General features: G+C 42.6%; 6 protein-coding genes, 1 non-coding gene and 1 pseudogene across 14 annotated transcripts; all 8 read left to right on the forward strand.

Annotated features, from left to right (window-relative positions):
- The first annotated feature begins 31,255 nt into the window (after positions 1–31,255).
- LOC115142121 (octanoyl-[acyl-carrier-protein]:protein N-octanoyltransferase LIPT2, mitochondrial-like) lies at positions 31,256–32,244 on the forward strand (annotated as a pseudogene).
- A 366-nt stretch (positions 32,245–32,610) lies between these two features.
- On the forward strand, positions 32,611–55,371 carry pgm2l1 (phosphoglucomutase 2-like 1). Of its 4 annotated transcripts, none has more exons than XM_029680347.1 (14): positions 32,611–32,705; positions 34,182–34,349; positions 39,378–39,484; positions 41,117–41,201; positions 41,560–41,643; positions 42,127–42,320; positions 43,385–43,574; positions 43,864–43,961; positions 44,202–44,382; positions 46,217–46,310; positions 46,720–46,849; positions 52,344–52,533; positions 52,754–52,887; positions 53,169–55,371. In XM_029680347.1, the coding sequence occupies exons 2-14, from the start codon at positions 34,263–34,265 to the stop codon at positions 53,269–53,271; spliced, it is 1,677 nt and encodes a 558-aa protein (XP_029536207.1). In that variant the 5' UTR covers positions 32,611–32,705; positions 34,182–34,262; the 3' UTR covers positions 53,272–55,371. The 4 variants fall into 4 exon arrangements, with proteins under 4 accessions (XP_029536207.1, XP_029536205.1, XP_029536206.1 ...); XM_029680345.2 differs by having other exon boundaries at positions 32,618–33,228; XM_029680346.2 differs by having other exon boundaries at positions 32,619–32,892.
- Positions 55,372–66,809: 11,438 nt separating this feature from the next.
- LOC115141466 (ion channel TACAN-like) lies at positions 66,810–74,839 on the forward strand. The gene is made up of 12 exons (XM_029680353.2): positions 66,810–67,085; positions 67,316–67,434; positions 67,553–67,672; positions 67,825–67,884; positions 68,093–68,188; positions 69,010–69,099; positions 69,644–69,709; positions 70,314–70,375; positions 70,600–70,692; positions 70,803–70,867; positions 73,964–74,032; positions 74,329–74,839. Exons 1-12 carry the CDS (start codon positions 67,017–67,019, stop codon positions 74,443–74,445), a joined length of 1,026 nt encoding a protein of 341 aa, XP_029536213.1. The 5' UTR covers positions 66,810–67,016; the 3' UTR covers positions 74,446–74,839.
- A 1,618-nt stretch (positions 74,840–76,457) lies between these two features.
- On the forward strand, positions 76,458–127,517 carry LOC115141465 (NADPH--cytochrome P450 reductase). Its single transcript, XM_029680349.2, is given in 17 exon segments — positions 76,458–76,527; positions 88,429–88,618; positions 115,002–115,050; positions 116,407–116,518; positions 116,521–116,534; positions 117,373–117,522; positions 119,696–119,820; positions 120,153–120,242; positions 120,356–120,454; positions 120,708–120,824; positions 120,979–121,097; positions 121,440–121,621; positions 122,060–122,209; positions 124,533–124,800; positions 124,995–125,140; positions 125,628–125,713; positions 125,871–127,517. Coding segments are annotated over 17 exon segments (2,097 nt in total). The 5' UTR covers positions 76,458–76,472; the 3' UTR covers positions 126,016–127,517.
- Positions 127,518–131,764: 4,247 nt separating this feature from the next.
- On the forward strand, positions 131,765–153,837 carry LOC115141467 (RNA-binding protein FUS-like). Of its 3 annotated transcripts, none has more exons than XM_029680355.2 (16): positions 131,765–131,883; positions 132,637–132,667; positions 133,990–134,026; positions 134,129–134,195; positions 134,286–134,370; positions 134,526–134,635; positions 134,953–135,100; positions 138,301–138,335; positions 138,892–138,924; positions 139,100–139,245; positions 145,522–145,651; positions 145,730–145,837; positions 152,576–152,690; positions 152,850–152,929; positions 153,072–153,210; positions 153,418–153,837. In XM_029680355.2, the coding sequence occupies exons 1-16, from the start codon at positions 131,874–131,876 to the stop codon at positions 153,455–153,457; spliced, it is 1,314 nt and encodes a 437-aa protein (XP_029536215.1). In that variant the 5' UTR covers positions 131,765–131,873; the 3' UTR covers positions 153,458–153,837. The 3 variants fall into 3 exon arrangements, with proteins under 3 accessions (XP_029536215.1, XP_029536214.1, XP_029536216.1); XM_029680354.2 differs by having other exon boundaries at positions 131,766–131,883; positions 134,283–134,370; XM_029680356.2 differs by lacking the exons at positions 134,953–135,100; positions 138,301–138,335 and having other exon boundaries at positions 131,767–131,883; positions 134,283–134,370.
- A 38,724-nt stretch (positions 153,838–192,561) lies between these two features.
- Positions 192,562–222,900, forward strand: LOC115141469 (cullin-3-like). 2 transcript variants are annotated; one of them, XM_029680357.2, is made up of 17 exons: positions 192,562–192,805; positions 196,192–196,389; positions 207,321–207,434; positions 207,889–207,960; positions 208,093–208,253; positions 208,827–208,941; positions 209,126–209,354; positions 209,766–209,911; positions 210,221–210,397; positions 211,292–211,462; positions 217,243–217,350; positions 217,720–217,844; positions 218,005–218,101; positions 219,008–219,142; positions 219,446–219,632; positions 221,636–221,781; positions 221,900–222,900. In XM_029680357.2, exons 1-17 carry the CDS (start codon positions 192,743–192,745, stop codon positions 222,029–222,031), a joined length of 2,376 nt encoding a protein of 791 aa, XP_029536217.1. In that variant the 5' UTR covers positions 192,562–192,742; the 3' UTR covers positions 222,032–222,900. The 2 variants fall into 2 exon arrangements, with proteins under 2 accessions (XP_029536217.1, XP_029536218.1); XM_029680358.2 differs by lacking the exon at positions 207,889–207,960.
- Positions 206,281–206,351, forward strand: trnaa-ugc (transfer RNA alanine (anticodon UGC)). Its single transcript has one exon. It is a non-coding gene; the product is annotated as a tRNA-Ala (tRNA).
- Positions 222,901–223,564: 664 nt separating the features above from the next.
- LOC115141470 (protein FAM124B) lies at positions 223,565–253,269 on the forward strand. 2 transcript variants are annotated; one of them, XM_029680359.2, is made up of 5 exons: positions 223,565–223,732; positions 223,974–224,077; positions 247,389–247,417; positions 247,611–248,401; positions 250,242–253,269. In XM_029680359.2, exons 2-5 carry the CDS (start codon positions 224,007–224,009, stop codon positions 251,079–251,081), a joined length of 1,731 nt encoding a protein of 576 aa, XP_029536219.1. In that variant the 5' UTR covers positions 223,565–223,732; positions 223,974–224,006; the 3' UTR covers positions 251,082–253,269. The 2 variants fall into 2 exon arrangements, with proteins under 2 accessions (XP_029536219.1, XP_029536221.1); XM_029680361.2 differs by lacking the exon at positions 223,565–223,732 and having other exon boundaries at positions 223,861–224,077.
- The last annotated feature ends 1,505 nt before the right edge of the window (positions 253,270–254,774 follow it).

A 254,774-nucleotide genomic window follows, 5' to 3' on the forward strand; every position in this document is an offset into this window, starting at 1 on the left:
AGCAGACTATGTGTCTCCATTTTTAGTGTTTCCAGCTGTCCTATACATCTATGGCCTCCTCTCCTATACAATAGACAATGTATTTTACCAGAATGGCAAATGCACTCTATAAGTGTATCTCTCTCTTGTGTTACAGTATTATGTTCCTTCATATATGTACATCATTTTCTCCCATATAACCCTCCTCTGGTGCCTATTAAGCACCAAAAACTAAAATGACATATATGGAGCATAATACCAACAGTTGATTAACTAAAATAAAGCTTACTAATCACCTACACCAAACATCTCCAAACAATAACATAGATAGGAGTAAAAGATCCAATTAAAAACATTTAAAGAAAACCTAACTAGACCAAACATCTCTAGTATTTCATAAGAGTAAAAGATCTAGTTCGATATAGAAACAATAAAAATAATACATTACATTTTGTTGAAGCGTGAGCATGTAAGTACACAGCCTTGCCTGAGGTTATCTCAGTTATGTGAAAAAGAAAAAATATATAAAGCAATGAGTATAATTACAAATTGAATATGAGAAAACACGATGCCTCCATGCAGTTACAAAATAAAATTGACACAACATAATTCTAAATTTAAGCTGTCAACATGATCCTCCCTCTCAGACACCTCTCCAACAAACGTGATACCAACCTCTGTTAGAAGATTAAGGACATGGTCCGTAGACACTTGTAACCAGGATATCCCACTGTTACCTACATGTTTTTGAAATTAACCTAGTATTTAGAAGGCAAAACTCACTTTTAATTAAAATAAACCAGATATATTCATTGATATACCTATCAAAAACATTTAACAAAACATACAAAAACACAAGGCCGTGAGCAAAAGTAGATATATTAAAACCTTACATAGCACCTCTTGCACTTACTACAGAAATGACCCTTTTGTGGATATGTATCAGTAGACTTTCTTATGAATTTGGAATGACAGCATATACAGGTAAACCATCCTTACGAAAACCATGGCAAGTGTAACCACCTCCAGGGACCACTCCATATAGGCAGTTCGGATTACCAAAGGGGCAGTCGAGGGGTCCACCAACCGCATTGCATAACTGTCCATTTTCATCAGTATAGTGGCCTGGGCTACCCGGCACAGGATTAACTATCACCGGAGGGTCAGCTCTACTTACAGACATCTGTTTAACCATTGTCTGGATCACAAGTGATTTCACCAAGGGTAAAACACAACAAAATACAATAACCAGAGCCAATAACCCCCCGCCCAGCATAATGGCCATCCTAGCAAACATAGCTCCCCATTTTCCCAATGCTAAATCCAACCAATCCCAAACATGAGAGTCAAACCCAGCATTTGCCTTAACCTCATAGTCCGACCCATCCCGGATCCGGTATCGTGACTACGGCTCAAGCTCATTAGCATAACGCACAATGCGAAAAAATATTCCTAAAAATATTTAACCTCCACACATTAACAAGTAAAATAGCTCAAATGAAATATAAACAAGTTGTTTATCTACCCAGCAAGTCAGATTTCTAAAATGTTTTACGGCGAAAACATAGCACATATTTATATTAGATCACCACCGAAACAAAAGGCAAGCGGCGGCCATTTTGTCCCAGAAAAAATAAAATTTAAAAGTAGGATTAAAAAATAAATAATTCACTAACCTTTTGAAAATCTTCATCAGATGACAGTAATATTACATGTTACACAGTACATTTAATTTTTTTCAATAATATGCTGTTAAGGCTACCCCTGTTTACTGCCCCTTCTGGAGGAATTGGGTACCCATATAAAACATGATACATTTTTGTCAAAAGTTGCTAATATATGCATATAAAAAATATTATCGAATAGAAAACACTCTAAAGCTTCTAAAGCCGTTTAAATTTTGTCTCTATGTAAAGCAGAAGTCTCAGGGCATGCATTCTCCCAAAGTCTCTCTTGTTATGGAAAAAGTTGGCCCCACTTTGACGTCATCGTATACGCACCTCCCAAGCAGTTACAGCTCTGGGAACAGTTTGTAGGTGTTCAGCGTGAAGCCTGCTTTCAATGGGGCTTCTCATTGTGAGAATCGCGCGCTCACGAGACTTTGAGCGTGCCGAAAGGTCTCGGTCACGCGAAAAAAAAGGGGACGCCTCTGCGCGCTCTGCTCGGGTGCTCTCTTTTCCTCAGGATCGATTAAACGACGTGTGTGTTTCTGTTCGCCCTCACGATTTCTGTGCACCTTTATAACATGTTAAAGCTTAATTATGAACACAGTTTGACAAGTTTTACTCGACATATAATATGTACTTTCGACGTTTTGGTGCGCATCCACTTGAATTTTGCCTACATTTCGACCGAAATGTGCCGTTTTTGAGAACCGAAAGACACAGACTTGAAAACTAAACGCTGATTTGGTAAGTATAATTCCTTCCAGGTCTTCTGATGGAAGAACAGCAAAGGTAAGGGAATATTTATGTGGTAAATTTGGGTTTCTGTCGACTCCAAGATAGAGGAGCCAGAATGCTAATTTTGGAGCGCCGACTCCTAGTATAGCCTAGTGAACGCAACCTGTAACGTTAAAAATAAATGTAACACAGCGATTGCATTTAGAAGAAGTGTATCTTACTATACATATGTAAAACATGCATATTTAGTCAAAGTTTATGATGTGTATTCCTTGTTAGCTGACGTTATCTGCCGGAGCTATCGTCATTTCTCCGGACATTTTAGTAGCATTTTTTGAACGATGCGTCATTGTAAACAGAGATTTATGGATATATATTGCAGATTATTGAAAAAAAATGAATGTACTGTGTAACATGTTATATTACTGTCATCTGATGAAGATTTCAAAAGGTTAGTGAAATTATTTTTCTTTTAATCCTGTGTTTGTTGATTGCATATTTTTTCCTACTTGGCTATGCAAATGAGCTATGTCTGCGGTGGTGGTTTGACATAAATATGTGCTATGTTTTCGCCGTAAAACATTTTAGAAATCTGACTTGCTGGGTAGATAAACAACTTGTTTATCTTTAATTTGAGCTATTGGACTTGTTAATGTGTGGAGGTTAAATATTTGTAGGAATATTTTTGCGTTCCATGCGCCACCTTCCAGCTGAACGTGGGGGGGAAAGTTCCCAGCTGGGGCTCAAGATCCCTGTAAGGTTAAATAATATCCATAAATCTCGGTTGACGACATTTAAAAAAAAAAACATGCTACTCAAATGTCAGGAGAAATGATGATAGCTCCGACAGAAAACGTCAGATAACAAGCAATAAACATGTTCTACATATATTTACAAAGATACACTTCTTCTTAACCTCTTGCCTCTACTTGGGACGCTTGCGTCCCAACTAGAGCTCTGGAAATGCAAATGCGCTACGCTAAATGCTAATAGTATTAGTTAAAACTCAAAAGTTCATTAAAATACACATGCAGGGTATCAAATTAAAGCTACACTCGTTGTGAATCCAGGCAACAAGTCAGATTTTTAAAATGCTTTTCGGCGACAGCATGAGAAGCTATTATCTGATAGCATGCACCAATACACTACAACAGAAAAGCACAGCAGGGGACGTAAACAAAATAATTAGCATTTCGGCGTGACACAAACCGCACAATAAAATAGAAAACAGTCATTACCTTTCACCATCTTCTTTGTTGGCACTCCTAGATGTCCCATAAACACTATTGGGTCTTTATTTAGATTAAATCGGGCCATATAAAGCCAAGATATCGTTATATGTAGACTGTGTGATAAACGAAAAAAACAGCGATTTCACAACGTAACGTCATTTTTTAAAATTCAAAAAGTAGACGATAAACTTTCACAAAACACTTCAAATACGTTTGTAATGCTACTTTAGGTATTAGTAAACGTTAATAAGCGATAAAAATCATCCATAGGCGATGTAGAAATCATTAGCTGTCGTCTTGGAAAAAATTTCAGGAGAGAGCTCTTCCGGAATGATCTGGGCGGAGACCGGAGGTAAGTGGTGCCCCTCTTTCGGTTCAACCAAGAATCAAAGAGGATTCAATTCACAAGACTCTAGACAACATGGGGATGCTGTGGGAGTTGAATGCTCGGTCTTATCTAATTCGGCTCACTGTTAACAATTGCTGGAAGTGGCGCAAGGATATTTATTTCCATTTTCTGTGATCAGGTTTTCCTGCGCTTTCCGATGTAACGCACGTTATGTAATAGCCACAGTCGTGATTTAACCAGTTTTAAAAACGTCCGAGGGTTTCCTATCCACACATTCTAACCATATGAACGTACTATATTCCTGGCATGAGTAGCAGGGCGCTGAAATGTTGCGCGATTTTTAACAAAATGTTCAAAAAAGTAGAGGGTCGACTGAAGAGGTTAATGCAACCGCTGTATTACATTTATTTTTAACGTTACAGACATCGTTCACTGGGCTATAATATGAGTCGGCGCTCAGATATTAGCATATGTCTCCTCTACGTTTGGAGTCCACAGAAACCCAAAATAACCACATAAATATTCCCTTACCTTTGATGTTCTTCCATCAGAAGACGTAGAAGGAGTCATACTTACCCAATAAATCGTTTGGTTTCACGTTGCGTGTCCCTGTATTAGCATATGCTAACTGCTTCAGCTGAAATGCATCAAAAATGACTTCTGGTCCAGCACTCTTGCGCACCAAAACTTCCAATTTACATATTATATGTCGATTAAACTGGTCAAACGATGTGCAAAATCGAGCTTTATGCTGTTGTTAGCATGTAGAACAAAGGACAGCGCTAACAGACAAACCGGCTTCAAATGCTGCATGTTGGAAAAAGACATACTCCAAATCGGCCGCGCGCAATAGAGTGCCCGGTTTTGAGAGGGACACGCGCAATTTCGCGCGCCAAAGGTGCAGGGCTCGTGCGATTCTCACAGTGAACACGCCATTTGAAAGCAGACATCGCGCTGAACAGATAGAGACTGTTCCTGGATCCGTAGCTGCCTGGGAAGGGTGTTGGCGATGACGTCAAAGTAGACTCAACTTTTCTATTGTTCACAGAGTGTTTGGGAGAATGGCTCTCCTGAGAGTTCTGCTTTACATACAGACATCATTTAAACGGTTTTAGAAACTTTAGAGTGTTTTCTATTCAATAATAATTTTTATATGCATATATTAGCAATTTTGGGAAAAAATATTTTCAGTTTACTATGGGTACGCACTTTCTCCAACAGGGGCAGTATAGAGCGAGAGTTCTAAGAGGTTAACCTCTGCTCATAAACCTTTAAGTTTAGCCATAGCGATTGCAAAGGATCCATTAGGCGCAGTGTTATTGGGAATAAAGGTGCAACAATCATCCCCGAACATAACACAAACTCCACCCTTCTCTGCCCAAAGCCAATTGAGAGCCTGTCTATTTTGCCAAGACATTTTACTGGTAGCCTGTACCTGTTCCCCCAACGCCGTTAGAGCCGAGTAAGTATAGTTAACCTGTTACTCCTACCCCCTACTTTTTCGAACATTCTGTTAAAAATCGCGCAACATTTCAGCGCCCTGCTACTCATGCCAGGAATATAGTATATGCATATGATTAGTATGTGTGGATAGAAAACACTCAGACGTTTATAAAACTGGTTAAATCACGGCTGTGACTATAACAGAACGTGCGTTTCATCGAAAAGTGCAGGAAACTCTGATGACTGAAAATGGGAAAATATATCCATGCGCCACTTGAACCCATTGATAAACGTGAACCACATTAAATGGGGCCGAGGTTGCAATACCTACAGCTTCCACACGATGTCAACAGTCTTGTCATTTGCCTACGATTTGTTTCTTGGTCAAACGGACACGAGGCAGCGTACGTTATAAAACGCCATTTTTTTCCTTGATCACACAGTCTTCATAGATCGATATCTAGGCTATATATGGACCGATTTAATCGAAAATGTTTATGGGACATCTAGGAGTGCCAACAAAGAAGATGGTCAAAGGTAATGAATGTTTTATATTTTATTTGTGCGTTTTGTGTAGCGCCGACTATGCTAATTATTTTGTTTACGTCCCCTGTGGGTCTTTTGGGGTGTTACATGCTATCAGATAATAGCTTCTCATGCTTTCGCCAAAAAGCATTTTAAAAATCTGACTTGTTGCCTGGATTCACAACGAGTGTAGCTTTAATTCAGTACCCTGCATGTGTATTTTAATGAACGTTTGAGTTTTAACGAGTGCTATTAGCATTTAGCGTAGCGCATTTGCATTTCCAGATGTCTAGATGGGACGCCTGCGTGTCGGGTAGGAGCAAGAGGTTAATGAATCTCTTTTGGTTATAGTATATATAATTAATCCACTCTAAGTTCTTATTTGGTGTTATCCACAAAAATATAGATTCAAATCCAGATTTAACTTCATCTCTTGCCTTGAACTCCCGAGGTACCACTCTAGGCTGTCCAATTGCATCAAGGTATACCTCAGGGTCTTTCTCATACGCCCTCTTAACTCTAGGGTTAACATAGTCACCATGGGGTGACTTAATAATGGTAACCTGTTGAATTGGTCTAACTAAGGCACAAAGACCAGTCCATCCATCTGGCAGTACATTCAACAGTTTGTTTTTCCACACATCCAGAAACTATCCGCATACCTCTGTCCTGATTTTTTAGCATAATAAGAGATGGCACAACCTGAGTTATTGTACCACACAACCCTTTTCTATTCGCTATCAACCCTTTATCTTTATTTCTACGAACCCCTGCAGTCTGTAGTACCCAAATAGTATCACATTCTACAGTGGTGTTTCCTACATCAATTCCTTCGGTGTTATGGCTATAAAAACATTCATATTTTCCTTTAACCACAGTACTTCCGTCTAATTGAGGTCCATTTAATTCAGTTCTAATGTCATAGGCAGCACAATCCTTGTCTCCCAACCTAATCTCATTTAATATGGTTCTGCCTCTAGTGCTCCCTCGAGCAATCCTACATTCTATGTCACACAAGGGAATAGAATACTTTCTGTTGATACAATGATCATTTTTCCAATTTACACAGTTTTTAAATGATGCTGGTTCAGGAACTATTATGACATCCGACAAAGGTGATTTACTACAAAAAATACAATTGTCCATTCTGTGTTTGTTTGCCGTATACTTCGCCCATTTGTACCATTCATTTTTTACCTCTTCTTCCTGTGTGGTGTCCTTGAGTGGTTCTGAGTCTGATATGTCTATGTCTGTCATCTTTGCAATGTTCTTGTCTTGAGGTAGGTCATTAGAGTTTGTAAAAAAAATCAAAATCTCATTAAAGAATCCTTTTGGTTCTGATGTGTCAGGTGTCTTTGTGGTTACCGTGGTCTGCTTGGTAAGAGCAGTTGATGTCATCTTAGTGGTAGTTGCTGTGGTCGTCACAGCAGCCGCCACCATTGTTGTCATTGCTTTGGTTGTCACCAGCTGTTTTTGTTCAGGTGCTGGCGTAGGACCCAATTTAACATATTTGTAACAGTTTCCTTCACTCAGTCCTGTTCTTGCTATTTCAATTACAAATTCTTCACCTTCTGCTGGTGTTATCTCGTTCATGATAAACTCCCAGCCTTCCTCATATTTAATTAATGTCAGGTCACATCCTTTGGGGTCCCAAACAACTTCTCCCTTTGTTATATGATGCGTCCATCCACAGAGTGGCTCCTCCGGTAGAGGTTTCTTCTTCCATACAGAAACTGTCCTTTGTTCCCCTGGTTCTGTTAGAATTTGTGGCGGAACATTAAACTTAAACCTGTCAAAAAATCCTGTCTTTTCATCTCGTTCGACAGGTTCCTCTCTTCTCTTTCTGTTTTTATCATTTATCTTGATCGTGAGTGCATGCATCATCTTCGTATTGTCCTCGGTTGTTTTTACTCTATCATTGTCACTGTTCTTTTGTGGTCCTAATTTCAATTGTTCATTATGGAGACCAGGTAAGAGCTGAAAAGTCAATTGTGGGGAAATCCCCATTTCTTTCATCTTGCAGGATTTCTGTTCTTCCTTGCACGATTTCTCCTTCTGCTCTTGGTAAGGCTTCTCCTCCACTTTCTTCACCTGTTGTTCTCGGTAAGGTTTCTCCTCCACTTTCTTCGCCTGTTGTTCCCTCCTCAGGCCGAACTGGGCTTCCATCTGGGAAGGCGTCCATTTCAGGGAAGAGATGTTCCCATTCTTTAGGCGATACCTCGGGGTCCCACTGTAGAGGGCTTCCGTCAACAAGGTCTGCCCCAACAGGTATATCATCAGGAGTAGCAGACATGTTACCCCCCCCCCACCCCCACTTCTGGGCTTTCTGGCCGTGCTGGAGGAAACTTTGGTTGTTTGTCTCTTATCTTTTCAGGCTCTTTTCCCCTGGTGCTTCTTCTGAGTGTGTTAGTTGGCGCACTTGTCGTATCTTGGCTTGTATCTGGTCTGCCATTTTCTTGATTCCTCTCTGGCGCTTTGATCGTTTCCGCTGCTCCTGCTCCTTCCGGGCTCCCGCCTGGTGAATCAGCATCCTCTGTGGCCTCATCTCTGTATGGTTGTATCCTTCTCTCTGTCGGGACTCGGGTGCAGTGGTTTAGATGATACCACGTCTTGCTTCCTTTCTCTTGGACGGCTGTGTTTGTGGCTGTTGCCACCTCGTAGGGTCCTTCTCTCCTCGGCTGATCCTACTTCCTTCGGAACACTCGAACGTAGACTAGATCTCCTGGTATCACTGGGAGAGGTCCTTCTGGTCCCCTTGGATCATCAGATGTGGAACCTCTCGTCCTGGTTCAGGTTTCTGCCTTATTTCTGTGGGGCATTCAGACTTAGAGATGTATGGCCTCTGTTCTATGATTACACCATACATTCTCTTACTTCCATCACTCATCACACAAACTGACATTCCAGCTGAAGCTGGCGAACCCTTCTCCATCTGGTTTCCTAAACATAAGACTTGGAAAACAAAGGACAAAACATAACAGTATTGACAATGTTATGTGTTATGCATGACTGTAATCATGAATACTTAAATCTGAGACCATGACAATTCCCACTCTCTCTTCACCTGACTCTATGCCTCCAGGATACGTTTCTGCTGGACTCCACAAAAATGGAAGCCCTAATTAGCTTCCTCGTGCTTTTATATATTCTTCCACTTTCGGCCGCAGGTTCTGAGAGGTGTTCCCAAATCATGTCATTCTTTACTTAGTTCTGCTCTATTTCAACTGATAAACATGTGCATAACCTTAATCAACATTATTTCTTCTTGAAGTAATTCAACACTGAATGGGCTTCCACATCGAGCCTTCAACATGTTGTTTAGAGTACAACTACCCTAACATCTATCCTTTTTTACATTATACATTAACAAATAAAACAAGTAACTCCCAAAGTCAACCCAGTATGTCTACAGTGGAATCTAGTCTTTCTCTCTCTCTCTCTTTCTCTCTTGTTTCACGTCCTCTGTCATGGTGTTTTCAAGCTCACCCATTATTCAGCTGGACCTTACTTCTTGTGAAACTTATGCACCCACCAAAAAGAGACATGACGATCTTTACCACTGCAGGTGCTGTAAGAAATATATCCCCAGCCTGGTGTATCTTGATGTACACTCAGTCTCCAGAATTCAGCCCATGCCCTTCCATCTGGCCTCTTATGTGCTGTTTTTTCCCTGGGGACATACACACTAACACATGGGTTATTTCCTGACAACAGACTTTCTTCTTATAGCAGGATCACTAAATCTTAATTTTTAAATAACAGCCCTATGTAAACATTCTGTCTCAAATACCTGGCCTCTTGCCACAAAAATATTCATACTGCAACTGCTGTAAGAATAACATGTAATCAGTCAAGTGTCTTCCGGTTGGAAGAATATCCAATCCTAACAAAACTAAGTCCTAAGCTTCTTAAACTTTTGCTCTAGTGTTCAAAATGCCACTACTTATTACTTTTACCATAATCTAGGTATGTGTTCATGTTCTATTTAACTTTTAGAATTGTCCCTATATTTTATACCCCTATATTTTTGCAAGACCAACTGTCCTTCCTTTTCTGTGAATTATCTTGTCTATTAATATACATTGTTTCTAGAAATAACACCCCTCCGCTACCATAACCTTCATATATGAGCCCCCAATGTAGTTCGTTTTTCTAAACCATAACACATAAGTCACTACTCCTAATTTCCTTCCATAGTTTGATACATACTTAAACATTCTCAAATCATTTTTAGTCAATTTATATCAGTCTCTCCTCAGGAAAAATATACACACTTATTTTAAATTATAATAACTGCATATTTGCAATAAATTACCACTATTTGTAATGTAATTAAACCTGAGGAAAACGTCCATCCGTTTCGTTCTACGCCCATATTGGTCTCTTTCTTCTTCATCCTTGGGTGTTATCACACAACATACTATACTTTTTATTCAATTACTTATGTCATTCCAATGTATCACTCCAATTGTTCCTGTCTCTGTGTTTTGCACCAGATAGGGCTGTTTTTGGTTTTCCACGTTTATTGTTTTGTAGTGTTCATGTTTATCTGTTTTTATTAAACATGAATCAATATAACCACGCTGCGTTTTGGTCCTCCTCTACTTCACCACAGGAAAACCCTTACACTGTCAATCAACCTGTCTCAGGATTAGTTTCCAGAGCTTCCCTAGGCCTAGTAAATTTAAACAGTCCTATATCCAAAACATAACTAAATGTTTTTTTTAATAAATTGTCCAACCCAATATTCAGGATAACAGTCCTTAGTGCTTACTTTAACTCAAATTTGACCTTCTCAATTCAATACATCATCCCTTTAATAATTAACATTATACTAAAAACTTTTAATACCAGTAATATCTATTTTACCATGCGCCCTTTTGCCTCTGTTTTTCTGTCATGAGTGGCCTGGTAATAAAAGGTCATTATCCCAATCCCCTTTAGTCTTTCTTCTCCCAGACACATATCATTCCAGATACAGTTCACAGGTTATCAGACACAGTTACCCCTCACTATTCAGCCAGTAGGGTGGGTTTGAGTTTCACACACACTTGTTGTGGTGATAATCTCTCCCAAGCATTAATGCATTCTGACATCACATTTCCATGATAACTCCCTTATTCTACTGGCGATCTCTCAGACAAGTTTATAGATTATGTAGTTATCAACATAACCCTTGCAGAAACCCCCACTCCAATAAACTATTTGGAGTAACTGTTATCCCTTGTTAACATATATTTCCATTTTATATTTTATATGTAGAATGAACAAAGCACATTTTGTATTTACCCAAAGACCATAACCCCAGGGAACTGATAATCTCTCCTATGAACCCATGTTAAATAGAAAAAAAAAACCTATTTGAATAACTAGTCAATTCAAGAAATAATAGAATTTCAAAGTGATGGTACACTTTGAATAGAGACTGTTGTTTCTCAATCATTTTATAATTAAATCCCACATGTTCCAACAATTTCTAGTGAAGTTGATCAGTCTTCACAGGAAATTCTTAGGGTTCAGGGCATTTGACACCATTAAAATGTTTCCACTCTCTTCTCTTCAGAAACAACTTAAATACATTTTCAAAAACATTTCCATCCTTCTGCATACCCAATTTGAAACTGAACTGAAAAAACCCTTCCAAAGGAAATCCACTATCGCATATAGGCCAAGAATACACATGAGCTGGCCTCACTTATCCGGAACTCCAGTTATAGCCTTATCCAGATACTGAGACTTTTTTTTAAAGTGGCCGAAATATCTCTAACTGCTTTCCTCAGTACCACAGTTTCCAAAGACATTTTGACCAGAGAAAATGTAACCCCTTTTTTTCTGGAAAATAAATGCACATTCCGTTAACATTCACCATGTTACCTTTTAAATCAGCAAGCTAATAGTATTACATATACTAAAATCCCCTTACTTTTCCTGAGCATGCGATAAAAGTTTTAGCCATGCACAGAACGCACAGTTTCCTCCTGGTCGGTTATCGGTATCTTACCCTTAGAAAATGAAAACACCCATATATTACAATTTGCCTTTCTTCCAACTAATTCTGCCGCGTTTGTGATTTCTCATATACGTCCATTCTCCGTCTTTTGACGCTAACAACAACTTCTCCACGCATTTTATCACCACTGAAACCGCCGTTACAATGCAAAATGACTCCAAGTGGGGCTATTTGTAAATTATAACGGTACCTTACTAGAAGTTAGGTAAAACGTGATCTAGTACGTATTTCATCACATATAAACTGTACTTTCTATGAACCATTGATCAATCAGAGACTATACACCGCTTGGTGAAAATTCCATTCGTACTAACCTTAAAACGATTAGTTGTTGCTCTTTTGAAAAGGGTGCAAACTCCTGTATATCGGCATTCTCTGCTACCGCACTAAGTTCCAGTGTCATCTTACACTCATTTTCCCCCACACTTGTTAGCCCTGATCTACACTTCTTACGCTTAGATATTTTCTATAGCTCTGCCAACCACTCGCACGTCTGCGAGGGCATGCAGAATCATATCTGTCCCCCATCGTAATGTATTTCTGATGATAGAATGTTAATTAACATTAAAACGCTGCTTCTTGTTATGGTTTTATGTGATTGTTCCAATTCATTATTTTATTTATCCTGTTTACCGGGTAATATTGCCCTACATTATACGGTTTGCTCTTTCATATTCAAGCCGAATTGGTAGAATTAACGTGTGTTTCTTTCAGCGACTCTATGGCTTTATTAAATTTCGCTATCTCTATATTCCAGGGAGAAACAGTCCATTTGTTTCCATGCCACTATTTATTTTTCCTAAACACTCCCATCGCATTATACACATTTTATTTACTATTTTCCAAGGTAGAGCTACCCTACTTTCCCAAATAATAATTTATTAGTCACATCACTTAATACCTCCTATTAAAACCTACTCTATAATGTCTACAACTGTATTACTGAATACTACAGAAGCCTTAATGTCTTATTCTAGTACAGCACCTCAAATATCACTGTGTTTTTATCTTTGCTTATAACTTATTTTACTTTGATGTTCCTTAATTTCGTACCTTCTGCCTAATAGTAGTTAAACTATGATAGGGATCACTCTGTAACTTGTATCAAACTGTGATAGAGGATCACTTTTGGCCAATCAGAAGAAGTCAAAAGCACCCTTCTTCAACTTTATACTCTGTCACAGGAGGGCTGCGCACTCCCTCTTCTGGACGTTCTGTCTAAACACACACAACCTGTCCTTATTTCTACGGTTCTATCCTCACACAGAATTATATTACAGCATTCTTCTCATTCATTCGTTTCTTTTCATTCATTCATTCAATCCTTTTGTTTTTACCTAAAAACAAAACAGTCTTTCTTTCTGAGCTTAATACACTTCCTCAACATAAGCCTAGACTGATAGGATTTCTCACGCATACCTTTCGTTTTTACCTAAAAACGACCCACAGTCTTTCTTATCGACTTAATGCACTTCCTCAACATAAGCCTAGACTGATAGGATTTCTATGATATGACGAGACTACTGTCTAATCGGATCAGCTTGTCTTCATATCCTATTCATCCACCCCGTACTGATCTTTATTCTATGTTAGAGCAATATCGTGGCGTGACCTACTGACTTTACAAACCCCCGTTTAGCTAGGCGGAGCGTTTCTTATTCATAGGATTTCTTTTTGCAGTTGAACGCCGCACAATCAGGCCGGCGTTCTTCCTGCCTTCTACATATTCACCCGTTCAGCCCTCCTTTTCAGAGCGGTAGCCATGAGTATTTATTTACTAAATACTCATCCGTTCAGTCCTCTTCTTTGAAGCGGTAGCCATGAATATTTATCTAATTACCTATTTATTCAGATCTCTATTCTTTTAGAGCTGTATTCATAAGTAACCTGTCCATTCAGCCCTTCTACTAATTTTATTGAAACGGTATTACAGGATTTTTCTAACTACTTAACCATATAAGCAGGCAGCTATAGCCCTGTGCCTGAACATGCCGAATCACACACCCGACACCAGCGAAGTTCACAGCCCCCGCTTACTTACTCACTAGACATGCATGCACATTCGTATTTGCTATACAATTCCCAAGCTTACACACATGCATGCAATTCATTGAATTCTAAAGTTATTTCGTTTCTATAGTTTTTAGGAAATTTGAGAGAGAGACTTACTTGACGTCACTCCTGCTGAGACAGGATCTCTGAAGCAATCTACCCAAACATTTCAACTATTGTAAGGACTTGCTTACCTTGTTATAGTTGTGTGGCCACCCTTGTTTGCCAGATTGCCCAAAGAACCCGCCGTCAGCCAAGAACGTCTCAGTCCCTGTCACTCCTGGCAAAAGCTCGCCAAGTTCTGTCGTGGAAAATCGGTTCAAATATGACGCTTTCAAGAACTGGTGAATTCAATAATAGACTTTTTAATACAACGTATTGCAAGCCGGAGTGGTCCGCGGAACACACACCCTTTTTCAGAGCACTCGCTCTGATTTATACACATACAACATATGAGTCCATCCCACATGCAAATGAGCTTACATCCCAATCCGTGCATCCTGCTTGTTCAGCCCAATAACGCCCATATCTGCTTTCCGTCAGATTATAATGATGACAAGACCCTTGCTTTTTCCCTGCACTTAGCTCAATGTGTTCCTTTGTATGTGTGTCTTTATCTCGGATCAGCAGACTGTGTGTCTCCTCTAGTTTTAGTGTGTCCAGCTGTCTTAAAAATATGTGGGCTATGTCTATAATCCATCAGTTGGTCATTTGGATGACCCCCTCCTTTGTATATCCCTCTGACCTTGGTATGTCCAGTTGTCCTGGCCTATGTGTCTCCTTCTCTTCATGTGGTTGTCTAAGATCAGCAGACTATGTGTCTCCATTTTTAGTGTTTCCAGCTGTCCTATACATCTATGGCCTCCTCTGGTCTCCTCTCCTATACAATAGACAATGTATTTTACCAGAATGGCAAATGCACTCTATAAGTGTATCTCTCTCTTGTGTTACAGTATTATGTTCCTTCATATATGTACATAATTTTCTCCCATATTTCCCAAAGTTCGATGTTCACTAGGCTTTTCTCCCGGGACTGTTTACCGGCCCAGCTGGATAATCGCAGCCGGCAGAGGGCACAGCACAAACTCGTAAATTCCACAGTCCGCTTGAAACAGTGCAAACACACCGAGTGGCTACATGGCATAGTTACGGGCTCTAATAAAATCTCAGAACAAACCGGACACCTTGCCTCGTCCAGGGTCAGCAGCTGTGAATGTGTCCGAGTATTCAATATATCGGCGGGCATGGCTTTGCATTGATGCCCTAATCCACTAGTGGATCTGGCAGACCCTGTCGCCGCCATTTTCATTGGTCTCTTCCTACCAAAGATGGTGGATAAATGAAGATAAGTTACTCAGGCCGTTTACCATTGAAAACCATTGTCAGTTCCGATCTTCGTAAGGGGGTGGTGCCAATAGATACCAGCGTAATATCAACTGGGTCTGGTCTACTTAGTTCATTGATCCATGCACATACCTTTTGTGCTCAAAACAAAAAAAGGCACACCCTCAAAAAAATGTCCCACTACCACGATCAGGAACTTGTTCAGCAATTATTACAATAAAAGGGGAAAGCAGCAATATGATGAGTAAAGTATTTTGCTAAATTATTTTGAACTGGAATAAATTATGCACTTACTAACAATGACCAACACAATTCCAGTCAAAATTGAAGATTGAAATAAATACTGTGGCCTACCATTACTATAGCCAACCCAAATGTTACCACTATCATGTATTAAAACTTTTACCAGCGACCCTCAAAAGGGAGTAGCAAAAAAAACGTGTGACCCCCGCGCATGCATGCGCGTCTGCAGATGCGAACATGCGCGCAGAATTGCTTCCCAAATGTATGTCATTACCACCATAAACGGTGATGCTGTTTCAAAACGCAAACTAGGCTACAAAAATAAATTGCATTTTACACCTGCAATTTGGAGCTTAAATTCATTCATGTTAGCAGCCAATATCAAGTAGGGATATATCATGTCACTTCTCTGAGGTCCAGAGCAAGCAAAATCATACAGACTACTTATTGCAGAGGTTGCAGGATTGGATGGATATTTACCTTGATTTAATGGATGGAGAGGATCTTCTTAATGCTTGCACCGTGCCTGCCTGCAGAGTGCTAGTTCAAGCTGCCAGCCTGGAAGCCCTGTTCTTTCTCACAAATAACTTAATAAATTTGCCAGAATATGTTACATCTTCATCGCATAAAATTGAAGGTAGTGTGATTTTACAGCTGCTCATCTTTAGGCACATAGCCAGTAGCCACCCAAACTAGGCCAATCTGAAATATGAAAATTGTCAATCAAATCGTCAGGTAGCCTATTTTTCTGGCTATGAATGAGTAGTACATTTCTAAATTGTATTTTAATTTGGATGTTAACGTAGGCCTACTTGTTTTTGCCAGGCAAAACTAGAGGAAATTAAACAAGGTGCACCAATGGTGATGACTGGTCATTGGTCAACAATCAAAATGCGCTTTTTGGTTCTGACGCATAGATGAAAATGGTTTTGAATACCACCACCGAAAAGGGAACTTTGGAGACAAAGGGGAGTTTTCTCTACACAGGTAGAGCCCTATCTGTGCCTGGTTGACTGTAATTTAACCCCTCAAAAATGAGGGAGTGGGGTGTCTCTCTTCCATCTCTGTCCCTATCTCTATGTTTGAAAACAATCCCCCCCAGTCACTCAATGCATCAACGACAGCAGAGGAACACAAATTGTGTGTGCTTGATTTATTTTACCGGATTAGCGGAGTTCGCGCCTTCAAATAGCCTGCACACGCTAAGACCCTAGGGCAGGGTTTCCCAAACTCGGTCATCGGGACCCCAATGGGTGCACATTTGGGTTTTTGCCCTAGCGCCACACAAGTGATTCAAATAATGAACAAATTATCAATCTTTGATCATTTGAATCAGCTGTGTAGTGTTAGGGCAAACAAATAAATGTGCAACCCTTAGGGTCCTGAGGATCGAGTTTAGGAAATGCAAACGCCACTTACCCAGCACACCACATGTACTAAATAATCCTATATAGTACCACAGTGTGAATCACAATAGCTATAAAACCTAGCAGTCATCCAAGGAAATGGTTCATATCGTTTTTCCACCATTTATTTTTCCCATAGGTGATTTTAGTAACACTTAAAATAAGCACTGTGTTTTGTGTAGGTTTACCCTGGTGTGATGTTTTGATAACCGTGTAAATCTCTCTTATACAAGGTGACTTTTATCAATATATCTAATCAAACTTTATTTGTCACAATCGCCGAATACAACAAGTGTAGACCTTACCGTGAAATGCTTACTTTACAAGCCCTTAACCAACAATGCAGTTCAAGAAGAGTTAAGAAAATATTTGCCAAATAAACAAAAGTAAAACATAAAAAGTAACACAATAAAATAACAATAATGAGGCTATATACAGCGGGTACCGGTATCGAGTCAATTTGCGGGGTTGCAGGTTTGTCGAGGACATTTCTACATTTTGGTAGGGGTGAAGTGACTATGTGTGGCCGATGTGAAATGGCTAGCTAGTTAGTGGTGGTGCTCGCTAATAGTGTTTCAGTCGGTGACGTCACTCGCTCTGAGACCTAGAAGTAGTTGTTCCCCTTGCTCTGCAAGGGCCGCGGCTTTTGTGGAGCGATGGGTATCGATGCTTCGTGAGTGACTGGTTGACGTGTGCAGAGGGTCCCTGGTTCGAGCCCAGGTTGGGGCAAGGAGAGGGACGGAAGCTATACTGTGACCCCTCAGGTGGTAAGGGTAGGCAACAATATTTCTGCCACGCTGATCCTCAACACTGGGTTCCCTCAGGGGTATATACTTAGTCCCCTCCTGTCCTCCCTGTTCACCCACAACTGCGTGACCAAACACAACTCCAACACGATCATTAAGTTTGTTGACGACACAACATTGGTAGGCCTGATCACCGACCACGATAAGACAGTGTGGTGCCAGGACAACAACCTCTCCCTCAATGTGAGCAAGACAAAGGAGCTGATCGTGGACTATAGGAAAAGGTGGCCTGAATAGGCCCCCGTTAACATTGACCCGGCTGTGGAGTGGGTTGAAAATGTCAAGTCCTTGGTGTCCACATCACCAACGAGCTATCATGGTCCAAACACACCAAGTCAGTCGTGAAAAGAGGGCACCTCTATTTGCCTGTATTCACTCTCAGATACACCAGGGTAAGCCTACACAAAACACAACTCTTATTTTAAGTGTCTCTACTAAAATTCCCTATAGGAAAAATGTAAAATTGGAACCATTTCCCTGTTTGACCACTAGGTTTTATAGGTATTATAACACCTCCAATGTGGGGCACTATGGGCAGGCAATCTGACTGTAGGCTAGTGGCAAAGCATTTACTGTGGGCGCCAATAGTACATATATGCCTACTGCCCTGGACTTAGAGTTGACGCACGCCTAAAGTTATATTCACTGCTATAATATAAGCTTTTTTCACTTATTTATTTTTCAAGAGTTTCCCATATTTTCCCCAAGACACCCCACCCTGGAAATGAATTTATGTTATGATCATTGTTGATTAGAAACTGCCAGTTTGCAAGTGGCTTGAAAAACAATCAGTTACATAACTCAATCAATAATCTTTTGCACCTCCTTATACAGTGGGGCAAAAAAAGTACTTAGTCAGCCACCAATTGTGCAAGTTCTCCCACTTAAAAACATGAGAGAGGCCTGTAATTTTCCTCATAGGTACACTTCAACTATGACAGACAAAATGAGGGGGAAAAAGTGGGAAAATCACATTGTAGGATTTTTTATGAATTTATTTGCAAATTATGGTGGAAAATAAGTATTTGGTCAATAACAAAAGTTTATCTCAATACTTTGTTATATACCCTTTGTTGGCAATGACAGAGGTCAAATGTTTTCTTGCTGGTATTTTGGCCCATTCCTCCATGCAGATCTCCTCTAGAGCAGTGATGTTTTGGGGCTGTTGCTGGGCAACATGGACTCTCAACTCCCTCCAAAGATTTTCTATGGGGTTGAGATCTGGAGACTGGCTAGGCCACTCCAGAATCTTGAAATGCCTCTTACGAAGCCACTCCTTTGTTGCCCGGGCGGTATGTTTGGGATCATTGTCATGCTGAAAGACCCAGCCACATTTCATCTTCAATGCCCTTGCTGATGGAAGGGGGTTTTCACTCAAAATCTCACGATACATGGCCCCATTCATTCTTCCCTTTACACGGATCAGTCGTACTGGTCCCTTTGCAGAAAACAGCCCCAAAGCATGATGTTTCCACCCCCATGCTTCACAGTAGGTATGGTGTTCTTTGGATGCAACTCAGCATACTTTGTCCTCCAAACACGACGAGTTGAGTTTTTACCAAAAAGTTATATTTTGGTTTCATCTGACCATATGACATTCTCCCAATCTTCTTCTGGATCATCCAAATGCTCTCTAGCAAACTTCAGACGGGCCTGGACATGTACTGGCTAAAGCAGGGGGACACGTCTGGCACTGCAGGATTTGAGTCCCTGGCGGCATAGTGTGTTACTGATAGTAGGCTTTGTTACTTTGGTCCCAGCTCTCTGCAGGTCACTCACTAGGTCCCCCCGTGTGGTTCTGGGATTTTTGCTCACCGTTCTTGTGATCATTTTGACCCCACGTGGTGAGATCTTGCGTGCAGCCCCAGATCGAGGGAGATTATCAGTGGTCTTGTATGTCTTCCATTTCCTAATAATTGCTCCCACAGTTGATTTCTTCAAACCAAGCTGCTTACCTATTGCAGATTCAGTCTTCCCAGCCTGGTGCAGGTCTACAATTTTGTTTCTGGTGTCCTTTGACAGCTCTTTGGCCTTGGCCATAGTGGAGTTTGGAGTGTGACTGTTTGAGGTTGTGGACAGGTGTCTTTTATACTGATAACAAGTACAAACAGGTGCCATTAATACAGATAACGAGTGGAGGACAGAGGAGCCTCTTAAAGAAGAAGTTACAGGTCTGTGAGAGCCAGAAATCTTGCTTGTTTGTAGGTGACCAAATACTTATTTTCCACCATAATTTGCAAATACATTCATTAAAAATCCTACAATGTGATTTTCTGGATTTTTTTTCTCATTTCGTCTGTCATAGTTGAAGTGTACCTATGATGAAAATTACAGGCCTCTCTCATCTTTTTAAGTGGGAGAACTTGCACAATTGGTGGCTGACTAAATACTTTTTCGCCCCACTGTAAATAGAACATATAAAAACAGAAATGGATAGCATACGATCATAGACACAATTTGGATATATAGGTCTACAAACATTTACAATGAATAGCAAAATCACAATAATCACAAAAATGGCTTCAGATCAAAGTCTAAGCTGAGACCAAAGGAAGCAAGGGTCTTTAAATGAAAGATTTCGATGTTAAGGTAGACATGTTAAAGTTTTTTTAGACATATCCGTTTAATAAGGGAATACTGTAGCTCCCCAAATTGTGATATTTCAACTAAACATGTAGGCTACTCACCTGCACATACTCCAACTCCTTTTAGAAGTAAGAGTTATTTTGTATCTCCAGCCAATCACAATCAAATATTGAGACATATTGCAGACACGTTGAAAAATATGTTGGTAATCTCCTTAAGAACAAACATGAGTACATACAGTGCCTTGCGAAAGTATTCGGCCCCCTTGAACTTTGCGACCTTTTGCCACATTTCAGGCTTCAAACATAAAGATATAAAACTGTATTTTTTTGTGAAGAATCAACAACAAGTGGGACACAATCATGAAGTGGAACGACATTTATTGGATATTTCAAACTTTTTTAACAAATCAAAAACTGAAAAATTGGGCGTGCAAAATTATTCAGCCCCTTTACTTTCAGTGCAGCAAACTCTCTCCAGAAGTTCAGTGAGGATCTCTGAATGATCCAATGTTGACCTAAATGACTAATGATGATAAATACAATCCACCTGTGTGTAATCAAGACTCCGTATAAATGCACCTGCACTGTGATAGTCTCAGAGGTCCGTTAAAAGCGCAGAGAGTATCATGAAGAACAAGGAACACACCAGGCAGGTCCGAGATACTGTTGTGAAGAAGTTTAAAGCTGGATTTGGATACAAAAAGATTGACTCTCTGGAGAGAGTTTGCTGCACTGAAAGTAAAGGGACTGAATAATTTTGCACGCCCAATTTTTCAGTTTTTGATTTGTTATATAGTATAGTTTTATATCTTTATGTTTGAAGCCTGAAATGTGGCAAAAGGTCGCAAAGTTCAAGGGGGCGAATACTTTCGCAAGGCACTGTATCTTTCCATAATAACCTAAAGATGAATTTCAATCCGATACGTCAGTCCGTACCCGCCCTGCTGATAATGGTGGGTTGGTATACACATGGAGGACAGTTTATGTAAATGAATGTCATAGACAACTGCTTGACAACACCTTTTACAAGAAACTCAGAAGTGACCCCACTTCCCAATTTCAGAACACTATCTTTACTGTCCTAGATGGGTATTTAAGTTCTGGTCAAATCACCTAAAAAACACACATTTTTGGCTATTCAACACCCTAAAATTGACACTTTCTATACTTTGCCGAAATTATAACAAGAATGTTACAAAACCTCCAGGGCGCCCTATTGTAGTGGGCATTGGTGCAGTAAAGGCCCCTTTATCGACTTTTGTTAACTTTTTTTATTAGACCACTCGCAGATCAGCTCCCCTCCTTTGAAAACGACACCAGCAGTATGATCTCTATTATTGAATCTGTTGATCCTCTTGATGGCGGTCACCTTGGGGTCATGATAAGGCCTGCACCAAATGATTGATGTATTATAATAATTGATTATGCTTATGTTGTATTAATAGAAGGGGAAGGGCTATAAGACCCTCCCCTACTACATTTATAGGGTCCTGGACCACAGATTAGCAATATATGCATTATAAGGTTTAATACTGTTCCACAGTTCTTTTCTAGTCCCTGCCTCTTATAAGAAACGGTCTGAGCAGATGTGTGAGCCATTGGTAAGTGTCCACCCCGGTTGGAGGAGATTCTACACCATGGTGCCAGAGCTCCAAATTGAACAAGCTAAGCAGACACCTGTTTAATCTAAGTCTGTAATTAATTGGCATTCACTGGTATGGTTTCCCTCTAACAAGTAAGTGGCACCTCACTCAACCCAAATATATACATAAACTTTGAATATGACATAGTCAAATTCTAGATTGGAAATATTACATATACCTGGTTATTGGTGAAATACATGATGTCAATATATGATAAATGGAATTGAGTGATTTTGATGTGTTTTGGAGAAGTATTGCAGCGACCATTACTTAATAATAGTTTGTTTTAAGAGAGGTGATTCAGCGATAATCGTCTATTTTATTTTGGGAGGTAATTCAGCAACAATTACCTGAATACTAGTGGTTTTGCAGAGGTGATTCAGCAATAATCATCTATTTTATTTTGGGAGGTAATTGAGCGACAATTACCTAAATACTAGTAATTTTGCAGAGGTAATTCTGACCTATGGGGAGATTACCTAAGGCTACCCTGATTTATGGGGAGGGTGGCCTGTTGATTAAGAAGTTGATTTGCAGAGGTAATTCTGTGAAAATTACCTCTACCACCCTGACCTATGTGGAGGATGGTTTGTTGAATAATATTTGATGTTGGAGAGGTAAACTGAAAACATTACCTAGCAATGAGTTGAGTTGTTTATGAATATTGTGTTGTATGTTTCATTTGTTTGTTTGTTTGTGGATTATGGCGGTATTATTGGGTAATGGTCCAATGGAATAAAAAGTCAGGACTGGGGGGGAAGTTATTTGAAGAAAAGGTTGAACATATTTGTTACTGACACTTTCCTACCATACAACAGTATAGAAAATGTACAACCCTTAGTAAACCAGTAAATTATTACAAGGCAGTTGTATTCTGTAGAAAGTTGTATTCATAGAAAATTACTTTGTGACGCTATCATCAGGGGCCCTGGTGAATATAATATTACTGTTACTCTATACCCTTAAGATATAATATTAGGAATTTAAGTCTATCATGCGGTTGTCTCTGTGAGGCCCATGTGTGAAATATATTTGAGTTTGGTAGAACCATTTACTATAGCCTGGATTAAGTGAGATTAGAATTAGGATTACAGTATCACCCACTGTTGTTTAACACACACTGAAAGGAGATAGAGAATAATTTATATAGGCATATTCATACATATTACACCCACTGTAGGATAACCCTATAGAAATTGGCAAACACATGACACGCAGACTATCTAAATAAAAAGCCAGAGCACCATGGCACAGTCAAACCAGAATGAGGAGATAGGAGCAATGAAGCCTATCACGCCTGTTGAATATATGCAAAATAAGTTTCCCTTTGTGGAATTTACATCAACTTTTAAGAAATGGCATGTCTGGACAGAGACGGCAGGAGAAAACATATATCCACCGTATGGTTCATTCAACAAGACTAGGTTGGATTTAGTCAAGGAAATAATTCAGACAAGAAAAATTGACAAAAAGATGGGGAAGAAGAAAAGTACCCTTGTATCAGAAACTGTGATAGGAATGATGATGCTGGAAGGACATATTTTCATGAACAAGGCTACTTTGACCAAACTAAAGCTGGAGAGAACAATAGACTGCGGGAGGAAAGAAATTAGTCAGGACAGAGGCAGAACAGGAATACTCCCCACCACCCCGCCGCCGTATGAGACTCAACCCAGAGGACCCCAGAGGTGACTATACACAGATCTACCCTCTCATACCACTGACAGAAGAAAAAAGAGAAGCAACCACAATTATCCTCGAGGGGACTCTGATGAAGGAGGTGGATGACACAAGCTGCTCAAGTTGTTTCTACAGGCTCACCACAACCACAGCCTGCAGCTCCCCCACAGTCACATCCGGCACCCGTGAACCTGGTGCCTAGGGGGTATGTGCCTTTCCCTATTCAGCCTTATGGTGACCTACAAACATGGACTGGAAGAGGTGGGCCCGCCAGATCCCCTCGTGACTGGGACAACATTCAATGCTGGACCTGTGGGAAGTTGGAGAATGTGAGTTTTCAGTGTGGGGGAAATGGAAGAGGTTACAACAGGTGCAGAAGAAACTTTGGGCCTGGCAGAGGAAGAGGAAACTTTGCTAAGGCACATCATGGAGTGTACTACCCACCACGGCAATAGTATGCTCCTCAACCACAATACCACTCGCCCGGAGCTGGAAATGCTCCCCCGGGGCAACGTATGCCCTATGGACAATGAGGACAAGTTAATGACAGAGGACAGCCATAGCCAATGGGAAATCAGAACACCAACAGTTCTTATTTCCCTCAGAATCAATAATGAAGGTGCCCGACTCCCCTGCTCCAGTGTCCCTAGGACGAATTGAATGATGAAAGAGAAGAGCCAATGTTCACTCTTAATGTTAATGGACATGACCTACCATTTCTAATAGACACTGGAGCCCACTGTTCCTGTTTAGGCAAACCTGGACAAGCTCAGGTATTCCTGAGCAATTTTTTAATTTTTTTATTTAACCTTTATTTAACCAGGTAGGCTAGTTGAGAACAAGTTCTCATTTGCAACTGCGGCCTGGCCAAGATAAAGCAAAGCAGTGTGACACAGACAACAACACAGAGTTACAGATGGAGTAAACAATAAACAAGCCAATAACACAATAAACAAGTCAATGACACAGTAGAAAGAAGAAAGTCTATATACAGTGTGTGCAAAAGGCATGAGGAGGTCGGCAATAAATAGGCCATAGGTGTGAATAGTTACAATTTAGCAGATTAACACTGGAGTGATAAATGAGCAGATGATGATGTGCAAGTAGAGGTACTGGTGTGCAAAAGAGCAGAAATAAAAACAGTATGTGGATGAGGTAGATTGGGTGGGCTATTTACAGATGGACTATGTACAGCTGCAGCGATCGATTAACTGCTCAGATAGTTGATGTTTAAAGTTGGTGAGGGAAATAAAAGTCTCCAACTTCAGCGATTTTTGCAATTCGTTCCAGTCACTGGCAGCAAAGAACTGGAAGGAAAGGCGGCCAAATGAGGTGTTGGCTTTGGGGATGATCAGTGAGATATACCTGCTGGAACGTGTGCTACGGGTGGGTGTTGTTATCGTGACCAGTGAACTGAGATAAGGCGGAGCTTTACCTAGCATAGACTTATAGATGACCTGGAGCCAGTGGGTCTGGTGACGAATATGTAGCGAGGGCCTGCCGACTAGAGCATACAGGTTGCAGTGGTGGGTGGTATAAGGTGATTTGGTAATAAAACGGATGGCACTGTGATGGACTGCATCCAGTTTGCTGAGTAGTGTTGGAAGCTATTTTGTAGATGACATCGCCTAAGTCGAGGATAGGGTGATAAGTAACAGTAACAGGGGCATCGAGACAGCCCAGGAATGACTCTGACATGGTGCTGTTCGTTGATAGTTCTGCTTATATAGATCAAAGCACAGGGAAGGAACATGTTGCTTTTTCTGTGGTAGATATTGCAGGAGAAATAAAAATTGTACAGCCCTTACCAGAATATTTATCAGCGCAACAGGCAGAATTGTTATCTCTTGTGAATTAGGGGCATGAAAGGCACTTACTGTTTATTAAGACTCAGCATGTGCTATTGGGGATAGTTTGTCATGGTGTGGGGTTTGGAGAGCAAGAGGGTTTACTAATACCACAGACACACCTATTAAAAACAGACCTTATGTTGATTGAAACTATCCGAAAACCTAACAATTTGGCTATTGTTAAGGTTGAGGCACACGCGGGTTGGAGTGATTATGCTGGTATTGGTAACAGCATAGCTGATGAGGAGGTCAAATTGGCTGCTTCCCGTTGTAACACACATGCATTCTATTTTTAGTTGTTTGTGTCATCTGAAACTACTGATCTTGAGAAACAGCAGCAGGCTGATATTTTGTCTGCATGCCCTGTTTTATACCATCAACCATGATCTCTACTATTTGTCGATTGGCTCATGGTGTGAGCCATTCGCCAAAGGGGGATATGTGGAGAAGATTTCGGCCCAATGGTTTTGCCCAAATTTGAATCAGCATAAAGAACAGTTAATTTACCATTGTGCGACATGTTTGTTATATAACATAGACAAGGGAACTCCACTGCAACCAGGGAAGTTCCCAACTCCAAAAGGATATTTTTGTCCACCTTGCTATGGATTTCATAGACATGGTAGATTGAAAAGAAAGAAAGAGATGCAGCCTGGTGATAATTGACAGGTTCACCAGGTGGGTGGACGCATTTCCCACCACCAACTGCGATGCGTGAACAGTTGCCAAATTGCTAGTCAGAGAAATTATACCCAGGTACGGTGTGCCTGAGGTTTTGCCTGCAGACAATGCCACCCATCTCATAGGAGATGTGGATGCTAAAGTGGCCCAAATGATGGGTGTTGACCAGAAGTTTGTGTCCATCTATCACCCGCAAAGTAACAGGATTACAGAGGAGGCTAATCAAAAGATCAAAGTGGGGCTTGCAAAAGCCTGTCATTCCACAAAAATGAGCTGGGTGGAATGCTTGCCCCTTGTCCTCGTGAAAATGCGCAGCAGCCTTAACAAAGGTATTGGGTGTACACCTTACGACATGTTAACAGGACGACCCATGAACACACCAGGTGTTTGACCTATGACTGACCGACAGATAGACATAACTGAGGCACAGTGTGATCACATTGAGTACCTGAAAGAACTAACCTCTATTGTCAGGTCTCTCCACTCTGCCCATAGGAAAGCAAACAAGGTTCACCCAGGTGAAGACCCTGACGAGCTTCCCATAAACGTTGGAGACTGGGTGAAAATCAGAGTTCACAAGCGAAAATGGAAAAAATGGAACCAACCACGATGGATGGGTCCATTCCAGGTGACACCAACAGCCCTGCGAGTGTCGGAGAGGTTCGGCTGGCATCATCTCTCCCACTACAAGCATCTCCCAGAGTGGAAGCCATGGATGAGCGACTGGAGGGAGGGAGGGAGGAAGGGAGGGCAAGTCCCCGAGAACATCTGAAGAAGAAGGTTCGAGCCAGATGGTCCGAGAAGGTCCAAAGAAGAAGGATGTCTGATCTAAAGGACAGTAGCAGAGGGCCCAGACCAAAAGGCCGGAAAGAAAGATGAAGAAGAAGGCTCTAGCCAATGAGCAGAAGAAGGATACATCATTTCACACTCACACGCAGGTTCTATAACTAGGAAACAGAGACTACACCGGGTCTGGTGGTTTGTTTTTCCCCATCATCCTTTCCATGGGTCTCCTTGTGGGTGCAACCACGGGACCCCCTGGGGGATCTGAGGAAAACAACAAATGGATACAAATGGTGAGAAAAATTGGAAATCAGACGAAGAGGCCAGGAACCCAGATTTGAGTATTTAAATAGCCTACATCAACCACTGAGCTGTTCGGGAGTCAGGCTGAGCCTATGAGAAGGACGGATTTTGAATGTGGGTTTTTATACTTTATGCAGAGAGGTAATGAGAAACAACCTACTAGGCGAAAGGAGACCACAGGACTCTTCTTTGGGAGAAGAACTGAGAGGTTACCCGGCGATTATGGGATACATGTATTTTGAGTTGGTCACAAGAAGGGAGCAAATTTACCTAATGTGGTAGAAGGAAACAGGCAGATCCCTCTATGGCCTAGAACTCGCCTCGGGAGAGGTGAGTCAGTCTTCACGGTAAGAACTACCCATTCTGTACTGTGTCATTATCCCAGCAGGCACCCGTGGATAGAATTGTTAGGACATGGAAGCTTGAGCATGAATCCCATACTGACCTCCCTAAGCCCGAAGTCAACCCCTGCCCTGTGTCTTTGTAATGATGGGAAGGAAGATATGGGAGATACTAGAGCTTGCCGTGTATATATGGGTCAACTGAGAGAAGAGTATAGTGATAGGAGAAACTATGCTAAAGGGGAATTTAGTGTGTTAGACTTACAGCATCAGGTGACAGGTGACATCTCTCCAGGATAGAGGAGCACCTTTTGGATGGATGTGGGTATGCAGTGACAAGGGGTCCCTCACTTTACCTCCTGGATGGGGGGATGTTGTTATTTGGGGAGAACAGAAATGTTTAAGAATTCCGGTCACCAACCTTTTCAATGAGACAGGTCAAACCAACTCTGGGGAACTGAAGCACGCCAAACGACTCATCCCAGACAACCAGGAAGCCTATGGTCATGTCCTACTCTCGGGTGAGATTTTTGGTATGTCAGTCACCTGGGGTGTGGCTGTCCTGGGAAAGTGGGTAAAAAATGTAACCTACTCTTTACAGGCCCATATGAATTTAACGATCTGAGGATTTAGCCAACTCTCATTAGATGTCCAAAATCTAAAAGCAGTCTTTGGCTGCCATGAGTTGGCTTTAGATTATCTTTTGGCGAAGGAAGGAGGACACTGTAACGTACTAGGTATTGTTGATCCTGACAATTGTGTTATGCTCCTCCCTGACTCCTCTGAGAATATGACTGCGATAATTGATAAGATTGCTGATCTTAGTAAAAACTCTTTCAAAATTGGAAAAATCTGTCTTTGGCAAAATTGGTGACTGGTTTAATGCTAAATTTTTAAATGTAATGGGGAAAGTTATGTTAACTTTGTTTTCATTGTTTACTCCTATACTTGTAGGAGGTTTGGTGATGTTGGCTGCTGTTTATATTTGTAAGAAAATCACTGTAACTGCTCTTGAACATGCTGGAGTGATGGTGTTGGTGGAAGCTGATACAAATTGTGCTGAAGGTGAGACTGGTGCATTTCTGGTTTCTCTTAATCCCATTGTTCTTCCCAGGACTCAGGAGGAATGGGAATATAGACAGACTCACCCCACCACCCCACCAGGAACATCACGAGTTGTTTCTCCCTGTAGCAGGCCATCCCTGGGATCAAATGGATCCGGGTGATTTGCCAAATCTGTTTGATTTCAGAGGAGAATATTATGATTGAAACTGTGAGACTAATTAGTCTCAAAGGGTGGATTGGTGGGGGTCACCTTGGGGTCATGATATGGGCTGCACCAAATGATTGATGTATTCATGCTTATGTTGTATTAATAGAAGGAGAAGGGCTATAAGACCCTCCCCCACTACATTTATAGGGTCCTGGACCACAGATTACCAATATATGCATTATAAGGTTTAATACTGTTCCACAGTTCTTTTCTAGTCTCTGCCTCTTATCAGAAACGGTCTGAGCAGATGTGTGAGCCATTGCAGTCAAAACAGGGTGTCTGTGAGAAAGCGCCTCAAGGCTAAAAGAGACACATAGACACAGACCCCTGCAGGGGAGTAAATAGATAAGAGACAAGTCAGACATACCACTGTAAGCCACACTTGAATGGAAAATTACTGCTGAGCTCTTAGAAAACACTGGACTATTGTTTTCTCCTGCAAGTTTTTAGAACTGTATATGTATGGGCTTGGTCTCATGAGTAGAAGGTGTTGACGTAGGCAGTTACATCACTAGGGGTTGACGGCAACTATACTAAAGCAACTTTAACCTTTTTTATTTTGCGGAACTTACTCTGAAACATACGTGATGTGCTTCCGTTGTTAACTTCTGTCTGCAATTGCATTAATAAAGATTTGATTGATTTACTTAAAGAAGATATTGTCTGACTGCTGATACTTTGTTAGTTACTTTTGATGTTTAGTCGTTAAACACGAATGTTCCACACGAGGACGGTATGGAAAATATGGAACATTTTCTTCTGCAACGTGACCCTAATGAACTACCTGCATTATAACATTGGCTGAAATAGTACTCACACACAACTATTTCATGTTTCAGGCAGACCCCGCTGTGGTTTGAGCATGCAGCTGCATCATTTACTTCACCTGTCATTTAAAAAACAGCTCGTTTTATGTTTGCCTTTGTATAATTCTAAGTATCTTAATTTGATTAAATTACCTTTCACACTTTCATGAAATGTAGGTACGGTATTATAAATAGGTTCTTAGATGTTTATAGAAATTACATATTTATCCCCAGAGAAAATGTATCTGCTGAGCAACTATAAATAGTGTCACAGTTTACAGGTTTGTAACGGTTCAAATACATGCAAATGATGGTCTGTGGTAAAACTAAACAGCAAAATATCACTGAAAAACTTTACAGCTAGATGAATCAATCATCAGTTCAGTAATTCTGATCGTGTCTGCTTCACAAGTGGATAGTTTTCAAGACTTTCATGCAATGGCCAAGAAAGTGAGGAGCACCAAGAGCATTGTGCAGAGATATTTCATGAGGATTTGCTCATATTGACTGTTCTTTAGAGTAGTTGCAATATGACAGTTTCTCAGGTTTAGCCTATTCTTTGCAATCAGTCCTAGTTAACTTAATAAGACCAGTAGTCATGAGTCAGAGCTTGTGTTTTTTTTGTTTTTTTTACTTTGTTTTTATTGTAGGATCACAAAGTACAAATAAAAGTCAAATAAAAGAACAACAACAACAACAAAAGATCTGGCAGTTACAGTGCACTTCATACCTAATAAAACTGACCTGAAACATAGGGACCAGTGGACAGTACATGTTGGAATTGAATAGTATCATGTGTACTTACATTAGCCTATTCCTAGACCTGCCCTTCTTGCTCTTGTCTGAATAATGTTACAGAGCTACTAGTGAAATAAAAAATTGGTTCCACTCTATGTCTCCCCACTAAATTTAAACACTCAAGGAACTTATCAGGGCTGCATGACAATAATCTAATTTGACTCCCTCATGCCATTCCTTTCATCTGTGTAAAAATACTGGATAGGTGAAATGCCCTTATCCTACCTGGCATATGCTTTTACCAGTCCTGTTTTTTCAGGTCGGTGTAGATGGCGGGAAATTGACAAGAAGGTAGATACCACCTCTACCCCCAATGCCCAGGCCTGGTTCAAGTACTTATGAAATCAATGTATAATTATCTCCATATCCTGGACCTAACTGGACAGATGGGTGAAAGCAAGGGGTTCCATTAACTTTCACAAATCTACTATAGGCCTAACAGACTACCTTGGGGAAAGGGGGAAGTATTCAGAGGGGGCTCCATAGACATTTTCTCTCTGATGTTGTTCGAACAGTGAAATACTAGAGGGCAGTAATGTGACCCTCTTTGCCTCATAACAGAAAGGCTTCGGGTTACAACCCGGTCCAGGTGGAGGCAATGACGCACCACTCAGCTGGTTGAACTGCCACTAAAGATAAAATAACGAATCCAATATGGTTGCGCCCGTGGCGTGGATGTCATGATGTAACAAAGACTACAAGTGATGATGACAATTTAACAATAGTAGACTAGCGATTTAACATATCAGCCCCCCATCTACGAGATCTCGACACTGGAGACCCTGAATCATGGAGCCAGGCATGATCAAACACAGGCAAAGGATGCAAAGTTCGTTGTGAAAGATGCGAGCTGCATTGTCTACTGTACTTTATGTCCTTCAGAATAGAAACTTGGAGTTGCCTGTCTATCGAAAACATTGAAAAGGGAGTTTACACTCAATTATCATAAAAAATGCACCCTTCAACAGCAGCAGCTGAAGTGATCCAGTTGGTTCGTATTTCCTATGCGCGTGCATTACAGGTACAGCAACTCTATGTTAGGAGACATCTGGATTCTAAAGACAAATTGCACAATGCTCTGCTACTGTGTGAACACCCGCCAGTCTACACCATTAGAACTAGACATTCACCATTCGAAGAGGAGCAAAGACTCAAACTCCTTGGTGCTGAATTCTTTCGTAGCAACCGTGGAGGGTTCATAACTATCCATGGCCCAGGGGAGTTGGTGTGCTACCCAATAATCAACTTGGGCTGCTTCAACAAAAGTGTGAAATGGTATGTATTTGAGCTGGAGAGGACTGTCTTCAACCTTTTCAGGAAGTATGTGTTAAAAGCATCCTCCTCCCCAGACACCGGGGTCTTGGAAACAACAAGATATGTTGGTAGGTTAACCCTTGATTTAAATAACCTTTTTTTTTGCTATGTTTACACCAACAGGGCTACAATGTGTCATGCTTGATATCACAGTCAAATGTTTCCTCTTTCAGGAATCCATTGTGGGAGATACATAACATTGGCACTCAACTGCAACACAGATATGGGCTGGTTTGAAAACATTGTGGGATTGTTGGCAAAGGTGTCACCTCCCTCAGTCAAGAACTGGGGTGAGATCTCTATATTGAAGAAACCATCCCACGACTGCTGGAAACTTTCAGTGATCAGTTTGACTGCACACTGCTTCATGGATAATATTCTAATAACAATTAAACAATGCACGGTAAATAAAACATGTATATTTTGATAATCATTATGTTGTTTTCTCTCCCTCTCCCGGGCATATCTGTCAGCTAAGAAACTACGTTTCCCACATTGCGCTATGAGGGTGTGAGCCCGCTGTTTTGGTGGTCCCAAATGTAGCCCCGCGACTGAAGGCTACTAGTTGGTTGTCACTAGTTACCACCACCACAAAGTCAAAATTATGTCTAAACCCCGCCTATTTAAAAAAATATATATCTTCCTAAAATGATTTACAAATATCCATAACCACACTGCTAACCTTATGCCAAACCCTAACCACAAATTAAGACCAAAAATATATATATATATTTTTTTATGACTTTTTACGACATATCCAATTTCGACTTTGTGGCTGTGGTAACTAGTCCCAACCTCTACTAACTAGTTTACCATAATAAAGACAACTTGAGTGCCAAGGCTGGTAAGGATGGGTCAGTATGTTGCTACGCTTGATAACTAGTTATAACTAGCTAGCGTGCTGTTTTCAAGTGTGTTCACGCCATCCAGATGTCCACTGCGGATGATAACATCGTACTACTACTAGTAACTAGCTAGCTCGGTCGCTCAACAACACCACTCTGCACGCCCAGCTAACGTTAGCGAGCTAGCGTCATAACGGTTTGTTAGACAATACATTTATTTTCTTATCTTCTGTTAGCTAGCTATATCTGTTTTCTGAGTTTCAGTAGCCAAAGCAAACACTCACACACAGACAACGTCAAGACCGATACGATAGCTAGGGACGTTATGTCCTGTTTGGCCTATTGCTAGCTTGTGAGTTTGCTAGTTTTGTAAACTAACGTTGGTTAACGTTAGCTACGTAGTTAGCTAGCTTGATGTTTTGCTGCACAATATCTTACTATGGAGAACAACGGAGACCTGGACCTAAATTGCCATGCAACTGGGGACGTGCGACTTGATAAGGCTATTTACCAATGGATAACGTGGGATAAGGTCAGTGAGTCAACTGTCAGTGTCATCATCATAGTTAACGAACAGTTTTTATTGACGATGTAACTTACTGACTTGGGTTGTCACTTGCCTGGTATGTCAGGTGCAAATGCCTTGTCCTTCAGATCGGTGGTCTTCTGAAATGTGTGTTTGTGTGTCTTTAATAGTGGCAGGTAGCCTAGCGGCTAAGAGCGTTGGGCCAGTATCTGTTTGGTTGCTGGTTCAAATCCCCATGCCGACTAGGTGAACAATCTGTCTGTACCTTTGAGAAAGGCACCTAAACCTAAGTCGCTCTGCATGAATGCTAAATGACTCAAATGTAAAACATGTTATGGGGGGCAAGACCTATCCTGGTGCCAGATATGTTTGTGCTAACATTCCACTCCTTGTCATTATGCCAAACAGTTTGGCATATGACAAGGTGTGGAATATTAGTACAAATAAGTCTAGTATCCAGGCAACAATTTTACCCATTTTTCTTATTACCATACTAATCGCAAAGTACAGAGCCCGGCTCATGCAGCCTCTACTCCACCCCCAACACTTGCACTGGAGCCCTAGTTTAGAAAGGCCATAAAAGCAATGGATATGGCTGACCCCCACTCTCTAAATGTCAGACTTCATAACCTTACTTGGACTGTCAGATCCATTAAGGAGCTGTAAGGGCCAAGATCTATGTCTGTTTAGATTTAAGAGGATATTCTTATATTCTGAGGATATTTAAATGCAGATTGAACAGACAAGATTAGGCTACTTTTAGCAACAGCAAGATTATCTTTTTGGTCAGTTCCAGTGTAGCTCAACCATAATGCTGAAGCAGTTGGTATTGTGTATATTTGACTCAATCTGCAAGCAGTTTTAAATTAAGTGGTGTGCAACTGTGTTGAGTAATGATGTCAGTAAGTGAGTGCTGAATGTGAAGCTAATATATTTTTGGGATGTTCTTTCCCATTCAGAATCCACAGACCAGAGCTCAGATAGAGGCCCTTTTGCTGGATGGGCAAGTTGAGGAGCTGAGGCGTAGGCTCTGCTCCAGGATGGCGTTTGGGACGGCAGGGCTGAGGGCAGCCATGGGTGCAGGCTTTGCCCTCATTAATGATCTGACCATCATCCAGTCCACACAGGTTAATAATAGTTTCCTTCTATGAGCAAACTATTCTGGCACAGGTTATGTTAAAGGTATAGACTCACTCAGCTATTATGACATCATTGTGTACAGCGGAACAACTTCCTGTTTACAGATCTCAACAACAACAACATTGGCTCAGTTCTTCGGTGGCAGTAAATCATCAACCTTGGGTTTATACCTTGTCAGACTATACATACACTCCAGCACAATACTATGCACCTTTTCAATTTGTTTATTAACTGCCAATAACCTCATTTAAGTAGAAGACTACCAAGTAGAAATTTACTTTTAAATGGAGATAGCCCACAATGGCGCTTTGTATCATTGAGGAGATTCAATTAACCTTGGGTAGGTGTGTTTTGCACTGGGTGAAAGTTGATTCTATTCCTTTTTGAACCGGGCTGCCTACTGGGCATGAGCAGGGTGCCCCGTTCAAAGCCCACGGCAAAGTTGGCTCAAAACTAAAGTGACGTAATTAAGCACGTGGAGTAATAACTACCATTGTGTTTTTCACATGCAAAAGTGATTGCTTTTGATAAATGCTTTATCTGCCTTCCCAAAGAAAACTAGTTTGAAAATTCAAATATATATTTTATGGAAAAGATATGTTGTATGTTTCTGGACGATGCACCATGCTGCCTTGTTGACAACATGACCAAGCGGCGCAGATTATGGTTTGATTTGAGAAGGGCGCTCCTCCCTCACCGCTTTTGCCCATTCACGTCACGGGCCATGGACCGGTGCTACGCGGCTCAGCACAATCCAATCTGGCCCTTGCAAAAATAGGTGTTCTCTCTTTTCCATCTGTATGGAAACAGCCAATAGTGGCAGCCCTGACAGATTTGAAGGTTGTTGTAGTTGTCTGTAAGCATTCCGCTGTGTATGATGTCATATTGATGATTTTACCTTTTAATTAAGCACAATGCTGTCGAGTGAGTCGACATAATATATCAATCACAGGTTATTGTGTTAGGCGTAATAGTGGTTTCTATATATTGGTATCAGCCATTTTAAGGTTAACCATTAATGAGATCAATGACTTTAGCATTGAAATATGGTGGTGGAGTCTCTACCTCCCAGCAGTTTTTAGATATAAGGTTTATATTGAATTGTACACATTTGGGGCAAAAAGCTGAATTGTAACATGCATAGGCCTATGTAATTAAATTACATTTTAAAAATATGAATGTAGAATCCAATATTACATTTAAGCAGTGTCAAAGGCATTGGGCTGTTGTAGTATATACACGGAGTATACAAACATTAAAACTCTTGCTCTTTCCACGACAGACTGACCAGGTGAATGCTATGATCCTTTATTGATGTCACTTGTTAAATCCACTTCAGTCAGTGTAGATAAGGAGGAGACAGGTTAAAGAAGGATTTTTAATCTTTAAGATATGGAGTTTGTATGTATGTATGCCATTCAGAGGGTGAATAGGCAATTACAAATTGAGGCTGTTCTGAGGGCGAAAGGGGCGGAAACAATATTAATGTTTGGTATAATCAGTGTATATATACCGTATATACATCAAGTGTAAAAAAAAACCCATTAAGGACACCTTCCTAATATTCAGTTGCACCCCCTTTTGCCCTCAGAACAGCCTCAATTCATTGAAGCTTTCAATGGCCCGTGTTGCTTCCCACAGTTGTCAAGTTGGCTGGATGTCCTTTGGGTGTTGGATCATTATTGATACACATGGGAAGCTATTGAGTGTGAAAAACCCAGCAGCGTTGCTGTTTTGGACACAAACGGGTGCACCTGGCACCTACTACCATATCCCTTTCAAAGGCACTTAAATATTTTGTCTTGCCCATTCACCCTCTGAGAATGGCAAACCCGACACAATCCATGTCTCAAGGCTTAAAAATGCTTCTTTAACCTGTCTCCTCCCCTAAATCTACACTGATTTTGAAGAGGATTTTACAGGTGAAATCAATAATGGATCATAGCTTTCACCTGGTCAGTCTGTCATGGGAAAGAGCAGGTGTTCCTAATGTTTTTTTTTTTACGCTCGGTGTGCACAGTTGAAGTCGGAAGTTTACATACACCTTAGCCTAATACATTTAAACTCAGTTTTTCACAATCCCTGACATTTAATCCTAGTAAAAATTCCCTGTCTTGGGTCAGTTAGGATCACCACTTTATTTTTTAAGAATGTGAAATGTCAGAATAATAGTAGAGCAAATGTTTTATTTCAGATTTGATTTCTTTCATCACATTCACAGTGGGTCAGAAGTTTACATACACTCAATTAGTATTTGGTAGCATTGCCTTTTAAATTGTTTAACTTGGGTCAAACGTTTCGGGTAGCCTTCCACAAGCTTCCCACAATAAGTTGGGTGACTTTTATCCCATTCCTCCTGACAGAGCTGGTGTAACTGAGGCAGGTTTGTAGGCCTCCTTGCTCACACATGCTTTTTCAGGTCTGCCCACAAAATATTCTATAGGATTGAGGTCAGGGATTTGTGATGGCCACTCCAATAGCTTGACTTTGTTGTCCTTAATTTTGCCATAACTTTGGAAGTATGCTTGGGGTCAGTGTCCATTTGGAAGATCCAATTGTGACCAAGCTTGAACTTCCTTGAGATGTCTTGAGATGATGCTTCAATATATCCACATAATTTTCCTGCCTCATGATGCCATGTATTTTGTGAAGTACACCAGTCCCTCCTGCAGCAAAGCACCCCCACAACATGATGCTGCCACCCCGTGCTTCACAGTTGGGATGGTGATCTTCAGCTTGCAAGCCTCCCCCTTTTTCCTCCAAACATAACGATGGTCATTATGGCCAAACAGTCCTATTTTTGTTTCATCAGACCGGAGGACATTTCTCCAAAAGTATGATCTTTGTCCCCATGTGCAGTTGCAAACCGTAGTCTGGCTTTTTTTCTGGCGGTTTTGGAGCAGTGACTTCTTCCTTGCAGAGTGGCCTTTCAGGTTCTGTTGATATTGGACTCGTTTTACTGTGGATATTGATACTTTTGTACCTGTTTCCTCCAGCATCTTCACAGGGTCCTTTGCTGTTCTGGGATTGATTTGCACTTTTCGCACCAAAGTGCGTTCATCTCTAGGAGACAGAACCCGTCTTCTTCCGGAGCGGTATGACGGCTACGTGGTCCCAAGGTGTTTATACTTGCGTACGATTGTTTGTACAGATGATTGTGGTACCTTCAGGCGTTTGGAAATTGCTCCCAAGGCTGAACCAGACTTTTGGAGGTCTACAATTTTTTTTCTGAGGTCTTTGCTGATTTGTTTTGATTTTCTCATGATGTCAATCAAAGAGGCACTGAGTTTGAAGGTAGGCCTTAAAATATATACACAGGTACACCTCCAGTTGACTCAAATGATGTCAATTAGCCTATCAGAAGCTTCTAAAGCCATGACATAATTTTCTGGAATTTCCCAAGCTTTTTAAAGGCACAGTAAACTTAGTGTATTTAAACTTCTGACCCACTGGAATTGTGATACAGTGAATTATCAGTGAAATAATCTGTCTGTCAACAATTGTTGGAAAAATGACTTGTGTCATGCACAAAGTAGATGTACTAACCGACTTGCCAAAACTATAGTTTGTTAACAAGACATTTGTGGAGTGGTTGAAAACTATTTTTTAATGACTCCAACCTAAGTGTATGTAAACTTCTGACTTCAACAGTATGTACCGTACAGTGTTTCCCCTCTGACTTTTTTCAGCAGCAGTAATGTTGCAAGGTATACCAAAACATTGGTACTTTTTCAATACTAGAACATGAAAACGGTTCAGTCCTAGAATTTTTGTTAGTTTCAGTAGTTCTGTTAAATCTGTCTCACTGATCAGCGCAGCCAAGGTCTTCTATAGCGTTACTCATTGCTAACCTGAACTGGGAGTCTGGGCTGCATAATTTTAGCTTCCCACTCATGCTACACAGAAGTTAACACACTTGAATAATGTGACATGGCATGTAGAAATGTTAAAACTGTTAATTGTTCACGAATTGTTCACGAAACAATGCCCATACAGGCTAGAACACTTTACAGTGCAAGAAGATACCAGTAGCTTCCAGCTTTGTAGGCTAACTTTCCTTGTTAGCTTACAGCTGAAGCTAACATCAATTCAAAACCCTACTACTTTGTTTGTGATTGTGCTATAATGCAAAATATGTGTTCCAAGCTGTTTGCCACTAAAAACATTTCATTCACTTATTCAGTCAAAGATGATCTATTTGCCTGAGCAAACTGTGTTTGTGTGTGCGTGTGTGTGTGTGTGTGTGTGTGTGTTGTGAGTAGGGCTGGTTGCATCCATCTTGCCTCATGAATGATGTCATTACTTGTTAGAGACAGCAAGTACTTTTATGCAAATGTTGTTGATCAGTACAGCAAAATAAGCCCCAAATGGAAGGGAAATAGATTGTTTGTTCTCTTTAGCCCCATGAAATCAGCCAGAACATGCTCAATAACTCAGTGCATGCACACAATCCTATTGAATACGCATTCACCAGTATTGTTAATAAGCCTAGGCTAAAAATTGATTTACCCAGTTTATCAATAGAGATTTACCATTCAAATAAATTATTGGTAAAAACAAAGTTATATTGATTTTATCATTGTATAATTGATTCATTAATGCATAAATGGCTGTCTCAAAAATGTCCGTAAAATTTTTGGAATAAAATCATATTGAACTCAAGAGATGCCCAACGATTGACCAGAGCAGTAGTGAAGTATCTGTCTAGATCAAGTGCCATTCTGTGACTTTGGCTAATATACATTTTTTTTTGTTGCTGGGGTATCATTTGAGTATCGTGATGTTATCGAGTATAGTGATACCAAACCTGGTATCGAAGTCAAAATTCTGGTATCGTAACAAACTGACTGTGTCTCATGGAGCACAGCACACATAGTCTAACAACCCACCTACCTACCAGAGTTTCCCTTACCTTCTTTTCAAAGTGAAAACATGAAGGTTAATAGAAAATAATAATTTAAAAGAGCTATAGACATGGCCTCATCGTTCCATTCTTTTCCCACTCCTCACTGCAGGGTATGTACAAATACCTGGCCAGGTCTTTCCCCGACTTCGGTAGCCGTGGCATAGTGGTTGGATACGACACGCGAGCGCAGGAGGCCAGTGGTTGCAACAGTGAACGGTACTATACTATACCTCCTCCTTTCTCCTCTGCAGATCATACCACCACTTGCAAACATGTATAACTGGCTACATATTAGATAGTTTTTATCCATTTACATTAAATCAGACTGTCTGTAAATATCAGTTGGCCTTTTAGTTATCTAATAACTCCTAATGTAATAATGATTGTGGCTTTGGGTTGCTCTGTTGACAGTGCAGTGTGTTATTAAGTGTGATAAAGTGTATTAGGAGGTCACATTCCTTCCTGAAGTTGTGTGATGGCAAAATAGTTGTGAATACAGATGGGCTGAGGGAGAACATTTATTGCATTCTTGGCCTACTGTTAACTGCACAAATTTCTAGAGACTAAATAATACTAGTAAATAGATGTTGTGTTGTAGGCTATTTCCCAGTTGACACGCGGGGAACCACAAACTAGAGTTTTAGAATATTAGAGAGTTTGGCGCGGCAGGTAGCCTAGAGGTTAGAGAGGTGGTAACTATATAATAGGTTAACATGTTTCAATGTCAAGAGCATTATGAATGAAACGGAACAATAGTGCAGCTGCTTTACTAAAATATGACTACTCTAGAATGAGTGACCTAAAGCAACTTTAACTCTTTGGCTTTGTTCACACACATTATATCAGTGACCACAACACTAGTGCAGTACTCAACCATAGCTTACTGCTATGACTATAAAAATAAATATCTTGGGATCGAAAATTGGTCAATTCTCCATGAAAAAATATGATTGCCGTCCAACTACTACGATTGAAGCTAGATCTACTCAGGGTTTTCTTAAGATAACCAGCTTCAATTAGCTTCACATTACAGATCAGGCTTCATCTGCACTATGACGGTGGACATGGCTCGTCCATCTGCCGCTAACTCTAGCAGACTTGTAACTGTGCATGCATGTCGCACGTGGCTAGTGGAACACCAAACTTTTCATTTGGACAATGCTGAACATCAATCCATGGGCGAGTCATTACCACATTTTCATTTGTGCCGAAAGCAAAGTTATCTTGCAAATTCAGCAGGCTATGGTGTGAAATAGGCATATTGAAGTGCCATATTTATTTTATTACTTCTCATAATGCCGTCTTTGGTGTGCTTTTCAATGCACAAGCACCTTTTTCCCACTATTATCGATACAATAATTTTATTAAGTCATACAAGTTTTACTGTGCGTGAAGTTTCAAATGCATTCTGTCATTACTAAACGTGTAATGAGATAGGTATTTTAACATGACTATTTTTGAACACACAAAAAAACATTTGATTATCAAAATATTATATATAAGGGGATGATGACGCAATCTTTGGGAGAGGGAGGGAATCTGATTTCATTGGTCCTCAAACTCGCGGCTCAAACACTTCATTCGGGATGAATGGAGTTAGCCCTGAGTTAGTCTGCCCGGGGAGCAGGTTAGTTCTGAAGGATTAATTGTCATCGAAATTGACCTATCTAAAAGGTGAGCCACTTTTGTGGTACGGGTTATCCCGAGTTGATCTCAGAGTTGACCAAAGTTACCTCGCTAACTCCTCAAACTACATACAGCACACAGTAAAGCAACAACAAAAAAATTACAATGGACTATTTAGTATTATTCTTCTAAAGAAATTATGTTCTCTTTTTTATTCCACAGACTTGCCCGGTTGACTGCAGCTGTGATGCTTTGTAAAGATATTCCTGTGTTTCTTTTCTCCACATATGTCCCAACTCCCTTTGTGGTAAGATCAAATATATTGAATTGAACTATTTCATTCAAATTAAAGCCTGTCCACTTTATCCCTCCTTGGACAATCACTTGTTTCTTGGTTGCTTACCAATTTGTTTCCTATATACTGGTGATGTCATATACGAAGGGCCAGGTAATTTACCTGGCCATGTGACCTGACCAGACCAGGAAGAAATCTATGCCTTAGTTATAATGGTTTTTAATGGCCAGATTGTGTCTTCAGGAAAAACCTCTGGACGTACTTATATGGCTATACAGCTGGTAAAGTCAAAGTCTCAGCCCTTTCAAAATAGGCTAAGAATTACATTAATTTAGTTCCCAAGGCCTTACTGTTTTGTGATCTCTCCTAGCCATATGCTGTAAAGAGGCTGGGCGCTGCAGCTGGTGTGATGGTCACTGCCTCTCACAACCCTAAAGAGGACAATGGATACAAGGTATCAGACTTCTGCTTTTCATCTTACCAGGGTCACTTGAGTCAAGGCATGAAGCGTACAGCATCTAGAATCCTTGTTGAACTAAAAGCTTTTAACACTGCATTTTGTAGGGGACTGTATGTTATTTATCATACAAGAAAAAAAAAATATTCCTTTTATTCCTGGTGTTTTATTACTAGCTAATGATATCCTAAGGCAGGGTTAACAAACTCTGTCTTTGGGGCCCCACCCGGGTGCACTTTTAGTTTGTTTCCATAGCACTACACAGTTGATTCAAATAATCAAAGCTTGATGATGAGTTGATTATTTGGATCAGCTGTGTAGTGGTAGGGCAAAAAAACTAAACGTGCACCCAGGGGGGTCCCGAGGACCGAGTTTGGGAAACCCTGTCCTAAGGGGAGGTTGAATTAGGTATGCCATACAATGTTAAGATATTAAGCTGTGCATTAGCATTTGGTACAGTGTCTTGCTTTTCTTTTGAAGGTTTACTGGCACAATGGAGCTCAGATCTCTTCTCCTAACGACAAGGAGATCCTGAAGTGCATTGAAGAGAGCTCAGAGCCATGGAGCGAGTCCTGGAACGAGAGTTTGGCAGACAACAGTCCACTGAGGAGCGATCCACTGAGGGAGATATCCAAAAAGTATATGGAGGACCTCAGCTCTGTTTGTTTCCACAGGTACCAATTCACAGTGCTAGGAGTCTGTACTTTAGAAAGTGATCACAAGTAGTTAATGCTGATTTATTCACAGTGGCGTGTGCTGCCTTTAAGAATTGGATATTAGGTCAATGTTAGGTAAATTGGATACTGGGTAAAGTCCCCCCTTATCTCAGCTCGCTGGTCACCATAGCAGCACCCACCTGTAGCACGCGCTCCATCAGGTATTATCTCTCTGGTCACCCCCAAAACCAATTCTTCCTTTGGCCGCCTCTCCTTCCAGTTCTCTGCTGCCAATGACTGGAACGAACTACAAAAATCTCTGAAACTGGAAACACTTATCTCCCTCACTAGCTTTAAGCACCAGCTGTTAGAGCAGCTCACAGATTACTGCATCTGTACATAGCCCATCTATAATTTAGCCCAAACAATTACCTCTTTCCCTACTATATTTATTTATTTATTTTGCTCCTTTGCACCCCACCCCCTATCTCTACTTTGCACATTCTTCCACTGCAAATCAACCATTTCAGTGTTTTACTTGCTATATTGTATTTACTTCGCCACCATGGCCTTTTTTGCCTTTGCCTCCCTTATCTCACCTCACTTGCTCACATTGTATATAGCCTTATTTTTCTACTGTATTATTGACTATGTGTGTGTTTTACAACAACACAGAGTTACACATGGAGTATGTGTCAAACTGCTTTGCTTTATCTTGGCCAGGTCACAATTGTAAATGAGAACTTGTTCTCAACTTGCCTACCTGGTTAAATAAAGGTGAAATAAATCAAAAATAAAATTAATTCAGAAAATTATGATTTAGGATGTAATTGGGAGCCGTCAAACACATTTATTATGAAGCAGGGAGCTGGCAAACACCCTCACACTGGCTGTGAACGTGTTGTAGTTATCACAGATGTTTATTTTAATTACCCCCGATCACCTTTCCATATTCAATTTGTTGAATTGTTTGAATTCTGAGTCAGAAAAATTGTGTCCACAATGAATTTTGCAGCAAACACAATTCATATTTGTTGAATAAAAAACACGCATATATATGTTTTTACTTGCTTGTTTCTCAGAGAACTCAACACCAAGTCCCCGTTGAAGTTCGTGCACTCGTCCTTTCACGGAGTAGGGCATGACTACGTCCAGCAGGCTTTCCGGGCATTTGGGTTCCCCCCTCCTATCCCTGTGCCAGAACAGAAAGATCCTGATCCAAACTTCTCCACTGTCAGCTGTCCAAATCCAGAGGAAGGAGAGTCTGTTTTGGTGAGGAAATATTAAATCAATTCACCTAACTTTTCAGTGCTATCTGTGTAACAGATTTGCTACACTAGATGCACAATTCTTGCTGTGTGTGAATTGTAGTCAATGCAGCCTACTACTCGGGTCAAGCGAGCAGCACGTGAAGGAAGTGTTAATGCGGCAGCCTCGTTCGTGTCTCTAGCATAAAATTACTGTATTTTTTTTCTACAAATTGGTGTGCATCTCACTCCCGTGAATATAAAGTGGCTTGTGCGTCCTCCATGATTGTTTTTTAAATATTCTGGTGTTGTAGGAGCTCTCCCTTCGCCTTGCTGAGAGAGAGAATGCCACGATTGTCATGGCAACTGATCCAGATGCAGATCGGTTGGCTGTTGCAGAGCAATCTGACAGGTAAAATACCTGATACAAATGTAGCCTACTCTCTTAAAATATAATTATAATACTAATTACTGGACCACAAGCTATTACTGAAATGCACAGATCTAATGTCATTTTGTTCAAAGGCCAAGAGCTTTTCCTGACCATGTGATCTGCTAGTGAGAACTCTGGGCCCTGGTTGTTAGCTACAACATGTTTTTCCTGCTGAGATGACAACTCTTGACCTTAGCTTTGTCGTCATGTTCTGTCTAGGTGCCGATGGAAAGTTTTCACAGGTAATGAACTTGCAGCTCTGCTGGGCTGGTGGATGCTGTTCAATTGGAAGGAGACTCACCCAGACCCGGCTGATAGGGAGAGGATGTACATGCTGGCCACCACCGTCTCTTCCAAGATCCTCAAGGCCTTTGCACGGATAGAGGGCTTCCATTTTGAAGTACGTAAGTTTTCCTCCTCCGGGTGAATGAAGCATGGTTGGAGGTCGAGCAATATACACCCTTAGCTTTCAGACTTAATTAATCTGGTTGCGTTGCCTGCAGTCACGATAGTAGCATGAGAGCCCTCTGCCAGGTGCTCAAAAACCTCACCTCTGAAACCAAACGGTTGCAGAGGGATAACTGGACTCAAAATCTGTCTCCAGCAGGTGGCGTTTTGTGTGGGGATTTTTTCGCTCACCAAGCGAGGCGTTTTTGTATGGAGGTCATTGTAACGGCTTACTTGCTATGTGAGGCTTATTTAATCGAATAGAAGTTTCGTAATGCTTACGTTGTTACGAGTGTACTGATATAATTAAGGACATGTGACATCCCGTCAACTTTGATTAAAAAAAACATCTTCTATCGAAGTTGTGCCTGTTGTTCAGACGCGTACCTGCCCTCTTGTTGGCTTGAATGGTCCCACCTGATCTTGCTGACTACATTTTTTAAGAAATGTATTTTAATTCAGTGTCTGGTCTAAAAGTCGACCGATTATGTTTTTTCAACGGCGATACTGATACCGATTATTGGAGGACCAAAAAAGCCGATACCGATTAATCGGCCAATTTAAAAATAAAAAAAATTGTGTAATAATGACAATTACAACAATACTGAATGAACACTTATTTTACCTTAATATAATACATCAATAAAATCAATTTAGCCTCAAGTAAATAATGAAACATGTTCAATTTGGTTTAAATAATGCAAAAACAAAGTGTTGGAGAAGAAAGTAAAAGTGCAATATGTGCTATGTAAGAAAGCTAACATTTCAGTTCCTTGCTCAGAACATGAGAACATATGAAAGCTGGTGGTTCCTTTTAACATGAGTCTTCAATATTCCCAGGTAAGAAGTTTTAGGTTGTAGTTATTATAGGAATTATAGGACTATTTCCCTCTATACCATTTTTATTTCATTAACCTTTGACTATTGGATATTCTTATAGGCACTTTAGTATTGCCAGTGTAACAGTATAGCTTCCGTCCCTCTCCTCGCTCCTCCCTGGGCTCGAACCAGCAACACAACGACAATTAGCGCACGCTAACTAGCTAGCCATTTCACTTCAGTTACACCAGCCTCATCTCGGGAGTTGATAGGCTTGAAGTCATAAACAGCGCAACGCTTGACGCACAACGAAGAGCTTCTGGCAAAACACACGAAAGTGCTGTTTGAATGAATGTTTACGCGCCTGCTTCTGCCTACCACCGCTCAGTCAGATTATATGCAACGCAGGACACGCTAGATAATATCTAGTAATATCATCAACCATGTGTAGTTAACTTGTGATTATGATTGATTGTTTTTTATTAGAGAAGTTTAATGCTAGCTAGCAACTTACCTTGGCTTACTGCATTCGCGTAACAGGCAGTCTCCTTGTGGAGTGCAACGAGAGAGAGGCAGGTCGTTATTGCGTTGCTGACAAGGTGAAAATCTGTTCTGCCCCTGAACAAGGCACAGTTCCTAGGCCGTCATTGAAAATAAGAATGTGTTCTTAACTGACTTGCCTAGTTTAATAAAGGTAAATAAAAATATTTTTATTATTATTCTTTTTTTTAAATCGGCGCCCAAAAATACCGATTTTCCGATTGTTATGAAAACTTGAAATCGGCACTAATTAATCGGCCATTCCGATTAATCGGTCGACCTCTAGTCTGGTCAATATAATATAGAATCTGTGACAGAAGCAAACAGGTGGAAATGGAGTGGGACCTACCTGAATTTGTCCAATAAACACTTGTTTACATTTTTCTACATTGTGCCCTAAGATTGCACCCCTGTTCACTCTGTTTCAGGAAACATTGCCTGGTTTCAAATGGATCGGAAAGAAAATACACGAGTTGGCAAAAACGGGGAATGAAGTGATCTTCGCCTTTGAGGAGTCTATAGGTTAACAAATCTCTTTCAGTTCTTACAACATTTGCTTTGTCGTTTATGGTGAAAGCAGTTTGAAACTTTGAATATAAAGTCATGGTGGTGGTATCCACTATTGCAAACAATTAATGATCAATCCTGAACATAATATAAGGCTTTATCAAATGATTTTGAGTTGATCAACCAATTTGCCTATTTGAAACATTTCAAGGTATCTTTAATGCATATTATAGAAAACAGTTCAATTTAATTGAGAATATGTGAAAATGTTTCAATTTGCAGTTGTACCAAATGGGTTGATCAGTACACTGTTTACCCGAGGTACAGACAGGCTGCTAAAGGAGGGAGAGCTGCAGTGACCATTGGACTAGTATTTTATAAATATGCCCTGAAATGTCTTTTTGTTTTGTCTGGTGTGTTTCAGGATTCCTGTGCGGCAGCATGGTCCCAGATAAGGATGGAGTGAGTGCAGCTGTGGTTGTGGCTGAGATGGCCTCTTATCTTTACAACAAGAACCTGACCCTTCATCAGCAGCTAGAGAACATCTTTGAAATGTAGGTGTCATTCCAGTTTCCTCCTATACCCCGCGTTCTGGTTTACTGAGTTTATTTGGTATCACTTTACATTAAGTGCCCTAAAATCGCTGTATCTACATGGTTGTTAGTTCACTGGAATAACTAGGTAGTAGGTACACATTGTCACAACTGTGATACTATAACCGACTACCTGACTATGTAACATAGTGTTAAATGGAATACCAAAACTTTGGGTACTCTTTTGATACAAGAACATGAAAAATGGTTCGGTAGTAGAATTTTTGTTACTTTCAGTACTTCTATCAAATGTGTCTCGCAATGTATACTGACTGAGCGGATCATGTCTGTCTAGTAATATGTGCAAATTTTCTCAATGGGACAGTAGTAGGATAAGCTACCTGATCTTGCACATGCAACGCTGAGTAAGCTAACCAAGCGCAAGCCACTTTTGAGAAGTTAGGAGCGCAGGATAATTTGGAGAGATATATATATATATATAATACACACAGTGGCAAGAATTACCTGGACTTCTACATAAATTAGTCATAAAATTGGATCTGATCTTCATCTTAGTCACAACAGAGAAACACAGTGTGCTTCAACTAATAACACACAAATTATTGTATTTTTCTTGTCTATATTGAATACATCATTTAAACATTCACAGTTTAGGTTGGAAGAAGTTTGTGAACCCCTAGGCTAATGACTTTTCCAAAAACTAATTGGAGTCAGAAGTCCGCTAACCTGTAGTCAAATCAATGAGATGCGATTGGAGATGTTGGTTAGAGCTGCCCTGCCCTGTAAAAAACACTCACAAAATTTGAGTTTGCTATTCACAAGAAGCATTGCCTGATGTGACCCATGCCTCAAACAAAAGAGATCTCAGAAGACCTACGATTACAAATTGTTGACTTGCATAAAGCTGGTAAAGGTTACAAAAGTATCTCTAAAAGCCTTGATGTTCATCAGTCCAAGGTAAGACAAGTTGTCTATAAATGGAGAAAGTTCAGCACTGTTGCTACTCTCCCTAGGAGGGGCCGTCCTGCAAAGATGACTACAAAATGCTCAATGAGGTTAAGAAGAATCCTAGAATGTCAGCTAAAGACTTACAGAAATCTCTGGAACATGCTAACATCTCTGTTGACGAGTCTACAATACATAAAACATTCAACATTGGGGGACACTACAGAAGAAGCCCCTGCTGCCCAAAGAAAACATTGCTGCACGTCTGAAGTTCGCAAAAGAGCACCTGGATGTTCCACAGCACTTCTGGCAAAATATTCTGTGGACAGAAGTTGAGTTGTTTGGAAGGAACACACAATACTATTTGTGGATAAAAAAGGCACAGCATACCAACATCAAAACCTCATCCCAACTGTAAAGTATGGTGGAGGGAGCATCATGGTTTGGGGCTGCCTCAGGGCCTAGACGGCTTGCTATCATCAACAGAAAAAATGAATTCCCAAATTTATCAAGACATTTTGCAGGAACATGTTAAGCAATTTGTCCGCCATTTGAAGCTCAACATAAGGTGGGTGATGCAACAGGACAACGATCCAAAACCCAGAAGTAAATCAAGAACAGAATGGCTTCAACAGAACACTCCGATTGAGATGCTGTGGCATGACCTCGAGCGGTTCACACCAGACATCCTAAGATTATTGCTGAACTGAAACAGTTTTTTGTAAAGATGAATGGTCCAAAATTGTGCAGGTCTGATCCGCAACTACAGAAATGGTTTGGTTGAGGTTATTGCTGCCAAAGGATGGTCAAGCAGTTATTAAATCCAAGAGTTCACATACTTTTCCCACCCTACACTGTGAATGTTTACACGGTGTGTTCAATAAAGACATGAAAACGTGTAATTGTTTGTGTGTTATTAGTTTAAGCAGACTGTGTTTGTCTATTGTTGTGACTTAGATGAAGATCAGATCCAATTTTATGACCAATTTATGCAGAAATCCAGGTAATTCCAAAGGGTTCACATACTTTTTCTTGCGTGTGTGTGTGTGTGTGTGCAGTTGAAGTCGGGAGTTTACATACACCTTAGCCAAATACATTTAAACTCAGTTTTTCACAATTCCTGACTTTTAATCCTATTAAAAATTATCTGTCTTAGGGCAGCTAGGATCACCACTTTATTTTAAGAATGTTAAATGTCAGAATAATAGTGTAGAGAGTGATTCATTTCAGCTTTTATTTATTTCATCACATTCACAGTGGGTCAGAAGTTTACATACACACAATTAGTATTTGGTAGTGTTGCCTTTAACTTTATTGTTTAACTTGGGTCAAACGTTTCGGGTAGCCTTCCACAAGCGTCCCACAATAAGTTGGGTGAATTTTTGCCCATTGCGCCTGACAGAGCTGGTGTAACTGAGTCAGGTTTGTAGGGCTCCTTGCTCGCACACGCTTTTTCAGTTCTTCCCACAAAATGTTCTATAGGATTGAGGTCAGGGCTTTGTGATGGCCACTCCAACCTTGACTCTGTTGTCCTTAAGCCATTTTGCCACAACTTTGGAAGTATGCTTGGGGTCCATTTGGAAGACCCATCTGCCACCAAGCTTTAACTTCCTGACTGATGTCTTGAGATGTTGCTTTAATATATCCACATAATGTTCCTTTCTCATGATGTCATCTATTATGTGAAGTGCACCAGTCCCTCCTGCAGCAAAGTACCCCCACAACATGATGCTGCCACCCCCGTGCTTCACATTTGGGATGGTGTTCTTCTGCTTGCAAGCCTCCCCCTTTTTCCTCCAAACATAACTATGGTCATTATGGCCAAACAGTTCTATTTTTGTTTCATCAGACCAGAGGTCATTTCTCCAAAAAGTGTAATCTTTGTTCCCATGTGCAGTTGCAAACCGTAGTCTTTTTTATGGTGGTTTTGGAGCAGTGGCTTCCTTGCTGAGTGGCCTTTCAGGTTATGTCAATATAGGACTTGTTTTACTGTGGATATAGATACTTTTGTACCTGTTTCCTCCAGCATCTTCACAAGGTCCTTTGCTGTTATTCTGGGATTGATTTGCACTTTTCTCACCAAAGTACGTTCATCTCTAGATACTGAACGGGTCTCCTTCCTGAGCGGTATGGCGGCTGTGTGGTCCCATGGTGTTTATACTTGCGTAATATTGTTTGTACAGATGAACGTGGTACCTTCAGGCTTTTGGAAATTGCTCCCAAGGATGAACCAGACTTGTGGAGGTCTAAATGTATTTTCCTGAGGTCTTGGCTGATTTCTTTTGATTTTCCCATGATGTCAAGCAAAGAGGCACTGAGTTTGAAGGTAGGCCTTGAAATATATCTGCAGGTACACATCCAATTGACTCAAATGATGTCAATTAGCCTATCAGAAGCTTCTAAAGCCATGACATAATTTTCTGGAATTTTCCAAGCTATATATATATACACACACACACACATATACATTAGGGCTTCTGCCAACAAAATGGGTAACAAACAGTAAAATCAGGCACCCCATAGTAGAATAGTTTACCTATCTACCTAGTCGGCTTGTTGTGCGTTCTAATGCGAGAAATTCCTCTCGCGGCGCATTCAAGTTGCAAGTGCAAAAGGCAGAGAACCATGCATTCTTATAAGCAGTCAATGCACAACATTTCTCAATGCAATTGCTGGAAAACACTTCCATCGCTACCTAATTTCAGTGCAAACTGCACTGTTTTGAAAGAGTATATCAGCAGTTAGTGCTCTGCAATTCAAACTGACTGCATAGGGTAGGACCAGGGCTAAATGTAACAAAGGGTCAATTGTAACTGGTAGGCACTACGTTATATTCACTGTTTATGCAATTTTTTGGGAGACATTAAAGTCCTCATTACGTTGCTAACTAGTAACATCATCATGTTTAGAGTTTGGGATCTAGCTAATGATTAGCCCAATGGGGTATGGATATGGGAAACCCCATGCTTCAGCCTATTTATTATCAGTTGGGCTACAGATGATAATGCTTATTGCTAATAGCACACCAACCTGATTTTAATATGGATCATGTATTTGCTATAATCCAATATGTTATTGGGTTTATTTCTGGGGAAATGAGGACTGACCTTCTCACAGTTGTTCTCCCTGCTTTCATTTTTTGCCGTGGTATCATTTTGCTGTCTAGTATCATAATACCTAATCTGGTAAAATTCTGGTATCGCAACAACACTAACTACCCTAGAAATATATACACTATATATACAAAAGTATGTGGACAGCCCTTCAAATAAGTGGTTTTGGCTATTTTTGGCTATTTCAAGCCACACAAAATCGAGCATACAGCTATGCAATCTACATAGACAAACATTAGCTGTTGAATAGCCTTACTGAAGAGCTCAGTGACTTTCAACATGGCACTGTCATAAGCTTGTCAACTTTCTGCCCTGCTAAAGCTGCCCCGGTCAACTGTAAGTGCTGTTATTGTAAAGTGGAAACGTATAGGAGCAAGAACGGTTAAGCCGCGAAGTGGTAGGCCACACAAGCTCACAGAACGGGACCACTGAGTGCTGAATAGCGCAGGACATAAAAATGGCCAGTCCTTTGTTGCAACACTCACTACCGAGTTCCAAACTGCTTCTGAAAGCAACATCAGACACAATAACTGTTTGTCGGGAGCATCATTAAATGGGTTTCTATGGCCGAGCAGCCGCACACAAGCCCAAGATCACCATACGCAATGCCAAGCGTCGGCTGGAGTAGTGTAAAGCTCGCCGCCATTGGACTCCAGAGCAGTGGAAACTTGTTCTCTGGAGTGATGAATCACACTTCACCATCTGGCAGTACGACGGACTAATCTGTGTTTGGCGGATGCCAGGAGAATGCTGCCTGCTCAAATGCATAGTGCCTGTAAAGTTTGGTGGAGGAATAATGGTCTGGGGCTGTTTTTCATAGTTCGGGCTAGGGAAATCTTAACGCTTAAGCGTACAATGACATTCCAGATGATTCTGTGCTTCCAACTTTGTGGCAACAGTTTCGGCAAGACCCTTTCCTGTTTCAGCATGACAATGCCCCCGTGCACAAAGCAAGGTCCATACAGAAATTGTTTGTCGAGATCGCTGTGTAGGAACTTGACTGGCCTGCACAGAGCCCTGACCTCAACCCCATCAAACACCTTTGGGATGAATTGGAAGCTGACTGCGAGCCAGGCCAAATCGCCCAACAATCAGTGCCCGACCTCACTAAGGATCTTGTGGCTGAATGGAAGCACGCCCCCGTAGCAATATTCCAACATTTCGTGGAAAGCCTTCCCAGAAGAATGGAGGCTGTTACAGCAGCAAAGGGAGGACCAACTCCATATGAATACCCATGATTTTGGAATGAGATGTTCGACGAGCAGGTGTCCACATACTTTTAGTGTAGTTTCTGATAAGTTAAGGTTTGTTGTGTTTTTGCACCATAAAGTTGGCCGTTTTTATTTCAGCTTCCCTTTATTGATTTACCATAAATATCCATTGTCTCTCTCTTCTCCAGTCAAATGCTAATATCCTTTACTGTTGTTGTCCTTCAGTTACGGTTATCACATTTCCACAACGTCATATGTCATCTGCCACGACCCCCCTACTGTCAAGAGAATATTCACACGTCTTCGGAACTTTGAGGGCGAGAACACTTACCCCAGATCCTCGGGTGGACACAGCATTGTGGACGTGAGAGATGTGACTACAGGATATGATAGTAGTCAACCTGACAAATTTTGCGTAAGTGTAATGTTGTGGTTTATTTTTTATTTTTTTCATACATTAGTATGCTTGCAGAATGAGTAGTTTAATTGAATTGGGTTTTGAACATTGAGAATATAATAATTCTCGTAATAGTGTAATGTTGTGGTTTATTTAAATTTTATTTCATACATTAGTGTACTTCAAATTGAATGGTTCATAATGAGAGGTATAGGTAAAAACTCCCATCCTCTCTCAGGTGCTACCTATGACAAAGAGCAGCCAAATGATCACCTTCACTCTGCAGAATGGGATCGTGGCCACACTAAGGACCAGTGGCACAGAGCCAAAGATTAAGTTCTACACAGAATTCTGTGCACCACCCGGAAAAAGGTTTGTGTTGAGTCTAACGGCGCCCCCTTCTACTAGCAATGACACACTGGAGGACCAGCTAGGGCTAGCTACAGTGTTACGGAATAGTTCCAAAAGCACCAGTATAGTTTCAGTATTTTAGTGGCAGAGATGGTAGGAAAAAGTGTGTTGGACCTGGTTTAAGCTATAGTGTAAGACGAATGGCTGCACATTTGGGGCAATTAAGGTAAAGCCAAGCCATAGACGAGCTAGCATTGTAAAAATGTTTTGCATTTTAAAATGGTTTTTATTTTGGCTTTCAGTGACATCTCAAGTCTTGAGGAGGAACTTAAGAAAGTAACAGATACTCTCGTCGAGGAGTTTCTGGAGCCTGATAAGAACAACTTGATTCGCCGATCAATCTAGTTGGGCTTTTCATCTCTATACAGATGCATCGGTCGTATTGTTGTACTATCCTGCTTATGTTCTATTAATGTTTTTCCTAACTGTGAAACCAAAATGTACTTCAGACTATTGCTTGTCTGGGTTTTTTCATTTGGTGTGCAAGGTGGGTTACGTGGATTAATATGCAGGAGTAGAATTTGTAAACCAGAATCTGTTTTTGAGGATTTTCCATTTATCTCAAATAAGTAGCCTAAGGTATACACCAGGACAGTCTGTGCCGTTCCATGAGACAAAATCGCAATGAGGTGAGATGACATGCAGCCCCCAGACAAGGTTTACTCATGAAAATGCCTCTTCTCCATTGTAGTGCACATACCCATACCACTAGTCCTTTTGTTCCTAGTAGGCTGTGCTAATAGGCACACCTAATAGATGTGTATGTGGTATATGAACAGTACCTCTCACTTGTCGCATGCTGCTTCTAATCTATGTACAGTTGATAAACTGTACCCAAAGGCTAAGTATTGTAAGGTATGACATTGCACATGTACGTAATGCAAATGCCACTCCTGCCTCCCCATCTGTTACATTGCATCAGTGAGCGTTACAGCTTCAATCATTTCATAGTCTTAACACCTGTACTCTGTAAGTACCCATATCAAAATGGTAATCCAGAAAGGAAGAAATACACTACGTGGCCAAAAGTATGTGGACACCCCTTAAAATGTGCTGACAGGTGTATAAAATGGAGCACACAGCCATGCAATCTCCATAGACAAATATTGGCAGTAGAATGGCCCATACTGAAGAGTGTCGGCTAGAGTGGTGTAAAGCTCGCCGCCATTGGACTCTGGAGCAGTGGAAACGCATTCTCTGGAGTCATGAATCACACTTCACCATCTGGCAGTGTGACGAACAAATCTGGGTTTGGCGGCTACCAGCAGAAAGCTCCCTGCCTAAGTTTGGTGGTGGAGGAATAATGGTTGGGGGGCTGTTTTTCATGGTTCGGGCTAGGCCCCTTAGTTCCAGTGCATTATTAGCCCTATGTTCACCTGAATGCCAAAGTCTGTTTATTTGTTGCTTTCTTGCTAAACAAGTCACCTGTTATGTACATTTTGTCATTTCAATTTTGACATTTATTTTTTTCCTCATTTAGGAGACTTTGTAGTCACAGCAATATGTTTTAACTACTGTGTTATTTTTTTGAAAGGGGAATTCACATATAACAAATTTATGTATTAGACCAACAATTGTAATTGTAACCCTTAAATTTAAAAAATGTAGTGCCGTGGAATTCCAAAGTCTTTACTGCAACTGTCATTTTGAAAATGACCATGTTAGTCATTTTTTTGTTTCAGGTAAAAAAAATCATATTAAATGTTTTACTGTGTCTGTAAAATGTTGTGCAGATGAGTAGTTGACTACCTTGAATTTCAAAATATTAGCTTGTATGTATTGTCAACCTAAAAAGGATGAAAGTTGTATTTCTTAAAGGAAAACTCCACCCCAAAACTATAATTGTATTTGTTTAATTTGTCCATTGTTGATATGTTGCATGTCATCAATTAAATTGGAGTAATGAAACAAACTCAAATAAAATCTAATTTTATTTGTCACATGCACCGAATGCTTAAATGTTCCTTTCAGCAAATGTTTGTAAAACAATTGTTGTGCAATATTTATTTCATTTTTTTATTTTTATTATGTAACTGTTTTACTCTGTTCTCCAGACCCACCTAAACTTCAATTATTTAATTTGACTACATTATATATATTTTTATGCAACACATTTAGCCAATGCCTGTAATATCAATGATTCAATACCATAACCTGTACGAATTAATATTGTACATATTTAAGATATCGGATAGCAATCCCAAAGTAAAGACATTCTATTGAATTGTCAGAATATGAATATAGAGCATATATTTTCAATTGTATCTAGGAGGATAAGAAAAATGCTTGAAATTTTTGGTGATGTTCAAGGCTTCTGTTAAGTATTTGTTTCTTGTTTCTGAAATTATATCAGGATTCCAATCCAAATGTGTACATTGACACATCTCCTTGTTACATGCGTATGCTTGTTATTCCACCAATAAACTCTGGTTTGCCTAAAAAGTAGTTGTGATCCATTTATTCTGAGGAACACTAAAGAACCTTCCTGCTAACACTAAAAAGGGGCATGATTTACTGCGATGTTTGAGAGGTGACAATCTTAAAACAACACTTTCCCCAGTACTATAGCCATAAGATGTATTGACATATGCATAATGAATTGTACCTCTAAAGCTTTAATTTACAGAAAAATATATATATATAATCAGTAATTGTAATTCGCTCTGGATAAGAAGAGCTTAATGACTAAAATGTAAATGTCTACAAAGGTAAAACACAACCCTATATTCAGGCTTATCAAAATGAAAAACTTTACTTCTGTGACCTCCTTAGTTGTGATTGACGCTATTAAAAAGAGGATCCCATCAGCTTTCTATAGGCTAGGCCTACTATATTGATTTCTCAACTTTCCTAATATTATACTGTTTCAAGACAGGTGCATAATGGTCCTACATGAAAACAGATTTCATACATATACTCAGGGGGGAAAAAACGTCCCTTTTTCAGGACCCTGTCTTTCAAAGATCATTTGTAAAAATCCAAATAACTTCACAGATCTTCATTGTAAAGGGTTTAAACAATGTTTCCCATGCATGTTTAATGAACCATGAGGAATTAATGAACATGCACCTGTGGAATTGTCGTTAAGACACTAACAGCTTACAGGCAGGTCACAGTTATGAAAACTTAGGACACTATAAAGAGGCCTTTCTACTGACTCTGAAAAACACCATAAGAAAGATGCTCAGGGTCCCTTCTCATCTGTGTGAACATGCTGCAAGGAGAAATGAGGACTGCAGATGTGGCCAAGGCAATAAATTGCAATGTCCGTACTGTGAGACGCCTAAGACAGTGCTATAGGGAGACAGGACAAACAGCTGATTGTCCTTGCAGTGGCAGACCACGTGTAACAACACCTGCACAGGAATGGTACATCCGAACATCACACCTGCAGGACATGTACAGGATGGCAACAACAACTGCCGGAGTTACACCAGGACGCACAATCCCTCAGTGCTCAGACTGTCCGCAAGGCTGAGAGAGGCTGGACTGAGGGCTTGTAGGCCTGTTGTAAGGCAGGTCCTCACCAAACCCACCGTCGCTGGACCAAACAAGGATTGGTAAAAAGTGCTCTTCACTGACGAGTCGCGGTTTTGTCTCACCAGGGGTAATGGTCGGATTCGCGTTTATCATCGAAGGAATGAGCTTTACACCGAGGCCTGTACTCTGGAGCAGGATCGATTTGGAGGTGGAAGGTCCATCATGTTCTAGGGCGGTGTGTCAAGGAATCATCTGACTGAGCTTGTTGTCATTGCAGGCAATCTCAACGCTGCGTGTTACAGGGAAGAAATCCTCCTCCCTCATGTGGTACCCTTCCTGCAGGCTCATCCTGACATGACTCGCCAGCATGACAATACCACCAGCCATACTGCTCGTTCTGTGCGTGATTTCCTGCAAGACAGGAATGTCAGTGTTCTGCCATGGCCAGCGAAGAGCCCGGATCTCAATCCCACTGAGCACGTCTGGGACCTGCTGGATCAGAGGGTGAGGGCTAGGGCCATTCCCCCCAGAAATGTCCGGGAACTTGCAGGTGCCTTGGTGGAAGAGTGGGGTAACATCTCACAGCAAGAACTGGCCAATCTGGTGCAGTCAATGAGGAGGAGATGCACTGTAGTGCTTAATGCAGTATCTGGTGTGGCCACCAGCTGACTGTTACTTTTGATTTTGACCCCCCCCCCTTTGTTCAGGGACACATTATTCAATTTCTGTTAGTCACATGTCTGTGGAACTTGTTTAGTTTATGTCTCAGTTCTTGAATCTTATGTTCATACAAATATTTACACATGTTAAGTTTGCTCAAAATAAACGCAGTTGACAGTGAGAGAACATTTCTTTTTTTACTGAGTTTATAGTATTTTGTATATGTAAAGACGAGATTACATCAAGAATAGTCTGATGGGTGGCAATATTAGCCCATCACTTATGAATTATACCCAGTGTAAGGCAAGAAACAATGGCTTTTTTACAATATATTTGTTTACTTTTTCGAATCATAGTCGCACACCTCATGAAGCCTAGCCCATGGGCCTATATGTTTTGATATGGGTTGTAATCATAATCAAAGTGGCCAAATAACTTCTTAAAATTAAGCACATTAATCCAGGGGTGTAGAGCCTAACTGGCATACATAAGCAGTACGATTTTCAAGTTTGCGGAAGATAATTCTCACCATAAAAATGCACCTTTATAATAAAAGCTTCACATGCATAATCGCATTTGTGGTCACTATTGATAATGGTGTTTTCCCACTAATGGAAAATTCACGCTTATAGCCTACTGCCGTGTGCGCATTGCTGTGCTTATAATGTGAAGAAATAGACTAATAGTTTATATCACATTTTAAGCAAAACGTTCTGATCTGTTGCATTGAGTAAAAACGTTTTTTTTTTTTCATGCTAGTGGTTGTATTAATTTGGGATCTATTGCATCCCACAACTGTCCCGAACTATGTTTTGGAAAATGTATTTCTCGAATAGAATAGGTTGACTTTTGTACGATGGGGAATAGTAGATTGACATAGGCTATTGCTTTTGCTGTTCGTTAGGCCTACTCATCTTGTTGGCTGACGAAAAGTAAATGTGGACTGTTTTTCCAATATCTTCAATATGCACCTCAGAATTGGATAAGGACGCACGCAGTTGCGTCCCCAAAGTGTCTGTCAAATCAAATCAAATCAAATTTTATTTGTCACATACACATGGTTAGCAGATGTTAATGCGAGTGTAGCGAAATGCTTGTGCTTCTAGTTCCGACAATGCAGTGATAACCAACAAGTAATCTAACTAACAATTCCAAGGGGATAAGGAATATGTACATAAGGATATATGAATGAGTGATGGTACAGAGCAGCATACAGTAGATGGTATCGAGTACAGTATATACATATGAGATGAGTATGTAGACAAAGTAAACAAAGTGGCATAGTTAAAGTGGCTAGTGACATAAGAATGCAGTCGATGATCTAGAGTACAGTATATACATATGCATATGAGATGAATAATGTAGGGTAAGTAACATTATATAAGGTAGCATTGTTTAAAGTGGCTAGTGATATATTTACATCATTTCCCATCAATTCCCATTATTAAAGTGGCTGGAGTTGGGTCAGTGTCAATGACAGTGTGTTGGCAGCAGCCACTCAATGTTAGTGATTGCTGTTTAACAGTCTGATGGCCTTGAGATAGAAGCTGTTTTTCAGTCTCTCGGTCCCAGCTTTGATGCACCTGTACTGACCTCGCCTTCTGGATGATAGCGGGGTGAACAGGCAGTGGTTCGGGTGGTTGATGTCCTTGATGATCTTTATGGCCTTCCTGTAACATCGGGTGGTGTAGGTGTCCTGGAGGGCAGGTAGTTTGCCCCGGTGATGCGTTGTGCAGACCTCACTACCCTCTGGAGAGCCTTACGGTTGAGGGCGGAGCAGTTGCCGTACCAGGCGGTGATACAGCCCGCCAGGATGCTCTCGATTGTGCATCTGTAGAAGTTTGTGAGTGCTTTTGGTGACAAGCCGAATTTCTTCAGCCTCCTGAGGTTGAAGAGGCGCTGCTGCGCCTTCTTCACGACGCTGTCAGTGTGAGTGGACCAATTCAGTTTGTCTGTGATGTGTATGCCGAGGAACTTAAAACTTGCTACCCTCTCCACTACTGATCCATCGATGTGGATAGGGGGTGTTCCCTCTGCTGTTTCCTGAAGTCCACAATCATCTCCTTAGTTTTGTTGACGTTGAGTGTGAGGTTATTTTCCTGACACCACACTCCGAGGGCCCTCACCTCCTCCCTGTAGGCCGTCTCGTCATTGTTGGTAATCAAGCCTACCACTGTTGTGTCGTCCGCAAACTTGATGATTGAGTTGGAGCGTGCATGGCCACGCAGTCGTGGGTGAACAGGGAGTACAGGAGAGGGCTCAGAACGCACCCTTGTGGGGCCCCGTGTTGAGGATCAGCGGGGAGGAGATGTTGTTGCCTACCCTCACCACCTGTGGGCGGCCCGTCAGGAAGTCCAGTACCCAGTTGCACAGGGCGGGGTCGAGACCCAGGGTCTCGAGCTTGATGACGAGCTTGAGGGGTACTATGGTATTGAATGCCGAGCTGTAGTCGATGAACAGCATTCTCACATAGGTATTCCTCTTGTCCAGGTGGGTTAGGGCAGTGTGCAGTGTGGTTGAGATTGCATCGTCTGTGGACCTATTTGGGCGGTAAGCAAATTGGAGTGGGTCTAGGGTGTCAGGTAGGGTGGAGGTGATATGGTCCTTGACTAGTCTCTCAAAGCACTTCATGATGACGGAAGTGAGTGCTACGGGGCGGTAGTCGTTTAGCTCAGTTACCTTAGCTTTCTTGGGAACAGGAACAATGGTGGCCCTCTTGAAGCATGTGGGAACAGCAGACTGGTATAGGGATTGATTGAATATGTCCGTAAACACACCGGCCAGCTGGTCTGCGCATGCTCTGAGGGCGCGGCTGGGGATGCCGTCTGGGCCTGCAGCCTTGCGAGGGTTAACACGTTTAAATGTCTTACTCACCTCGGCTGCAGTGAAGGAGAGACCGCATGTTATCATTGCAGGCCGTGTCAGTGGCACTGTATTGTCCTCAAAGCGGGCAAAAAAGTGATTTAGTCTGCCTGGGAGCAAGACATCCTGGTCCGTGACTGGGCTGGGTTTCTTCTTGTAGTCCGTGATTGACTGTAGACCCTGCCACATGCCTCTTGTGTCTGAGCCATTGAATTGAGATTCCACTTTGTCTCTGTACTGACGCTTAGCTTGTTTAATAGCCTTGTGGAGGGAATAGCTGCATTGTTTATATTCGGACATATTACCAGACACCTTGCCCTGATTAAAAGCAGTGGTTCGCTTTCAGTTTCACGCGAATGCTGCCATCAATCCAAGGTTTCTGGTTTGGGAATGTTTTTATCGTTGCTATGGGAACGACATCTTCGACGCACGTTCTAATGAACTCGCACACCGAATCAGCGTATTCGTCAATATTTCCATCTGACGCAATACGAAACATGTCCCAGTCCACGTGATGGAAGCAGTCTTGGAGTGTGGAGTCAGCTTGGTCTGACCAGCGTTGGACAGACCTCAGCGTGGGAGCCTCTTGTTTTAGTTTCTGCCTGTAGGCAGGGATCAGCAAAATGGAGTCGTGGTCAGCTTTTCCGAAAGGGGGCGGGGCAGGGCCTTATATGCGTCGCGGAAGTTAGAGTAACAATGATCCAAGGTTTTACCACCCCTGGTTGCGCAATCGATATGCTGGTAAAATTTAGGGAGTCTTGTTTTCAGATTAGCTTTGTTAAAATCCCCAGCTACAATGAATGCAGCCTCCGGATAAATGGTTTCCAGTTTGCAAAGAGTTAAATAAAGTTCGTTCAGAGCCATCGATGTGTCTGCTTGGGGGGGATATATACGGCTGTGATTATAATCGAGGAGAATTCTCTTGGAAGATAATGCGGTCTACATTTGATTGTGAGGAATTCTAAATCAGGTGAACAGAAGGATTTGAGTTCCTGTATGTTTCCTTCATCACACCATGTCTCGTTAGTCATGAGGCATACGCCCCCGCCACTCTTCTTACCAGAAAGATGTTTGTTTCTGTCGGCGCGATGCGTGGAGAAACCCGTTGGCTGCACCGCCTCGGATAGCGTCTTCCCAGTAAGCCATGTTTCTGTGAAGCAGAGAACGTTGCAGTCTCTGATGTCCCTCTGGAATGCTACCCTTGCTCGGATTTCGTCAACCTTGTTGTCAAGAGACTGGACATTGGCAAGAAGAATGCTGGGGAGTGGTGCGCGATGTGCCCTTTTTCGGAGTCTGACCAGAACACCGCCTCGTTTCCCTCTTTTTCGGAGTCGTTTCCTTGGGTCGCTGCATGCGATCCATTCCGTTGTCCTGTTTGTAAGGCAGAACACCGGATCCGCGTCGCGGAAAACATATTCTTGGTCGTACTGATGGTGAGTTGGCGCTGATCTTATATTCAGTAGTTCTTCTCGACTGTATGTAATGAAACCTAAGATGACCTGGGGTACTAATGTAAGAAATAACACGTAAAAAAACAAAAAACTGCATAGTTTCCTAGGAACGCGAAGCGAGGCGGCCATCTCAGTCGGCGCCGGAAGTACAAATGTCTTCACTTGTAGCCTGTGAGAAAGACCCGATAATGTGATGGAGAGCCATGTGAGTGAGAGGTGCAGCACTCAGGGAGAAGGGAACAATGGCCACTGGCCGCAAAAGGCATGGAATGTTTTTGGGGTGCATTACAGCCACACAAAGGGGATACCGCTGGGAAATTGTAGGGGGATTAGTTGGACCGCAGAGTGAAGGAAAAGCAGCCAACAATTGCTCAGCATATACGGGAACATCTTCAAATCTGTTGGAAAAGCTTTCCAGGTGAAGCTGGTTGAGAGAATGCCAAATTACTTTGAAGAATCTCAAATGTTAAATATATTTTGACTGGTACTGTAAATCTAACAAGACTCCAGATACACTATAACTCCTTTGGCAGGTAACCTGCCCCGAAGATGCAGGTAACTTCCAACGTGGGCAGTTTTTGCCAGATCCAGTGCACCCTTCTTCTGTTCTTCATTTGCATAATTAACCAAAACAAGATCTCTTCTAGCCACCTTGATTGACTCTCTTCACAGTCCAAATGGATCTCCCAAATGAACCCCCTTGTCCAAAAAACGCGCTCCAACAAGAAATGCACTATTGGACCGATCCTTGTCTTCCACTATAACTTTTGTTTGTTTTGTTCCATTCTTTGACTTCACCATTTTCACCACCTGGAGGACCCAGGTGAGGTTTTCAAAAATAAATTCCCAAAAGTATTTTCTGGTCTAGGAAGGATAGAAGGTGACTACAAAATCTGCCTGAAAGAGGATGCTATCCCCTATTCCCTTACCCCCCCACCTTGTGCCTATCCCTTTATTGGCCAGAGTAAAGGAAGAGTTGGGGAGGATGGAAGAAATTGGGTCGGTGTCTAAAATAGAGAGTCCCACAGATTGGTGTGCAGGGATGGTAGTGGTCGCAAAAGCCAATGGGGACATAAGGATCTGTGTGGACATGACTAACTTGAATGAGGCACTCTGCAGAGAGAGACTCATCATACCATCAGTGGAGCAGTCACTGGCTCAGTTGGATGGCTCACAAGTCTTCACAAAGCTGGATGCCCGCTCAAGTTTCTGGCAGATACCGCTGTCATCAGAGAGTAGGGAGCTCACAACGTTTATAACACCGTTTGGCTGTTGCTGTGTTAATGTTTTGCCATTTGGAATCGCTTCCGGTCCTGAGCATTTCCAAAGACGCATGTCCCAGCTGTTGGATGGGCTGAGTGGCGTCATAGTCCACGCGGACGATGTGCTCGTGTGCGGAAGCGACAGAGCAGAACAGGATGTAAGGCTCACAGCAGTTCTGACCCAACTCATTTAACATTTACATTTAAGTCATTTAGCAGACGCTCTTATCCAGAGCGACTTACAAATTGGTGCATTCACCTTATGACATCCAGTGGAGCAGCCACTTTACAATAGTGCATCTAAATCTTTTAAGGGGGGGTGAGAGGGATTACTTTATCCTATCCTAGGTATTCCTTAAAGAGGTGGGGTTTCAGGTGTCTCCGGAAGGTGGTGATTGACTCCGCTGTCCTGGCGTCGTGAGGGAGTTTGTTCCACCATTGGGGGGCCAGAGCAGCGAACAGTTTTGACTGGGCTGAGCGGGAACTGTACTTCCTCAGTGGTAGGGAGGCGAGCAGGCCAGAGGTGGATGAAAGCAGTGCCCTTGTTTGGGTGTAGGGCCTGATCAGAGCCTGGAGGTACTGAGGTGCGTTCCCCTCACAGCTCCATAGGCAAGCACCATGGTCTTGTAGCGGATGCGAGCTTCAACTGGAAGCCAGTGGAGAGAGCGGAGGAGCGGGGTGACGTGAGAGAACTTGGGAAGGTTGAACACCAGACGGGCTGCGGCGTTCTGGATGAGTTGTAGGGGTTTAATGGCACAGGCAGGGAGCCCAGCCAACAGCGAGTTGCAGTAATCCAGACGGGAGATGACAAGTGCCTGGATTAGGACCTGCGCCGCTTCCTGTGTGAGGCAGGGTCGCACTCTGCGGATGTTGTAGAGCATGAACCTACAGGAACGGGCCACCGCCTTGATGTTAGTTGAGAACGACAGGGTGTTGTCCAGGATCACGCCAAGGTTCTTAGCGCTCTGGGAGGAGGACACAGTGGAGTTGTCAACCGTGATGGCGAGATCATGGAACGGGCAGTCCTTCCCGGGAGGAAGAGCAGCTCCGTCTTGCCGAGGTTCAGCTTGAGGTGGTGATCCGTCATCCACACTGATATGTCTGCCAGACATGCAGAGATGCGATTCGCCACCTGGTCATCAGAAGGGGAAAGGAGAAGATTAATTGTGTGTCGTCTGCATAGCAATGATAGGAGAGACCATGTGAGGTTATGACAGAGCCAAGTGACTTGGTGTATAGCGAGAATAGGAGAGGGCCTAGAACAGAGCCCTGGGGGACACCAGTGGTGAGAGCACGTGGTGAGGAGACGGATTCTCGCCACGCCACCTGGTAGGAGCGACCTGTCAGGTAGGACGCAATCCAAGCGTGGGCCGCGCCGGAGATGCCCAACTTGGAAAGGGTGGAGAGGAGGATCTGATGGTTCACAGTATCGAAGGCAGCCGATAGGTCTAGAAGGATAAGAGCAGAGGAGAGAGAGTTAGCTTTAGCAGTGCGGAGTGCCTCCGTGATACAGAGAAGAGCAGTCTCAGTTGAATGACTAGTCTTGAAACCTGACTGATTTGGATCAAGAAGGTCATTCTGAGAGAGATAGCGGGAGAGCTGGCCAAGGACGGCACGTTCAAGAGTCCAGGAGACTGGCCTGACACTAAATGAAAAACGCACTTTTGCACAGTCAGAGGTCTTGTTCTTGGGACACAAAATCAGTGCAGCTGGAATAGAGCCGGACCCGGAAAAGATCAGTGCCATCACAGATATGCTCAGACCCCAGAATGTGGCTGAAGTCAGGACCTTCTTAGGCATGGCCACATATGTGGGTAAGTTCCTCCCACAGTTTTCCGATACAACCAAACCCCTGAGAGACTTACTAGCCAAAGAGAATGACTGGTCATGGGGTCACATGCAACAGGTGGCTTTTGACAAAATCAAAGGAGACCTGGCCTCACAGAGAGTGCTGTCCCAGTATCGTCCCCACGCTAAGACAAAGGTATCAGCAGATGCATCATCCTTTGGGCTAGGGGCGGTCCTCACACAGATGCAGGACAACATGGAGTGGCGTCCAATATAATACATCTCCCGAAGCTTATCCGACACAGAGCAAAGGTATGCTCAAGTGGAGAAGGAGGCGTTGGCTATCACATGGGCATGTGAAAGGCTCAGCCAATACCTTATTGGCCTGCAGTTTACAGCAGAGACACCACAAACCACTGTTGGCTCTGTTAGGGACAAAAGAACTGGACGACTTGCCTCCCAGAGTTCTACACTTCTGCCTCAGATTACTGAGGTTCACCTACAAGATGGTGTATGTGCCAGGGAAGGCACTGATCACAGCAGATGCACTCTCCAGGGCCCCAATCAAATGTCCATTATCAGAGGAGGAGCAATGTCTAGAGGGTGAGGTACAGGTGTCCATTAATGCAATAAGGGACAGCCTACCTGCATCTCAGACCAAACTGCAGCAAATTGCAGAGGAGCAACAACGAGACCCCATCTGCCGACAGATAGTGCAGCAGTGCAAAAAGGGATGGAGGAACTGCCTCAGCTGCTGAAGCCCTATTGGGTGCACCAAAGTGACTTCCACTGTAATGGAGACCTTCTCATGAAAGGACAATGGATAGTTATCCCAGAGACTCAACCAGAAATGCTAGACAGAGTGCATGAGCGACACATGGGGATAACCAAATGCAGACTGAGGGCTCAACAGTCGGTGTGGTGGCTTGGTCTGAGTACTCAGATTGCCAAGTTGGTGGCCCAGTGTGAGGTCTGTACAAAATGTCAATCTTGTCATCCGGAGCCACTGATGGCAACGGAGCTGCTAAAACGGCCATGGCAAAAGGTAGGGGCAGATATGTTCTATTGGAAAAAATTACACTTATCTGCTAGTGGTAGATTACTATTCAAGATACATTGAAATAGCAAAGACACTCATAACCACATCAGCTGGTGTTAATGGATTTAAAGTCAATTTTTTTTCCAGGCAAGGGGTCGCTGAGGTCCTGGTTACAGATAACGCTCCCCAGTTCTCTGCAAGCTCCTTTTCTGTTTTTGCCGCAGAATATGACTTCACACGTGACCAGTAGCCCCTACCATGCACAGAGTAATGGTGAGGCAGAGAGAGCTGTGAAAACAGTCAAGGAACTGCTGAAAAAGAACAAGGATCCATACAGGGCTCTGTTAGCTTACAGAGTTACACCACTGTATCATAGGCCGTCGCCTGCCGAGCTCCTGATGGGCAGGAGGCTGCCTTCCCCATTGCCTGTCTCGCTGGCTCAGCTTAAACCCCGATGGCCTAACAGGAAGGCCTTCGCTGAGAGGGACAAACGGCTGAAACAAAACACAAACTGGAGACTTTATTCGGAGACACCGTGCTACGGAGAGGCCATAGCTGACCAAAGGTCAACATGTGTGGATTACAAATTCAAAGACACCAGTAATAGTGCTGAGGAAAGAGGATGCCCCACGCTCCTATGTGGTGGACACGGGCTCAGAAGAGGTAGGAAGGAACAGAACACACCTCAGAGCTCTTCCAGATCTACCAACCACACAGACTGAGGCCACAGAAAATGCATAAGAGGGGGTGAAGGAGAGATAATGCTCACAGAGCCACAAGCGTGCCAAAAAAGGGATGTGAAGCCACCAGAGTGGCTGAAAGACTATGTTACGTGAAGAGAAAACATACTGTTGGGGACCATACCCAGCAAAAAGAGACTGTACCTAAGTTAATGTTCATACTGTTTCAGGATGTGAAGTAGCGTGTTAGAGAATAACACTGGTTTCCAAATTGCATTTCAGCTATGGTTCAGTGGTTATGCATGTTGAGTTCTTGTTCATGGGAGAGGGAAAGATGTAGTAGGATGTTCCTTGGGGGTATCCGTACCTATGTATGACATGCGAGGGTTAGGTTAGTAAACATGCTGGAGCTAGAACCTTGTTGTCGTGCGTCCTTATTTTAGATAATACTACAGTCAACACTGCACTAGGACTGTTGTCCAAAACTGGTGTTAGTTGCAGAAGTAATAAATGAAGAATACGAGTTGGATTGGGAGAACGTGATGAAAGATGTGATAAACAGATAATTGCAAGAGAGAACAATGTCCATGTCAATCAAGCATATTTGTAACAAAGTCAAAGTTCACTGCCTGCCATAAACAGCCCGTGGACACGTAATACACACTCCCTGAAAACGTTTCACATTACATTGTCAGGAACATAGTTTGTTCATATAGACTCGAGCTGCTCTCTGGTAGATTTAACAGCAAGACCCTATTGACATTGCCTGTGATTTTGAGCAGAAGGCCTCTCTACCAGCCAGAGGACACAATTCCAGGAGGGCACTATAAGATTTCAGCAATTGGGAAACTCACAAAAGTTAGAAAATATGCCTCCAAGTTTGACAGCTGCACTGCAAGAGTGGGAAAGTCTAGAGAAAGAGTATCATCAGATTCAGGTGAGATGTCAGATCCTATTCTAATACAAATCAAATCAAATGTTATTTGTCACATGCGCCGAATACAACGGGTGTAGACTACCTTGAAACGCTTACTTAGTTACATAGTGTTACATACAGTAATCACAGTGGTTCATCAAGGAAGAATCATTAGAATAGATGTAATAGGCTATACATTATTGTCAGTATCTTCTATGCTGATATGATGATATTTAACATTTCGTTACTAGGAGAGCCACCGGCTATACTTGCAGAAACTAGAGGAAGTTTCCAAGCTGCAGAGTAATTGCTCTTCGTCTATCGCCCGCCAGCGGAGTAGACTTAAGGACATGTCTCAGTTAATGAAGAAGTAAGTTAATGCACACGCATACACGCTCTCACATACACACCTTCGCTCTCCTTCTCTAAACGGCTTCATGCACCCTAACACTATTTTTCAAGGCCCTCTATCCATCCTTTATAAACAGATGCAATAAGGAGAGACTGACAGAGGAGGATGTAAAAACCTTGGATGAAATCAAGGAGCACATCAAAGCAAGACCCAACGCTTTCTTTGAAATGGAGGCTTTCCTTCCAAAGAAAAATGGGTACGAGTGTCACTACATTAAAAACATTATTTCACAGGTCTCAGGGGAGGGACATGTGAAAGAGTTGTTGGCTGTTTTCCTATTCTGAGGATTTATACATTTCAATGGCCAGTTAAATAAAACAATTCTCATTCACATCTCACAAACTACAGGTTGTATCTCAATCTTGTTCTGGGCAATGTAAGCGTGACTCTTCTGAGCAAACAGTCAAAGTAAGTAGCTTCCACTTCAATGGATTTGCTAACTCTTAGAAATTTGAACATACTGTACTTCTTATCTAGTGAACCATAAACCCATTTGTCATTCTATTCCAAATGTCCCCATCAGATGGAGCTGATAATTAACAAATCATAAATCATCTTTCAACAGATGGCAACAGTGTGACTTTGCATGATTAGAAAAATGTTTCTTCCTCCTCAGATTTGCCTACAAAGATGAATATGAGAAATTCAAGCTGTACCTCACAGTTATACTGCTCCTATTCGCCTTCATGTGTTATTGCTTTGTGAGCTACAGGTAAGCTTGAATAGCTATGAACACAAACAGGTAAACAGCAAAGACCGTGCCGCAACCGAGGTGCACACAAACACACACAGAAAAAATAATTACCCACAAAACACAGGTGGGAAAGGCTACCTAAGTATAGTTCTCAATCAGAGACAACGACAGAAAGCTATCCCTGATTGAGAACCATACCCGGCCAAAAACAAAGAAATACAAAAACATAGAAAAAAGAACATAGAATACCCACCCTAGTCACAGTGTGTGTGACACACTTGATGATTTTGTTGCAAAACGCTATATAATGTATCTGCCTCACACTGAGAAATAACTAGTGATGCTAGGTTTTACACAGTCAAATGTGACAAAGAACAACATTTTTTTATAAAGAACAAATACAAATTATACATTTGTGACATCAATATATATTTTTTAAATGTAAAAAAAAGATCAATACTTACATTTTACATTTTAGTCATTTAGCAGATGCTCTTATCCAAAATGAGCGACTTACAATTAGTGCATTTATCTTAAGATAGCTAGGTGAGACAACCACATATCACAGTCAAATATACAAGATACAAACATTCCATTTCACCTTAACAATGGCTATATAGCGATTTGCAACAAAACCCATTTTAATACACATCTAAAATCTATTCATTAAAAAATCTGAGAACAGTAATACTTTGCACACACATGAAGGTACCCATAAGCAATCATATGTCATTCAACCCTGTCTAGTGTCTGAATCTCTCTCTCTGTGTGAGCGTGCATGCGTGCGTGCGTGTGTTTGTGTGCGCACATGTTTGTTTGTGTGTCTGTACCCTGTCTAGATTTGTTGACGCAATCCTCAATTTCTTGCTGGTGTGGTACTACTGCACCCTCACCGTACGGGAGAGCATCCTCATCAGCAACGGCTCCAGGTAGGCCCGTCAGTCTTCAGACCTAATCCCTGGCTAGAGATGATACATTCTTACACTGCTCAACAATAAATTACTTTGGCAAAATAGTAACTACTGCCTCCCGAGTGACCCAGCGGTAACTACAGACCCGGGTGGGTTCGAGACCCATGAGGCGGCGCACAATTGGCCCAGCGTCGTCTGGGTTAGGGGAGGGTTTGGCCGGCCAGGATGTCCTTGTCCCATAACGCTCTAGGGACTCCTGTTGCGGGCCAGGAGCATGCACGCTGTCATGGAAGCCAGTTGTACGGTGTTTCCTCTGACACATTGGTGCGGCCGGCTTCCGGGTTAAGTGGGCAGTGTCTCAAGAAGCAGTGTGGCTTCACCTCTCCTGAGTCAGTACGGGAGTTGCAGCGATGGGATAAGACTGTAACTATCAATTGGGGAGAAGAAAAAATATATATATATAAAATAGTAACTTCTACAGTATGATGCATTTATATAAGTACTCCCTCTTCATATTTGCCTATTCTGATTATTTTCTTGTTGTATTTGGTTAATGTTTCAGGATCAAAGGCTGGTGGGTTTTCCACCATTACGTCTCAGCCTTTCTGTCTGGAGTCATGCTGACATGGTGAGCAAACTCAGGAAGCGCTTGTTGCCAATAGTTGATCACACACCAACCACACTGTAGGTTTTTTCATAGGCAGTTTCCATTTCAAGCAATGGTATGATAGATGGCAAACAATAGAATCCAGTTTGCATTTTCTATTCCTTGTCAATATTTTAAGTTAATTTACTGCAGTGGGCTAAATCAGTGTCACACTTAGTATTTCTTGGTAGTCTTAAACAAATCGACTTTGAAACAAAAGTATACACCTCACACACATGGCTATGGGTTTAAAAAAAGAAGACACCTGTACCATGTCAGATATAGAGTTGAAGTGTATTCAATTTTGAGTTTGCATCCCAATATTACACTTTATATACATCACAGAAGATTGAAATATAACAAAACCGTTTGACATAGAAACACCGAATTGATTTAAGTCATGTTTATTAATTACGAAATTATGAAAAATATTACTAACATTCCACCCATGAGGCCACTAGAGGACGACCTAGTCATTTGACTGCAGGAAAGGGGTACGCACTTTTCACAACACCCAAAAGTCACTTAACATACACAAGAAAATGCAGTACACTGTATTTAAAAGTCATTGTCTGATGTCTCTTAGGCCTGATGGATACCTTTACCAGAATTTCAGGAACCAATTCCTCGCCTACTCTTTGTATCAAAGTAAGCTTTCGTACTTAAAAATCAAGGAATACATTAGTGTTACAACAATTGTCTAGTTAAAAAAAAATGTCAACCACTTCTTTGTGTGTGTGTGTGTGTGTGTGTGTGTGTGTGTGTGTGTGTGTGTGTGTGTGTGTGTGTGTGTGTGTGTGTGTGTGTGTGTGTGTGTGCGCGTGTGTGTGTGCGCGTGTGTGTGTGCGCGCGCGCGCGTGTGTGCATCACAGGCATCGTTCACTGTATGCAGTACTACTATCAGAGCGGCTGTCTGTACAGACTAAGAACCCTGGGAGAAAGACACAACATGGACCTGACTGTGGGTGAGACACAATGTAATAATTACAATGACCCTCCATGTTATAGCTACATAGTTACAGATACATTTGAGATACATTTGTTTACGTCTACGCTGTGTCCATCTATCTTTTAGAAGGATTTCAGTCCTGGATGTGGCAAGGGCTGACATTTCTTCTGCCCTTCCTGTTTTTTGGTCATGTGAGTATGCGATCTGGCTGTGTGATTCCTCTCAGCTCAGCATTAGTTGATCTGGAGTTAGTTTGCTTTGTCACGTATGTAATGCTGAGTCACACTGAGGCTACTTTGTTAGGGATTGCATAATAAATCACACAAAATGTAATCACACAGAATGTAATTCTCAACATTTTGTTGTTTTACAAAGTGGGATTAAAATGGATTTCATTGTCATTTTTGGTAAATCTACACACAAAAATGTGAACATTTATAAAAATGTAAAATAAAACACATCTTGATTATATAAATCAAATGTTATTGGTCACATACACATATTTTGCAGATGTTATCGCAGGTGCAGCAAAATTGTGTTTCTAGCTCCAACAGTGCAGTAATACCTAACAATACAATATGCACAAATCCCCAAAATAAAAAAGGAATAATTATGAGGATGAGGATGAGCAATGTTAGAGTCCAGAATATAAATATATACAGTTGAAGTCAGAAGTTTACATACACCTTAGCCAAATACATTGTTTTTCACAATTCCTGACATTTAATCCTAGTAAAGATCACCACTTCATTTTAAGAATGTGAAATGTCAGAATAATAGTTGAGAGTGATTTATTTAAGCTTTTATTTCTTTCATCACATTCCCAGTGGATCAGAAGTTTACATACATTCAATAAGTGTTTGGTAGCATTGCCTTTAAATTGTTTAACTTGGGTGAAACGTGTCGGGTAGCCTTCCACAAGCTTCCCGCAATAAGTTGGGTGAATTTTGGCCAATTCCTCCTGACAGAGCTGGTGTAACTGAGTCAGGTTTGTAGGCCTCCTTGCTCGCACACGCTTTTACAGTTCTGCCCACAAATTGTCTATAGGATTGAGGTCGGGGCTTTGTGATGGCACTCCAATACCTTGACTTGGTTGTCTTTCAGCTATTTTGCCACAACTTTGGAAGTATGCTTGGGGTCATTGTCCATTTGGAAGACCCATTTGTGACCAAGCTTTAACTTGGTGACCAAGCTTTAACCTGACTGATGTCTTGAAATGTTGCTTCAATATATCCAAGTAATTTTCTACCTCATGATGCCATCTATTTTGTGATGTGCACCAGTCCCTCCTGCAGCAAAGCTCCCCCATAACATGATGCTGTCACCCCCGTGCTTCATGGTTGGGATGGTATTCTTCGGCTTGCAAGCCTCCCCCTTTTTCCTACAAACACAACGATGGTCATTAACAGTTCTATTTTTGTTTCATAAGACCAGAGGACATTTCTCCAAAAAGTTCAATCTTTGTCCCCATGTGCAGTTGCAAACCGTAGTCTGGCTTTTTATTGGTGGTTTTGGAGTAGTGGCTTCTTCCTTGCTGAGTGGCCTTTCAGCTTATGTCGATATTGGACTTGTTCTACTGTGGATAAAGATACTGTGAAAGATAAAGATTGTGATACAGTGAGTTATAAGTGAAATAATCTGTCTGTAAACAATTGTTGGAAAATTTACTGGTGTCATGCACAAAGTAGATGTCCTAACCGACTTGCCAAAACTATAGTTTGTTGACAAGAAATTTGTGGAGTGGTTGAAAAACGAGTTTTAATGACTAAATGTATGTAAACTTCCGACTTCAATTGTATGCATATGATGTGTATGTATAGACATTATGGGCAATATATGAATAGAAAAGATGTGTACAGCAGTAGTTATATAGGATGAGCCTTGACTAGAATATAGTATATGTCATGTTCTGACCCTAGTTCTTGTGTTATTTGTTTTTTTAGTTGGTCAGGACGTGAGTTGGGTGGGCATTCTATGTTTTGTGTTTCTAGGTTGGTTTTCTGTGTTCGGCCTAGTATGGTTCTCAATCAGAGGCAGGTGTCGTTAGTTGTCTCTGATTGAGAATCATACTTAGGTAGCATGGGTTTCACTGTTGTTTTGTGGGTGATTGTTTCCGTGTCTGTGTTTGTTCGCCACACGGTACTGTTTCGGTTTTGTTCACGTTTATTGTTTTGTATTCATTGAGTGTTCATGCTTTTAAATAAACAACCATGGACACTTACCACGCCGCATCTTGGTCCGATCCTTGCTACACCTCCTCTTCAGACGAAGAGGAGGAAAACCTTTACAGAATCACCCACCAACCAACGACCAAGCGGCGTGGTAACGGGCAGCAGCAACAGTGGCCGAAGACACTAGACTCCTGGACGTGGGAGGAAATCCTAGACGGGAGAGGACCCTGGGCAAAGCCAGGGGAATATGGCAGCCCCAAAGTGCAGCAGGAGAGGCAGCACCACCAACAGCAACAGCAGCGGCCAGTTATGGTGCCCTTCTTTGCAAGGCATTGAAAACCCTCCCTGGTCTTTGTGGCGGAATCTGTGCTTGAAATTCACTGCTCGAATTAGATATTTGTATGTGTGTGGTACAGAGATGGGGTAGTTATTCATTAATAGTGGTTTTCATGATTTTCTTTAACGCAGAATAAGTCCATGCAACTTATTCTGTGATTTGTTAAGCACAGTTTAACGCCTGAACTTATTTAGGCTTGCCATAAGAAAGGGGTTCAATACTTATTGACTCAAGACATTTCAGTTGAATTTACTCATGATTTTAACATTTTCTTCAAACACAATTCCACTTTGACATTATGGGGTATTGTGTGTAGGCCAGTGACACAAAGTCTCAATTTAATCCATTTTAAATTCAGGCTGCAACACAACAACATTTGGAAAAAGTCAAGGGGTGTGAATACTTTCTGAAGGCACTGTAAATCTTCAGTCATATTGTAGAATTATGCTTTATCATGTTTTAGTGGCTCCTGAACCAGACCTGGGTTTCAAACTTGAAATAAGTATTTCAAATACTTTATCTGTGCCTGTTAACTTGCCTGGCTTTAATAAACAAATAGAAAAGTCCTAAAACTGCTAACCCTGCCCATTGGGAACTCCAGGCAGGCTCAAGCATGTGTTCAAACTATTTTTATCAAGTATTTTTCAAATATTTGAACCCAGGTCTGCCCTGAACAGTTTGTTGACCTAGCACTTGGTATTGTGTGTGTGTGTGTGTGTGTGTCCGTTTATACGTGTGTATTACTTAATGTGTGTGTAACGTGATGTTTTGTGTTGCAGTTTTGGCAACTCTACAACGGACTCTCTCTGTTCAGGATGGCTCGGCTCCCAGACTGTCAAGAGTGGCAGGTCAGTGTGCCCCCAGACAGCTTTCCTGATAGACATATTCTTTGCTCCATTCACCCCCTAAAGTGATTCAGTTGATAATGATAAAGAGGGCCTCATGTCTTAGCAATGTTAATGTGTGAACAGGGCATGGGGCTTGTACATAAAATGTTGATTTATTTATTAAATGTATTACGCCCTTTAGATTATAGTCTCCCATCCATTAAAGCAGACAACAAGCCTATTTTTTATTATATAATTATAAAAAAGCTGTCTTCCCCATCTTATGCCAGTATTCACAATTTCTGGTGTCATTCTAGGTCTCAATGTGTGGAATCTCTTTCCTCATTCTGTTCATGGGCAACTTCCTCACTACTGTTGCAGTAGTCCGCACCAAGCTCAAGAGCAAGGACCAGGCAAAACCCAAGGGTCAGTGAGATGAAGAGGATACACAGAAACTGCATCCGCTGGTTCATCCTATAGGAGCTTCTCTGGAACATTTCTATAATCATGGCTCATTTACTAGTGACAGAGGATCATGGGCAGTATTCAATGATCCCCAACTTTGGTTGCTTTGGGGTTGCTACTGTATAGATTTGTGATTTGGATAAATATAAAGATAGTTTCTGCTCAATATAATAATGGCACAGCAGTTTATGGTGTGACTTAGACATTTCAGAATAATTTCTACTAAATTAAAAGGACAGCAGAATAGTCAGTGTGATTGTGCAATAACATGGCCTCTTATTGCTAAAATAATAAATTATATACTGTGGACCTATCTCATATCCCATCTTCAGGTGTGTGTGAGAGATACCACAAGGCTTGACAGATTTATTGATTCCATGGATATCATCCCATAAGGTACAGGTCTGTGCTATACTGCTATCTGTTCTTGGTACTATCAACAATCAAAATACACTTTATTTAACTAGGCAAGACAGTTAAGAACAAATTCATATTTACAATGAACAGTGGGTTAACTTCCTTGTTCAGGGGCAGTATAACCCAGTTTAGGGATTCGATCTTGCAACCTTTCGGTTACTAGTCTAATGCTCTAACCACTAGGCTACCCGCCTTAATCTTTCATTATGTGAGGATACCTTCAATATGACTGAAGGTAACTTGTTTCAGGGATGTGCAGACAGTTTGTACTATTGGGTGGATTACATAACCTTGACACCTGGCCCACTGCACTGTGATCTGTGTTGTACTATTCCAGTTATATGTGCACGTCATTAGGTAATGTCTTTATGGACTAGTCCATTTCTTAAAATGTGTATTCTTCAAAGTGAGATACTCAGAAAATATCGTGAATAAGCAAATAAGTATAGTTAATTTAATTGCTAGACAAAAAAATAATGGTTGATTCTATGGTGTCTTTTTGTACACGTGATCTGACCTTTTCAACCGATAGCATGTCGTGACTTGTATATCATTTTTTTCACTCTTGAGTAGTAAGTACTACACCCCTTGAGAAAACTGTTTTGGTTTCGTCCTACTGAGTGACGGCACGGTAAAGTTTCCCGATTGTGTTGCACACTGTGGTTTTGCATGACGGTAAAGACGAGAAGGTAAGTAGCTAGCTGAAAGTCAGTTATGTTTCATATAGTAAAGTGCCGTTTCCTTGACAGCATTGAATATTATTGTCCTGAGAATGCATTGTAAATTCATGTTAAGTTTATTTCAAATTTAGATAGCCAAGTAGCTCGACAAGGCCAGTTTAGCTAACTAACCAACTGTCAAGCAAGTAACGTTACTACTGTAGAACTAACAGTTTTCAGCAAGTATAGCTAACCTTAGCTATCTATCTAATGGATAAATAGTTATATTTTGCTATTTAGTTTAAAAGTTTACAAAACACTGTTTTTAGTGTTTTAGTTAACAGCTTTGCCACTTGTCACTTTGTAGAGTCAGCTAGTAGCAGCTAACGTTAGTAGTTTGGTGTTTGATTGCTAATGTCGTGGTCAAGCAACATTCCAATTTATATAGGTCGTTATCAATTAAATGTCACAATAAGGTGCAGAGCGTTACATTTGCCGCCTCCAGGGGCAACTGGGCAAGGAGACCGCTAAAACAATTGACAACTGCGTGCGGTTCAAAGGATTGTTAAATGTTAACGATTTGGTTGTAAGCATCAATTCTTGAAGAGCATAGTCAGAACTACAAATGTCCGATTATTCCATGCAAAACAATTTCGCATAGCTCTAGCGTCAGTTATACAGCAAGTAACTGGATGCTTTTTCATGATAAGTAAACGTCAATTGATAATGTAATTTCAGATACGAGAGTAGCCTGACGGTAGCTCTCTATTGGCCACCATTAACTGGATATTTGAGTGATATAAAATACAAGTGAACTATACCTGACAAGGATGAGTGGTTTAGGTAAATTTCCAATTATTTGTGCACTCTACATGCCAAGCAGCAGAAGGGACCATTTGCTGATGTACTATTAGCTGATCATGTTTACTTTTAAAGCTACCGGTAGAAACGTTATACAGTCGCCTAAACATAGTGGTAAGTGGACGTTTTATGTATATTTTTCTCCAACCTAGCAAAGTTACCGAACATTATCCCATTTTCAACATGGTTTAAGTGTTTAATCACGATTGCGGATGACAGACATGATAGCTAGGCTACTTTGATGGACCACGTCAAATCGGCTAGCTAGCTAATAACAGATCACGTCAATATGCCTGGTTGGCTAACTTTCAGGGGTTAAGCTAGATGGCTATATCCAAATATTGTTTGATTTGCTTGCCATCTCTAGTGGTGATAACAGAAGTTTAACTGACCACTTTACCAGGACAAGGACTTGCTTATGTCAAGCTCTTTCCAAAAGCCTTATGATGATGAAGCAAGCTAAATGACACATGTTGTTTGCTTAGTTAGCTACATGGCAAATGGATAGGCTACTCTGAAGTTATCTGAAGTTACATGATACATTTGCGTTTACTTATCATGAACAGCAGGCAGTAAACGTTACTTGCTGTATAACTCTGATATGGCTACATTTGGAATAATCGGAAATGTGTAGTTCCGACTATGCTCTTCCGGAGGTCATGGTATTAAAAACAAATAGTTATAAACATGTATTTAATAATCCCCCTGAGAACAGCGTTTGACAACCAATTTAATGGTTTTAGATGAGCTGGGAGGCTCCTTGGCCCCCAGTAGCCAAATCGAACTCTCTGCACCATATTGTGACGTATTGTTGATGACGACCTATAGCTAGCTAAACATTTTCAAGCTTTGTTTGATCTACATTTACATTTACATTTAAGTCATTTAGCAGACGCTCTTATCCAGAGCGACTTACAAATTGGTGCGTTCACCTTAAGACATCCAGTGGAACAGCCACTTTACAATAGTGCATCTAAATCTTTTAAGGGGGGGTGAGAAGGATTACTTTATCCTATCCTAGGTATTCCTGAAAGAGGTGGGGTTTCAGGTGTCTCCGGAAGGTGGTGATTGACTCCGCTGTCCTGGTGTCGTGAGGGAGTTTGTTCCACCATTGGGGGGCCAGAGCAGCGAACAGTTTTGACTGGGCTGCGCGGGAACTGTACTTCCTCAGTGGTAGGGAGGCGAGCAGGCCAGAGGTGGATGAACGCAGTGCCCTTGTTTGGGTGTAGGGCCTGATCAGAGCCTGGAGGTACTGAGGTGCCGTTCCCCTCACAGCTCCGTAGGCAAGCACCATGGTCTTGTAGCGGATGCGAGCTTCAACTGGAAGCCAGTGGAGAGAGCGGAGGAGCAGGGTGACGTGAGAGAACTTGGGAAGGTTGAACACCAGACGGGCTGCGGCGTTCTGGATGAGTTGTAGGGGTTTAATGGCACAGGCAGGGAGCCCAGCCAACAGCGAGTTGCAGTAATCCAGACGGGAGATGACAAGTGCCTGGATTAGGACCTGCGCTGCTTCCTGTGTGAGGCAGGGTCGTACTCTGCGGATGTTGTAGAGCATGAACCTACAAGAACGGGCCACCGCCTTGATGTTAGTTGAGAACGACAGGGTGTTGTCCAGGATCACGCCAAGGTTCTTAGCGCTCTGGGAGGAGGACACAATGGTCTCTGGGCATTGCTTGACTAAATGTAGCCCTTGATCATGACTCATTGGGTGAAGGCGTCTTTTGTTTTGTTAAGGGTACGACGCTCTCTGAACATTAACACACTACTTGTGGTATGGTTTTGGAAGCATTAAGGACCTTATCTTTCATACCATCATGAAATAATAATAATGGGGGAAAAAAGGTAAAATTGTTACACCTTTTTATATGGTTAGTGTTCCCACATGTCCATATCTCCATGTTACTCTGCGTGTTTACGGAAGACACACAGAATACAGTGCTAATTAGCTGTCTAGCATGCTCGGAACGAAAACTTGTGTGTAACAGAAGAAGGCCGCCAGAAACGTGTTGTCATTGAAAAATACTGAAGGCTGTAACTGATTAAAGCCAGGTAAAACAGTGTATATTTTGATTTGTGAAATCATTTTGATGTCATATTAAAAGTGAAGGGCTTTATGTTTCTAGAACTTTATTGCCATTTCAATCAATGAATCAAATGTATTTATATAGCCCTCATTACATCAGCTGATGTCACAAAGTGCTGTACAGAAACCCAGCCTAAAACCCCAAACAGCAAGCGATGCAGGTGTAGAAGCACAGTGGCTAGGAACAACTCCCTAGAAAGGCCAGCACCTATGAAGAAACCTAGAGAGGAACCAGGCTATGAGGGGTGGCCAGTCCTCTTCTGGCTGTGCCGGGTGGAGATTATAACAGAGATTATAATTTGAGAATCGATTTGCGTTTAGGTTGAGTATTTTACTTTTTTGTCAACCAGAGCCAGTTTACCTCTGAATATGGCATATAAGGTCCTTGGACCATAGGGAGTAATGGTAGGCTCCTTGTGTACAAAATGGGCTAGAGTCTGAATTTAGTTCATGTCACAGAATTGCATATCTGTTTCTTGTTATTAGTGTAATAGGACATTGTTTATATGTTAGGTATATTGTTTGATGGCTGTTTTTAATTAGTCTATTTTGTCAGAAGTTAATAAATTAGCGATATGTCATGAACCGCGAGAGATAAGGAAAGAGGCATGAGATGAACTCTTGTGACCTGTTGCACTCTGGCAGATGTGGATATTACATGTGAATTGCTAAACATGAATCAGCATAAGCTGTCAACAACAATAACCTAGCTCTTACAACTTAGCATTTAGTCTTCAATATTTCATAAATTAGAAATCTCTACAGGACATTATCCAGAGCCATGTTTAAACTTTATACACTTTATAGAAACCAGCAACAGTTGAAGTCAGAGGTTTACATACACTTAGGTTGGAGTCATTAAAACTTGTTTTTCAAACACACTATTTTTAAATACTATAGTTTTGGCAAGTCGGTTAGGATATCTACTTTGTCCATGAAACAAGTCATTTATCTAACTTTTGTTTACAGACAGATTATTTCACTGATAATTCACTGTATCACAATTCCAGTGGGTCAGAAGTTTACATACACTAAGTTGACTGTGCCTTTAAATAGCTTGGGAAAGTCCAGAAAATTATGCTATGGCTTTAGAAGCGTCTGATAGGCTAATTAACATAATTTGAGTCAATTGGAGGTGTACCTGTGGATGTATTTCAAGGCCTACCTTCAAACTCAGTGCCTCTTTGCTTGACATCATGGGAAAATCAAAAGAAATCAGCCAAGACTTCAGAAAACAAATTGTAGACCTCTACGAGTCTGGTTCATCCTTGGGAGCAATTTCCAAATGCCTGAAGGTACCACATTCATCTGTACAAACAATAGTATGCAAGTATAAACACCATGGGACCACGCAGCCGTCATACCGCTCAGAAAGGAGACACGTTCTGTGTCCTAGAGATTAATATACTTTGGTGCGAAAAGTACAAATCAATCCCAGAACAACAGCAAAGGACCTTGTGAAGATGCTGGAGGAAACCGGTACAAAATTATCTATATCCACAGTAAAACAAGTCCAATATCGACATTAAGCTGAAAGTCCTCTCTGCAAGGAAGAAGCCACTGCTCCAAAATCGGCATTAACAAATCCACACTACGGTTTGCAACTGCACATGGGGACAAAGATCGTACTTTTTGGAGAAATGTCCTCTGGTCTGATGAAACAAAAATAGAACTGTTTGGCCATAATGACTATAGCTATGTTTGGAGGAAAAAGGGGGATGCTTGCAAGCCGAAGAACACCATCCCAAACGTGAAGCATGGGGGTGGCAGCATCATGTTGTGGGGTGGTTTGCTGCAGGAGGGACTGGTGCACTTCACAAAATAGATGGCATCATGAGAACGGAAAGTCACGTGTATATATTGAAACAACATCTCAAGACATCAGTCAGGAAGTTAAAGCTTGGTCTCAAATGGGTCTTCCGAATGGACAATGACCCCAAGTATTCTTCCAAAGTTGTGGCAAAATGACTTAAGGACAACAAAGTCAGGGTATTGGAGTGGCCATCACAAAGCCCTGACCCAATCCCATAGAACATTTGTGGGCAGAACTGAAAGTGTGTGCGAGCAAGGAGGCCTACAAACCTGACTCAGTTACACCAGCTCTGTCAGGAGGAATGGGCCAAAATTCACCCAACTTATTGTGGGAAGCTTGTGGAAGACTACCCAAAAAGTTTACCCAAGTTAAACAATTTAAAGGCAATGCTACCAAATACTAATTGAGTGTATGTAAACTTCTGACCCACTGGGAATGTGATGAAATAAATAAATGCTGAAATAAATCATTCTTTCTATTATTCTGACATTTCACATTCTTAAAATAAAGTGGTGATCCTAACTGACCTAAAACAGGGAATATTTACTCGAATTAAATGTCAGGAATTGTGAAAAACGGTAAATTTGTAAATGTATATGGCTAAGGTGTATGTAAACTTACGACTTCAACTGTATAAATCAGCAGAATTGTTGTACAGTGGCAAGAGAAAATATGTGAACTCTTTGGAATTACCTGGATTATATTGGTCATCAAATTTGATCTGATCTTCATCTAGGTCAAAACAATAGACAAACATAGTGTGCTTAAACTAATAACGCACAAATTATTGTATTCAATATAGACAAGAGAAATACATACCTTTTCCAACCTAAACTGAATGATTAAATTATGTGAACCCCTAGGCTAATGACTAACCTGGAGTCAAATCAATGAGATGAGATTGGAGATGTTGGTTAGAGCTGCCTTGCCCTATAAAAAAAACTATTTTTTTCTTGCTATTCACAAGATTCATTGCCTGACGTGAACCATGCCTCAAACAAAAGAGATCTCAGAACCTCAGATTAAGAATTGTGGACTTGCATAAAGCTGGAAAGGGTTCAAAAAAATATCTTTAAGAGCCTTGATGTTCATCAGTCCACGTTAAGACAAATTGTCTATAAATGGAGAAAGTTCAGCACTGTTGGTATTCTTCCTAGGAGTGGCCGTCCTGCAAAGATGACTGCAAGAGCACAGAGCAGAATGCCCAATGAGGTTAAGAATCCTAGTGTCAGCTAACGATTTACAGAAATCTCTGGAACGTGCTAACATCTCTGACGAGTCTATGATATGTAAAACACTAAACAAGAATAGTGTTCATGTGAGGACACTACAAAAGAAGCCACTGCTGTCCAGAAAAATCCATTGCTGCATGTCGGAAGTTCGCAAAAGAGCACCTGGATGTTCCACAGTGCATCTGGCAAAATATTCTGTGGACAGTTGAGTTGTTTGGAAGGAACAAACAATGATGTGTGGAGAAAAAAAGGCGCAGCATGCCAACATCAACCTCATTCCAACTGTAAAGTATGGTGGAGGGAGCATCATGGTTTGGGACTGATTTTCTGCCTCAGGGCCTGGACAGCTTGTTTATCATCGACGGGAAATTAATTCCCAATTTTTTTATTTAGACATTTTGCAGGAGAATGTAAGGCTCTGACCGCCAATTGAGGCTCTACAGAAGTTGGGTGACGCAACAGGACAACGACCCAAAACACAGAAGTAAATCAACAACAGAATGGCTTCAATAGAAGGAAAATACACCTTCTGGAGTGGCCCAGTCAGTCCTGACCTCAACCCGATTTGAGATGCTGTGGCATGACCTCGAGAGCAGTTCACACCAGACATCTCAAGAATATTGCTGAACTGGAACAGTTTTGTAAAGAGGAATGGTCCAAAATTCCTCCTGACAGAAAATGTTTGGTTGAGTTTGTTGCTTCCAAAGGATGATCAACCAGTTCATCTCAGCCTATCCCGCCCTCCAGTCCCTCGACTTCTTGGCACTGACGGAAACATGGATCACCACAGATAACACTGCTACTCCTACTGCTCTCTCTTCGTCCGCCCACGTGTTCTCGCACACCCCGAGAGCTTCTGGTCAGCGGGGTGGTGGCACCGGGATCCTCATCTCTCCCAAGTGGTCATTCTCTCTTTCTCCCCTTACCCATCTGTCTATCGCCTCCTTTGAATTCCATGCTGTCACAGTTACCAGCCCTTTCAAGCTTAACATCCTTATCATTTATCGCCCTCCAGGTTCCCTCGGAGAGTTCATCAATGAGCTTGATGCCTTGATAAGCTCCTTTCCTGAGGACGGCTCACCTCTCACAGTTCTGGGCGACTTTAACCTCCCCACGTCTACCTTTGACTCATTCCTCTCTGCCTCCTTCTTTCCACCCTCTCCTCTTTTGACCTCACCCTCTCACCTTCCCCCCTACTCACAAGGCAGGCAATACGCTCGACCTCATCTTTACTAGATGCTGTTCTTCCACTAACCTCATTGCAACTCCCCTCCAAGTCTCCGACCACTACCTTGTATCCTTTTCCCTCTCGCTCTCATCCAACACTTCCCACACTGCCCCTACTCGGATGGTATCGCGCCGTCCCAACCTTCGCTCTCTCTCCCCGCTACTCTCTCCTCTTCCATCCTATCATCTCTTCCCTCTGCTCAAACCTTCTCCAACCTATCTCCTGATTCTGCCTCCTCAACCCTCCTCTCCTCCCTTTCTGCATCCTTTGACTCTCTATGTCCCCTATCCTCCAGGCCGGCTCGGTCCTCCCCTCCCGCTCCGTGGCTCGACGACTCACAGAACAGGGCTCCGGGCAGCCGAGCGGAAATGGAGGAAAACTCGCCTCCCTGTGGACCTGGCATCCTTTCACTCCCTCCTCTCTACATTTTCCTCTTCTGTCTCTGCTGCTAAAGCCACTTTCTACCACTCTAAATTCCAAGCATCTGCCTCTAACCCTAGGAAGCTCTTTGCCACCTTCTCCTCCCTCCTGAATCCTCCTCCCCCTCCCCCTCCTCCCTCTCTGCAGATGACTTCGTCAACCATTTTGAAAAGAAGGTCGACGACATCCGATCCTCGTTTGCTAAGTCAAACGACACCGCTGGTTCTGCTCACACTGCCCTACCCTGTGCTCTGACCTCTTTCTCCCCTCTCTCTCCAGATGAAATCTCGCGTCTTGTGACGGCCGGCCGCCCAACAACCTGCCCGCTTGACCCTATCCCCTCCTCTCTTCTCCAGACCATTTCCGGAGACCTTCTCCCTTACCTCACCTCGCTCATCAACTCATCCCTGACCGCTGGCTACGTCCCTTCCGTCTTCAAGAGAGCGAGAGTTGCACCCCTTCTGAAAAAACCTACACTCGATCCCTCCGATGTCAACAACTACAGACCAGTATCCCTTCTTTCTTTTCTCTCCAAAACTCTTGAACGTGCCGTCCTTGGCCAGCTCTCCCGCTATCTCTCTCAGAATGACCTTCTTGATCCAAATCATTTCAAGACTAGTCATTCAACTGAGACTGCTCTTCTCTGTATCACGGAGGCGCTCCGCACTGCTAAAGCTAACTCTCTCTCCTCTGCTCTCATCCTTCTAGACCTATCGGCTGCCTTCGATACTGTGAACCATCAGATCCTCCTCTCCACCCTCTCCGAGTTGGGCATCTCCGGCGCGGCCCACGCTTGGATTGCGTCCTACCTGACAGGTCGCTCCTACCAGGTGGCGTGGCGAGAATCTGTCTCCTCACCACGCGCTCTCACCACTGGCGTCCCCCAGGGCTCTGTTCTAGGCCCTCTCCTATTCTCGCTATACACCAAGTCACTTGGCTCTGTCATAACCTCACATGGTCTCTCCTATCATTGCTATGCAGACGACACACAATTAATCTTCTCCTTTCCCCCTTCTGATGACCAGGTGGCGAATCGCATCTCTGCATGTCTGGCTGACATATCAGTGTGGATGACGGATCACCACCTCAAGCTGAACCTCGGCAAGACTGAGCTGCTCTTCCTCCCGGGAAGGACTGCCCGTTCCATGATCTCGCCATCACGGTTGACAACTCCATTGTGTCCTCCTCCCAGAGCGCTAAGAACCTTGGCGTGATCCTGGACAACACCCTGTCGTTCTCAACTAACATCAAGGCGGTGGCCCGTTCCTGTAGGTTCATGCTCTACAACATCCGCAGAGTACGACCCTGCCTCACACAGGAAGCGGCGCAGGTCCTAATCCAGGCACTTGTCATCTCCCGTCTGGATTACTGCAACTCGCTGTTGGCTGGGCTCCCTGCCTGTGCCATTAAACCCCTACAACTCATCCAGAACGCCGCAGCCCGTCTGGTGTTCAACCTTCCCAAGTTCTCTCACGTCACCCCGCTCCTCCGCTCCCTCCACTGGCTTCCAGTTGAAGCTCGCATCCGCTACAAGACCATGGTGCTTGCCTACGGAGCTGTGAGGGGAACGGCACCTCAGTACCTCCAGGCTCTGATCAGGCCCTACACCCAAACAAGGGCACTGCGTTCATCCACCTCTGGCCTGCTCGCCTCCCTACCACTGAGGAAGTACAGTTCCCGCTCAGCCCAGTCAAAACTGTTCGCTGCTCTGGCCCCCCAATGGTGGAACAAACTCCCTCACGACGCCAGGACAGCGGAGTCAATCACCACCTTCCGGAGACACCTGAAACCCCACCTCTTTAAGGAATACCTAGGATAGGATAAAGTAATCCTTCTCACCCCCCTTAAAAGATTTAGATGCACTATTGTAAAGTGGCAGTTCCACTGGATGTCATAAGGTGAACGCACCAATTTGTAAGTCGCTCTGGATAAGAGCGTCTGCTAAATGACTTAAATGTAAATGTAAATGTATTAAATCCAAGGTTCACATACTTTTTCCATCCTGCACTGTGAATGTTTACACGGTGTGGTCAGTAAAGACATGAAAACATGTAATTGTTTATTAGTTTAAGTAGACTGCGTTTGTCTATTATTGTGACCTAGATGAAGATCAGATCAAATTTTCCAAAGGGTTCACGTAGTTTTCTTGCCACTGTATGTCTCCTAACAGCCAGAATGTGCCACTTGGCCAGTGCACCCTGGCTGATAAAGCACACTTTCTAAATGCTTGTTCAGCAGTTTATTTTCCCTTTTGTCAATGCTCCGGTGGTTAGTCATTACAAATCATTATTGCCTTCCTCCTTATGAAATGGCACAAGTTGAGATGGTGGTTGCTGTGTGTCAGCTTGCACTGCTAATTTGTTTGACTTGGAATGAGCGAAGCACTTAAACATTATCTGGGTGAATGTAAATTTAATTTCTTCCTAGTACTGGGCCGCCTACAACGTGCACATTTTTTTTAAGGGCCTAATCATATAATTATTTAGAATCCCTATTTCAATAGGTAGTTATATCAATAAAATGTCACCAAGGTGCAGAACGTTTGATTTGCCTGCTGGGGGACGAGGCAACCCCCAGCGCCACAAACTATTGACAAGTCTGTCGTTTTCAATTCGGAAAGTATTCAGACCCCTTCACTTTTTCCACATTTTGTGACGTTACAACCTTAATCTAAAATAATAATACATAAAAAAATTAATTAAAAAAAACTCAATCTAAGGCCTCCCGGGTAGCGCAGTGGTTAAGGGCGCTGTACTGCAGCGCCAGCTGTGCCACCAGAGACTCTGGGTTCACGCCCAGGCTCTGTCGTAACTGGACACGACCGGGAGGTCCGTGGGGCGACACGCAATTGGCCTAGCGTCGTCCGGGTTAGGGAGGGTTTGGCCGGTAGGGAAGTCCTTGTCTCATCGCACACCAGCGACTCTTGTGGCGGGCCGGGCGCAGTGCGTGCTAACAAAGGTTGCCAGGTGCACGCTAACCAAGGTTGCCAGGTGCATGGTGTTTCCTCCGACACATTGGTGTGGCTGGTTTCCAGGTTGGATCCGCGCTGTGTTAAGAAGCAGTGGGTTGTGTATCGGAGGACGCATGACTTTCAACCTTCGTCTCTCCCGAGCCCGTACGGGAGTTGTAGCAATGAGACAAGATGGTAACTACTAAAAACAATTGGATACCATGAAATTGGGGAGAAAAAGGGGTAATAAAAAAATATATAATCCTCAATCTATGCACAATACCCCATAATGACAGGTAATTTATTTATTATTATTTTAGAAGTTTTAACAAATGTTTGCCAACTTGATTGGAGTCCACCTGTGGTAAATTGAATTGATTGGACATGATTTGGAAAGGCACACACCTGTCTATATAAGGTCCCACAGTTGACAGTGCATGTCAGAACAAAAACCAAGCCATGAGGTCGAAGGAATTGTCCGTAGCGCTCCCGAGACGACAGGATTGTGTCGGCACATATCTTGGGGACCTTCAATGCTGCTGACATTTTTGGTACCCTTCCCCAGAACACAGTAGCCTCCATGATTCTTAAATAGAAGAAGTTTAGAACCACTAAGACGCTGGCTGGCTGCCTGGCCAAACTGAGCAATTGGGGGAGAAGGGCCTTGATCAGGGAGGTGAACAAGAACCCGATGGTGACAGAGCTCCAGAGTACCACTGTCCAGATGGGAGAACCTTCCAGAAAGACCACCTCTGCAGCACTCCACCAATCAGGCATTTATGGTAGAGTGGGCAGACACAAGCCACTCCTCAGTAAAAGGCACATGACAGCCCGCTTGGAGTTTGTCAAAAGGCACCTAAAGAGACTCAGACCATGAGAAACAAGATTATCTGGTCTGATGAAACCAAGATTGAATGCCAAGTGTCACGTCTGGAGGAAACCTGCCACCATCCCTACGGTGAAGTATTGCAGTGGCAGCATCATGCTCTGGGGGTGTTTTTATAGCGTCAGGGACTGGGATCAAGGGGAAGATGAATGGAGCAAAGTACAGTGAGCTCATTGATGAAAACCTACTCCAGAGTGCTCACTACCTCCGACTGGGGCGAAGGTTCACCTTCTACACAGCCAAGACAATGCAGGAGTGGCTTCGGGATAAGTCTCTGAATGTCTGATCGAACATCTCTGGAGAGATCTGAAAAATGCTGTGCAGCGATGCTCCCATCAAACCTGACAGCTTGAGATGATCTGCAGAGAAGAATGGGAGAAACTCCCCAAATACAGGTGTGCCAAGCTTGTAGTGTTGTACTCGAGGATGTAATCGCTGTCTAAAATGCTTGAACAAAGTACTGAGTAAAGGGTCTGAATACTTATGTAAATGTTATGTTTCAGTTTAATACGTTTGCAAAAGAAATGCTGCAACCCTGTTTTTGCTTTGTCATTATGGGGTATTCTGTGTAGATTGATGGGAAAAATACAATTTAATACATTTTAGAATAAGGCTGTAACTAACGTATCAAAATGTGGAATAAGTGATCTGGTAGTTTTTCTGATTGGATTAACGCACCACCACTAATGAGCTGTGGAGTTTCCCAAAGTAATGTTTTCTTTAACTCAAACAGCAAGCAAAGTCTGTTTTTAGGTCTGTTGAGAATGACAATAGTGGCCTGCCGTGGCCTGCCTGCAAATGTCATTTATAGGGTATTTATTTTCATCAGGATATTTTCTACCTGCAGGCTGCAATGTTTTTCTTAGTTGGATTTAATAGGCTATTTGTACATTGTTGGCAATATAAGTTAATTTCAGGTTTCTCATTTTCATTTCGATATCATTTTAATTAACCATATGATAATGATTTTGCGATATGAAGACGTTTATTCTAAGTTAAATTACACTGTTCCATGAAAACCATAACTGGCATGATCAGTAGAAATGTTAAGATAAATTGGCATTCCGCAAGTCTGCCGATTCCTTGTGTAGCCGGTAACTTCGGCAGAGTAATGGCAGAATCTGCGAAAGCCCGTAGGAGCGTGAGGAGAGTAGTTGGGTCAAATTCAATGTTTTCTTCTGGGTATCTTGATCTCTGGTCTTGAGTCATTTGTGTCTTATTTCATCAAACAGTGCGCTTAAAGTTGTAGTTGACCTAATTAAAACACGTAGGGTGTGTCCTAATATTTGGAAAAATACACATTCTTTAGACCAATCGACTACTTTCGGTCAACAGATCTTTTTTTGTCGGGGACAGCCCTACTCGTGATTTTTAACCTCTGCCCTGTCTGGTTGCCCTGGCAGCCCTGTGTGTGACAATGGCGGACGTGGAAGCAGAGAGCAGCACCCAGCCGGAGGCCATGGAGGAGGAGAATCCTCTCTTCAGTAACCTGGACCTCTTCCTCTTCACCCTCATCGCCGGCCTCATCATCTACTGGTTCATGTCCCGCAAGAAGGCCGAGCCCATCCCTGAGTTCAAGAAGCTCGACCAACCGTGAGTACTGCTCGTTGTGTGCTTAATGCACACCAGGCGCTTGCTGTACATCTCTCAACAAATAAGTCACAAGGGCCTAACCACAGAGTACGAGAATTGACATGAACCATATGATGGTCCAAAGATCAGCCATGTTGGTCAGGGAGTTAGTCAACCATGGTTTGCCAGTGCTGTGATAAGCTATTGTGTAAAACAATGTGCAGTATTTATCTGCATTGTGTTAGCTAGCTAGCCAGAACAATTCTTCTAAAATTGTATATGCCAATATTCCGTTCAAGCAATGCAGTCAAACCCCAGCCATACACTGACTCAAATCAGTTGATGATAAGACTTGATAAGATGATGAGATCACATTTTATTGGTCGCATACACATATTTAGCAGATATTGCGGGTGTAGCAAAATGCTTAGGTATGCTGGTGTACACATCTCCAACAGTGCAGTAACACAGACAAACACATGTAAAATTGTGCCTAAGCATAAGGCAGACGTTTTACGTGCCACCAACCGATTGTTAAAAAAAAATGTTTTGTTTCTCTGCATTTAACTTTGAGTCTGTAATACCAACATGTTTCAAGCAGACCACCATAGTCCCTGTGCCAAAGAACACTAAGGTAACCTGCCTAAATGACTACTGACTTGTAGCACTCACATCTGTAGCCATACCGGGCCGTACGCACTACCCTCAAGTGCCTTGCGGTCGGAGGTCGAGCAATTGCCGTACCAGGCTGTGATGCAACCGGTCAAGATGCTCTCGATGTTGCAGCTGTAGAACCTTTTGAGGATCTCAGGACCCATGCCAAATCTTTTTAGTTTCCTGAGGGGGAATAAGCTTTGTCGTGCCCTCTTCACGACTGTCTTGGTGTGTTTGGGCCATTCTAGTTTGTTGTTGATGTGGACACCAAGGAATTTGACGCTCTCAACCTGTTCCACTACAGCCCCGTCGATGAGAATAGGGACATGCTCGGTGCTCCTTTTCCTGTAGTCCACAATCATCTTCTTTAGTCTGGGTTAAGTTGAGGGATAGGTTGTTATTCTGGCACCACCCGACCAGGTCTCTGACCTCTTCCCTATAGGCTGTCTCGTCGTTGACGGTGATCAGGCCTACCACTGTTGTGTCGTTAGCTAACTTTATGATGGTGTTGGAGTTGTGCCTGGCCATGCAGTCGTGGGTGAACGGGGAGTATAGGAGAGGACTGAGCACGCACCCCTGGGGAGCTTCAGTGTTGAGGATCAGTGTGGCAGATGTGTTGCTACCTACCCTCGCCACCTGGGGGTGGCCTGTCAGGAAGTCCAGGATCCAGTTGCAGAGGGAGGTGTTTAGTCCCAGGATCCTTAGCTTGGTGATGACCTTTGAGGGTACTATGGTGTGGAACGCTGAGCTGTAATCCTGGACTTCCTGACGGGCCGCCCCCAGGTGGTAAGGGTAGGTAACAAAACATCCGCCACACTAATCCTCAACACAGGGACCCCTCAGGGGTGTGTGCACAGCCCCTTCCTGTTCACTCATGACTGTAAGTCGCTCTGGATAAGAGCGTCTGCTAAATGACTTAAATGTAAATGTAAATGACTGCACGGCCAGGCACAACTCCAACAACACACATTTGCCGATGACAACAGTGGTAGGCCTGATCACCGACAACAACAAGATGGCCTATAGGGAGGAGGTCAGAGATCTGGCCGTGTGGTGCCAGGACAACAACCTCTCCCTCAACGTGATCAAGACAAAGGAGATGATTGTGGACTACAGGAAAAAGATGACCGAGCACGCCCCCATTCTCATCGATGGGGCTGCAGTGGAGCTTCAAGTTCCTTGGTGTCCACATCAGCAACAAAATATCATCGTCCAAGCACACAGAGACAGTTGTGGAGCGTGCACAACAAAACCTATTCCCCCTCAGGAGATTGAAAATATTTGGCATGGGTCCTGAGATCCTCAAAATGTTTTACAGCTGCACCATCGAGAGCATCTTGACCGGTCACCTGTATATTATTTAATTACTTTTATCTGTTAACCGTACTTTTAAAAAACTGCACTGTTGGTCAGGGGCTAGTAAGTAAGCATTTCACTGTAAGGTCATCCATCACCTGTTGTATTTGGCGCATGTGAAATTAAGAAATGTTAGAACAAGCAATGTTGGAATCTGGTGTGTGTCTGTCTGTCATTTAGATAATAGTGCAAATTAAGAAACCCTGGAATGAGTAGGTGTGTCAACTTTTGACTGGTACTGTATGTAATGGGATGTATAGACGATACGGACTCGGTGGCTGAGTTCCTTGATGATCTTGACCTTCCTGTTATACCGGGTGCTGTAGATGTCCTGGATAACAGGCATTGTGATGTGTTGGGCAGACCTCACCACCCTTTTGGAGAGCCCTGTAGTGGCGTACGGTGCAGTTGCTGTATCAGGCGGCGATCTAACCCAACAGCATGCTCTCAATGATGCATCTGTAAAAGTTTGTGAGGGTCTTAGGGGCCGAGATGCGCTGTTGCGCCTTCACCACATTGTGTGGGTGGACCATTTCAGATTGTCAGTGACGTGTATGCCAAGGAACTTGAAGCTATTCACCTTTTCTACTGTGGCCCTGTTGGTGGATGGGCGCATGCTCCTGATGTCCACGATCAGCTCCTTCGTTTTGTTGAGAGGTTAATTTCCTGGCACCACTCTGCCACGGCCTTCACCTCTTCCCTGTAGGCTGTCTCGTCGTTTTCAGGCCTACCACTGTTGTATGGTCTGCAAACTTGATGATTGAGTTGGAGATGTGCGTGGCCACGCAGTCATGGGTGAACAGGGAGTACACAGCTGAGCACGCACCCTTGTGGGGGCCCCTGAGTTAAGGATCAGCCAAGTGGAGGTGTTGCATACCTTCACCACTTGGGGCGGCCCATCCGGAGGACCAGGTCCAACCAAGTTGCACAGGGCGTGATTGAGACGCAGGGCCCCGAGCTTAATGATGAGCTTGGAGGGTACTATGGTGTTCAAGGCTGAGCTATTGTCAATGAACAGTATTCTTACATAGGTATTCCTCTTGTCCAGATGAGATGGGGAAGTGTGGAGTACGATTGCATCATCCATGGATCTATTGGGGAGGTATGCAAATTGAAGTGTGTCTAGCGTGTTTGGTAAGGTGGTGGTGATATGATCCTTCACTAACCTCTCAAAGCACTTAATGATGACAGAAGTGATGACTAAGTTGGTATAAAATCTGTATAAATTGTTTTTATAATTATGACAATTTAGGTTAGTTACCTTTAGTTCAGTTACCTTCACTTTCTTGGGTACAGGAACAATGGTGTACATCTTGAAGCAAGTGGGGACAACAGGCTGGGATAGGGAGAGATTGAATATGCCTGTAAACACTCCAGCCAGCTGGTCTGCGCATGCTCTGAATACGCGGCTAGGGATGCCATCTGGGCTGGTAACCTTGCGATGGTTAAATGTGTTTCTCGCGTCAGCCATGAAAACGAGAGCTCGCATTCCACGGGAGTGGTGGTGGCCCGCGTTGGTTTCCCTCGAAGCGAGAGGTGTTTCACCTTGTCCGGGATCTGGTTTTCCCTTTATAATCTTTGATTTTCTGGAGTCCCTGCCACATACTTCTCATGTCTGAGCCTTTGAAGTGCCACTCCACTTTGTCTCTGTACTGACTTTTGCCTGTTTGATTGTCTTACGGAAGGCATAACTGTACTGTTTGAACCATATTCCAGTTACCTTGCCGTGGTTAAATGCGCTGGTTTGTGCTTTTACTTTTGCATGATTGCTGCCATCTTTCCATGGTTTTTGGTTTGAATAGGTTTTAATCATCACAGTGGGTACAACATCCCCCAACATCCCCTATACACTGTTGTAAATGTAACAAGTACTGATATTGTATCATATAATAGCATCCACAACTTTCCAAGAAAACAAAATCGGACATTTATGTTCCGTTTACATACTGTATATTTTAGAGCGCCGTTTCCCAAACACGGTACTCTGGATCCCAAGGGGTGCACGTCTTGTTTTTTGCCCTACACAGCTGATTTCAAATGAAAGCTTGGCTATTTATATAAAGTTGGTATTAAACCTGTATAAATTGTTTTTAGAATTATGACAATTTAGGTTGATGATTCCATTACACAATTTCTGATACGTCATATGCCTTTTTTCCTGCATTAGTAAAAGCAGGAAATGCGTCACCTATGCCAGTACCACAATTCTAATTAGACTGGTTTTGGATTTCTCCCTACTCAAGATGGCTGCCACTTTTGTCCCATTCTATGGATTTTTAAAAAATATAATAGGATCTGTATGGTGTTAGGACTATGTTACTATTATCTCTATGGGCCCGACTAGATCTTAGTTTTCATCTGCTTGTTGTTCCAGGGAACACTGTGCCTACTGTTACATTGGAGTTTAGGGTTGAAAGCACACAATGCATCATGGTTTAGAGATCGGTTTACTAGGGCCAGGATGTTATCGCGATACTCATTAGTATCGTGGCAAGGAAACAACGAAGCGGATTTAAATTATTTAGGAAAAATAGCCCGAATGTTGGAAACAAATATGTCATCCAGAGTCATATTTTATTTGTTTTCCAAGCTGTAGCACACTATTTTACTGACGGCAGGTATTTTAAAACCTCTTTGGGATAGGGGGCAGTATTTTTCACGTCCGGATTAAAAGCGTGCCCAAAGTAAACTGCCTGCTACTCAGGCCCAGAAGCTAGGATATCCATATAATTGGTAGATTTGGATAGAAAACACTAACGTTTCTATAACTGTTAAAATAATGTCTGTGAGTATAACAACATTTATTTGGCAGGCGAAACCCTGAGGACAAACCATCCAGGAAAAAATTAATTTGAGTTCACTGTGTTTTCTATTGGTTTTCTATGAGAAACTAGATTTGAGGCACCTGGTTGCAGTTCCTATGGCTTCCACTAATGTCAATACTCTAGAAATTGGTTGACGTTTTTCCTTTTGAGAAATGAAGTACGGCTGTACTTTGAGTGTCAAGCCAAGTGGACTCTTTTGTTTGGTGCGCATGACCTGGAGCTCGCTCCACTTTGATTTTATCCGCTATTGAACACAGTATATTTCATCTTAAATTTGATCGATTATTTACGTTTTAGGATACCTAAAGTTGGATTAGGAAAGTTGTTTGAGATGTTTGGACCAAGTTTACAGGTAACTTATTAGATAATTTGTAGTCATGTTGGGCGAGTTGGAACCGGTGTATTTCTGAATCAAACGCGCCAAATAAATTGACATTTTGGGGGATCTAAAGAAGGAATTTATCGAACAAAATGACAATTTGTTATGTTTCTGGGACATATTGTGCCAACCGAAGAAGATCTTCAAGGGTAAGGCATGAATTATATCGTTATTTCTGACTTTCGTGTCGCACCTGCTTGGTTGAAATATGATTTTCATGTGTTTGTATGATGGGGCGCTGTCCTCGGATAATCGCATGGTTTGCTTTTGCCGTAAAAGCCTTTTTGAAATCTGACACGGTGGCTGATTTAACAAGAACTTAAGCTTTATTTTGGTGTATTGCACTTGTGAATTTATGAAAGTACTAGACGTCAAGTGGAATGTCTAGCCGTAACAGGTTTTAAAGGACTGACTAATGGGTTTGTTCCGCTTGTTTTCATTTTTGCCCTGCCCCCCCCCAAAAAAATCACAATACTGCAATTGTCAAAGACCTACAGTTTACAGTGCTGGTGTGTATTTTCTGAGGGGGGGGCTATAATGTAGTTTACCATACCATAATGTGGATTTAAATACACGGTGCTGTAATGGGAGTTATTCTTTTCATTGATTAAGCTGCTGTATGGCAGTTTAGTGTATAGTTACTGATGTTCACAAAAGAGGACATTTAATAATTTCTGAATGTGTTCATATACCTCAAATTGAGCGTAGTCCATAATGTAAAATGAATGGAAGTTATTGGCAGTGCACCTATTACCTACAGGTAATAGGTTAGTGCAGTCACATTTATTGCCTAAAGCGCCTGGGAAATATTATAAATGTTCCAGCTGGGCCCAGTAGTGACTATTTTATTTTAATTTTTTTAATGTCCCTTCCTCTCCCCCCTCTGTGAGTAGCTTCCCCTGTGCTGTCCTGCTTGCCCCACCCTCCTCATCACTTATATTATCAGTGTGGAGTCAGTGACTTGAGGTTTGGCTGTGCTTTGCTCCCTGCTCAGTGCACTGCTCTTCCACCACAAGCTGACTGGAGCCTGAGCCATTCCCCAGAGCAGCAGAGGCTGCCTTCCATTTGTTCTAATCAGTGGGGAAAAGCTGTCTATGAATAGTCCTGGCCTGCTCTCTCACTGGCCCAGGGCTGTGCTCAGTGAATGGAGACAGTGTTGCGAGGAGCGGAGGCAGACAACATAGCTAGGCTGCTCCTGACACTGCTGCTCGGTGTATGGGAGATCAAGAACATGTGTGAAAACGGGCTGGATGTTGTTTTTTGTCGGGGTTGGGGCAGGGCTATAAAGTCTGACTAACTTGGTCACATATGCAACAAAATATTTTGCGTGACCAGGAGTTTTATTTTGGGAGCACTGTGCTGTACTGTTGTTTCCGAGTGCCCTAGAGAAAAAAGTGAATGCAACCATAACTACAGCGAAAACATCTTGCTTCTAGCCCAACCAGGTCAAAGATCTGACCTATTATTACCGGCGCAACATTTTTATCTTCCTGTAGAGGATCGCCGGGACCCCATTTTTACATTCATAAGCCGTACTAAAACTGCGTCATTAACCATTTGTTTACACTTTCATGTTACTTCATTGGCTAGCTAACAACCTGGTAACTTTACCAGTATATCTAAACATTTTGGGTATAGAAGGGAAAGGGATTGCTTCTTCAGGAGACCAATGATCATTTGAATGACAGATCTCTTGCATGTCGTCACCACCAGCCTGCATTTTTTTAAGTGTACATTGTTCAATATAATCAATCGGAAAATATTGCTTTTACACAATGTAGAAACCCAATTCCACAAATGATTTTGGAATTTCAATGACAGGTATTTGTATCAACATTTTAGCTTTTATAATAAACTGTCTTTACAGTGCAAAATATTATTGTCTAGGGCACATGTGCTAAGTAGCTAGAATTCATATAGGCCCTATATATATATATATATATATATATATCAAAATCAATAAAAAAAAGATTTCCTGGCCCTCCTAAATTTCATGTGGTGCTAGTAAAAAAAAATTGTGCTTCCAATCTTATGAAAGAATATTTTAGAGCCCTGGGTGGGGGTACAGGAAAGAAGAGGATAACTACAATATAACCCAGCCCCCTTTTATTCTAATTTAAAGACATGTTCCGGTACTCTGGCGTCTAAGAAAGTTCCTGCTTTGGGTTGGATAAGTCAATGTGGCTAAAACGTATACAAAAGTATTGGATAATCTCTTTTGAATGGGTATCCTGGGTACCTTACTGTGTTATGAATGGGGCGTTGCAATCTCTCCTGTACAAGTTGAGCAACCTCTGTGTTTTTGGGCCCTAGCCAAAGTTCCCTGGAGAGCTAGTGAGAAAGGCGAGTTAAGCCCTCTGAGCCCTCCCAAAGGTGGAAAGTTGAGGCAAAGACAAGCAGACCCCCCCCCCCTGCTCTAGTTGTTTTTGTTTCCCTTCACTTTCTTTCTTTTTGGGGGAAGCCTTCTCTTATTTGCCTGGCTTCTCCGCTTGATGAAGTAGGGTCTGTGCCACAAATGGAATCCTTTTATGATAGAGGTTGCTATAGCAATCACATTCCCCCTACTCCAGTGGTTGGGGGGGGGCACTTAGTCAGACGGAGCGTCTCACCCTTGAATGGACCACAACTTGTGTGCCGTAGCTAGCTAACACCTTTCAGATTGGAGAGGAAAAGAGGTGGGGATGAGGGAGGCTTGCGTTGAGTTTGAATGTTCTCTCTGTGTGTGAGACGCTTCAGGGTTTTATGGGAAGTCTGTTTCCCACCATTGCCTCTTCTGTGCTTGCCAGACGTGGTTGGGGTGTGTGTGTGTGTGAGAGAAGGATTAAGTGTGTGGTGTAGAGTACTCTGTGGAGAACAGAGTTCAGGCACAGCTGGTTGTTCTAGGTGTCTTTGGGCGGCTGTAGCTTGGATTGTGGACGGAGTGCTGCTGTGGTTCAGGCTGGTGTACACACTACTCCGCTCCATCTTGTTGTGAAATGTGTGGCAGCACCTCTTAGCTTGGAGTTTGACAGTGATGTGGCTTCGCTGGTGGACACAGAGCCAAGTGCTATGGGCTGTGTGTTTTCCATGCCGGAGGATAGGAGCGCTGCCGCAGAAAGGTCAGTATGAAACTTCGTACTACGAAATCTGGACTTCGGTGAGTTTCTTTAAAAAAACTGCACAGGCATCCCATGTGAGCCAAGTCTACAGCTTGTGCTTTTTTTTTCATGTCTTAGAACCTCTGATCGCACCCTGGCACACAATGACGTGAACAGATTTTTCTCCATTCGATAATTTTGCGGTTAAATCTGCTGATAGCAGCTTAACTCTGTGTGGTGTGTTAAGTTTCTATGGGATGCCCTGACAAAAATGTGTATCCCATTTCTATAGGCAACTCACACTGCTCTTAGTAGTTAATGCAATTCATATGCACTGTGTGGATATGGCTCTTGAATGGTCCCTAGTGTTGGTCATTTGGTCAAATGAACTTGAGCCGTAGATTTTACAAAGTCTTTCTACATGCAATGCGGCACCGTGTAGGGTCGTTTCACATCAAAAAGCACAAGAGGATGTGACACCCACCATTGTCAGATTGTTCTGAAATATTTTCTGTAATTCGTAACTGATACGATTAGCATTCCTGAAACATATTACAATATTTGGAAGGTTTTTTCTTTTAGAAACGATACAAAACATACAAACGACAACATCATACAAACGGTTTCCACAGGTCCTTATAAGTCTTAAGGCCTTAATATGGATAAATTATTTTGTCTTAAATACATTTTTTCAAAGGTCTCAACTAAAAATAGGTAGACTGGGAGATGGACTACTTTTTATTATCTTCCGTTTGCATTGTGCACAGGGGATGTAAATGGTTGATAGGATAGTGATTTACTACAATAGAAGGAACACAGTTTAGCTTGAGCCAGAGATTGGCTGTGGTAACGGAGGTCGACTTGAAACTATGGTAGACAGTTAACGTTAGTCTGCAACTACCATAGGGAAAGTGCAAATTCAACAAGAACTGGTTGGAGAACAGCCACTTTGCTTTGTGGTTAAAATCAGTTGAAGGCAATCAACACGAAGCCCGCTGTGTCTTTTGAAAGAAGTCCTTCAAATTTGGCACTAAGGGAATTAAAGCTGTAGAATCCCATATGCAGTGTGAAAAACACAGAACCGCTGTGAAAAGCCACCAAACGGCCAGCATTTCTCAGTTCTGTTCAGTTGTCTCCGTCTCAGTACCACATACGACAGTCCAAGCACAGCCAGTAACGTTACCACTGCTCCAACAACTTCATTGCTGGGAACCACATCATCAAGCGATCTCCGAATAAAGTTTGGCTCTATGCCCACACTAAAAGTGGAGGTGTGAGCACCAGTCCTATGCCAATTAGGGACTTGAAGTGGTCTTTCAGGCGATGTTCTCTGGCTCAGAAATCGCCAAGACATGTAAATGCAGGAAGGACAAAACCGCCTACATCACACAATTTGAGATTAGCTTGTTTTTAATTTAAGTCCAATGTGAACAAGGGCACGTTTGGTTTGACGAAAGCTTCAACCAAAAGACAAAGTAAAAAACTGGACCTGCACGTATGCTATTGAAAGGAATCACATTCAGTCAAGGTACCTGGGGTCGCAGTTCATTGGATTGAGAACTTGCCTGTGGTGGAGAGGGCTATAGAAGTACAGTATGTGGATGCGGTGAGACCTTAGAAGCTCCCAACCCCTGGAACAGGGTCGTTTGACACCATAGAACCCAGCAAGATCAGCTCATCTTGGCCAAACAGCTGTTCTTCATGGCTGTCTCCAGGACTTTCAGTCCCTTTTTGACCCAAGTACCAGACTGACGAGCCCGTGATGCCATTCCTCCTCAAAGACTTGGCTGAGTTGATCAAGGTAATGATTTATATTCTAGTACTGCGCAACTTGATATTCCCATTTGATTTCCACTCTCATCACTGATTGTAATATTGATGATATGAAGCTATGATAGAGGTGACGACAAAGATAAGAGTTGGAAATCTACATGTATTTTTTTTGAATAATGTGGTTAAAACCAGCATTTGCACTACATTTTGAGTTTTCCGTTTGCAGAGTTTGTTTAGGCGTTCTGTCAAGATGGAGCTCCTCCACTGCAGATGATCAGACTGGATGTTGTTGCCCAAAAGAATGGGGTCCGCCTGAAGGAAGTTGACATAGGCTTGGGTGCCGAGTCAGTCCTCAAGGTAGTGTGAGAATTTAGAAGTATTACTTTCTGTCAAATTATGGTGAGGATGCAGACAGCAGATTGTTTTCTATTGTATGAAGTCATTAATTACTATTTTACGGCCCATTATCCCTCTGTCAGAAACTGCAGAGAAAAAACAGTGAAGGAGAGCTCACTGTCCTAGAGTTTAGGAGAGACTGCATGAAGGTTATGTCAAACATTCTAAAGAAAGTGCAGGACAAGAGCCCCCGAAATACCCCACCATAAGACAGATGGCATGTTTGGACCCCACTCATGTTCTGACCCAGACTGGTGCCAGGGCAGAATGAGCAGTCTTGTGCATACGTTTCTGCTAGACAAGAAGTTGTCAGGTGTCTCTGCTGGTAGGAATAGTTTAATAGAATAGTTATACAATTGTGTATACATTTGGTAATAAGTGACAGAAGCCTGTCTGATGTAATATAATGATTAGTCAGTGATGGCGCCGGAGGGTAGGGCTGCCGTCTTATCGGCTCTCAACCAATCATGCTATTTAAAAAAAAAAAAAAGAATTGCGTTGTTCGTAACTTGTTTTGTACATAATGTTGCTGCTACCGTCTCTTATGACCGAAAAGAGCTTCTGGACATCAGAACTGGGATTATTCACCTCAAATTAGACGGAGTTCTTCTTCAATGAGTCAGATGCGAGGGATATACTGCAGACACCAGACCAGGCCCGATCGCTGTGATTTGCTGGAGAAGGAAACAGAGATTTAGAGGCAAAAGATCAGGGTGCCTTGCGAGGATCAGACGATGAGTGGCTAATCTGCCTTTGCCTTCCGTCCTGATAGCTAACGTTCAATTGCTGGAAAATAAATGGGACGAACTGAAAACGTGTATATCCTACCAACGGGACATCTTATTTTTCAGAGTCATGGCTGAACGACGACATTAAGAGCATACAGTTATACACTATCGGCAAGACAGAACAGCAGCCTCTGGTAAGACACGGGGCAGGGGCCTATGCATTTATGTAAACAGCTGGTGCACGATATCTAAGGAACTCATGATAAGCTGTAGACCACACTATCTACCTAGAGTTTATCTGTATTTTTCATCGCTGTCTACATTCCACCACAGAGCGAGGTTAAAACTGCACTACATGAGCTGTATTCTGCCATAAGCAAACAGGAAAATGCTCATCCAGAGGTGGTGATCCTAGTGGCTGGTGACTTAAATACAGGGAAACTTAACCTCTTGCGAAGAGCAATCCCGTATCCGGGAGCGTAATTATAGCCTCAAGTTCATTACCATAACGCAACGTTAACTATTCATGAAAATCTCAAATGAAATGAAATAAATATATTGCCTCACAAGCGTAGCCTTTTGTTAACAACACTGTCATCTCAGATTTTCAAAATATGCTTTTCAACCATAGCTACACAAGCATTTGTGTAAGAGTATTGATAGCTAGCATAGCATTAAGCCTAGCATTCAGCAGGCAACATTTTCACAAAAACAAGAAAAGCATTCAAATAAAATCATCTACCTTTGAAGAACTTCGGATGTTTTCAATGAGACTCTCAGTTAGATAGCAAATGTTCAGTTTTTCCAAAAAGATTATTTGTGTAGGAGAAATCGCTCCGTTTTGTTGATCACGTTTGGCTAAGAAAAACCCACGAAAATTCAGTCATTACAACGCTGAACTTTTTTTCCAAATTAACTCCATAATATCGACAGAAACATGGCAAACGTTGTTTAGAATCAATCCTCAAGGTGTTTTTCAAATATCTATTCGATGATAAATCATTCGTGGCAGTTTGGTTTCTCCTCTGAACCAAATGGAAAAATGCATGCAGCTGGAGATTACGCAATAATTTCGACGGAGGACACCAAGCGGACACCTGATAAATGTAGTCTCTCATGGTCAATCTTCCAATGATATGCCTACAAATACGTCACAATGCTGCAGACACCTTGGGGAAACGACAGAAAGTGTAGCCTCATTCCTTGCGCATTCACAGCCATATAAGGAGACATTGGAACACAGCGCCTCCAAAATCTGGGGCATTTCCTGTTTGAAATTTCATCTTGGTTTCGCCTGTAGCATCAGTTCTGTGGCACTAACAGATAATATCTTTGCAGTTTTGGAAACGTCAGTGTTTTCTTTCCAAAGCTGTCAATTATATGCATAGTCGAGCATCTTTTCGTGACAAAATATCTTGTTTAAAACAGGAACGTTTTTCATCCAAAAATGAAATACTCCCCCCAGAGTTTCAAGAGGTTAAATCAGTTTTACTGAATTTTTATCAGCATGTTAAATGTGCAACCAGAGGGAAAAGAACTCTGGACCACCTTTACTCCACACACAGAGACTCGTACAAAGCTCTCCATTTGGCAAATCTGACCATAATTCTATCCTCTCGATTCCTGCTTACAAGCGAAAATGAAAGCAGGAAGTACCAGTGACTTGGTATAAAAAAGTGGTCAGATGAAGCAGATGCTAAACTACAGGACTGTTTTGCTAGCACAGACTGGAATATGTTTCGGGATTCTTCCGATGGCATTGAGTACACCACATCAGTCACTGGCTTTATTAATAAGTGCATCGACGACGTCATCCCCACAGTGACTGTATGTACATGCCCCAACCAGAAGCCATGGATCACAGACAACATTCGCACTGAGCTAAAGGGTAGAGCTGCCACTTTCAAGGTGCTGGACTCTAACCTGGAAGCTTATAAGAAATCCCTCTGTGCCCTCTGACAAACCATCAAACAGGCAAAGCGTCAATACAGGACTAAGATCGAGTCTTACTACACCGGCTCTGACGCTCGTCTGATGTGGCAGGGCTTGCAAACTATTAGACTACAAAGGGAAGCACAGCCGAGAGCTGACCAGTGACACAAGACTACCAGATGAGCTAAATTACTTATATTCTTGCTTCGAGGCAAGTTATACTGAAACTGTGTGATCACGCTCTCCACAGCCAATGTGAGGAGCGTTGACAGCCAGGTCAACGTTCACATAGCAGCTGTGTCAGACTGATTACCTGGATGTATACTCCGTGCATGCGCTGACCAACTAGCAAGTGTCTTCACTGACATTTTCAACCTCTCCCTATCTGAGTCTGTAATACCAACATGTTTCAAGCAGACCACCATAGTGTTCTTGGGCACATGGACTAAGGTAATCTGCCTAAATGACTACCGACCCGTAGCACTCACGTCTGTAGTCATGAAGTGCTTCGAAAGGCTGGTCATGACTCATATCAACACCATTATCCCAGAAACCCTAGACTCACTCCAATTTGCATACCACCCCAACAGATCCACAGATGATGCGATATCTTGCATTCCACAAGGCCCTTTCCCACATGGACAAAAGGAACACCTATGCGAGAGTGCTATTCATTGACTACAGCTCAGCGTTCAACAACATAGTGTCCTCAAAGCTCATCACTAAGCTTAGGACCCTGGGACTAAACACCTACCTCTGCAACTGGATTCTAGACTTCCTGACAGGCCACCCCCAGTTGGTAAGGGTAGGTAACAACACATCCGCCATGCTGATCCTCAACACGGGAGCCCCTCGGGTGCGTGCTCAGTCCCCTCCAAACCTCACTGTTCACTCATGACTGCATGGCCAGGCACAACTCCAATACCATTAAGTGTGCTGATGACACAGTGCTAGGCCTGATCACCGACAACGATGAGACTGCCTATAGGGAGGAGGTCTGAGACCTGACCATGTGGTGCAAGGACAACAACCTCTCTCTCTCAACGTGATCAAGACAAAGGAGATGATTGTGGACTACAGGAGGAGGACCGAACACGCCCCCGTTCTCGTCGACCGGGCTGTAGTGGAGCAGGTTGAGAGCTTCAAGTTCCTTGGTGTCCACATCATCAACAATCTAATATGGTCCAAGCACACCAAGACAGTTGTGAAGAGGGCACGGCAAAACCTATCCCCCCTCAGGAGACTGAAAAAAATTTGGCATGGGTCCTTAGATCCTCAAAAGGTTCTACAGCTGCACCATCGAGAGCATGGTTGCATCACTGCCTGGTATGGCAACTGCTCAGCCTCCAACCGCAAGGCACTACAGAGGGTAGTGCGTAAAGCCCAGTACATCACTGGGGGTCAAGCTTCCTGCCATCCAGGACCTCGACCCAGACTATGGCTTCCCAGACTATTTGCACCCCCCACACTGCTGCTACTCTGTTATCTATGCATAGCCACTTTAATAACCCTACCTCCATGTAAATAATTACCTCTACACTGGTGCCCCTGCACATTGCCCCGCTTTTGTTATTTACTGCTGCTCTTTAATTATTTGTTTTTCTTATCTTTTTTTTATTTTTTTGAGGTGTTTTCTATACGGCATTGTTGGTTAAGGGCTTATAAGTATTTCACTAAGGTCTACACCTGTTGTATTTGGCGCATGTGACAAATTTTATTTGAAGAATCATTTTCACTTATCCGTTCATCTGTTTTGTTACAGGTGATGTGATTACCCAACAGTTTTTTGAACTTCCTGTCACTTGAGGTCAAAAGTGAGCGCTCCTCTCTTTCTGGTCCATAGAGACTGTGTTCTTGCATTGTTTGCTCAGCCAATCTAACCCTGAGCTTTGGGGTTTCTGTAAGAAGCTTCTTATTTTGTCCCATGGCAGGCGAATGTCGTGAGGCTTCTCCATCAACAAGGAGGTGTAACAACCTGTAACATGCAGGAGGGTACAGTCATTTCCCAGAGACTGGTGTGTGATTGTGGGGGGGTGTCATGGTTCCTCTCACCAAGGAGCTGCTGACCTGAATCAGCAAGGTCAAAATACAGAGCACACATGGACTAGGAGTAGAGGAAAAGGGAAAGTGCTGTGCAAGGGCAGAAGAGAAAAGCTGCAAAGGATCACATGGATGTTCTGGAAAAAAATGTATTCTGACAGCCTGGAGAAGGATGAAGGCAAATTTGCAGAGCAAGCAGAGGGAAAATCTGAAACCTTGATGGCTCAGCTCATCACCAAGTCCAACACCCTCAGGAGCAGATGTAAGGAGAAAATTATGAGAATTACAACCAGTCGAGGCAGAGTTGGAGAGTAATGCCACAGAACAGACACATGCCATGATTAAATGGAGAAAGAGGAGAGCCAGAGACCCTATTTTGTATTTTTTTTTCTCTCTCCATTTTGAGCATAGTTGAAATTAATTGTCCCAGGTCTGGAAGGTAGTGGATTGGCACCAGCAATTTTGTTTTGTTTATATGCAACCCTGTACATAAATTGTTTCCTTTTTAATAAACACATTTGGACATGATGTCCCTAAGTAATTGGTGTCCTTCAGTACTTTTTGTGAAATTCGTCTTTAAATTGCATTCCAAGTGGCATTAAAGGTCTTAAGTCTTTTAAATTGAACTTGCTGAAACCTGCAGATACCCGCCAGACCCACTAACACACAGCCCCATCTCCAGCGCCCGCATCACTTTCCGCCTATGGCCTAAAACTGCACCACTTTCTTTTCTCTCCGTAGCCCACGCACTTTTAATATTTAAATAACTTGAATTTTCCATTGTGGTGATGAATGGATTGCTTTCCAAGTTTAGTATATGTTTTTTCAAGATGAGTGATAAAAGAATCGTCCAACCCATCGGGTATCTCACTACACCCCCATATGCCATGTCTTGAAAAATACACACAGATGGATTAAAAGTAAGTTTACATTGTACACTGCATTGAAAGCAACTCAGTTTATCCTTTTTGTAACCTAATGCTTCAACCAAACTCTCACCCTCCGATCCAACAGGTCCCAGACATGCTCAATGGGATTGAGATCCGGGCTCTTCACTGGTCATGGCAGAACTCTGACATTCCTGTCCTGTAGAAAATCATGCACAGAACGAGCAGTATGGCTGGTGGCATTGTCATGCTGGAGGGTCATGTCAGGATGAGCCTGCAGTAAGGGTACCACATGAGGGAGGAGGATGTCTTCCCTGTAACGTACAGTGTTGAGATTGCCTGCGATGACAACAAGCTCAGTCCGATGATGTTGTGGCACACCGCCCCAGACCATGACAGACCCACCACCTCCAAATTGATCCTGCTCCAGAGTACAGGCCTCGGTGTAACGCTCATTCTTTTCGACGAAAAACGCGAATCCGACCTTAACCCCTTGTGAGACAAAACCACGACTCGTCAGTGAAGAGCACTTTTTGCCAGTCCTGTCTGGTCCAGCGACGGTGGGTTTGCGCCCATAGGCGACTTTGTTGCCGGTGATGTCTGGGGAGAACCTGCCTTACAACAGGCCTACAAGCCCTCAGTCCAGCCTCTCAGCCTATTGTGGACAGTCTGAGCACTGATGGAGGAATTGTGCATTCCTGGTGTAACTCGGGCAGTTGTTGTTGCCATCCTGTACCTGTCCCGCAAGTGTGATGTTCGGATTCTGTGCAGGTGTTACACCGTGGTCTGCCACTGCGAGGACGATCAGCTGTCCGTCCTGTCTCCCTGTAGCGCTGTCTTAGGCGTCTCACAGTATGGACATTGCAATTTATTGCCCTGGCCACATCTGCAGTCCTCATACCTCCTTGCACGTTCATGCAGATGTTCCTCCAATCCTCCACCAAATTTCACAGTGGGTGCGAGACCTGGAGAGGCCTATATAAGCCACAGTGTTTTGCACCCACTGTGAAGTTTGGTGGAGGGTCGGTGAAGATCTGGGGGTGCTTAAGCACGGCTGGAATCGGCAGATTTACTTTGTGAAGAATGCATGAATCAAGCCACGTACAAGGTTGTCCTGGAAGACCCTGTCATGGCCAGCCCAATCTGTATAGCTCTGCGTTTACATGATTGGTTCACTGTAGGTGGGGGTGGTGCATCCTATATAAACACACACTCACTTCCTTGACAACAGCTCTGCACTGCTCCGTGAAGCGCAAGAAGTATGAATCCCCCAATTTCTGCTGAGGCCATATCACCGTACATGCGCTCCATGGCCAATGCAGACATCGTATTGACTATGCGCCAAGATGCACAATGTACTGCTCTCTCCTGCCAATTTGTGCACATTCATTGTTTCATAATTTCATTGTGTGAATTGTTTGCGTTTGATTGTTAGTGTATATCAATTCCTCGTTAAATATATCACGAATAGTACATTTAACGTTAATTCCCTATAATTTCTAATCTACAATGTTTGTTACAGTAGTTTCTGTTCATGCATTCAATGTTATTCCAGTCTTCCCTTTCTCATTGTCGGAGTGGACACATTGTTTGCAGAGGACACAACCTATGCTACACTTGTGAATGTTGAGTAACGACATACACGCATAGAAGTAGGTATATAGGCTACCTGGCCTGTGCGCAAATGAAGGCATATAAACATGCCCATTTGGGGATCTGATAGTTTTTCTAATTGGCTTAACGCATCACCACTAATAACCTGTGGAGCTTCTCAAAGCGAACAAAGTCTGTTTTTACATCCTTTGACAATTACAATAGTTCCTCAAGTGTATTTGAAAAATATTTTGCACACTTAGCGTGAAAGGGAGTAATGCCATGCTCTGATCCAGTGGAAACATAAAATATGCCAACCTGATTACTTCTTATCAGCGCTTGACTTGGACTGAAATCATTTCTGGTACTCATTTTGGGTGCTGATATTGTTTATATTTAGGTGCAGGAGCTCCACAATACTTTTGAGCTAATGTTCTATAAGAGGAACAGGAGCTTAAGCAGTAGAACATTTTAGGTGCTGGTACTCTGCTCTGGTGAGCTCCTGCCCAAGTCAAGCACTGCTTTTGATCCCTTGCGCAAATAGCCTACAGCTGTGTCTGTCCCGAGTTCACTGGGGCAGAATATTTTGACCAAGTTTGCTAGAGCAAGTTCGTTGCAGACAGGCCAAATCAAATTTTATTTGTCACATACACATGGTTAGCAGATGTTAATGCGAGTGTAGCGAAATGCTTGTGCTTCTAGTTCCGACAATGCAGTGATAACCAACAAGTAATCTTACTAACAATTCTAAAACTACTGTCTTATACACAGTGTAAGGGGATAAAGAATATGTACATAAGGATATATGAGTGAGTGATGGTACAGAGCAGCATACAGTAGATGGTATCGAGTACAGTATATACATATGAGATGAGTATGTAGACAAAGTAAACAAAGTGGCATAGTTAAAGTGGCTAGTGATACATGTATTACATAAGGATGCAGTCGATGATGTAGAGTACAGTATATACGTATGCATATGAGATGAATAATGTAGGGTAAGTAACATTATATAAGGTAGCATTGTTTAAAGTGGCTAGTGATATATTTACATCATTTCCCATTATTAAAGTGGCTGGAGTTGGGTCAGTGTCAATGACAGTGTGTTGGCAGCAGCCACTCAATGGTGGCTGTTTAACAGTCTGATAGCCTTGAGATAGAAGCTGTTTTTCAGTCTCTCAGTCCCAGCTTTGATGCACCTGTACTGACCTCGCCTTCTGGATGATAGCGGGTGAACAGGCAGTGGTTCGGGTGGTTGATGTCCTTGATGATCTTTATGGCCTTCCTGTAACATCGGGTGGTGTAGGTGTCCTGGAGGGCAGGTAGTTTGCCCCGGTGATGCGTTGTGCAGACCTCACTACCCTCTGGAGAGCCTACGGTTGAGGGCGGAGCAGTTGCCGTACCAGGCGGTGATACAGCCCGCCAGGATGCTCTCGATTGTGCATCTGTAGAAGTTTGTGAGTGCTTTTGGTGACAAGCCGAATTTCTTCAGCCTCCTGAGGTTGAAGAGGCGCTGCTGCGCCTTCTTCACGACGCTGTCAGTGTGAGTGGACCAATTCAGTTTGTCTGTGATGTATGCCGAGGAACTTAAAACTTGCTACCCTCTCCACTACTGTTCCATCGATGTGGATAGGGGTGTTCCCTCTGCTGTTTCCTGAAGTCCACAATCATCTCCTTAGTTTTGTTGACGTTGAGTGTGAGGTTATTTTCCTGACACCACACTCCGAGGGCCCTCACCTCCTCCCTGTAGGCCGTCTCGTCGTTGTTGGTAATCAAGCCTACCACTGTTGTGTCGTCCGCAAACTTGATGATTGAGTTGGAGGCGTGCGTGGCCACGCAGTCGTGGGTGAACAGGGAGTACAGGAGAGGGCTCAGAACGCACCCTTGTGGGGCCCCGTGTTGAGGATCAGCGGGGAGGAGATGTTGTTGCCTACCCTCACCACCTGGGGCGGCCCGTCAGGAAGTCCAGTACCCAGTTGCACAGGGCGGGGTCGAGACCCAGGGTCTCGAGCTTGATGACGAGCTTGGAGGGTACTATGGTGTTGAATGCCGAGCTGTAGTCGATGAACAGCATTCTCACATAGGTATTCCTCTTGTCCAGGTGGGTTAGGGCAGTGTGGTTGAGATTGCATCGTCTGTGGACCTATTTGGGCGGTAAGCAAATTGGAGTGGGTCTAGGGTGTCAGGTAGGGTGGAGGTGATATGGTCCTTGACTAGTCTCTCAAAGCACTTCATGATGACGGAAGTGAGTGCTACGGGGCGGTAGTCGTTTAGCTCAGTTACCTTAGCTTTCTTGGGAACAGGAACAATGGTGGCCCTCTTGAAGCATGTGGGAACAGCAGACTGGTATAGGGATTGATTGAATATGTCCTTAAACACACCGGCCAGCTGGTCTGCGCATGCTCTGAGGGCGCGGCTGGGGATGCCGTCTGGGCCTGCAGCCTTGCGAGGGTTAACACGTTTAAATGTCTTACTCACCTCGGCTGCAGTGAAGGAGAGACCGCATGTTTTCGTTGCAGGCCGTGTCAGTGGCACTGTATTGTCCTCAAAGCGGGCAAAAAGTTATTTAGTCTGCCTGGGAGCAAGACATCCTGGTCCGTGACTGGGCTGGGTTTCTTCTTGTAGTCCGTGATTGACTGTAGACCCTGCCACATGCCTCTTGTGTCTGAGCCGTTGAATTGAGATTCTACTTTGTCTCTGTACTGACGCTAGCTTGTTTAATAGCCTTGCGGAGGGAATAGCTGCACTGTTTGTATTCGGTCATGTTGCCAGACACCTTGCCCTGATTAAAAGCAGTGGTTCGCGCTTTCAGTTTCACGCGAATGCTGCCATCAATCCACGGTTTCTGGTTAGGGAATGTTTTTATCGTTGCGATGGGAACGACATCTTCAACGCACGTTCTAATGAACTCGCACACCGAATCAGCGTATTCGTCAATATTTTTATCTGACGCAATACGAAACATGTCCCAGTCCACGTGATGGAAGCAGTCTTGGAGTGTGGAGTCAGCTTGGTCTGACCAGCGTTGGACAGACCTCAGCGTGGGAGCCTCTTGTTTTAGTTTCTGCCTGTAGGCAGGGATCAGCAAAATGGAGTCGTGGTCAGCTTTTCCGAAAGGGGGGCGGGGCAGGGCCTTATATGCGTCGCGGAAGTTAGAGTAACAATGATCCAAGGTTTTACCACCCCTGGTTGCGCAATCGATATGCTGATAAAATTTAGGGAGTCTTGTTTTCAGATTAGCTTTGTTAAAATCCCCAGCTACAATGAATGCAGCCTCCGGATAAATGGTTTCCAGTTTGCAAAGAGTTAAATAAAGTTCGTTCAGAGCCATCGATGTGTCTGCTTGGGGGGATATATACGGCTGTGATTATAATCGAAGAGAATTCTCTTGGAAGATAATGCGGTCTACATTTGATTGTGAGGAATTCTAAATCAGGTGAACAGAAGGATTTGAGTTCCTGTATGTTTCCTTCATCACACCATGTCTCGTTAGTCATGAGGCATACGCCCCCGCCGCTCTTCTTACCAGAAAGATGTTTGTTTCTGTCGGCGCGATGCGTGGAGAAACCCGTTGGCTGCACCGCATCGGATAGCGTCTTCCCAGTAAGCCATGTTTCCGTGAAGCAGAGAACATTGCCGTCTCTGATGTCCCTCTGGAATGCTACCCTTGCTCGGATTTCATCAACCTTGTTGTCAAGAGACTGGACATTGGCAAGAAGAATGCTGGGGAGTGGTGCGCGATGTGCCCTTGTCCGGAGTCTGACCAGAAGACCGCTACGTTTCCCTCTTTTTTCGGAGTCGTTTTCTTGGGTCGCTGCATGTGATCCATTCCGTTGTCCTGTTTGTAAGGCAGAACACAGGATCCGCGTCGCGGAAAACATATTCTTGGTCGTACTGATGGTGAGTTGACGCTGATCTTATATTCAGTAGTTCTTCTCGACTGTATGTAATGAAACCTAAGATGACCTGGGGTACTAATGTAAGAAATAACACGTAAAAAAACAAAAAACTGCATAGTTTCCTAGGAACGCGAAGCGAGGCGGCCATCTCTGTCGGCGCCGGAAGTCAATGTGGCCATATGTAGTCAATGTGATTTATAGGATATTTATAGGATATTTATTTTTATCAGGGTATTGTTTTTAAATTTAGATTTGGATAGAATTTTGATAAACCCACATGACAATGATTTTGAGATATGAAGACAATTATTATAAATTAAATGAAGCTGTTTCATGAAAATTTGCATATGAAAACGATAACTGGCATGCCGATCGGTAGAAATTGGCATTCCACATGAGAAATGTTGCAGCCAACTCGTGTAGTAGCCTATTACCGGCAACTTCAGGGGAGTAATGGCAGAATCTGCGAAAGCCAGCAAGAGCGGGAATAGAATAGTTGGGTAAGGTAATTTTTATTTTTATCCTGGTTATCTAGAGCTCTTGCGTCCTCTTAAGGAATTTTTGTTATTTCATCAAACCGTAAGCTTAAAGCATCAGACAAGCTCAGTGGATGTAGTTTAGTGGATGTAGTAGATTTTATTAAAACACAGGTTGTGTCTCTATATGGAAAAATACATTTAGTCGGGGACAGCCCGAAACCCAACCCAGGAATAAAAACTCCACTTTGTCTATGACAGCCAATGGAAGTTTATCATAACACCCCTTCTTACATGTGTCTCTTGGGGTCAATCTTATCCAGGTGAACCAAGGGCTTGAGCTGCTCAGCGAAGCTGCACATGTCTTCGCAGAACACTGTACAGTGTGTGTTTGGGAATTTTACCATTGAAGGCCATTGAAACCATCGTCTAACAACCACCTCTGCAGCACTCCACCAGTCAGGCCTTTATGGTAGAATGGCCAGATGGAATGGCTTTGGGAGAAGTCTGTGTCCGTGAGTGGCCCAGCCAGAGCCCGGCCTTAAATCCAATCGAACATCTCTGGAGAGACCCGTGGGTGACTTTGGGCAATTTATTTTGGGATTCCTCATGTCTCGCTCATCTACAGGAAGAAGTTTGGTCCAAATTGGATGTTGGGTACTATTATTTAATATCTGAATTCTATCAATTAAAATGGCCAATTTGGGTGCACTCTTCATTTCTCATAGATCAAATTTGCATTTCAACTAATGTTTCAGGAATGCTAATCTTAGAAACACAGCTAACTACAGAAACAATTTCAGAACAACCTGAGATTGTGGATGTCATGGCTTGCTGAAGATGTAGGAGCTTAATTTGATCACCTTTGTTTGAGAATTTTCCTGCACATCAGGAAATGTAAACTTGTATTGTATTCAAGGTTTTTAAAAAGCATCTAAAGTTTAAAATGTCAGACTTTTTATTTGTTTCATCAAAAATGTATCAACCCCTACAAAAATGTTCCATTAATTATAATCCACATAATAATTCACATTTCCTGTTGCTACAAGATTATTTTCCTGCTGTAGCAAACTGATTCAACTGGCTCAAATTTAGATCCTACATCTGTACATGGAACTACTCTGTATATTTCCATTGGAGTGACGACGCCACAGAAGGGAAAGAAAAAAAGGATTCGAGAGGCATTAGCCTATAAATTCTTACATTCCACCATTTTCAACCTATTAAATATCATGGGTACTTGTAACAGTTGATTTTTGGCAGAGAGCGTGAACAAGAGGGGGATAGGGCCAGAAAGCATTTAGTTGAGAACAAGCATTTATTTCCCAGTCTTTACCAAAAACCTTACTCGGCTGTCACTCAACTGATTTTAAGCTGCTTCAGTTTACACACTACTGACTTGTCTAAAATCGTTCAGACTAGACTATACCTACTAATTTGTAATTCATGTTTGCTGTTGGTGATTGATTGTGCCCATTTCATCGCATAGAATACTGCAGCTGTCTACTCATTTGACGTCTGATGACGTTTGGAGGAAAGGTGCAGCATTCCCTGTGTGTGTGTGACCACTCTAGATTACATGTTCTGCTACATCCCCCCCCAGCCTGCGACGGTGTCTTTTTTATTATTATTTGTTCAAACCCCAGATGTATTTATTTAACCTTTATTTAGGCAGGGGTAGTCCCATTGAGGCCAAGGTCTCTTTTTCGACTGAGCTCTGCATGACTAGACCAAGCAATTACACAATCAAGACGAACATGGGAAACAAAGAAAAATGCACAAAAAAAGTCATAGAAAAATAAAAATTCCTCGGTGAAGAGGTCCTCTACCAACAATCTGATGATATAGTATTCTGAAGATTATTCTGTTAGTGAGGTGCAATCTGTAGCGACAGAAGTAATTTCAAGAATTAGCCATTCCTGTGACAGGGTATGGAATCTCGTGCTTCTATAGGTTAGTAACGATGTTGGGTAGGAGTTTTCACAGAAGGGCTTTATAAATTAACAGAATGCAATGATGAAACTAAATTACTGATCATACTGAGGTTTACAGTAGGATACATATGTTAGTTGCTTTTAACCCCCTTTTCCCTAGAGTCCGCGTGCTGCCTTGTGTTAATCAAATTAGCATCATAAAAAAATCCCCATCAAAATCCGCCAGTTTAACCTAGAGATCTTTTTTTTGTTGTTGCATGGGCAGTGAAAGGAGGCAGAGTTAGAGCGGTGTTTGTCAAACCATTCAACGTCCCGAAAATCTTTTCTTACAAACATCTGTATCGTCAAGCTATTATAACACCTCAATGGAAAGATGTGAGGAACACGATGGCATTCTCCGTTTTGCTCTACGGCTCCCACAAACATCACAGGACTCGTCTGAAGTCGGTACATCTGATCTGCCAACTTCTGTCTGAACGGTTTGTGCTACACACTAATTTGACCCCTCTGTGGAAAGATGAGTCTTTCACAAACACGTGAAAGATGCCTAAAATAAGGGGTTAAATGCAACAAAAACATATATAGTTTCCTAATCTTATCTCTCAGATATAGGACAGGCACTTCAGATTTGAAGGACGATCTGTTTATCCATGTTTGAAGCTGTTATTCAATGCATTTCTATGGGTTAATAGCAGTATCAAAATGATTGTTTGATACCTTAAGGGGTCCTAAAAATCAAATCAAATAGCTAAAGGATCATTGGTTTGACCATCCTAAAACAATTCCATATGGCTGAAGCTAATAATTTAGCTAAATCTTCCCAACTGCGAACACACACACGGGACACCCACATCAAACCCGAAACCAACTCACATTTGAGTTCAGTCATGGCCACTAGCATTTCTTAATGAACTAAATTTAAAATGAGGCCAGTGTAAAGTGCAGTTCCCCGTTTAGACTGTGTCATATGGTACAAAATGGGATAGCTCTCACATCTTTATGTATTTGCAAGTTGTCAGCTTCACACCATCTTTACTCAAATGTGAATACAAAAGGAAATATGCATGGTGGACATTCTCATATAGTCAAATGTTGCAGTATGGACACTTTCAAGGTTAATCCTTGACATTAAATGTCAATTTACATTTTTGAGTCATCAAAAAAATTGACATATGGGAAAGATTCAAGACCGAAAGCGACCCTTTTGAGCTAAAAGGTTGTTTTGCAAGCTTGCGTGCCTGTCATACTTCACTGAAGTTACTCACCCTAGCCTGACCGTAACACTTGAGTAAATTGGAAAGGAAATGAAGAAGTAGAGAAACAAAATTATGTGAGTCATGTTACAGCCAGGGATATTTATGCAGCAGAAAGTGTGATGATGATGCAAAATGCATCATATGATGAAAAAAACACTTTTCCATTTTTATTGAAAGTGCTCTGTTTTGAAAACTTAACTGCTGACATGGACACTGTGGGGGGGACTGTAATCAAGGGGACTAATTAATGAAATACTCATGTTTTTTGAGGAAAACTTCCTTTTAAAAGAATGCCTAGGACAGGGAGGATGCTGTATTGGACCCTGTTTCATCATTGGCCTTGCCAAACACCTTACCCCGCTTAACCTTTTACAATACTCTGTGTTTACTTAAGAGATAGAGGACATCAGTCAACTCTAGGCTTGGGGCATATTCACGTTGAAGAGTTGTAGCAGAGGGACCGTGATGAGATTTAAATTTTCATAATATGTACATAACGTTACATTGCTAATGTAAATTTAAAAGGTTATGTGCCAAGAGAGGGTTCGGGGGCAATGAACGGTCTTGCTCTGCAGCTTAAATTTACGGTAAATATCCCAGTATAGTCACTAGCCAGTAAAGCATGCTTCACAAACTATTCAGCTATATGCAAGCAACTTTTCATCTTAACCATATTGCACTCTTGAATAATGCAACAATTCACAAGCATGTGCAGACGGGGTTTATTTTCACGTCTGTACACTCATTACATTTTTAGCTTCAATACAAAAGCACAGTTACTAAAGCTAACATCTAACGTTAGCCTATAAACATGTAACGTTAGCCTGTTTACTTACAACCTCATGCTAATCGCATTTCGCACATTAGCTCAACTGTTCAGTGGGTGGGACACCTATCTGTAGAGATCCTTAAGAGGTTTTAAACTAGATCAATGAGGCTATAGGAAGGTTTGAGGGTCCTCCAATGACATGCTTGTAACATTCCCATTATTTTGCATCCCCTGGTGATAAACCATTAGTGTGAAAAGTGACCATTTGGTCCCTGTACTAGGCATGTGTGCTTTTCTTGCTTGTGAAAAGCATCATTGGTTTGCTGTGTTTTATGTCCCAGCAGATAGTGGTGAAAGAATAATTGTTCCAGTGCAAGATTTTCTTTATAGACTTTGGAAGTGCATAACATTTGTCTCCTTTTTCTTTCAGAGCACCTTCTACTCAAGAGACTAGTTTTATTGAAAAGATGAAGAAAACAGTGAGTGTTTTTCTATTTTTCAGTATTTTGTGTGTGGGAAGGATAATGGTCTAGCTACTAGATTGACTTTACATAATGGTTATTAGGTAGAGGACGGATTGCAGTGGATCCTCCGGACTCCTCAGTCCAGACTTGGGTTCAAATACTATTTAAAATCATTTTAAAATATTTTCTGTGCTTGATTGAGCTTATCTGGTACAATAGAACCAGTAGAATAGTCAAAAAGGTGAAAACCCTGCCCATCTGGCAATCCAGGAAGAAAATAGTATTTGAACATTTCGTCTGCGCCCTACTAGCTGACCTTGAGAAATATATTTAGTTGATTTGGCTGCAAAGTACCCAGATATCAGAAGGTGAAATGAATACAATTATGGTATTTTACGACATCATGTAGTTTAGTCTCTTGCTCACTGTCTACATGACAGACTGACCAGGTGATCCTTTATTGATGTCACTTGTTAAATCCACTTCAATAAGTAGATGAAGGGGAGGAGTCAGGTTTAAAAAAAAAAAAAAAAAAAAAGGATTTTTCAACCTTGAGCCCAACAGTGGTTTCATAATACCCACAAAAGCAATAGTTTTTTCACCATTCATGTTTCCCATAGAGGATTTTAGAAACACTTAAAATAAAGGCTATGCTTCGTGTGGGCTTACCCTGGCGTTTCGTTTTGATAACCATGTGAGTCTCTCTCGCACAAGGTGACTTTTAGCAATATGTTCAGCTCTATTTACTCTCATTTATAAAATGCTAAATAGCGTCAATGTAGACATCATGCAAAACTACAAATCACTGCAAGCTCCTGCATGTAATCTCTAGCTGACACCTTTGCTAACGGTATTGTGAAATGTAGCCAATTGATTCATTCATTCATTTAGCAAACATTAGTTAATCCAGAGATGCTTACCTTTGCCTCGATTTGGCAGTCTCGTCCAGATCATTATTGCATTTGTAGTTCTTTATGATAGCCACATTAGCAGCTAATTAGCGATTCATTTTTTGGGGGTAAATATAGTCACATTGTCCTAGAGATTTACATGGTTATCAAAATGTCACGCCAAAGTAATCCTACACAAAACACAACCCTTATTTTAAGTGTTTCTAAAATCCCCTGTGGGAAAAGATTATGCTGGAAAAACTATTGGAACCATTTCCCTGTTTGACCGCTAGGTTTTATGGGTATTATGACTCATACTGTGGTACTATATTGGGACATGGATTGTTATGGACTCGTTATTGGACAACAAAAAGTTAAATGGCAACACTAGGGCCTGGAGTTTTTTCCTGGCTGCCAGGTCATGTGGTCAGGAAAAACTCCTGGCCCTCATTCCAAGTGTTGCTGCTATTTCCCTCTCCAGGGTAGGAACATCGTGGTATTCTACGGCTCTCAGACAGGCACGGGCGAGGAGTTTGCCAACCGGCTCTCCAAAGACGCGCAGCGCTACGGCATGAAGGGTATGGCCGCCGACCCGAGGAATACGACATGGTAACTAATTAACAACATTCCTATATCAGTGTTTATATGGTTACATATGAAATTCGGTGTCCTGGTTCCGTTTTTCTGGTTCATATGAGAATTTTACTAAATAGGTTTTGCTTTCACAAGACCTGGAAATAATCATTTTGGGTGCGATTTGAATTCTACGTGACATTAGCAGGCTAGCTTGTTTTACAATGGGCAAAAAGTACCATGCGATTCGTGCTGCCACGTCACAATACCTGGTACTCTGGTCCTGGGTCTTGGGTCCGCTACTTACACAGGTCCAGAATTCGCTTCAGTCTGGGTTTGTTAGTGTTTCACACAGGCTTTATAGCATGGATCAGAGTACCAAAAGCTCCAAGATCCTAATCATACAGGGAATATGTAGCCTAGTGGTTAGAGCGTTGGGCTACTAGCCGAAAGGTTCCTGGATCGAAACCCCTAGTTGACAAAGTAACAATCTGTCGTTCTGCCCCTGAACAAGGCAGTTAACCCACTGTTCCCCGGTAGGCCGTCATTGTAAATAAGAACTTGTTCTAAACTGACTTGCCTAGTTAAATAAAGGTTAAATAAAAATGTGAAAACAACCTTAGTATAATAATGATTCTAATAACCCATTTATGACAACCCTGTCTAATAAGGCTTCTATACTGCCACCCCGGCAGCTCCAACAAGGATTCATACCTGTATAGCTCAAAGGTGGCTTAACTGTACCCCTCCTAACAATATTAGTCTCTTGAGCCAAGGTCCTGTTCCATAAAGTTGAAAAGCTAATAGTGCCCTGAATGGCATACAGCACATGTAATGGCAAATATCTCATGTCCAGGCATCTTCTAATCCACAGTCTGAGCTGTCCCGTCTGGCTGAGATTGGCAACTCCCTGGCCATCTTCTGTATGGCCACTTATGGTGAGGGAGACCCCACAGACAACGCCCAGGACTTCTATGACTGGCTGCAGGAGACCGACGGGCAATTGGATGGAGTCAACTATACTGTGACTATCTTTTTCTCTCTCTCGCTCTCTCCTCCCCCTGTTTTCATAATCAGGACCAGGAGTTTGCCCAAGAAAAACTCCTGTTGGCCCCATTCACATAGAGTTGAAGTCGGAAGTTTACATACAGCTTAGCCAAATACATTTAAACTCAGTTCTTGACATTTAATCCCAGTAAATATTCCCTGTTTTAGGTCCGTTAGGATCACCACTTTATTTAAGAATGTGAAATGTCAGAATAATAGTAGAGTGATTTATTTCAGCTTTTATTTCTTTCATCACATTCCTAGTGGGTCAGACGTTTACATACACTCAATTAGTATTTGGTAGCATTGCCTTTAAATTGCTTAACTTGGGTCAAATGTTTCAGGTAGCCTTCCACAAGCTTCCCACAATAAGTTGGGTCAATTTTGGCCCATTCCTTCTTACAGAGCTGGTGTAACTGAGTCAGGTTTGTAGGCCTCCTTGCTCACACACACCTTTTCAATTCTGCACACACATTTTCTATAGGATTGAGGTCAGGGCCTCATGATGGCCACTCCAATACCTTGACTTTGTTGTCCTTAAGCCATTTTGCCACAACTTTGGAAGTACCCATTTGCGACCAAGCTTTATCTTCCTGACTGATGTCTTGAGATGTTGCTTCAATATATACACATTTTTTCCGTCCTCATGATGCCATCTATTTTGTGAAGGGGACCAGTCCCTCCTGCAGCAAAGAACTTCCACTACATGATGCTGCCACCCCCGTGCTTCACGGTTGGGATGGTGTTCTTCGGCTTGCAAGCCTCTCTTTTTCCTCCAAACATAACAATGGTCATTATGGCCGAACAGTTCTATTTTTGTTTCATCAGAGGACATTTCTCCAAAAAGTATTATCTTTGTCCCCATGTGCAGTTGCAAACCATAATCTGGCTTTTTATGGCAGTTTTGGAGCAGTGGCTTATTCCTTGCTGAGTGGCCTTTCAGCTTATGTCGATATTGGACTCGTTCTACTGTCGATATAGATACGTTTGTACCTGTTTCCTCCAGCATCTTCACAAGGTCCTTTGCTGTTGTTCCGGGATTGATTTGTACTTTTTGCACCAAAGTACGTTCATCTCTAGGAGACGCGTCTCCTTCCTGAAGCGGTATGACGGCTGCATGGCCCCATGGTGTTTATACTTGCGTACTATTGTTTGTACAGGTGAACATGGTACCTTCAGGCATTTGGAAATTGCTCCCAAGGATAAACCAGACTTGTGGAGGTCTACAATTTGTTTTCTGAGGTCTTGGCTGATTTATTTTCATTTTCTCATCATGTCAAGCAAAGAGGCACTGAGTTTGAAGGTTGGCCTTGAAATACATCCACAGGTACACCTCCAATTGACTCAAATTATGTCAGAAGCTTCTAAAGCCATGACATAATTTTCTGGAATTTTCCAAGCTGTTTAAAGGCACAGTCAACTTAGTGTATGTAAACTTCTGACCCACTGGAATTGTGATGCAGTGAATTATAAGCGAAATAATCTGTCTGTAAACAATTGTTGGGAAATTACTTGTCATGCACAAAGTAGATGTCCTAACCAACTTGCTAAAACTATAGTTTGTTAACAAGAAATGTGTGGAGTGGTTGAAAAACTAGTTTTAATGACTCCATTAAATATGTAAACTTCTGACTTCAACTGTACATTAGCCAAGCGTTCACTTTCAAATGTGTATTTCACATGGATGAACTTTAGTGTGAGACCGAGATGAGTTATGCTAACATCCAAAAAATAGGCTTTATGTGTATGGTTGAGTTCTTGCTTCGGCCATAGCTGACATGCGTGCCATCCTGGCTGGTTGGTCATTGTCGGAGTTGGTCCAACGTTCCTGCCCTCAATGGGATGAAGAATTTCACTTCTGACTGGAGGCAATCTGGCCGGGCACTCTGAATGATCACTTGGGCTCCTTCCACTCCCTGCCAGTGTCTTTCTGTCCTAGACTTGAAAGACAGCATTAATTACACTTAATGAAAGATGATAGACGTTCACAGTGTACAGTGTAGGAGCTTGCGTTCAAGGTATGTGCATGTCTCTGTGTTTTATATAGTATACAATCTTATATTGAATATGTTGAACGTTAGTTTTTTTTTATTATTTTTTTTTATTTTTTTATATAAACTAGAAGTGACTGTTGACATCTCTCCCTGCAGGTGTTTGCATTGGGCAACAAGACATATGAACACTACAATGCCATGGGGGCGTACGTAGACAAGAGACTGGAGGAACTGGGAGCCAAGAGGGTCTTCGACCTGGGCATGGGAGACGACGACGGCAAGTGAGTGAGGCTGCTTTGGAGGGGTGCGTCCCAATATCTATTTTCTCCTGAAGAGTGCACTTGTTTACTACTTCCCACAAATCTAAAGGCGTTGAACTGGTGGAGGCATGCACTAATGGCAGTTTACACCATATTTCTTATACCAGTCATGTCCTTTAAAATCAGTGAATGGAAGTGAATGATTGCACACTTTGGAGGAAGGAGAGATAATTGGGACATAACCTTGGATCTCTCCCGTATCAAATTGTGACCAATGTTGAGATCAAAATGATAGCCAAATGATGGAAATGGGGGTTGATAAGAGGGTGTTTCTGCTTCTTTTCATTTGTCAGCCTGGAGGAGGACTTTGTGACATGGAGGGAGCAGTTCTGGCCAGCCATGTGTGAGCACTTTGGAGTGGAGGCTTCAGGAGAGGACTCCAGGTATTTATGCCAATTTATTGTAATTATCACATTCTCATTTTCCCTCAATTCACACACAGAGTATGGAAGGAGTGATTTGCAGATGAACTGTAGGCCTTCTCGCTCTCCATTAGCGTTCGTCAGTATGAGCTCAAGGAGCATAATGACATCAACATGAACAAGGTGTACACAGGAGAGTTGGGCCGTCTGAAGAGCTTTGAGACCCAGAAACCGTGAGTTATTCTAACCCATCCTCTTCACTTATCATTACAATATTTGCTACAGAGTTTTGTGTTCTATAGATTTCTCTCTAAACAAGTATTACTGCCCGCTAGTGGAGCTAAAGGGGATTTCCTAGTTGGAACGCTGAAGTGCGACACTGCTTTATCCGTCGATGTTCACCTCTATGATTTACCTCATGTTGTCTCTGCATACTGATGTGTACAGTTCACTGGTATGAAATTCTATTGATCTTTTCCCCCCCAGTCCTTTTGATGCAAAAAACCCCTTCCTGGCTCCAATCACTGTTAACCGCAAGCTCAACAAAGCAGGTGACCGGCATCTCATGCACCTTGAAGTGGACATTACAGGCTCCAAGATTAGGTAAATGAGAGAGCCTTTGTATAGTTATCAACCTATATCTACCTCACAGACAGTATTTCCTTAAAAGGAATAGGCTACACTTCTTGGATGAAATGGTGCCTTTTTATATCGTGGAAAGATGACTTGAAAACCCTTTGTCATTCTGTCTTTGTAGATATGAGTCGGGAGACCACGTTGCTGTCTACCCTACCAATGACACAGTGATCGTGAACAGGCTGGGACAGATCCTTGGCGTGGACCTTGATTCCGTTATCTCTCTCAACAACCTTGATGGTGCGGCACTGACCTGATGCAACACCATGACTTGGAGTCCTCCGAAAATCTCTCAATGTCTTTTGAAGATCCTTAAACACACATTCTGTTTGGACATCTCTTGAAATGTTACTCTCCCTGTATTAACATTTTTTGAAGGAGAAGGTTTTGTGAAATCACCAACTGCTCTTTATTACTCTAAATCTTAGGGTCGGTATCCTTCACCCAGGTGAAGCTTAGTCCTGGACTAAAAAGAAGCTTTATTGAAAATACTTTTTAGTCCAAGATTGGGCTTAATCTGTGGAAACTGTCCCTTAATGTATAACCAATGTTAATGTGATGCTATCTGATGCCGTTTATCAGAGGAGTCCAATAAGAAGCACCCATTCCCTTGCCCCACCACCTACCGTACGGCTCTGACCCACTACCTGGACATCATCCATCCGCCTCGCACCAACGTCCTGTATGAGCTGGCCCAGTACGCCACTGACCCCAAGGACCAGGAGAACATGCGCAAGATGGCCTCGTCTGCTCCCGAGGGCAAGGTGTGTGGCTGTGACACTGTGTTAACTTATCACCTCTACTCCTATTCTAAAAGTAGTCAAGATTTCCTCAACATACTCAAGATGGGTTATTGGTAGTGGGAAAGTACGCTTAAACCTCAGGGTTGGGGTCAATTCGATGTCAATTCAGGAAGCAATCTTGAAAAGCATTGAGAAAATTTTTAATTTTAATTTAAATGTACTTTCTGGCTGAACTGAAATGGAATTGACCACAACCCTGATAAGCCTATAACACATGTGAAAAGTTGCCCTTAAGCACAGATCTAACTCCAGCCTTAACCAATTTAGGAGGATGGTAAAATATATCTGACCCTCTGGTAAATATATCTGACCCAGATGCCTGACTACAGATCAGTGGTTAGGGGCAACTTCTACCTACTCCATGTTGTCACAGCTAAGTGTTGTTGTGGTCTCTACTAGGCTCTGTACCAGAGTTTTGTGCTGGAAGACAACAGGAACATCCTGGCCATCCTGGAGGATCTGCCTTCCTTGCGGCCTCCCATCGACCACCTGTGTGAGCTCATGCCCCGTTTGCAGGCTCGCTACTACTCCATTGCCTCCTCCTCCAAGGTGAGGATATATACAGGGGTGTATCCATGCATTGTACCAAAACTATGGTTTCTAGTGAATATACCCCAGTACATCACCCCTAATGACCCCACAACCTAACTCCTCCTCAATACATGTATTTTTCTTGTTACATTTACAGTAGTTATTTAGCAGACGCTGTCATCCACTATAAATTGTATTGCTCTGGATAAGAGCGTCTGCTAAATGACTTAAATGTAAATGTAAATGTATTGAGATAATGTGAAACGACCACGTATTATTATAGGCCCAGTGCAGTCAAAAACATGATTTCCCTATGTTTAGGGAAATATACACTACCGGTCAAAATGTTTTGAATGCCTATTCATTCAAGGGTTTTTCTTTATTTTTTACTATTTTCTACATTGCAGAATAATAGTGAATACATCAAAGCTATGAAACAATACACAGGGAGTCATGTAGTAACTAAAAAAGGTTTAAACAATTCAAAATATATTTATATTTGAGATTTTTCAAATGGCCACCCTTTGCCTTGTTGACAGCTTTGCACACTCTTGGCATTCTCTCAACCAGCTTCACCTGGAATACTTTCCCAACAGTCTTGAAGGAGTTGACACATGCTGAGCACTTGTTGGCTGCTTTTCCTTCACTCTACAGTCCAACTCATCCCAAACCATCTCACTTTGGTTGAGGTCAGGGGATTGTGGCGGCCAGGTCATCTGATGCAGCACTCCATCACTCTCCTCCTTGGTGAAATAGCCCTTGCACAGCCTGAAAGTGTGTTGGGTCATTGTCCTGTTGAAAAACAAATGATAGTCCCACTAAGCCCAAACCAGATGGGATGGTGTATCGCTGCAAAATTCTGTGATAGCCATGCTGGTTAAATGTGCCTTGAATTCTAAATAAATCAGACAGTGTCACCAGCAAAACACCCCCACATCATAATTTTAACTTTTTTTATTTTACCTTTATTTAACTAGGCAAGTCTGTTAAGAACAAATTCTTATTTTCAATGACAGCCTAGGAACAGTGGGTTTTCTGCCTTGTTCAGGGTCAGAGAACGACAGATTTTTACCTTGATTTTTACATTTTTACCTTGGGATTCGATCTTGCAACCTTTTGGTACTAGTCCAACACCACCTCCTTCATGCTTCATGGTGGGAAATACATATGCAGAGATCATCCGTTCACCAAACCTGCGCCTCAGAAAGACACGGCGGATGGAACCAAAGAACCTCCAATTTGGACTCCAGACCAAAGGACAAATTTCCACCGGTCTAATGGCCATTGCTCGTGTTTCTTGGCCCATGCAAGTCTCTTCTTCTTATTGGTGTCTTTTAGTAGTGGTTTCTTTGCAGCAATTCAACCATGAAGGCCTGATTCACACAGCCTCCTCTGAACAGTTGATGTTCTGATGTGTCTGTTACTTGAATCTATTTGGGCTGCAATTTCTGAGGCTGGTAACTCTAATGAACTTATCTTCTGCAGCAGAGGTAACTCTGGGTTTTCCATTCCTGTGGCGGTCCTCATGAGAGCCAGTTTCATCATAGCGCTTTTACCAAATAGGACTATCTTCTGTATACCACCGCTACCTTGTCACAACACAACTGATTGGCTTCAACGCATTAAGTGCATAAATGCACTTTTAACAAGGCACACGTGTTAATTGAAATGCATTCCAGGTCACTACCTCATGAAGCTGGTTGAGAGAATGCCAAGGGTATGCAAAGCTGTCATCAATTCAAAGGATGGCTATTTGAAGAATCTGAAATATAAAATATACCTTTTTGATTCCATATGTGTTAATTCATAGTTGATGTCTTCACTATTATTCTACAATGTTGAAAATAGTACAAATAAAGAACCCTTGAATGAGTAGGTGTTCTAAAACTGTTGACCAGTAGTGTATTTCCACACTGAGGTTGGAGTAATACTTTGAAATTGAGATAATGATAATGCTCTTTCAGTGTAAAATCTGTTTGAAAAGACAGCTAAAAATTTCTGCGGATGGGAGTTTGTGCTTTCCATGGTGACATCACCATCCGGTAAATTAGTTAATAGGCCAATAAGAAAGAGTTCCAAACCTCTCTGCCAATAACGGAACATTTTCAGTTTCCCCTTCCCAATCACACCACTCCCAGACAGTCCTAGCAAAATTATTGCTTGAGAAATTCCTCTTTGCTAAGAAGCTTTTGTTTTCAATTCAAATGAAACCTAAATTACAGTCAGGTACTTAATTGATACCCAGAGATTACAGCTGCAATGGACCTTTAAGCGTCCATTGTCGGTCAACCTGCAATAGTGTGATCTAAAAAGAGTGGTTAATGATGCCTTCTCTTTGTAGGTCCACCCCAATAGCATCCATATCTGTGCTGTGCTGGTGGAATACACAACTAAAACCGGGCGCCTCACAAAGGGAGTGGCCACCACCTGGCTGAAGAACAAACTGGTTGCGGACAACGGCCACAAGTCCACGGTCCCCATGTACATCCGCAAGTCCCAGTTCCGCCTGCCCTTCAAGGCCAGCAACCCAGTCATCATGGTCGGTCCTGGGACCGGCATCGCTCCCTTCATGGGCTTCATCCAGGAGCGTGGGTGGCTCAAAGAGCAAGGTACATGGTATACACCATGATAGAAGCTTGCCATAGACGCATGGAAATGTTTGTGTTTGTTTCCTGATTGTTTTGTTATGCTGCATAGTACTATTTTATGAGTTGTCATGTTCTGTGTCACACTGACTAAAATAAAGAACCTTAACTGTCTTGTATGGATACAAGTAAGCCAATTGGTCTGCTTTTTCCTGTAGGCAAGGAGGTGGGGGAGACTGTCTTGTACTGTGGCTGCAGGCACAAGGAGGAGGACTATCTGTACCAGGAGGAGTTGGAGGAGGCTGAGAAGGCGGGTGTCATCACGAAGCTCAACGTGGCTTTCTCTCGGGACCAGGAGCAAAAGGTATACTTGTTTTATTAGTTATAGTTATTCAGCACTAGGACCTTAATAAACTATTATTAAAAAGGGTGAACAATGCTTTTCTGTTAGCTAGAATATTACATTTATTAAATAGATAACATGGTCATATATGGCTATCTGATCCTACACACACTGCAGTTGGGACACCAAGACAAGATTGTAATCCTTATCATATTTCCATAGCGTTCTTGAGTGTTGCCAATCATGGTTGTTGGTACTATAGACCGGTATCTAAATCTGTCAGATTCTGTACCACTGGGGGTGTACTATTAGTGGGGATGGTCAACACATACTCCACACAGAGTCCTAGGCTAGACCTCAGAGGATACCTGAGGGATTGATTTTATGCTGCCTCATCTCATGAAGGAAGAGGAACACGTTTCCTTGCAAGGTCGTTTTTTGTTTGTGTGAAGACTGGAAGCTCAAGAGGATGTTGTAATAGATCTGTTTCCTCTCGCCGTCCCGCCAGGTGTACGTGCAGCATCTCCTGAGGACCAACAAGGAGGACTTGTGGAGGCAGATCCACACAGACAATGCACACATATACATCTGCGGGTAAGGAAGGATCCTCGCCAGTAACATTTGCACCTTGGCAATAAAATGGATTGAAATTGAATTGCCATATTTCTTGAAAGCACTCCCCGAATTCACAAAAATTCTCAAACGATAGTTAAAAGACAAATGTCTTATAGAGAAATGCTCCTGTTTTTAGGGATGCGCGGAACATGGCCAGGGATGTGCAGACAGCTTTCTATGAGATAGCAGAGGAGCTGGGCGGCATGACACGCACTCAGGCCACCGACTACATCAAGAAACTGATGACCAAGGGACGGTACTCGCAGGACGTCTGGAGCTAAAACACCTAGGATCCAACCACATCCTATGTTTTTTTGTTTTTAGACTTGCATTGTTATTTGTGTCAGTTTGTATCAGCAACGGTTATAATGGGTCACCAACCCTAGTACTGTACTGGAGAGCTACCGGTTGTGCCAAGCACTAAAACATCGGATTCTATTAATTGCCTTATCATGACCTTGATTAGTTGAGATGGGTGTGTTTGTGTCAGGCTAGAATAAAAGCCTACACATTGGGACCAGGATTTGTGACCACTGGGGAAGGATATTGCTGGTTGTTTTTATTCCATGGAGCAACACAAGCACTCAACAATGCACCACAATAACAGTCGGTCATCCTCATTCAGATGATTTATTGATATTCTATGTCATTCGGCCATCAGTTTGGTAGCGTCAAATGTAGTATCACATTTGTTGATGTTTATCTTTTGCAGGAGAAAGAATGTTTGATAATGATATACTGTAGCTGTACATAATTGTACAAAGTGAGGAGGTGGGTTTAAATACAAAACTCATACAGTGCAAGTATCTTCTTTAGGAAGTTGACCTAATCTGGGTACTCAAGTGTATTCCGAATACATGATAAATATTTTAGATTTGAGAAATAAAAAGAGAACTTTTTGTCTACGAAATCAGTAACTGAAAAGCTTAGTGTTTGTTTCTAGTACCTTTTGCATTTGGATAAGCGATATAGCCTTTTATGCAATGATGTTACTGTACATTTCTAATCAATCACAGTAACCCTTAGCAAGGCATGATAAAAGTATCATTTTGCAATTCAGTAGTCAAGCCCTCTATTGAGGAGAAATGATTAGCTTTTATTTTCCACAAGACTGCATTTTAAATATATCAAAGAAAATTATTATTAGGTTCCCTGTAGTATTTGTATACATGATGCAAGTAAGCATCAAAGGGGAATGGGTAAATAATATGCATATTTCAACTTAAATTCTCTGCATTATCCAGTTTAGAATGAAACAAAAACTGAACACGTACACCACTTAGTAGCAAGCATTCAAATGTACATGTTTCTTTATCATGCAAACCTCGCACTGTACCCTGAGAATGTAGAGTTCTACAGCTTGTTGGCTTTGAGTGTCAACTTTATTTTATTTTCTATGTACTATTGCACACTAATCAGTGTAAGTACTGGATATCACACTTATCTATGAAATTTGGCATATCCTTTCTTCACTTCACTGAAAACGAGGGGCAAGGTTGTCAACTTGTGGAAATAGTAAACCCGTTTTGGCCCGTAAGCCAAGCAAATTTGTAAATTCAGTGTGTGCCTTATTGAAAGTGGTGCCTGAGTTAAATGTAGGTTTTTTGGATGCATTACTGTAAAGGCAATTTTTCAAAAATATTGGAGAAAAAACATATTATGAAGACATTCATGTTACTTTTTTGTCCACATTCCATTTTATAATTACAATAAGTGTCAACTGAATGAATGGATCTAAGCATATCCTTTTAAAATGAATAAAAAACATATTAAATATTGTTAACAGATTGAGAGTTTGTTATTCATGTCTGAGGTATGCATCCTCTTCCATCTGATAAAATTTTTGAAAATGAGATTATCGTTATGTTCAATTGTTAGATGTAAGGATGGAGGGATTAATGTTTGATGGATGCAAGATGATGTAGTTTATTTTTTATTTAACCTTTATTAGGGTTGCACATTTTGGGGAATATTCAGGAAAATTTCTGTGGGATTTAACAGGAATATATGGGAATATATGCAAATTAATATTAACCCCATTTAAATGTAATTGTTTTTTTTGCATTGGATATATGTACCATATCATATGGAGACAAAAACATAAATATTTTACCTTATAAGTAGACATAATTGCAAATGATTAAATCCTTCTATTATTAAAAAAATAAAAAATTGATTTACAAATTGAACTTTAATTAAATGAGTTGACTCTTCACATGGGATGATTTCACTGAACAACAAAAGAAAGGGAATATTGAATGATCCATCGCATCTCCCAAAAACGTTTTCAACATAAATCTGTTAAAATTATAGTCTAGAAACTAAAGCTTTGGTTGTCTTCCTCTCAGGCTTCCATGTCTTCTCCCTGGACCTCCTCAATGTCCACCTCTTGAACATCAGACTCTTAGGCCTCATCTTCACTCTCACTTTCCAACCTTATTGAGGATGGCTCGTTGTCAGGCTCAGATGGCCACCAATTTTTCAACCCTTGTATTGGTCAGCCTGTTGCGTGCTTTGGTGTGTGTGTTCGCAAACAAGGACCAATTGCGCTCTGAGGTGGCTGATGTTGGTGGAATTTGGAGGATGATGGAGGCAACAGGGGAAAGAGCCTCAGATCCACAAAGTCCCTTCCACCAGGTGGCTGATGAGATATGATGGCATGACTGCCATATTGCATCTCCATCCCAAAACCCTTGCTTGGAAGTGTACTTCGCCAGACTGCCAAGAACCTTGCCCTCGTCCAGGCCAAGGTGGTTAGACACAGTAGTGATGACACCATAGGCCTTGTTGATCTCTGCACGAGACAGGATGCTCTTGCCAGCATACTTGGGGTCCAACATGTGCGCTGCGGCATGTATGGGCTTCAGGCAGAAGTCTTCACACTTGATGTATTTCAGAACTGCAGTGTCCTCTGCTTGGCGCAGCAGGGCAGTACGTATTTCTTCTCTTACATCTGCAAGCAGAGTCTGAACATCAGACAGGATGGCATTGTCTCCCTCAATCCATGCAATGGCTACTACTATAGGTTTCAGGCTGCTAACCACTCTCCCAAAATACATCATCCAGGAGGATCCTCTTGATGGGGCTGTCCATATCGGCATACTGTGATATAGCCATTTCTTGGTCTCCTTCCCCTCCAGGAGACTGTCAAACATGATGACAACACCACCCTAACGGGTGTTGCTGGGCAGCTTTGGATGTGATGCTCTTATTCTTCTCACTTTGCTTGGTGAGATAGCAGCACAGCAATCTACAACTTGACCCTTTACATACATAACCATTTCAATAGCTCTCTTGTAGAGTGTATCCATTGTTTTCAGTGACATGATGTCCTTGAGGAGCAGATTCAATGCATGAGCAGCACAGCCAATGGGTGTGATGTAAGGATAGAACTCCTCCACTTTAGACCAAACCGCCTTCATGTTCGCAGCATTGTCTGTCACCAGTGCAAATACCTTCTGTGGTCCAAGGTCATTGATGACTGCCTTCAGCTCATCTGCAATGTAGAGACCAGTATGTCTGTTGTGTCTGTGCTCTTGTAGAATACTGGTTGAGGGGTGGCGCTGTAGTTAATTATTCCTTGCCCACGCACTTTCGACCACCCATCAGAGGTGATTGCTATACAGTCTGCTTTCTCTATGATTTGCTTAAACTCTGCATCTAGCAAATGAGTAGATAAAGCATGGCTGGGTGGAGGGGTGTATGCTCGGCGAAGAACATTCAGAAATCTCTTCCAATACACATTGCCTGTGAGCAACAGAGGTGAACCAGTTGCATATACAGCTCGAGCAAGACATTCATCGTCATTTCTCTGACTACGTTCCTCAATTGAGTCAAGAAAACTTCTGATTCCAGGAGGACCATGAGCTGTTGCTATCGATAAGATGTCTGATTCATAATTTTCACCTCGAATAGAAGTAGAGGGACTTTTGTTAGAGGTTGTGAGGGCTGAGGGAACTTTATGCGCTTGGCCAGATGATTCTGCATCTTTGTTGCATTCTCCACATATGGTTTGGCACCATATTTGAAAATGTACACAGCTTTTCCTTCTACATTAGCTACAGTGAAATGTCTCCACATGTCAGATAGTGCCCATGGCATTTTCCTGTAAAGATTAGGAAGACAATTCGTTAAAATATATATAATTCCATGTACAGATAAGCAGTTAGATTAAACAACTCCTTTGTAAGATGTGTTTTAAAATGAAACATGCATGGAAACATTTGAATTAACACTCCTAAGTTAGCAGGCTCAAGCAGGCTAAAACCCAGATGGTGGCAAAAACTAACTAGCAGAAATAGTTAAATTAGAAATAATTTAAACGTCACTTAGCTGTAGGCTACTATTTACTAGTTAACAAAAAATAATGTATGTCATAAAATCTATTCACCCCATCAAGTATTTTAATCAAAACTTACCAGAAAGCATGTAGTCCTTGGCTCAGATAGTGTAGTAGTGTGGGCTCAATAGCATCTCATTAGTGTGCAAGTTCTTGAGAATCAGCTGTACATGTGATGGAAGAGTGCACTGCACATATGATTGAAGAATGCACTGTGCATGCAGAGGGTTGCAATTCCATTGAATTGGGGATAGTTTAACCAAAATATGCCACAAGACCTAGAATTGCCTTGTGTATCCCACAGAAAAGGTTCCCTGTCATAAGAACTTTTTGATGAATTTAAAGCAAAATTCCCAGGCTTACATTTTCCTTGGAAGTTAAGTAAAAATTCTAGAAATGTACCAGAAAGTTTTCCGACCCTTTGTAACCCTAACCTTTATTTAACTAGGCAATTCAGTTAAGAACAATTACTTATTTACAATGCCGGCTGGACCAATTGTGCGCTGCCCAATGGGACTCCCAATCACGGCCGGTTGTGATACAGCCTGGAATCGAGCCAGGGTCTGTAGTGACGCCTCTAGCACTGAGATGCAGTGCCTTACACCGCTGCGCCACTCGGGAGCCCAGAGTGACCGGTTGGGTGATGGATAAAAGTATGTTTGATGAATGGAGGCCCTACGTTGCTGCTATCTACCCTTTACCAGAGATGAACAGGCATAACTTAAGTAGTCTCAACTTAAGTATATCACACACAAAAGGCCACCAAGGGGGTATACTACAAAGCAGGATCCATCAGCTTACTTTGATAACCAAAAATATCTATAGATTTTTTGTTTTTTTTAAAGGGGACGTTTTTAAATGTGGCAATATTTACACTCTTTCTGTGCATCCCTTGCCATACACTACAATGCATTATGAAAATGTGTCTAAGCATGTTAGAAAACACTACAAACCAACTCATATTACATCAGAATCTCATTCTGGATAATGCCTCTGTACTACATTTTTTAAAGAATGTTCCACTGTCCCATAAATCCATAATTTTGTTGTAAAAATAATAATTTAAACATGGTTGTATGGCACAGTGGGAAAATAAATAAATGGTTGCGTGCAGAGACCTCAAGAATGAGATTCTGATGTAATTGGAGTTGTTTTGGACAAATTTTCTCTAAAAAAATTACATGTTTGGAGGATCAACTACAAGCACATAAAGAGTAAAAATAAGGCCACATGTAAAAATGGCTGAACTTCCCGTTTAAGCAAGCAAAATTCATGTCTTTTTGGTAGTTGAGTCAAAAAGACAATGCCATTTGAAGTTCATATTTTTTAAATACAAAGTTATTTCAGAATATTTTTGGCAAGTTAGCTAGCCAACTCCTTGATCCTGCTTGATTGTATACCCCTCTGGGCTAGCTCCTTCCAAGTCGATCGTTTCCATGCGATCCGCTAATGAAGATGAAATCAAACGGAAAGAAGAAAACGGAGCAACATGAAACATACCATTATCTAACAATAGGGGTATTTAAAAATAAATAAATAAATCTAACTACTGTTAATGTGCCGTGTCACTAGATGTTTGACACATGTATTCAATACGAACATAGCTATATTCAACTCACATGTTTTGAAAGTTACTTGGTTTCAAATTATTATGCGCAAATTATTTATTACACAGAAGTTGGTTCAACCCAGCGGCAGGTCAGAGTTCATAATTGCCGCAGTGTGTGCGGCTGTGCGCTGATGTTACTGGGATTTTAATTTGTTGAAAAGTGATTCATCGAATTTTTTTTAGAAAAGAGAATGGCCTCCGGTAAGTTTAGTGTGAACTAAGTGTACGTGACTTGTTCAATATCATGTTTTTGTGTCACATTTGTTATATAATGTTAAATGAAACCGCTGAGACGGATGGTCTCAGCGAGCTAACGTTAGTTTAGCAAGCTTTCAGGGGCGACCATCAGAATAAACACTAGCCATAGTTTGTTGGCTAGTTTATTACCTCCTTTTTTATTATTATAACGTATGCCGCTTTCTGTAAACGTACTTTGTTATTTTGACTCGCTCAACCATATTTCTTACTGTTTCGTTTGTCTTGTAGATGAGAATTGACCGCCATTTTTGTCGCGCAGCGTGGTCCTTTTAGCTTGCTAGTTAGCACGGTACTAACGTTGTTAGCTAGTCAACGAGAAACATGTATATTATTGGCTACGGTAGTTAGCTAGCTAGGCAACGTTAGCTAGCTATCCAAGGCCTGCTATTTTCACCGCGTATTTATATACATTTCATATTGACTTGCACTGCGTTCTTTATGTTAACGTAATGTTTCCAGCCAACGTTGGTACAGCTTACCATGCTAGCTAAAGTTTACTTGCTATCGATATAATCTAAAGTAATCTAGCAATATAAATTAACTATAGGTTTACGTCCGGGTTGATACGAAAATCTTTTAACATTCGTATTATGTGACTTGTTCAATGGCTAACTAACAGATAGCTAGCTAGCCAATGAGCTAACTTTAGTTGTAGCAATTTTGCCACCCAATCACTCATATCCTTCTCGTTCACAGATTCGGGTTACGGTCAGCCTGGCGCTCCAAGGTAACGTGACATCACAATGAATACGTTAGCTACTCAATATTGCTTTCAAGTTACCATGAAACGTATCTATTTAGCTACCACTCTCTAGCGATTATACAATTTATAAACTATCCAATTGGCCACACAATGCTTGATTCACTTCAAATGTATTGTTATGGTTTTGACGGGTTAACTAATAGATTGTAGGCATATCCACCGTTATCCTGGCTTCAGCGCACATCAGAAGTCTGTATTGGTTGGACCCCGGGAATTGTGAATCGTGTTGGTGGGGGGACTACCAAAATATAACTTGCTACACAAAAAACGGTTTCCTGTCAACAAAGGCATATGTATAATATCTAGGAACTCTACTTACCAGATGAACCCCACCATATTCCTGCTGTCTAGATAGTGGTAGGAAGTTTTGGGTGAAGTGTGTGGTCAAATGGCAGCCCGCTGTCTAAATCTACAGGAATATGGTGCTGTTCGGACAGTAGTTGGATGAACTTTTATTTGATATCGAGGAAACTCATTTCACTTGACATCTGGTAAGTAGAGTTCCTAGAGATTATACATATGCCATGGTTAACTGGGTATGTGTTTTTTTTTGGTGAACCTGGCTATATTGTGGGAGGGTTATTTTCCATGGCCAGCCACCAGAATGATGCACAACTCCGGGAGTCCAACAAATAGACTCATGATGTGTCCCAAAGTTAAGTTATGGTTGAGTTTGTTGCTAGGACGTTTAATCAATTTAACCATAAGTTGGCATCTCTGACGTTGTGCTTTAGAAATAAACTTCCGAATCAGTTGTTGGGGGTGTTAACGTTACATTCAAGACATGTTCCGGTGACCAAAAGCATTTTTTATATTTAATTTTTTATATATAAATCTCCCGCTTTGGGATGGATGCGTCAATGTGTAGTTCATACATGCATGATCTATGAGCAGAATAATTGTCTTCCCTCAATTAGCCACAAAATCCCTAGTTTGAAAAAGTGTTTTCTTGAAGCTACGCTGCTCCATTTCCTACCCCCCCAAGTGAGCCAGCCCCTTAGCAATTCTAGTTCTAGCCAATAAGCTTCAGCCCTTGTCATTTGAGTGGCAGCTAGCAAGAGGCCTGCCCAGCGTTTCCTATGAGGTTGCCGGGCGGGCCCAGCGGCTCATTGGAGACAGCAGAATGGGGGGAGCAATGTCGTGGGGCACATATGTGACGTAGTACGTACATTTTCGGTTATCACTTTTGACTCGTGAGTGCTACTTTCAAAACTACTGGCTAAAAAGTATACAAAAGTACCGGAGAATGTCTTTAAGATATCTAACTTTACCTCTCCCTCCCACAGCTATGGAACGTATCCTCCTGCTCAGCAGAGTGGGCAGGTATGTGTGGCCCCTCAATTTCTCACTGAGAATTGTTTGAAACTATTTTCTATGTTATTTCCTCACAGTTTTGTTCATATAACTGTTCAATGCTTATTACAGGCCTACGGTCAAGGAAACGGAAGTGGCTCGTATGGTGGACAGAGTTACGCTGGCTATGGACAGTCTGGTATGTAAAACTTATATAGAGTCATGGGAAATTATTTGAGTTCTAGAAGTTGCTGATTGTAATACATTTTCTTTTTTGTTTTTCTAGCAGAAAGTTATGGCCAAACAACACAGGCGGCAAGTTATGGCCAGCCTTATGATGGCTTTGGGCAACAAGGCTCTGATTCCGCTGCTGGGTAAGGCCCCTGGCACTACATTAAACGAGTATTGCTTGCAGTTACATACTTTGCCTTTCTAGTGGTCTAATATCATTGCAAATGTTACATTTTTGTTAATTATTCAACTCTTTGTTGGTGTCTCAAGAGAATAATTGTTGTGAGAACTTCTCAAGGTATGGTGGTGCTGACAAGTCATCATACAGTCAGCCGAGTTCCTACGGTGGCGCCGCTGGTGGCGGCTCTTATGGACAAGCTCAAGGCGGCTACAGAGGTCGAAGTGAAGGTTAGTTATTTGTATTCATTTATATATTACATGGCACTAATTTTTATTGATCAATTGTCCCGTTGGCCTGCAAATCTCTGCATACCTTTGTTCCTGTTTATTTGAGATGGAGGATCAGCGATTCATAGCCATCTTTGGGCAAGACTGGCCTGTTTAACTATGGCTGAATGCCTCTAATAAAAATAATAAATAACTTTTCGTTGCAGAAGGATCTCGTACATATAAAACAAAGTGCCATATAAAACAGGAAATAAAACGTGTTCAAAGAAAGTCAACACCACAACTCAAAGGGCTTGTGTGCCTGTGTTTTGCCCCAGGTGAAGGCGGTCAGGGCAGGAGGTATGGTGGAGATGATGGGGGCTCAGACAGGGGCTCTTCTGACGGGTATAGAGGCCGAGGGCGTGGTGGGTACGAGCGTGGGGGATACGACAGGGGTGGAAGAGGCGGCCCTCCATCTGGTATGGGGTAAGTTCCAGAGCGTGACCACCCGCAAGGTACTTCTGCAACACCCATGCCAGGTAGATGTTCCTTCCAACGCAATGCATGATACCACCTCACCATTCTGGTCCATCACCCCATACCTCATCCACGTGGACTAATACCTCCTCACTTCCCACCCCACCCTGCTATTTTCACCTGGGATGTGTTTAGGGCTGGGCGATATGGCCTAAAATCATATTTAAAATTTTCCCCCAACTGGTTGAGTCACAATATTTTATCTTTATTTTTGAAAAGTTGTCTAAATAAGCTTTGTTGTGCAATTAAAGGGCAATACACTGCATTTCAAGCAATCTAATGATTTCGAGGCTTGTAAAATTATACCTAGGCTTAATATAAGCCTTCCACAACCATTTTTATTTATTTGTCACCTTTATTTAACCAGATAGGCCAGTTGAGAACAAGTTCTCATTTACAACTGCGACCTGGCCAAGATAAAGCAAAGCAGTGTGACTAAAACAGTTAAACATGGGATAAACAGACGTACAGTCAATAACACAGTAGAAAAATTGATGTGCAAATGTAGTAAGGTTAGGGAGGTACGGCCATAGTGGCATTAACACTGGAGTGATATATGTGCAAGTAAAGATATTGGGGTGCAAAAATAAGTAACTATTGGGATGAGGTAGTTGGGTGTGCTATTTACAGATGGGTTGTGTACAGTGATCAGAAAGCTGCTCTGACAGCTGATGCTTAAATTTAGTGAGGGAGATATGTCTCCAGCTTTGCTGATTTTTGCAATTTGGTGGTCATTGGCAGCAGATAACTAGAAGGAAAGGTGACCAAATGAGGTGTTGGCTTAGGGGATGACCAGTGAAATATGCCTGCTGGAGCGTGTGCCATGGGTGGGTGTTGCTATGGTGACCAGTGAGCTGAGATAAGGCAGGGCTTTACCTAGCGAAGACTTATAGATGACCTGGACCCACTATAACCACAAGACCCACTAATCATTTAATTATTTTATCAAAATAGTTGAACCTGCTTTTTGCACAATGAACACAGATCTGGCTTTAAAGACTGTCTATGAAAAATGCAACTTCTGTTACAAATTGAACAATAACCATGCACATCTACTAATAATGACCAACTTCTTGTAACAGGCATTATAGAAAATAAGCACAGGGTTCAATCTCTCAAGCACAAGTGCTAGTGAGTAGCCAACTGATAATTTATATTTCAAGTTTAGATCTATTTTCTTGCTAACGGACCCGCCTGTTAGATATTGATGTCAAGTGGCCTACCTGAATAAGATGCTTATTTCTCAATTAAAACAAGTTGCCAATTCCTTTATACATGTATTTTTATGCTCATTGCACATTTATGAAACAGACCAGACAGCAACACATGACTGTGGCTAAAATAATGCTAGCGGTACTGCAATGCCATGCATGACAAACTGAGCATTTATTCAACATGTTCATTCATACTCTCGTTTTAATAGGGTCTGTTCTACATTTTGGGAGTTGAGACATAAAAAGATAACTTCTTGTCTATTACAGTAAAATTAATGTAAGTTTTCCGGTGTCTATATGACCGGAGGCGAGGCGAGACAAAAAAAGACACAGAACGCTCAAAAACTAACAAAAAATGTAAACCTTGAATTTAGCTATACATGAATTTGGAATGTTGCGTTAAAACTTAAGTCTATATCGCCCAGCCCTAGATGTGCTATGTTTCACCTTGAGGGTTCACTCATACAATTTGAATTATATTTCTATGGTTTCAATGACCTGTGAGGCAATTACTTGTATTCATTCTCAATCATAAATATGCATGCAATATTCTAGCTGATGATGGCCTTGCTAGCAAATGGCAATAAATGAGAAGCTCAAAAGGCTTGTGGGACAGATGACATGGTGGGGTGTCTGCTACTGACACCTGTGGTGCAAAGAGTTAAGTGGACACTTCACCTGACCCCCTTTATGAACTACATAGGGTTTTTGAGGATTAAGTCACTTCACCATCCAAGGATCCTGTAGACCCCAGCTTTTTTACATCTTCATTAACAAGGCTGTTGAACATAGTCAGGTCATTTGCCTGCCAGATATCGGTTCACCTTGCAATCTCTACAGGGGTCAGTTCTGAAAAAACAAGCAAGTATAGATCTTGGCCAAGTAGCTTTCAGTGTAGAGGACCTTTTAGCCTAACCCAGTATTTTGGCAAGAAGACTTATAATTTCTGTGGCTATCATTTGAAATTGAGACATTAATTGTAACTGGTAGCTTTTAACAACCATTTTAGTAATGGCATTGAGTAACATGTACAGTAGGTCTGCCACAGTACTGTCACGTTCTAAAAATTGCTGACAATCTAGATTTCATTTTACATGGTCCCTGACAAGTAATAGACATCAGAGGCAGGTTGGAATGCTTCAATACATGTATATCAAATGTGGCGTCAATCTAAGATCTATCTGCTACGATGCCTGCTGGCTGTTATGAGCGCTATTTCCTAATTAAAACCATTCATTGGCTGTTTTTGTGCACAGTTAAGACTATAGTCTAGCTGGTCTCTAGGAATGAGGATTGTTTTTGCCCCCCCCCCCATGTTGCTTTGAGAACCGCCCCATGAACGGTTTAAACAATGCCCCAGAGTGATCTGTTCTTGAAGTGACCTGATTTTCACAAGTTAAACCCAAGGAACATTGTAAGCTGCTGTACATCAACAGGTTTCATTTAAGTGTTGTATATTTGACATGGAGACATTTGTATTGTGTTAACTTTGGATCTACATTTTATACTACAGGTTTCAGTGAATGAAATAAAACTTGGACCTCAGCTAATGGAGCTCATATAAGCACTCAATGGAAGAACACTCGTCTTGTCGAGTGCCGCAACTATTCAAACCATTTCGACCTTTTATTTTAAAAAAAATGTTAGCAAACTGAATGCTGGAACTAATCTGGTCTTGTAGCAATCTAAATTTACACATTAGCCATCAGAGCCTCTTCACTCATCAGAACCTACTTGTACATAGTGGGAGTTCTGCTAAGTTTTGTCCATTTGATTTTAAAACGTCCAAGAATAACACTTTCCCATGTGAGTGGGAAGACATTTCCACGATAGTCGCACACCATGGCAGGAGTGCATACTGATGGGGATGTAGGGGAGCTTTGAGCTCTGTTGGGACAAAGGAAACCCATCATATCTACAATTTTTCCTCTGCAGAGGTGGTGACCGTGGTGGCTACAAAAATTACGGTGGTAAGTGACGAGCATCAGAACTGTCTCGGTTGGGGAGGAAAAAGGTTGATTAGCAAAGATAAAAACGGGAGTGAGAAAGAAAGCAAAACAAACTGAATGCCACCATTTTCTTGTCCAAACCTCAAGGGCCTCCACCTATTGTTCTTAGGGATGGGGTTTTCTCATATATGCTCTTTAGGTCTTTTAGCACATGAAACCTGAAGTTTATACATAATGGTATTGTTGCATGAGGACAATGTTGAATGTAAATGACAGAAGATGAGATGTGTGCTGTGGCGAAGAAGGAAACTGGCTAGAAACGGGAGAGATTTTTTATTTCTTCTAAACTCAAACAGTTCTGCCCATGTTGGAAGGTGTTGAGATATATATGATGCAACTGTCTCAACACTGCAGCAGAAAGCTGTAAACTGCCTTATTCTAAATGTTTTAAAGTAGCCTCATGCATACACTTGGTAGAGAGTTGACATTCTTGTTTGAATGGATGTTGAATGCATTTGTGTTGTGTATGAAGTGCAGATTCTCATGGCTTTCCCCACCTTTCCCATTTGTGTTTCAGGTCCTCGAGACTACGGCTCAAGGGATGAACCAAGTGAGTTGCACATGCTTGTTTGCTTCTTGTTGCCCTGAAATTCAATCTAGGGTTTGACTCATCCTGCAATCATGCCAGACTAACACAGACCTCCAGTCTCTCACAAGCAAATGCCACAGAACAGGCTGATTCAAGTGATGCATCTGCTGAGTAGTACCTCGATGTTTGTCCCCAGCTGGAGGTAGCGGTGGTAGCCAAGGTAGCGGCAGCGGTGGGGAACAGGACAACTCTGACAACAACACCATCTTTGTCCAGGGACTGGGAGAAGATGTCACAAGTGATGAAGTGGGCAACTACTTCAAACAGATTGGGATCATTAAGGTATGGATTGAGTGATTGTTTCTGGACGGGGACTGCTTCTCCCTATTCACTTGCATGGGTACTGGGGGGGTGTAAATGTTTAGTTAACTAAGTTAAATATCGCACTATTATTTTGGACTGTATCAGACCTGCCAACCTGCAGACATTTTGAGTACCATGAACATAAGTACGCTGGTAGATAAAAACGACCCTGAAATGGGCTACTATTGGCACATTGTGGTTTTTGACTCAACCGTGTGAAGTTGGCTCCTTAGTTAAGCCGTTCCCATTTGGGGACGTTCAGCTGGAATGTGGCGCATGAAACGCAAAAAATATTCTTAAAAATATTTAACCTCCACACATTAACCTCTTGCTTCTACCTGAGACGCTTGCGTCCCAACTAGAGCTCTGGAAATGCAAATGCGCTACGCTAAATGCTAATAGTATTAGTTAAAACTCAAACGTTCATTAAAATACACATGCAGGGTATCGAATTAAAGCTACACTCGTTGTGAATCCAGGCAACAAGTCAGATTTTTAAAATGCTTTTCGGCGAAAGCATGAGAAGCTATTATCTGATAGCATGCACCAATACACTACAACACAAAAGCCACGCAGGGGACGTAAACAAAATAATTAGCATTTCGGCGTTACACAAACCGCACAATAAAATAGAAAACAGTCATTACCTTTCACCATCTTCTTTGTTGGCACTCCTAGATGTCCCATAAACACTATTGGGTCTTTATTTCGATTAAATCGGTCCATATAAAGCCAAGATATCGTTATATGTAGACTGTGTGATAAACGAAAAAAACAGCGTTTTCAAAACGTAACGTCATTTTTTAAAATTCAATAAGTCGACGATAAACTTTCACAAAACACTTCGAAATACGTTTGTAATGCAACTTTAGGTATTAGTAAACGTTAATAAGCGATAAAATTCATCAGGAGGCGATGTAAAGATCATTAGCTGTCCGTCTGGAAAAATGTCCGGCTAGAAACTCAACGAAAATATCCGGTCCTAGACCTGAGGAAATACGGTGCCCTGCATGTGTTTGACCAAGAAAACTCGAAGGGAAATGACAAGACTCTAGACACCGTGTGGAAGCTGTAGGTACTGCAACCTCAGTCAATTAATTGTGGTTCACCTTTATCAATCGGTTCAAGTAGCGCATGGATATATTTTCCCATTTTCAGTGATCAGTTTTTCCTGTGCTTTTCGATGTAAATGCCGTTCTGGTAAAGCCACAGCAGTGATTTAACCAGTTTTATAAACGCCTGAGTTTTCTATCCACACAGACTAAGCAAATGCATATACTATATTCCTGGCATGAGTAGCAGGGCGCTGAAATGTTGCGCGATTTTTAACAGAATGTTCAAGTAGAGGGTAGAAGCAACAGGTTAACAAGTCCCAATAGCTCAAATGAAAGAAAAACACATTGTTTATCTACCCAGCAAGTCAGATTTCTAAAATGTTTTACGGCGAAAACATAGCACATATTTATGTCAAACCACCACCGAATACACAGCTAATTTGCATAGCCAAGTTGAACAAAATATGCAATCAACAAACGCAGGATTAAAAGAAAAATAATTTCACTAACTTTTTGAAATCTTCATCAGATGACAGTAATATAACATGTTACACAGTACATTTATGTTTTTTTCAATAATATGCTATATATATCCATAAATCTCTGTTTACAATGACGCATCGTTCAAAAAATGCTACTCAAATGTCCGGAGAAATGACGATAGCCCAGGCAGATAACGTCAGCTAACAAGGAATACACATCATAAACTTTGACTAAATATGCATGTTCTACATATATATAGGAAGATACACTTCTTCTAAATGCAATCGCTGTGTTACATTTATTTTTAACGTTACAGGTTTCGTTCACTAGGCTATAATATGAGTCGGCACTCAGAAAGTAGCATTATGGCTCCTCTTGGAGTCCACAGAAACCCAAATTTACCACATAAATATTCCCTTACCTTTGCTGTTCTTCCATCAGAAGACCTGGAAGGAAATATACTTACCAAAAACAGCGTTTAGTTTTGAAGTCTGTCTTTCGGTTCTCAAACACGACACATTTCGGTTGAAATGCAGCCAAAAGTCAAGTGGATGCGCACCAAAACGTCGAAATTACATATTATATGTCGACTAAAGTTGTCAAACTATGTTCAGAATCAAGCTTTAGCATGATATAAAGGTACACAGCAATCGTGAGGACGAACAGAAACACACGCATCGTTTAATCGATCTTGGAAAAAAGACATCACCCGAGCAGAGCGCGCATGAGAGTAACCTGTTTTTTCGCGTGACTGAAAGGTTTCGGCCCGCCAAAACTCTCGTGAGCGCGCGATTCTCACAATGAGAAGCCCCATTGGAAGCAGACATCGCGCTGAAGACAGACTGTTCCCAGGTCTGTAGGTGCTTGGGAAGGGTGGGGGCGATGACGTCAAAGTTGGGCCAACTTTTATGATGAGAAGAGAGTTTGGGAGAATGACTGCCCTGAGAGTTCTGCTTTACATACAGACATAATTTAAACGGTTTTAGAAGCTTTAGAGTTTTCTATTCAATAATATTTTTTATATGCATATATTAGCAACTTTTGACAAAAAAAAATCTGTTTACTATGGGCACGCAATTCCTCCAAAGGGGGCAGTAAAACAGCCCTATCCCCAACAGGGTGTCATTACGACAAAGGTAGTTAGCGACAGATTTTAGTCAACAAAGGTAGTAGACGTGAGCACATTGACGAGCAAGGAAACGTGCAGTAGTTCAGTAGTGCACGTCGCTGCGTCAATGGAAACGGACATGGCAGAGAGCTGTTCTGCTAATACCGTCCTTTACATAAAGTTGTTACTGTAGATTAGTAAGCCTATGTTAATGAATCAGTTATTACATCTACATTTATCTAGAAAAATTTGTAATTGAGAACACTTTCATTTAGGGCAGAACAAGACTTCAGTGTTGGCTACATGGTTTAAGACCAGGTTTCAGGAAATGGCAGTTATAGTTTTTTTTTAAATGCCCCAAGTTTCCTGAGGGGGAGCTAGTGAGCTACTGAATAGCAGCTAATTACCAAGTACCCATAAGTCATAAGCTTACAATTCCTACTGAAGCAGTCTAATGCCAACATCATTATTAGGCAGTGCTTTTGCCTATAATTTGAGCGGTGTGGGTGTCGTATGTGTGCTACTGCTGCTGGAAGTGGTGTTGGAGGGCAAGTAGGAGGCACTCTTTCCTCAGGTCTAAAACATATCCCAATGCCTGAGGGAAGTGATTGGGGACATTGCCCTGTGTAGGGTGCCGTCTTTCGGGTGGGACGTTAAACGGGTGTCCTGACTCTCTGCGGTCATTAAAGATCCCATGGCTCTTATCGTAAGAGTAGGGGTGTTAACCCCAGTGTCCTGGCTAAGTTCCCAATCTGGCCATCAAACCATCATGGTCACCTAATAATCCCCAGTTTGCAATTGGCTCATTCATCCCCCTCTCCCCTGTAACTATTCCCCAGGTCTTTGCTGCAAATGAGAATGTGTTCTCAGTCAACTTACCTGGTAAAATAACAGATAAATAAAAAATAGTGAGCCAACATGTTTTCTGCACTGTAAAAAAAAGTTTTATTCAAGAGCACATAAATAACATGTTCCATTCAAACACAGCATTTCTTTGTGGTCTTTATAAAGGAGCATAATTACATTCACATGTTAAGGGTACATTTTTGCTGTATAGAGCACATATTTCAAGGGTCTGAATAAGAATATAATTTGGTTAAAGCCCCAGAAAAACGACAAACAAAACCCCCAGAAATGACAGAATAAGATCAGTGCAGTATGTCAGGAACTCTGACCAGACACCTTCATACTTATGCTGTCAATGTTGCAAGATTGATGTAATTCTCTGTCAGCAAGTTCCCCGCATAGACCTAACCACATCTTTTGAGGGTGCATGTTAATTTTTCCAGCATTTTGTTTCACATTTCCTTGCTGCTACTAAAAGATAATCTATCAATTTAAGTGCAGAGGATTGGAGTATGTTCACAGGAACAATACCTAGGAGATTACTGGTCTGGTTGAATAATACCTGTGATGTCCTGTATAACATGGGGAATTTCAAACCAAAAGGGTTGGATTTTTGGACATTGCCAAAACATGTGATGAAGTACCCATTTGTCCACACTGCCTCCAACACGTAGCGGACATTCCTTTCTTCATTTTTATTAAGTTTATCAGGGCTCATAAAAAAACTATGTAGTACTTTGAATTGTAACTCCCTTGTTCGGTTACTTGTGGCTTTATATAGTCATTTCCATACATTCCCCCAACTCATCTGATATCTGCACCTGTAATTGCACCTGCCATGGCTTCCTAAGATTACCTAAAGATAATATTAGCATTTTAAGGATATTGTGATCCAAATTTGAAACAGCTCCAATGGTTTACAGTAATTAAATCATCTCGTCAATAGGAGTAATCGGCTTTTTTTTTTTTTTTTTTTTTTGTAACAATCTGTTTTTAACAATAGATTTCCTTACTCGCAATAAAATCACAGTATCAAATCGCAATACAGTGGGGCAAAAAAGTATTTAGTCAGCCACCAATTGTGCAAGCTCTCCCACTTAAAAAGACGAGGCCTGTAATTTTCATCATAGGTAAACTTCAACTATGACAGACAAAATGAGGGGGGGAAATCCAGTATATCACATTGTAGGATTTTTTATGAATTTATTTGCAAATTATGGTGGAAAATAAGTATTTGGTCAATAACATAAGTTTATCTCAAGACTTTGTTATATACCCTTTGTTGGCAATGACAGAGGTCAAACGTTTTCTGTAAGTCTTCAAGGTTTTCACACACTGCTGGTATTTTGGCCCATTCCTCCATGCATATCTCCTCTAGAGCAGTGATGTTTTGGGGCTGTTGCTGGGCAACACGGACTCTCAACTCCCGCCAAAGATTTTCTATGGGGTTGAGATCTGGAGACTGGCTAGGCTACTCCAGGACCTTGAAATGCTTCTTACGAAGCCATTCCTTCGTTGCCCGGGCGGTGTGTTTGGGATCATTGTCATGCTGAAAGACCCAGCCGCGTTTCATCTTCAATGCCCTTGCTGATGGAAGGGGGTTTTCACTCAATCTCTTGATACATGGCCCCACTCATTCTTCCCTTTACACGGATCAGTCGTACTGGTCCCTTTGCAGAAAAACAGCCCCAAAGCATGATGTTTCCACCCCCATGCTTCACAGTAGGTATGGTGTTCTTTGGATGCAACTCAGCATTCTTTGTCCTCCAAACACGACGAGTTGAGTTTTTACCAAAAAGTTATATTTTGGTTTCATCTGACATTCTCCCAGTCTTCTTCTGGATCATCCAAATGCTCTAGCAAACTTCAGATGGGCCTGGACATGTACTGGCTTAAGCAGGGGGACACGTCTGGCACTGCAGGATTTGAGTCCCTGGTGGCGTAGTGTGTTACTGATGGTAGGCTTTGTTACTTTGGTCCCAGCTGTCTGCAGGTCATTCACTAGGTCCCCCTGTGTGGTTCTGGGATTTTTGCTCACCGTTCATGTGATTATTTTGACCCCACGGGGTGAGCTCTTGCGTGGAACCCCAGATCAAGGGAGATTATCAGTGGTCTTTTATGTCTTCCATTTCCTAATAATTGCTCCCACAGTTGATTTCTTCAAACCAAGCTGCTTACCTATTGCAGATTCAGTCTTCCCAGCCTGGTGCAGGTCTACAATTTTGTTTCTGGTGTCCTTTGACAGCTCTTTGGTCTTGGCCATAGTGGAGTTTGGAGTGTGACTGTTTGAGGTTGTGGACAGGTGTCTTTTATACTGATAACAAGTTCAAAGAGGTGCCATTAATACAGGTAACGAGTGGGGGACAGAGGAGCCTCTTAAAGAAAAAGTTACAGGTCTGTGAGAGCCAGAAATCTTGCTTGTTTGTAGGTGACCAAATACCTATTTTCCACCATAATTTGCAAATAAAATCATAACAAATCCTACAATGTGATTTTCTGGATTTTTTTTTCTAATTTCGTCTGTCATAGTTGAAGTGTACCTATGATGAAAATTACAGGCCTCATCTTTTTAAGTGGGAGAGCTTGCACAATTGGTGGCTAACTAAATACTTTTTTTGCCCCACTGTACATATAGAATTGCAATACATAATGTATTGGCGCCTAAGTATCGTGATAATTTATTGTGAGGCCCCTGGCAATTCCCAGTCATAATGGCTACCCAGATTTGTGTCACCGTGTTAATCTTTGTGTCCTGTTTGGTAGTTGAACAAGAAGACTGGCTTGCCCATGATCAACCTGTACTCTGACAAGGCTACTGGAAGACTGAAGGGAGAGGCCACTGTCTCATTTGATGATCCACCTTCTGCCAAAGCGGCCATTGAGTGGTTTGACGGTAGGGATGTACTCTTCCTGTGCACGTATGCTGTCTACAGTTCTTCTGTTCCATTCTAATCTGTCAATTTTCTTCTAGGCAAAGAATTCCAAGGGAAACCCCTCAAAGTGTCTTTTGCCACCCGAAGAGCCGAGTTCACGCAGAGGGGTGGCGGTGCAGCAGGAGGAGGAGGAGGTAGAGGAGGAGGTATGTTTAATTCACTTTTGGTTGACAAGCATTCAAATGTTGCTGCAACTGTCTGTGGGTGAGTTTGCCAAAATCACAAGATTATCTTTGTGCTAAAAATGCCCTTTAAATCCATTGGGTATAACAATTCACCAATTTAAAAAAATTGATTCTGGTTTACGATATGAGTGCATCAGTCCGTAGGGACCCCAAATGTAACATGAATCGGGCAGTAAAACTCCAAGGGGTGATGGGTCTATTCCAGATTTTTGCACATCTTCAGCAGTTTAAATGTTTGTAGAAATAGATTGCGCTTTATTAGGCTTTATTAGTTGAGTGACAACCAGGGCTGTGCTCAGACATTTTTTCAGGTTTCCCATCAGCAATAGTTTTGGTGTTTAAAAAAATAAATAAAAATGTTTTGCTTTAAATGATAAGTGTCACCATAATCATTTTTAGATTTACACAGTAAAGTTGATAAATGCTGTCCCTGTATGCTGTCACTTTTGCGAGCCGCACAACATGTTTTACTCGGCCCGGAGGAGAAGAGAACCTCCCTGAAAAAAGCTCAATTTTAAATGTAGATATTGATACATAACTAACTCAAACACTTATTTGCAAAAATGACAAGATAATTAGTGGATGACGGTGAGTGCAGATCAAAGCATACATTATCACCACCCTATTATGAGGTGTGGTAGATGCCCAGTCTCCACTATGGCTCAGCTCTGGTGGCAAGAAAAAAGTATGTGCACCCTTTGGAATTACCTGGATTTCTGCATATATTTGTCATAAAATTTGATCTGATCTTCATCTTATTCACAACGATAGACAAACGGTGTGCTTAAACTAATAACGCACAAATTATTGTATTCAATATAGACAAGAGAAATACATTTAAACATTCAGTGTAGGTTGGGAAAAGTACGTGAACCCCTAGGCCAATGACGTTTCCAAAAGCTAATTGGATCCAGGAGTCGGCTAACCCGGAATCCAGAGGTCGACGGAATATGATTTTTCAACGCATATACCGATTAATCTGCCGGGGAAATGTAATAAATAAAAAAAATGGGTGGGGGGCGTTATTTGTGCCATTCAAGGGTGATTGGTTAAGACAAAATATTTAAGTGCCTTTGAACAGGGTATGGTAGTAGGTGCCGGGCGCACCAGTTGGTGCTCAAGTTTCCCGTGTGTATCAAGGATGGTCCACCTCCCAAAGGATATCCAGCCTTCTTGACATGGCTGTTGGAGTCAACAAGGGCCAGCATCCCTGTGGAACGCTTTCGCCACCTTGTAGAGTCCATGCCCCGACTGGGGGGTGCGCACAACTCAATATTAGGCATATGTTCTTAATGTTTGATATACTCAGTGTATATCTGTATGTATGCATGTAAAACGGCGCTTTCAAAGAGAATTCGTAAAAATCCAAATAACTTCAGATATTCACTATAAAGGGTTTAATCACGGTTTCCCATGCTTGTTCAATGAACCATAAACATTTAATGAACATGCACCTGTGGAACGGTCGTTAAGACACTAATGGTAGGCAATTAAGGTCAGTTAGTAAAATTTAGGACACTAAAGATGCCTTTCCACTGACTGGAAAAACCCCAAAAGAAATGCCCACGGCCCCTGTTCATCTGCGTGAACGTGCCTTTGGCATGCTGCAAGGAGGCATGAGGACTGCAGATGTGGCCAGGACAATAAATTGCAATGTCTGTACTGTGAGAAGCCTAAGACAGCGCTACAGGGAGACCGGACGGACAGCTGATCGTCCTCGCAGTGGCAGACCACGTGTAGCAACACCTGCACAGGATCGGTACATCCGAACATCACACCTGTGGGGCAGGTACAGGATGGCAACAACAACCTATGTTACACCAGGAACGCACAATAGTGCTCAGACTGTCCTCAATGGGGTGAGAGAGGCTGGACTGAGGGCTTGTAGGCCTGTTGTAAAGGCAGGCCCTCACCAGACATCACCGGCAACAACGTCGCCTATGGGCACAAACCCACCGTCGCTGGACCAGGCAGGACTAGTCCACTGACGAGTTGCGGTTTTGTCTCACCAGGGGTGATGGTCGGATTCGCGTTTATCGTCTAAGAAATTAGCGTTACACCGAGGCCTGTAGTCTGGAGTGGGATCGATGTGGAGAGTCCATCGTCTGGAGCGGTGTGTCACAGCATCATCGGCCTGAGCTTGTTGTCATTGCATTCAATCTCAACACTGTGCATTACAGGGAAGACATCCTCCTCCCTCATGTGTTACACTTCCTGAAAGCTCAGCCTGACGTGACCATTCAGCATGAAAATGTCACCAGCCATACTGCTCGTTCTGTGCGTGATTTCCTGCAAGACAGGAATATCCGTGTTCTACCATGGCCAGCGAAGAGCCTGGATCTCAATCCCACCGAGCAAGCCTGGGACTGGTTGAATTGGAGGGTGAGGGCTAGGGCCATTCCCCCCAGAAATGTCCAGGAACTTGCAGGTGCCTTGGTGGAAGAGCGGGTTAACATCTCACAGCAAGAACTGTCAAATCTGGGGCAGTCCATGAGGAGGAGATTCACTGCAGTACTTAAATGCTGCTGGTGGCCACACCAGATACTGACTGATACTTTGATTTTGACCCCCCCCCCCCTTGTTCAGGGACACATTATTCCATTTCTGTTAGTCACATCTGTGGAACCTGTTTAGTTTATATCTGAATCTTATGTTCATACAAATATTTACACGTTAAGTTAGCTGAAAATAAACGCAGTTGACAGTGGGAGGACGTTTCTTTTTTGCTGAGTTTATATAGGAGACACTAAACTACAGACACTACTTCCTTTTGATTTATTTAGACCTTTTCCATGTATGAATGTCATTCAATGCATTTATATGGGCTACGAGAAGGAAGGCACACAATTTAAATCAAATAGGTAAATTATCCTTGATATGACCATCTTAAAATAAAGAGCATCCCATTAATTTGATGGGTGTAGTTATTGCATGCTATGAATAAGGGACCAACTACTGAACTTTTTACTACTTTAAAATGTGAATTTGGTCCAATACTTTTGGTCCCCTAAAATGCAGGGACTAATGTACAAAAGTGCTCTCATTTTTAAACTGTTCACCCGATGGGATGAAAATACCCTCAAATTAAAGATGAGTCTGCATTTTAACCTCATAGTCAATGTATCAGTAAAAAAAAACGTGTGGATTATTACCCCCTTTTTCTGATATTCAATTGTGATCTTGTCTCATCGCTGCAACTCCCCAACGGGCTCTGGTGAGGCAAAGGTCAAGTCATGCGTCCTCTGAAACATGACCCCTCCCCCCAAGCTGTGCTGCTGCTTAACAAATCTAAAGTGCTGGTGTACTGAACCAAAACCACAAGAAGGGTCACTAGCTTGATTTTCATCCAATTGACGACAGATTTTAATGCATATATTCTAAAAAATCTGTCAATTGAAATAAATTAATTAGGCCCTAATCTATGGATTTCACATGACTGGGAATACAGATATGCATTGGTTAGTCACAGATGAAAGGTAGGGGCATGGATCAGAACTAGTCAGTATCTGGTGTGACCATTTGCCTCATGCAGTGCGACGCATCTCCTTCGCGTAGTTGATTAGGCTGTTTGATTGTGGCCTGTGGAATGTTGTCCCACTCAATGGCTGTGCGAAGTTACTCGATATTGGCAGGAACTGGAACACATTGATCCAGAGATCCCAAACATGTTCAATGGGTGACATGTCAGAGTATGCCGGCCACACGCACTGGCTAAGGTTTTCAACTTGCAGGCAGGCATGAATAAGTTTCTGAGTGACATAGGGCTTTCCATTTTGTTGTGGGAATAAGTACAAAAAAAATGCCTGCAGCGGAAAATAACGGTCCTCTTCCCGGATCAGTATGGTTCACTTTTGTTCCATGTTCCGTAAATGTATTTTTGTTTCTCGAACCGGTTCCAACCCCTGTTTTTAGAATCCATATAAAGATATTGGTCTATAAATATTGTACAGAGTTTTAGAGATCTGTTTAGTGGTGTCATAAGATTTTGTAACTTAATTTTTATATATATATATATATATATATATATACACCATTTTCAAAATGGTGGCTGATCCATTATGGTGACATTGGTCCAGATGGCAAATTTGTTCTTCGGGTAGAGGAACCCATGTGCCAAATTCCAAGACTAGGTTGAACTATGAGGTGGGGCTAACCTTTTGAAGTCCAAGGTGGCTCATAGCGCAACCATGTGTAACCTAATGTATTTGTGCATAATTTTACACCGTCCTGCCAAGTTTGAAATCTGTAGGGCTCCAAAATATGTAAAAAAATATATATATATATATATATATATATAGGGTTCCGGCCCCTTGATCATTACTCTCTTCTAAATTCAAGCGCCCTTTTCACCCTCATTTTTCCTGTGCTTCCCCATGTGCTCCTCTGCCTATGAGTATCAATGGCTCGGTTTGTCCTGCTCAATGACGAGACATGAGAGCTGTTTGCTGATGTTAGCTAGCTGCTTTTTGTCACTCAATACCGGCAAACAGCAGTAACTTGATTGGTAGTAGATAATTATATTCTTGATTTGAATAGTGCAGTAGACCAATATATCATACCCTGTAAGTTTAAGTCTAAAGTCCTGTGACTTGTCGATTTCAAATGTAATTCGGTTACTAAAACTGTTTTGATAGCAGGTATTTTTGTTCAGATTAGAATAGCAGCGAAGTAGATGAAGATTTTCATACGCTCTTAACTTTTTGAGGAAGTGGTCAATTTCTGTTTATAAAAAATGTTTGAGGAAATGTTGATGTGGTTAGTAAAATAGCTGTATTGTTTGATTGGTATAAATTATTGTTTCGATTTAAATAGGAGAGCAGTTGAGGAAGATTTTGTGAAAGTAGCTGATTTGTGCCAAGTTGCATTATTGCGTTAACAGTGAATGCTGAAAAAAGTCCCACAAAAGTCAATTAAGATGGACAAAAATCTTTCTTTAGGAGTAATTTCACAGAAACAAGTAATTGTGGCTTGCAAAAGCTGACTTCTAGTTATTATTTGGGCGTTTGCGAAGCAAGAGTCCCCACTTTTTAATCTTCAACATATTTCTTATTATAAACTCAGCAAAAAAAGAAACTCTCACTGTCAACTGCATTTATTTTTATCAAACTTAACGTAATTATTTGTATGAACATAACGAGATTCAACAACTGAGACAAACCAAACAGGTTCTACAGACATGTCACTAACAGAAATGGAATAATGTGTCCCTGAACAAAGGGGGGTCAAAAGTAACAGTCTGTATCTGGTGTGGCCACCAGCTGCATTTAAGTACTGCAGTGCATCTCCTCCTCATGGACTGCACCAGATTTGCCAGTTCTTGCTGTGAGATGTTACCCCACTCTTCCACCAAGGCACCTGCAAGTTCCTGGACATTTCTGGGGGGAATGACACTAGCCCTCACCCTCCGATCCAACAGGTCCCAGATGTGCTCAGTGGGATTGAGAGCCCGGGCTCTTCACTGGCCCTGGCAGAACACTGACATTCCTGTCCTGCAGAAAATCAAGCACAGAACGAGCAGTATGGCTGGTGGCTTTGTCGCGCTAGCGGGTCATGTCAGGATGAGCCTGCAAGAAGGGTACCACATGAGGGAGGAGGATTTCTTCCCTGTAACACAGTGTTGAGATTGCCTGCAATGACAAGCTCAGTCCGATGATGCTGTTACACACTGCCCCAGACCAAGACGGCCCCTCTACCTCAAAATCCATCCCGCTCCAGAGTACAGGCCTCGGTGTAATGCTCAGTCCTTCTACGATAAACGTGAATTTGAGACAAAACAAAACCGTCAGTGAAGAGCACTTTTTGCCAGTCCTGTCTGGTCCAGCGACGGTGGGTTTGTGCCCGTAGCCGACGCTGGTGGTGTCTGGTGAGGACCTGCCTTACAACATGCCTACAAGCCCTCAGTCCAGCCTCTCTGTCTATTGCTGACAATCTGAGCACCGATGGAGGGATTGCATTTCTGGTGCAACTCGGGCAGTTGCCATCCTGTACCTATCCCACAGGTGTGATATTCGGATGTACCAATCCTGTGCATGTGTTACGCATTGATCTGCCACTGCGAGGACGATCAGCTGTCCGTCCTGTCTCCCTGTAGCGCTGTCTTAGGCGTCTCACAGTACGGACATTGTAATTTATTGCCCTGGCCACATCTGCAGTCATCATGCCTCCTTGCAGCATGCCTAAGGCACGCTGCAGTTGAGCAGGGACCCTGGGCATCTTTCTTTTGTTTTTCAGAGTCTGTAGAAAGGCCTCTAGTGTCCTAAGTTGTCATAACTCTGACCTTAATTGCCTACCGTCTAAGCTCTTTAGTGTCTTAATGACTGTTTCACAGGTGCACGTTCATTAATTGTTTGAACAAGCATGGGAAACAGTGTTTTAAACCCTTTTGCAATGAAGATCCGTGTAGTTATTTAGATTTTTATGAATTATCTTTGAAAGACCGGGTCCTGAGAAATGGACGTTTCTTTTTTGCTGAGTTTAAGTTTGTCTTTAGCACGCAACTCTTACACTGTTTAAGCTACAAACGCTGGTCAAACTTTAAAACGTGTAGACAGGTCAGGATTGAGTTGCTTGTATACACCTTTGATATTTTATACTTTTTAAACAATTAATTTATATTTTTGGAACCCCTTTAATTGTAGCTAGGCCTTCAGAGGTCCTTTGTCCCTTGCACTTAGTTAAGTGGTGTTTGTCGCTCTCTAGGTTTTGGCGGCCGTGGTCGTGGACGTGGGTTTGGAGGAGGAGGAGGTGGTGGTGGTGGTGGTGGTGGTGGACCCAACTTTGACATCAAGGGAGGGGACTGGCCATGTCCTAACAGGTATTTTTTAGCATTATTTTATTTGAAGCATGACAGATGCAGTTAAAACAATTTGATGGGTCATCCATCGCACATTGTATGTGTCACTGAACTCTGTTCTCATATGGAATGGCTACATCTTTGAATGTGATTGACAATTGTTCCCCTATCCTTTTCCAGTTCTTGTGGCAACATGAACTTTGCGCGTAGGTACGAATGCAACAAGTGTGGCACACCGAAACCAGGGGACAGCGGAGGAGGTATGTAAGAATTGCTATGAGCTTGTTGTAGAGAACTGGTGTCGGGTACACTGTTGGGGAAGTTGAGTAATTTAACCACATACTATAAACTATCTGTCTGTCTGTTGGAGAACTTGCTCTAATGGCTGGTTTGTGTTTGCAGATCGTGGTGGTGGAGGCCGAGGGTATGGTGGTGACAGGGGCGGCGGGTACAGAGGCCGTGGGGGATTCCGTGGAGGTGACCGCGGTGGTTATGGCGGAGGTGGATATGGTGGTGACAGGGGCTACAAGATGGGAGGAAGGTAAATTGATCACGACTTAAATTCCCTCCCATGCAGTTAGATGTTTGACCAGGAGAGGGCATACCTGAGACATGAAAGAACTGTAGAATATTGAATTAGGGTTACTTTTTTTGTCAGATTTTTTTCCAATGGTAAGATATTTCTATATTAAGCTAGCTTCATGGTACAGTATAATTTACTATGGATCTATTTCCCCTTTTCCCTCAGAGGTGACCATAGAGAAGACAGAAGAGACCGGCCATACTAAGGATTCACATGGACACCATTCCAGAATGCCCAGGGGTTGGGTTAGCGGGAAGGGAGTGGGGGGGGTTGATCTACACTTTAATTTGCATACCTTTCATTACCAATGCATCACATGTATTGCTTCTGATCTGTCTTATCGAGAGGTCGGGGAAATATGTGCAACTACTGTGAAAGGACTTTTGTGCTGATAAGCAGGGTTGTAGGTGTAGAAGGGGGCAGGGTCAAATGTCATTTTTTTTTTTTTTTTTTTTTCATTTCCCTGATTCTACTAGGTCCAGGCATCGTGAGGTAGACTTCGTGTCATTGTTTTGTCCAATTTAAATGAACAGTTTTATTTGGGTTTCTCTTTTTTCCAAATGATATTAAACTGTTCTGATCTTAGTGTCTTCATGTATGTTTTATTTCTAGTTAGTATTTATATAATTTGAGTGCTTCGGTAGTAATTGCTAAGTAGTCAAAACACCAACATAATACTCCAGCACTAAGTAAACTTGTGGTCAGCTTTCTAAATATCTTTAGGTCAATTAATTTGAACAATATTGAGGTAGCCTATACAAATTGCCAAGAGAAAGGAAGTTTTGACATTCTAGCCCTTGAGCTATGGGTGGTACTGTCCCTCCCCTATGTGAGCAAAATGACTAGGACATGAGTGGCTCGTGTGCCGGTGTTGCCTTCACAACACTCAGATCACAAACATTGATATTGCCCTGGCTGTTGCACATTAGACAAGCAGTACTTGGATATAACTTATTTGGATTTAAATGTATGGTGATGTCTGTGGGGTTAGTCTAAGAATATTACAAGTGTCATACAATGAGTTTGACTTCGGACTAGAATAACTTGTGGAATATTGGCACGAGTACCAGCACAGTTAATCCAAGTCAACGGTTTGAACGCTGCCAACGGACTGGCGGGTCGAGACCTCTGAGGCAGAGGTACGTTTTTGTATTTTGAGCTTTTCAGGTTTACAATTTTAGAATTATCCTAGTTTTGTTATAAGATATTGTAACACTGGCTGCATTTATACAGGCAGACCAATTCTGGTCTTTTTCAGAGTTGATCTGATTGGTCAAAAGACCAATTAGTGAGGATAAAGTTAGTATATGCCTCACTTAGTATTTGACTCACTTAAATTGAGTTAGATATATGTGCACAGCAACTCCATTTAGAGTGGTTGTTTTTTGCTGGATCGGTAGGCTACCCAAATGAAAATTAGCATCCTATTCTACTGTGGTTACACTGACTTCCCACACCTTCATTACAGTTCTTGTTCAGTATTATAGCCTAAAATTTTACCCAACTCAATTTGTTATACTGTGAGTATTTCTATACACACTGAACAAAACACAATTGCAACCATTTCAAAGATTTTACTGAGTTTGTTCATAAAGGAAATCAAATCAATTGAAGTAAAATAATTAGGCCCTAATCTATGGATTTCACATGACTGGGAATACAGATATGTATCGGTTGGTCACAGATACCATAAAAAATGACATTGGTGTGGATCAGAAAAGCAGTCAGTATCTGGTGTGACCATTTGCCTCATGCAGTGCAACACATCTCTGCATATAGTTGTTTATAGTAGATTGTGGAGGAGTGTTCTACTCTTCAATGACTATGTGAAGTCTCAGACTCCTGCAGGTGAAGAAGCTGGATGTGGGGGTCCTGGGCTGGTATGGTTACACATGGTCTGCGGTTGTGAAGACAGTTGGACATAAGGCCAAATTCTCTGAAAAGATTAGGTGGCTTATGGTAGAGAAATGAACATTCAATCTCTGGCAGCAGCTCTGGTGGACATTCCTGCAGTCAACATGCCAATTTCATTCTCCCTAAACTTGAAATATCTGGTGCATTGTGCTGTGTGACAAAACTGCACATTTATAATTTATCTTGGCAAAGGAGAAATGCTCACTAACGGGGATGTAAAGAAATTTGTAGACAACATTTGAGAGAAATAAGCTTTTTGTGAGTATGGAACATTTCTGGGGTCTTTTATTTCACCTGATGAAACATGGGACCAACACTTTACATGTTGCGTTTTATAGTTTTGCTCATTGTAATTTAATTGCGTAGTACTGAGGCAAAATAGGTGTATGAAACCATATGTGGTAACTGGTTTCATAAACTGCTAAATTGCTGTGTTGTGCAATTAAACGAGGCATTGTATTGATTCAGAAGACAACTGATATTGTATTAGACAGGCAAAAGCTAAAAGTGGATCCCAGTATAATAAAAAATTGTGGTTTGATTCTGCCAAGATGTTAAGGACAATGGAACTTTTCTCTCCACATTCCCTGTGTGTAAGAAGTCGGACACACAGGTTTGCCTACCGTTCGCCAGCTGTGTTTAGCACCTCTGAACAGAGTTGTCATCTGTTGATTAAAAAAGCACCTCTCTCCTCAGTCACCCAGAAGGATGAGGGGGAAGTTACCATACTACTACGTGACAGTGACTATAACATGAAATGCAACAAAAAAAAATCATAATATCCAGATGGCTTTTTAAAGACAATGAAGAGGGGCCCTAAGGAAAAAGTTGAAGTTTACAAGGCTGAGTTAAATTAGTGTCTGATTTCATAATGTTTAAATACTGAGTAAGTGTGGGAGTCTCATGAAAAATGATGTGACATTTATTGCAGGGTTTCCTGGAGAAATATGGCTACCTGCACCAGGACAATCACATACACAATGCCGCAGAGGTCAAAACAGCAGTCTGGTACGGTACTACTGTCACTCAAATAACTCTGTCATTCTTTTGAATTGTCTCCATCTCCTTCACTCAATACCGTACTGTGTCCCACAAGGTACTGTTCGTCTATATTATGGTTTTTTTTCTCTATGTCCCCTTACATTCTCTACTGGCTGACTTTGCCACTCTGTCTCTCTCACACTGTACTTCACAGCCTAACCCTCTGATCTCAATTCGACCAGGGGGGCATGGAGTAGTCTTTTTCCTCAGAGAGCCTGTTTGCCCAGTGGAGCAGAACATTTATGTTGGCCCAAAGACTCAAGTCGTAATCTAATTACTTACATTGGAATATACACTTATCAAGATCGCTGTTGGCTGATAAGAGTCAGTTCTAGGCTATTAGCCTGGTATCTGAGTCAGCTTGTGTGGTGTTACAGCCTGAATTCAAAATGGATAGATTTTTTTTCCTCAGCTATCTACACATAATACCCCACAACGACAGTGTGCAAACATGTTTCCGTACCCATTGGATGCTGTGATTACAATATATATCACAATATATTGGCTATATCCAGGAAAGCCAAAGTTCCACAAGCTGGGCTTAAAATGGTATATAAGAGATCATACAAAAGATTTTGATGTGACTTATGTGGATGATGTTTAAAATATTTGTTTGTGTGATGTGATTAATAAGGAGCATCCAGACACTGCACTTGATACATTTGAAATTGCTCATTCTAATTATTGATAAACATGCACCTTTTAAGAAATAGACTGTTAGAACTGTTTGGCTCCATGGATTGATGAGGTATTGAACAATTGTATGGTTGGAAGAGATGGGGCAAAAGGAGTGGCTAATAAGTCTGGCTTTCTGCAAATTGAGAAATTATGTGACTAAACTCAACAAAAGGAAGAAGAAACTGTATTATGAAGCCAAGATCAATGATGTAAAGAATGAGGAAAAACACTTGAGTACTTTAAATGAAAGTTTGGGCAGAAAGTAAATTTTTTTCTTTCATCAAATCAGATGGCTTATTCATCACCAGTTGATGTTGCCAATTATTTTAATGATTACTTCATTGGCAAAGTGGAAAAACATAGGCAGACAATGCCAATAACGAACAGTGAGCCAATGTACTCGTGCTTAAAAAAACACAATGAAAGAAAAGCATTGTAAGTTAGAATTTTGAAATTAATAAGAAGATTGTGGGAGTTGTACTGTTAGATTTCAGTGGAGCCTTTGATGTTATTGACCATAACCGTTTAAGAAAACGTATGTGTTATAGCTTTTCAACCTCTGCCATATATTGGATTTAGAGGTATCTATTTAATAGAACTCAGATGGTTTTCTGTAATGGAAGCTTCCCTAATGTCAAACATGTTAAGTGCGGTGTGCCGCAGGGCAGCTTTCTAGGCCCTCTACTCTTTTCTATTTTTTACCAATGCTCTGGCAATAAACAAAGTATGTGTGTCCATGTATGCTGATGATTCAACCATATACACATCAGCAACCACAGCTAATGAAGTCACTGTAACTCTTAACAAAGAGTCGCAGTCTGTTTTGGAATGGGTGGCCAGAAATAAACTGGTCCTGAACATCTCTAAAACTAAAAGCATTGTATTTGGTACAAATCATTCTCTAAGTTCTAGACCTCAGCTGAATCTGGTAATGAATGGTGTGGCTGTTGAACAAGTGGAGGAGACTAAATTACTCTGTTACCTTAGATTGTAAACTGCAATTGTCAAAACATTTAGATTCAATGGTTGTAAAGGTGGGGACAGGTCTGTCTGTAATAAAGAGTTGCTCTGCTTCTTTGACTCCACAAAGTAAGTCCTTCAGCTCTAGTTGTATCTTATCTTGATTATTGTCCAGTCAAATGGTCAAGTGCTGCAAAGAAAGACCTAGTTAACCTGGCGCTGGCCCAGATCAGAGCAGAGCGTCTTGCTCTTCAGAGGGCTAATATTATAACTATGCATGCCAGTCTCTCTTGGCTAAGAGTTGAGGAAAGAGTGTGTCCCTTTTTGTTTGTATAAGAAACAATATGTTGGGAATTACACAGGGCACTGACACGCATACTTACCCCACCAGACATGCCACCAGGGGTCTTTTCACAGTCCCCAGGTCCAGATCAAATTCAAGGAAATGTACAGTATTATACAGAGCCATGAGTGCATTGCGCAAGTGAACAGTAAAACCTGGTTTCGGGGCACAATGCCTCTCCCCCATGTGACCTACTTGTTGTATGTACTGACATGTACTGTATGTGTAACTGATAGATTTAAAAACATTAGAGTTTGTGTGCATCTATGTAAATTGTAAAGTATTTGGCATTTTTCATTTTGTGTTGAATCCCAGTAAGACTAGCTGTCACCATTGGTGTTGGCTACAGGGGATCGTAATGAATCAAATAAAACATGGAAAATGTTGCACATTTATTAAAAATGAAATAAAGAAATATCTCATTTACATACAGTACCAGTCAAACGTTTGGACACACCTATTCAAGGGTTTTTCTTTATTTTTACTATTTTCTACATTGTAGAATACTAGTGAAGACATCAAAACTATAAAATAACACACATTTGGAATCATGTAAGTAACCAAAAAAGTGTTAAACAAATCAAAATATATTTTAGATTTCAGATTCTTCAAAGTAGCCACCCTTTGCCTTGATGACAGATTTGTACACTCTTGGCAATCTCTCAACCAGCTTCACAAGGTACACATGGAATGCGTTTCAATTAACAGGTGTGCCTTGTTTGAGCCTTAATGAGTTTGAGCCAATCAGTGTGGCAGATATAAGATAGCCCTATTTGTTAAAAGACCAACTCCATATTATGGCAAGAACAGCTTATATTAGCAAATAGAAACGACAGTCCATCCTTACTTTAAGACATGAAGGTCAGTCAACGTGGAACATTTCAAGAACTTTGAAAGTTTTTTCAAGTGTAGTCACAAAAACCATAGAGCGCTATGATGAATGTGGATCTCATGAGGATCGCCACAGGAAAGGAAGACCCAGAGTTACCTCTGCTGCAGAGGATAAGTTCATTAGAGTTACCAGCATCAGAAATTGCAGCCCAGATAAATGCTTCACATAGTTCAAGTAACAGACACATCTCAACATCAACTGTTCAGAGGAGACTGCTGTTACGTGTAAATGAGTGAAGAGGTGTGGAGTCAGGCGCAGAGAGCAAAGGATGTGGGAAAAACAACATGCTTTAATGTCCTGGAAACATAACATGTACAAAAGTGGAAACACAAATGAACAGAAATATAAACGGACAGCGTGAAACCCAAATGCCAACAAAATACACTCAAACAAAGAAACAGGAGAACAAGCCCGCACTAAACAGAAGCGGGCTGAACAGACTATATATAACCCTATCCTAACAACCAAACAAGAAACAGGTGATACCAATTAGACAGAACTAAACGAACACAGAACAACGGATCAGCGATAGCTAGTAGACCGGCGACGACGACCGCCGAGCGCCACCCGAACAAGAAGGGGAGTCACCTTCGGTAATATTCGTGACAGTACCCCCCTCCTGACGCGCAGCTCCCGCAGCGCGCCGACGCCGGCCTCGGGGACGACCCGGGGCCGAGGCGCTGGGCGATCCGGACGGAGGCGATGGAATTCACTCAACATAGATGGGTCTAGAATATCCCTCACCGGGACCCAGCACCTCTCCTCCGGACCGTACCCCTCCCAGTCAACGAGGTACTGCAAGCCTCTCGAGTCCAGAATAGCTCGTATCTTGTACGCCGGGGACCCCTCGATGTCCAGAGGGGGCGGAGGAACCTCCGGAACCTCATCTTCCTGCATAGGACCAGCTACCACCGGCCTGAGAAGAGACACATGAAATGAGGGGTTAATACGATAATACGAAGGAAGTAATAATCGATAACAAACCTCATTTATTCTCCTCAGGACTTTAAATGGCCCTATACACTGCGGACCCAGCTTCCGGCAGGGCAAGCGGAGAGGCAGGTTTCGGGTCGAGAGCCAGACCCTGTCCCCAGGTGCAAACACTGGGGCCTCACTGCGGTGACGGTCAGCGCTCTTCTTCTGCCTTATACTCGCTTGGCGTAATGACTCTTGGACCGCCCTCCAGGTCTCCTTAGAGCGCTGTACCCACTCCTCCACCGCAGGAGCCTCAGGCTGGCTCTGATGCCACGGTGCCAGGACTGGCTGGTACCCCAACACGCACTCAAATGGTGACATGTTGGTAGAGGAGTGGCTTAGTGAGTTCTGGGCTATTTCTGCCCAGGAATATATCTCGCCCACTCCCCTGGCCGGTCATGGCAATACGACCGCAGAAACCTACCCACCTCCTGGTTAACTCTCTCCACCTGACCATTACTCTCCGGGTGATACCCTGAGGTCAGGCTGACCGAGACCCCCAGACGTTCCATAAATGCCCTCCAAACACGGGAGATAAATTGGGGGCCCCGATCAGAAACTATATCCTCGGGCACCCCGTAGTGCCGGAAGACATGGGTGAAAAGAGCTTCCGCAGTCTGTAGGGCGGTAGGGAGACCGGGCAATGGGATAAGACGGCAGGACATAGAGAACCGATCCACAACGACCAGGATTGTAGTGTTACCCTGAGAGGGGGGGAGGTCAGTAAGAAAATCTACCGAAAGATGGGTCCACGGCCGTTGTGGAAAGGGAAGAGGTTGTAATTTACCTCTTGGCAGGTGTCTAGGAGCCTTACTCTGGGCGCACACCGAACAGGAGGAAACATAGAATCGCACATCCCTCCTCAAAGTGGGCCACCAGTACTTCCTCTCAAGACCTCGCACTGTCCTATAAATACCTGGGTGACCCGCCGAGGGTAGACAATGAGCCCATCGAATCAATTGATCACGGACAGCCAGCGGCACGTACCTACGACCCTCCGGACACTGTGGAGGCGCAGGTTCCCCCCTATGCGCCCGCTCGATGTCTGCGTCCACATCCCGTGCCACCAGCTTAGCTGCCGGAATGATGGGAGTAGGATCGATGGACCTGTCCTCAGTGTCATAGAGTCTTGACAGCGCGTCAGCCTTAGTGTTGAGGGAACCTGGTCTATACGAGATAGTGAAACGAAATCTGGTGAAAAACATGGCCCACCTTGCCTGACGAGGATTCATTCTCCTAGCTGATCGGATATACTCCAGGTTACGATGGTCAGTCCAGATAAGGAAAGGGTGCTTAGCCCCCTCAAGCCAGTGTCTCCACACCTTCAGGGCCTCAACCATAGCCAACAACTCCCTATCCCCCACATCATAATTCCGCTCCGCTGGCCCGAGTTTCTTTGAAAAAAAGGCACAGGGGCGGAGTTTCGGAGGCACACCCGAACGCTGTGAGAGCACCGCTCCAACCCCAGCCTCGGATGCGTCCACCTCTCACTATAAACGCCAAAGAAGGGTCCGGATGTGCCAACACCGGCGCCTCAGTAAACATCGCCTTCAACTTATGAAAAGCTCCGTTCGCCTCTGCTGACCACTGCAAACGCGCCGGCCCCCCCTTCAGCAGTGAGGTAATAGGGGCAGCTACCTGACCAAAACCCCGGATAAACCTCCGGTAGTAATTGGCAAATCCCAAAACCGCTGCACCTCCTTTACCGTGGTCGGAGTCGGCCAATTACGCACGGCCTTTATGCGGTCACCCTCCATTACCAAACCAGAGCTGGAAATGCGATAACCCAGGAAGGAAACTGATTGTTTGGAAAACTCACATTTCTCCGCCTTCACATACAGGTCATTCTCCAGCAGTCGTCTAAGAACCTTGCGCACAAGAGATACATGCTCAGTGCGTGTAGCGGAGTAGATCAAAATATCGTCAATATACACCACTACACCCTGTCCGTGCAGGTCTCTGAGTATTTCATCCACAAAGGATTGAAATATAGCTGGAGCATTCTTTAAACCGTATGGCATGACGAGGTACTCATAATGGCCCGACGTAGTGCTAAATGCAGTTTTCCACTCATCTCCCTCCCGAATACGCACCAAATTATAAGCACTCCTGAGATCCAGTTTAGTGAAGAACTGCGCTCCGTGAAATGATTCCACTGCTGTAGCAATGAGAGGTAGTGGGTAACTAAAACCCACTGTGATGGAATTTAGACCTCTATAATCAATACACGGACGTAACCCACCATCTTTTTTCTTCACAAAAAAGAAACTCGAAGAGACAGGTGACATGGAGGGCTGAATGTACCCCTGTCCCAGAGCCTCGGTGATATAAGTTTCCATAGCCACCTTCTCCTCCAGGGACAAAGGATACACATGACTCCTGGGGAGTGCAGCGTTACCCTGGAGATTTATCACGCAATCCCCTGCCTATGGGGTGGTAATTGGGTCGCTTTCTTTTACTGAAAACGATAGCCAAATCGTCATACTCAGCTGGAATGCGCACGGTGGAAACCTGGTCTGGACTCTCCACCGTTGTCGCACCGATGGAAACCCCTACACACCTGCCTGAACACTCATCAGACCACCCCTGTAGAGTTCCCTGTTTCCACGAAATCGTAGGATTATGAATAGCTAGCCAGGGAATCCCCAGAACAACTGGAAATGCAGGTGAATCGACAAGGAACAAACTAATTCGCTCCTTGTGATTCCCCTGCGTAATCATCTCCAACGAAATTGTGGCTTTCTTTACCAGCCCTGACCCTAATGGTCGACTATCTAAAGAGTGCACGGGAAAAGGGGGGTCTACTTTTATTAACGGAATCCTCAACCTCTGAGCGAGTCCGCGATCTATAAAGTTTCCAGCTGCGCCTGAATCTACCAGTGCCTTATGCTGGAGAGAAGGAGAATAATTAAGGAAACAAATTAATAGGAACATGTGACCAACAGGAAACTCTGGGAGAGTGTGGTGCTTACTCACCTGGGGTGACCGATGAGTGTTCTGCCTGCCCTCACGATTCCCAGATTAATTCCTCCAGCACCGACCAGACGTGTGCCCTCTCCGGCCACAACTGGTACAGGAGGAGCTTCCTCCTCCGATCTCCCTTGACGCAGTCCCTCCTAGCTCCATCGGGATAGGGGCAGGATGATCAGGAGGTAGAACTGACAGGACCCTTTCGAACGTCCACGAGCAGCTAGCAGATGGTCCAACCGGATCGACAGGTCTATCAGTCCATCCAGGCTAAGCGTAGTATCCCGACAGGCCAGCTCCCTACGGACGTCCCTCTCAGGCTACACCTGTAATGGTCTATCAGGGCCCTGTCGTTCCAGCCTGCTCCCGCAGCCAAGGTCCGGAACTCCAGCGCGAAGTCCTGCGCGCTCTTCGTCCCCTGTCTAAGATGGAACAATCTCTCACCCGCCGCTCGACCTTCTGGAGGGTGATCGAACACGGCCCTGAAACGGCGGATGAACTCCGGGTAGTTGTCCTTCGCTGAGTCGGGCCCGTTCCAGACCGCATTAGCCCACTCCAGGGCTCTACCGGTCAGGCAGGTGATGAAGACCCCTACTCTCTCCTCCTCCGAGGGGCCGGCCGAACGGTGGCCAGGTAGAGGTCTAATTGCAGCAGGAATCCCTGGCACCCCGTCGCTGCTCCATCGTAATTCCTCGGAGGCGTCATGTGCAGAGCGCTGGAACCGGATCCAGATGGGGGAGATGGTAGAGTTGCTGGTAGGAGGGTCGGTGGGGTAGTAGTAGGGAAACCATTCCTCTCCCAACGATCCATCCTCTCCATCATCTGATCCATCGCTGATCCTAGGCGATGGAGGATGGACGTGTGATGTTGAACTCGCTCTTCCATAGTGGGAAGAGGAGTGGTCGCTGCTCCTGCTGACTCCATAGAAGGTGCGGGCTTCTGTTACGTGTAAATGAGTGAAGAGGTGTGGAGTCAGGCGCAGAGAGCAAAGGATGTGGGAAAAACAACACGCTTTAATGTCCTGGAAACATAACATGTACAAAAGTGGAAACACAAATGAACAGAAATATAAACGGACAGCGTGAAACCCAAATGCCAACAAAATACACTCAAACAAAGAAACAGGAGAACAAGCCCGCACGAAACAGAAGCGGGCTGAACAGACTATATATAACCCTATCCTAACAACCAAACAAGAAACAGGTGATACCAATTAGACAGAACTAAACGAACACAGAACAACGGATCAGCGATAGCTAGTAGACCGGCGACGACGACCGCCGAGCGCCACCCGAACAAGAAGGGGAGTCACCTTCGGTAATATTCGTGACAACTGCGTGAATTAGGGCTTCATGGTTGAATTGCTGCAAATAAACCAATACTAAAGGATGCCAATAAGAAGAGACTTGCTTCGGCCAAGAAACACGAGCAATGAACATTATACCGGTGGAAATCTATCTTTTGGTCTGATGAGTCCAAATGTGAGATTTTTGGTTCCAACCACCGTGTCTTTGTGAGACGCATGATCTCCACATGTGTGGTTCCCACCGTGAAGCATGTATGAGGAGGTGTGGGGGTGCTTTGCTGGTGACACTGTCAGTGATTTATATAGAATTCGAGGCACACTCAACCAGCATGACTACCCAATGACCCAACACACCTCCAGGCTGTGATAGGCTGTGTCTCCCGACCCCTCCTGTCTCAGCCTCCAGTATTTATGCTGCAGATAAAAGTTTAGTTTATGTGTCAGGGGGCTGGAGTATTTCTCCTGTCTTATCCGGTGTCCTGTGTGAATTTAAGTATGCTTTCTCTAATTCTCTTTCTTTCTTTCTCTCTCTTGGAGGACCTGAGCCCTAGGACCATGCCTCAGGACTACCTGGCATGATGACTCCTTGCTGTCCCCAGTCCACCTGGCCGTGCTGCTGGTCCAGTTTCAACTGTTCTGCCTGCAGCTATGGAACCCTGACCTGTTCACCGGACGTGCTACTTGTCCTAGACCTGCGGTTTTCAACTCTCTAGTGACAGCAGGAGCGGTAGAGATACTCTGAATGATCGGATATGAAAAGCCAACTGACATTTACTCCTGAGGTGCTGACCTGTTGCACCCTCGACATCCACTGTGATTATTATTATTTGACCCTGCTGGTCATCTATGAACATTTGAACATCTTGGCCATGTTCTGTTATAATCTCCAACCGGCACAGCCAGAAGAGGCCTGGCCACCCCTTATAGCCTGGGTCTTCTCTAGGTTTCTTCCTAGGTTCTGGCCTTTCTAGGTAGTTTTTCCTAGCCACTGTGCTTCTACACCTGCATTGCTTGCTGTTTGGGGTTTTAAGCCGGGTTTCTGTATAGCACTTTGAGATATCAGCTGATGTAAGAAGGGCTTTATAAATTTGATTTGATTTTGAAATTTGATTTGATAGGGCTATTTGACCAAGAAGGAGAGTGATGGAGTGTTTCATCAGATATCCTGGCCTCCACAATCACCCAACCTCAACCCAATTGAGATGGTTTGGGATGAGTTAGACCGCAGGGTGAAGGAAAAGCAGCCAACAAGTGCTCAGCATATGTGGGAACTCCCTCAAGACTGTTAGAAAAGCATTCCAGGTGAAGCTGGTTGAGAGAATGCCAAGCTTGTGCCAAGCTGTCATCTAGGCAAAGGGTGGCTACTTTGGAGAATCTAAAATCTAAAATATATTTTGATTTGTTTAACACTTTTGGTTACTACATAGTAGTATAAGTGTTATTTCATAGTTTGATATCTTCACTATTATTCTACAATGTAGAAAATAGTACAAATAAAGAAAAACCCTTGAATGAGTAGGTGTCCAAACTTTTGACTGGTACTGTAAGTATTCACACACCCTTTTGTTATGACACTCCAAATTGAGCTCAGGTGCATCCAATTTCATTTGATCATCTGTGAAACGTCGCTTCAACATGATTGGAGTCCTCCTGTGCCCAATTCAATTGTTTGCACATGATTTAGAAGGAAACACAACTGTATATAAGGTCCCACAGTTGACAGTGCATGTCAGAGCAGAAACTATACCATGAAGTCCAACGAACTGGACATAGATCGCTGAGATAGAATTGTGATGAGGCATAAAGGGGATAAAACAATTTATAGAGTGTTGAAAGTTTCCAAGAGCACAGTAGTCTCCATCATTGGGATCATTTGGTCTGAATGCAAAGTGTTTTGGCTGGAGTAAACCAGGCACAGCTCATCGCCTGTCTAACACAATCCATACTATGAAGTATGGTGCTGGCAGCATCCTGCTATGGAGATGCTTTTCAATGAAAGGGACCGGGAGATGGTAAGGATAGAGGGAACAATGAAGCCAGCCAAATACAGGCACATCCTTGATGAGAACCTGCTTCCGAGTGCAAACTACCTAAAGGGCGAAGATTTATATTACAACAGGCCACTGACCAAGGACGATGGCAAGAATTGTGCAAGCTAACAGGTGGGCCACAAAAGACAAATGATGGCGCATTCAACAGTGGTGTTCAGAACGGCATCTCGGAACGAACAACTCGGCGATCCTCATTACGGTTGGGCTATTGCAGCAGACGACCACACCGGGTTCCACTCCTATCATCTAAAAACAAGAAGTGGCTCCATTGGGCAATGCTGGACAATTGAGGAGTGAAAAAACATTGCCTGAAACATGACAGCGAGGTCAGTTCACTTCAATGGCCTGCACAGTCCCCAGACTTCAACCCAATAGAGCAGTGGTCACCAAACTACGGCCCGCGGGCCGGATACGACCCGTCAGCACATTTGGCCCGGCCCTCTGAACAATACCAGAGACGCTATCGAATTTTTTTCCTATTTGGCCTCCAGAAAAAAAATCCTAGGCCCGGCCCTGTCAAAGAGAGAACGGAATAATGGCGAAAAGGTTAGGTAAGAGAAAAATTGATTCAGAATGCAGGGTATTTAACCTGCAGTGGACAAACGATTTTTTTTTTGTTCAATGCAAAGAAAAGGCTGTTTGTCTCATCTGTCAAGAGACGGTGGCGGTATTCAAAGAATACAATCTTCGCCGACACTATGAATCCCATCACAAAGACAAGTACGCAAGTATGCAAGGCCAAATACGAGCAGACAAACTCTCAAAGCTAAAAAGTGGACTACTATCTCAGCAGAATACATTTGTACGCCAAGCTCAGCTGAACCAGGCATCCGTTCGGGCCAGCTTTCGGGTTGCTAAACTGATAGCAAGAAGCGGTAAGCCTTTCACTGACGGAGAGTTTGTTAAGAAATGTATGGATGCTGTCGCGGAGGTGTGTCCCGAGAAGAAAGATGCATTTAATGCCGTAAGTCTGTCGGCGAGTACAATCACCAGACGCGTTGAAGAAATCGGGAGTAATGTATATGCCCAGCTGCAGCAGAAGACGAAAGAATTGGACTTTTTTTCATTAGCACTGGATGAGAGCACGGACGTGCAAGACACAGCGCAACTGCTCATTTTTATTCGTGGAGTTAGCGCAAACTTTGAGATATGCGAGGAGCTGGCAGCCCTCCAAAGTCTCAAAGGGACTACAACGGGAGAGGATATTTTTGACAAAGTGTGCCAAACCATGGAGAAGTTGGACCTGGACTGGTCAAAGCTAGCTAGCATCACGACTGACGGGGCTCCTAGCATGGTGGGCGAAACTCGCGGTCTAATAGGACGCATGAACCGGGAGTTGGAAAAAAGGGGTCTCACCGCCCCGCTACGAGTCCACTGCCTAATTCACCAGCAAGCACTGTGCTGCAAAGTGTTGAAGTGGGATTCTGAAATGAAGGTTGTGGTGTCGTGCATAAACTTCATCAGAGCAAAGGGACTTAAACACAGGCAGTTCCAAGAATTCCTGTCTGAACTGGAGTCTACGCACGGAGATGTGCTGTACTACATTTACATTTACATTTAAGTCATTTAGCAGACGCTCTTATCCAGAGCGACTACACAGAGGTCCGATGGCTGAGCCGGGGCAGAGTTTTGAGGCGTTTTTACGAGCTGCTACCCGAAATTAACGCATTTCTTCATTTAAAAGACAAAACGGTCCCAGAGCTGATCGACCCAGAATGGAAATGGCACCTCGCATTTTTAACAGACGTGACAGAAATACTTAACAGCCTTAACTTGCAGCTACAAGGCGAGGGGAAACTCATTTGCGACATGTATTCACACATAAAAGCATTTGAGGTGAAATTAGCGCTGCTTTTGGAACAAGTGAAAAAGCGCAACTTCGTCCATCTTCCTGCTACCCAAAACCTGTCGACAGAGAACCCAGCGGTCCCGTTCCCAGCTGAAAAGTGCGTGGAAGCACTGGAAATGCTGAAGGCGGAGTTCGGTGTGCGATTCAGTGAACTACATGTTCATGCAAAAGAAATCCGTCTTTTTCAGAACCCCTTTGTTGCCGACATTGATGAAGCCCAGCCTTCATATCAGTTTGAGTTGGCTGAGTTACAGAACTGTGATGTTCTGAAAGACGCATTCAAGCCCAACAGTCTCATTGACTTCTATGCCGCCCTCCCAAACGACACATATCCAAACATCAAAAAACACGCAATGAAAATGTCCACAGTTTTTGGCAGCACGTATATCTGCGAGAAAACCTTTTCTCGCATGAAACTGCTGAAAACCCCGATGAGATCAAGATTGACAGATGAACATTTGCATCAGTGCTTGAGACTGGCTGTAACTAGAATGGAACCTGATATTCAACTTCTCACCAGCCAGATGCAGGCCCACAGTTCACACTGATGAACATACATAGGTAAGCTCACTTTTCTGACTTGAATGAGTCATTCTGAGCATAAACAAATATAATCATAATAACATCTACTGGGATAAAATCCATCTTTACAACCATACTGGTAGTGAAATGTATTGTGCTGTGTAGGTGCTGTATCACTTAGTTCAGTTTCTCAACCTGCTTCTTTTGTGGTTTTCACAGGGAAGTTGATGAGAGAGAGCTGCAAACAGCGGTGTCTACAAGCCTACTGGAACCTACAAAAGGATTATAAGGAAGGAACACAAGAACTTTAAGAGACTGCTCATATGTGTCAGAGAGATTCTGCTCTGACAACTGAGCTGAACTTTTATCTGTTAAGATTGTGCATGGCACGACAGAAAGTTAATGTTCCATGGCTTTTTTTTCTATGAAGAACCCAAGAGAGAGTTATTTAGTTATTATTTATTTCCTGTTTTTTCTGTGAAGAACTCAGAGAGGGTTATTTAGTTATTATTTATTTCATTAATAGTGTTATTATTTGTTTCCTGACTTTTTTTCTGTAAAGAACCTGGAAAGGGTTATTTGGTTATGTGTGGCTTTCTGGAAAACAATACATTTTTTAAGCTCCCCTACGATCGTCACACTTTTCTGTTACAAACTGACACCGGCCCCCCATCAGAGAAGGGAAAAGTTATGTGGCCCTCACAGGAAAAAGTTTGGGGACCCCTGCAATAGAGCATCTTTGGGATGAGCTGGAACAGGCTGTTCGCAGCATGAACGTACTGCTGTCCAGTCTGCAACAACTGCTTGATGACATCGGGTCAGCATGGACCAACATCCCTGTGGAACATTTCCGACACCTTGTAGAATGTACTGAAGAAATAAGGCTATTCTGGAGGCAAAGGGGGGACCGAACCGGTACTAGTTGGGTATACCTACTAAACTGGCTGGTGAGTGTATAATACAGTGCATTCAGAAAGTATTCCGACCCCTTGACCTTTTCCACATTTTGTTACATTACAGACGTACCCTTCCCCCTTTCTTCCTCATCAATCTACACACAATACCCCATAATGACAAAGCAAAAACTGGTTTTTAGAATTGTTTGCAAATTTATAAAAAAATTTAAAAAACATCACCATAAGTATTCAGACTCTTTACTCAGTAGTTTGTTGAAGCATTTTAGACAGCGATTACATCCTCGAGTCCTCTTGGGTATGATGCTACAAGCTTGGCACATCTGTATTTGGGGAGTTTATCCCATTCTTCTCTGCGGATCCTCTCAAGCTCTGTCAGGTTGGATGTGGAGCATCGCTGCACAGCTATTTACAGTTCGATCGGGCTCAAGTCCGGGCTCTGGCTGGGACACTCAAGGAAATTCAGAGACTTGTCCTGAAGCCACTCCTGCGTTGTCTTGGCTGTGTGCTTAGGGTTGTTTTCCTGTTGATAGGTGAACCTTTGCCCCAGTCTGAGGTCCTGAGCGCTCTGGAGCAGGTTTTCATCAAGGATCTCTCTGTACCTTGCTCCGTTCATATTTACCTCAATCCTGACTAATGTCCATGTCGCTGAAAAAGATTCCCACAGCATGATGCTGCAACCACCATGCTTCACCGTAGGGATGGTGCCAGGTTTCCTCCAGACATGACGCTTGGCATTCAGGCCAACGAGTTCAATCTTGGTTTCATCAGACCAGAGAATCTTGTTACTCATGGTCTAATAGTCCTTTAGGTGCTTATTGGCAAACTCCAAGCGGGCTGTCATATGCCTTTTTACTGAGGAGTAGCTTCCATTTGACCACTCTACCATAAAGGCCTGATTGGGTGCTGCAGAGATGGTTGTCCTTTTGGAAGATTCGCGGGCTCCACAGAGGAGCACTGTCAGAGTCACCATCGGGTTCTTGGTCACCTTCCTGACCAAGGCCCTTCTCCCCGATTGCTCAGTTTGGCCGGGTGGCCAGCTCTAGGAAGAGTCTTGGTGGTTCCGAACTTCTTCCATTAAATAATGATGGAGGCCACTGTGTTCTTGGGGACCTTCAATGCTGAAGACATTGATTGCTACCCTTCCCCAGATCTGTGCCTCGACACAATTATGTCTCGGAGCTCTACGGACAATTCCTTTGACCTCATGGCTTGGTTTTTGCTCTGAAATGCACTGTCAACTGTGGGACCTTATACAGACAGGTGTGTGCCTTTCCAAATCATGTCCAGTCAATTGAATTTACCACAGGTGGACTCCAATCAAGTTGTAGAAATATCTTAAAGATTATTAATGGAAACAGGATGCACCTGAGGTCAATTTTGAGTCTCAATGGAAAGGGTCTGAATACTTATGTAAATAATGTGTTTTAAAAAAAAAAAGTATAATAAAATTGCAAACATTTGCCTTTGCTTTGTCATGTGTGTACTTTCTGAATGCACTGTATAATCATTAGATATACTCTTTGAGTAATGAGGTTTAAGAACGTGATCGTCTCTGTGTGTCACACCCTGACTATAGTAAGCTGTTTTCTCTGTGTTGGTTGGGGTGTGATGGTGACTTATCTAGGTGAATTTGTATTTCTATGTTGGCCTGATATGGTTCCCAATCAAAGACAGCTGTTTATCGTTGTCTCTGATTGGGGATCATATTTAGGCAGCCCTTTTTTCCCCACTTTCAGGTGTGGGATCTTGTGTGCACACTAGTAGCTTCACATTTCAATTGGTTGTTTGTTGTTTTGTTTTGGTGAGTTTCAGTTCATGAAAAATATGTGGTAGTCTATTCACGCTGCGCCGGGGAGTGTCGCCGTCCGAAGGAGGAGATAGAGGCAGCGAGAGAGGAACAGCGTTGATACGAAGAGTTAAGTCGGAGAGGTAGGCCACAGAAACCCCAAGAAAATGTTTGGGTGGGCACATGGAGCAGTCGGCGGAGCCCAGGAGTAAACCAGAGCCAGTCTGGGAGAAGAAGGAGAAGAAGGAGGAGAGAGAAATTGAGTTGTTGAGTTGGTGGAGGACGCACGGATTTGGAATAAAGGAACGTGTTGTCAGTTTGGTACCACCTGAGTCAGCTCCCCGTACTTGTTCTGAAATGTGTGTTAAAGTTCCGGAACAATTGATGCCAGCTATACACACCAGGTCTCCAGTGTACCTTCACAACCCAAGTGCGCTTTCCCAGTCAGGTGTGTCCTGTACCTGCTCCTCGCACTCTCCCTCAAGTGCGTGTCCCCAGTCAGGTCCGTCCTGTGCCTCTTCCCCGCACTCGCCCTGAGGTGCATGTCACCAGCCCGGTACCATCAGTGCCGGCACCACGCATCAGGCCTCCACAGTCCAGAGCTTCCGGCGACAGTCCACATTCCGGAACCTCCAACGACGGTCTACAGTCCGGTCTACAGGAGGGGACTGAGCACTCGTTCTTGTTATTTGTGTTACTATTTTCTATTTGTATTTTCAAATGTTCTTTACAATCCCTTTCCCAACAATGCAGAGTAAGTAAGCATTTCACGGTGAAGTCTACACCTGCTGTATTTGGTGACATAAAATTATATTTTGTTTAGATTTGCTTGTAGAGTCTGTGGCTGTGGTAGCTCCAGAGCTCAAAAAGCGTGCACACTGGTCTGGGTGGGTCTCCCATCATAAAGCCCATGACTAATAGCACAGAGGGCTGTAATTAAGACATAGAAGAGCGTCTGATGTCCCACGATTCGGCCAGGACAACCCCTCTGCTGCTGCCTCTTATTAGCATATTCACTGCGCATTCATTGTACCATACATACCCTACTGGATTAGAACACATATTCTGGATTTTGGTTATCCATAAAGGTAACGTTTCAGTCAATGCAGTAATGTCTCCTTTTTTTTCCCTCCTAGGAAGGTATGGTTGATAGTTGAAATCATACTACAATTTGACACCAACACCAGTGCAACTCCCAATTCATGTAGCGGTTGACTCTTATACTTGGCCTCTTGAGATGTTTTGACCCTGCACAGATCCTCTGCTTGTGTCTACTGGTTGTTACAGTATCTGGTCTCTCTTTACAGTAACTTTAACAGCCTCCCTCTTGTGTTCCTCCCCCTAGCCTGAACTTTGAACATTCGGCATTCCTCCCTGTCACTGAGGGGATTGGCTAATACTCTGGGAATGTAATGGCATCGGACAGTCTCTCCCACTTCCAAGTCAGTACCTGATGAGGCCTGTCCTCTGTTCGCTAGCTGGGTAAATAACAGATCTCTGTTGTTTTGAGACCTGAGCCACTGTCTTTGTCATCACCGTCTCAGAAAAATGACTCATGTCAAAATGACGACAAGCAGGAGTGTTATTAAGTGAAACATGTGAAAGTTACGACTACAACAGGCGTCAGGTGTCCCTCAGGTAAGCCTAGGGTCAGGTTCATTGGGCATCAAACAGAAGAAACACTTAAAAGGAGAGGGACTACCTGGATTCCAAAAATAAACAAAAATGTTTGTTTTCCTTTTCAAATCATTTGAATGTGCCCACATGAACACGTCCCTGATGTTTCAACTTTTACCTTTTTATATAATGTAATGCACACATCTAAATTAATGTGGATGCTACCATGACTACAGATAATCCTGAATGAGTCGTGAATAATGATTAGTGAAAAGGTTAGACGCACAAATATCATACCCCCAAGACAACTCTTAACCTCTCTTACAATAACAGGGGAGGTTAGCATTTTTTGGGGTGTATCTAACTTTCTCATTCATTATTCACAGTTCTTTCAGGATTACCTGTAATTGTGGAAGCATCCACATGAATGTATAAGTGTTTAGAAACATTCTTATTTACAATAAAAGTCACTCCAAAATGACACTAAATTATTTCTATTGGGCACAAAATAATTTGATACACAGCCAAAACAAACAGCAAATGCATCCAACAAATTTGTAGAGTCACAAGCTTGATGTAGTCATTGCGTGCTATGAATATGGGCCCAAATACTTTACTTTTTACTACTTTGATACACACAAGTGAAATTGTTCCAATTCTTTTCGATCTTCTAAATTGAACTATGTACAAAAAGCACTGTAATATCTGAATGGTTTGCCCGATATGGATGAAAATACCCTCAAATTAAAGCTGACAGTCTACACTTTAACGAGTCATTGTATAATTTAAAATCCAAAGTGCTGGAGTACAGATCCAAAACAACAAATGTGTCACTGTCCCAATACTTTTGGAGCTCACTGTACGTGTTTTAAACCATAGTTTGTACATGGTTTTGATGACATAAAACTGATAAATTACTTGGATCGAATTGTTTAGATTTTTCCATTGTTGTTTCACAGAGAAAAGGAGGTGCTACTACTGTGCCTCCCAGGAATAACAATCACATCTAGCTCTTATCCAGGAAGACTAGCTATGGGAATCGAAAGCAGGTTCCCACTGATATTTACAGAGGCTACATGCCCCTGACTGACCACATGCTTTCTCTCTGGTTTGAGGTGTGAATGGGTATCAATTTTTTTACACATACAGTACCAGTCAAAGGTTTGGACACACCTACTCATTGCAGGGTTTTTCTTTCTTTTTATTATTTTCTACATTGTAGAATAATAGTGAAGACATCAAAAAAATTAAATAACACATATGGAATCATGTAGTAACCAAAAGTGTTAAACAAATCAAAATATATATTTTTTTAGATTCTTCCAAGTAGCCAGCCTTTGCCAGCTTTGTACACTCTTGGCATTCTCTCAACCAGCTTCATGAGGTAGTCATGTGGAATGCATTTCAATTAACACGTGTTAAAAGTTAATTGGTGGAATTTCTTTCCTTCTTAATGCGTTTGAGCCATTTAGTTGTGTTGTGACAAGGTAGGGTTGGTATACAGAAGATAGACCTATTTGGTAAAAGACCAAGTCCATATTATGGCAAGAACAGCTCAAATAAGCAAAGAGAACTGACAGTCCATTATTACTTTAAGACATGAAGGTCAGTCAATACGGAAATGTAAGAAGTTTGAACGTTTCTTCAAGGGCAGTCACAAAAACCATCAAGCTCTATGATAAAATTGGCTCTCATGAGGACCGCCACAGGAAAGGAAGACCTCTGACGCAAAGGTTCATTAGAGTTAACAAAAGTTGCAGCCCAAATAAAAGTAACAGATGTTTATGGTTAGGTACACATTTGTGCAACGATTATGTGCAAATGTTATACGATTAAGTGCAAATGCGCTTGTTAAATCATCCCCCGTTTGGCAAAGTTGGCTGTCTTTGTTAGGAAGAAATGGTCTTCACAATGTTCGCAACGAGCCAGGCGGCCCACACTGCTGCATATACCCTGACTCTGTTGCACAGAACGCAAGAGAAGCGACACAATTTCCCTAGTTAAAATAAATTAATGTCAGCAGGCAATATTAACTAAATATGCAGGTTTAAAAATATATACTAGTGAATTGATTTTAAGAAAGGCGTTGATGTTTATGGTTAGGTACACATTGGTGCAACGACAGTGCTTTTTCCGTGATTGCGCTTGTTAAATCACCCGTTTGGCGTAGTAGGCTGTGATTCTATGATAAATTAACAGCCACCGCATCGATTATATGCAACGCAGGACAAGCTAGATAAACTAGTAATATCAACCATGTGTAGTTAACTAGTGATTATGTTAAGATTGATTGTTTTTTTATAAGATACGTTTAATGCTAGCTAGCACCTTACCTTGGCTCCTTGCTGCACTCGCATAACAGGTAGCCAGTCTGCCACGCCGTCTCCTCGTGGAGTGCAATGTAATCGGCCATGATCGTGTCCAAAAATGCAGATTACCGATTGTTATAACTTTAAAATCGGCCCAAATTAAATCGGCCATTCCGATTAATCGGTCGACCTCTAGAGTAAACATTCACAGTGCAGGGTGGAAAAAGTATGTGAACCCTTAGATTTAATAACTGGTTGACCCTCCTTTGGCAGCAATAACCTCAACCAAACGTTTTCTGTAGTTGTGGATCAGACCCACACAACGGTCAGGAGGAAATTTGTACCATTCCTCTTTACAAAACTGTTTCAGTTCAGCAATATTCTTGGGATGTCCGGTGTGAACTGCTCTCGAGGTCATGCCACAGAATCTCAATCGGGTTGAGGTCAGGACTGACTGGGCCACTCCAGAAGGTGTATTTTCTTCTGTTGAAGCCTTTCTGTTGTTGATTTACTTCTGTGTTTTGGGTCATTGTCCTTTTGCATCACCAAACTTCTGTTGCGCTTCAATTGGCGTACAGATAGCCTTACATTCTCCTGCAAAATGTATTGATAAACTTGGGAATTCATTTTTTCCATTGATGATAGCAAGCTGTCCAGGCCCTGAGGCAGCAAAGCAGCCATAGCCCATGATGCTCCCTCCACCATACTTTACAGTTGGGATGAGGTTTTGATGCTGTGTGCTGTGCCTTTTTTTCTCCACACAGTGTTCTTCCAAACATCTCAACTGTAGTTTCATCTGCCTACAGAATATTTTGCCAGTAGCGCTGTAAAACATCCAGTTGCACTTTTGCAAACTTTGTTTTGTGTTTTACATATCGTAGACTCGTCAACAAAGATGTTAGCATGTTCCAGAGAGTTCTGTAAGTCTTTAGCTGACACTAGGATTCTTCTTAACCTCATTGAGCATTCTGCGCTGTGCTCTTGGCAGTCGTCTTTGCAGGACGGCCCCTCCAAGGGAGAGTAGCAACAGTGCTGAACTTTCTCCATTTAGAGACAATTTGTCTTAACGTGGACTGATGAACATCAAGGTATTTAGAGATACTTTTGTAACCCTTTCCAGCTTTATGCAAGTCAACTATTCTTAATCTTAGGTCTTCTGAGAACTCTTTTGTTCGAGGCATGGTTCACATCAGGCAATACTTCTTGTGAATAGCAAACAAACATTTTGTGAGTGTTTTTTTTTATAGGGCAAGGCAGTTCTAACCAACATCTCCAATCTCGTCTCATTGATTGGACTCCAGGTTAGCTGACTAACCTGGGGGACTGTGGGGGTGTGGGGCCTGGCGGTTGGGAGCTTGGGCCGGTGGCTGATGGATTGCTGGTTTCGGTCCCCGTTTTTGACCGTGTGGGAGATCTGTCGACGTGCCCTTGAGCATGATGTTGGTTGCCTCTGTGTGTTGCTCTGGATGGGGGTCTGTTAGATGACTAATGTGATGAAGTTGAGCGGCTTCACAGCAAGTATATTGTACGTTTTAAATATTCAATAAAAAAAAATTCTATATATAAAAACTATTCCACAACAACTACCTAATAAACACAAATCTAAGTAAAGGTTTGTGTGTATTAGGTATTTGTTGTGGAATTGTTAGTTCACTTGTTAGATATTGCTGCACAAGGCAATGACTCAAGGCTGCTGCCCACTGCAAGATCATTTGTCCTCCAAGATCATTTGCCTGAATATACTTACTGTAACTTGACCCTACATTTGTACTGTTATACCATTGTTTTAATTAAACTGCTTTTAAATGAGTCTGGTGGTGGGAAGTCTTATTTTATCAACAGCCTTCTCTTTGATTAATAAGACTTAGCAACCCATATCAACATAGGGTGCTGAATGATAGTGTTTTAAAAAGGAGCTTGAACTTCTCCAGATTTGTAACCCACAATTTGTATTACCAGATTACCACATTGGGTTTGATGTTGAGTCTTTTTTCTCATGTCAGAACCCTAAAGTTATCATCATATGAAAGTCACGTAGAATATGTAGATCATTTAGAAAACTTAATTGAAAACATGATTAACAACATTAACCATCCCAGCCTTGATAAGTATGTTATGATCTCTCCCATTCGGGAAAAACAATTTGATAAAAATCCTAGTTCAGTTCTTCACCCGTTTGTTGTATTACTTTGTGAGTAGTTTTACGAGGTTGAAATACGTGGAGAAATATCCCCTGGTCATGGCAGTGTCCTATAAGCAGAGAACAGAAACAAGACTTTAGAGGAGATGTCATGGTACACTGGCACATAATAATAATACTTATGACTGATGAGCCAGTGGTCATCTCACCTTCTCCACCTTGGTCTTCTCCCCCTTTGCCTTGGTCTTCTTCTTGACCTTGTTGTTCTTAGTGGATCCAGTCTTGTTCCTCTTCCCAAAACAACATGCCAGCCTCCTCCAGAAAGACATATTATTGGGATTTGAGGAAGCCTTGTCAACCATTGCCACAGGCTTCTCCTCAGGAACTGGTTTGCCGATGAGGTCACAGTGAGGGTAGATGGAGTACGGCCATGACATGCCCCCACTCTTGGAGATGGAGGACCGGCTCAGGGCCCTCTGAGGCTCACCCTTGGAGGCCCAGGCGGCTTTAGGGAGAGGTGGTGTCGGTGCGTCCAAATAGGTTGTCTCGGGTTCATCCAGAACTTGGCTGATTGAAGCACTCAGCTCCACAACCTCTTGGCGGAGCAGCTGCATCTGTGTTAGGAGGGCTTCAGGGGAGAGGGGCCGTGTCCATATCTGTGTTGAAGTGTGCACTGGGCTTTGATCCAGCAGGACAGGTTCAGTTAATACAATCAGGTCAGCAACCCCTTGTTGGCGCAGGACAGATCCAGGTGTGTGGGGGGGGGGGGGGGGGCGCTGTGGTGAAGCCTCCATAGCGTTTGCTGCTTTGGTCCAGGACAGGCTGCATTAATGCAGTCAACTCTTTTTGCATCTTCACCAGGAGGGCCTCAGGAGGGGAGGGGGGCTGTGGTGAACTATCGCCTGCACATGGCCTTCCACAACTTGAGCTTCCATCCATGACAAGCTGAATTTATGGATGCAGATATCTTTGATCACCCAATAAAAGAAAGACACTTGTTCAATAATAATTGCTTGAAAAGAAACAAGTAGCCTAGCTAATGAATTTTCAATATCACGAGAAGACACTGGTAAGACGCAGGTAATGCTCGAAGTTGACAGCAACTGACGAAATGAATCCCTCCTGATTCTTCAACGATTTGTGACAGCTGCGTCATAATGACTAGGAATCCATAATAGTCCTAGAATATGTTGCGTAATATTCGGATTCGTACTAACCCAAGGAACAAAACCACATACTTGTATTTCCTCTCATTATATTCTGGCTGCCACGAATGTGGTTCATCTTTATGTAATTTAGCTCAGGTCAGTGTGTTATAATTGCTTGCAGCGCGTAAAACCATGCTCGCGTATTTCAAGGACACAGATTTAAAGAATACGCCTGCTAGATCGCACTCTTGAAAACAATTACAAATTCACCAGTTTTAGTTTTTAATTCATCTTCATTTCCAGATTACCAAGAAATCTGTGTCCATGATCGAGATGAATCAAGTGTGCACTGCATTCACTACAGCTCTGGCGAGACCTCCCAGTCACATCTCTGTGGCTGATCGTTGACAGGCTCCATCCCAATTTACACTCATTTAGGCTCTGTCATGCCAAATATTACCGTCCGTTGCTTTATCAACGCTGTGATGATCATTAAGGCCTAAATGACATCATTTTCAACGTCGCCTGATTTCCGCGACAATTTCGCTGTTTTAACAAGCTGTAAGCTAATATAATGAAAAAATTAATTCGAACTACTTTTGGGTACCTTGTTAACATTAGATTTCATGTTCTATGACTTCAACATTGCTACGTTTCAGGAAAAGGCAAAGAACGTGTAATCTGCTTGACAGATCACGAAGTCAGCTAATTGACACTCCATTTATATGCAAATTCGTTTGATTAATAGACTGGCTTGTCTAGCTATCATGTTTTCATTTTTACCTGCCCTTCCCTTATCTACACTGAAATAATATAATTTTAGTAGTCCCACAATTATTTTTTTCTAACTCGCATAGCTCATTAGTACACCCTTGTATTTATTCTAGGACCTACAATAGATACAACCACAACAATAACGTGGAGCAAATAACTACGATCTAAGGGTAATTTACAACTAATACCTTGTGAAACAGCTGTGAAAACCAACCTGGCAATTATTAAGATTTTAATACATAAACTTTGATAGTTTTTGGTACAATTGTATGATTAATTTATTTTCTACGATTTTTTGACCACTCACATGGCCATCATAGACTAAAAAACTGCATTCTGGTGTTTGGAATATAGAGGTGGTTGCGAGGTTCTGCCTGTTCTCAACAGACAGCCAGTCTCAGAAGGGGGACTTGAAGAGGGAGACTGCAAAGTCCAGCCACTGCTGCTCTTTGTTCAAATCAAAGCTGATTGGTCACATACACATGGTTAGCAGATGTTAATGTGAGTGTAGCGAAATTCTTGTGCTTCTAGTTCCAACAGTACAGTAATATCTAACAAGTAATCGAACAATTCCACAACTACTACCTAATACACACACATCTAAAGGGATGGAATAAGAAAATGTACATATAAATACAGTTGAAGTCAGAAGTTTACATACACTTAGGTTGGAGTCATTAAAACTAGTTTTTCAACCACTCCACAAATGTTTTGTTAACAAACTATAGTTTTGGCAAGTCAGTTAGGACATCTAATTTGTGCATGACACAAGTCATTTTTCAAACAATTGTTTACGGACAGATTATTTCACACTGTATCACAATTCCAGTGGGTCAGAAGTTTACATACACTAAGTTGACTGTGCCTTTAAACAGCTTGGAAAATTCCAGAAAATGATGTCATGGCTTTAGAAGCTTCTGATAATTCACATCATTTGAGTCAATTGGAGGTGTACCTGTGGATGTATTTCAAGGCCTACCTTCAAACTCAATGTCTCTTTGCTTGACATCATGGGAAAATCAAAAGAAATCATCCAAGACCTCAGAAAATAAATTGTAGACCCCCACAAGTCTGGTTCCTCCTTGGGAGCAATTTCCAAATGCCTGAAGGTACCACGTTCACCTTTACAAACAATAGTACGCAAGTATAAACACCATGGGACCACGCAGCCATCCTACCGCTCAGGAAGGAGACGTGTTCTGTCTACTAGCGATGAACGTACTATGGTGCAAAAAGTGCAAATCAATCTCAAAACAGCAAAGGACCTTGTGAAGATGCTTGAGGAAACAGGTACAAAAGTATATATAGCCACAGTAAAACGAGTCCTATATCGACATAACCTGAAAGGCCGCTCAGCAAGGAAGAAGCCACTGCTCCAAAACAACCATTAAAAAAAGCAAGACTACAGTTTGCAACTGCACATTGGGACAAAGATCGAGGAAAAAGGGGGAGGCTTGCAAGCCGAGGAACATTGAAGCAACATCAAGACGTCAGTAAGTTAAAGCTTGGTCGCAAATGGGTCATCCAAATGGACAATGACCCCAAGCATACTTCCAGAGTTTTGGCAAAATGGCTTCAGGACAACAAAGTCAAGGTATTAAGTGGCCATCACAAAGCCCTGACCTCAAATCCTATAGAAAATGTGTGGGCAGAACTGAAAAAGCGTGTGCGAACAAGGAGGCCTACAAACCTGACTCAGTTACAGCAGCTCTGTCAGGAGGAATGGGCCAAGATTCACCCAACTTATTGTGGGAAGCTTGTGGAAGGCTACCCAAAACGTTTGACCCAAGTTAAACAATTTAAAGGCAATGCTACCAAATACTAATTGAGTGTATGTAATCTTCTGACCCACTGTGAATGTGATGAAAAAAATAAAACTGAAATAAATCATTCTCTCTACTATTCTGACATTTCACATTAAAATAAAGTGGTGATCCTAACTGACATAAGACAGGGAATTATTTACTTGGATTAAAGGTCAGGAATTGTGAAAAACTGAGTTTAAATGTATTTGGCTAAGGTGTATGTAAACTTCCGACTTCAACTGTATATGGATGACCGATGACTTAGCGGCATAGGCAAGATGCAATAGATGGCATAAAATACAGTATATACACATATGAGATGAGTAATGTCAGATATGTAAACATTATTAAAGTGGCATTATTAAAGTGACTGATTAATTTATTCAAGTGGCCAATGATTTCGAGTCTGTATGTAGGCAGCAGCCTCTCTGTTAGTGATGGCTGTTTAACAGTCTGATGGCCTTGAGATAGACTGAAAAACAGCTTCTCGGTCCCAGCTTTGATGCACCTGTACTGACCTCGCTTTTTTTGTTGTTGGCCTTCCTGTGACATCGGTTGCTGTAGGTCAGATGGTTTGCCCCTGGTGATGCGTTGTGTAGACCGCACCACCCTCTGGAGAGCCTTGCGGTTGTGTGCGGTGCAGTTGCCTTACCAGGTGGTGATACAAGCCCGACAGGATCCTCTCAATTGTGCATCTGTAAAAGTTTGAGGATTTTAGGTGGCGAAAGCCAAATTTCGTCAGCCTCCTGAGGTTGAAGAAGAGCTGTTGTGCCTTTTTTACCACACTGCCTGTGTGGATAATTTCAGTTTGTCCGTGACGTGTACGCAGAGGAACCTTCTCCACTGCTGTCCCGTCAATGTGGATAGGGGGGGTGCTCCCTCTGATGTTTCCTGAAGTCCACAATCATTTCCTTTGTTTTGTTGACGTTGAGTGAGTTTTTTTCCTGACACCACACTTAGAGTGCCCTTACCTTCTCCCTGTAGGATGTCTTGTCGTTGTTGGTAATCAAGCCCACTACTGTTGTGTTGTCTGCAAACTTGATGATTGAGATGGAGGCGTGCATGGCCACGCAGTCATGGGTGAACAGGGAGTACAGGAGGGGGCTGAGCACGTACCCTTGTGGGGCCCCGGTGTTGAGGACCAGCGAAGTGGAGATGTTGTTTCCTACCTTCACCACCTGGGTGCGGCCCATCAGAAAGTCCAGGACCCAATTGCAAAGGGTGGGGTTGAGACCCAGGGCTTCAAACTTAATGATGAGCTTGGAGGGAACTATGGTGTTGAGTAATGAGCTGTAGTCAATGAACAGCATTCTTACATGCTGTACATCCACTTGTACAGATCGGATAGGGCAGTGTGATTGCATCATCTTTGGACCTATTGAGGCGGTATGCAAATTGAAGTGGGTCTAGGGAGGCAGGTAAGGTGGAGGTGATATGATCCTTGACTAGTCTCTCAAAGCACTTGATGATGACAGAAGTGAGTGCTACGGGACGATAGTCATTTAGTTCAGTTATCTTTGCCTTCTTGGGTACAGGAACAATGGTGGCCATCTTGAAGCATGTGGGGACAGCAGACTGGGATAGGGAGAGATTGAATATGCCCGTAAACACATTTAAAATGTCTTACTCACATCGGCCACAGAGAAGGAGAGGGGGAGCAACACAGTTCTTGGTAGTGGGCCACGTCGGTGGCACTGTAGTCTCCTCAAAGCGGGCAAAGAAGGTGTTCTGAGTGTTTGCAGTGCTCTTGTTAAGTTAATCTGTGTATCTCACATTATGTGCTCGGTATGATCGAGAAAGAAAACTTTCTTAGCAGATAATGACAACATGAGAACAACAGTAGCTGTAGATGATGTAATGAAAAGTTGGAGGGTGGTTGGTAATGGAGGACATCACGTGGATCCACGTCTGGGTGTTGGGCAGAACCTCTAGGTCCTGGAGAACAGGAGCAGAGTTAAAGGGAACAGGGTAGGAGACAGAGACATAAACAAGCACATACACAGGTTACACTTACTGTGAGAACATTTGATGGATTCGTGCATTGTTATAAATAGGAGATAGTGGCAAGAAAAAGTAAGTGAACCCTTTGGAATTACCTGGATCTCTGCATAAATTGGTCATCAAATTTTATCTGATCTTCATCTAAGTCACAACAACAGGAGCAGAGTTAAAGGGAACAGGGTAGGAGACAGAGACAGGTTAGTCATTAGCCTGGGGGGTTCAAACAGTCTGCTTACACTAATAACACACAAATGATTGTATTTTTCTTCTCTACATTGAATACATAATTGAAACATTCAGTGCAGGTTGGAAAAACTATTAACCCCCAGGCTAATGACTAACCTGGAGTCCAATCAATGAGTGGAGTCCAATCAATGAGACAAGATTAGAGATGTTGGTTAGAGCTGCCTTGCCCTATAAAAAAAAAAACACTCAAAATTTGAGTTTGCTATTCACAAGAAGCATTGCCTGATGTGAACCATTCTTCGACCAAAGATCTCAGAAGACCTAAGATTAAGAATTCTTGACTTGCATGAAGCTGGAAAGGGCTGAAAGTATGCAGATTTTCATATTTGTTAGGACACTGACACACACACTATAATAATATAGCCCGGACTATTTGCATTGTGTGCCCCTCTTTTACGCTGCTGCTACTCTGTTTATCATATATGCATAGTCACTTTAACCATATGTACATGTACATACTACCTCAATCAGCTCGACTAACCGGTGCCTGTATATAGCATCGCTACTGTTATTTTTCAGTCGTTTTTATTTCTTTACTTACCTAACACCTTTTTTTATTTTAATTGCACTATTGGTTAGAGCCTGTAAGTAAGCATTTCACTGTAAGGTGAACTGTAACCTGTAACCTGTTGTTTTCGGCGTGCGTGACAAATAAACTTTGATTTGACTGAAATCTGCAAAATTTGAATTGGGACACTTACTGATCATGTGCCATGGTGAAACTACTTTGATGGGCTTCAACTCCGGCGCCACAGTCTTTGCCCTCTCAAACTTCTGTCAGGCTAGACAGGATACCGACCTTTTTAAAGCTAAAATTAACTAATTTAAACATTGTGTGCTCTCTGATATGACATTCATTGAAATCATAATAATTTCAGATATAATAGAATGTGATCGATAAACAAAATATTATTTCACTTGCACAGCTGTCCACCTCCTTGACAATTCCCCGTCAGAAGAAGCGTAGGTTGATTTTGGCAATCATGCTCTTCACTCCGAAATGGCCAACATGCATCTCGGTCAGCACGGCCTCCTTTTCCTCCTTAGTAAAAAAAATCACTCTCCTGTGTGGCTGGCCATCCTTCCCTGTAGCAAATATGCAAAAATATTAAACTGGATTAAATTTATGGATTTTGATGGGGACTTTTTTATTATGTTACATAGATTGACATTACAATATATATTATTTTACAGCAGCAATACCAACACTGTCATATCAGCAAACATTTCTAAAAACCAGTTTTTGCTTTGTCATTATGGGGTTTTGTATGTAGCTTGATGAGGAAAAAAAAAATGATTTAATCCATTTCTTCAACTTCCGGGTTGGAGCGAGCCGGTCGCATCCGCGCTTCGGTCTGCAGGTTGTATAACTTTTTCATTACATTTCATTACATTTCATTATAGTACAACGGTCTGATTTGTCTAATCTTAGCAATTTCTTCTTAGCTAGCTACATAGTCGTCGTTGTATCAAAGATAATTGCGTAATTATCGTATTTCGTCGTCTCCTATCTGCCCAACACGTTCACCGTCTACCGTAGCACTGTAGTAACTATCACACTCAACTGAACGACTTGATTAGTGTAGTGTTAGCTAGCTACATAGTTGTCTTTGCTGTCTTCGTATCCAAGATAATTGTGTAGTTAGAGTGTGTAGTCTTAGAGTGATTATCTTAATTTACCGAGGTTAGCTAGCCAGCTATTTTGTCGTCCTTAACGTAGGAGACACTCCTAGCTAGCCAATAGCCAGCCAACGTCTACTGAATAGAACTTTCGCATTCCGGTCGCATTCCGCTTCGCTCCACAGGTAGTATCATATTTTCATTTCATTTCATTACAGTCCCAACGGTGTGATTTGTTTGATCGTAGCTAGCTACATAGCTAGCTACATAGCCGTCTTTGTTTCAAAGATAATTGTGTAGTCTAGAGCGATTTTCTAGGTTAGCTAGCCAGCTATTGTCGTTCTCCTAACGCAACGTAACGTAACCAACACTGCTAGCTAGCCAGCTTGCCCCCGAAAAGCAGCATTGTAGAAACTTCACACTCAACGGAACGACTTGATTAGGGTAGTGTCAACAACGCAGCTAGCCTACCTCAGCAGTACTGTATCATTTTAATCATTTTAGTCAATTAGATTCTTGCTACGTAAGCTTAACTTTCAGAACATTCGAGACGTGTAGTCCACTTGTCATTCCAATCTCCTCTGCATTAGCGTAGCCTCTTCTCTAGCCTGTCAACTATGTGTCTGTCTATCCCTGTTCTCTCCTCTCTGCACAGACCATACAAACGCTCCACACCGCATGGCCGCGGCCACCCTAATCTGGTGGTCCCAGCGCGCACGACCCACGTGGAGTTCCAGGTCTCCGGTAGCCTCTGGAACTGCCGATCTGCGGCCAACAAGGCAGAGTTCATCTCAGCCTATGCCTCCCTCCAGTCCCTCGACTTCTTGGCTCTGACGGAAACATGGATCACCACAGACAACACCGCTACTCCTACTGCTCTCTCTTCGTCCGCCCACGTGCTCTCGCACACCCCGAGAGCTTCTGGTCAGCGGGGTGGTGGCACCGGGATCCTCATCTCTCCCAAGTGGTCATTCTCTCTTTCTCCCCTTACCCATCTGTCTATCGCCTCCTTTGAATTCCATGCTGTCACAGTTACCAGCCCTTTCAAGCTTAACATCCTTATCATTTATCGCCCTCCAGGTTCCCTCGGAGAGTTCATCAATGAGCTTGATGCCTTGATAAGCTCCTTTCCTGAGGACGGCTCACCTCTCACAGTTCTGGGCGACTTTAACCTCCCCACGTCTACCTTTGACTCATTCCTCTCTGCCTCCTTCTTTCCACTCCTCTCCTCTTTTGACCTCACCCTCTCACCTTCCCCCCTACTCACAAGGCAGGCAATACGCTCGACCTCATCTTTACTAGATGCTGTTCCTCCACTAACCTCATTGCAACTCCCCTCCAAGTCTCCGACCACTACCTTGTATCCTTTTCCCTCTCGCTCTCATCCAACACTTCCCACACTGCCCCTACTCGGATGGTATCGCGCCGTCCCAACCTTCGCTCTCTCTCCCCCGCTACTCTCTCCTCTTCCATCCTATCATCTCTTCCCTCTGCTCAAACCTTCTCCAACCTATCTCCTGATTCTGCCTCCTCAACCCTCCTCTCCTCCCTTTCTGCATCCTTTGACTCTCTATGTCCCCTATCCTCCAGGCCGGCTCGGTCCTCCCCTCCCGCTCCGTGGCTCGACGACTCATTGCGAGCTCACAGAACAGGGCAGCCGAGCGGAAATGGAGGAAAACTCGCCTCCCTGCGGACCTGGCATCCTTTCACTCCCTCCTCTCTACATTTTCCTCCTCTGTCTCTGCTGCTAAAGCCACTTTCTACCACTCTAAATTCCAAGCATCTGCCTCTAACCCTAGGAAGCTCTTTGCCACCTTCTCCTCCCTCTTGAATCCTCCTCCCCCTCCCCCCCCTCTCTGCAGATGACTTCGTCAACCATTTTGAAAAGAAGGTCGACGACATCCGATCCTCGTTTGCTAAGTCAAACGACACCGCTGGTTCTGCTCACACTGCCCTACCCTGTGCTCTGACCTCTTTCTCCCCTCTCTCTCCAGATGACATCTCGCGTCTTGTGACGGCCGGCCGCCCAACAACCTGCCCGCTTGACCCTATCCCCTCCTCTCTTCTCCAGACCATCTCCGGTGACCTTCTCCCTTACCTCACCTCGCTCATCAACTCCTCCCTGACCGCTGGCTACGTCCCTCCCGTCTTCAAGAGAGCGAGAGTTGCACCCCTTCTGAAAAAACCTACACTCGATCCCTCCGATGTCAACAACTACAGACCAGTATCCCTTCTTTCTTTTCTCTCCAAAACTCTTGAACGTGCCGTCCTTGGCCAGCTCTCCCGCTATCTCTCTCAGAATGACCTTCTTGATCCAAATCAGTCAGGTTTCAAGACTAGTCATTCAACTGAGACTGCTCTTCTCTGTATCACGGAGGCGCTCCGCACTGCTAAAGCTAACTCTCTCTCCTCTGCTCTCATCCTTCTAGACCTATCGGCTGCCTTCGATACTGTGAACCATCAGATCCTCCTCTCCACCCTCTTCGAGTTGGGCATCTCCGGCGCGGCCCACGCTTGGATTGCGTCCTACCTGACAGGTCGCTCCTACCAGGTGGCGTGGCGAGAATCCGTCTCCTCACCACGTGCTCTCACCACTGGTGTCCCCCAGGGCTCTGTTCTAGGCCCTCTCCTATTCTCGCTATACACCAAGTCACTTGGCTCTGTCATAACCTCACATGGTCTCTCCTATCATTGCTATGCAGACGACACACAATTAATCTTCTCCTTTCCCCCTTCTGACGACCAGGTGGCGAATCGCATCTCTGCATGTCTGGCAGACATATCAGTGTGGATGACGGATCATCACCTCAAGCTGAACCTCGGCAAGACGGAGCTGCTCTTCCTCCCGGGGAAGGACTGCCCGTTCCATGATCTCGCCATCACGGTTGACAACTCCATTGTGTCCTCGTCCCAGAGCGCTAAGAACCTTGGCGTGATCCTGGACAACACCCTGTCGTTCTCAAATAACATCAAGGCGGTGGCCCGTTCCTGTAGGTTCATGCTCTACAACATCCGCAGAGTACGACCCTGCCTCACACTGGAAGCGGCGCAGGTCCTAATCCAGGCACTTGTCATCTCCCGTCTGGATTACTGCAACTCGCTGTTGGCTGGGCTCCCTGCCTGTGCCATTAAACCCCTACAACTCATCCAGAACGCCGCAGCCCGTCTGGTGTTCAACCTTCCCAAGTTCTCTCACGTCACCCCGCTCCTCCGCTCTCTCCACTGGCTTCCAGTTGAAGCTCGCATCCGCTACAAGACCATGGTGCTTGCCTACGGAGCTGTGAGGGGAACGGCACCTCAGTACCTCCAGGCTCTGATCAGGCCCTACACCCAAACAAGGGCACTGCGTTCATCCACCTCTGGCCTGCTCGCCTCCCTACCACTGAGGAAGTACAGTTCCCGCTCAGCCCAGTCAAAACTGTTCGCTGCTCTGGCCCCCCAATGGTGGAACAAACTCCCTCACGACGCCAGGACAGCGGAGTCAATCACCACCTTCCGGAGACACCTGAAACCCCACCTCTTTAAGGAATACCTAGGATAGGATAAAGTAATCCTTCTCACCCCCCCCCTCCCCCTTAAAAGACCTAGATGCACTATTGTAAAGTGGCTGTTCCACTGGATGTCATAAGGTGAAAGCACCAATTTGTAAGTCGCTCTGGATAAGAGCGTCTGCTAAATGACTTAAATGTAAATTTTAGAATAAGGCTGTACTTTAACAAAATGTGTTAAAAGTCAAAGAGTCTGAATACTTTCTGAATGCACGGTATGTATTGAATAATGGCACAATAATTTGGGCTTCTTTGGGCTTGGGCTCATTAAATGTCTTTAATGTTGTGGTCATAAAATGTATTTAATGTATGGCTCATCAGGCTCAGGTAGCATCAGGCTTGAATTTTAGATCAAAGCTCTAATCAAATCCAGATATAGGCCTAATTATATGCTTTTGAATTACACCAGGTTCCCTGGTTAAAAAGTTATTTATTCTCGGGATGGAACATTTGTAAAATACCGGGAAAAATAATCAACCCTACTCTGCATGCATAGCCTACAGTGCATGTTTTTATGTAGAACAAATTGAGTAGCTGTTTGCACTGGAGGTTTTCGCTCCCTCCTGGCATGTGTAAGATAGGTTTCCACAGGTTGATGTTGCTGTTGTATGATGAGTCCCATCCATCCTCCTGCAGGCATTTATGCAGGAATGTCTCTGTGGCTATGATACAGTCCTACCTGGATCCAACAAAATGTAGTCTTGTTGGCATGCTAATTCTAGATACCTTTCTCTGTTTGATTTGTGGAGGAGAATCAACCCCACCCCTCTGGAAACTATTGTATTTTCTTATTCCTTTTTCGACTGAGCCTGGACTCGAACAAGGATCTCTAGTGGCACAGCTAGCACTGTGATCAGTGGAGGCTGGAGACTTGAAAAACGGAGGAAACCCACGTTATAGACACACGGAGACGTCAAAGCGTGTTTCAAAAATTGCCAGAGTAATTGTTTTAACCTAAAGAATTTAGTAAAGACATTTATTGTACAATATTATGGGGAATGAGAACGAGAGGGCTACATACACCGTTTTGGGAAGGGATCACAGCAGTGATTGAATGAGGGTATAAGGCATGAATTGAGGTTTTCAGTGACTTGACTTCTGTGCGGGACAGGATTTGACTGGGAAGACAAAAAACAATAACACAACACACTACACAGTTAAGACAAACGAGCTAAGAATGAGTTAGTCCAAGCAAGGAGTAAAATCATTTATGTGTAATGTGATTGAGTATACATACAGTAATGAGAGAAAATTGATAGGGGTACTCACAGTGGTTGGAGAAGAATCATTAAATGTAACAGTGGATGAGTGGGAACATGAGATGTGGCTTCAGTTCATGTCAGGAGAGAGTTGACAATCGCAGTGGAGTGGAGTGGTCACTTCTTAAATCAGGGAACAGGAAGAGACTTAGATGGAATGTATCTGCTATTTGTAGTTCTATTACAGCTGCGCCATCGTAGGTTTGAATAACACGTTTGTCCATGAAGTTAAACAAAGACTGCGCATCTCGCCCACTTGACACATCAAAGTAGCCTAAGAAACGTTCCTGAATAAAGCCCTGATCATCTACATACCTGACAATAACTGACAACAGCAAGCAGACTGGAGGCAAACAGAGTTGGGGGGGCAATTTTTACCCACTGGGGCCTGGAGTATTTCCTTATCTGTTAACCTAACCAGGAAAACTCTGGACCTTAAGGTCCCTAATCAGGTCACATGTGGGGGGTGAGCAACCTTATACTTGTTCATATGAATTATATTTAGAGGAGAGTAGGTGGGGGATTTCCTCTACCTAGACAGAGACAACAACTGATAGAGACAATAGAACTCACAGGGCTGAGCTTGCTCTATGCATCATGCAGGCCTATGCAACTGCAGGCCTTTAAAAAATGTACTTACATCTGTCATCACTATTATGTTGATTGATTCATTCCAGTTAATCATTTTGGATTGAAATCGTATAGGCAGCCTAGCCAGCCCAATTGAAATATAAACCAAATTTGATCACATTCACATTTTCTCCTGACACATAAATGGACTGTAAATACATAACGCTACCAATTAATTACCCTGACCAAATGGAGAGCGCACATAGTAGGCTGTATGCATCAGCTCTTATTAGTAGCCTACAGCTGATCAGACTGAAAATGGTCTCGTTTCCATCCCATACAGCAAGTCAAATCTCGAATGTTTAGGTGTGGCTTAGGCTGCTACAACGTTTATTTAATAAGTTTTTGCTTGTCTTTGTCCGGAGTGATGTTTTATCATCTTTGCTAAATAAATACCGGAGGAAAGTGGAACACCTACTTGAGCGCCCTGCGTCAACCTCTCTCTGAATGATCCCAGAAAAGACTGAACGTGTTCCATATGTTCAGCAAGTAAAGCATCGAAACGTGCAATTACTGCTACAAGCTCCTTGTGGTTGCACTTGTTAGTTAGCGGAACATTCCCTCTCGTTGTGCCCTCCCAATTTTTGCATGCACAAAAACGCAGTGGTGTTGATAAACCGCTTGAGAATATCCCTGTTTCTTCTTACTTTCTAGTTGTGTTGCGCATTCTGAATACGCAGATCTTAGTCATGGTCGATGCGGCTTTTTCCCAGAAGCTTGAATCTTATAACGTTATGCTCTCTGCTTTTGTTTTGCCATTTAGCTGAATGATCTATGTTCTTCAGGGCACTGTACCCTACTATCGCCCAAGGCTCAGAATTCCCAAAAAGCAAAAATACAGACGGATTGATGAAAGGCTCCCTGTTAACCAGCTATACTTTTGATAGCAATTGGTATTGAACGCCATCACCTTTTCATCTTCCTTCATGAAACTGATCTCAGGCAGTAGACCTAGGTTTTAATTCGCACCTTTTCCGTGTGCCCCAGAGAATGAAAAGGGTTCAACAAAAAGTAAAAACAATTTGAGGTAGCGTTGGCGGCGAAAGGTGCACACTCGAACTGGTAGCTAGCTTGTTATCATGGAAAATTGAAATAAACTGCACTAACTGGATACAAAAAGTTATAAAACCAAGAAAACAATGTATAATTAACCTCCTCCATCTCCTGTAATTTGAATAATCTAATTTGAATGGAATAATTTAAAAAATGCTCACATAAATATTTTCAATCTCTATCCAATAATTTCACCAAGCTTCTCAACACATAGATCCCCCCCAATAATGCTCTACAGCACAACCTCAATACAACGCACTAGGTTCCTTCTCTGATCCCAATCGTATGATTGGATGGACAACATGTCAGTTTATACTGAAAAAGCTTAGATTTTTTGGAGGAGGTCTTCCAGAATTGGTCATAATTACCATGTAGGTCTATGGAAGGGGGTGAGGTCTATGAGCCTCCTAGGTTTTGTATTGAAGTCAATGGATCCAGAGGAGGACAGAAGCTAGCTGTCCTCCCGCTACACCTTTGTGCTGACCTAGATAGTGCTTTTGAAGTTACTATAGACCTTCATTGCAAAATAGTGTGTTTTAATCAATTATTTGGTGACATATGAATATATTTAGTATAGTTTTATCTAAAAAGCAAAAATGTTTTTGTGTTTCACTATTTTTATTTGTATGAAATTTCACCGAGGAGGATGGTCCTCCCCTTCCTCCTCTGAGGAGCCTCCACTGGCAGAGACAGAGCCCAAATAATTCCTAGTAAACTGGGATGGAGTGGGTGGTAATGCACTAATGCAAAAACATTTAAGCATTTGGATTTGTCATGTGTCATTTGGATAAAAGCGTCTGCTAAATGTCATATATTATATATTATTATTTAAGTGTTTGGCAAAGCCCAATGGAATTTATTGATCAAAAAATTGTATTCATGAGAAAATTACCCCTTCCCAGCCCAGTACCCTTAGTCTCGCGTGAGTTGCATCGTGTGAGCTCTGCGCAGTGAGAACTGTAGCTAGGTTGTCGGCCATTGCTGAGTGTGGAGATCTACGTTAGAGAAACATTGCCGTTTGGTTGTCAACAACCAACTACGGACTAGTGAGGGTCGAGTGGAAGCTCCACAAGTATACTTCCCTGTACCTAACCAGATAATATTTTCATGAAAATACAGAACACACAGACGAGGTAACCATGTCCAATCTCAGCAAAGGCGGCACAAAAAAGGACACCAAGATGAGGATACGAGCTTTTCCTGTAAGTACACACCGCTAATAGGACCTGTCCCTGCCAGCAGCAGGCGGTGACTGGACCACCGAGGTTCGAGTAACTAGCTAGCTGGGGAGTGCAGTTTGCAAGGCCGATCTTTCAGTAAAAACAAGTAGATAGTTAGCTACCCCCTACAAGAGGTTATGGATAGCTGCTTGCTAGCTACCTACTGTTAGATACAGTAGCTAGTAACGTTACTGTTGTCAGACAATTATTAGCTAGCGAACGACCAACTGTCATTTTACCCGGAGAAAAACATGGTTTCTAGCTAGTTAACTAAATATTTGGGGTCGTAGCTTTTTGTGGCTGAACGACTGTTTTATTTAACGTTAGGTCAAATCAGAAACTGGTGGGTTGGACTGGAGAGAATTGTTGTTATTCTGCATGACATGGTTTGCTGAATCACGTTCTTTTAGTTAATAAAAAAACACGTTCTTTAGTTACATGCCAATAAAACCTTTCGATACCGCGACTAACTTTTAACTGTTGGATAGATATATAGCTAACTTTAGCATCGACTGTTACACCTAGTTAATGTAACGTTAGATACTTTGTCTTTCAATATTGAAGTAGCTAACGTTAGCCTAAGTTTAATTTGTAAACAGTTTGCTAAAACTAATGGACAAAAGCTAATGGGAGTAAGTTATTGGTTGACATCAGTTTTCAGAAGATCAGTATTCAGTTATGACGGATGTCCCTTCACTGAATCCTCAATGATCCCCTATAGTAGCTCTCGATAACCATTCTCTCCATAGGGTTTCCATCAGTTAGCTTTCCCCACTGCTGGCTCCATGTGAACTACAACTCCGACTCCGTGTTTTAAAGTTTAGAAACGTAAATAATCATTGCTTGCGAAAAGGTTTTCGAAACAAATGGCCCTTTCATATCAGTCAAATAATCTATTTTTAAAATATGTTTTATATATATATATTTTGTTCCCTCTTCTCCACAATTTCGTGGTATCCAATTGGTAGTTGGTCTTGTCCCATCGCTGCAAATCCCGTACGGACTCGGGAAAGGCGAAGGTCGAGAGCTTATGCGTCCTCCGAAACACAACCCAGCCAAGCCGCACTGCTTCTTGATACCGTGCCCGCTTAACCCGGAAGCCAGCCGCACCAATGTGTTGGAGGAAACGCCGTACACCTGGCAACCGTGTCAGCTTGCATTGCGCCCGGCCCAGGAGTCGCTAGTGCGCGATGGGACAAGAACTTCCCTGCCGGCCAAACCCGGACGACGCTGGGCCAATTGTGCGCTTCCCCATGGGTCTCCAGGTCACGGCCGGCAGCGACAGAGCTTAGACTTGAACCAGGATCTCTAGTGGCACAACGAGCACTGTGATGCAGTTTATTAGACCTCTGCAACACGCAGGAGGCCCGTAAAATTATATTTGAAATAAAAACAATTATTCACTTACTGTATAAGTGTATAAATGTGTGCCTCCAGTTGATGAACTACACTTCCTCCCAGTTATGCTTACAGGGGTGTTCGGAACAGGCTAGACAGCTAATTGGCACAGTTGGTCTCCTCTTGTCTGTCTTCTGTAAACAAGTGCGGTAATGTGGAAATATGGCCATGTGGGAACACTAACTCTATTAATGTGTGTAGTAATTTAACATTTTGTTTTTATAAAATTATTTCTCCCTGATATGAGAGATCCATTACTTGTGTTTCCAAAACCGTACCACTTTCGGATTAACGTTTAGAGCAAGCATCGGGCTTAAGGTAGTTAGCGTCTATGAATGGGCTAAATTAATTATTGTGACATCCGGTAGCTAGTTTTGCCAGTTTTGTTAGTTTAATCTTCACCAAGGCAGTGACTCATCATAAATGTCAAATTACCTTAGGCCTTAAATGAAAGGATCATGTGCTTAGCCCAGTGTTTAGTTGAAAGTTCACTGCCATCAGATCATATTATACCTCCCCTTGCTGTTCAGATCTCCATATGACAAAACTTTAAATCATTATCATGAAAGGGATGGGAAGGATATGAGTGCTCCTCAGATTCTATCCAGTTTGCCATCTACTGAGTGTCACACTAACCCATGTGAAGCGGCTGAAGCCACTTTGGAACACACTTTTGATATGCAGAGAGATGGTGTGGAATAGATCTTTAAAATTCTTGTTTTATGTCTTGGCTGGGACTTCCTAGGGTCCATTTCAGACATTCAGAGATGTCCTCAGAATCAGCAATTAGTCTGGCCACAGACTAAAATGATGTTGAGTACCACAGAAAATAGGACTGTTTTGTGTAGTTCTGGTCCAGGGTGTTTAGTGCACTTCCTCTACTAACGTTGACCAGAGCGAAACAAAACTGTGCAATCATGGTCCGAAAAAGGTTCAGGCCCTGTACCTGGATTATTAGTGGGATACAAGACAGTTAATTTATTGTGGTAAGTTTCTAGGTTTTATAAAAATGACTTGTGAGTAAAAGGCCTATTTGTTGCAGAGGGTTTCACTTCATCGGGATCCCCGTCCCTCACTCCAAGAAATCCAAATACCAACCTTGCATAATTGTTCTCGAGTAGGGTCATGGATTGTCCTGCTATGTTACCTCCCGGATCCTTGTGAACCCTGTCCAATCACACCGATACTTCCTGTGAAATATGCTTGTGTTTGGATGGTGCCATATCCACACACCTTGTATGCAGCTTTTGGCCAGCCTCACTTTGGAGAGCCTCCAGGTTTAACAGGCTATGGTTGAGTGTGACAGCCAAAGGTGACAAGGGATTTATATAAAGCTGTGAATATGGCCATGTTTATCCGAGTGTGATGGTTGGCTACAGGGCTACAGTGCAGTTACTGTTTGTCCAGTTAAAATGAGAATTTGGGGGAAAGGCAAATGTTACGAGGCACAGTTAGAGGTGGCCGTGAGCAATGTGATGGAAACTATAAAACGCTTTCATTCATGCTATGGACTGGATGGAACCTTATTGGGAATATTGTCATGATATTGCAGTCCTGCACTCTTAGTTCATCACAAGGAACACAAATAGGGACACACCTCTGTTTCCTTTACAGTGATTTGTTTTAATATACTTTAAATCATGAATTTTCAGGAGGAGCATTCTTTTATCAATGTTACATTCAAACTGTTAGATATTGCAATATAATATAGGCACTCTTTAAATAAGTAGGGGTTTTGGGGTTGCAGAAGTGTAGCAAGTGTTGACTTGTTTCGTCTCTCTCGCAGGTTGCTGACCTAAAGAAGTAGGCTAGCCTAGCAGGAGACTGATAAAAATGGAGGCTATGCATATGGTGTCTATCAAGCTTGCTTTGCTCCAGTTCTCCCTCAAACGAGGGAGCCAAAGATCCCCGAAACTTTGGCCTGTCAGTCTATTTGTCTGCTCGCCTCTCACTCCCTTTCTCCACTGCAGATGACAATGGACGAGAAGTATGTCAACAACATCTGGGACCTTCTGAAGAATGCCATCCAGGAGATCCAGAGGAAGAACAACAGCGGGCTGAGCTTCGAGGAGCTCTACAGGAACGCCTACACCATGGTGCTGCACAAACACGGCGAGAAGCTCTACACAGGCCTCCGGGAGGTGGTCACAGAGCACCTCATCAACAAAGTAAGGCCAATGAACGCAGGGTGGTAGACTCGTGCTCATCCCAGCGCAAGTCGGGTAGTTGATTCAGTACTGGGTGCTGTTCATTAGGGCATGTGATGGAATAATGTTAAAACATTTTACAACAGACAATGAAAACGAGTGTTTCTTATTGGACCAGTCCAGCTAGTCCCTCCCTGTTTCAGCCAGTTTTCTTTAGTTTGACTTTTCATGAACACTGCCCTGGTCTGGATTAACGTCCCTTTGCTGGATTTGTGTATGGCAGTAATCTGGCAGAGTATTTTCCGTCTTACAGGATCTCTACAGTGGTAGAATAATCACTGAGCTTGACCACAAGATGTTACTCACCTTGACCATAATAAGATTTTCATTGTTGAAAAGCAAGGAAACAAACCTTGTCTGTCAATCGAATCCAGGCGATATTAAATTACAGGCCAATTGCCCTGTTCAGTGTTGGGCCTGTTTGGTGTGCTGACAGCGTGATGAAGTGGGGTGCTCATATTAAACCAATTACTGTGGAAAGCTCAGAGAATCTGTCTGACTATGGCTGGATGCGGCGAACTTGCAAAAGAAAGCAAACTATCCGGAAAACATGAGTTGCTTCCATTCATTCAGAAGCCTTCTATTTAGTGGTTGGAATTTAAATGAGTTAAGTTTGAGGAATTGGGCTATCAGAAGGCCCAGCTCCACTAGGGCCCATAGGCATCTGACTGGAGATTTGAAAGCTCTCTTTCAGTAAACATACACAGTCCTGATCTATGACAAGCTCGGTTGATTGAAAAAGTATTCTGTTTCGGAGAGCGAAGCAGGATTTTTGTTTTTGCTTTGTGTTTTGTCGAATTATGTAGGTACTTGGAAGCAGATCGATCTGCCTTTTGGTGCTTGAATCAGTGATTGTGATAGCCTTTGACCTTGGGAAAGCGTTTGTGATTTAGTTCCACAAACTATCCTATCACATGATCCCTATAACGTTCATGTTTAAACCACACACACCATGTAGGTCAACATATTCCACTGAATGAGTAGCAGCAGGAAGCAGCATCAGATTATCTTAAAGCCGTGACAGGTTTCTATGGAGTCTGCAAACTATTTGGAAACTGACATTACTGGGCCAATTAAATATCTATGCAGGGCTAGGGCTTTGGCGGTCATTACATTTTTTAAGCTGGTTGATTGTCATTTAAATAACTGCTGGTCTCACGGTAATTTACCATTTAATTAACATAAAGATGCTTTGCATCTCCGGTTTCCACTTATAGCCACTGATGCGGACCTTTGGAACATCTACATTTTAAAACATCTAATAAATCAATTTAATATAGCCAGCACATCACAATAAATATTCTTTTTTTTTTAGGCATGAAGAAAATGTAGCCTATTCCAGAAGAACAGAATAGCATATTCCTTTGGTAGGCCCTGATCTGGCTGTGCCATATGGCACTTGGGTACACGAGTTCATCTATCAGGCAATATTTGCTTATAATTCCGGTGGCATTATTTTATAGTAAGAGCAATACAATTGAACATGACTGAATAAAATTGGGTATTTTTCTCCCAAACGATTTTCGATGGAGTGCGCACGGTGTTGAGCGGTTAACAAAGAAACAGATCCTCCAATATGCTTAATTTACAGTTATTTATTCAACTTTAGTTGTGATAGAACCGTTAGGTTATATGTTTTGATTTCTAATACATTAAGGCTGCATGAAGCAAATAATGATGATTTGAAAAAAGTTGCATGAAAGGGAAGTGCTCTGCTCTTTTTCTTGCGCAGGCTACACACACACCTCATTAGTCTCTCACATTCAGAATTTGACATGCACTTGATAATATCCTCACGCAGTATTCTCCATTTAATCTGGTCTTTACATATGTGTGGAATTATTTTTTATTTAGAATGGCCCTCAAAAAATGAAAATCATCCATAGCCTGCACTCGAATAGCGAATGGAGGTTATGTGCAGTTACTTTTTTAATATGCCAGGTAGGCTACACTGTTTGTAAAGCAGATTAATGTGCTTAATTTAAATATAGCAGCACGAGAAAGCTGGGATACACTTTTATTAAATAGTGGCCAGTCAAAACTCAGTCAGAACACGTTTCACCAGGCTGTGTAGGCTATGGGCTCTCCAACCATGTTCCAGGGGTCTTGAGCATATAGGCTATGTTTTGGATTTATTTGGCCACTTCAGTTGTGATACAAACCTTAGCAAAGCATATAGGCCTATCGACTAGGTTACATAATGCATGCAGCTATGATTTGAAAAATGTGCAAAAAAATGCGTGCACTGTGAATCATTTACAATTGATAATATTTTCATCATTCAGACTATTCTCAATTTAATCTTGTCTTTACATATACTAAATAATGTGAGAATGGGTGATTATCATGCACCTGTCGGAACAGGGGCAGGGTAAAAAAAGACGTCTTCCATATGCACTAGAATCGCAAATGGATACGCTTTTCCCGCGGTTCATTTTCATGCAAGCCAGTTAGGCAACTTTGGTTGAAAAGCAAAGCAATTTGCTTAATATTTGGAAAGCTGAGACGTCCATATAGCCTAGCCTAGCCTATAGAAAGCTGATGGGATTCTCCTCTTTTTAACAGATTGCATAGCATAGCCTATAGAAACGCAACAGGAACACTTTCATTCCATGCATCAACCAGCTATGAGAAGCTGTCTCTCCCTGCGCAGAAGGTGATCCTATTCTGCTCAAACTCTGAATGCCAGGGCTCTCATGAAGTATTTACTTTTAGATTTCATTTGTATTGATGTCAGAGTGATTAGAGGGACAATAGAGTGCTGAGTCCCGGCCGTTAGCAAGTTTGCTAGGCTACTAATGACAATCAGAGGCATCAGATGACTGTGGTCATGACTCCTGACTGCCAGTGTGGCTGTATTATGGTCACCATAGGCCTATGTAGGTTGGCATGCCTACCTTTTCAGATGATCAATCATCGCTCTGGATGTCAATATTTCAGCAGTGGCCTTAAAAAAACACCACCCAATTGGCATCTCAGAATTAAAACAAATACTCTCCCATTGACATTCTGTTCTTGTCCCCCACATTTGCAATCAGAGTAATAGGGTACATCCATTTGAATTCAATCCCTTTTTGACAGCATCCAGTTTGATTTAAACAAAACTTTCCAAACATGTTTTGCTATGGAAGAACTGGTCATAAAGTGGCAAAAATCACTGAAGCTGGAGACTCATATCTCCCTCACTAGCTTTAAGCACCAGCTGTCAGAGCAGCTCACATATCACTGCACCTGTACATAGCCCATCTGAAATAGCCCATCCAACTACAGTGCCTTGCGAAAGTATTCGGCCCCCTTGAACTTTCCGACCTTTTGCCACATTTCAGGCTTCAAACATAAAGATATAAAACTGTATTTTTTTTGTGAAGAATCAACAACAAGTGGGACACAATCATGAAGTGGAATGACATTTATTGGATATTTCAAACATTTTTAACAAATCAAAAACTGAAAAATTGGGCGTGCAAAATTATTCAGCCCCCTTAAGTTAATACTTTGTAGCGCCACCTTTTGCTGCGATTACAGCTGTAAGTCGCTTGGGGTATGTCTCTATCAGTTTTGCACATCGAGAGACTGATTTTTTTCCCATTCCTCCTTGCAAAACAGCTCGAGCTCAGTGAGGTTGGATGGAGAGCATTTGTGAACAGCAGTTTTCAGTTCTTTCCACAGATTCTCGATTGGATTCAGGTCTGGACTTTGACTTGGCCATTCTAACACCTGGATATGTTTATTTTTGAACCATTCCATTGTAGATTTTGCTTTATGTTTTGGATCATTGTCTTGTTGGAAGAGAAATCTCCGTCCCAGTCTCAGGTCTTTTGCAGACTCCATCAGGTTTTCTTCCAGAATGGTCCTGTATTTGGCTCCATCCATCTTCCCATCAATTTTAACCATCTTCCCTGTCCCTGCTGAAGAAAAGCAGGCCCAAACCATGATGCTGCCACCACCATGTTTGACAGTGGGGATGGTGTGTTCAGGGTGATGAGCTGTGTTGCTTTTACGCCAAACATAACATTTTGCATTGTTGCCAAAAAGTTCAATTTTGGTTTCATCTGACCAGAGCACCTTCTTCCACATGTTTGGTGTGTCTCCCAGGTGGCTTGTGGCAAACTTTAAATGACACTTTTTATGGATATCTTTAAGAAATGGCTTTCTTCTTGCCACTTTTCCATAAAGGCCAGATTTGTGCAATATACGACTGATTGTTGTCCTATGGACAGAGTCTCCCACCTCAGCTGTAGATCTCTGCAGTTCATCCAGAGTGATCATGGGCCTCTTGGCTGCATCTCTGATCAGTCTTCTCCTTGTATGAGCTGAAAGTTTAGAGGGACGGCCAGGTCTTGGTAGATTTGCAGTGGTCTGATACTACTTCCATTTAAATATTATGGCTTGCACAGTGCTCCTTGGGATGTTTAAAGCTTGGGAAATCTTTGTGTATCCAAATCCGGCCTTAAACTTCTTCACAACAGTATCTCGGACCTGCCTGGTGTGTTCCTTGTTCTTCATGATGCTCTCTGCGCTTTTAACGGACCTCTGAGACTATCACAGTGCAGGTGCATTTATACGGAGACTTGATTACACACAGGTGGATTGTATTTATCATCATTGGTCATTTAGGTCAACATTGGATCATTCAGAGATCCTCACTGAACTTCTGGAGAGAGTTTGCTGCACTGAAAGTAAAGAGGCTGAATAATTTTGCACGTCCAATTTTTCAGTTTTTGATCTGTTAAAAAAGTTTGAAATATCCAATAAATGTCGTTCCACTTCATGATTGTGTCCCACTTGTTGTTGATTCTTCACAAAAAAATACAGTTTTATATCTTTATGTTTGAAGCCTGAAATGTGTCAAAAGGTCGCAAAGTTCAAGGGGGCCGAATACTTTCGCAAGGCACTGTACCTCATCCCCATACTGTATTTATTTATTTATCTTGCTCCTTTGCCCCGGTATCTCTACTTGCACATTCATCTTCTGCACATCTACCATTCCAGTGTTTAATTGCTATATTGTAATTACTTTGCCACCATGGCCTATTTATTGCCTTATCCTACCTCATTTGCACATACTGTATATAGACTTTTTCCACTGTATTATTGACTGTATGTTTGTTTATTCCATGTGTAACTTTGTTGTTGTATGTGTCGAACTGCTTTGCTTTATCTTGGCCAGGTCACAGTTGCAAATGAGTACTTGTTCTCAACTAACCTACCTGGTTAAATAAATGTAAACGTTCAAATATCCCTTTGTTGACTGTTGCAGGGCGTTATATCGTCCTCCTTCAGCACCGGCCTGAACCCTAGCTGCCTTAAGCTCTCTCCTGGCCCCTTACACTAAGTCTGAATTTGTCCTGCTAGGTGACCTAAACTGGGACATGCTTAAACGATCTAACCAAGTCCTAAAGCAATGGGACTCCCTACATTTTTCTCAGATTATTACCAATCCCACAAGGTATGACTCCAAACACCCAGAAAAGGATACTCTCCTCAGTGTTATCCTCACAAATAACCCTGATGGGTACCAGTCTGGTGATCACTGTTTTACAGCCTGTGTTCATAATGGCAGCTCAGTGAAACGTCCTGTCCTGATTTGTCATAGACGCTTGCTAAAAAACTTTAATGAGCAAGCCTTCCTTCATGACCTGGCCTCTGTATATTGGTATTAGAGGTCGACCGATTAATCTGAACGGCCGATTAATTAGGGCCGATTTCAAGTGTTCGTAACAATCGGAAATCGGTATTAATACAGCAAATGAAAGATAAACATCTTGTTAATCTACCCATCGTGTCCGATTTAAAAAATGCTTTACAGCTAAAGCACAACATATGATTATGTTAGATCACCGCCAAGTCAAAAAAAACACACAGCCATTTTTCCAGCCAAAGATTGGAGTCACAAAAAGTAGAAATATAGATCAAATTAATCACTTACCTTTGATGATCTTCATCAGATGACACTCAGAGGACATCATGTTACACAATACATGTATGTTTTGTTCGATAATGTGCATATTTATATCCAAAAATCTCAGTTTACATTGGTGCCTTACGTGCAGTAATGTTTTGATTCCAAAACATCTGGTGATTTTAGCAGAAATACTCATAATAAACATTGATAAAAGATACTAGTGTTATTCACAGAATTAAAGATAGACTTCTCCTTAATGCAACTTCTGTGTCAGATTTACAGAAAAATCATAATCTGAGAACCCAAAACAGCCAGAGGAATAGCCGCCAATTTGGAATCAACAAAGTTATAAACAACACCATAAATATTTACTTGCCTTTGATGATCTTCGTCAGAAGGCACTCCCAGGAATCCCAGTTCGGCAGTAAATGACTGATTTGTTCCATAAAGTTCCATAATTTATGTCCAAATAGCCACTTGTTGTTAGCGTGTTCAGCCCAGTAATCCATCCTCATGAGGCGTGAGCATTTCATCCAGACAAAAACTCGAAAAGTTCTGTTACAGTCCTTTAGAAACATGTCAAACGATGTATGGAATCAATCTTTAGGGTGTTTTTAACATAAAACATCAATAATGTTCCAACCGGAGAATTCCTTTGTCTTCAGAAAAGGCACTGGAACGAGAGGTAACTCTGTCGGGAGCGCGCGCCATGAGACCGAGGCACAATGCCAGACCACTGACTCAAACAGGTCTCATGAGCCCCTCCTTTATAGTAGAATCCTCATTCAAGTTTCAAAAGACAGTTGACATCTAGTGGAAGCCATAGGAAGTGTAACCTCATCCATATCTCAATGTGTACTCGGTAGGCAAAGCTTTGAAAAACTACCAACCTCAGATGTCCCACTTCCTGGTTGGATTTTTCTCAGGTTTTCGCCCTGCCATATGAGTTCTGTTATACTTACAGACATCATTCAAACAATTTTAGTCCCATCTCTGACCTTGTTAACCTGTCTCTCCTCTCTGGGGAGCATCCCATTGCTTGTAAAGCAGCCACGGTTAGTCTTTAATTTAAAGGGGGTGATCAAGCTGATCTTAACTGTTATAAGGCCAATTTCTATTGTATTGGAAAAACTTGTCAATAATCAACTGACTGGCTTTCTTGATGTCTATAGTATTCTCTCTGGTATGCAATCTGGTTTCCGCTCTGGTTATGGATGTGTCACTGCAAACTTAAAGGTCCTCAATGATGTCACCATTGCCCTTGATTCTAAGCAATGTTGTGCTGCTATTTTTTATTGACTTGGCCAAAGCTTTTGATACAGTAGACCATTCCATTCTTGTGGGCCGGCTAAGGAGTATTGGTGTCTCTGAAGGGTCTTTGGCCTGGTTTTCTAACTACCTCAGAGTGCAGTCAGAACATCTTCTGTCTCAGCTACTGCCTGTCACCAAGGGTGTATCCCAAGGGTCGATCCTAGGCTGCACGCCTAGGATCATCAACAACATAGCTCAGGCAGTAGGAAGCTCTCTCTCTCTCCATTTATATTCAGATGATAGTCTTATACCCAACTGGCCCCTCCCCGGATTTTGTGTTCGGCAGGTAAGGGTGCTCTCTAGCGGCTAGATGTTCTTTAGCATTCGGTCATCAGATTTGCCACCAATGCTCCTTATAGGACGCATCACTGCACTCTATACACTTCTGTAAACTGGTCATCTCTGTATACACGTCGCAAGACCCACTGGTTGTTCCTTATTTAGAAGGGCCCTCACTCCCTTCTAAGATGGTTATCTATGATATACTGCAGCCCTCCACATACAACACCAGTTTTATCTCAATCTCTTCATTCAAAGTCTCAATCACGGACACTCTTACTGACAGTTGTGGCTGCTTTGTTTGATGTATTGTTGTCAAACCTTCTTGTCCTTTGTGCTGTTGTCTGTGCCCAACAATGTTTGTACCCTGTTTTGTGCAACTACCATGTTGTGCTGCTGCCATGTTGTGTTGCTACCATGTGGTCATGTTGTTGCTACCATGCTGTGTTGTCATGTGTTGCTGTCATGGTATGTTGTCGTCTTAGGTCTCTCTTTATGTGGTGTTGTCTCTAATGTCGTGATGTGTGTTTTGTCCTGTATTTTTCTTTTTAATCCGAGCACCCATCCCTGCAGGAGGCCTTTACATAGGCTGTCATTGTAAATAAGAATTTGTTCTTAACTGGCTTGCCTAGTTAAATGAAGGTTGAATAACAAATAAAAAATAAAGGTGCTCAAAGTTTACCCATTTTGCACACCCTACCATACAATGAGACATCCATGTCTTTATCACTGGAAAATATAAACAGTTGAATTTGATATCATTTAAAAGCTTACAGTGTTGTCAAACTATGTGATTGTTTATTGAGGACCTTTTTTTATTTAAATGTTCCTTTTTTGAACCTTTTTTGCCTTATCAATTATCAAAAAGTCCATGAACTCATATTTGCATAAGTTGTAGCTTAGACCCTATTTCATATAATCTGAGGTTTTTGTGTTGTGCCTGCCATCAGTTGAGACACATCGTACTCTTAAATAAAGGGTGGGTGTCATTTCAATCATCGCAATAGGATAGGTCCATTCTATTAATTATTTCAGACCACTGCAATTTACACCATTGGTCTTGGGCGATATACCATTTACCGGTGGTATTTTGAAATACAGACGGTATGATTTTCAATACCGTCCCCTCCTTGAATGTTTTGGCATTCAGGTCCAAAAAGCTAAGCTAACATTTAAGGTCCTTGCTCAGAACATGAGAACATATGAAAGCTGGTGGTTAAATATTCCCAGTTAAGAAGTTTTAGGTTGTAGTTATTATAGGAATTCTGACATGTCGACTATTTCTCTGTATACCATTTGTATTTCATATACCTTTGACTATTGGATGTTCTTATAGGCACTTTAGTATTGCCAGCTTAATCTCGGGAGTTGATAGGCTTGAAGTCATCAACAGCGCTGTGAGTCAAGCATTGCTAAGAGCTGCTGGCAAACGCAGTAAAGTGCTGTTTGAATGAATGCTTACGAGCCTGCTCCTGCCTATCACCGCTCAGTCAGACTGCTCTATCAAATCATAGACTTAATTATAATATAATAAACACAGAAATTACGAGCCTTTGGTCATTAATATGGTCAAATCCGGAAACTATCATTTCGAAAACAAAACGTTTATTCTTTCAGTGAAATACGGAACCATTCCATATTCTTTCGGACGGGTGACAACCCAAAGTCTAAATTTTGCTGTTACATTGCACAATCTTTAATGTTATGTCATAATTATGTAAAATTATGGCAAATTAATTCGCAACGAGCCAGGCTGCCCAAACTGTTGAATAAGTTTAATACTCTGCTTGCACTGAACGCAAGATAAGTGACACAATTTCCCTAGTTAATATTGCCCGCTAACATGAATTTCTTTTAACTAAATATGCAGGTTTAAAAAATATATACTTCTGTGTATTGATTTTAAGAAAGGCATGGATGTTTATGGTTAGGTACATTCGTGCAACGATTGTGCTTTTTTCGCAAATGCGCTTTTGTTAAATCATCAGCCGTTTGGCGAAGTAGGCTGTGATTCGATGATAAATTAACAGCCACTATATTGATTATATGCAACGCAGGACAAGCTAGTTAACCTAGTAATATCATCAACCATGTGTAGTCAACTAGTGATTATGTGAAGATTGATTGTTTTTTTAAAAGCTAAGTTTAATACTAGCAAGCAACTTACCTTGGCTCCTTGCAGCCACAAGGTCCTTTTGATGCTGCACTCGGGTAACAGGAGGTCAACCTGCCGCGCAGTTTCCTCGTGGATTGCTATGTAACCGGCGTCCAAAAAGGCCTATTACCAATTATGAAAACTTGAAATCGGCCCTAATTAATCGCCTGACCTCTAATTGAGACATCAAGTGGTTTGTGATGATGTGGCTCAGTTGGTAGAGCATGGCACTTGCAATGCTAGGGCTGTGGGTTCGATTCCCACGGGGGACCAGTATGAAAATGTATGCACTCACTACTTACTGTAAGTTGCTCTGGATAAGAGCATCTACTAAAATGTAATAGGAATGAAATGGCCATTTAAGTTTTCAGATATTCCAAACTTCTTCCATTTAAGCATGATGGAGGCGACTGTGTTCTTGGGGACATTCAATGCCACGTCCATTTTTTTCATAGCCTTCCCCAGATATGTGCCTCGACACAATCCTGTCTCGTAGCTCTACGAACAATTCCTTCGACCTCGTGGCTTGGTTTTTGCTCTGACATGCACTGTCAACTGTGGTACCTTTATATAGACAAGTGTGTGCCTTTCCAAATCATGTCCAATCAATTGAATTTAGCACATGTGGACTCCAATAAAGTTGTAGAAACATGTCAAGGACAATCAATGGAAACAGGATGCACCTGAGCTTAATTTCGAGACTCTTAGCAAAGTGTCTGAATACTTACGTGAATAAATTGTTTTTTATTTATAATACATTTGCAAGAAAATTCTACACCTGTTATCGCTTTGTCACTATGGGTTATTGTGTGTAGATTGCTGAGGATTGTTTTGTATTTAATCCATTTTAGAATAAGGCTGTAACATAACAAAATGTGGAAAATGTCAAGGGGTCTGAATACTTTCCGAATGCACTATGTAAGTACAACAGATTCATCAGTAGGTGATTATAGTGAGCTGAGAGGGGTTCACTTTCCATTGAGATAGTATGCTGGGAACTGTTTCACTAAATTGTTGTTGTTTGATTGTTTCTCTGCCTGAAGTTGATGAGCACAGTGTTCTTTAGAGTCCCATACAGAGAGAGGAAACTCAGAGAGAGGAGCTTGTGGAGGGAGAGACTCACGGACAGAGAGTGTGTCATGCAGAGAAAGCGAGATGGGCTCAGTGTGCCAAGTCATCAGTGTGGTGTTGTAGTTTCAAACAAATGCCTCTCTGCCTGAATGTGCTACTGCTTCCCCATAGGTACGGGAAGATGTCCTCAACTCACTAAACAACAACTTCCTCCAAACACTAAACCAAGCCTGGAACGACCACCAGACAGCCATGGTCATGATCAGAGACATCCTCATGTACATGGTGAGTGGCACCACCAGCTACCAGAGCCATGTATTTAGAGAGTTATGTTTTAATTCTAGACATACATAGCATTATTATTTTCCCTATTTTAAATTAACGGGGTGCTAACATGGCTGCCATAGTATTGTAGGGTCATGTAAATGCATCATTATGCAGAAACCTCAATGTCCAAACTCTCTAAATACATGGCTCTGACAGCTACAAGGTGCAGTTGTAAACCAGGGATGTTTTACAAAAAACAAACATGTTTTTAGTATTTTGTTCATTCATGTTGTTCCAGTCAGCAGATATGTTTTCAAGATACAGCAAAATCTAAAAGTGATGCTCCATTTTGCATCATTGTGTTTTGCATCATAACACTTTTAGAAAACGTAACTGCTGACATGCACAATTTGTGCTTATCAGACGTGCACACTTCTTAGTTATTAGGATTTGACTGTATTTCTCAATACAGTGTCATCTCGTAACCCTCCCTTGGACTGGTAATGCATTGCTTCCTGGCTGCAGGTCTCAAACGCGCTCCGGGGTGAGGTACAGATCTGAGATCAGCTTCCCATCCACTAATCCTAAACATAACCATTAGTGGGGGAAATGCAAAACTTGCCCAAGATCGGCCTTGAATGACAAAGCTTCACCCTCTCTTTCTCTTGTTTCCCAGGACCGGGTGTATGTGCAGCAGAACAATGTGGAGAACGTCTATAACCTGGGCCTGATCATCTTCAGAGACCAGGTGGTGCGCTACGGCTGCATCCGAGACCACCTCCGACAGACCCTCCTGGACATGATCGCACGAGAGAGGAAGGGCGAAGTGGTGGACAGGTATAATAATATGACCCGTCTATACACAGGCCCCGTTCGACTTCTTTAAAAGTGTACAAACTCCTAGCTTCGTTGAAGGGATCACTGAAATGACTTGACAAGTGTAATCACTGGAAATGACTGGAAGCCATGCGGCGGAAAGCTTGTGTTCATCTGTCCAGTCATGTCTAAGCATCGACTGTTTGAAGGGAGGAGGGAAGGATGCACTTTGAAGGAATTCAAACAGAGCCACAGTTTCTGAGCTGAAGGAAGCAGTGTTTTTCCCGATGAAGAAAACCACAACCGTAATTCATGATTATTTCATTGTGCTCTTTGTTGAATTTAAAAAGTATCTGATAGTCTTTGAGCTGACCCAGACCTAAATGATATCCTATACACTGAGCGTACAAAACATTAGGAGTTGCACCCCCCATTTCTCTCAGAACAGCCTCAATTCATCGGGGCATGGACTCTTCAAGGTGTTGAAAGTGTTCCACAGAGATAGATGCTGGCTCATGTTGACCCCAATGCTTCCCACAGTTGTCAAGTTAACCTGACCCTGTCTGTCTCTCTGTCTCTCTCGCTCTCTCTCAGGGGGGCGATCAGAAATGCGTGCCAGATGTTAATGATCTTAGGCCTCGAAGGGAGGTCGGTTTACGAAGAGGACTTTGAGGCCCCGTTTTTAGAAATGTCTGCAGAGTTCTTCCAGGTTTGTAAGAATCCCCTCCCCACCACATCTATTCATACATTTCATTCGCATCAATGCTATATGTCATGCACGCTGACTTGCATTGATATTTGTTGTTTGCCTACTATTATCATATTATGTACATCATGTGTATGCCCTCTGTCACCCAAGGCGCTCCTAACTCCGTGTTTGTTTGCCCTCCCAGATGGAAAGTCAAAAGTTTTTGGCGGAGAACAGCGCAAGCGTGTACATAAAGAAAGTGGAGGCGCGGATAAACGAGGAGATCGAGCGCGTGCTGCACTGCCTAGACAAGACGACAGAAGAGCCCATTGTGAAGGTGGTGGAGCGGGAGCTCATCTCCAAGCACATGAAGACCATCGTGGAAATGGAGAACTCGGGCCTCGTCCACATGCTCAAGAACGGAAAGACAGAGGGTCAGTTTGCCACACTAGTACTACTCCAGTCCCAGCTATACTTTGCATCCCAAATGGCACCTTATTTCCTATGCAGTGAAATACCTTTGACAGGGCCGATAGGGCTCTGGTCAAAAGTAGTGCACTATATAGGGCATAGGGTGCCATTTGGGACACCAGACTTTTTATTTTTTCATGAAAGGGATATTTCACCCCGATGTTAGTGTCAGACATTTGCATACCTCTTGAGGTCTTTTGCAGAGCAGAATAATTGAGTAATGTACATTGTGTGAATATGTGTTGTTATCGTGTGCATACTTGGCACCACCAATTCTATATTTATGGTGAAAGATATTGGTGGGTGGTCTTTGGATACTAATGTGTTTGTACTGATGTATGTGCCCGTGTGCGTGCGTGCATGCGTGAACACAGACCTGGCGTGTATGTATAAGCTCTTTAGCAGAGTGCCAAACGGACTGAAGACCATGTGTGAGTGCATGAGCTCCTACCTCCGCGAGCAGGGCAAGGCGCTGGTGTCAGAGGAGGGCGAGGGCAAAAACCCTGTGGATTACATCCAGGTAATTTACACCGGAAGTGACATCATTGGCAGGGGGTCCACACAAAAATTATCTCTGGCTACATTCCCATTCCTTCCCATTCTCCCAAAGTGTGCATTTCCACACTCCCTGGTCATGGATTTAACAATAGGGGAAACTCCAGTGAATGCTTATACCGATTCAATGCTTTTAAATCCACTGTAGGGATGCAATTTCTGTTGTTATACTCCATATTGCCACTAGATGGCAGATACACGAGCATGTAGTAAGTGCCATTGCTTTCCAATAATGTCATGTGTTCTTCCTTCCTCTGGTTTTTGTTCTCTGCAGGGTCTGTTGGATCTGAAGTCTCGTTTCGACCGCTTCCTTCTAGAGTCGTTCAACAACGACCGGCTCTTCAAGCAGACCATCGCAGGGGACTTTGAATACTTCCTCAACCTCAACTCGCGCTCCCCCGAGTACCTCTCCTTGTTCATCGACGACAAGCTGAAGAAAGGCGTAAAAGGAGTGAGTCGTTTTCTGATGTAATGGGGAGGAACGTTCCTCTCCTCAGGGCACACAGGCTGCCTCCCTAATGACACCATATTCTCTATACAGTGCTCTACTTTTAACCAGAGCCCGATGGCACCATATTCACTACATAGTGCCCTACTTTTCACCAGGGCCCAATATAAGGATAGGTGCCATTTGATTGTAACATATTTGGTTGTGTTTCTGATTATTTTGTGCCCAGTAGAAATGAATGGTATAAATAATGTATTGTGTCATTTTGGAGTCACTTTTATTGTAAATAAGAATATAATATATTTCTAAACACTTCTACATTAATTTGGATGCTACCATGATTACAGTTAATCTGGAATGAATTGTGAATAATTATGAGTGAGAAGGTTATACGCACAAATATGACAATACATTATTTACCATTAATTTCTATTGGGCACAAAATAACCTGAAACACAACCAAATATAACAGAAAATGCATCCAACACATTTGTAGAGTAACACGCTTGATGTAGTCATTGCATGCAATGAATATGGGACCGAATACTACACTTTTTACTACTTTAATACACAAGTGAATTTGTCCCAATACTTTTGGTCGCCTAAAGTGCACAAAAAGTGATGTAATTTCTTAAAACGGTTCACCTGATATGGATGAAAATTACCTCAAATTAAAGCTGATGGACTCCACTTTAAGTCATTGTATCATTTCAAATTCAAAGTGTTGGAGTACAGAGCCAAAACAACCACACACGGGTCACTGTCCCTTTACTTTTGGAGCTCACTGTATAAGGAGTTCAATATATTTGATTAAATCAGTGTTTCAAATGTAATCATTTATAGTGTGTATGTGTGGTCGTGTAACACTCGCTGTCCTCTCGTTCTGTGTGTGTGTAGTTGACGGAGCAGGAGGTGGAGTCGATCCTGGACAAGGCCATGGTGCTCTTCAGGTTCATGCAGGAGAAGGATGTGTTTGAGAGGTACTACAAACAGCACCTGGCCAGGAGGCTGCTCACCAACAAGAGCGTCTCGGACGACTCTGAGAAGAACATGATCTCTAAACTCAAGGTGAGGAAACAGGATGAGGAAGAGCTGTAATCTTAAGATCTTCCATCCATTAACAGATTCATCAACTGTTTGTTTCAGATATACAGTGCATTCGGAAAGTATTCAGACCCCTTGACTTTTTCCACATCTTGTGACCTTAGTCTTATTCTAAAAGGAATGGAAGTAATTTTTTCAAATTTATTACAAATAAAAAACAGAAATATCACATATACATTAGCATCCAGACCCTTTACTCAGTACTTTGTTGAAGCACTTTTGGCAGCAATTACAGCCTTGAGTCTTCTTGGGTATGACGCTACAAGCTTGGCACAACTGTATTTGGAGAGTTTCTCCCATTCTTCTCTGCAGATCCTCTCAAGCTCTGTCAGGTTGGATGGGGAGCGTCCCTGGATAGCTATTTTCAGGTCTCTGAAGAGATGTTGTCTCTGGCTGGGCCACTCAAGGATATTCAGAGACTTGTCCCGAAGCCACTCCTGCGTTGTCTTGGCTGTGTGCTTAGGGTCGTTGTCTGGTTAGAGGTGAACCTTTGCCCCAGTCTGAGGTTGGTGAAGGTTTTCTCTGTACTTTGCTCTGTTTATCTTTCCCTCGATCCTGACTAGTCTCCAAGTCCTTGCCGCTGAAAATATCCCCACAGCATGATCCTGACTCCACCATGCTTCACCGTAGGAATGGTGCCAGGTTTCCTCCAGACATGACGCTTGGCATTCAGGCCAAAGAGTTCGATCTTGGTTTCATCAGACAAGAGAATCTTGTTTCTCATGGTCTGAGTACTTTAGATGCCTTTTGGCAACTCCAAGCGGGCTGTCATATGCCTTTTACTGAGGAGTGGCTTCTGTCTGGCTACTCTACCACAAAGGCCTGATTGCTGGAGTACTACAGCGATGGTTGTCAGTGACCATTGGGTTCTTGGTCACCTCCCTGACCAAGGCCCTTCTCAAAATCAAATCAAATTTATTTATATAGCCCTTCGTACATCAGCTGATATCTCAAAGTGCTGTACAGAAACCCAGCCTAAAACCCCAAACAGCAAGCAATGCAGGTGTAGAAGCACGGTGGCTAGGAAAAACTCCCTAGAAAGGCCAAACCCTAGGAAGAAACCTAGAGAGGAACCAGGCTATGTGGGGTGGCCAGTCCTCTTCTGGCTGTGCCGGGTGGAGATTATAACAGAACATGGACAAGATGTTCAAATGTTCATAAATGACCAGCATGGTCGAATAATAATAAGGCAGAACAGTTGAAACTGGAGCAGCAGCACAGTCAGGTGGACTGGGGACAGCAAGGAGTCATCATGTCAGGTAGTCCTGGGGCACGGTCCTAGGGCTCAGGTCCTCCGAGAGAGAGAAAGAAAGAGAGAATTAGAGAGAGCATATGTGGGGTGGCCAGTCCTCTTCTGGCTGTGCCGGGTGGAGATTATAACAGAACATGGCCAAGATGTTCAAATGTTCATAAATGACCAGCATGGTCGAATAATAATAAGGCACAACAGTTGAAACTGGAGCAGCAGCATGGCCAGGTGGACTGGGGACAGCAAGGAGTCATCATGTCAGGTAGTCCTGGGGCATGGTCCTAGGGCTCAGGTCAGTTGAAACTGGAGCAGCAGCATGGCCAGGTGGACTGGGGACAGCAAGGAGTCATCATGTCAGGTAGTCCTGGGGCATGGTCCTAGGGCTCAGGTCCTCCGAGAGAGAGAGACTGAAAGAAAGAGAGAAGGAGAGAATTAGAGAACGAGAAGGAGAGAATTAGAGAACACTTAGACTCACACAGGACACCGAATAGGACAGGAGAAGTACTCCAGATATAACAAACTGACCCTAGCCCCCGACACATAAACTACTGCAGCATAAATACTGGAGGCTGAGACAGGAGGGGTCAGGAGACACTGTGGCCCCATCCGAGGACACCCCCGGACAGGGCCAAACAGGAAGGATATAACCCCACCCACTTTGCCAAAGCACAGCCCCCACACCACTAGAGGGATATCCTCAACCACCAACTTACCATCCTGAGACAAGTGCTTTATCCGGGTAGCCGGAAAGTTGAGCATTGCAGTAGTCTAACCTAGAGGTGACAAAAGCATGGATGAATTTTTCTGCATCATTTTTGGACAGAAAGTTTCTGATTTTTGCAATGTTACGTAGATGGAAAAAAGCTGTCCTCGAAATGGTCTTGATATGTTCTTCAAAAGAGAGATCAGGGTCCAGAGTAACGCCGAGGTCCTTCACAGTTTTATTTGAGACGACTGTACAACCATTAAGATTAATTGTCTGATTCAACAGAAGATCTCTTTGTTTCTTGGGACCTAGAACAAGCATCTCTGTTTTGTCTGAGTTTAATAGTAGAAAGTTTGCAGCCATCCACTTCCTTATGTCTGAAACACATGCTTCTAGCGAGGGCAATTTTGGGGCTTCACCATGTTTCATTGAAATGTACAGCTGTGTGTCATCCGCATAGCAGTGAAAGTTAACATTATGTTTTCGAATAACATCCCCAAGAGGTCAAATATATAGTGAAAACAATAGTGGTCCTAAAACGGAACCTTGAGGAACACCGAAATTTACAGTTGATTTGTCAGAGGACAAACCATTCACAGAGACAAACTGATATCTTTCCGACAGATAAGATCTAAACCAGGCCAGAACTTGTCCGTGTAGACCAATTTGGGTTTCCAATCTCTCCAAAAGAATGTGGTGATCGATGGTATCAAAAGCAGCACTAAGGTCTAGGAGCACGAGGACAGATGCAGAGCCTCGGTCCGATGCCATTAAAATGTCATTTACCACCTTCACAAGTGCCGTCTCAGTGCTATGATGGGGTCTAAAACCAGACTGAAGCATTTCGTATACATTGTTTGTCTTCAGGAATGCAGTGAGTTGCTGCGCAACAGCCTTCTCTAAAATTTTTGAGAGGAATGGAAGATTCGATATAGGCCGGTAGTTTTTTAAATATTTTCTGGGTCAAGGTTTGGCTTTTTCAAGAGAGGCTTTATTACTGCCACTTTTAGTGAGTTTGGTACACATCCGGTGGATAGAGAGACGTTTATTATGTTCAACATAGGAGGGCCAAGCACAGGAAGCAGCTCTTTCAGTAGTTTAGTTGGAATAGGGTCCAGTATGCAGCCTGAAGGTTTAGAGGCCATGATTATTTTCATCATTGTGTCAAGAGATATAGTACTAAAACACTTGAGCATCTCTCTTGATCCTAGGTCCTGGCAGAGTTGTGCAGACTCAGGACAACTGAGGTTTGGAGGAATACGCAGATTTAAAGAGGAGTCCGTAATTTGCTTTCTAATAATCATAATCTTTTCCTCAAAGAAGTTCATGAATTTATCACGGCTAAAGTGAAAGTCATCCTCTCTTGGGGAATGCTGCTTTTTAGTTAGCTTTGCGACAGTATCAAAAAGGAATTTCGGATTGTTCTTATTTTCCTCAATTAAATTAGAAAAATAGGATGATCGAGCAGCAGTAAGGGCTCTTCGGTACTGCACGGTACCGTCTTTCCAAGCTAGTCGGAAGACTTCCAGTTTGGTGTGGCGCCATTTCCGTTCCAATTTTCTGGAAGCTTGCTTCAGAGCTTGGGTATTTTCTGTATACCAGGGAGCTAGTTTCTTATGACAAATGTTTTTAGTTTTTAGGGGTGCAACTGCATCTAGGGTATTGCGCAAGGTTAAATTGAGATCCTCAGTTAGGTGGTTAACTGATTTTTGTCCTCTGGCGTCCTTGGGTAGACAGAGGGAATCTGGAAGGACATCAAGGAATCTTTGTGTTGTCTGTGAAATTATAGCACGACTTTTGATGTTCCTTGGTTGGGGTCTGAGCAGATTATTTGTTGCAATTGCAAACATAATACAATGGTGGTCCGATAGTCCAGGATTATGAGGAAAAACATTAAGATCCACAACATTTATTCCATGGGACAAAACTAGGTCCAGCGTATGACTGTGACAGTGAGTGGGTCCAGAGACATGTTGGACAAAACCCACTGAGTCGATGATGGCTCCGAAAGCCTTTTGGAGTGGGTCTGTGGACTTTTCCATGTGAATATTAGTCACCAAAGATTAGAATATTATCTGCTATGACTACAAGGTCCGATAGGAATTCGGGGAACTCAGTGAGAAACGCTGTATATGGCCCAGGAGGCCTGTAAACAGTAGCTATAAAATGTGATTGAGTCGGCTGCATAGATTTCATGACTAGAAGCTCAAAAGACGAAAACGTCATTTTTTTTTTGCTATCGTAAATGTTAGCAACACCTCCACCTTTGCCTGGCGGCCAGCTCTAGGAAGAGTCTTGGTGGTTCCAAACTTCTTCCATTTTAAGAATGATGGAGGCCACTGTGTTCTTGGGAACCTTCAATGCATTTTTTTGGTAAACTTCCCCAGATCTGTGCCTCGACACAATCCTGTTTCGTAGCTCTACGGACAATTCCTTCGACCTCGTGGCTTGGTTTTTGCTCTGACGTGCACTGTCAACTATGAGACCTTATATAGACAGGTGGGTGTCTTTCGAAATCATGTCCAATCAATTGAATTTACTACAGGTGGTCTCCAATCAAGTTGTAGAAACATCTCAAGGAGGATCAATGGAAACAGGATGCACCTGAGCTCAATTTCAAGTCTCATTGCAAAGGGTCTGAATACTTATGGAAATAAGGTATCTGTTTTCTTAGAATTAATACATTTGCAACAATTTCTAAAAACCTGTTTTCACCTTATCATTATGAGGTATTGTGTGTAGGTTGATGAGAAAATCCATTTTAGAATAAGGCTTTAACGTAACAAAATGTGGAAAAAGTCGAGGGGTCTGAATACTTTCCGAATGCATTGTGTTGTAGCACCTTCAATACCTAATAAGTGCAACCTTAAGATTTGCAATATAAGCATATGCCAGACCTATGGTCAAATACTTTGAGTATTTGCGTTAGCCTGCTTGGGGTGCCATGTGGGCGGGGTTTGCACTTTTGGTTATTTTTGATTTGGTTCAATTGCAAAGCTAAAATATTTTAAATTATTATTAAATTGTATTTTGATCCCAGTTCTGGTACTTTACACAATGCAATACATTTTTAACTTGAACTGCACCAGTGGTGGAAAAAGTACCCAATTGTTATACTTGAGTAAAAGTAAACATACCTTAATAGAAAATAACTAAAGTAAAAGTATGTCACTCAGTAAAATACTACTTGAGTAAAAGTATTTGGCTTTAAATATACTTAAGTATCAAAAGTAGAAGTACAAATAATTTAGAATTCCTTAGATTAAGCAAACCAGACGTCACCATTTTCTTGGTTTTTTAAATTTACGGATAGCCAGGGGCACACTCGGACATCATTCATAAATAAAGCATTTGTGTTTCGTGAGTCCGCCAGGTCAGAGGCAGTAGGGATGACCAGGGATGGTCTCTTGATAAGTGCGTGAATTGCACAATTTTTCTGTGCTGCTAAGCATTTGAAATGTACAAAGTACTTTTGGGGTTCAGGGAAAATGTATGGAGTGAAAAGTACATTATTTATTTTAGGAATGTAGTGAAGTAAAATTAAAAGTTGTCAAAAATAGAAATAGTGAAGTACAGATATCCCCAAAAAGACTTAAGTTAAACATACTTTCAAGTACTACTTAAGTACTTTACACCTTTTGAACTGTACAAACTGTATGTTGAACTACAGCTCAGCTGAGTGAAGAGTCAGTGTGACAGAAACGATAATGCGAGTGAAGTGTTGTTTAATAGATCTGTATCATCCCGTATATCTCTTTCTCTTCCTCTTTCTCTGGTTCCCCTGGCCAGACGGAGTGTGGTTGCCAGTTCACCTCCAAACTAGAAGGCATGTTCCGAGACATGAGCATCTCAAACACAACCATGGACGAGTTCCGCCAACATCTACAGTCAACGGCGGTGAGACACCCACTCACAGAACCAGTCCAGTGTTGGTTCTGGGGAACATAGAGCTCGCCAGCTTGTAGTCCTAAAAAAATAGAAACTAGTTACCTCTGGTTCGTTCAGCCATTCCTATGGGGAAAGAATAGGGTTTTGGGACAAAACATATAAGATCACCTAAGCCGGTCTTTACCACAGACCATATTTTTGGCATTTATCAAAAACTCCATTCATTTTCCCATAGGCTTTGTCCAAAGAAGCCATTACTATTGCTCTCTATTTAACCTAGCTCTCTCAAAGCGAAGAGCATATCTTATGGAGCTTTTGATGGTCATTCTGACAATTGGAAACCTCAGTGAAAGACGTAGATCTAACTTCCATCCCCAGGTGTCGTTGGGTGGAGTCGATCTCACAGTGAGGGTTTTGACGACAGGTTACTGGCCAACGCAGTCCGCCACGCCCAAATGTAATATCCCCCCTTCTCCTCGACATGCATTTGAAGTCTTTAGAAGGTTTGTCTATCTCCTCTGTCCTTCACTGTATCTCATTTACTTTGCATAGCAGAGGCCATGTAATTCTCTGCTGCAGGTTGTGGAAGCGGGGTGCTGTCCTTTGTCTGTGTTTGTCTTTAATGCTGTAGTGTGTGACTGTCTTCTGATTTTGTGGCCATAGATTTTATCTGGCAAAACACAGCGGCAGGCAGCTTACATTGCAGCATCACATGGGCTCTGCAGACCTCAATGCCACCTTCTACGGGCCAATCAAAAAGGTATGCAGGGGACAGCCTTTGACTGGCTGGCAGGTATACAGACTGATGCACGCACACACACACACCACTAATGTCAACATCAGGCCTTGATAACAGCAGGTGTATGAAGGCTGTACTTGTCTTTGAATATGGCATGAACATTGATGTGTGGGGGGGCTACAGTTGAAGTCAGAAGTTTACATCCACTTAGGTTGGAGTCATTAAAACTAGTTATTCAACCACTCCACACATTTCTTGTTTAACAAACTATAGTTTTGGCAAGTTGGTTAGGACATCTACTTTGTGCATGACACAAGTAATTTTTCCAACAATTGTTTACAGACAGATTATCTCACTTATAATTCACTGTATCACAATTCCAGTGGGTCAAAAGTTTACATACACTAAGAAAATTCCAGAAAATGATGTCATGGCTTTAGAAGCTTCTGATAGGCTAATTCACATCATTTGAGTCAATTGGAGGTGTACCTGTGGATGTATTTCAAGGCCTACCTTCAAACTCAGTGCCTCTTTGCTTGACATCATGGGAAAATCAAAAGAAATCAGCCAAGACCTCAGAACAAAAATTGTAGACCTCGACAAGTCTGGTTCATGCTTGGGAACAATTTCCAAACTCCTGAAGGTACCACGTTCATCTGTACAAACAATAGTACGCAAGTATAAACCCCATGGGCCCACAGAGCCATCATACCACTCAGGAAGGAGATGCATGTATGTATGTATGTATGTATGTATGTATGTATGTATGTATGTATGTATGTATGTATGTAAACTTCCGACTTCAACTGTATGTGTTTATATAAGCATGACATAGTCAGTGATTGAACAGAGGCTACATTGATTACTCCTGTGTGACTGAGTTACCTGAAGGCGGCCGGCCGGTTGTGACCTCTCCTCTCCTCCCAGGAGGACGGCTTGGAGGTGGGGGTGGGCGGTGCCCAAGTAACAGGCTCCAACACCAGGAAGCACATACTGCAGGTGTCCACCTTCCAGATGACAATACTCATGATCTTCAACAACCGGGAGAAGTCCATGTTTGAGGTACAGCTGCTAATTGAATGCGTAGCACATCACAGAATAAAGTCAAGTTTGTAAGGAGGGATGTATTTGGGCAAAGTGATATCTTTATTATATGTGCAGGATGTTCAAGTTTGTGGTCTAGCAATGTCTTTCCCTGAGGGAATGAATAAAGTTATATTGAACTGAAAAAGTTAGACACTCTTGTTTCTCTAAAAAAATCAGTTATTATTTGGTTTCAGCATAGTGCAGTCATGGATCAAAGGATCCCTCTGCCTCATCTCCATCTCTCCTCTTTGTCCCCATCTCTCACTCTCTGCTGTGTAGGAGATCCAGCAGGAGACAGACATCCCAGAGAGGGAGCTAGTGCGAGCGCTGCAGTCGCTGGCCTGCGGGAAGCCCACCCAGCGGGTCCTCACCAAGGAGCCCAAGTCCAAGGAGATCGAGAACGGTCATGTGTTCACCGTCAACGACCAGTTCACCTCCAAGCTGCACCGCGTCAAGATCCAGACAGGTAGACAAACCCAGTTAGCCATACAGACCGGTCTTGTAGAACACAGATTTAAAGATCTATGGCAGTAGTTCTTAACCTGGGTTCGATCGAACCCCAGGGGTTCGGTGAGTCAGTCTCAGGGGTTCGGCGGAGGTCAAGACACACATCCGACGCATATGAATCGTGATGACACGCCCCGCTTGCGGATGATTTGCAATGCCAAGTTGAGTAATTCTAGTCTAGCACCTGCAAAACTAAGAACACTTCCTTAAGCTGCATGGAGATGGGAAATACAAGAACAAACGCTCGCTGAATTCAAGATGAAGAGAGCCAGATTCGATGAAAAGGCTACTCTGCCTGTTCTCGGCTTTGTACCCAGCAACAAACCGATCCTTTCACCAATGGTGTGTTGTTTGCCCTGCTTTGCGATCAGGTAAGCAACTTCGTACGATGCTGTGAGGAACGGTTTGTTGCTGGTGGTTATCCCGGGGACAGGTGCTGAATCGTGTTTTTGCCGTGCGTGTGGAATTAGCCCTGTTTTTGCAAGAGCACCAACATTGTCATGCAGATTGCTACAAAAATTCTGAGTTCATTCTCATTTTAGCGTACGTGGCTGATATCTTCGCAGCTCTCAATCATCTCAATCCAAAGATGCAGGGCGGTGGAGTCAACATCATCGAAGCGGAGGAAAACCTGAAGGCTTTTCAAAAAAAGCTACCGTTATGGAAACGACGAACAGAGAATGATAACTTCGCAAACTTTTCCCTGCTGGACGACTGTGTAAGTAAGATCGAAGATGTATCTGGAATCGGAGACATTTCTGCACCCGCGAAACTGAAGCAAGCAATTGCCACGCACTTAGATGAGCTTGCAAAGTCTCTCGACGGATACTTCCCTACAAGAGAGTCATATCCAGCATGGGTGAGACAGCCGTTCACGTTTAGTGTTGAGACAACAGATGTCAATGATGAATACCTCGATGAAATCATTGAAATTCAGCAGAGCCAGGATCAACAGCAACTCTTCAGAACAACAACGCTTTCATCATTTTGGCGTCAACAAATGGTAACGTACCCTGTTATTGCTAAGAAAGCTCTCGAGATTTTCATACCGTTTTTTACAACATATCTTTGTGAGCAATCCTTTTCGAGGATACTGGACATAAAAATGAAGAAAAGGAACAGACTTTGTTGCGAAAATGACATGAGAGTGGCACTTGCCAAGGTGAAGCCGCGCATTTCTGAACTGGTCTCCGAAAGGCAACAGCAGAAGTCACACTGATTTGCAGTATGTTTTTGTTTTTGTGTGAAAATCATGTTTTGATGATTTTGTTCTTTGAACACAGTGATGTTGACGCACAGTTCATTTTGTGCACCAGTAAAATATATACCTATGTTTTGAATTTGAAAAAAATCACATTTTTTTCCAATTAAGGGTTCGGTGAATGCGCATATGAAACTGGTGGGGTTCAGTACCTCCAACAAGGTTAAGAACCACTGATCTATGGCATGCAAAACCAAAATGGCACAAAAACAACCAGGATTTATTTTGTTTCAACATTGGTTTCTGAAGCATGGCGTTGAACTGTATGCATACCAACCTTCTAGGGTCATTCTAACCACAGAATTATAATGAGATTCTATTTCTCTGATTCTACCTCAGATAGTTTTAGTGAAAACACAACTGATCTCCACTCGTCTGGATAGTCCAGCCAAAGATTTACCTGTGTAGCGTGAATTTATTTTTATTTAACTAAGCAAGTCGGTTAAGAACAAAGTCTTATTTACAATGTCGGCCTAACCCGGATGACGCTGTGCCAATTGGGTGCCGCCCTATGGGACTCCCAATCACGTCCGGATGTGATACAGCCTGGATACGAATCAGGGACTGTAGTGATGCCTCTTGTACTTAGATGCAGTGCCTTAGACCGCTGCGCCACTTGGGAGCCCAATGATATAGTCCTGTGCGTGTAGCTGTTAGATGAGGTGCCTGGCTGAAACTGGTTTCCTTGTGTTGGTCGCTAGTCGCCGCTAAGCAAGGAGAGACTGACCCGGAGAGGAAGGAGACGCGGCAGAAAGTGGACGATGATAGGAAGCACGAGATCGAGGCGGCCATCGTCCGCATCATGAAGTCTAGAAAGAAGATGCAGCATAACGTGTTGGTAGCAGAGGTCAGTGGAATACAGTGTATGAACATTGAGGTGTTTCGGGGTACTTCTGTCTATACCTCTCAGTAATTAGATGTAAGATCCGGTTCTGATTGTGTCTATGTTTGTACCATCTCTCCAGGTCACCCAGCAATTGCGATCGCGATTCCTCCCCAGTCCTGTAGTCATCAAGAAGCGCATTGAAGGACTCATTGAGCGGGAATATTTGGCACGGACACCGGAGGATCGCAAAGTGTACACTTATGTAGCATAAGGGCGTGAATTCAATCAAACTTGACACAAAAATAAACAATACTTTTTTTGGGGGGGGGGGGGGGGGGTCTTGTGTTATGTGTATGACTTGGAAACTTGGAAGTTTGTCTGATACTGGGAAGCTTACCTTTCTTTCATTGGAAAAAAAGACAAGGTTTTTAAAATATATTTTAGCTAAATGGAGGGATTGGATATAGTTTTGTTACAGTTTCATGTTCCTTATGTGGCCTTGGGGAGAATTTGGGCGGAGAGTGGGAAATGCATCAAATGTACTGCATTTATAAACAAAGGAAAAGTACTGCCCAATAAACAAAGGAAAAGAAAACTAGCATAAACAAAACATATACCAAGCGACTGTGGGTTGGCTACACAAAGACCAAGAAAATATTTGATATTTCTCCCGTTTTAAATGTTGATGTAAATGTGTTTGTGTTTTTTCGAGGCACCATGCTGGTTGTACAGGTTGTCAGACACTATTGGCCTTTTTTTCCCCTCTAGGACTTTAATCAAAGAGAAGAGGACATGGATGTTGTTGCTGGTTTGCAGAGAACAGTAGCAGTTGCTTGATAGCATGCTTTATCTTATGGAGTGCTCTATACAAGGTGTATGTTTTTTTCTTTTTCAATGGGGCCTATTGTAAAATTGGATCGTCAGCCCAGAAATATTTCTCTCCTTGGAATTGTAGGTTCTTCCCAATGCAGATCACAAAGGGAAGTTCATTTTTTTCTTATTGCATTTCAATTGGAACCAATTTATCACCATGTTTTAATGTGTATAAATTGTAAATAATTGTACTCACTAAAGTGGACTGTACAGGGCCTAGTTTTCATCATATTAAGTGTAGAAAAATAAATTGTACAACGAAGGGAATTTTGCCTCCTACCTGTTTCACAACTGCCTAGTGTATTCCTCTCTGAGAGCAGAGAAAGCCACACTAAAATTGTCTTTACTGTGAAATATCTGCTCTTCTGACCATAATTTAAGCCTAATGCATAATGGGAACCACAGTCAAACTGTTACACAGCCATGAAGAGGAATTCAACATAACCATTTGTATTGCTTTCAGCCAACTTTGAGTCTGCACTTGCTTTAGAACTGCAATGTTTCTTACTGAATCCCCTCAAGTGGATGTTAATTTCTCAGTGTGCTATTAATTTGGTTGAGGCAACATGACATGGGATAAATGTGCATCTCACAAATAATACAGACAGCTGCTATGACAAGTTAATGTTGATTATTAGAAAAATAATTTATTAATGAGACCTTTGTGGCCAACAGACGATGCCAATTATAGTCTCCAATGTTCCAGAATGGCTACCACAGAACTAGAATCATTATATTTCCTATGTCTACAAACAAATCACAAGCTAGAACACATCAAGCATTTGGCAATGTAACAAGGTCTAAAATGGGGCATAGGTGCCAGGGTTGTTAATGCTCTTTAACAGAAATGTGACAGATGATGGCCTAATTTTCTTAGGATTCCATTCTCATTTACATTACGGAAGTGGTATTACCTCCTTTGCCCCTCAAAGTCTAGTTAACCCGTCTGGACTATCCTTTGTCTGCTCATACGTGACGGTGAGACGACTGCCATCTGGCGCTATTCTGCATATTATTTTCCTCATTTAGAGTAGACTAAGCCCTTTCTCCCATTTTTCATTTATTCTGGTCAACTCTGCACGTATTTATTCATGTGCTGGTGAGTAGACACGACTTTTCTATTCATCCTTTTTTTTTTACAGACTTCCTAAATGACATTCTACTCCCTGTATAAAATAGCTATGTCTAAAGGTACCAGTACAGCAGATGACGTCAGTGTCCCAGCTAGAACGATGCTCGTAAAAAAAAAAGACTTTGCTAACGGGCTGACTGAACGGTGCCAATTCTTGTCATCAGTCTAGAAGTTAGGGCCACTACAAAACATGTGCATCTCTCCATAGGACTCGATTGAAGTCCGGTGGCATTATCGGACAATGCTACGAAGATCGATTCTATTCAACGGAACCGTTGATGAAAACGTGGATTCGGGAGCTGAGACTGCCGAGTGAGTTCCTTAAGCTAGTTAGCTAGCTAGCATTTGTTTGCGGTATCCAAGTACTGGCAAGATGTGAATCATTACCATTTCCCTTTGTGCAGTATAAGTTCCCCAGCTAAATCTACTTCAGTGTTTTCTATCAACGTTACAGGCGGTGTGATTAGCTAACGTTAGTAATTTAAAACGAGTCACATATAACTTAGTGGGTGGGAATCACTAGCTAGCTACAATCGCTAAATATAGTTTGCCGAACGTTTTTGCATGCAACATCAGCCCAAACAGGCAATTGTAAATGGTCAACCTATTTCTGGTCTAAATTAGCTAGGTAGCTACAGTTACACTTATAATCTTATTGTGTCAACTTACAAGTAAGATAACTTAATGTGGTTTACTAACCTTAACTAGCTAGCATTTTTGTTTCACTGTTGGCTTGATTGTTGCTGTTTAGTTACCAGCTGGGCTTCTAACTCACCACATAGCCGTTGTCATAGTAACGAAAGATGCATGTTTCCACGGCGAGATGACACTGATGGGCTAGGAACGTACAGAGAAGGAGCTGCCAGATAATAGTCTGGAAGTAAAGTCGCACTGGGAGGCACATTTGAAATTGAATACATTAAGCAAGGTGGAAAAGGTCGCATTAATACACTATGTAAATGTATTTTCGGGAGGGTTGTGGTCACCATTCATGTAATACATTAAATATATACATCTGTCTGTGCCCAATAATGTTTGTACCGTGTTTTATGCTGCTGCGATGTTTGCCACCATGTTGTTGTCATGTGTCTCACTATGTCGTGTTGTCTCTTGTTAGTTCTGTTTTGTCCTATATTTTTATTTAATGTATTCTTAATCCCAGCCCCTGTCCCCGCAGGAGGTCTTTTGGAAGGCCATCATTGTAAATTAGAATTTGTTCTTAACTGACTTGCCTAGTTAAACACAGGTTAAATCATGGCTTAAGGGCAGTATCCAAGCACTCCGCATTGCATCGAGCGTAAGAACAGCCCTTAGCCATGGTATATTGGCCATTTACCACAAACCCACGAGGTGCCGTATTGCTATTATAAACTTGTTACCAATGTAAAAATACATATTTTGTCATACCCCTGATATACCACGGCTGTCAGAACCACCCAGTTTATAATGTGAATTCACACCACACCACACCACCTCGTTATTGCTTAAATATACAACAACTAGTTTGGCAACTAGGTTTGACCTCCAGCCAATTTGTTCCTGAGCTTGTCGGTGGCCAGAATATAATTAGCCTATTAACAAATAGGTTACTAGCTGCCCAATTCATAGCCCTACACTACACATTTAACTTGGTTATTGGGCAAATCAATTCAATTACTAATAATTTCTTTCTGATTAGTGGTAAAATCACCTATGTCTATTAATAGGACATATGTTAACCGTTAATCGGTTAGCTGCTGAAAATACATTTGACCGGTCGGTCATGCTTATGCTTATCGGTCTATAGGACATTTGCATACTTTTGTGGAATTAAATTGGTGCTATTACAATTTTCTGCGGCCTTTGAAGCATTCTAGTACAGTTAAATAGTTGTAACACACATACTGACCAAAACGTTATTTTGTTGGCATTTACTTTTTCCCCCATTACCAGTAAAACATAATCAAAACATTTCTCTCACTTACTTCCTGTGCTGTTTCGTTGTTCAGTCTCAACCAGGATTTCATCATGCATGTCAAGCAGTGAAGTTTCAGCTCTGTCCGTGGCCTCTTCCTCGGTGCGCACTGTCACACTGTGTCCGTTTCCATCTTGTCCAGCTGTGTCTAACGTTTCACGTAAAGCCTATTTCTTGTCGGCATCGAAGTAGCGGTCCTTGTATCGAGCATGGTGGCGACATAGTAAAGAGGCTCGGAGAGAATACCACCAAATTGCTTGTTCACAGCCTCTTGAGTACTTTTGCAAGTTTTAACCCCATGGTATGTGTCGGCAATTTTGCTGAGCAGGCGTTTTAATGCCATGACAGAGGGTATCACTTTTGCTGCAGACTTGCAGACTCGAGTCAGTTGTTCAAATGGAGCTAGGAGTGTGTTCATGTTTCAAACATGTTCTCAAATGCCATTGAAATGGCAGCAGCGGTATGAGAACCAGCCACCATCTTCAACATGCAATACAGCATTCCTCAGTACGAAATCCTCGTCAACCCACTGTGCTGCCAGACTCCGCATGATCATGGAGCTGACATCACTGGTCCAAATGTCAGTCGTGAAGCTAATAGCAGTGACACCCATAGCATGTAGCTCATAGATGTGCGTTTCAACAATACTGTGTAACTTCGGTAGGGCAACATCTGAAAAATTGCGCGTACTTAGTAGTGTGTACTGGTGCTCGACCAGTCGGCGAAAGCCAACATCATCCACGACAGAGATCGGTTGATAGTCAATGAATTCCATTTCACCTTTTTGAGTTGTCTCGCTGAAATGTTCTTATTCTTTGAAATGACTGCTCGACTTAACTTGTTTAGTTCTTGGAAGTGTGCTCTTGGTATTTTTCTGCTTTTGTTCCATATAGCGCTGTATTTTTCGTGCCGTCATTACGTTATCTACCTATGTTATATAGGTATGCACATCAGCATTAAACTAGACATCGGGCCGAAGTTGGCATTTTTAGCTAATATCATCCGATTCCAATATGCTTACCGATATATCATACATCCCTAGTCATCATGCATATTATTTATCACAGCAAACAGAGCCTAGTTTGGGAAGCAGAATAGCCTACCACCTGTCAGACAGCCCGAGAGTAGCTCCTCAAAAATTCTGTAGGCTACTGGAGTGAAACCTACTTTTGTAAGACCAGTCATTGCGCAACAAATAACACGTGATTGCATTTAGAATTGTTAACTTGTGGCCACGATTTAAAAGGAGCTATTTTTATTTCTCAATCTCAACTCTTAATTAAAGTACTATCAGCATTTCACCCACCACATTGCAGTGTGAGTTTGAGGCAGTATAATTGTTTGAAACCTGAATATTTTACTTTACTTCAAATAATAAGAGTACCTTGCTTCAAAGTAGCCTTGCATCCGTAGAAACAGAGGCAATTATTTTATAAAGCCTTCCTCATTAACCAGCATTTCTCTCTTGTTCTATTTGTAGTGTTTTTGGTTTGATTACCTATAGAATAACTGGACAGAAGAGAAGAGGTTCGTTGGGAAACTTTACTAATCCAAACCATGGTAGTACAACACAGGGGCATGTTCGAGGCAGCACGTTTTCTCAACGTATCAAAATTAAGAGGTCACAGTATTAACCAATCAAGTAAGTGATAATCTTATCTAGGCAGATTACCATGTTAATAGACCAATATATTACACTCGTTTACACCGTGACATCTCACATATACATTTTTAAGCATTACCACAATTGTAAACTAAGCCCCATTTTGTTTTTCAGTCTTTGAATTCAATAATCTTTGAACTGAACAGTCTTGTTTTTGTTACTTACAGGTTAAGTGTTTTCGGAACATTACAGATCCTTTCAGGATACCTACATTCCTCATTTATTTTGTGGGACTCCTTGAGCTTGCTGGAGTTGGTAAGTTTCCAGTGTTGGCTAGGCAACTTGACTTGGGCTGAGGTTGCTGTCCAGGAACGTTGGTGAGCGGTCAGAACTTTAGCTGTCTATTAGATATCAGTCAGAACTGGAGCTGTCTGTGAGATATCGGGGGATGTCCTCTAGGGTTGACAGCTCTCTGTCCTCCGTTAAGTAGTCCTGTTTGTCTAAGGCACTGCATTGCAGTGCTAGCTGTGCCACTAGAGATCCTGGTTCGAGTCCAGGCTCTGTCGCAGCCGGCCGCGACCGGGAGACCTATGGGGCAGTGCACAATTGGACCAGCGTCGTCCATGTTAGGGGAGGGTTTGGCCGGCAGGGATGTTCTTGTCCCATTGCGCTCTAGTGATTCGCAATGCACGCTGACCCTGTCGCCAGGTGTACTGTGTTTCCTCCGACACATTGGTGCGGCTGGCTTCCGGGTTAAGCGGGCGTTGTCAAGAAGCAGTGCAGCTTGGCTGGGTTATGTTTCGGGGGACGCACAGCTCTCGATCTTCGCCTCTCCCGAGTCCGTACAGGAGTTGCAGCGATGAGACAAGACTGTAACTACCACTTGGATACCACAAAATTGGGGAGAATAAGGGATAAAAAAAAAGTTGTCCCTTTTAGCACCTCTCCATAGCAACATGTGAACAGTGTGTTTGTCTGTCCTGAATGAGGTAAGTCACAGGTCCCAGTCTCTGGATTACTGTCGCCTGAACTGTCTTCCTCCTGGAAAACTCGAAGGTGTAGTCCACCATGGTCATGGTGTTTATTTTGTTTGCCTTGTTTTTTAGCGAAGTCAGGTCGGAGTTGGTTGAAGGGTGTTCAGACTTGGCAATTCAGGAAGAGCTCGACTGGGTCCTACCTGGGACTGTGTGAGGGGTACTGCGGTACAGGGGCTGAAAGTTGGCGAAGTGATGCTTGAGCAAGACAGTTGATAGTCTGTTATCCTCCCAAGATGTTTTTCATCAGAGCTCGCTTGAATATCTGGACTGACCTTTCTGCTGCACCATTCGAGACAGGATGGTAGGCATTTTAATTTTTTAATTTTACCTTTATTTAACCAGGCAAGTCAGTTAAGAACACATTCTTATTTTCAATGACGGCCTGGGAACAGTGGGTTAACTGCCTGTTCAGGGGCAGAACGACAGATTTGTACCTTGTCAGCTCGGGGGTTTGAACTCGCAACCTTCCGGTTACTAGTCCAACGCTCTAACCACTAGGCTACGCTGCCGCATGAACAAGGGTCTGCTTGATTCTGTCATTTTTTTTTTAGGAATTGTTTGAAATCGGACCAGTTGGGGTCCGTTATCTGAGACCATTTCTTCGCACAATCTATAGGCTGTGAACAGGCTTCGTACCTTTTCGATGAGGTTCGTTGATGTCATTGAAGACCACTTTGAATGGCTGTCGATGAGCACTAAAACGTTCTGCTTTTCCTTTTCAGCAAAGGTGATGTGAATTCTCTGCCACACCCTCTCGGGCCATCTCCAAACATGAAGTGGTGCGACAGCTGGCATCTTCTGTATTGTTTGGCAGATTTGTCAACTCTGCACTTTCTTCTCTGTCACGGTCCAACCCTGGCCACCAGATGTAGCTACGGGTTAAGGCCTCCATCTGACAGATGCCAGGATGTTTGTGGTGATAGTCCTCCAACAGTCTCTGTCTATGCTGGGGGTATGATCACTCACAAACCCCAGCGTACACAGCCTTGATCTTCAGACAACTTGTGTCTTCACATGAAGTATGGTTTCAGTACTTCATCCGTCACCTTTCTTGGCCACCCATTTACAGTGTAACTCCAAACCTTGCTGAGTAGCGGATCATTTCTTGTACTTTGTCTTTCTCTTCTCTTGGTAGTCTTGACAACGCCATCTGCATTACTGTGATCAGTTGACTTTCGGTATTCAATGTCGTAGTTGTACGCCAGGAGTAGGAGTGCCCATCTTTGCATTCTCAATGCTGCTAAAATTGGAACCATAACCTTGGGTCCCAAAATAGCCAGCAAAGGCTTGCAACCAGTGATTAATGTAAACTTTCATCCGTATAGGTACTTATGAAACTTCATGACTCTGAAGATGATTGACAGGGCCTTATTTTTATTTTCTGCGTCTGATAGCGTCTGCAAAATAAAAACAATGGGTTTTTCTTCTCAATTGTCCATGATGTGGGAGATCACGGCGCCCACACCATATGGTGATGCCTCACAGGCAAGCTTGAGGTGTCGTAGTGCACCAGGACATTACTCTGTAGAAGCAGTTGTTTGCTTTTCTCAAACACTGCATCGCATGCGGCAGTCCAACTCCATGGTTCTTCTATTCTTAACAGGTTGTGCAACAGCTGGAGCAAGGTTGACAGGTCCGATAGTAATCAGTCATAATACTTTAGCAGGCCTAAGAACGACTTCAGTTCTGTTATGTTGGTTGGCTTGGGTGCTTTGATGGCTAAAACTTTTTTTTATCTGTGGGATGCAGTCCGTATCAATTTTATGGCCCAAGTATTCCACGCTGCTTTGTAAAAACTTGCACGTTGAGAGTTTCATTCGTACTCTGTACATTTCCAGACATTTGAGCACTTCATCCAGATGTTCTTCTTTAGAACCATCCGGGATGAGGATGTCATCCAGGGAACAGGTGACATGTTCGATTGCTTGTAAGATCTGGTCCTTGACCGACTGAAACATTGAAGGAGCACTTGAGACACCGTAGCTGAGGTGTATACATACCTGTACAGCCCACTGTGAGTGTTGATTTTCAGATATTTCTCTGTGTCCAACTAGAGCTGCTGGTAGGCGTGCCAGATATCTAATTTGCTGAACGATGTCCCTCCAGCTAGTGCAGCGAATAAGTCCTCAGTGTTTGGTAAGGGGTAAGTCTCACGCTCTGGTTGGTGACCTTATAATCGCCACATATCCGAGTAGATTTGTCACTCTTTGGAATGATGACAATTGGTGCGGGCCAGTAACTCCTTTCGACTTTGATCTTTGTCTCCTCAAGCTTATCCAACACCTTGTCCACTACTTCCTTCAATGAGTATAGCACCGATTTTGCCTTTTGGAAAATGGGCTGAGTATCAGGATGCGTCATAACCTTTTTATTTTGATATCTTAGAAATTTGGCCCTTCTGAAAACTACCTGGTGGCTCTGTAGTACAGCTTTGAATGCCGGGTCTGGCTGTCACAGCCTTCTCCACTGAAAACATGTTCTGCCAATTCAGCTTTTCTCGAGCCAGTTACGGCCCATCAGTGCAGGTCTGTCTCCTTTTGACAATTACTAATGGCAAAGTCGCATTTTGTTTTTCATACTACACTGGCTCTTTAACATACCCTAGCGAAGGAATTTTCTCACCTGATTAGGTAGTCAACGCAGTTACAGGTTTCTTTAACTACAGGTGAGACAGAGCAATGGTAACACACTTCTGAGACCAGAGAAACAGCGGCCCCTGTCTAACTGCATGTCCAAAATTGTTAACCCTAACCCATCCAAATTCTTCCCATTGGAAGTAGTGTAAACTGTATTCACTGCATTTACATGATTTGAGCCTCTCTTGCTTTCCCTGAATATTCCAAGAACACCAGGGAGTTAACACCATTGACAATGCAATCTCACATGCCTTTCTGAATGTTAGATCCTTCTCTGCTAGCATCTTGTGCTGCATAGCTTCAGAGCACAGTCAAATTCAAATAAAATATTGTATCTGTCACATACACATTGTTAGCATATGTTAATGCGAGTGTAGCGAAATGCTTGTGCTTCTAGTTCCGGCAGTGCAGTAATATCTAACAAATTCACAATGACTACCTTACACACACACACACACACACACACAATGTAAGGGGATGTAATAAGTATATGTACATATATGGATGTGTGATGGCCGTGCGGCACAGGCAAGATGCAATAGATGGTATAAAATACAGTTTATACATATGAGATGAGTAATGTAGGATATGTAAACATTATTAAAGTGGCATTATTTAAAGTGACTAGTGATACCATTTATTAAAGTGGTCAGTGATATGAGTATGTATGTTTGAAGCAGCCTCTGTGTTTGTGATTGCTGTAAGATAGAAGGTGTTTTTCAGTCTCTCGGTCCCAGCTTTGATGCACCTGTACTGACCTCGCCTTCTGGATGATAGCGGGGTGAACAGGCAGTGGCTCGGGTGGTTGTTGTCCTTGATGATCTTTTTGGCCTTCCTGTGGCATCGGGTGCTGTAGGTGTCCTGGAGGGCAGGTAGTTTGCCCCCGGTGATGCATTGTGCAGACCGCACTACCTTCTGGAGAGCCTTGCGGTTGAACTTAACTTTCCACCTTCACTACTGTCCCGTCAATGTGGATAGGGGGGTGCTCCCTCTGCTGTTTCCCGAAGTCCACAATCATCTCCTTTGTTTTGTTGATATTGAGTGAGTTTTTTTTCCTGACATCACACTCCGAGGGCCCCCACCTCCTCCATGTAGGCTGTTTTGGGTAATCAAGCCTACCATTGTAGTGTTGTCTGCTACAGACCAGTATCCCTTTCTTTTTTCTCTCCAAAACTCTTGAACGTGCCGTCCTTGGCCAGCTCTCCCGCTATCTCTCTCAGAATGACCTTCTTGATCCAAATCAGTCAGGTTTCAAGACTAGTCATTCAACTGAGACTGCTCTTCTCTGTATCACGGAGGCGCTCCGCACTGCTAAAGCTAACTCTCTCTCCTCTGCTCTCATCCTTCTAGACCTATCGGCTGCCTTCGATACTGTGAACCATCAGATCCTCCTCTCCACCCTCTCCGAGTTGGGCATCTCCGGCGCGGCCCACGCTTGGATTGCGTCCTACCTGACAGGTCGCTCCTACCAGGTGGCGTGGCGAGAATCCGTCTCCTCACCACGTGCTCTCACCACTGGTGTCCCCCAGGGCTCTGTTCTAGGCCCTCTCCTATTCTCGCTATACACCAAGTCACTTGGCTCTGTCATAACCTCACCTGGTCTCTCCTATCATTGCTATGCAGACGACACACAATTAATCTTCTCCTTTCCCCCTTCTGACGACCAGGTGGCGAATCGCATCTCTGCATGTCTGGCAGACATATCAGTGTGGATGACGGATCATCACCTCAAGCTGAACCTCGGCAAGACGGAGCTGCTCTTCCTCCCGGGAAGGACTGCCCGTTCCATGATCTCGCCATCACGGTTGACAACTCCATTGTGTCCTCGTCCCAGAGCGCTAAGAACCTTGGCGTGATCCTGGACAACACCCTGTCGTTCTCAAATAACATCAAGGCGGTGGCCCGTTCCTGTAGGTTCATGCTCTACAACATCCGCAGAGTACGACCCTGCCTCACACAGGAAGCGGCGCAGGTCCTAATCCAGGCACTTGTCATCTCCCGTCTGGATTACTGCAACTCGCTGTTGGCTGGGCTCCCTGCCTGTGCCATTAAACCCCTACAACTCATCCAGAACGCCGCAGCCCGTCTGGTGTTCAACCTTCCCAAGTTCTCTCACGTCACCCCGCTCCTCCGCTCTCTCCACTGGCTTCCAGTTGAAGCTCGCATCCGCTACAAGACCATGGTGCTTGCCTACGGAGCTGTGAGGGGAACGGCACCTCAGTACCTCCAGGCTCTGATCAGGCCCTACACCCAAACAAGGGCACTGCGTTCATCCACCTCTGGCCTGCTCGCCTCCCTACCACTGAGGAAGTACAGTTCCCGCTCAGCCCAGTCAAAACTGTTCGCTGCTCTGGCCCCCCAATGGTGGAACAAACTCCCTCACGACGCCAGGACAGCGGAGTCAATCACCACCTTCCGGAGACACCTGAAACCCCACCTCTTTAAGGAATACCTAGGATAGGATAAAGTAATCCTTCTCCCCCCCCCCCTTAAAAGACCTAGATGCACTATTGTAAAGTGGCTGTTCCACTGGATGTCATAAGGTGAAAGCACCAATTTGTAAGTCGCTCTGGATAAGAGCGTCTGCTAAATGACTTAAATGTAAAATGTAAAATGTCTGCAAACTTGATGATTGAGTTGGAGGCGTGCATGGCCACGCAGTCATGGGTGAACAGGGAGCACAGGAGAGGGCTGAGAAAGCACCCCCCTCTGGGGCCCCAGGGTTGAGGAGCAGCGGGGTGGAGATGTTGTTTCCTACCTTCACCACCTGGGGGCAGCCCGTCAAAGTCCAGTACGCAGTTGCACAGGGTGGGGTTCGAGACCCAGTGCCTCAAGCTCAATGATGAGCTTGGAGGGAACTATGGTGTTGAATGCTGAGCTGTAGTCAATGAACAGCATTCTTACATAGGTATTCCTCTTGTCCAGATGGAAAAGGTAGGATGGAGATGATCCTTGACTAGTCTCTCAAAGCACTTCATGATGACAGAAGTGACTGCTATAGGGCAATAGTCATTTAGTTCAGTTACCTTTGCTCTCTTGGGAACAGTCCACAGCATTCTCACGTAGATGTTATTTTTGTCCAGGTGGGAAAGTGCAGTGGAGTGCAATAGAGACTGTGGATATGTTGGTGCATCCCTAATTAATAGGCCTACCTACTCTATTAAAATATATTCATCTTACTTTATTTCTCTAATGCCAAACTAGTGTGTCTTGTTTGCAACAAAAATCGCAGTTTACCAAGAATTGTCTGAGAATCTGAGCATGCTACTTTTCAAAAGTAGATTTTTCACCCTGGTCATGAGGCCCGAGTCCCGATGCAGAAAGGAGGTAGGCCTATTTTAAGGAGTGCACGTGTAGCCATGAAGTGCTTTGAAAGGCTGGTCATGGCTCACATCAACACCATCATCCCAGAAACCTTAGACCTACTCCAGTTTGCATATCGCCTTAACAGATCCACAGATGACGCAATCTCTATTGCACTCCACACTGCCTTTTCCCACCTGGACAAAAAGAACACATACGTGAGAATGCTTTTCATTGATGGCCTCCCGAGTGGCACAGTGATCTAAGGCACTGCATCGCAGTGCTAACTGTGCCACTAGAGATTCTGGTTCAAGTCGAGGCTCTGTCTCAGCCGGCCGCGACCGGGAGACCCATGGGGCACAATAGGCCCAGCGTCCTCCGGGTTAGGGGGAGGGTTTGGCAGGGATGTTCTTGTCCCATCGCGCTCTAGTGACTCCTGTGGCGGGCCAGGCGCAATGTACACAGTCGCCAGGTGTACATTGTTTCCTCCGACACATTGGTGCGGCTGGCTTCCGGGTTAAGCGGGCATTGTGTTTCGGAGGACGCACGGCTCTCAACCTTCGCCTCTCCTGAGTCCGTACGGAAGGAAGTTGCAGCGATGGGACAAGGCTGTAACTACCCATTTGGATACCACGATATAGGGGTCAAAAAAATAAATAAATGCTGTTCGTTGACTACAGCTCAGCGTTCAACACCATAGTGCCCTCAAAACACATCACCAAGGGGATGGTAGGGGACGCCATGTGCGACTGACGTGTTTTCCGTTTGCTCCCGTGGTATTCTTAAAGTTTACGTGGATTCTGCAGCAGAACCGTATTTATTTTCAAATATTAATTAGGTGATCCCTTTCCGTAAAAAACAAGACTATTTTGCTTCCGAATGTCAGCATGTCGACCAAACATAAGGCCAAAAGCATGACTTTGAGAGAACCCGGCCTACAAGACCCGCTCTCATCACCGCCCTCTCCTGAGTCTGAGGTTCCGGGGACGCACACTTTAACCGGGGGCGCGGCTTGGCCTGGCGGTGCTGACATGAACATTCTCGAGGCCATCAAACTACTACTCTCTGAGATAGTTGAAATGAAAACACAGGTGGTTGCTACGATTGGATGGTTAAATCTTTAAAAGCAGATTTAACCATCCTGCGGAACGAGACTGTGCCAGCAATCACAATACTCAAAACAACAACTGCGTCACACTACAACGATTGCGGCACTGGAGGCCTCCGCTACTAATGTCTCTGATTTAACTACATCCCTGGAGGCTGAAGTTAAACGCCTAGCTGCGGATTTGAAAAAGGTGGAGAGCTGCGTGAGTCTAGAGGGATTCTCTCGCCGCAATAATCTGAGACTTGTATCGGTCCCAGAGTCCGCCGAAATGCATCGCGCCACGGATTTAGTTTCGGGGCTGCTGAAGGATGTTCTTGCCTTAGATGAAAAGCCCCTGATTGATCGAGCCCACCGGTCGCTGCGCCCACGGGGAGAGGCCCCGTGACACAATTCTTCGAGTGCACTTTTTTCATGAGAAGATGGAGATCCTCCTCCGAGCCCGCAATACCACTCTGAGCTTTCAAGGACAGAGCTTTTCCATCTGCCAGGACTACTCCCCCACTGTTTCCAGGCAGCGCGCAGCTTTCGGACAGGCCAAACGAGTACTTCGGGACCATCCAAGTGTGAAGTATGGACTGCGATTCCCGGCCCGTTTATGGATATCTCACGAGGGTAAAGACTACACATTTGAATCTCCGGATGAGGCTATGGCTCACATTCAACGTCACATCAAGAAGTCTTGAATATGCTCACAGTTCAGCAACTGTTGCTTGCGTACTGTGGATAGTAAGTAACCCACTTGTGGTACAATTATGCTTAGACATAACAGGCTAGTCTTGTATAGTTGGTGAAACTATTCAGGCTTATTTGAGGTGATCTAATGTTTTGATCGTCTAGTGCCTTATCTCGCTCACCTATTTAGTTTGTTTACACATTGTCTCGGTGACTCAATATTTTTGGTTATTTGTTTACTGCATCCGTTTGCATTGACCCAGTTAACAGTAAATGTCTCCCGAGGCTACACGGTTTTTGGGGCCTCACTTTAATTTTAAAAGTTTTGAGCGTCATTTATGCCCAGCAAACGTTCAACGTTGCGCACACGTAGTTTTTTGGTATTGGTTGTAAGCTGTCTCAGCTTCAACTAGACTACTATTATAATTACTATTATTTTTGATTGTCTTACTACGATTTCCTTACTTCAAATTAGATTTTTGGCTGAGAGCCTTTATACATTTTATTTTCCCTCTCAATGCCTGTTAAAAGACTGGGAATACAATTATATACATCTACAAGTGGTGCTTTTGTCATTCCGTTTGCACAAGGGATTCGCCTTTTTTTTATTTGAAAAAATACATACAAATCTTTCTTTTTGCTGCTTGATCCACTAACAAAACGCGACTTTAAAGAGCGGGACTGTGGGTTTAGGTTTAAGACCGCACTCTCACAGACATACTGTGCGACGAGAACATGTTCTATTTAGGCTTGTACCTCGTTTGGGGAGGTATTGTCTGGGATGGGGGGAGGGGGTGGGGGGGGGGCAGGTTGAATTGTTCAGTTCTAATGTTGTCATTCTGTCTTTTTAGTTTTTGTATCTTTTTTTTTCTGTACTTTTTCCAAACATTTACCACCGTACATTATTACTCTGAGACAAGTTATTCTGGGGGTTTTGGGCGCTCATTGCTTTTCCATTCTATGCTCTAATGACAGGGTTGAATAACGGGAATGCCCAGAGGGGCCGAAATAATACGATCAAGTACATTTCTTGGAATACCAAAGGGGTTAACAACCCGGTGAAGCGTAAGAGGGTGTTGACACACTTAAAGGGTTTGAATGCAAATATTGCATTTCTACAAGAGACTCACTTGAGGACTGGTGAGCAATTTAGGATGCGTAAGGACTGGGTTGGTCAAGTGTTCCACTCGAACTTTCATAGTAAATCAAGAGGTGCTACTATTCTGGTTGATAAAGCTACGCCCTTTTTAGCTTCTGAGGTTATTGCTGATCCTAAGGGACAATACGTCATAGTAACCGGTGAACTGTTTTCTACCCCTCTTGTTTTGGCTAGTGTTTATGCTCCCAATTGGGATGACACAAGTTTCATTTCTTCCTTTCTATCTACTATTCCCAATTTAGATTCTCATTTGTTGATTTTAGGGGGGGATTTCAACTGTAAAATGTCCCCAGTTCTTGACAAGTCCTCACAAACAAATACAGGCCCATCCTAAATGTGCCCTACTTATTCAATCCTTTCTTCAGAAATATGCTATGTTTGAGGCCTGGCGTATCCTACAGATAGGAATATTGTCTTTTATTCTCATGTTCATCAAACATACTCCCGGATTGATTACTTCTTTTTGGACAAAAAACTTCTGCCTAACCTTCGGCAGTGTACTTACGAGAGTATTGTTATCTCTGACCATTCACCATTAGTGCTTGAACTAGAGTTTCCCCAGCGACCTCCTATGTGTTATCAATGGCGTCTCAACCCCATTTTACTCTCAGATAAGGAGTTTGTCAATTTCATCTCTTCTGAAATCACCTTATTCCTAGAAACTAATTCAACACCAGGTATGTCCTGCTCTACCATATGGGAGTCTCTCAAAGCATACCTACGTGGCCAAATTATTTCTTATACAGCCAACCAAAACAGAGTTAGCTCCCAGCGACTTCGGGACCTGAGCGAGTCCATAGCCACACTGGATGAGAAGTCTGCTACGGTTCCTTCCTCTGATCTGCATAAAGAGCGCCAACTACTCCAATCTGTATTTGATGAGCTTTCTACCAGGCAAGCTGAACAGTTACTCTTGCGAGCTCGATACAAAGTCTATGAACAAGGCGACAAGGCCAGTAAACTCCTTGCGCATCAGATCTGTAAATCTGAGGCCTCACGTTTAATCCCACAAATAAGGACCCCGTCTGGTGCCACCACAGTTATACATAGAGATCAATGATCAATTTAAACAATTTTACTCTGCGCTATACACCTGAATCCCCTCAAGACCCCTTGCTGATTGACTCCTTCTTTAATGGCTTGAATATGCCTTCAATTGATACAGACTCCCATGACTATCTAGAAGAAGAATTTACGCTTGAGGAGATTGCAACAGCAGTGTCCGCAATGAAAAGTGGTAAATCACCGGGTCCGGACGGTTTTCCAACTGAATTTTACAGGACGTTTTCTGGTCTGCTTTGCCCATTCTTGTCTCGACTATTTGCAGAGTGCCTCAATACTTCAAAGCTACCGCCTAGTCTTTATCAGGCTTCAATTTCATTACTACTAAAGAAAAACAAAGACCCCCTGGAATGTGGATCCTATTGCCCAATCTCGCTTTTAAACTGTGATTACAAAATCCTAGCTAAGCTTTTAGCCATCCGTATGGAAGGCTTGCTGCACCAAGTAATACACTCTGACCAGACTGTCTTTGTGAGAAATAGGCATTTATTTTTCAATATTAGGCGCCTTATGAATATACTGTACTCCCCAGCGTCGGAGGACCCGGAGGTGGTGGTCTCACTTGATGCCGAAAAAGCGTTTGACCGCGTTGAGTGGGATTACCTAACAGCTGCCCTTTATAGATTTGGCTTTGGCCCCAAATTCATTGCGTGGATAAAGATTCTTTATTTTTCCCCCATGGCTTCGGTACGGACTAATAACTTGTCCTCTGACTATTTTCCCTTGCACCGCGGATCCAGACAGGGTTGCCCACACTCCCCCTTGTTGTTTGCTTTGGCAATCGAGCCTCTCGCCATTGCACTACGCTCTAATGATGCCATTCAAGGCATAATCAGGGCGGGCTGGGAGCAGAAAGTCTCGCTATATGCTGACGACCTCCTTTTGTTTATCTCCAACCCCGATACCTCATTGCCACGTGCCCTATATGTTCTTAAAAAGTTTGGCTCAATCTCAGGGTACAAGCTGAATCTAGGCAAGAGTGAGCTTTTTCCGGTAAAGGCTGCTTTAAAGTGCTCTTTTACAAGTTCTCAGTTTAGGATTGTCCGGGATCAATTCACTTACTTGGGAGTAAAAGTGACAAGGAAATATTCAAATTTGTTTCAGGAAAACTTTGTTGCTCTAGCAGACAGATTGAAACAATCTTTTACTTTTTGGAATTCGCTACCCCTTTCTCTTATTGGAAGGATTAATGTCATTAAAATGAATGTGTTGCCCAAATTTTTTATATTTATTTCAATGTTTACCCATTTTTATTCCAAAATATTTTTTTATTTCACTGGATCAAACATTCATGCATTTTATTTGGGATGGCAAGGTACCACGGATTGGTAGAAAACATTTACAGAAGCCTAGGTCATTGTGGTTTAGCTCTACCAAATTTTCAGACATACTACTGGGCTGCAAATTTCAGAGCCGTTCTGTACTGGCTGCAGACTGATCCTACTGGCCCTAGACCACTCTGGGTCCAGATGGAGTCTGAATCGTGTAAACCTGCAGCACTTTCCTCTGTGCTGTGCTAGTCTCCCCCAGTGTCCCTAGGCAAAATCAATCAGAACATTTTATTTCCTCCCTCTTTGAATGATTTGGCATTTGGCACTCTCTAGGCCTCTCCTCGCTAGCCCAATTATTCTTTGATGATACATTTGCCTCTTTTTCTCAGCTGCAGGAAAAGTTCAATCTCCCCCAATCCCACTTTTTCCGCTATCTCCAGACTAGAAACTTTGTCAGGGCTAACACACCTGGATTTCCCAATAGGCCTGTGAATACAGCTATAGAGAGCATCTTGGAGCTGAACAAGCTTCCTAGGGGTGCAATTTCAGATGTATATGCAATCATTCATGACTTACAGAACCCTTCTTTGGTGCCTTTAAAGACTCGATGGGAAAAAGATTTGGGGGAGGAACTTGGGGAAGACGCCTGGGAATCTGTGCTGCACAGGGTGCACTCGTCCTCTTTTAGCACTAGACACAGCCTCATTCAATTCAAGGTGGTTCACCGTATCCACTGGTCGGGGGCCAAACTTGGAAGAATATTCTCTGATTTTGATCCTACCTGTGTCAGATGTAAAGTGGAACCAGCCACACTGTTGCATATGTTTTGGGGCTGTCATAAACTGTCAGGTTTCTGGGAATTAATATTTAAATGTTTCTCTGATATACATGACACTGTTATAGATCCGTCTCCCCTTACAGCCCTTTTTAGAGTACTGCCCATGGGTACCCCCTATCAAGAATCCAGTCGGACACTGTTGCTTATACAACTCTTTTAGCTAGACGGCTAATACTACAGAACTGGAAGATGGCAGCTCCCCCATCTTATAAATATTGGGTGAGGGATGTGTTGGGCTCTCTGAAACTAGAAAAAATCAAATTCAATTCACGTGGGAACCCCAAACTGTTTGATGAGGCTTGGGCTCCATTCCGGTCTTACTTTAAACAGTCCATCCTCTGATGGCATTCCAATTAATACTAAAATAAGTCTGTGACTTAAGGGTTGGAGGAGCCTCTCTCTGTGTTTTTGCTGGGGGGGGCATTAAGGTCCATGTGCTTATTGATTGTGATCCGCAGATGCCTTGTTCATCTTGCTCGGGCAGAGACTGAAGTGTGAGCTTGTTTTTCCCAGTTATTTTTACACTTTGTTCACGCCTACATGAATAATCATTTTATTTTTTTATTTTAAAGCATTGTAAAAAAAAAAAAAACTGTCCAGTGGATGGTCGGTCTGTGGCCATGACTCTCTGTGAGTGGTTGCATTTCTCCACCCTTATCCCTTGACTGTTTACAGGAACAATGGTGAGGTGTTTGCTCTGTCCCTGTACTATAGATTGCCCTTTAACCTCTGTAGCCTTCTGCCTGGTATGTTTAACTTGTCTAAAGTATGGTATCTTTAACCTGTTGCTTCTACTCGGGACGCTTGCGTCCCAACTAGAGCTCTGGAAATGTAAATGCACTACGCTAAATGCTAATAGTATTAGTTAAAACTCAAAAGTTCATTAAAATACACATGCAGGGTATCGAATTAAAGCTACACTCGTTGTGAATCCAGGCAACAAGTCAGATTTTTAAAATGCTTTTCGGCGAAAGCATGAGAAGCTATTATCTGATAGCATGCAACACCCCAAAAGACCCACAGGGGACGTAAACAAAATAATTAGCATTTCGGCGTTACACAAACCGCACAATAAAATAGAAAACATTCATTACCTTTCACCATCTTCTTTGTTGGCACTCCTAGATGTCCCATAAACACTATTTGGGTCTTTATTTCGATTAAATCGGTCCATATAAAGCCTAGATATCGTTATATGTAGACTGTGTGATAAAAAAAAAAACATCGTTTCAAAACGTAACGTCATTTTTAAAATTCAAAAGTCGACGATAAACTTTCACAAAACACTTCGAAATACGTTTGTAATGCAACTTTAGGTATTAGTAAACGTTAATAAGCGATAAAATTCATCAGGAGGCGATGTAAAGATCATTAGCTGTCCGTCTGGAAAAATGTCCGGCTAGAAACTCAACGAAAATATCCGGTCCTAGACCGGAGGAGATACGGTGTCCTGTATGTGTTTGACCAAGAAAAACTCGAAGGAAATGACAAGACTCTAGACACCGTGTGGAAGCTGTAGGTACTGCAACCTCAGTCAATTAATTGTGGTTCACGTTTATCAATGGGTTCAAGTAGCGCATGGATATATTTTCCCATTTTCAGTGATCAGTTTTTCCTGTGCTTTTCGATGTAAATGCCGTTCTGGTAAAGCCACAGCAGTGATTTAACCAGTTTTTTAAACGTCTGAGTGTTTTCTATCCACACAGACTAAGCAAATGCATATACTATATTCCTGGCATGAGTAGCAGGGCGCTGAAATGTTGCGCGATTTTTAACAGAATGTTCAAAAAAGTAGAGGGTCGACTTAAGAGGTTAAAGCTATTTTTTTATTTGTATTTTTATTTGTATTTCTTTTTCTAGTTGAGTATATTATTTATATTGCTTTGTCTTGTGTGTGTGTAAAACTTAATAAACAGAGTTAAAAAATAAATAAAAAACACATCACCAAGCTAAGGACCCTGGGACTAGACATCCCTCTGCATTTGGCTCCTTCCTGACGGGCCTTCCCCAGGTGGTAAAGGTAGGCAACAAGACATCTTCCACGCTGAGGGACCTGGCAGTGTTGTGCCAGGACAACAACCTCTCCCTCAATGTGATTAAGACAAAGGAGATTATCATGGACTACAGGAAAAGCAGGGCCGAGCAAGCCCCCATTCTCATTGATGGGGCTGAAGTGAAGCAGTTTGAGAGCTTCAAGTTCCTTGGTGTCCACATCACCAACAAACCAACATGGTCCAAACACAACAAGACAGTCGTGAAGAGGGCCTATTCCCCTCAGGAATGGCCAAGCTTCCTGCCATCCATGACCTCTATACCAGGCGGTGTCAGAAGAAGGCCCTAAAAAGACTCCAGCCACCCTAGTCATAGACTGTTCTCTCTGCTACTGCACGGCAAGGGGTACCGGAGTGCCAACTCTAGTTACAAAAGGCTTCAACCTCTTAAGGATCGTACCCTTTTTTTTTCAATTTTCGCCTAAAATGACCTACCCAAATCTAACTGCCTGTATCTCAGGACCTGAAGCAAGGATATGCACATTCTTGATACTTCAAAGTGTTGTTTCCTTTCAAATGGTGTGTGAAATTAATGTAGGAGAATATAACATATTCGATCTGGTAAAAGATGATTCGAACAAAATAAATGCGTCGTCCAGAAAGGCCATAATGTCTTATTGCAGTTTAGCCGCTATTTTGATTTTGGTCACACAGTGTGTGCAAAGTTTCAGATTGATCCAGCGAAGCATGGCAATACTGGACAATATTTTATATAAATTCTACCCAAATGTGCCGAATTGGTCAATTTAATATATATATTTTTTCAAATACATAACTATAGAGAACATACAAAAATTATATGGTAATACACAATTTAAGTTTACACACTCCCAGGAATGTCAAACATGATGGATCGTTAGTGTATAAGCTACCTTTTCACACATCTAGATGGCCAGGTGTGGGTGTGGAGCCAGAGACAGCAGGGGTTCAATCTGTAGAACCCAGCTCCTACATTTTGAATATAAAAATGGATTTGATCAAACAAAACTATGCTACATTTTATCTCCTGGACCCTCAGGATGTAAGTATATACTACCGTTCAAACGTTTGGGGTCACTCAGAAATGTCCTTGTTTTTAAAAAAAAAAAATTGTTAATGTTGTAAATGACTATTGTAGCTGGAAACGGCAGATTTTTTAAATGGAATTATCAGCAACCATCACTCCTGTGTTCCAATGGAACGTTGTGTTAGCTAATCCAAGTTTATAATTTTAAAAGGCTAATTGATCATTAGAAAACCTTTTTGCTGTTAGCACAGCTGAAAGCTGTTAATAACCTTTTAAGGATGTTGCGAATTTTCTTAGCTTTTTGTTAAAAATCGCGCAACATTTCAGCGCCCTGCTATTCATGCCAGGAATATAGTACATGCATATGATTAGTGTGTGTGTGGATAGGAAACACTCAGACGTTTCCAAAACTGTTTAAATCACGCCTGTGCCATTTACAGAACGTGCGTTTCGTCAAATAGTGCATGAAAATCTGTTCACTGAAAATGGAAAAATATATTCTTCCGCTACGACAGGCAATTGTTAAAAGCGAACAGAATTACATAGAGCCGAGTTTTCATTGGCTACAGCTTCCCCAGCTTGTCTAGAGTCATGTCATTTGTTGCGCAATTCATTCTTGGTCTAACCGAAACAAAGGAACTCCTTTCCTACTGTCCCCGCCCAGATTTTGGTTCGACTTTTTCAAGACAGCAATTTTTCCACAGGCAAGCTAATCTTTTCACATCGCCTCTTGAGGATTTTTATCGCTTATTAACGTGTACTAATACCTAAAGTTGCATTACAAAAGTATTTCGAAGTGTTTTGTGAAAGTTTATCGTCGACTTTTTGAATTTAAAAAAATGACGTTACGTTATGAAACGCAGTTTTTTTTCCGTTGATCACACAGTCTACATATAACGATATCTAGGCTATATATGGACCGATTTAATCGAAAAAAAAGACCCAATAGTGATTATGGGACATCTAGGAGTGCCAACAAAGAAGATGGTCAAAGGTAATGAATGTTTTCTATTTTATTGTGCGGTTTGTGTAGCGCCGAATATGCTAATTATTTTGTTTACGTCCCCTGCGGGTCTTTTGTGGTGTTACATGCTATCAGATAATAGCTTCTCATGCGTTCCCCGAAAAGCATTTTACAAATCTGACTTGGTCGATAGATTCACAACGAGTGTAGCTTTAATTCAGTATTTTGTATGTCAATTTTAATGAAAGTTTGAGGTTTATCAACCTCTATGGTGGCGCTCTTGAGCATTTCTGCTGATTTGATCCCCACAGCGGGAGCACTTCTGATGGCCACTCCAATACCCTGACTTTGTTGTCCTTAAGCCATTTTGCTACAATGGAAGACCCATTTACGACCAAGCTTTAACTTCCTGACTGATATCTTGAGATGTTGCTTCAATATATCCACATAATTTTCCGTCCTCATGATGCCATCTATTTTGAGAAGTGCACCAGTCCCTCCTGCAGCAAAGCACCCCCACAACATGATGCTGCCACCCCCGTGCTTCACGGTTGGGATGGTGTTCTTCGGCTTGCAAGCCTCCCCCTTTTTCCTCCAAACATAATGATGGTCATTATGGCCAAACAGTTCTATTTTTGTTTCATTGGACCAGAAGACATTTCTCCAAAAAGTATGGTCTTTGTCCCCATGTGTAGTTGCAAACTGGCTTTTTTTTATGGCTGTTTTGGAGCAGTCTTCTTCCTTGCTGAGTTGCCTTTCAGGTTATGTCGATATAGGACTTGTTTTACTGTGGCTATATATACTTTTGTACCTGCTTCCTCCAGCATCTTCACAAGCTCCTTTGCTGTTGTTCTGAGATTGATTTGCACTTTTTGCACCAAAGTACATTCATCGCTAGTAGACAGAACACGTCTCTTTCCTGAGCGGTAGGATGGCTGCGTCATCCCATGGTGTTTATACTTGCGTACTATTGTTTGTACAGATGAACGTGGTACCTTCAGGCATTTGGAAATTGCTCCCAAGGACAAACCAGACTTGGGGGGGGGGGGGGGGGTCTACAATTTATTTTCTGAGGTCTTTGCTGATTTCTTTTGATTTTCCCATGATGTCAAGCAAAGAGGCACTGAGTTTGAAGGTAGGCCTTGAAATACATCCACAGGTACACCTCCAATTGACTCAAATGATGTCAATTAGCCTATCAGAAGCTTCTAAAGCCATGACATCATTTTCTGGAATTTTCCAAGCTGTTTAAAGGCACAGTCCACTTAGTGTATTTAAAAAATATATATATATTTCACCTTTATTTAACCAGGTAGGCTAGTTGAGAAGAAGTTCTCATTTGCAACTGCGACCTGGCCAAGATAAAGCATAGCAGTGTGAACAGACGACACAGAGTTACACATGGAGTAAACCATAAACAAGTCAATAACACAGTAGGAAAAAAAAGGTGAGTCTATATACATTGTGTGCAAAAGGCATGAGGAGGTAGGCAAATAATTACAATTTTGCAGATTAACACTGGAGTGATAAATGATCAGATGGTAATGTACAGGTAGAGATATTGGTGTGCAAAAGAGTATGGAAACTTCTGACCTACTGGAATTGTGATACAGTGAAATAATCTCTGTAAACAATTGTTGGAAAAATGACTTGTCATGCACAAAGTAGATGTCCTAACAGACTTGACAAAAAAATTAATTTGATTTTGATGTTCGTAAAATGGAAAAGGGAGAACTTCCGATTTATGTTTGTCGTTTCAAGAGAATCTTAGCATTTCTCACACATCACATAGGCCTAAACAAAACAGAAAACACTGTGCGCCATTTATTGTCTAATTTCTATGACCTGATGGGAGATCAAAGCGGTGGTGGTCTGGGCTTGTAATCGTGGCGAACTTTGCGCTGTATAGCGCATTTTTTCAGTACGTGAAGGGGATCCAATCAGTTTAGATTCCGTGAAAAAAAAGGCCTATAGGCTACTCCAGTGTTATGTAATAGCCTATACATTATTTTATTTTTTTTACCCCCTTTTCTCCCCAATTTCGTGGTATCCAATTGTTAGTAGTTACTATCTTGTCTCATCGCTACAACTCCCGTACGGGCTCGGGAGAGACGAAATGTCGAAAGCCATGCGTCCTCCGAAACACAACCCAACCAAGTCGCACTGCTTCTTAACACAGCGCGCATCCAACCCGGAAGCCAGCCGCACCAATGTGTCGGAGGAAACACCGTGCACCTGGCGAACTGGTTAGCGCGCACTGCGCCCAGCCCGCCACAGGAGTCGCTAGTTCGCGATGAGACAAGGATATCCCTACATGCCTAACCCGGACGACGCTAGGCCAATTGTGCCTTAGACCACTGCGCCACCCGGGAGGCCTATACAAGTATTTTAATGCAAACGTTCTGAACATACACTGCGAAACTTGAAAGAACGGATTGTTCTCACTTCGTATTGTTCTCAATTTTTTTCTGCTATATTAATTGTAATTACAAGTTGCACATCAAATTATTTAGGGTTATAGGATTGTCTGCTCTGCCATTCCTCTCCATCACACTAGGGCTGCCAAGAATATAGGTTTGCTATAAGATGTAAATGGGGAAGATAATGGACCAATGAAAAAATATATATAAAATGGCTCCTGACTACCAAGAGATGTATGTAGTGAGAAGAGCCCTTTCGAAAATACATTTGAAATAGTGTTTTAATGCAACAACAAAATCCAGTGCTGCTTTACTTCCTGGCTATTATGACTCTTCTCTGCATGCTCCTAGCTGCCATGGTGCCTACATTTGATTTCAAGCATGAGGGGTAGCTGGCTCCTAGATCATTTACTTCTGAACAGATTATGGTACAAAGATGTATTTTTAGCGCGTGCTAAAACAATGGCTTATTGATTTTTTTTCCATTGTGTGTTTTTGGAATTGTCTTTATAATTGTCTGCCACTCACTTATTTTCTAGATCTGATTGCAGTAAGATGACATCAAGCAGTAAGTATTAGCCATTTATATTTCATTTGCACATGTACTTTGTTGGTGTCTCTTCTGATACAGACAATATTCTGTTCAAACTGACTGTCTTATTCTGTAATGTCAGTGGAAGGGTTTTCCCTCAGTTTCACTGTGATCCTCATGTCTTGGTTCATACCTCCCTAACCTTGTTCCTCTGTGGCTGTGTTGTCAGGTGAGCTACTGGCCAGTCGGGTCCAGGAGCCCCTGATGATGAGCATGCACCTGCTGGCCAACCCTGGGGACTCTCTCCTGCTGCAGCACACCCTGGACCGCCTCCTCCGCTGGGTGTGCCCCAGCCTGCGCCTCTTCCATGTCTCTGAACGGGCCTGCCCCCTCCGCGACTATGCCCGCTCCCGCTTGTGCCCCGTGGCCGGGTACCCCTCCCTGGCTGTGACTGTCTTCCTCCATGAGGCCTATGGCGAGGAGCGCATCCTCCGGGTGCTGGACTTCCTGCAGCGCCCACCCTGGCAGTACCACCACACGGAGAGCTGCGGTGGGAGGACCGGGGGCGTCCACATTACCTCCACTTCCCCGGCCAATGCCCTGCTCCGGCCTTACCTCCTGCCCAGCCGAGACTTCTACAGCCTGGGCACGGGGATGCCTGTGTGGGGGGTGCGCCCGGTGCACTGCGGCGGGGAGATGCTGCGGGTGACGCTCTACAGCAGCTACGATAACTTTGACGACGCGGTGCGGCTTTATGAGACAGTGCTGCAGAGGCAGGTGGAGGAGCAGAAGACTGGGTTCTGTTGGTTTACACTCTACACGGAACCGGGGCTGTGTCTGCAGCTGGCTCTCAAACAGCTCTCCCCAGGGGTCAGGGTGGAGGCCTGCAACTCAGCTGTGCTGCAGTTCAGGGTAGAGGAGATGGGTCAGCTCGTGCCCCTGCTGCCCAATCCGTGCACGCCCATCAGCGCCACACGCTGGCAGACCGAAGACCTGGACGGGAACAAGATACTCTTCCAGGTATTTTAATTGACATGACACTATTTCCTATATTGCACTACAATACTTTTATTCAGACTCCTGTGCGGATCTGTGGTCAGAGATGGTGCCAGTAATATATAGATGGAAATAAGCTACCGTGTATTTTATGATATGCCTTTTGTCTTACCTTCGCCACACTGCGTCGTCTTGCTGCAGTTCTTTCCCTACGTTTAAATTTTATGAGACGTGTGAAGCCCAGTTGCTTCTCGAGATGGAAATATGTTTGGGTTTAGAGTTGTGGTAAATGTTTAGCTGCTATGTGAAACCTGTGGTTTCTGCCCCCTGAGGAGCGATTGGAAGCAATTCTCTATGGCTGTGAAAACACCAGCGGTGGCTGGTGGGAGGAGCTATGAGGACGGGCTGGAATGGTATCAAACCAATGGAAACAATGTGTTTGACTCCGTTTTGTTGATAAAATTCCAGCCTTTACAATGAGCCCCTCTTATATTTCCTCCCACCAGCCTCCTCTTGAAAACATGTAATGCTGGATGAAGTTACTCTATGATTATCTTTTAGTTACTGTGAGACTACTGTTCTGCATTCAGGCTGATTGTCTTGTAAAACCATCAGGATAAAGAGCAAAATAATGTAAATGCAGTATGTGTGTGCAGCACAGAGATGCAGCAAGCTCCAAGAGTATTGGGACAGTGACACATTTGTTGTTGTTTTGGCTCTGTACTCCAGCACTTTGGATTTGAAATGATACAATGGCCAGGATATTTTCATCCATATTCGGATGAACCGTTTAGAAATTACAGAACTTTTTGAACATGGTTCCCCCATTTTAGGAGACTTATGTGTATTAAATTAGTCAAAAGTGTAGTATTTGGTTCCATATTCAGAGTGCGCAATGATTACATCAAGCTTGTGACTACAAATTTGTTGGATGCATTTGCTCTTGGTTTTGGTTGGGTTTCAGATTATTTTGTGGCCAATAGAACACTTTACAAAAGGAAGTAACAAACGAAGTTGCAAGAGGAACATAAACTGGGGATAAACCAAATAAAAGGTTGCTCAAACAACCCAGGTCTCTATATCACCTGTCCCCTCCCTGGCTTAGGGACGGGACAAGGCTTAAATACCCTACCCTCAATATGGACCGTACCATTATTAACCAATCATCAATTAGCAGGTTTAAATACAGGCATGAAATCACAAACTGATTCAGGCAATAATCAATATTAATAATCAAAACAAACAGCAAATGCATCCAACAAGTTTGGAGTCACAAGCTTGATGTAATCATTGCGTGCTATGAATATGGGACCAAATACTACATTTTTGACTACTTTAATACATAAAAGTGAATTTGTCCCAATACATTTGGTTCCCTAAAATGGGGGGATGATGTACAAAAAGTGCTATACTTTCAAAAAGGTTCACCCTCAAATTAAAGCTGACAATCTGCACTTTAACCTCATAGGTATTGTATCATTTCAAATCCAAAGTTCTGCAGTACAGAGCCTAAACAACAAAACGTGTCAGTCTCAATACTTTTGGAGCTCACTGTATATCACTGCACTGTATATCACTGCAAATACAATATTTTTGGTTATGGAAAATTTATTTCACAGTGGTATAGATAGTACAATGATTCTCTACACTGTACTTGCTTGTTTTGTCACAGAAACTGAAATTAGGCAAACTATTAGAATTTTAGCAACCAGGAGATGGCGGGGCGATTTCTGCATAGTGCATCTTTAATTGGAACTTAGGTTTGTTTTTCCTGTCTCTGTGGGCTCCATAATTGTTGAGCTGTCCATTCCTTTCACCTCAAGTCTTCCAGATAAAGTTAAGACTGTCAATCTCTGTCCCCCAGGTGAAAGCCCCAGAGCAGCCTCAGCGACCCCTGACCTGTGCCTTCCCTCTGACCTGCCCCAGCGTCTCGCCCAGAGGGCTATTGAGGAGCGTCGTGTCGACCCCGCCAGCAGCCCACGCCCTGCAGCCCTGCGGCCAGATGACCCCAGTGACCCGTCCAGGGAACAGGCCGCGCACCAACCCAAGCCTGGATAGGCCTGTTTTACCCGGGGGTCTACGGTGTGTGGGAGGGGTGGAGAGCATGGGCTCAGACAGCTGCTATAGCACCCCTCCAGGCAGCTCCTGCTACTCATCTCAGCGTAGCAGCCCCGCCACGCTATCTGTTAACCACCCCCACGAATCCTCCCCTCTCTCATGCTCAGCCTCCCCGGTGCGGCCCTCCCTGTCCATCTCCCATCTACTGCTGGAGGAGGAGGAAGAGCCGGAGACCAACGTGGACACGGGTGTCCCCGTGACAACGACCCCGCGCTCGGACACAGACTTCACCATGGCGACCAGCTCGAGGGACACAGGCGTCTCGGTGACGCCCCGTTCCGAGAGACCAGCCGCTGTGGGAGCCTCTTCCCTGGAGAGTCTGGCAAGGGAGCTGAGTGCCTGTCTACCGGAAGCTCACACACCTCCACCCCACCACAGGACTTGGGTTGTGAGCAGCTCTACCAAAGCTGCCAGTCCCGGGTGCAAGGCAGGGTCACAAGCCTGGGATAGCGGTGTTATCAGCTGGGCATCGCCGGGTGAGAGCTACTCCAGAGGGCCTGTGGGGCCACAGACTCCTGCTAAGCCAGCAGCAAAGGCTCTGTCACCCACACACAATATAGACCCAATAGATGAGTTCTTCATCTGACTCCTTTCTGCAGTGTAAGCAGGCAGGCAGTTGTAGGACATTTTATCACTATCTAACATAATGTAACTTGATGTTGCCTCCAGAGAGAGACTGGGAAGCTCATTGAAACCATGGAGACACAAAGGACCGAACTTCCTGGTGCTCAGACCTTCATGCCAGTCTAGGTTTGCATCCAAAATGTCACCCTATCCCCTATGTAGGGCTGGTGGGCTCTAGTCAAAAGTAGTGCGCAGTAGGGAATAGGGCGCCCTGTTGGACGCAAACTAGCTAGGCTAGGACGGGTAAAGCCTATAGTAAATGAAACAATGTTACGCCCAGGGATTTCAGATGCACAATTATTGTATAACCAACTAGGCTACTATGCATTTTATTACCAGTGGAAGTAGAAATGGATACAAATATGTGCCGTGAGTGGGTAGATACATGTGGTTGTCTGTGCACTGTGAAAGCTGATCTGTGTGGCATCGGAATGGTAGCGTATCTGAGTGAACTAAATCCTTACCCCAAGAATGCACTGTCTATTAGGTCTAACTCTTGGGTCAGAGGTTAGTATTGTACAGTATCATTATCCTATTTTTCTAGAATTAACACATTAACACATCTTTTAATACAATACTAAACCATTGGTTGTATTGAGTAGACCTTGCCAAACCACTGTGTTGAAAGGACACATTTTGATAAGACATTAAATGCTGATAATTCATTTATTTTCTGGGAAACTTCTTCGTAAAGCTGCTTGTTTCAAGGACTGTGTTTAGGCTACATATTTTTATAATCTGTGTTTTCAAAGATGGATTTAAAACTAGAATACAACAAAAGACTAGAGAGCTAAGAGATACTGCTTGTCTGAGATGATACTCTATACATTATTAACAAAGTGTTGGCTGACATTACCATGAGGCCTTGCAAGGCTGTCTATAACTGTTTACCAAACTGATCGTCTAGAGGCCGATTTCTTAGACCAATTAGCCTAAACTTGGACTAAAAAGTGCTTTTCAATGGAGAATCTCCATTGAGAGTGCCTTTTAGTCCAGAACTATGCGTAATCTGTGTCCCGGAAACCATCCCTTAATAATTTAATGAATTTAAAGACGTGAGTTGTGAAATAGGATGGTTGTTGTTTAATCATGTTCCTAAAAACAATTATGAACCAGCATTATGCATCACTAAATTATTATTGACTATTCCCACTAATTTGGGAATATACTGTCATTTGTTTCAGATTGTTTTTAAGACGTGATGAGGAATGTAACTCCAATACCTTTTGTACTGATGCATTGGGTATCATCTATTGAGGCCTGTTTATACCTGGTGCTAACATCTGTACAGATCTTGTCCACATTCTGATTGTGACCACATTTTTTGACTGGTGTAGACTATTAAAATAACCGATTGTGATCAGATCTTCCTGACCACCTTCGGAGGGAGTCGGGGACAAATTGATTGGTTGGATAAAAGCACAGTGGGCAGAGTTTGGTAATGAGGATGTTAGTGCTGGTCCGGGTGTTTGCAGTGGGTGAAAAGTGATTGCATCTGTTTTGAAACCGGGCTGTCCCACCGGGTCTCTATTCAACGCCGATGTTGAAGTTGGCTCAGAACAAAGTGATGTAGGCCTATGTCAAGCACGTGAAGTAATGACTTCGGGCTGGCTGGAGTCAATCTGTATCGCCGAAGTATTACGGAATATCCAGGTTATAGCTCAATTTAAAGGCGATATTCCTGCGTTCACGGAGACTGCATTCACGGTAAATGCTGCATATTTTCGGCTCAATCAGAACTTGCCTTTACATTTTAACGCTGATCTTCCGCGATACAGATTTAATCCACCCCTTAGGAGTTTTTACATGTTAAAGTGTTGTTCGCTCTTGATAAATCTCAATGCAACTTTATAATCTACTGATATAGGAAATAACTAACTTACTGACCTTTAAAAAATAAAATAAAAAGTGTTAGGATGCTCTCCCCCTTACTGGCACAGAAGGTCACAGGTTCTAATCTTGCCGATGCCCTTTCTCAAAAAAGGTATATTTATATTTATTGGACACTTAAACTAGGAATATTCTTTGTTTAGTATCAGCAACGCTGCTGGATAAGTATACATTTGGATTAGGTCAGTTTCAGTAGACAAAATGTCTTATACAGTACTCTACATTTTATAAGTCTGTAATAAAATAATTTAACCACTGGAAGGCGGCAGTGTTCCAAAGAAATAACTTTTACTTTGTCTCAAAGTGAATTACACATTGTTGGTTTTGTTGAATATCTTAAATGTACAAGTGCAATATGAAAGCATAAACATTCTTAAGAAATCTTTAAGAAGACAAAGCTTAAACGTACAGTGCATTCGGAAAGTGTTCAGACCTCTTGACTTTTCCACATTTTGTTACGTTATTCTTCTACAATGAATTCAATTGTTTTGAAGGCACCTAAAGGACTGATGAAATCAAGATTGAGCTCTGGCCTGAATGCCAAGCGCCACGTCTGGAGAAAACCTGGCACCATCCCTACGGTGAAGCATGGGGATATTTTTCAGCGGCAGTGACTGGGAGACTGGTCAGAATCAAGGGTAAGATGAACGGAGCAGGTTACAGAGAGATCCTTGATGAAGAAAATCTGCTCCAGAGTGCTCAGAACCTCAAACATTGGGTTCACCTTCCAACAGAACAATGACCTTGAGTGTCCCAGCCATAGCCAGAACTTGAACCTGATCTAACATCTCTGGAGAGACCTGAAAATAGCTGTGCAGCGACGCTGTCCATCCAACCTGACTGCGCTTTAGAGTATCTGCAGAGAAGAATGGGAGGAACTCCCCAAATACAGGTGTGCCAAGCTTGTAGCCTCATAACCAAGAAGATTTTAGGCTGCCAAAGGTGCTTCAGCAAAGTAATGAGTAAAAGGTTTGAATACTTATGTAAATGTTATATTTCAGATTTTATACATTTGCAAGCATTTCTTTACCTGTTTTTGCTTTGTCATTATGGGGTATTGTGTGTAGATTGATGAGGGGGAAAAAACTATTTAATTAATTTTAAAGATGAGGCTAAAATGTAGCAAAATGTGAAAAAAAGTAAAGGGGTCTGAATACTTTCTGAATGCACCGTATATGATATTCAAAAGCATTTTCCATGGAGTTGTTGATTTACCACTGCAAGTATTTGTCACTAGGGCCGGGATTCAATCAGAGGCACGTTGTAGAGCGTTTGTCTGTAAAGATCATTTCCTATTGAGCCAATATCTGCAGCATTTACCATGAATGCGATCTTCACAAATGTTGGAACATTAGCTTTAAAATACGAATTGTCGACAGTGCTCTTCAACATGCCTGGCCCGGCACAGGTGTAATGAGCTCAACAATGTTCATGACTAGTGTCAGTTTTATTGTGTCATGAGTCTTACCAAAAAGTCTGGTTCAATGGCACTGATGACTGAGTTTTAGGTCAATGACGCCGGCCGGCTCCAGCCACGTCTTCCATATTTAGATTGCACAGACATTATGGCCTTTTATATGTTTTGGTAGCCTGGCCACCAGTCTGTTTCGCCATCATTCCACTCCTTGTCATTCAAAACTGTTTGGTATATGATATGGAGTACAAGGACTTGAATATTAGCAGAAACAGATTTGTACCCAAGCTAATGTTTCAGCCTTTTGGCTCATCAACTTTGATGTGAGGGCTGTAGCTCCCCATTGTTTGT

Source organism: Oncorhynchus nerka, linkage group LG14 (genome assembly GCF_034236695.1).
Source record: "Oncorhynchus nerka isolate Pitt River linkage group LG14, Oner_Uvic_2.0, whole genome shotgun sequence".
In the NCBI taxonomy this organism is placed as follows: Eukaryota; Metazoa; Chordata; class Actinopteri; order Salmoniformes; family Salmonidae; genus Oncorhynchus; species Oncorhynchus nerka.

Coding starts and splice junctions, on each gene's coding strand:
- pgm2l1 (XM_029680345.2), top strand. CDS start 33,136: ATGGAGAACAACGGAGACCTGGACCTAAATTGCCATGCAACTGGGGAC. Junction 33,229..34,181: donor AATGGATAACGTGGGATAAG/GTCAGTGAGTCA, acceptor TTTCCCATTCAG/AATCCACAGACCAGAGCTCA. Junction 46,311..46,719: donor CGCCTTTGAGGAGTCTATAG/GTTAACAAATCT, acceptor GGTGTGTTTCAG/GATTCCTGTGCGGCAGCATG.
- LOC115141470 (XM_029680359.2), top strand. CDS start 224,007: ATGCTACGAAGATCGATTCTATTCAACGGAACCGTTGATGAAAACGTG. Junction 224,078..247,388: donor TCGGGAGCTGAGACTGCCGA/GTGAGTTCCTTA, acceptor CTTATTTTCTAG/ATCTGATTGCAGTAAGATGA. Junction 248,402..250,241: donor GGAACAAGATACTCTTCCAG/GTATTTTAATTG, acceptor TCTGTCCCCCAG/GTGAAAGCCCCAGAGCAGCC.
- LOC115141466 (XM_029680353.2), top strand. CDS start 67,017: ATGCCTCCAAGTTTGACAGCTGCACTGCAAGAGTGGGAAAGTCTAGAG. Junction 67,673..67,824: donor TTCCTTCCAAAGAAAAATGG/GTACGAGTGTCA, acceptor CACAAACTACAG/GTTGTATCTCAATCTTGTTC. Junction 68,189..69,009: donor TATTGCTTTGTGAGCTACAG/GTAAGCTTGAAT, acceptor TACCCTGTCTAG/ATTTGTTGACGCAATCCTCA.
- LOC115141469 (XM_029680357.2), top strand. CDS start 192,743: ATGTCCAATCTCAGCAAAGGCGGCACAAAAAAGGACACCAAGATGAGG. Junction 207,961..208,092: donor GGTCTCAAACGCGCTCCGGG/GTGAGGTACAGA, acceptor CTTGTTTCCCAG/GACCGGGTGTATGTGCAGCA. Junction 209,355..209,765: donor CAAGAACGGAAAGACAGAGG/GTCAGTTTGCCA, acceptor GCGTGAACACAG/ACCTGGCGTGTATGTATAAG.
- LOC115141467 (XM_029680354.2), top strand. Junction 138,925..139,099: donor CGGCTCAAGGGATGAACCAA/GTGAGTTGCACA, acceptor GTTTGTCCCCAG/CTGGAGGTAGCGGTGGTAGC. Junction 153,211..153,417: donor GGCTACAAGATGGGAGGAAG/GTAAATTGATCA, acceptor CTTTTCCCTCAG/AGGTGACCATAGAGAAGACA.